This window comes from Brachionichthys hirsutus, chromosome 4 (genome assembly GCF_040956055.1).
Source record: "Brachionichthys hirsutus isolate HB-005 chromosome 4, CSIRO-AGI_Bhir_v1, whole genome shotgun sequence".
NCBI classification, from domain to species: Eukaryota; Metazoa; Chordata; class Actinopteri; order Lophiiformes; family Brachionichthyidae; genus Brachionichthys; species Brachionichthys hirsutus.
In genome coordinates, this window is record NC_090900.1 from 284,260 (window position 1) to 495,000 (window position 210,741).

Sequence of the window (210,741 nt, forward strand, 5' to 3'; positions counted from 1 at the left end):
AGATATCCAACTTGCCGAATGTTGGGTCATTAGCATCATTGTTATTCTTGAGTAAGTCTAAGGGCGCTACATAACTGTAACTGATCTGTTAATTATATAAATGTCTTAATCTTAACCCACATTCTCCTCATTGACTACGCACCCACAACGGAGAACAAGAACCGGAAGAGGGGTTCAGAACCGGTGTTTTTCTGCCCGGTTATCCAGTGGGTGACCGTCCGCTCTGAGAGGCCTTGCTGTACCTGATTTGCACAAACAAGGTAAGCAGAAGCCATTGATTAATTCTGCCAGATCGTAGCTTGGTCTTGCATGAGAGTACGAGTAAAAAGTTGTATTTGAAGTAGCGCCCATCAAATAAAATAACGTTAAAGATTGCAGTCTGTGAAAAATCACAGATGACGCAGATCAGTGAAGTTGGAGAGGAAAAGGGGGGAATAAATATATAGATTATAGAATAGCAATAGGACCCTGCCGGAAGAAGCTTCCGGAAATTGTAGGTTGGGACCACTATGTGTGACAATTATATTACAATTTGGTCTCACGTTTCAAATTCAGTCGACTTGATATGATGGAATATTTTAAAAAGCACCATAAACAGGTTTTGAGTCCTTAAGATATTAATAAATAAGAAAAAGACTTAAGATAACACAGAATCTGGGGAATTAAGTGAGATTAGGTTCTGGCGGGGTCCAAAGGACGTCTAATAACTAGTTTAGGTAGGGAAAATCGATGGTCTGTTAAAATGGAGGCAGGTAGTGAGTCCTAAAGATACTGAGTCCTAAAATGGCGGCTGCTGGCTCACCGGCAGGGTCATGGGCTGATATGATATGCAAACTTGCTGTGATCAGGAACAAACAGTCGCATGGTGATGTTGGATAAATGATCAAAGAAAGTCATTGTTGAGGGATTGCTGGGACCATTTTCAGATTTGGTTCCAACTCATTCACAGTTGCTGGACATCAGGTTGTCCGGCCAGGCCATAATCTGGACTTCAACAAGTAACCAGAATGATCTGATCTGGACATCGATTGGCCACCAGAGATGAAACAGTGACCTCTAACCCCAGAGGGTTGTGAATCACACACGATCCTTTGGGGCAGTCATTCTGAAGTCTTTTTTTTTGTGGCGATGTGTTCGGATTAATCGATAGGCAGTTCGACATTACTTTCGATATGGTAAAGAACAGATCGGGGCTCGTGTAGATGCAAGTGTCTTTTATTGTTTTCGGACACAATAGAGCACATGACCCAGAACACGGGGGGACAAGAGGATGCATGGAAGTGGATCTGGGACGGACAAATGACTGATCCAGCAGGAATGTTAGCCATCAGGCGTTTCGGACTTGCAATAATAAATCCAAGAGACATGTCTCATTCTGGATGTTAATGTCGTTGGCGTGGAGCATCTCACCTTGGGCGGCGGCTCTGACATCAGACAGCAACAGTTTCAGTCCATGATGCTCTGTGGAGACCCCCCCCCCCCCCCCACAGCCGTCAGTGAAACAGTCTCCAACAGAAATGAATCAATGCGAGCTACATTTGGATCAAACACATTTCTGCAGTTAAACAGCTACAGAAATCACTTTGTAAATGGAGACGAATTACAGATGAATAGGAGCCACAACAGCGAAACATTAGCCTGTTACAACGGTCCTCGTGGTTCTCCTGCGTGTAACACAGGCTCCGAATGTCTTTCCATGACATGCACGAAAGAAGAATGCTACATTACCTTTGAGTAAGATACGTCTCTACACAAAGCTGAAACACGGCACAATGTCAAACGGTTATGGTTCGGACCATTTACCTTTCCCACACGTTCAACAAGACTCCAGAGCAGGGGTCGGGAACCTTTCTGACTAAGAGAGCCATGAAAGCAAAAGATGTGGACATTTATTTCAGCGAGAGCCATATAATATATTTCAAACGTGAATTCAACTAAATGTCAGTGTAAGCGGTAAGCAGGTAATAAACTAGTATAATAAGCCTCTGAACGTTACGGACTAACGTGAGCGGACCCCAGAAAGCAGAGAACAGAGACGGTGCGATGGTTGAATTGATCATTCACACCTGGAGCTGCACACAGGACGAGGGGGGGCTGGAGCCCAACGATAATACACAGCCGAGAGAAAACCAAAAAGCAAGTGATGCCCTCTTGAAGCAAACGCAGGGCCCCGTCTTTTTCACACGTTTATTCCAAAAGAAGGTCCCAGGTAAGAATACATTAAAATAGTAGTAATCTGGAATTAAGGTGGAGCCAAACAAAGTCCACTCTGCCACCGTGCACACAGCTGGCCACGCCCACCCCTAATGGCGGGATGACGGCCTACTTTTAAAGTGGCAGCCCAGGCTCAGGGCGTAACCGTGGCAGCGCTTCCGCTCTGTGATTTTTCATAAGACCTTTTCAGTGAGTTTGTACTGGTGCGTTTTGTTAATAAAGTAAAAAAAAAATGTTTTCTTTATTTTTTTTATCGGTGCGCGAGCCATATGCGATCATCACAAGAGCCATAGGTTCCCGACCCCTGCTCTAAAGCGTAATGGATTGAGTTACTCCTCCCTGAGATGAAGACCAGACTGAAAGGAACGCATCGTAGCGACTGAACCACCTGCTAGCCTGTAGCGCTGCGCTCATACAGCGCAGCAAAGGAAAGGCCTTCGTTCGTCTTCTCGTCTCCATCTGAGCCACGAGAAAACGGAGGTGTTCCGTTTTACCTCAACGGCAGTCTCATTGTTCAGACATGATAACTCGATAATCTGAATACTGCTGAGATCTGATAAGGTGTCAGGTGATCAGTCAGCCTCCAAAGAAGCCTTATTATCCAGAGACATTCTCACCGATGAAACAGCCATCTGTCACGGGGGCTGGGCCGGACTGGACGCTGGACTGCGTGTTTGAGCTGTTCTAATAGCCCACTAAGGAGCGATGAACTCAGGAGGAAGGACTCCAGCTGGAGTCCCAAGACGAGCTGGGAGGGCGTCGGCAGGGAGGCGACGAACACGTGGAGTCAGGAACTCAGGGAGACGCTGTCGATCCGGCGAGGCGTGGGGGAAGGGCCAGAGTCTTTACTGGAGCAGGTGAGGAGACGAGGCTCCATTGGAAGCAGCTGCGCAGGACTGCCACTCCTGCTCCAGCTCAGCCCCGCCCCCTGGCACTCCTGCTCCAGCTCAGCCCCGCCCCCTGCTGCTCCTGCTCCAGCTCAGCCCCGCCCCCTGCCACTCCTGCTCCAGCTCAGCCCCGCCCCCTGCCACTCCTGCTCCAGCTCAGCCCCGCCCCCTGCCACTCCTGCTCCAGCTCAGCCCCGCCCCCTGCCACTCCTGCTCCAGATCAGCCCCGCCCCCTGCTGCTCCTGCTCCAGCTCAGCCCCGCCCCCTGCCGCTCCTGCTCCAGCTCAGCCCCGCCCCCTGCTCCTCCCGCTCCTGCTCCAGCTCATCCCCGCCCCCTGGCACTCCTGCTCCAGCTCAGCCCCGCCCCCATCCTCCTGCTCCAGCTCAGCCCCGCCCCCTGGCACTCCTGCTCCAGCTCAGCCCCGCCCCCTTCTCCTGCTCCAGCTGAGCCCCGCCCCCTGGCACTCATGCTCCAGCTGAGCCCCGCCCCCTGGCACTCCTGCTCCAGCTCAGCCCCGCCCCCTGCCACTCCTGCTCCAGCTGAGCCCCGCCCCCTGCCACTCCTGCTCCAGCTCCGCCCCCTGCTCCAGCTCAGCCCCGCCCCCTGGCACTCCTGCTCCAGCTGAGCCCCGCCCCCCCTCCTCCTGCTCCAGCCCGGACATAGAGCGAGAGACAGATCAGAGGGAACAGAATCCTGACACTTTGCTCTGATGTGTTCTGTCCTGAGCTCCTGAGCCACAGCCAGCCTGACCTTCACAATAAAAGCATAACCTGCCACTCACGAGGATTGGGGACTGTCGTCCCTCTTTAAGCCTTCTGACGCCACGGGTGAGATTCAGGTATAATGAGCATTTGGCCTTTTTGTCTATTGGTGTAACTTGTATCTCCTGCCCCTCCAGACATCTTTTTATCGGCGTTCCCGGACCCCAGCAATATTGTGTTGAGTGCTCTGCCAGTACCACTGATAAGAATGTTGGCTAAAATCTCAACAAATAAGACTAAAGTTGTGGTTTCTATTTTTCTTTAAAGGCTTTCTAAGTTCGTAGTGACGATGATGCATCACATTAATGCCGTTGGTCTCCTTATTTACAGTTCAGTGCAGCCCGAACAAGACAAACCCAACCATCCCAGCCACTGTCATTATTGCCATCAACCCCTGATTGCAATTGAAGCATTGCACTGTGTGTAGCATGAATCCAAAGCCTAACCGAGGAATCATTCATTCAGCTCCTACCATGTTTAATAATGTATACATTTTTATTTAAATAATTATGCTGTGTTTTTCATGTAAAAGCAAACAACTGTCATATTCTCAATTAAAAGTATCATCATTGTATTATGCAAAATGAAATATATTGTAGTGCATGCATTATTTAGAAAGGCTGCCATGTATCAGATCCACTTTGATGATCTATATCTATATAAAAACAGACTGCAGCAGAAGGTCAAAGGTCAGGCCAGCAATGCAAACAAAGTGTCCATTAAAGTAACTGCATACTGCGAGGTGAGCGCGTTGATGCAGTGGTATTTGAAAAAAGTATTTTCCTCCTTGTCTGTGAGGCAAAAACAGACGGAGCGAAAGAGGAGATGGAGGAATAGAAACGGAACGGTGTGCAGGCGAGCAGCAGGGCAGAGGCAGAAGAAGCATCAATCCAGTCGTTGGTTTTATCTCCGGCCCACAGTCACTGGACACAGATGGGATTCTTCAGACTGCTGGAGAAAGACAGACAGAGAGGGTCATTGTCTTTGCTTCATGTCTCCTGTTGGATTATGTCCAGCCAGCAGGAAGCTGTTTTTATTTAAACAGTCACCTTTACCAGCTTTGCATATGAGAAAACCGCTTCAGGATCATTACTGCGTGGGTATTTTTCATGCATTCATTCTACTTTTACGGTCCACATCCATCCATCCATCCAACCATCCGTCCACCGCTTATCTGGGGTCGGGTCGTGGAGGCAAGTCTGAGCAGGGATTACCAGAGTTCCCTTTTCCCCAGACACCTCCTCCAGCTCTTCCGGGGCAGATCCCGAGGTGTTCCCAGGCCAGACGAGAGACACAGCCTCCTCCCGATAGGACAAGCCTGGAACACCTCAACCAGGGAGGCGTCCAGGAGGCATCTGAAAGACATGTCCAGCCACCTCAGCTGACTCCTCTCGATGTGGAGGACTTTATCCCTGTCGACCCCACGCTCCGTCCATCCCTCACTCGTGAACAGGACCCCGAGATACTTGAACTCCTCCACTTGAGGCAAAGACTCCCCCCCGACCGGTGAGGGCAGACCACCTTTTCCCAGTCGAGAGCCATGGTCTCGGGTTTGGAGCTGCTGATCCTCACCCCACTCTGCTGCAAACCGCCCCAGTACACACTGGAGGTCCAGGCTCGAACAAGCCAACATCGTCCGCAAAAAACAGAGATGAAATCCTGTGGTCCCCAAACCGGTCCCCCTCTGGCCCCTGGCTGCACCTTGAAATTCTGTCCAGAATGATTATGAAGAGCACCTGTGATGGACCTGTGGAGTCCAACATGCACCTGGAAATTGAGAACTTTGCCTCTCGACTCAGCTCCTTCTTCACCATGACAGACTGATACAACGACAGCCGCTGCGCCGATCAACGTCACCCTCACGCTCCATCCTCCACGACCCCAAGATACTTGATCAGCGTCTTCAAAAACCAGAGGTGGCATCTTTTAGTGCCCAAACTGGACCACCTCCGGCACCTGGCTGCACATTGAAATGTTGTCCATCGAGATTATGAACAGAACCGGGGATGAAGAGCGGCTCTGTCCGAGTCTATCATGCACTGGAACTGGACGGTTTGCCATAATTTCTTTGAGACAAACCGCTGGTCCTCTTCCATAACCGCCCAGGCCACGGTACGCCTGGCCTGCCGGTACCCATCGGCTGCCTCAGGAATCCCATATATTTGTTCCTGACCTCATTCTGGATCAGAACCAGAAGACATGTTTTATGATGGTTCATATCAGGCCCCTTTATGACTGAGTGGGGGGGGGGGTATGATAACCATTTAGGAGGTGCGCAACCTTGGATTATGAAATTTAGCAAAAGTAATCTTCCTCTTCCAGCCTGTCCCGTCAGGCGTCGCCAGAGCAATTCAACCTCTTAGTCGATGCCATTCCTGCAGCAACCCTCTGCCTTTATCCGGGTCTGGGACCGGCTCAAGGGAGACACGACCTCTGAGGCTGCATTCGCAAAAGTAATATATATAAACTCATTGTTTAATGGTTAAACATCGTCATATAAGATATTACTTTTGTAGGGGGGGTGACTGTGAGACAATAGAGGGTGCGAGGCATGGAAAGGTTGGGAACCCCTGGTCTAAGGTTTTAGCGTTTAGCGAATAGCTGTGGACCGACAAACAGCTGAGGTCAAACTTTGGCTGCCCTATTTCACGTTTCCACAAAGCGATCTGTCAAATATCTGAGAGACAAACACATCGCAGACAACAGAATGTACAGCGGATGCCGAAATACAATGCCCGCGCCACCTCACTGGCTGCTCTCAGCGGCTCGACACCGAGGGGAGGAACGGAGATCGACCGGCAGGTGAGGGTAGGAACGGAGATCGACCGGCAGGTGAGGGTAGGAACGGAGATCGACCGGCAGGTGAGGGTAGGAACGGAGATCGACCGGCAGGTGAGGGTAGGAACGGAGATCGACCCCCAGGTGAGGGTAGGAACGGAGATCGACCGACAGGTGAGAGTAGGAACGGAGATCGACCGACAGGTGAGGGTAGGAACGGAGATCGACCTGCAGGTGAGGGTAGGAACGGAGATCGACCGGCAGGTGAGGGTAGGAACGGAGATCGACCGACAGGTGAGGGTAGGAACGGAGATCGACCGGTAAATGGAGAGCTTCTCCTTTCGGCTCAGCTTCCTCATCACCCTGACGGTGAAGAGAGCGCAGACACAGGGACTGGAACACATGGCTGGGTTTACTCACGCATGCACGCACATCTTGTGCACGTTCGCCAGGCTTGACGTCAAGCCGAGAGCGATTTCTTCCAGACGTGTTTCAGGAGGTGATTCCAGACCGACCAAAACTACGAAGGATTGACTGGATGGTTTATTTAGAGTTTTGGGTTGATGAGGACCCAAAATCACCAGAATAGTGTAGAAACATGGGGAAGTGGGTTCTTATAATAATACCCCTTTAAGGCAAGAAGGCAACTGAGAGTGTCTTCACCGTGCAGTCAGCGTTACTCGCCTGAACGACCTCCGAAGGCTCAGGAGAACCACATCAGCTGCTCTGCAGCGTCTGCATTCCTGGTGCGTGACACATTTCTGTAGTGAAGCATTTTCATGCATAATTCATGGGACATTCCCCATGGACATTTTCTAGTCCCTTTGAAGTTAATTGCCTCTTTGTGATAAACAGCCTTGCTGGCTTCAGCTGTGTCACAGCTTATGGTTGTCTGTGTGTTCTGTGTTACAGGAAGTCATCTGTCTGAAAAAATTCTGTTGGACAGTACTGGAGAGCTGCAGAGATTTACATCTATTGATCCACCGTGCCACAAACGCTTTGTGTACGTTTGTAAAGGTAAAATATGTTGTGTTTTAACAAGTTATTGCCTCAGGAGAAGAAGTCATCATATGTAGAATACAGTCGTCCCTCATTTTCTGCGGGGGTTACGTTCCAAAAACAAGCCGCAATAAGTGAAATCCACAATGTAGTAATCTTTATTTATTTTAATTATTATACATGTACATAAATGTTTTAAGGCTGTAAAACCCCTCACCACACACTTTATACACGTTTAACAGGCAGGCATTAATCTAAATAGATTGTTTCAGTATTATAGAATGAAACCAAAGATCAAAACCTTTTCAGAACTAAACATTTGTTTGAGAAATATAAATATATAGTACGTACAGTAAACGTTTTCCTGTTAATAATGTTAAGGCGTGCAGGTCGAGGAAAGAGCCGCTTGGAGTGCAGAAGAACAAATATTCTACTCGTGCTGTCTTTAGCCTCTCATGCTGCTTTATTGGATAGCTTAGCACAGCGGAACGGCAGCGGCTACATGTATCAACAGGAAGAAACGAAACCCAAAAGGGACGTGACGTTTATGCTCCTACAAAATAAAAGCCTCTTTTTACACAGAGAATAAGAGCGCTATTAAACAAACGCTTAACAAATGAACATGATAGCTTTTAGAAATAATGAATTAAATTTTAATGATCAACCTACGAGGTTGAACACATGAGAAGTTCTTAATAGCGACTCGCGCGTATTTCACAGTTCCTCCGACCGCGCCCCTTCGTCTTGCGCCGTTTCAAGGCGCGTTCAAGTGCAAAAAGAAATATGAAATTGCACCAAAAAACTCTGCGAAGCAGCGAAGTCGTAGAAAATGAACTGCATTATATCGAGGGACTACTGTACCAGAATAAATGTCGTGTTTTCCTGGTGTCATGTCGGCATGTAATCACGTTGTGGAATTCCATCTGGTATGGAAATTCCCTCCTTAACTCAGAGTAAGTAAACCCATTCCAAAAACCGATGGCCTGACAGCTAACATGTCAGGAGATCAAGGTGACGCTAAAACTCCACCACATACTTACTATCTTAGGGAGTTAAGCTAACTCAGTTAGCACAAGAAAACCTTACACGAATATAGTGACTTTTAGATTGTTGAACTCTGTGCTGCGATGCTCTGAAGCAGGACGATGTTTATAACCAGCCCAAATAAAAGGATAAACGTGAAACGGCCGGCTGACCCTGCTTGGAGTTCATTTTTAACGATTGGGCCTTTCTTCTCTTCACATAACCGGGCATCACGCAAACAACCCAAATAGACCTGAAGCACCGTCCCGGGCTGTGTGGACGAGTGTGCGTGTGTGTGCGTATGTGTGTGAGCGTGTGTGTGCGTGTGAACGTGTGCGTGCGTGTGCGTGCGTGTGTGAGCGTGAGAGGGATAGATATTTGAATAGAAACCCAGCGGCTCAGACCCCCCCTGTTAAACGCCGTGTCACGCCTCTTGATGCCAGCGTTCCTCTGGACGTGTGCAGCCACAAGCTGGCCGGCAGCAGGAATTACTTCCAGGACATGCACCATGAAAGCCACATCGATTCACACCTAGTGCCCAGGGCCCAAACTAAGACTACCCCGTCTGGTCTCACTGAATACTATGGGCCAAGTACTGCAAAGGATGCTTCAATATAATCACGGTGGAATACGTAAGAAGGAATCGGACCGTTAACGGGCTTCAAGTCTGAAGGACAAAGTCCCCCTGAAATCACCGAGCAGCAGCAGGTTCTGATTTCCTTTCTAGCACAACAAAATCATTTTGGTGAACATGCTCCCGTACAATTACTCAGCATTGATGCCTGTTAGGACTCACTCTCTGCATCGGTCCCTTTCCAGGTGCCATTTTTACAAGGATTGTTTAATACAGGATGTTTCCAGCAGCTCAGACCCTGGCGGTGCTCGGCCCGCTGCTTTCATGCTGGAACGCAGTTTAATTCACGTTATGCACCGAGATGAAGTGTGTTATTTGCTGCGGGCGTGTGAACGGCGGCGCGATTCACTCACTTGCTTTGGTGCTTTGAGCCCTGCAGATGTGCATGGTACTGTGCCACGGAGTTCAGTGTGACGGCGCAGACTTCACAGGCGTAGCTCCGCTTCAGACCTGCAACCAGAGCCATGCGTTCAATCGTCAAACACCAGCGGCCGCTTTTCAGTGTGACAAATAAAAAGCCCTTCTGCCGTTGCTCCCGGTTCCCTCCCGTGATGAAGGGAGGAAAGCGACACAGAGACCGATCGACGTGTACAAATAATGATCGTTTATTAATTAAGGTACGCAAACTGAGAACTCTGGTCAAAACCACGAACCAGGATAGTTAACAAACGACTGAACTGAGGGCGCCGCCGCACCGGGGGGCGAGTCACGCAATCTCTCTATCCACGATGACCAGGCACAAGCCTCGCCGTTCCACCGCTGTGGCACACCGGACTCCCTCTGCTCCCCCCGCCACACCTCTCTCCCCTCCCTTTAACCGGGATCAGCTGATTAGCTGAGTGGGAACACCTGCCAATCACCTGGAGGAGGAGGGTGGGGAGAAAGACACACAAACAAGGAAACTACAGCGGCCCCCGGGCCGTCACGCTACCTCATTGTAAGGTCGTGGCTTTGACTCTCTTGCATGCAGTCGTGCACGAACCCGGAGCCTATCCCAGCTTCCTATGGGCGAGAGGCGGGGCACACCCTGGACAAGACGCCAGATCATGAGACGCCATTCATTTAAAATCTTCCAGGAATGCATTTGTATTCCGAATCTGAAAACGAGTGACCCGGATAGTTGATTAGGTGATGTTTACATTCACAGACTTCATAATGTGGCTGTTGTGCTGACGTTAAGCTCCGCCCTTTAGCCTCTGGTTGGACATCAGTCTTCACCCTAACCTCATCAAGACTCGGGTCAAATTGAACTTGACCCCTCTTGAGATTAGCATGTTAGCATGCTAATTACAATTATTATAGGGGCGGCTGTGGCTCAGTTGGTAGAGTGGGTCGTCCAGTGGTCAGAGGGTCGGTGGTTCGAATCCCAGCTCTGACTGTCCGCATGTCGAAGTGTCCTTGGGCAAGACACTGAACCCCAAATGTCTCCCAGTGGGTCTGGCCGCACCTTGCATGGCAGCAGTCGCCCACTGGAGGGTGAATGTGTGTGTGAATGTGAGGGTGAATGTAAAGCGGTGGAAAAGCGCTTTATAAGTGCAGAACATTTCCCCCACAGGACTCCCCGAGGGACACGGTCGAATACCTTCTCCAAATCCACAAAACACATGTACCCCTGAATAGACCTTACCGGGGAGGCTGAGGAGTGTGATCCCTCTGTAGTTGGAACACACCCTCCGGTCCCCCCTCTTATAAAGAGGGACCACCACCCCGGTCTGCCAATCCAGAGGCACTGCCCCCGATGTCCATGCGATGTTGCAGAGTCATGTTAACCATGACAGCCCTACAACATCCAGAGCCTTAAGGGACTCCTGGCGGATCTCATCCACCCCTGGGGCCTTGCCACCGAGGAGCTTTTTAACTACCTCAGCAACCTCGGCCCCAGAGATGGAGGAGCTCACCCCCGAGTCTCCAGGCCCTGCTTCCTCACTGGAAGGCATGTCGGTGGGATTGAGGAGGTCTTTGAAGTAGTCCCTCCACCGATCTACGACGTCTCGAGTCGAGGTCAGCAGCGCACCATCCCCACCATACACAGTGTTGACCGTGCACTGCTTCCCCCTCCTGAGACGCCGGATGGTGGTCCAGAACCTCTTCAAAGCCGTCCGGAAGTCGTTTTCCATGGCTTCACCGAACTCCTCCCATGCCCGGGTTTTTGCCTCAGCAACCACGGTAGCTGCACTCCGCTTGGTCTGTCGGTACCTGTCAGCTGCCTCCGGAGTCCCACAGGCCAAAAAGGCCTGATAGGACTCTATTTTAATCTATTTACATTTCTCCTCACACTGTTGTGTTATTTTAATCTATTTACATTTCTCCTCACACTGTTGTGCTATTTTAATCTATTTACATTTCTCCTCACACTGTTGTTCTATTTTAATCTATTTACATTTCTCCTCACACTGTTGTTCTATTTTAATCTATTTACATTTCTCCTCACACTGTTGTTCTATTTTAATCTATTTACATTTCTCCTCACACTGTTGTGCTATTTTAATCTATTTACATTTCTCCTCACACTGTTGTGTTATTTTAATCTATTTACATTTCTCCTCACACTGTTGTTCTATTTTAATCTATTTACATTTCTCCTCACACTGTTGTTCTATTTTAATCTATTTACATTTCTCCTCACACTGTTGTTCTATTTTAATCTATTTACATTTCTCCTCACACTGTTGTTCTATTTTAATCTATTTACATTTCTCCTCACACTGTTGTTCTATTTTAATCTATTTACATTTCTCCTCACACTGTTCTATTTTAATCTATTTACATTTCTCATCACACTGTTGTTCTATTTTAATCTATTTACATTTCTCATCACACTGTTGTTCTATTTTAATCTATTTACATTTCTCCTCACACTGTTGTTCTATTTTAATCTATTTACATTTCTCCTCACACTGTTCTATTTTAATCTATTTACATTTCTCCTCACACTGTTCTATTTTAATCTATTTACATTTCTCCTCACACTGTTGTTCTATTTTAATCTATTTACATTTCTCCTCACACTGTTGTTCTATTTTAATCTATTTACATTTCTCCTCACACTGTTGTTCTATTTTAATCTATTTACATTTCTCCTCACACTGTTGTTCTATTTTAATCTATTTACATTTCTCCTCACACTGTTGTTCTATTTTAATCTATTTACATTTCTCCTCACACTGTTGTTCTATTTTAATCTATTTACATTTCTCCTCACACTGTTGTTCTATTTTAATCTATTTACATTTCTCCTCACACTGTTGTTCTATTTTAATCTATTTACATTTCTCCTCACACTGTTGTTCTATTTTAATCTATTTACATTTCTCCTCACACCGTTGTTCTATTTTAATCTATTTACATTTCTCCTCACACCGTTGTTCTATTTTAATCTATTTACATTTCTCCTCACACCGTTGTGTTATTTTAATCTATTTACATTTCTCCTCACACTGTTGTTCTATTTTAATCTATTTACATTTCTCCTCACACTGTTCTATTTTAATCTATTTACATTTCTCCTCACACTGTTGTTCTATTTTAATCTATTTACATTTCTCCTCACACTGTTGTTCTATTTTAATCTATTTACATTTCTCCTCACACTGTTGTTCTATTTTAATCTATTTACATTTCTCCTCACACTGTTCTATTTTAATCTATTTACATTTCTCCTCACACTGTTGTTCTATTTTAATCTATTTACATTTCTCCTCACACTGTTGTTCTATTTTAATCTATTTACATTTCTCCTCACACTGTTGTTCTATTTTAATCTATTTACATTTCTCCTCACACTGTTGTTCTATTTTAATCTATTTACATTTCTCCTCACACTGTTGTTCTATTTTAATCTATTTACATTTCTCCTCACACTGTTGTGCTATTTTAATCTATTTACATTTCTCCTCACACCGTTGTCTCAAAATATGTGTAAATGCTGCATCTTGCATATTCATTGTGACAAACGTACTACCTGGATTAGGGCTATTTTGCACATTTGAAAGACGCAGTCCTTCGTACACACTGTTAGTAAATCTGGTTGTACATTTATCTGTGTGTGTACTGTGCTATGAGGTTTGCACACTACACGCAGCGTTTTAGTATATCTGAGCCAAACACTCATCCAAATGCTCCTGGCCCGGCCCCTCGGTCAACATTTCAAACCCAATGTGGCCCGCACGTCAAAAGGTGTGCCCACCCCTGGTCTAAATACTGTATTAAAAAAGGGTTAATAGTTTGAAAAGTTATGTTGATGTTTTTAGATGTTTAGGCGTGGTGTTGCGCCCATAATGTTTTGGCGCTCATTTTGCATTCAGTCTGTCGTTGGCATCTGAAGAGTAAAGAGCTAATCCACCTTTGTCTCTGAGTCGTTCCTCATCCTGCCACAACTACTCCTTAACATGCTGCTAAAAACTGTATTTACTACTACATACTTAATTAAATTATAAATATTACATATGCAATTTATGGCATGCCGTTCAGGAAGTTATTATATATATATATCAAAAGTGCTGGAATATATATATGAAAAGTCTGAGAATATGGACCAAACTATGAAAAGTCTGAGAATATGGACCGAACTCTGGAATATATATTTTGATATATATATTCGGATATTTTCAAATATATATTCAGACATTTTCATATATATATTCTGACATTTTCATATATATATATTCAGACTTTTTCATATATATATTCAGACATTTTCATATATATATTCTGACATTTTCATATATATATTCAGACTTTTTCATATATATATTCTGACATTTTCATATATATATTCAGACTTTTTCATATATATATTCAGACATTTTCATATATATAATCAGGCTTTTTTCGGTGCACGGGAATATATATATGAAAGCCGCGGTGTAGTGGTTAGGGTTCCGCACCCACACCCCCGCTGCGCCTGTTCGATTCCCGGTCGGGGAGCCAGATCGATCTTGTGTCATAAATGGAGTCAGCTCGGAATCTAGTGCCGGCAATCCTCAATGCGGAGATAATGAACGCCCTGAAACGAATCCGCAAGGTCTTTTTTGAAACGCTCCTCTTAGACAGGATGTTTGACTGTATTTGTAATGTAATGCATGCTGTGGGTGTCCGTCTGACGCGCGACAAGTCACGTGATGGCTGGCGTGCCGACAGCTGTTCGTCACGCCCCCTCGCTGGCCAAACTGTTCTGGCTTGATACGGCACTTGACAGGTCACGTGACGGGGTCGAAGCTGCCTGCCCCGGAACATGCATAGCGCCGTATAAAGCCAGAACGGCGCTATGCATGTTCCGGGGCAGGCTTTCATATATATATTCCCGTGCACCGAAAAAAGTCTGAATATATATATGAAAATGTCTGAATATATATATGAAAATGTCTGAATATATATATGAAAAAGTCTGAATATATATGAAAATGTCTGAATATATATATGAAAATGTCTGAAATATATATATGAAAAAGTCTGAATATATATATGAAAATGTCAGAATATATATATGAAAATGTCTGAATATATATATGAAAAAGTCTCTATCTCACCACTGAATATCATCTGGGTCGGATCCAGAATGGAGTCAGCAACAAATATTTAATTTTAACATTAAAACCATTTACAGATTAAAATCAGTTACAAATACACGTCAACTCTGATTCACTTTTACTTTTCAGCATTTTACAAAAACAAATGTCTGCACAAAGCTCTTGCGGGCCACAAAAAATGACGTGGCGGGCCACATTGGCCCCCGGGCCTTGAGTTTGAAACATATGTCCTAGAGGCACAAGCTAAAGGAAGAGGATGTAGATCATGATGTATGTCCCACATCAGTTGCCGTAGTCCCTACTGCGCATGCTCGGGTTCCTGGTTCTGATGGATGGTCTTGTTGTAAAGCCACACACAGGAGTAGGAGTCAATAAAGACGTACTACCGTAAATCAGTTTCAGTTCTCCTCGCACGAACGTTTACAGATATGTCAGAATCAGAATCAGAAAAAACTTTATTATGCCCGTGAGGGGCAATTCGTTGCACCGCCAGCAGAGGCACACCGCAGTCGAGTGAGTCGGGTCAGCCAGGACACACAGCCATTCAGTCATCACACAAGCAAAACATAAAAAGTGCACGTGGAAGAGAAGCTGGTCATAAAAGGCTGTTGATAAAATCTGTTTGTCCTGCACTTTGGTACCGATGACCGGAAGCCTGCATTCAGAGGCCAGCGGGGGAGTCGGGTGAGTCGGGTGAGTCGGGTCAGCTAGGACAGCTTGTGCCTTCTTTTTTATCCTGGCTCTGTAAAGGGCAGAGAGCTCCTTAAAGCTGACCCATCTTGCTGCACCTCTTAACGACGCTGTTCACCCTGTTTTTGTCCTTCCCAGTAAAGGAAGTACAAGAGAAGGTTAAAACAGACTCAATAAAACTACAACAATGTGACGTGTTTCCTCCAAGGAGAACATTTAAACTTAAAACATGTTGAATTATGATGTGACATCATTTCTAACATTTTTGAAACCAACGCTATCCCACTGCCATTCCAGTGAATTTTACACTAGCCAAGCCTAATTTTGTACTATTTATTTTATTTGACTTTATTTATTTACACTGTTGTTTTATATATATTGTGCCAACTTTATTTTTCTTTTGATGTGGCCTTATACATATTTTACTTAAAATTTGTTGCACGGCTGGGGATTTCTTGATTGGAGTCCCAAGAGACCCTAGCAACGCCACTGTATATATTAACACAATATATTTGTACAATATAACACATGGAATGACAGCAATAAACAAATCAAAATTCTGCTTGGTTTGTTTTTGTGATAAATTCAATTTGAGTAGACATGTGACATGGACGTTGCGCTGTATGCCGTGACGTTACTGAACTCAAGTCAGGTTTTTTTTTTTTTGCCCCCCCCCGGCACAAATGTCAAACTCCGCCCATGCTTCCTCCTTTTCTCCTTCATTGTCGTTATTTTCTCCACCTTTAGCCGCGCTTCCCGCCGCCACACTGGACTGCGTTCCCTCTGCTTTCTCTGGCTTTCCTGCGGACGGCTTCCCCTCTCGTGTGGAAACAAGCTTCGCTTAAGTTCCTGGCGATACGTGCGAGCAGTTCATGAGTGATTTAAAACGCAACACTAAGTAAACGAATCGTCACGGCAACATAATTGAATTCGAAGCTCGATTTCATTGATGAACCGTTGCAGCCCTAGAAGGGATGTTTGAGCAGACATAAAGCCATTTCACAGAACACAGGTGAGCACTGACATCAATCTGATAGGATGCTGCTACATTCTCATACCTTGCTAGATATACGCATAGCGCTGCGTGATTTTTGTATACACAGATATATAAAACTTGAAAGACCTTCTTCTTGTTTTTTTCCAACATGCAGGAGTTTGGAGCAAAGAGCGTGACCCTTGAAAGGTCCTCTTTAAATCCCCCACCGGCGCAGCGGAGTGCTAATGGACCGACGTGCATTCAGTCGCTTTCACTTTTCTTTTTCCTGAACCCTTCCATAGCTCCGCAGTGCTGGAAAACAAACAACAATGTCCTGGCGTCCTTTCCTTTATGGGAGCTGTTCAATAATTCATCTCATAGAAATCTTCAGAGTCAGCCCGTTGAGGAGCGCTTGATAACATGCTAGACTAAGCGCCAAAGAGAGACAAACAGAAAACAGTGCCGTCGTATCTTCGGCCCCCCTTCCCTTCTCGGTCCAGACTGCCTCGCCCCCCTCCCATCTTCTCCTCCACACGCTCACAGTACTGGTTTTGGCTGATGGGATGATTTGCCACTTCATTACTAATTGACAATCACCAGGGAGAAATAGTCGTTAGCCCAAGTGCGGCTAGCATGCTGACGCATTCAGACTCCCCGTAATGACTGTGGTGACGTGGGCAAGCCAGTGTCCTCCACAGCAAAACCAATGGGGCAGGGAGGGATTAAGCCGTGAAGTACTGTAGTTAAACCGCATGGTCTGAAGTCCACGGTATCGGTGCATTTAAGGTGTGCATAATCCCTCTGACTCTTTCAGTGGTGCACAAGAGGATGGAAACTAACGCACACGGTGGAAAGGAGTCACATGCCTTGTGTCTTTAGGCCATAGCTTGGTACGCAGCTTTTTTTAGGTATGAGTCGATCTCGCTGAGTGACAGGCCGCTGGTCCAACACCTCTGGGCCCCCCTGCTCCTCTGGCAGCCGGCCATCAGCCGACTGGAATAATGTTGTGTAATTATTATTGGCATGGGACAGAACGGTGGATTGCAGGACAGCTCAGCAGTTCAGGAGGCAGCTGGTCAGAATTCCCTCCAAATAAAGGGGCCGTCTTTCGTCAATCATTATCACATTATTGGCCCATAGAGTTCTTTATATAACAATGACTGCAAGTACTACTATATCTGCTTTTTATTGAAATCATGCAACAATAAACAATGATTGTCCAACATGAACCCTGCCTACAGCCCGGCTCGGTGTCTTTCATTGTTTTTCTTTTATAACTCACAACTTCAGTGTTTCAGTTCATGTACCTGTATATCAGGTGCTGTTAATCCCATCGGCACGACCAGAAAAAATATCCACACTATAAAAGAAGAACTAACAGCAGAGGTGATCTGGGGGTCTGTTTGTGATGTCATTGTCTAGTACTCTTTGTAATGTAGCTATACTATAATATTTTTAACCATTTAAGCTAACAGGTGGTGTGACTCCTACTTTCATCAAGTGATACTAGTTTATATCTATCTGGGGAGTTCAAAAAAATATTTATATTTGGATTAATTGTGATTGTTAAATGATCATGATCGCCACTGATTTGGCCCCGCCCTGAAATTACACTCCACTTCCCATTGTTGGACACTGCTCTCAATCCAGACCCTTAAATTTAAATCTTTATACTTTTAAATTTAAATACTTCGTTGAGCTAATACAACTTTGGTATATAAATTATCTTAAACGTAAAGCCCACTCATGATATGACGGAAGCTAGCAGGTTAGCTCGTGAGGCATGGGAAGGGTGTCAGGTGCAAGACGACTCCGAGAAGCTTCCATGTTAGACACACTGTTAACACTTCATTTCAATTTGCTTTACAATGCTAAATGAAAAAGGATTTTCAAGAAAGTCTGCCTGAGACTTCCTTAAAGCCATTTTTGATTCAGAACCATACGAGCAGTCCAAACAGGCGCTTGCTCATGCTCCAGTTGTGCCGCGTACCTGTCATCTCCCCCATGTTCTGAGTCTTGCCCAGCTGCTCCAACAGGTCTGCTCTGGCAGCGTTCTTCTTGTGCTTCTTTCCGTCATAGTGTTGCTGAGCCATACTGGGGTTGTTGAACCAGGCGTTGCATAGCTGGCAGTAGCGGTCAGAGTTGCGGCGCTGCCGTGGAAAGGTCAGCGGGGACGTTTCTGGGGAGCTCTTTAGGGGGCTGGATGAAGCCTCTAAAGAAGGAACGCAAAAAGAAGCAGACAATGAGGCTCTACAAGTGGTGCAGGTAACCAAGAAAAGCCACAGCTTCTACCACCAGCATGTCAGGGTTTGCTGCTAGCTAACAATACTCAGTACTCGTAATATCGGTCTATAGACAGTAATGGAAGCCTCAGGTGAGTGTATTTCGCTTTTAATTCTAAATCTTTGGATGGAACGCCATTATGTTGTATTATTTTAGTCTTTGAGTTGTGATCCGTAGCCAGCAGGCTGTCACCGATGTAAGGGTTCTAAAGAGGCCTGATCAGTCTGGTCCGCTAGCGAGAGCAAAGCCTCTATAACCAGCTGTTATCACCAAACCTCAATCCTACTTGGCCAACGGATTAAAGTGCAGGCTGTCCTTGTTAATAAATTGTTAATAAATTACAATAAATTACAAAGATGTAATCTTTGTAATTTATGTATGTGCAACGTAGGTGGACAGAAAAGGGAGGTGGGGGGGTTTTGATCTGGAGAGAGTCGTGATGACTATCTCCGTTTCTGTCCCCCTGAAAGGTGTATTTTTAGGGCCGTTTTGAAGGAGGCCAAAGAGGTGCATGTTTTGAGGGCAGGAGTCAAACAGTTCCACCCTTAGGGGGCAGTATTGTAAAAAGATGATTTACCCATGTTAGTCCTATAGGAGGGGGTAATCAGGTTGTTGTTTGAGCTCCCTCTAGTGTTGTGGCTGTGGGTGTCACTAAATCTGTGGAGGTGTTTATTCAGGTATGCAGGGATTGAGGGGACTGAGGACGACCTGTCCTGGTCTGCTAACACCACGGCGGTGGTGAAGAAGGCCCAGCAGCGACTCCACTTCCTGAGGGTGCTCAGGAGGAACCACCTGGAGGAGAAGCTGCTGGTGACCTTCTACAGAGCCCCCTGGAGAGCATCCTGGGTACTGCATCACGGTGTGGTACTGCATCATGTGTAGTACTGCATCACGGTGTAGTACTGCATCACGGTGTAGTACTGCATCACGGTGTGGTACTACATCAGGGTGTAGTACTGCATCACGGTGTGGTACTGCATCATGTGTAGTACTGCATCACGGTGTAGTACTGCATCACGGTGTGGTACTGCATCATGTGTAGTACTGCATCACGGTGTAGTACTGCATCATGGTGTGGTACTGCATCAGGTGTAGTACTGCATCACGGTGTAGTACACAGCAGCGGAGAGGAAAACCCTGCAGAGAGTGATCAACACAGCCCAGAAGATCACCGGCTGCGCTCTGCCCCCCCCCCCCCCCTGGACTGTATCACCGGCTGCTCTCTGCCCCCCCCTGGACTGTATCACCGACTGCTCTCTGCCCCCCCCTGGACTGTATCTCCGGCTGCTCTCTGCCCCCCCTGGACTGTATCACCGGCTGCTCTCTGCCCCCCCCTGGACTGTATCTCCGGCTCTCGCTACCTCAGCAGAGCTACAAACATCGTCAGAGACTCCTCCCACCCTGGACACACCTTGTTCAACCTGTTGCCCTCCGGATGGCGCTACAGGTTGAACAAGAGCAGGACCAACAGACTCAGGGACAGTTCTATACCGAGACCAGGACTAAACAGGACAAACACTCACTATGTGTACTAAACTACATAACTACTCACCATGTGTACTAAACTATATAACTACTCACTATGTGCAATAACAAACGTGCAATAACAAACGTATACTATTAACATGCTAAATACTGGTCAATCTCTCTGCATGCACTGTTCACTTTAAACCTTAAATTATCCTGCAAGTACTTGAATGTTCCGTTATCGTTTGTATTTTATGTTTTTATTAGACACCAGACGGAGCAGCACTCCTAATCTCATTGTGTAGCTACTATGACGATAAAGGCTTTCTATTCTATTCTATTCTATACAAGTACAGACACATCACAAAACAGCAGCATCAGGAGTGGATACACAGATGTGTACTAGCAGCAGTAAACTAGCGTCATCACGCAGTGCAAATGGTACAGTGCAAGTTATCGGTTATGAAATGTTCAGGAGTCTTACAGCCGAGGGGAAGAAGCTGTTCTTGTGGCAGGAGGTTCTGGTCCGGATGGACCGTAGCCTCCTGCCTGAGGGGAGAGGGTCAAAGAGTCCGTGTCCAGGGTGAGAAGGGTCGGCTGTGATCCGACCTGCACGCCTCCGAGTCCTGGAGACATACAGGTCCTGGAGCGATGGCAGCTTGCAGCCGATCACCTTCTCCGCAGCACGTACAATGCGCTGCAGTCTGTGTCTGTCCCTGGTGGTGGCGCCAGCGTACCACACGGTGATGGAGGAGGTGAGGACGGACTCCACGATGGAGGTGTAGAACTGCACCAACATCTGGGTTGGCAGCTTGAGTTTCCTCAGCTGCCGCAGGAAGTACATCCTCTGCTGAGCCTTCTTGATGAGGGAGCTGATGGTCGGCTCCCACTTGAGGTCCCGGGTGATGGTGGTGCCCAGGAAGCGGAAAGAGTCCACGATGGAGATGGGGGTAGGGGAGTCTGTGAGGACGAGGGGGGACGGTGGGACTGTGACTTTCCTGAAGTCAACAATCATCTCCACTGTTTTCTGGCTGTTCAGCTCCAGGTTGTTGCTGCTACACCAGGACACCAGCCGGAGGTATTTAGACGCTGAGCAAGCAGCAGGTCGTTCAGAGCTCGGGGGCTTTGGGCTTGTAGTTGGTAATGCCCCCCCCCCCCCCCCCCCCTCCAAACTGCTGCAGGGTCGTTAGCAGAGAACTGCTGCTGGAGTCTGCGTGAATATACTGATTTAGCATTCTTCAGCTCCCTGCTAAACCTGTACTTCACCTCCTTGTAGCTGTCTCTGTCTCCGCTCCTCTTTCTCAGGTCTGATCTGGCTGAGCTTCGGCGTGAACCAGGCCTTGTCGTTGGCGTAACTCACCCTGGTGCGCGTTGGTACAATGCGCTCCTCATTGTAGCTGATCCATGAGGTCACCGTGTCCGTGTCCTCGTCCAGGTTATCCGTAGCAGCCCTAAATATGTCCCAGTCTGTCGTCTCCAAACACGAGCGGAGCTCCTCAACAGCCTCACCAGTCCAGATCTTGGATGTGCTTGCTACTGGTTTAGCAAGCTTCAGTCTCCACGTAGTTTGTATTACAGTACTCTATATTCGCTCTTTTTTGCCCCATTATCAGGGCTGTAAGAATCAGGAAATTGAAGGTTGTTGCTATACAGGAGTGACAGGTCAATATATTCCTTTTTTTTTCGACTACCCCTTATGGAATTTGACACAGCCATGTAGGGCGGGGGTCTCTATTGCGCCACCGAATTTCATCTGGATCGGATCCGGATTGCAGATATTATGACGATTTGTCTAAAAATGGAGGTACGCTCGTATTACGTCCGGCTGAACATTTAATATTAGAGACAGATTTCTAACAAGTGTCGTCTTCTAGCTGAGTCAATCGGGTTAGGGTTAGGGTTAGGGTTAGGAGCAGGTCAACCAAGGAGCTTCTGTTTTTGCTGATGTCTGTCTGACTTTTAGCAGGATTACAGACAAACTGCTCACCACGAGTACCTTAGTTTTAATCCGTCTCTCTATCAGTGCATGAAAATGTTACGCCACCAGAACAGGACGTAGTCTCAAGCTTTGCACTCCTCCCCTCTTGTAAAGCGTATCTACTGTACAGGCTATCAGATCTGTCTAGAGTAGAGAACGTCAGGAAGATAAATCCAGTGGGGCTATTGATTACTACATGAGGGCCATAAACGGACTGGCTGAGCTCCCGCCTCTGGGGCCGGATCGTTGCTCCAGTCTGCTGTCAGCCAGCATCTCGCTGCAAACACTCCAGCACCCCAGAAAGTGATCATCTGTTATCATGAGCCGCTGTTTCTCCCTTTGAACGGCCCTTTGTTCATTGTTCTTTTGGGTCCAACAAACCTTGATCAAAAAGCACAACAAACATTTTGAGAATGCGCCGCCATCAATCTAAAGTCCTGGTGCTGAGAAGCTGCGTAAGCTCTTCTGTATTTCAGAGGAACAAGTGAGAATTGCCACTGATTGTTGAAATGAATGTTTAATGATGTTCCCAGAGGCTGCGTCTATTTGCCCTTATAAGCTAACAAATAACTCTAATTCAGTCGTTTATATCAGGCGCAGTTGTATGGCTGCTTCCTCTGACCCATTTAGTACGTGCACGTCTGCCTGCTGTTGTAATGTGCTGCAATGCCTACTGGCCCAGGAGAAGAGACATGGACGTAGTGAGGGAGGACATGAGAGTGGCTGGTGTTGGGGAGGACGATGCAAAGGACAGGACTAGAGGACGACCCAGGAGAAGAGACATGGACGTAGTGAGGGAGGACATGAGAGTGGCTCGTGTTGGGGAGGACGATGCAAAGGACAGGACTAGAGGACGACCCAGGAGAAGACACATGGACGTAGTGAGGGAGGCCATGAGAGTGGCTGGAGTTGGGGAGGACGATGCAAAGGACAGGACTAGAGGACGACCCAGGAGAAGATACATGGACGTAGTGAGGGAGGACATGAGAGTGGCTCGTGTTGGGGAGGACGATACGAAGGACAGGACTAGAGGACGGCCCAGGAGAAGAGAAATGGACGTAGTGAGGGAGGACATGAGAGTGGCTGGTGTTGGGGAGGACGATACGAAGGACAGGACTAGAGGACGACCCAGGAGAAGAGACATGGACGTAGTGAGGGAGGACATGAGAGTGGCTCGTGTTGGGGAGGACGATACGAAGGACAGGACTAGAGGACGACCCAGGAGAAGAGACATGGACGTAGTGAGGGAGGACATGAGAGTGGCTCGTGTTGGGGAGGACGATGCAAAGGACAGGACTAGAGGACGACCCAGGAGAAGAGACATGGACGTAGTGAGGGAGGACATGAGAGTGGCTCGTGTTGGGGAGGACGATACGAAGGACAGGACTAGAGGACGACCCAGGAGAAGAGAGATGGACGTAGTGAGGGAGGACATGAGAGTGGCTCGTATTGGGGAGGACGATACGAAGGACAGGACTAGAGGACGGCCCAGGAGAAGAGACATGGACGTAGTGAGGGAGGACATGAGAGTGGCTGGTGTTGGGGAGGACGATACGAAGGACAGGACTAGAGGACGACCCAGGAGAAGATACATGGATGTAGTGAGGGAGGACATGAGAGTGGCTGGTGTTGGGAGGACGATACGAAGGACAGGACTAGAGGACGACCCAGGAGAAGAGACATGGACGTAGTGAGGGAGGACATGAGCGTGGCTGGTGTTGGGGAGGACGGTGCAAAGGACAGGACTAGAGGACGACCCAGGAGAAGAGACATGGACGTAGGGAGGGAGGACATGAGAGTGGCTGGTGTTGGGGAGGACGGTGCAAAGGACAGGACTAGAGGACGACCCAGGATAAGAGACATGGACGTAGTGAGGGAGGACATGAGAGTGGCTGGTGTTGGGGAGGACGATACGAAGGACAGGACTAGAGGACGGCCCAGGAGAAGAGACATGGACGTAGTGAGGGAGGACATGAGAGTGGCTGGTGTTGGGGAGGACGATACGAAGGACAGGACTAGAGGACGACCCAGGAGAAGATACATGGACGTAGTGAGGGAGGACATGAGAGTGGCTGGTGTTGGGAGGACGATACGAAGGACAGGACTAGAGGACGACCCAGGAGAAGAGACATGGACGTAGTGAGGGAGGACATGAGAGTGGCTGGAGTTGGGGAGGACGATGCAAAGGACAGGGTGAAGAGGAGAAGGCTGGGTTGCTGTGGTGACCCCTCAGGGGACAAGTCCAGTAGTCGTGATTTGATTTGATTTATTTATTAAAGTGTAATGCACATCCGTGCCCAGCCCACATGGATTTACAAGACACTCATAATCCAGTGGATTGAGAGTTCAGACCATCAATTATATCTTCATAAAGCGTACAGAGTAGTCTGTCTCCGCTTTACAGAAATAGCATGCCAAGGAGAAACCTGAATTATTTAGAGTCAAACACATTTCTTTTTAATCTGCATAACAAGGACAATACAGAACAAAACTAGAAAGACAATCAGAGACTGCAGACCCCGCCTCCAAAAGACTATTGGATCTTGTGAGACAGTAAACAAGGCTTCCGGATCAGAGGGGCCAAACCTGCTCTAGCTTGCTGCTCCAGAACGGGAAAAGATACAACTACAACTGTAACATATATGAAACTAGAATGAACTATGAGTGTTCACACCAGATCTGAAGTCTCTAGCTCCAAAATTGAGGTCAGGATGGACTCCTGAAAAATGCCGATTTTAGAACGAAAATTAGCTCTCAGATCCGGATTGTGATCCGGATCAACGCCATTCTCGGGGAGGACCGAGCCACGGACGGAACCTTGCTTGTGTAAAATTTTCAAGTCGATTGGCTTCGGCAAGGGTAACTAGAAAACGACAATCAGAGATTGCAGACCCCGCCTCCAATAGACTATTGGATCTCCGGAACGTGCTCCGGAACGTACTACAAGACTCCTTCTGGACTCCTTTTCCCATCATGCAATTTATTTCCCTCCCTCTTAAAGTGACAGTTTACAGCACAGGCACAATTCCAGATGTAAAAATAATTCTAGAATCTGGATCCAGATCCGGATCAACGCCATTCTCGGGGAGGACCGAGCCACGGACAGAACCTTGCTTGTGTAAAAATTTCAAGTCGATTGGGTTACTAGTTTTTGAGTTATGCGCTCGGACAGACAAGCAAACAGAAAAACATACAAACAAACGGACCCAATTGCATTTCCCTCGCCTCCCCTTCGGCGAGGGAAATGAAACTGGTCGTCCTCCATGAGTCCTTTGAAGCTGCCCGTCTCCACTGCCAGAGGGGAGGTGTAGTCGTTTCTAATGCTTCTGTTTGCCAGGAGAAAAGGAGGTTTGGCTTGTAAAAACAAGACACTGCAGCAATAATCAAATACTGAGACCGACTATGAAGGAATTTTTAGCTTTCTATTGGTCACTGATGAATTAATCTTCACACAAGCATTCATAAAGCATGAATCAGGGAAAATAGCATTGGATTAGGAGTGATCTACAATGATGGCACCACATCTTCCATTTGTTCTGAGTTCCTGATCAATAACAGCCAAATGCTGCAACACTGCTTATTAAATAAATACATTTGCAATAATCTAAAAACGCTATTTATTATTATTATTATTTTACCTAATGTAAGCATTGGCATGAACACATCAACGCATTCCAGCAGAAACACAAATCTTTGTGATAACAGACACGATGCTCTGATAACAACTCTGATTCTAATGTGGAGAGTAGAAGATGATGATGAATATATTTATTAGATAGAATGTTAGAGTACAAGTACAGTCACACAGTAGCATGTATTACAGTACAAATAAAGTCAAACATCCTGTCTAAGAGGAGCATTTCAAAAAGCCCTTGCGGTCTTGTTTCCGTTGAAAGTCACGTATCTAATGTCCCCCGCTCTGTAACCATGACGGCAGCCGGTGAGGGTGAGAGGCGTCCGTAGTCCTTCACTCATCTTCTTCCAGTTGTGCAGGTACCACCTGACTATTCATGGTGTACAATGAATGCATGTTTACATTCTGGCTGGCACTGTTAAACACGGATGGTGTCTGAGGTGAGTGCATGAGCACTCACGGTGGGAGATGGTGTCGCGGGTGGTTGAGAGGGTAGTCCTATGATCGAGAGGTTGGCGGTTCGATCATAGGACTACTAATCATAGGCTCGGGCACATTTGTGCACTGTCGTTGTGTCCTTAGGCAAGACACTTCACCCATGTTGCCTGTGCGCACGCGGAGACCAGCAGCAGACTACAGTAAGAAAGTGTAACTGCTGTAAACCAAATTGCCCTCCGAGGGACAAATCAATAAAAAGTATTTAGTACTTATTTAGCTTGAATGCAGCTTATACAGCAGATCCTGCTTTGGGTTAGATGAGGGGTTGGGAACCTATGGCTCGCGAGCCAGGTGTGGCTCTGTTGATGATTGCATCTTGCGCGCAGATAAAACAAAACATTCTCACTTGTTTTAGTCCATCCATCGATCTTTTGCTGCTCGTGTCCTGTCAGGGCTGCAGGAGCATCCATCCATCCATCTTCTTCCGCTTATCCGGGGGGGCAGCAGCCTAAGCAGGGAAGCCCAGACTTCCCTCTCCCCGGCCACTTCCTCTAGCTCTTCCGGGGGGATCCCGAGGCGTTCCCAGGCCAGCCGAGAGACATAGTCTCTCCAGCGTGTCCTGGGTCTTCCCCGTGGTCTCCTCCCGGTGGGACGTGCCCTGAACACCTCACCAGGGAGGCGTTCAGGAGGCATCCTACATAGATGCCCAAGCCTCCTCATCTGGCTCCTCTCAACGCGGAGGAGCAGCGGCTCTACTCCGAGCTCCTCCCGGATGACTGAGCTTCTCACCCTATCTCTAAGGGAGAGCCCAGCCCCGCCACGGAGGAAGCTCATTTCAGCCGCTTGTAGCCGCAATCTTGTTCTTTTGGTCACTACCCAAAGCTCGTGACCACAGGTGAGGGTAGGAACGAAGATCGACCGGTAAATCGAGAGCTTCGCCTTTCGGCTCAGCTCTCTCTTCACCATGACGGATCTGTGCAGAGTCCGCATCCCTGCAGACGCTGCACCGATCCGTCTGTCGATCTCCAGCTCCATCCTTCCCTCACTCGTGAACAAGACCCCGAGGTACTTGAACGCCTCCACTTGGGGCAGGATCTCCTCCCCGACCTGGAGGGTGCACTCCACCCTTTTCCAGCTGAGAACTATGGCCTCGGATTTAGAGGTGCTGATTCTCATCCCGGCCGCTTCACATGCGGCTGCGAACCGATTCAGTGAGAGCTGGAGGGCGGCCTGATGAAGCCAACAGGATCACGTCGTCTGCAAAAAGCAGCGACCCAATCCTGAGGTCACCAAACCGAACCCCCTCAACGCCCTGGCCCCACTCTACCACCAGTTGGTAGAGTGGGTAGTTCAGTGATCAGAAGGTCAGTGGTTCGAATCCCAGCTCTGACTGTCCACGTGTCGAAGTGTCCTTGGGCAAGACACTGAACCCCAAATTGCTCCCAGTGGGCTGGCAGCACCTTGCATGTCATCAGTTGCCCACTGGAGTGTGAATGGGTGAATGTGAGGCCTCATGTAAAGCGCTTTGAGCACCGCTAAGCGGTGGAAAAAGCTATATAAGTGCAGTCCATTTACAAAGGGCAGCCCTGGCGGAGTCCAACCCGCACTGGAAAGAGGTCCGACTTATTGCCAGCAACGTGGACTAAGCTCTGGCACCGGTCATATAGGGAGCGGACACCCCGTATCAGGGGGTCCGACACCCCATACTCCTGGAGCACCCCCCACAGGACTCCTCGAGGGAGACAGTCGAATGCCTTCTCCAAATCCACAAAACACATGTGGACTGGTTGGGCAAACTCCCATGCACCCTCAAGGACCCTGCCGAGGGTGTAGAGCTGGTCCATAGTTCCACGGCCAGGACGAAAACCACATTGCTCCTCCTGAATCCGAGGTTTGGCTATCCGATGGACCCTCCTCTCCAGTACCCCTGAATAGACCTTACCGGGGAGGCTGAGGAGTGTGATCTCTCTGTAGTTGGAACACACCCTCTGGTCCTTCTTATAAAGAGGGACCACCACCCCGGTGTGCCAATCCAAAGGCACTGCCCCCAATGTCCATGCGATGTTGCAGAGTCTTGTCAACCATGACAGCCCTACAACATCCAGAGCCTTAAGGGACTCTGGGCGGATCTCATCCACCCCTGAGGCCTTGCCACCGAGAAGCTTTTTAACTACCTCAGCAACCTCAGTCCCAGAGATGGAGGAGCTCACCCACGAGTCCCCAGGCCCTGCTTCCTCACTGGAAGGCATGTCGGTGGGATTGAGGAGGTCTTCGAAGTAGTCCCTCCACCGATCTACGACGTCTCAAGTCAAGGTCAGCAGCGCCGGATCCTGAGACGCCGGATGGTGGTCCAGAACCTCTTTGAAGCCGTCCGGAAGTCGTTTTCCATGGCTTCACCGAACTCCTCCCATGCCCGGGTTTTCGCCTCAGCAACCGCGGTAGCTGCGCCCCGCTTGGTCTGTCGGTACCTGTAAGCTGCCTCCGTTGTCCCACAGGCCAAAAAGGCCTGATAGGACTCCTTCTTCAGCTTGACGGCATCCCTCACCACCGGTGTCCACCAAGAGGTTCTGGGATTGCCGCCACGACAGGCACCGACCACCTTACGGCCACAGCACCGATTGGCCACTTCAACAATGGAGGCACGAAACATGGTCCACTCAGACTCAATGTCCACTGCCGCCCGCGGTACATGGTCGAAGCTCTGCTGACAGGAGATTCTGCCAGACGTTCCCAACAGACCCTCACAATATGTTTGGGCCTGCCAGGTCTGTCCGGCATCCTCCCCCACCATTGGAGTTGACTCAACACCAGGTGAGGATCGGTCGACAGCTCTGCCCCTCTCTTCACCCGAGTGTCCAAGACATGCGGCCGCAAGTGCGGCGAGACGACTACAAAGTCAATGATCAAACCGCGGCCTAGGGTGTCCTGGTCCCAAGTGCACATATGGACACCCTTATGCTTGAACATGGTGTTTGTTATGGACAATCTGTGACGAGCACAGAAGTCCAATAACAAAACACCACTCGGATTCCGATCAGGGGGGCCATTCCTCCCAATCACACCCCCCAGGTCTCACTGTCATTGCCAATATGGGCGTTGAAGTCCCCCAACAGAACGAGGGAATCCCCAGAAGGAGCACTCTCCAGTACCCCCTCCAAGGACTCCAAGAAGGGTGGATACTCTGAACTGCTGTTTGGACCATAGGCACAAACAACAGTTAGGATCCGTCCCCCCACTCGAAGGCGGAGGGAGGCTACCCTCTCGTTTATTGGGGTAAACTCCAACATACAGGCACTGAGCCGGGGGGCAATAAGGATTGCCACCGGGAACTTCTCAACCTTGCACACCAGCTCAGGCTCCTTCCCCGCCAGAGAGGTGACGTTCCACGTCCCTAGAGCTAGTTTCTGGAGCCGAGGGTCAGACCGCCAAGGTCCCCGCCTTCGGCTGCTGCCCAGCTCACATTGCATCCGACCCCTCTGGTCCCTCCTATGGGTGGTGAGCCCACGGGAAGAAGGTCCCACGTTGCTTCTTCGGGCTATGCTTGACCGGGCTCCATGCATGAAGACCCGGCCATCAGGCGCTCGCCATCGTGCCCCACCCCCCAGGCCTGGCTCCAGGAGGGGGCCCCGGTGACCCGCGTCCAGGCGAGGGAGGCCTAGGACCAATTATTGAACTTGTCATTGGGGTTTTTCAAGCCGCCCTTTGTCTGGTCCCTCCCTTAGGACCTGTTTGCCATGGGTGACCCTACCAGGGGCATATAGCCCCCGACAACTGAGCTCCTAGGATCATTGTGACACGCATCCCCTCTACCACGATAAGGTGGCAGCCCTCGCCATCGCCAAGAAAACAATCCTCGTTAACTGGAAAAATAAACAGTCTTTAAACATCAACCATTGGTTGAACCTCCTCATAGAACACATATCAATGGAGAAAATCTCTGCTTCCAAAAAAGAAATAAAAAATATTTGAAATATTTTACAGAAAGTTGGTCTCCTTTTATTAAATCATTAAATATAAATATTGCAACCTTATTCTGCCTGCTAGCGAAAGCCACCACAACTGGTGGCTTTCGCTGGTCCATAGTTCCACGGCCAGGACGAAAACCACATTGCTCCTCCTGAATCCGAGGTTTGGCTATCCGATGGACCCTCCTCTCCAGTACCCCTGAATAGACCTTACCGGGGAGGCTGAGGAGTGTGATCTCTCTGTAGTTGGAACACACCCTCTGGTCCTTCTTATAAAGAGGGACCACCACCCCGGTGTGCCAATCCAAAGGCACTGCCCCCAATGTCCATGCGATGTTGCAGAGTCTTGTCAACCATGACAGCCCTACAACATCCAGAGCCTTAAGGGACTCTGGGCGGATCTCATCCACCCCTGAGGCCTTGCCACCGAGAAGCTTTTTAACTACCTCAGCAACCTCAGTCCCAGAGATGGAGGAGCTCACCCACGAGTCCCCAGGCCCTGCTTCCTCACTGGAAGGCATGTCGGTGGGATTGAGGAGGTCTTCGAAGTAGTCCCTCCACCGATCTACGACGTCTCAAGTCAAGGTCAGCAGCGCCGGATCCTGAGACGCCGGATGGTGGTCCAGAACCTCTTTGAAGCCGTCCGGAAGTCGTTTTCCATGGCTTCACCGAACTCCTCCCATGCCCGGGTTTTCGCCTCAGCAACCGCGGTAGCTGCGCCCCGCTTGGTCTGTCGGTACCTGTAAGCTGCCTCCGTTGTCCCACAGGCCAAAAAGGCCTGATAGGACTCCTTCTTCAGCTTGACGGCATCCCTCACCACCGGTGTCCACCAAGAGGTTCTGGGATTGCCGCCACGACAGGCACCGACCACCTTACGGCCACAGCACCGATCGGCCACTTCAACAATGGAGGCACGAAACATGGTCCACTCAGACTCAATGTCCCCTGCCTCCCCCGGTACATGGTCGAAGCTCTCCTGACAGGAGATTCTGCCAGACGTTTCCAACAGACCCTCACAATATGTTTGGGCCTGCCAGGCCTGTCCGGCATCCTCCCCCACCATCGGAGTTGACTCAACACCAGGTAATGATCAGTTGACAGCTCCGCCCCTCTCTTCACCCGAGTGTCCAAGACATGCGGCCGCAAGTGCGGCGAGACGACTACAAAGTCAATGATCGAACCGCGGCCTAGGGTGTCCTGGTCCCAAGTGCACATATGGACACCCTTATGCTTGAACATGGTGTTTGTTATGGACAATCTGTGACGAGCACAGAAGTCCAATAACAAAACACCACTCGGATTCCGATCAGGGGGGCCATTCCTCCCAATCACACCCCCCAGGTCTCACTGTCATTGCCAATATGGGCGTTGAAGTCCCCCAACAGAACGAGGGAATCCCCAGAAGGAGCACTCTCCAGTACCCCCTCCAAGGACTCCAAGAAGGGTGGATACTCTGAACTGCTGTTTGGACCATAGGCACAAACAACAGTTAGGATCCGTCCCCCCACTCGAAGGCGGAGGGAGGCTACCCTCTCGTTTATTGGGGTAAACTCCAACATACAGGCACTGAGCCGGGGGGCAATAAGGATTGCCACCCGGAACTTCTCAACCTTGCACACCAGCTCAGGCTCCTTCCCCGCCAGAGAGGTGACGTTCCACGTCCCTAGAGCTAGTTTCTGGAGCCGAGGGTCAGACCGCCAAGGTCCCCGCCTTCGGCTGCTGCCCAGCTCACATTGCATCCGACCCCTCTGGTCCCTCCTATGGGTGGTGAGCCCACAGGAAGAAGGTCCCACGTTGCTTCTTCGGGCTATGCCCGACCGGGCTCCATGCGTGAAGACCCGGCCATCAGGCGCTCGCCATCGTGCCCCACCCCCCAGGCCTGGCTCCAGGAGGGGGCCCCGGTGACCCGCGTCCGGGCGAGGGAGGCCTAGGACCAATTATTGAACTCGTCATTGGGGTTTTTCGAGCCGCCCTTTGTCTGGTCCCCTCCCTTAGGACCTGTTTGCCATGGGTGACCCTACCAGGGGCATATAGCCCCCGACAACTGAGCTCCTAGGATCATTGTGACACGCAAACCCCTCTACCACGATAAGGTGGCAGCCCTCGCCATCGCCAAGAAAACAATCCTCGTTAACTAGAAAAATAAACAGTCTTTAAACATCAACCATTGGTTGAACCTCCTCATAGAACACATATCAATGGAGAAAATCTCTGCTTCCAAAAAAGAAATAAAAAACATTTGAAATATTTTACAGAAAGTTGGTCTCCTTTTATTAAATCATTAAATATAAATATTGCAACCTTATTCTGCCTGCTAGCGAAAGCCACCACAACGATGTAAATGGTGATGCTGCTTACATTTTTTTGCATGACTCATCTTGTTTTTGTTTTCATTTAGGAACCCGGTTTCTGTCACCAGGACCGAGTGGACCTCAAAATTCACCTCCCAGCCATTCTAACTATCTAGGGAGGTGGGCAGGTGCCTGTGGGGGGCGTGGTGTTGGGTACTGGTGGGACACTGGGCCGGCCCGCTGTGCCCCGTGCCGCTGCGCTGGCCTAGGTTTCGTCGGCTGTGTTGGTGACGGTTGCTCCCGGTTCCTGGGCTGGTTCTTCTGCGTGTGGCTCTGGGGGGGCCACGGGGGTCGTTCCCAGGCCCTGAGCTGGTTCTTCTGCGTGTGGCTCTGGGGGGCCCCGGGGGTCGTTCTCCGGTTGCTGTGGCTGCTTGGGGTGATCTGGGGGCTCATGTTGCCATTGTTGGGTCCGGGATGGCTGCCCCGTTCTTAGGTGGAGGTTTCATGCATGCCAGATCCACCACTCCAGCACCAATCAAAACTCGATCTGAGAGTTAACTCCGCCCACAGATCTCTGAGTCAGTGGAGGTTGCCGGTTCAGTGTTTGTGGCTCTCACTATGCTCTCCCTCTTCTTCCCCAGATCTCCTGAGAACTTGGTGATCCAGACTTTCCTCTAGAGGCTGATGTGAACCTGGTGTATTGGGACAACTCTTGGTGATGATTGGATGGAAGGGGTAGAATTAAGGAGCACAAATAAATCCATTGCACTCTCTCCTCAGAACACTGTGTATTTGTCACTTTGTGTTTGTCCATGTTGTGTGTTCACTGCGGTGTGCACAGCCCTCTACGGCGGTAAGCAGGTAATAAAACCAATAAAATATGAATAGGCTAGTCTGCCAAGAGGGCAGGTAACGGTCACAATCACTATAAGAATAAAAAGCACAGAATCTAGCAGAGACTGACGCTGTCACTGTTGACAAAGTTATAGGAAAGAAAAAGAGCGCTGTAGGGAATTTCCATATTAGATGGGACTCCACAACGTAATTACATGCCGACACCACTAGGAACGCACCACATTTAGTTTAATAATGTAATGACTGATTTCAATTGAACGCATCACAGCAGTGATGTCACACAACACAGATAAACTTGGGCTTAGATTGGCTGGGGCGGGACCCCCACCTTGAGGAGGACGGACTCATGGACATAGAAAGACACGGACGCAGAGGGCGGCCCTTTGTTCGGACCTGAAACAGACACACGAAACAGGATCGAACCTCAGCGCTGATATCCGAACTAACTTGTACTGATCTGTTGATTATATAAATGTCTTAATCTAAACCCACATTCTCCTCATTGACTACGCACCCACTACGGAGAACAAGAACCGGAAGAGGGTTTGGTAAAACCCTACAGCGCTCTGGTGGTTCTGTTTGTTTTTAGAGACGACAGCGGGAGAGATGTGAGGAGCCAATAGGTATATTCGTTATCTTTTTGTCCCCCCGCAATAATAAATTTGCTTTGGTGACATTTCACGCCTCTAACATTTCTACACACGGGACAGTACCTTTGGTTGAGATGGCAGGCTGCTCCCCCAGGAGCAGTTTTAGCCTCTTGGCATGGATTTTACCCTGGTAGTGCGACTGTGCCACCACCGCCGACGTGAAGGACATGTTACACAGCGTGCAGCACTTATTCTTGTCCACATCTCCCTCGTCGTTGCCCTGGAAACAAAGTCACACCCAAGCAACGATGCATCAAAGAATCCAGCATGGCTGATCCTTGAGAGCAGGGCGCATCACGCACGCATCACGCACGCACCACGCACGCATCACACACGCATCACGCACGCATCACGCACACATCACGCACGCACCACGCACGCATCACGCACGCATCATGCACCAGCAGGCAACACGCATCACGCACGCATCACGTACCACGCAGGCATCACACATCACACACGCATCACGCACGCATCACGCACGCATCATGTACCACGCAGGCATCACGCATCACACACGCATCACGCACACATCACGCACGCATCACGCATCACACACTGACACGCATCACACACGCATCACGCACGCATCACGCACACATCACGCACACATCACGTACCACGCAGGCATCACGCATCACACACTGACACGCACGCATCACGCACGCATCACGTACCACGCAGGCATCACGCATCACACACTGACACGCATCACACACGCATCACGCACGCATCACGTACCATGCAGGCATCACGCATCACACACTGACACGCATCACGCACGCATCACGCACGCATCACGCACGCATCACGCACGCACGCATCACGCACACATCACGCACACATCACGTACCACGCAGGCATCACGCATCACACACTGACACGCATCACGCACGCATCACGCACCACGCACGCATCACGCACCACGCACGCATCACACGCGCATCACGCACGCATCACGCACCATGCACGCATCACACGCGCATCACGCACCACGCACACATCACGCACGCATCCCACGCGCATCACGTACGCATCACGCACCATGCACGCATCACACGCGCATCACGCACCACGCACACATCACGCACGCATCCCACGCGCATCACCCAGGCATCACGCATCACACACGCATCACAAACGCACCATGCACGCATCACGCACACATCACGCACGCACCATGCACGCATCACGCACGCATCACGCACGCATCACGCACGCATCACACACGCATCACACACGTATCACGCACACATCACGCACGCATCACGCACGACGCACGCACCACGCACGCACCACGCACGCATCACGCACGCATCACGCACACATCACACACGCATCACGCATCACGCACACATCACACACGCATCACGCACGCATCACGCACACATCACGCACGCATCACGCACCACGCACGCATCACGCACACATCACGCACGCATCACGCACCACGCACGCATCACGCACGCATCACGCACGCATCACGCACGCATCACGCACACATCACGCACGTATCACGCACCACGCAGGCATCACGCACGCATCACGCACGCATCACGCATGCATCACACACGCACCACGCAGGCATCACGCATCACGCACACATCACGCACGTATCACGCATCACGCATGCATCACACACGCACCACGCAGGCATCACGCATCACGCACACATCACGCACGTATCACGCACCACGCAGGCATCACACACGCATCACGCACACATCACGCATCACGCACGCATCACGCACGCACGCATCACGCATGCATCACACACGCACCACGCAGGCATCACGCATCACACACGCACCACGCACGCATCACACACGCATCACGCACGCACCACGCACGCATCACGCATGCATCACACACGCACCACCCAGGCATCACGCATCACACACGCATCACACACGCACCACGCACGCATCACGCACACATCACGCACGCATCACGCACCACGCACGCATCATGCACCACGCACGCATCACGCACGCATCACGCACGCATTACGCACACATCACGCACGTATCACGCACCACGCAGGCATCACACACGCATCACGCACACATCACACACGTATCACACACGCATCACACACGCGTCACGCACGCATCATGCACGTATCACGCACGCACCACGCACGCACCACGCACGCATCACGCATGCATCACACACGCACCACCCAGGCATCACGCATCACACACGCATCACACACGCACCACGCACGCATCACGCACACATCACGCACGCATCACGCACCACGCACGCATCACGCACGCATCACGCACGCATCACGCACACATCACGCACGTATCACGCACCACGCAGGCATCACACACGCATCACACACACATCACGCATCACGCACGCATCACGCACGCACGCATCACGCATGCATCACACACGCACCACGCAGGCATCACGCATCACACACGCATCACACACGCACCACGCACGCATCACACACGCATCACGCACGCATCACGCACGCATCACGCACGCACCACGCACGCATCACGCACGCACCACGCACGCATCACGCATGCATCACACACGCACCACCCAGGCATCACGCATCACACACGCACCACGCACGCATCACGCACCACGCACGCACCACGCACGCATCACGCACGCATCACGCACGCATCACGCACGTATCACGCACCACGCACCACGCAGGCATCACACACGCATCACGCACGCATCACGCACGCATCACGCACGCATCACACACGTATCACACACGCATCACACACGCGTCACGCACGCATCACGCACGCATCATGCACGTATCACACACGTATCACGCACGCATCACGCATCACGCACGCATCACACACGCACCACGCACGCATCACGCACACATCACGCACGCATCATGCACCACGCACGCATCACGCACGCATCACGCACGCATTACGCACACATCACGCACGTATCACGCACCACGCAGGCATCACACACGCATCACGCACGCATCACACACGTATCACACACGCATCACACACGCGTCACGCACGCATCATGCACGTATCACACACGTATCACGCACGCATCACGCACGCATCACACACGCATCATGCACGTATCACACACGCATCACACACGTATCACGCACACATCACGCACGCATCACGCACGCACCACGCACGCATCACGCACGCATCATGCACGTATCATACACGTATCACGCACGCATCACGCACGCATCACACACGCATCATGCACGTATCACACACGCATCACACACGTATCACGCACGCACCACACACCACGCACGCACCACGCACGCATCATGCACACATCACACACGCATCATGCACGTATCACACACGCATCACACACGTATCACGCACGCACCACACACCACGCACGCACCACGCACGCATCATGCACACATCACACACGCATCACGCATGCGTCACGCACCACGCACGCATCACACACGCATCACGCACACATCACGCACCACGCACGCATCACACACGCACCACGCACGCATCACACACGCATCACGCACGCATCACACACGCACCACACACGCATCACGCATGCATCACGCACCACGCACGCATCATGCACACATCACACACGCATGCGTCACGCACCACGCACGCATCACGCACACATCACGCACCACGCACGCATCACGCACGCACCACGCACGCATCACACACGCATCACGCACGCATCACACACGCACCACACACGCATCACGCATGCATCACGCACCACGCACGCATCACGCACCACGCAGGCATCACACACGCATCACGCACCACGCACGCATCACGCACACATCACGCACGCATCACGCACGCATCACGCACACATCACGCATCACGCACGCATCACGCATCACGCACCCACGCATCACACACGCACCACGCAGGCATCACGCATCACACACGCATCACACACGCATCACGCACGCACCACGCACACATCACGCACGCATCACGCACGCATCACGCACACATCACGCACCACGCATGCATCACACGCACGCATCACGCACGCACCACGCACGCATCCGCATGCATCACACACGCACCACGCAGGCATCACGCATCACACATGCATCACACACGCACCATGCACGCATCACGCACACATCACGCACGCATCACGCACGCATCACACGCGCATCACGTACGCATCACGCACGCATCACGCACCGCGCACGCATCACACACGCATCACGCACACATCACGCACCACGCACGCATCACACACGCATCACGCACGCATCACGCACGCACCACGCACGCACCACGCACGCATCACGCATGCATCACACACGCACCACCCAGGCATCACGCATCACACACGCATCACACACGCACCACGCACGCATCACGCACACATCACGCACGCATCACGCACCACGCACGCATCACGCACGCATCACGCACGCATCACGCACGCATCACGCACACATCACGCACGTATCACGCACCACGCAGGCATCACACACGCATCACACACACATCACGCATCACGCACGCATCACGCATGCATCACACACGCACCACGCAGGCATCACGCATCACACACGCATCACACACGCACCACGCATGCATCACACACGCATCACGCACGCATCACGCACGCATCACGCACGCACCACGCACGCATCACGCACGCACCACGCACGCATCACGCATGCATCACACACGCACCACCCAGGCATCACGCATCACACACGCACCACGCACGCATCACGCACACATCACGCACGCATCACGCACCACGCACGCACCACGCACGCACCACGCACGCATCACGCACGCATCACGCACGCATCATGCACGTATCACGCACCACGCACCACGCAGGCATCACACACGCATCACGCACGCATCACGCACGCATCACACACGTATCACACACGCATCACACACGCGTCACGCACGCATCACGCACGCATCATGCACGTATCACACACGTATCACGCACGCATCACGCATCACGCACGCATCACACACGCATCATGCACGTATCACACACGCATCACACACGTATCACGCACACATCACGCACGCATCACGCACCACGCACGCACCACGCACGCACACATCACACACGCACCACGCACGCATCACACACGCATCACGCACACATCACGCACCACGCACGCATCACACACGCACCACGCACGCATCACACACGCATCACGCACGCATCACACACGCACCACACACGCATCACGCATGCATCACGCACCACGCACGCATCACGCACCACGCAGGCATCACACACGCATCACGCACCACGCACGCATCACGCACGCACCACGCACACATCACGCACGCATCACGCACGCATCACGCACACATCACGCATCACGCACGCACGCATCACACACGCACCACGCAGGCATCACGCATCACACACGCACCACGCACGCATCACGCACACATAACGCACGCATCACTCACACATCACGCACGCATCACGCACGCATCACGCACACATCACGCACGCATCATGCACCAGCAGGCAACACGCATCACGCACGCATGCATCACGCACCACGCACGCATCACGCACACATCACGCACCACGCACGCATCACGCATCACGCACCACATCACGCATCACGCACCACGCACGCATCACGCACCACGCAGGCATCGCACACGCATCACGCACACATCACACACGCATCACGCACACATCACGCACGCATCACGCACCACGCAGGCATCACACACGCATCACGCACGCATCACACACGCATGCATCACGCACGCATCACACACGCATCACGCACGCATCATGCACGTATCACACACGTATCACGCACGCATCACACACACATCACGCACGCATCACGCATCACGCATGCATCATGCACTTATCACACACGTATCACGCAGGCATCACGCACGCATCACGCACTACGCAGGCATCACACACGCGTCACGCACGCATCACGCACGCATCACACACGTATCACACACGCATCACACACGTATCACACACACATCACGCACGCATCACGCACGCATCACACACGCATCACGCACACATCACGCACGCATCACGCACCACGCACGCACCACGCACGCACCACGCACGCATCACGCACGCATCACGCACGCATCATGCACGTATCACGCACCACGCACCACGCAGGCATCACACACGCATCACGCACGCATCACGCACGCATCACACACGTATCACACACGCATCACACACGCGTCACGCACGCATCACGCACGCATCATGCACGTATCACACACGTATCACGCACGCATCACGCATCACGCACGCATCACACACGCATCATGCACGTATCACACACGCATCACACACGTATCACGCACACATCACGCACGCATCACGCACCACGCACGCACCACGCACGCACACATCACACACGCACCACGCACGCATCACACACGCATCACGCACACATCACGCACCACGCACGCATCACACACGCACCACGCACGCATCACACACGCATCACGCACGCATCACACACGCACCACACACGCATCACGCATGCATCACGCACCACGCACGCATCACGCACCACGCAGGCATCACACACGCATCACGCACCACGCACGCATCACGCACGCACCACGCACACATCACGCACGCATCACGCACGCATCACGCACACATCACGCATCACGCACGCACGCATCACACACGCACCACGCAGGCATCACGCATCACACACGCACCACGCACGCATCACGCACACATAACGCACGCATCACTCACACATCACGCACGCATCACGCACGCATCACGCACACATCACGCACGCATCATGCACCAGCAGGCAACACGCATCACGCACGCATGCATCACGCACCACGCACGCATCACGCACACATCACGCACCACGCACGCATCACGCATCACGCACCACATCACGCATCACGCACCACGCACGCATCACGCACCACGCAGGCATCGCACACGCATCACGCACACATCACACACGCATCACGCACACATCACGCACGCATCACGCACCACGCAGGCATCACACACGCATCACGCACGCATCACACACGCATGCATCACGCACGCATCACACACGCATCACGCACGCATCATGCACGTATCACACACGTATCACGCACGCATCACACACACATCACGCACGCATCACGCATCACGCATGCATCATGCACTTATCACACACGTATCACGCAGGCATCACGCACGCATCACGCACTACGCAGGCATCACACACGCGTCACGCACGCATCACGCACGCATCACACACGTATCACACACGCATCACACACGTATCACACACACATCACGCACGCATCACGCACGCATCACACACGCATCACGCACGCATCACGCACGTATCACACACGCTTCACACACGCATGACAGTCGTGCGTGACAGTCCGTTTGAATCAGAGCACACCACTCTGCCTTTCCTGAGGCCACTCTGATGAAGCTTTCATTCAAAAGGGAAGTCAGGATACAATGGTACACGTTAAACCAGGGGTGGGCAAACTTTTTGACGTGCGGGCCACATTGGGTTTGAAATTTTGACCGAGGGGCCGGGCCAGGAGCATTTGGATGAGTGTTTGGCCCAGATATACTAAAGCGCTGCGTGTAGTGTGCAAACCTCATAGCACAGTACACACACAGATAAATGTACAACCCGCTTTACTAACAGTGTGTACGAAGGACTGCGTCTTTCAAATGTGCAAAATAGCCCTAATCCAGGTAGTACGTTTGTCTCAATGAATATGCAAGATGCAGCATTTACACATATTTTGGCACAACGGTGTGAGGAGAAATGTAAATAGATTAAAATAGAACAACAGTGTGAGGAGCATGGATTAATGGATGGATGCATGGATCAATGGATGGATGCATGGATCGATGGATGGATGCATGGATTGATGGATGCATGGATTGAGGAGTGTGAGGAGAAATGTAAATAGATTAAAATAGCAATGACATTGTGATCTGTCAAACCTGGTGATTGCATCTGTTTTTAATAAATTTTACTTGAACACGTAAATAAATCAACATTTATTGAAAAAAGATGATCACTTTCAACATTCAAAACATATCAAAACACGAAATACTAAATCTCAATCATTTCTGCTGCACTCTTTGTTGTTCCACTGCTGTGCGTAAATGCGCACTTCATTAAAAGAACGGGATTTATTGATCATGACGCTGATCGTCTGCTCACACACGTAGGTCGAGCCAAACAGCAGCAGCATCTTCTGTGCCGTCCTCCGGACGTTTGGAAACGTGGCTTCGTTAAGTGAGGCATAAATGTCATTCAGGTTAAGAGACTTGAACTTATCCTTTGAGGCGGAGTCGGACTGAAGATCGATCAGTTCCAACTGCAGCTCCTGCGGTGCGGTTTCAGGGTCTTGTGACGGGACGGGACACCAGCTGAAGTGATGCGTCAATTTTCTTTAAATCAGAGAAGCGACGGCAGAACTCCCGTTCTTGCATCGATTGCTTGCTAGCGTAGTTTGCATGCTTTGTGGCAAAGTGACGGCTGATATTATATTCTTTAAAACCCGCAACGGCTTCTTGGCATATCAGACATGCAGCCATAGATCGGATTTCGGTGAAAAGAAATCTTGTTGTGCGCTCTTTATTAAACACTCGGCCCTCACCGTCTACTTTGCTTTTCTTTGATCCGCTCATTTCTACAGACGGGGTCAGAGAGTAATGGGGAAAAAGAAACTAATGCAAAGAGTAATTCGCTACACGCCACCGCGGTCGTCAGTGCGCCATCTGCTGGTGAAACACGGGTATTGCAGGGACAAAATGAAAGTTATGATTTTGAATTTTTTGGTAATTGGACAAGTTCGGCGGGCCGTATTGAAAAGCATAACGGGCCGTATACGGCCCGCGGGCCGTGGTTTGCCCATGTCTGCGTTAAACCAACCAATCGCAGCTAGCCATTTGTATCCACGATGTGAATCTTGAATCTTGAATACGTACAGCAGGTGAATGAGGAAAAGCTGACCCGTACAAATGACATAGTTCCACCTGACAGCCCCAGAAACAACGTGTTTCAACACATTCCCGTTCCGTGTGAGGAAGAGTTTGTTTTCTGGTGAATTATATCTGACATTCGTTTTCAGATCCCATTCCACACTCCAGTATTTCTTTTGCAATCTGAAAAAAAAAAGATTATCACTGATTACGCGTAGGGTGGCATGGAGGTGTAGTGGATAGTGCTGTCGCCTCACAGCAAGAAGGTCCCGGGTTCGAATCCTATCTGCGCGGAGTTTGTATGTTTTCTCCGGGTTCTACGGTTTCCTCCAAAAACAGCTTCTTCGGTTTTGCAGATTGTGTGCGTGAGAGTCTGTCTATGTGTGGCCCACGATGTGCTGGCGACGTGTCTGGGGTGTACCCCGCCTCCCTGTGAGCAGCTGGAGATGAGACGATTGAAGTTGTTCCATTTACAAGAAGATGGATGCCAGGATAGATGTATGGATGGATGCATGGGTGGATGCATGGGTGGATGCATGGATTGATGCATGGGTGGATGCATGTATAGATTGATGGATGGATGCAAGGATCGATGCATGGATGATGGATGGATGCATGGATCGATGGATGGATGCATGGATCGATGGATGGATGCATGGATTGATGGATGGATGCATGGATCAATGGATGGATGCATGGATCGATGGATGGATGCATGGATTGATGGATGGATGCATGGATTAATGGATGGATGCATGGATCAATGGATGGATGCATGGATCAATGGATGGATGCATGGATCGATGGATGGATGCATGGATTGATGGATGGATGCATGGATTGATGGATGGATGCATGGATCAATGGATGGATGCATGGATTGATGGATGGATGCATGGATCAATGGATGGATGCATGGATTGATGGATGGATGGATGCATGGATCGATGGATGGATGCATGGATTGATGGATGGATGGATGCATGGATCGATGGATGGATGCATGGATCGATGGATGGATGCATGGATTGATGGATGGATGCATGGATCCATGGATGGATGCATGGATTGATGGATGGATGGATGCATGGATCGATGGATGGATGCATGGATTGATGGATGGATGGATGGATGGGTGGATGGATGGATGCATGGATCGATGGATGGATGCATGGATCCATGGATGGATGCATGGATTGATGGATGGATGGATGCATGGATTGATGGATGGATGCATGGATCAATGGATGGATGCATGGATTGATGGATGGATGGATGCATGGATCGATGGATGGATGGATGCATGGATTGATGGATGGATGCATGGATTGATGGATGGATGCATGGATCAATGGATGGATGCATGGATCAATGGATGGATGCATGGATCGATGGATGGATGCATGGATCCATGGATGGATGCATGGATCAATGGATGGATGCATGGATCAATGGATGGATGCATGGATTGATGGATGGATGGATGCATGGATCAATGGATGGATGCATGGATTGATGGATGGATGCATGGATCAATGGATGGATGCATGGATTGATGGATGGATGGATGCATGGATCGATGGATGGATGCATGGATTGATGGATGGATGGATGCATGGATCAATGGATGGATGCATGGATCAATGGATGGATGCATGGATCGATGGATGGATGCATGGATCCATGGATGGATGCATGGATCAATGGATGGATGCATGGATCAATGGATGGATGCATGGATCGATGGATGGATGCATGGATCCATGGATGGATGCATGGATCAATGGATGGATGCTGTAAATGGGTGAAATGGCAGCTCGTTAGCATCTCGATCACCTCCTTACTGCAAGAAAGGTCAATCCTGCCCACTTCATATTTGGGTTTTGCCAAATTCTTTTTTGTCTCATTTTAAGTTATCAATTTAAAAGGAATTGTGCACTTCTAATATTTTTGGTTTTGTTGGGTTGGGAAGCGAAGAGTCGACCAGTTCAAACCCCAGCCCAGACGAAATGAGGAACGTGTGCTGGTGGCTGGAGAGGGGCCAGTTTTACCCTCAGCAAAGCACTGCCCGCCCCCCCATTGCTCCACCGATCATGACGACACCTTCACCCTATGCCCTCTCCGCATGCTCTGGAGCCCAGGGGCGTCACTAGGTTTTAAGGACAGGGGGGGCTTAGCCCCCAGGAGATGCACAGGATGTGAGCAAATGTAGCATACGAGCACAAAACCTCACAAAGGCTAACAAGGACTGATAAATTATACATAATTATTATTTCTGTCTGTTTTTTAATAGAGTACAACAACAAACAGGTTTAACCAGTAACAGGATGTTTACAGCATTAACAAGAAACAAAATGTTACTTGATGGATGGAAGCATCAAAGAACGACGTCTGTTTCTAAGAGTCGATCTCTCTGTTGTGATTCTGAAGCTCGTCTTCTTCAATGACTGCAAGACTGCGAAGTATTTTATGACTCGTTTGATGCAGGCTGGAATGCAACCGACGCAGTGCAACCGACGCAGTGCAACCGACGCAGTGCATCCGACGCAGTGCAACCGACGCAGTGCAACCAACGCAGTGCAACCGACGCAGTGCAACCAACGCAGTGCATCCGACGCAGTGCAACCGACGCAGTGCAACCGACGCAGTGCATCCGACGCAGTGCAACCAACGCAGTGCAACCAACGCAGTGCAACCGACGCAGGTCACTAAAGGACCTTTCACATGAGCAGCTGCTTACGGGCACTGTTAGGGCGACTTGGGTAGAACCTTCAGAGAGGGAAACATGTCTGAATCAAGGAGGTTGTGAACAGACAATATATCTTTGGGAGAACATCCAGCCTCTGTTTTCAGGTCACCAGAACCTCCTCTGTTTCAGGTCACCAGAATCTCCTCTGTTTCAGGTCACCAGAACCTCCTCTGTTTCAGGTCACCAGAACCTCCTCTGTTTCAGGCCACCAGAACCTCCTCTGTTTCAGGTCACCAGAACCTCCTCTGTTTCAGGCCACCAGAACCTCCTCTGTTTCAGGCCACCAGAACCTCCTTTGTTTCAGGTCACCAGAACCTCCTCTGTTTCTGTCCACCAGAACCTCCTCTGTTTCAGGCTGTAGTGTTGAAGTTCATAGTGTGTGTGATCCACTCAAAAGGTTCTCACGTTTAGGCCTGCATGCTGGATGCCTTTTAGTAGCTCTGCATCTACACTGCAAAATCGTAATAATAATAGTGTATTGATTTGATATAGCACTTTTCCAGATACTCTGAGCCATCAGCCCTCCTGACCTCCGTCGACATTCACTCGCTCGCTACATTCACACAGGCAATGTGGGTGAAGTGTCTTGCATAAGGACACAACGAGAGAGTACACACGTGCCCAAGCCGGGAATCGAACCACCAACCTCTCGATCGCAGGACAACCCTCTCAACCACCTGCGCCACCGTTGCTCCAAGTCTCAGCCCCAGCTCGCCAGCCATCCTATCCGCACAACGGAAAAGTAACTCTCTTTTCCCTGTGTCTGAGTTCTATTCAGTGCGTGAACCTGCAGGTTCCTCCAGGTTCTGCAGGTTCTTCCAGGTTCTGCAGGTTCTTCCAGGTTCTGCAGGTTCCTCCAGGTTCTGCAGGTGCCTCCAGGTTCTGCAGGTCTCTGCCCCTGATTCAGGGAGACTGTGGGCGTGGCTCAGGGCTGTGGTTCTCCCATACAGCTCCATGGCTAATGCATCTGTGCGTTTCCCTTAAGTGTGTCACACAATAACTAAATGTTACTACCAGCAGTGATAAACTTACTTTCTTTATAAACTTTCTTATATCCATTCTCCATCCATCCGTTCACGTTCTTCTCCTAAAGCTCTTCTATTCTGCTCTGTGTGCTTCAAACACGCTGCAGGGACCAACAATTAGCGGTCAAAGGGAAAACGTGGACTGGAGTTTCAGTGACGTGGGCATTCTCTATAGGAACAGGAGGAACGGGTTCTCTACCTTACGTCATGAAGCGAGGGGAAACAGATTCATGATCAGATTTAAGTAAATAATGACAGTTACATGTTATTCTGGCAGCATTAATTGAATATGTCGGCGTTTTTGCACACTGAACTGAACAACATTTCTCTCTTCTTTTTAATGTCTTTGGGATCTGGGCAGTCAGTTGATGCAGCTTCTGACTTCTCTTCAGGATGAGCGCTGTCCGGCTAACAGAAAAACCAACTCGTCGTCACAGCAGTACCCCACAAAACACGACTAGCTCTGGCACCAAGGGAGCTTCGTGAAACCATTAGCTTCATTGTGTGGGAAATGAACTCCAGTGCCATAAGTCTGAAAATGATTCCTGATGAGAGGAGAATGTCTTAATCTGATGGCAAAGAGTTGAAAGTAGATAGCCATGGAAGCTATAACAAGCACAGCTTTTCAGCTATGTTAGCAGCTTGTGCTCATTGCAGAGCATGCTAACGGACGGGATGTTGGGTTGGTGCCGGTGCTGACGGGTTGGGAGGGTAATGTTGATGGAGATTGAGGAGAAGGGTATTGTTTCCCTTCTGGTCACTGTTGGTCATTTATTGTTTTTTTTTTTTTTACCTTACCTGGTTTTAGACTTTAGATTTTATCTATATTTTTGGCCTCTTCATAATTTCTTGGAATTTTGGAATGCTCATCTGTTTTTGGCCTTTGAATGCATTTTCCTTTGATGGATAATTGTATTTTGTCTTTACTAACACTAAACTCTCAGACAGGGAGCAGGTCTTATCTTCCACAGGTTCGATTCATCCGGCTCACACAAATCATTTCAAAGAAAGTTGTGATAATCTGGTGATTTTCTGATTCTATGAGAAACATTTGAGCACAGATCAAGAAGAAAATAGAGATTTAGAATTAGAATTATCAGTGGTGATACTTAAAATGATATTTAACAGCTGCCTTTTTTTAAATGCCACAAAATACAGATTGGACTTAAAGAAGCGATTCCAGACAAAGGCGGTTAAAAATGTTAGAGTTGCCATCCTCCAGCAGCGTGGAGGCGTTGGCTGACACTTGGTTCTGCTAGAACAGGTTACCCCGGCAACTAGCATGACCAGCAGCGTGTGCAGCTGTCAGACAGCATCAGCTCAACCGGGTCCAGACGTGGGCCATGCCGGGCCCGACGTAGTCCCACAGGGAGGCCGTGCAGCCAGACTATTTTTAGCTGGTGCCACCTTATCAGCGCCGCCTGGTCGCATCACATCTATGGAGACCAAGCGGCGCCATGCTCCATCAAGGCAATGCGCCCTTTCACCAGGAGCCTAAGGTCGGAACTAGGCAGAGATGAGACAACATGCGAGGCTGATTCCGGTCTGATCACAGATCAGACTGCTGCTTTTGTTGATCCTTTTCTTTCATCAGATGCAGAATAAAGGTCATTGTTGGTTAATGTGCTGCAGCAGAGCAGCTTTAACTATCGCATCCGCGGACTTTCAACGGAAACAAGACCGCAAGGGCTTTTTTGAAATGCTCCTCTGAGACAGGATGTTAGACTGTACTTGTACTGTAATACATGCTACTGTTTGACTGTACTTGTACTGTAATACATGCTACTGTTTGACTGTACTTGTACTGTAATACATGCTACTGTGTGACTGTACTTGTACTGTAATACATGCTACTGTTTGACTGTACTTGTACTGTAATACATGCTACTGTTAGACTGTACTTGTACTGTAATACATTCTACTGTGTGACTGTACTTGTACTGTAATACATACTACTGTGTGACTGTACTTGTACTGTAATACATGCTACTGTTTGACTGTACTTGTACTGTAATACATGCTACTGTTAGACTGTACTTGTACTGTAATACATTCTACTGTGTGACTGTACTTGTACTGTAATACATGCTACTGTGTGACTGTACTTGTACTGTAATACATGCTACTGTTAGACTGTACTTGTACTGTAATACATGCTACTGTGTGACTGTACTTGTACTGTAATACATGCTACTGTGTGACTGTACTTGTACTCTAACATTCTATCTAATAAATATATTCATCATCATCATCGAACCTTCACCTGCTGGAGGTGTGTTTGATGACATCATCAGGGTGAGCTGATGACGAGAGGATTGTTGTGAAGCCAACATGCAACAATATCCAGTCACCCCGCGCAGACACCGTAGAATCATTCGATGTCTGACTAATATGAATTTATGAATTTTTGAAACTCTGTGGACGCCTGGAAGCGTTTTAGCTTTAGAAGCTGCTGCTGTGACATCATGACATGAATGTGTTTAACAACGCATTTACGTGGAGACCTTGTTTTTTTAAAACAACGTCGTGTGGATGCAACTTTATTTCAACGCGGAGGGGTTAGGATATTGGGTTTTAAAAAACCCCGGCTACGTGTGGACATGGCGTGAGTCATTGAAAGAGTTCAATATACCCAAACCTTAAATGTGCTTCAGTCACCACGTTGTGGATTTAGAAGGGAGCTGCACCTCTGAACCGGTAAAATCCACTCATGATGCTGTGCCGAGGAATTCATTTCATTAACCACTCATCTCTTTGACCCTAAACGAGCTAAATGCTAATGCATAGCATGTGATGTGATGGTTTAAATATGAACTCATCTATGCGATCTAAACACACAATATGTGGCACGCAGCCTAATCCGCAGGGACAGACCGTTAGCTTAGCTCAGCGCAGCGCAGGAAGCGGAACAGCTGCTGGGAGAGTGGAGGGCAGCGAGCCGCTCCAAGCTTGAGTTGATCAGAACCTCAGCGAGGCTCAGAGGGGTTCTTCCACCACCCAAGTGCCCTGTAGCACATCCTCCTCATCGCTGCTCTGGGAGCCGGTCCTGATTGGCTGACTGTGGTCCTGCATGTTCACTGTGGTGTCAAAAGGAGCATATGGCAGCTGGGTTCGGTTCGATGGCCACGAGTGAATGAGATTTAGTGTCTCAATGCAGCCTGAGCCATAATCCTGAGAGTTTGAGAAGGGCCTGGAGACAAATCCTGAAAGTGAAGTTCGTGCTGTTTTTATAGCTGTGGCTCCCCGGATGCATAAACCAGTCCTCCCATTCACTGCGTGATTAAAATGTGTTCTCTGTCAATGGAACCCTATTAGCGACATGCGCAAATATCTCCCCAGGGCGAATGCAGTACGTGCTGATATACTGGATCCTCTCACCGACTTCATGAGCTGACTTGAGCTGTAATATTTCATTTACGTGTAAAGTACATATTAAAAGCAATAACCAACTAGGATAGGCGCTCGGGCCTAATTATTCAGTTTATGTTAAAGTCTACAGTGAAAAACCAAGACATGAACACCTGAACACCCCCAACCTGACACCTCCAGCCCTAACCCTAACCCTAACACCCCTAACCTGACACCTCCAGCCCTAACCCTAAGCCATCCCAGCATGGAGCTGCACTCGGGCACCAGAGACGAGTCACACCCCAAAAGGACTTTCATTTGATCATTCTTATGCTGTTTTTGGAATAAGTCCTCCCAGTTAAAATGGCATTCAGTCAAAATCCGACCGATGGCACATCTGTTTAGGTTTTCTGGCCCATTACTCATCCCTCCACAAAGTTTCCTGCAGTTTAGTTCACAATGTTTTGTCTGTTAAACTGTTAAAGAAGGTGGAAAGGAATAATTAATCACAAACTGCAGCAGCATTTACTGGTTTCTTTCCAGGACCAGGACCCCTTCCTCGATCCGCTCCACAGGCCCAACATCTCAGCTCCACCGCTGGGAAGATAGAATAGAAACACTTTAAACACATCCTCTGCTGCTCGGTGCCACGCTCCTTCAGAACGGTGAGGAAACAGGTTTATTGTTCGTTCCGTAAAGTACAGTATTTATACAAATCAAAACTAAAACGCTTTCCTTTCCTAGAACCTTTTGTGGAAGCCTGGCTCACATGGTGCACCTGAACAGAGCTCTGAACCGCACCACGGTGAGGTCACACTGGGCTGCCGAGTGAAGGCGGAGCATGTTTCTGTCCCGTCATCGTGAAGACGTGGATGACAAATGTTTCTCTGAGTGGCAAAGAACGGTTTAATTACAGACATCAGCGTTCAGGCACACGTCAGGGAGGCCAGAATGCATCATTAAAGCTGCAAACACGGCATGTCCTTCCATTGTGTAGCAGGGGGGGCCGGATGCTTCACAATGTGGTCGGCAACCCCTCCCACCTCACTGCTGCTTGGGAAGCAGGAAGAGCCCACGAACAGAAACAGGCCAGCTGGTCACACGGTACTCACGTTGTCTGTTCTGAGCTTCTTGGCGGGGCAGCCTCCGTCCACAGGGTGGAGCATGTAATACAGCCGCACCTTGTTGGCGTGTTTCCGACTCTGACAAGAGAGGAGAACGTAAAGATGTAAGTGAAGGAGTCCAAACAAACACTCTGTCTCAGTACCCAACGCATTCAGACAGTAACGTGCTTCCCTTTCCGAAGACGAGGCCACCATCGCGTGCGATGCTAATGCTAATGCTAACACGGAAGAGGATCAGGGACGTCGTTTAAAGTAATCAGCCAATCCAACCACAGAGAGTTTGATCTGGTATCAGTGACCCAGGCATCCGGAGCACGATGCCGGTGGACGAACACATTAACACCCTCGGTGATTGATCTGCCTCCCGAGCCAAAGGTCAAGCGATGTGGAAGCTCCTTTGTTCACTCAGACGTCAGCAAGCATGGCGGTCGTACATGGGCGTGATCTCGCATGGCGAGTGAACACGCCCGCTGTCTGACACCAACTGGTTGCCGGGGGTGAAGTGGGGGCCTCACCAGCTGCTACGGGATAAGAGGCGCAGAGGGCCGTAGCGCCGTCACGCACCTTTGATATGGTCATGACATCATCGAGGAAGGGGCGTGGCACGAGGGCTTTAAAGGATCGCGTCTTGTCAGGTGTGAGGCTGGTGTGCTACTCCATCAGGTAGGACAGAGGGACGCATCCTGCCTGGGCGGGGGCTGCAGGCCGGCCGTCCTCCAAGCACGCTTTCATTAACACTGACTCAGAATGGATCCGCGCTTTCAAACATTCCAAACAGCGATTCTGATACTTTTAGCTCATGAACAGGAACAAAGTTTAACTAATAAAAATAGCCCATGTTGTTGTGAACTTTGGGAATGTAAAGTGATTGTAATCATATTGTAGTACAAATCACTGTATTTTTAAAGCTGATGATGATGAATATATTTATTAGATAGAATGTATTCGACACTAATAATTAGAGTAATAATAATAATACATTTTATTTAAAGGCGCCTTTCTCGGCACTCAAGCACACCGTACAAATACATACCAAAATAACATATATAGAATAAGAATTTAATTGAATAGAAATTAGTAAAACCAAAATAAATTTAACGGAAATAAATTAAGAAATTGATACGTTAATAAAAAATAAAATAAAAATAAAAATTGACAGTTGGCATCAGATGGAGTATGCAGTTTTAAACAGATGTGTTTTGAGTTGTGCTCTGAAATGGTGGAAAGAATCAGTGTTTCTGAGTTGGGTGGTAATGAGTTCCAGAGACGGGGAGCAGAGCGGCTGAATGCTCTGCTCCCCGTCGTAATCAGACGGGCGGAGGGGACAGACAGGTGTATGGAGGAAGAGGATCTCAGGGTGCGGGAAGGAGGTCGGACAGATATGGAGGGCGAGGTTGTGGATGGTCTTGAAGGTTAGCAGAAGGATTTTGAAATGAATACGGAACTGAACAGGAAGCCGGTGAAGTTGTTGGAGGACAGGATGATGTGATGCCTGAAAGGGGTTCCTGTGATGATACGAGCAGCTGAATTCTGGACCAGTTGAAGTTTATGGAGGGATTTGTGAGGGAGGCCAGAGAGAAGGGAATTACAATAGTCCAGACGGGAGGTGACAAGACTGTGGACAAGGACAGCAGTAGTGTGGGGGGTGAGGGCGGGGCGCAGACGATTGATGTTCCGAAGATGGAAATAGGCAGTCCGGGTGATGCTATTGATGTGTGATTGGAAAGATAATGTGCTGTCAAGGATGACACCCAGACTCTTAACCTGAGGGAGGGGTGAGACGGAGGAGTTATCTGATTTGGATAGAGTGGATTCGGTGCCAATTAGGATAACCTCGGTTTTATTACTGTTTAATTTAAGGAAATTTATAGTTAACCAGTTTTTAATTTGAGATGCAATCGGTAAGGCAGGTGGGTGGGAGAGTGGATGAGGGATTGGTGGTAAGGTAGAGTTGGGTGTCATCAGCGTAACAGGAAATGAATATTGAATTTGCAAAATATATTGCCCAGGGGAAGGAGATAGGTGATAAAGAGAAGGGGTCCCAGGACAGAGCCCTGGGGCACACCAGTAGTGACGGAGGAAGGAGTTGATTTAAATGACTTTAGAGTACAAGAACAGTCACACACCCCGTCTCACACAGAGAAGACGGATTTCACTTCTTTTTCTCTAAACATCCGGTTTATGTGAAAGGACTTCTTTCTACAAAGACTAAATATAAATATAATGTGTGGATTCTGCCGAGGACAACGGCATAAAATGCATGCTAATGATCTCAGAGGCTGAAGTCCAGTTTGAAGCTCAAAATACTATCAATAATTAAAGATGGATTCCGGATCTGGAAACTGAGCGACTCGGCATGGAGACATTGTCTGCTTGATTTGGACAGATTTTAAGTTTTAAACATTTTTTTGATGTCTTCTTCCTACAACATCTCCCTCTTCGGTTTGCTCTTTGCAGCCAAAAGACACCGACAAATGACAATTAGTGCATTTAACCAAACATAAAGGTACCGCTGTGTTACTGTTGCCCACGCCGGCCGGAGCGGTCGAATTCTGCCAGAAGAGGTTCGGTCTGATTGGCTACACGTATTATTCAAGCAGAGAATTTGCTGAAGGGGGGGTGCGTTCGGATAGCTGATGTCATTCATGTGGGAGTTGAGCTCAGCGCTGGTTTCTGCCAGCAGGTCCTCTGTTCCATCCCCCCACTGTGTTACCAAACTCTCTAAAAAGTGCAGAACTTAATGCAAAAGAAAAAGGCAGCATGCGAGTGTGGTTCAAATCGGGTTCAAAGAGATGACAAGGAGCGTTCTGTGTTCTGACCCTCCAAGCATCAGATGGAGCAGATAGAATAGAATAGAATAGAACTGTTGTGTCCCGTAGGGCCAAGGAGCAGAGCAAGAGGGTGACGGAATAACAAAAAATGAAATGTTCTCCCGGTGATTACCGGAGAGTAGGAGATTTATCGGAGCGGTGCGGTGCGTGATAAGGGTGAGTTGTAGACCATCGAGCGCGTAGACCAGGGGTGGGCACACCTTTTGACGTGCGGGCCACATTGGGTTTGAAATGTTGACCGAGGGGCCGGGCCAGGAGCATTTGGATGAGTGTTTGGCCCAGATATACTAAAGCGCTGCGTGTCGTGTGCAAACCTCATAGCACAGTACACACACAGATAAATGTACAACCAGATTTACTAACAGTGTGTACGAAGAACTGCGTCTTTCAAATGTGCAAAATAGCCTTTATCCAGGTAGTACGTTTGTCACAATGAATATGCAAGATGCAGCATTTACACATATTTTGGCACAACGGTGTGAGGAGAAATGTAAATAGATTAAAATAGAACAACAGTGTGAGGAGAAATGTAAATAGATTAAAATAGAACAACAGTGTGAGGAGAAATGTAAATAGATTAAAATAGAACAACAGTGTGAGGAGAAATGTAAATAGATTAAAATAGCAATGACACTGTGATCTGTCAAACCTGGTGATTGCATCTGTTTTTAATAAATTTCACTTGAAGGCATAAAGTTAAATAAATCAACATTTATTGAAAAAAGATGATCACTTTCAGCAAACATATCAAAACACGAAATACTAAATCTCAATCATTTCTGCTGCACTCATTGTTGTTCCACTGCTGTGCATAAATGCGCACTTCATTAAAAGAACGGGATTTATTGATCATGACGCTGATCGTCTGCTCACACACGTAGGTCGAGCCAAACAGCAGCAGCATCTTCTGTGCCGTCCTCCGGAGGTTTGGAAACGTGGCTTCGTTAAGTGAGGCATAAATGTAATTCAGGTTAAGAGACTTGAACTTATCCTTTGAGGCGGAGTCGGACTGAAGATCGATCAGTTCCAGCTGCAGCTCCTGCGGGTCGGTTTCAGGGTCCTGGGACGGGGGACGGGACACCAGCTGAAGTGATGCGACGGCAGAATTCTCTGTGCAGGTCGTGCAGTGATTTGCAGTATTTCTTTGTGTTCCGGATCGCCTCTTTCTGCACGACTAGTGTGGGGAAATGTCTGAAAGATTTTTTTGACATTTGTTTGGAGAATAAAATCAGCTTGGATTTGAAGGCGCTCACATTTGTGCACAAACTGATCGTTCCCCTGTAGCTGCACGTTTAGCTCATTCAGGTGTGAAAATATGTCCACACAAAAGCAAAGTCACAAAGCCAGTTCACGTCACTCAACTCGGGATACTCTTCGGATTTCCCCATTAACTCCAAAAACGAGCTAATCTCCTCTTTGAGCTCCCACACTCGTTTTAACACTTTCCCCAAACTTAACCAGCGGACACGACAGTGGTAAAGTAGGTCCTGGTGATCCGCATCGGTTTCCTCCAGGAGTGTAACGAACTGACGATGATTAAGTCCCCTTGCTCGTATGAAATTAACAAGTTTTACAACCGGATCCACGACGTGATTAAGCTGCAATACGGACTTACACAGAGACTCCTGGTGAATGATGCAGTGAAGGAAAATAACGTCCTGCTCAGGGTTCTGCTCTTTCACTTTATCCTGGATTCTTTTCAGCAGTCCGACATTTTTCCCAGTTAAATTTGGCGATCCATCCGTGGTGACGTTGGCAAGTTTACTCCAAGGTAGGTTCATCCTCTCGACGACAGCGGAGACATGTCCATACAAGTCCTCTCCTCGCGTTTTCCCCTTCAGCGACTCCATGCTCCAAAGCTCCTCAGTTATCTCAAAACTGTCGTTTATCCCTCGGATAAAAAGTAGCAGCTGAGCAGTGTCTTTTACGTCGTTACTTTCATCCAGTGCCAGTGAATATAACTTAAAGGTCCCCGCCTTTTGACTCAACGTGCTCACTATATCTTCATCAATCAGTTCCACACGGCGAGTCACTGTCCTGCGTGATAAACTGATTTTTTCGAACTTGCCTTTGGTCTCCGGAGACACGAGACTTGCTGTCTCTATCATGCATTCTTTCAAAAACTCGCCTTCGGAGAAAGGCTTGCTAGCCTTCGCCAATTTGAACGCCAGTAAAAAGGTGCTGGTACTTGACTCCTGAATTGAAGTTTGACGGTGAAAAAAATTCTGCTGAGTCTGTAAATTAGCCGCCAACCTCTGTGCAGTAGCCTCCCATTCTTGCGGTGATTGCTTGCTAGCGTAGTTAGCATGCTTCGTTGCAAAGTGACGGCTGATATTATATTCTTTAAAAACCGCAACGGCTTCTTGGCATATCAGGCATACAGCCGTAGATCGGGTCAGTTTCAGTGAAAGAATATCTTGTGGTCCACTCTTTATTCTTTACTCGGCCCTCGCCGTCCACCTTTCTTTTCTTTGGTCCGCTCATTTCTACAGATGGGGTCGATAGCAATGGGGGAAACAAAACGAAAGCAGTGTAGGTATTACTCTGCTTTAGTTTCGTTTTCCCCATTTCTACAGACGGGGTCGATATCTATGGGAAATAAGAAACTAAAGCAGAGCAATACACTACACGCCACTGATGGTCAGTGCGCCACCTGCTGGTGAAACATGGGTATTGCATGGAAAAAATGAAAGTTATGATTTTGAATTTTTTGGTAATTAGACAAGTTCGGCGGGCCGTATTGATGGGCAAACCGCGGGCCGTATACGGCCCGCGGTTTGCCCATGTCTGGCGTAGACCTTCAATGGTTGTGGTAGTTCTTTCAGCGGAATGTTGCTCTGAGCGCATAGTTCGGTGTCTATGAAATTTGCATCCGCCCCGCAGTCCACTAAGGCGTGGATCGGCAGCGAGCTCTTGTGGCCCTGAATCGTACCTTGTACGTGGATCCTGCCAGAGGGCTCCGCCACCGATGCAGCGTGGCACCCTTGGGTGGCTGCTGGGCTCGGGTCCCCAGGCTTTGTGGGCAGGTGGCGAGGAAGTGGCCGGGTTCCCCACAATACAGGCACAGGTTATGGCGACGGCGGTGTTCCCGTTCCATGTAGGAGAGCCGGGACCTCCCCAACTGCATGGGTTCCTCAGTCGCTGGCGAGACACTCGCTGGGCTTGCTGGACGGGCAGGGGCTGGCACGTTGCGCATCGTGGTCCTGTCGGCTGCTGGGGGGGCTGAGGCACGTTGTTCTCCTGTCCGCTCCCTCCTTCTCTGCTGCAACCGGTTATCCAGGCGGATGGACAGGGAGATCAGCTCCTCTCATGTCTCGGACTCGTCACGCGCCGCCAACTCGTCCTTGACGGCTAAGCCGTGACAGAACGCGCTCTGTAGCGCGTCCTCGTTCCAGTGGCTCTCCGCCGCCAACACCCGGAAGTCTACGGCGTAGTCCGCGACAGAGGCGGTGCCCTGCTTGAGGGCGATGAGCCGGCTGCTGCTGGTTTCCCCCCTGACTGGATGGTCAAAAACCCTCCACAACTCAGACACACATGAATGGTAAGAGCGCGTAACGGGTGAGTCGGCGCCGGAGACGGCCAACGCCCACGCTGAGGCTCGGCCCGACAGCAGGCTCTTCACGTACGCCACCTTGGCTCCTTCCGTGGCGTACGTAAGCGGCTGCTGATCAAAAACGATGGAGCACTGATATAGGAATTGTCCGCAAGTGCCCATCTCCCCCGAGTACCTGACGGGGGCCGGAATGTTCAGTTCACGGTACTGAGGATTCACTGGGGCTGGCGCAGGGAGAGACGGGGGCTGGGGCTCCCCCCGAGGCGGTGTCAGGTCCTCGGGTAACCCCCTGGGTGAGCTGAGCGACACCGGCCGATAAGCCCTGGAGCGCCGCCAGGATCTTGTAAATAGCCTGCTCATGCCGTCCTACCGAGGCACCTTGGGTAGACAGGGCGTGGTGGATTCTGTCCGACTCCGCGGGGTACATGATGACCAGATCACTCTGTTGTGTCCCGTAGGGCCAAGGAGCAGAGCAAGACCCCAAAAATGCGGAGACAGAGTTGGGAAACCAAAATAGAGTCTTTAATTGCTCCCAAACACAAAACACTCAGTCTAAACTGTACTGAGGGGTGGACGGGCTGGAACGTCCAGTAAGAAACAAACACAAAATCGCAGCCAAACAAAAGTGCAGAAACAACAGCTGGGCGGGAAATCAACTCCAACAAGCAAAATCCAAAATACTCAGCTGGGTTCGGTAACTGGCAGAGAACGGAACGGCTTCTCCAAAAACGTAGGGACTGGAACGGGAAACAGGTACGGGAGATATTCGGGTGATCTGGTGACTGACGGTGGAGACGGAGGGATTTTAAGCAGTGGGGTAATGGGGATGATGGGTTCCAGGTGCGTCTGTTACTGCCGCTCCGTTCTCTGCCACGCCCACTGTCAAGAGAGAGAGGGAGAGGGAAGAACGAAAGAAACCAAAACAACCCTGAACCCCAACAAGAACGCCTTTACTGTCCTCGTATAGTGGCCACATAATGAGATTAGGAGCACTGCTCCGTCCGGTGTTTAGTAACAACATAAATTTAAAGTGATTAGCAGTGCATGCAGAGAGATTGTCCAGTACTTTGCATATAGTAGTATTATACATTAGTTATTGCACATGGTGAGTAGTTATATAGTTTAGTACACATGGTGAGTTGTTGTCCTGTTTAGTACTGGTCTCATTCCTGACGCATTGACTCTCAGACCACGGTAAATTATCGCGCATAATGTCTGTCATGTCCTGCATTCGTTTTGTTACGGTTTTTGTTTTTAGTTTTAGAGCTATTGCCGTGGTTCTGAGCGCTAATGCTATGCTAGTGCCATGCAGCCACTTTCCTGCTGGGATCAAAGTGGGGCTTCACCGTGTTTCCTGTCTGTATTTTATCAGGAAAGGTGTGTTGCAGGAGAGCGGAAGCACACACTGACGCTATTTTGTTTAACAGCAATAAACAACTGAAGCTGAGCACGGTCTTCTGGTGGTCCTTGGAACACAACACAGAGGGAACAAACAGACAGGTTACACAGTACTCAATGATCATTTTTATACAGTATATTTTACTACAGTATAGTCATAGTCACATTTTCATATTTGTATTTATTGATATAGAGTTACTCTATTAATCAAAGTATTGGCTAATTTGGAATACCGACTGGATTTACTTCAAGAAGTATCAAGTCTCAAGCTGCGGTTAAAATACAGACTGAACCTAATGTGCTGCTGGGGGGGGGTTGCGTTTCAAGAAAGGTGATTTTAAATAAACGGATGTAATGGGTGTAGCCTCAAGGTGGTGCTGCACTATTTGAACAGCCTTGTTGAGCAGGAACAGGTGCGTCGGCAGCCAGAGTAAGGTGAACGATACCGAGGGCGTTGGCTGGCCGTATACGCTGTTTTCCTGGACTGCTTAAGGGTTGGATGCCGTCAGGAGTTAGTGATTCCTGGAGAACATAGTGAATAAACCTGGTGGAAGGCGTTCGGGACGCGCAGGTACTTTGTTGTTTTAGGGTTTTAATATTAAATGTTTTAGTCCTTTTAGGGTCCCCTAAAATACTGTTCAGTCAGGTTAGGGGATCTGTTTTTTTGCCATGTGTTTTCTTTCTTTTAAAGAGTTTGCAGTGTTTTCTTTCTTTTAAAGAGTTTGCAGTGTTTCCTTTGTATACTTTTAAGCTTGCAGTGTTTCCTTTGTATACTTTTAAGCTTGCAGTGTTTCCTTTGTATACCTTTAAGCTTGCAGTGTTTTCTTTGTATACCTTTAAGCTTGCAGTGTTTCCTTTGTATACCTTTAAGCTTGCAGTGTTTCCTTTGTATACCTTTAAGCGTGCAGTGTTTCCTTTGTATACCTTTAAGCTTGCAGTGTTTCCTTTGTATACCTTTAAGTTTGCAGTGTTTCCTTTGTCTCCCTTTAAGCTTGCAGTGTTTCCTTTGTATACCTTTAAGTTTGCAGTGTTTCCTTTGTATACCTTTAAGCGTGCAGTGTTTCCTTTGTATACCTTTAAGTTTGCAGTGTTTCCTTTGTATACTTTTAAGCTTGCAGTGTTTCCTTTGTATACCTTTAAGCGTGCAGTGTTTCCTTTGTATACCTTTAAGCTTGCATTGTTTCCTTTGTATACCTTTAAGCGTGCAGTGTTTCCTTTGTATACCTTTAAGTTTGCAGTGTTTTCTTTGTATACCTTTAAGCGTGCAGTGTTTCCTTTGTATACCTTTAAGCTTGCAGTGTTTGGGCTTTGCATGTTGGCCCGCTAAATGGTGCTTAGATCTCCAGAACATCAGCTGAAACAGTGGCAGTGAGGGAACCGGACCAGCTTTGTTTGTGTTAATAAATATTATCAAATTTGTGATCCTCTTTTTATTCTGCATCTCTGCACCGTAACACAAAAAATTACAAAGAACCTAGAAAAACAATGAACTGAGGAGAACAACGAGAACCACTGTGAGAAGACACCGACTAAGAGACATCCTCTGTGTTGAGCTTCACAGCCGTCCAGCCGCGTTTCAGCCGATCAATTAGTCTGATGCCCCTGATTAGAAAAAGCACCACTGTCTGAGAATGTGGCGGCCAACAATAGAAAAGTGCTGCGGAACGTGTTTCCTGGGAGACGGAAGCTAAGCGCACATTTGACATAATCAGGACTGAAGAGAAATCCATAGTGCATTAGCACGGCATCAGTGGGCTCAGACGTCCACCCCGCCCCCCGCAACAGGATGTTTACGAGACAATAAGTGGGACAAACATGGAGACCGGAACGCCACGACCCAGGACACGTTAGATCACTGGAGCGCACGGTCACGCTAAATGTAAGCCGGGACACGGTCATCATGGATGGAGCAGCACAGAGTGTTTGGAAGAGCTCTACGAAGCGGACCTGCTGGATGGAAAAGATCAGCTCTGATGCAGAAATCAATCCCTGATGATCAGGATCAGCTGTCTACAGATACGGAGGCTAAATTAATGAGTGGAGCAACATGAAATCCAGGGAACGGCCTCTTAGAACCGCTGATGGGTTCAACCGCGATGCACTGGCGACACGTCTGAGGTGTGTCCTGCCACTCACCCATAGCAAGCTGGATGGATGGTGGGTGGATGGTGGATGGATGATGGATGGATGGTGGGTGGATGGTGGATGGATGATGGATGGATGGTGGATGGATGATGGGTGGATGGTGGATGGATGATGGATGGTGGGTGGATGGTGGATGGATGATGGATGGATGGTTGATGGATGATGGATGGATGGATGATGCGATGGATGGTGGGTGGATGGTGGATGGATGATGGATGGTGGATGATTGGTGGATGTATGGATGGTGGATGATTGGGGGATGGATGATGGATGGATGGTGGATGATTGGGGGATGGTGGATGGATGGATGGTGGTTGGATGGTGGATGATTGGGGATGGTGGGTGGATGGATGGTGGATGATTGGTGGATGTATGGATGGTGGATGATTGGGGGATGGTGGATGGATGGTGGTTGGATGGTGGCTGGATGGTGGATGATTGGGGATGGTGGGTGGATGGTGGATGGATGGTGGGTGGATGGATGGTGGATGATTGGTGGATGATTGGGGATGGTGGGTGGATGGATTGTGGATGGATGGTGGATGATTGGGGGATGGTGGATGGATGATGGATGGATGGTGGTTGGATGGATGGTGGATGGTGGGTGGATGGATTGTGGATGGATGGTGGATGATTGGGGGATGGTGGATGGATGATGGATGGATGGTGGATGATTGGTGGATGTATGTATGACCCCCCTGTCAGAAAGCATCCTTCCTGAGTCTCAAAGTGGATTTCGCCCAAGCAGAGGAACCACAGACATGATTTTCATCGCTCAACAACTGTAAGAAAAATGCCGGGAACAAAATCAACCACTATACATGGCCTTCATAGACCTCAGCAAAGCCTTTGACTCGGTAAACCGTCAGGCCCTTTGGCTGGTTCTGGCAAAGATTGGCTGCCCTGACAAATACATCCGGGTACTGAGACTGCTGCATGACAATATGTCAGCCACGGTACTCTGTGGCGGTGGAGACGAATCGGAACCCTTCCGGGTTGACACTGGAGTCAAACAGGGCTGTGTCATCGCTCCATCATTATTCTCCATCTTTGCTGCTGCTATACTCCATCTCATAAGCAAGCATCTGCCACGGGGAGTCGAAATTATGTATAGAACCGACGGTCAACATCAACCAATTCAGTGCTAAAGGTCGAACCACCACCACGTTCATCATGGAGCTGCAGTATGCGGACGACAACGCCCTCGTAGCCCTCTCAGAAGAGGACCTACAGTGCATGCTCTCTGCCTTTGCAAAGGCATACAAACAGCTTGGTCTAGCCATCAACATAAAAAAGACACAAATTCTCCACCAACCACAACCAGACAGCAGTATGCCTGTCCTACCCCCAAACATCTCCATTGACAACATCAGACTGGAACATGTGGACCACTTCCCATACCTTGGCAGCCTTTTATCTTCAAAGGCTGGCATTGATGACGAGGTACACCATCGCCTCAGTTGTGCCAGTGGAGCTTTCTCAAAGCTAAGAAAGAGAGTCTTTGAGAACCGCGACCTCCAAGCAAAGACCAGATCTTGGTCTATGAAGCCGTGGTACTTCCCACCCTCCTGTATGGATCAGAAGCCTGGACTACATACAGCAGGCACTTAAAGGCACTTGAGACGTACCATCAGAGATGCCTCTGAAAAATCCTCAGGCTGAGCTGGGAGGATCGACGCCCCAACACCAGCGTCCTGGAGGAGGCTGATATTCCCACCATCACTGCCATCGTTGCCCAACACCAGCTCAGATGGACTGGCCATGTTATCCGCATGCCTGACTCTCGCCTCCCAAAACAAGTCCTCTATTCCCAGCTCGTTGAAGGGAAACTGGCCCCGGGAGGCCAATAGAAGAGGTTTAAGGATAACTTTGAGGCGCAGCCATGTTCGGGCGCCTCAAAGGCTTCGTAAGTAGGGTCAAAGAAAGAAACCCAGATGTTATTGCTACGCACTGTTTTTAGCACCGTGAGGCCCTCGTTGCAAAAACCTTACCAGCTGATCTAGCTCCTGTGCTGGACGATGTCGTACGCATTGTGAACTTTGTGAAGACGCGACCTTTGAAATGTCGCTTATTTGCATCTTTGTGTGAGGAAATGGGAGCGGAGCATAAAGTCCTATTGCTCCACACGGAGGTCCGGTGGCTGTCGCGCGGCAAAGTGCTGGCCCGTGTGTACGAGTTCCGAGAAGAACTGAACGTTTTTCTGACAGACGAGAGGTCCGATTACTCAAAGCTGCTTGGCAGTGATGAGTGGTGTGCAAAGCTGGCGTACCTGTCTGATGTCTTTCATCATCTGAATGAACTGAACACTCGGATGCAAGGCCGAAATGAAAGCCTGCTTACAAGCACTGATAAAATGAATGGATTCCGTTTAGAGGTGCAGCTCTGGCAACAACATGTGCAGCGTGGCAATCTTGAGATGTTCCCACTCACTGAGAAACTGCATGATGGCAATGCTGCTGCAATGTGCGAGGTGATTGGCCCACATTTGAAAACTCTTGAGGAGAAGTTGTCATTTTATTTTTATTCAGCCTCCACAGAATGCCTTGCCTGGGTCCGGGACCCACACAGCTCAGCATCCGGTGCTGGAAAGGACCTGACTTTAAAGGAGCAAGAGGAACTCATTGAACTGAAACAAGATTGTGGCTTAAAGCTAAACTTTGCTGATCTTCCTTTGGACAGTTTCTGGTTATCTGTTGCCAAGGAGTTCCCCAGTCTGGCCAACAAAGCTATTCTGACATTGCTCCCGTTTTCAACCACATATTGGTGTGAGCTGAGCTTCTCAAGCTGGACGGCAATAAAAACTAAAAACAGAGAGACTGAGAGCTGCTGAGGAAGAGCTTCGTGTGTGTCTTTCTACCATTACTGCAGGATATCCATTTTGTGTTCATCCTAACAGCCCCAGGTTTCACACTGAGGATAAATACATTAAAAAACGCTATTATTAACTATGTGTGTTATAATAAAGGTCATCTAATGATTCTAATCTAATGTGTACTGTGTTAGTGTCATTTGGTGTCATTTTGGTTGGTGGTGTGCCGCAGGATTTTGTAAATGTAAAAAGTGTGCCGCGGCTCAAAAACAATTGGGAAACACTGCATCAGAGACATCAGGTACATCAGACGCGACAGAGACATCAGGTACATCAGAGACATCAGGTACATCAGAGGCAACAGAGACATTAGAGACATCAGGTACATCAGAGACGACAGAGACATCAGGTACATCAGAGACAACAGAGACATTAGAGACATCAGGTACATCAGAGACATCAGGTTCATCAGAGACATCAGGTACATCAGAGACATCAGGTACATCAGAGGCAACAGAGACATTAGAGACATCAGGTACATCAGAGATGACAGAGACATTAGAGACATCAGGTACATCAGAGACATCAGGTACATCAGAGGCAACAGAGACATTAGAGACATCAGGTACACCAGAGACATCAGGTACATCAGAGACATCAGGTACATCAGAGACATCAGGTACATCAGAGACATCAGGTACATCAGAGGCGACAGAGACATCAGGTACATCAGAGACATCAGGTACATCAGAGACATCAGGTTCATCAGAGACATCAGGTACATCAGAGACATCAGGTACATCAGAGACATCAGGTACATCAGAGACATCAGGTACATCAGAGACATCAGGTACATCAGAGACGACAGAGACATCAGGTACATCAGAGACATCAGGTACATCAGAGACGACAGAGACATCAGGTACATCAGAGACATCAGGTACATCAGAGACATCAGGTACATCAGGTACATCAGAGACATCAGGTTCATCAGAGACATCAGGTACATCAGAGACGACAGAGACATCAGGTACATCAGAGACATCAGGTACATCAGGTACATCAGAGACATCAGGTTCATCAGAGACATCAGGTACATCAGAGACATCAGGTACATCAGAGACGACAGAGACATCAGGTACATCAGAGACATCAGGTACATCAGAGACGACAGAGACATCAGGTACATCAGGTACATCAGAGACATCAGGTACATCAGGTTCATCAGAGACATCAGGTACATCAGATACATCAGGTACATCAGAGACATCAGGTACATCAGGTACATCAGGTACATCAGAGACATCAGGTACATCAGGTTCATCAGAGACATCAGGTACATCAGATACATCAGGTACATCAGGTACATCAGAGACATCAGGTACATCAGAGACGAGAGAGACATCAAGATACATCAGAGACATCAGGTACATCAGAGACATCAGGTACATCAGAGACGACAGAGACATCAGAGACATCAGAGACATCAGGTACATCAGACATTTACTGTCTCAGTTGTTGCCGAGCTTTTATTTATATCTGGAGGCAAATAGAATAGAACATGAAGATGTGGTTTGTTGGTTAATGATGATAAATATATTTATGTTGGAGTACAAGTACAGTCAAACAGTAGCATGTATTACAGTACAAGTACAGAGCATTTCTAAAAAGCCCTTGCGGTCTTGTTTCCGTTGAAAGTCCTTCGTACATAAATCATCGACATTTAACAATAAAACTAATATTAAATTACTCAATTGATGCAAAATAACAATAAATTACAAAGACACATAATATGTACAACGTAGGTGGACAAAAAGGGGGGGGTGGGGGGTTGATCCGGAGAGAGTCGTGATGACTATCTCCGTTTCTGCCCCCCTGAAAGGTGTATTTTTAGGGCCGTTTTGAAGGAGGCCAAAGAGGTGCATGTTTTGAGGGCAGGAGTCAAACAGTTCCACCCTTAGGGGGCAGTATTGTAAAAAGATGATTTACCCATGTTAGTCCTGTAGGAGGGGGTAATCAGGTTGTTGTTTGAGCTCCCTCTAGTGTTGTGGCTGTGGGTGTCACTAAATCTGTGGAGGTGTTTATTCAGGTATGCAGGGATTGAGGGGACTGAGGGCAGAGCTGCATTGACTATTTTAAATGCCAATCCCATTTTGAGTTGTTTAACCCTGTCTTCTACCCTGAGCCATTTTAGGCTAGCAAAATGTCCAGGAAGAAGGTGGGTCATGGGCCCCAGATTGAGGAGTAGCCGAATCAGTTTGTTTTGGGAGGTTTGGAGCCTGGTTTTCAGGGACACTTTGATGTTTGAATACCAGGAGGTGCTAGCATAGTCAAAGAGGGGCTGAACGAGGCTCCAGCAAGCGTCCGGAGACAAAAGCAGACATTCTGCCCAGAAATGAGAGGAGGTCATCGGTCCGACTCTCGATAACACAGATCGAACACAACCTCAAATTCTGAACGTTCCTTTGTAGAAAGCACAAACGCAGAGGAGAGCGGAACGCTGAGACACGTCTCCACAGGAATGCTGCTCTGTCTGTCCAACGCTCCATGAAAGGAAACGATGGGAAGCGTGGAAACGCTTTACAGGAGAGGATTTTAAGATGGTTTATCACAAACAATGAACGGATGAGGGAAATGTTTTGGTGTGTGCTAAAAAAGTCACCTCACCGGTTACCATGGTAACGTGCAGCTGCGCTCGGGCTGCGATGAACTTAGTTTGGGTTTCATTCAGACATGAGGGACGCTGTCCTGCAGCATCTGCTTGAGACAGGAATGAGGGACGCTGTCCTGCAGCATCTGCTTGAAACAGAAATGAGGGACGCTGTCCTGCAGCATCTGTTTGAGACAGAAATGAGGGACGCTGTCCTGCAGCATCTGTTTGAGACAGAAATGAGGGACGCTGTCCTGCAGCATCTGTTTGAGACAGAAATGAGGGACGCTGTCCTGCAGCATCTGTTTGAGACAGAAATGAGGGACGCTGTCCTGCAGCATCTGTTTGAGACAGAAATGAGGGACGCTGTCCTGCAGCATCTGCTTGAGACAGAAATGAGGGACGCTGTCCTGCAGCATCTGTTTGAGACAGGAATAAGGGACGCTGTCCTGCAGCATCTGCTTGAGACAGAAATGAGGGACGCTGTCCTGCAGCATCTGCTTGAGACAGAAATGAGGGACGCTGTCCTGCAGCATCTGTTAGAGACAGAAATGAGGGACGCTGTCCTGCAGCATCTGTTTAAGACAGAAATGAGGGACGCTGTCCTGCAGCATCTGTTTGAGACAGAAATGAGGGACGCTGTCCTGCAGCATCTGCTTGAGACAGAAATGAGGGACGCTGTCCTGCAGCATCTGTTTGAGACAGAAATGAGGGACGCTGTCCTGCAGCATCTGCTTGAGACAGAAATGAGGGACGCTGTCCTGCAGCATCTGCTTGAGACAGAAATGAGGGACGCTGTCCTGCAGCATCTGCTTGAGACAGAAATGAGGGACGCTGTCCTGCAGCATCTGCTTGAGACAGAAATGAGGGACGCTGTCCTGCAGCATCTGTTTGAGACAGAAATGAGGGACGCTGTCCTGCAGCATCTGTTTGAGACAGAAATGAGGGACGCTGTCCTGCAGCATCTGTTTGAGACAGAAATGAGGGACGCTGTCCTGCAGCATCTGCTTGAGACAGAAATGAGAGACGCTGTCCTGCAGCATCTGCTTGAGACAGAAATGAGGGACGCTGTCCTGCAGCATCTGTTTGAGACAGAAATGAGGGACGCTGTCCTGCAGCATCTGTTTGAGACAGAAATGAGGGACGCTGTCCTGCAGCATCTGTTTGAGACAGAAATGAGGGACGCTGTCCTGCAGCATCTGCTTGAGACAGAAATGAGAGACGCTGTCCTGCAACATCTGCTTGAGACAGAAATGAGGGACGCTGTCCTGCAGCATCTGCTTGAGACTGAAATGAGGGACGCTGTCCTGCAGCATCTGTTAGAGACAGAAATGAGGGACGCTGTCCTTCAGCATCTGCTTGAGACTGAAATGAGGGACGCTGTCCTGCAGCATCTGCTTGAGACTGAAATGAGGGACGCTGTCCTGCAGCATCTGCTTGAGACTGAAATGAGGGACGCTGTCCTGCAGCATCCGTTTGCTTTTTTGACGAAATACTGGCTCAGATATTTCATATCAGTGACTGAAAACTGCGTTAACTTATGGAAAAATGTCAGAATATGTGACCTTCAAAGGAAATATGGTAGTCTTAGTTGTTTTTAATACTTTTCAGTCATAGATTATTACATTATTATTTTTTACATTTGTCCATTACATTGAACAAATTGCATTTCATGCATATCTTATTGTACTTGTGTACATTCTGTTCTGCAGCCCCCCTGCAATTGACCCAAGCTCCAAGTACTTATTCTATAACAGGCTGGTGAAGTAACCTCAGAATGAAATGAGGAGGGGGGGGGGGGGGCAGACCTATGAGGATCATCAGCAGCTCTGTGTGTAATACAGTATGCTCATGACATCACTGAAGGTTTATGCTGCTGGAGCACGCCAGCGTGATGCACAAACCAAAGCGAGTCTGAGGCGTCACCGAAGGGAGTCCGGAGGACAAAAACGCAGCTTGTTGTTTTCAATTTGTGCTCCTGAGGCAGGCCGGGGTGGGGGTTACGCTAAAATGAACATCCTGGAAGCGGGACAGAATTCAACCCAACAGCGAGTACGTGTGAATCTGCACGTCAGACGCTTTTGATTTGACCAGCCAAAAGGATTGCCCCCCCCCCCCGGAGTAAGCAGGCCGGCAGACCTCTCAGGGCCCTCCCCGTTAATGGCCCCTCCTTCCTTGGTTCCATTGTTTCCCAGCGAGACAGGCTCATAATTAAACTGTGTAAAAGCAGCTGCACTAAAAGGTGAGCTAAATAAAAAGCGCGTCTCGGCGGAACATTTTGAAGCTTTGGGCCACTCCAACATGTTTGGAAGCATTTTAATCACCTTCTCCTCAGATGAGCTGCTAGTGCACGGCGCACACACTCAGAGGATTTCACACTTGCCTTTTCTCATTTTAGTATAATGAGAAGAGCTTTTGTAAAACGTCAAAGCAGCTGCACTGTTGATGATGAGCTCATTAGGACAGCCTCTTCAGCGATCAGCTCTCAGGCAGCGCCACGATTCAGCCTCGTTCCACAACCAGAGACTCTTTTCTGTCAGCGCTGGGAAGGGCGAATATTTCCATCCCATTAACTCCAGAGCTTATGAAAACGACAAGCGATGATGGGTGTGTGCAGCGGGGACAGACCTCCCAGTGCTAATGGTGCATGATGGTGCATGAGAAGGAAGTAAGAGGTGATCATGGAAATGACTTCCTATACTGTATGTGACAAACATGAGGGTGCAGCAGGGATCTGCCCTGACGGCACGGCCCTTTGCCCGACAAAGTGGGCACGTATGCTGTTAAAAAGACATTTATTTACGCTGATGTTTATATTTGCTGAAATGATCAAAGCTGTTCTTGGTGTATGACTGAGTGATACCTTTAACCTGAGGGCAAATACTAGAACTCACACGGTGATCTTCCGCTTCACTCATCCTCTCCTTCAAAAATCAACATGTGAAAAAAGTCCAACAGAGCAAGCATGAAAAATGCAGATGAGCTTGTCAATGGCTGCACCACTCGTCAAACTGTGTGTGTGTGTGGGGGGGGTGGGGGGGGGGGTGGCGGCTGAACGTTAACTCCAACGGCACGTAGGCCAGCAGAAGAAATACAAACCTGAACTGTTCAGATTCAACAATGTACTCTATATGAAGTTGAAATAAAAGTGACAGGATAGCAGGACTCAGTCTGGATGTCGGTCTTTTTCTTTTGTGTTAAACGATCTCACATTAATCTAGTGACGTAATGAGTGTGTTTCCTGGTGGCTCGTGGAGGTGGTGGAGGTTCTCTGGTCCAACATGAGGTTTCTAGTGAGCATCAATGGGCTTCTAGTCATCTAAGTGTCTCTCCTCCTGACTCAGAGAGACACTACCTGGACTCAGAGAGACACTACCTGGACTCAGAGAGACACTACCTGGACTCAGAGAGACACTACCTGGACTCAGAGAGACACTACCTGGACTCAGAGAGACACTACCTGGACTCAGAGAGACACTACCTGGACTCAGAGCGACACTACCTGGACTCAGAGAGACACTACCTGGACTCAGAGAGACACTACCTGGACTCAGAGAGACACTACCTGGACTCAGAGAGACACTACCTGGACTCAGAGAGACACTACCTGGACTCAGGTCACAATAGGCGTTCTGTGTGTGAGCTGTGAACCGCCACCTCTACAATAAAACACAATATGAGCCACGATAAGTGTCCACACTAAACAAAGTGGAACCTCAGAACTGAAATACTCTACGTACAGGTCAAAGTAAAACGTAAAAATAACCGCTTTTCATCTTGAATCTCTCCAGTTTAGAAGTCAGAGATTTTAAACCGTTGTAACGAGGAAGCTGCTAAACAAAAGATGACCTTTCATCTGGATCCAAGCTTACAAATGAATAAATAATCACTGCCATCTCTATTTTCTACCTGGAGCACAGCTCATTTGCCTTTTAAATTCCCCCTTTAGGCAACACGCACTCCAATGAAACTCGAATGGAATGGAAATATTCAGCACGAGGCCGACATTTAACCCACCCAATGACATTAACTGTCTTTCTTCATCACCATTGTTCATGCAGGTGCAGAAAGCCATCTGTGTTTGTGTGCAGGTCCCCAGAGTGGATAAAGTGGGGTCGTAGCTTTGCCATCAACCCCACCTTACGTTGAATCCTGAGCCCTGCATCACCGTATCTATTGTAGACTATTATCTGAAGATGATAGGATCAGACATGCTCATGGTCAACAGCAGCAACATTATTTACAGACATTTAGGATTCAAGATATCCGTGCTGGAAGAAGAAAAGGCCCAAACAAGACAAGTCAGAGAGGGTGTATTCATGTACTCCAAATGGAAAAATTCAACACTTATTTGCATGTAAGATAATTCATTGTCCCAACCGCTTAATCCGCCATCGGGTCGCGGGCCAAGCTGGAGCCAATCCCAGCAGCCAATCCCTGAGTCTTTCTGCCGTTTTGCTGAAATAAATTTTCACTAACAATACTTGGTTTTTTGTGTTTATGTTCCATCAACCCAAAAAAAAGATCCAAAAGACCCAACTACCAGAAAACAGAAAGGTTCCAGAGGTCATTTGTTGAAATGAAAAATTATAACTAAGCCTCAGCATCAATCAGTAGAAGACAATGTCCAGCCTTTTCCAGTTTGTCTGTTTGTCATATTTCAGTCCCTCTGCCAGGGTGAGTGTCAACAGGGCTACGATAAACAGTGGCAAGATGGGACAGAACACACTGGAATCTTTACAACCTTCCTTAAACCTTTTATTTTCTTCACATAACATTAAGAAAGAGTCATGTATGGGTTCAGCAAGCAGTCGCTGAGTAATGACTGCAATAACTCAAACTGAGAGTGTTTTAATAGAAATATTAATATCTATTACTAGTATGTAGGTTTGGTATGTATATATCTCGGCAACGCAGATATTCCGAGTAACATTCTGGACTCCATTAATAAAAAACTGGACGTCCTCGGTGTGCTGTATGCCGACGTTAAAGATCTGAAGGCTAGCTTGGAGGTCGCTTATCGTATGATGGCTGAGCTCCAACGTGAAAGCATCGAGCTACGCTCCTCCGTTGCCACTGTGTCAGTCGAAATGGAGAAAATTTAAAATGAGAATAAGGCGCTCAAAGATACTATTATCAGGCATCTCCAAGAGCACCTTAAAAACTTCATGACAACGTCACTGAAAATCCCCCCCGGAGACGGTAAGTACAATCTCCTTTCACCGCGTCCACCGCCTCATGACTTTTGGACACAAATCTGTGAAAATGCATTTATAATGACAAAACAAGTGTTAGATATTTGAGTTATGCAGCACGCTCACAATACACAGGTTGCACAAACACTCTTAGTTTCTTTATCTCTACATACTTTGTAATAATCACACACATAGATTAATCACATGTACAGCATCACATTGTAAACTGATACACGATGGGAATGAGTTAGGGCCCAACGGCCCATCCCAGGAGGAGGGTGTAAGCACCCCCCAGGAGGAGGGTGTTTTCATGCCCACTATAAAGATCACTGCCGTAGAACATTCGGGACTCTTCTACAGAGCCCCCCCCCCCCCCCCCGCGTCTGTAGGAGAGTCCAGCGCTGTATTTCCTTACCAGCTTTGTACTTACTGAAAACCTTCAGTAAACTTGATTCGTTTTATAATCCTGACTCATTATTGAATAAACACCTCCAACATGAGATATAATAAAAGAACCGGGGGAAAAAGGAGAAACCTAACAGCTGGTGCCGTGACCCGGATCTCAACGGAGGTGGCAGCTCCTGTGCTGGGCCAGGCAACATCTGTAATGCGCATCTAAAAGGTAAGGAGAAAACCTTTTGACTAAAGATTTCTGCCGGATGTTTGCCTGGTTCAGCATGTGGGTCTGTATAAAGAGTGAAACTGTTTAAGAATGGTACCAGAGCTATAGGCATGTAAGACATGTATTGTTGTTGCAAAAGCTGGAAAGGAACGGGGAATTAGATAACGCTGACCGGAGTGTTTGAGACAGCATCGGTCCACACCGGTGATCTGTGTGCTATGAGCAACGATCCGTTACCGGTGATCTGTGTGCTATGAGCAACGATCTGTTACCGGTGATCTGTGTGCTATGAGCAACGATCCGTTACCTGTGATCTGTGTGCTATGAGCAACGATCCGTTACCTGTGATCTGTGTGCTATGAGCAACGATCCGTTACCTGTGATCTGTGTGCTATGAGCAACGATCCGTTACCGGTGATCTGTGTGCTATGAGCAACGATCCGTTACCTGTGATCTGTGTGCTATGAGTATCGATCCGTTACCTGTGATCTGTGTGCTATGAGCAACGATCCGTTACCTGTGATCTGTGTGCTATGAGTATCGATCCGTTACCTGTGATCTGTGTGCTATGAGCAACGATCCGTTACCTGTGATCTGTGTGCTATGAGCAACGATCCGTTACCTGTGATCTGTGTGCTATGAGCAGCGATCCGTTACCTGTGATCTGTGTGCTATGAGCAACGATCCGTTACCTGTGATCTGTGTGCTATGAGCAACGATCCGTTACCTGTGATCTGTGTGCTATGAGCAACGATCCGTTACCGGTGATCTGTGTGCTATGAGCAGCGATCCGTTACCTGTGATCTGTGTGCTATGAGCAACGATCCGTTACCTGTGATCTGTGTGCTATGAGCAACGATCCGTTACCTGTGATCTGTGTGCTATGAGTATCGATCCGTTACCTGTGATCTGTGTGCTATGAGCAACAATCCGTTACCTGTGATCTGTGTGCTATGAGTATCGATCCGTTACCTGTGATCTGTGTGCTATGAGCAACGATCCGTTACCTGTGATCTGTGTGCTATGAGCAACGATCCGTTACCTGTGATCTGTGTGCTATGAGTATCGATCCGTTACCTGTGATCTGTGTGCTATGAGCAACGATCCATTACCTGTGATCTGTGTGCTATGAGCAACGATCCGTTACCAGTGATCTGTGTGCTATGAGCAACGATCCGTTACCTGTGATCTGTGTGCTATGAGCAACGATCCGTTACCTGTGATCTGTGTGCTATGAGCAACGATCCGTTACCAGTGATCTGTGTGCTATGAGCAACGATCCGTTACCTGTGATCTGTGTGCTATGAGCAACGATCCGTTACCTGTGATCTGTGTGCTATGAGCAACGATCCGTTACCTGTGATCTGTGTGCTATGAGCAACGATCCGTTACCGGTGATCTGTGTGCTATGATTATCAATCCGTTACCTGTGCGCTATGAGCAACGATCCGTTACCGGTGATCTGTGTGCTATGAGCAACGATCCGTTACCTGTGATCTGTGTGCTATGAGCAACGATCCGTTACCTGTGATCTGTGTGCTATGAGCAACGATCCGTTACCGGTGATCTGTGTGCTATGAGCAACGATCCGTTACCGGTGATCTGTGTGCTATGAGCAACGATCCGTTACCTGTGATCTGTGTGCTATGAGTATCGATCCGTTACCTGTGATCTGTGTGCTATGAGCAACAATCCGTTACCTGTGATCTGTGTGCTATGAGTATCGATCCGTTACCTGTGATCTGTGTGCTATGAGCAACGATCCGTTACCTGTGATCTGTGTGCTATGAGCAACGATCCGTTACCTGTGATCTGTGTGCTATGAGTATCGATCCGTTACCTGTGATCTGTGTGCTATGAGCAACGATCCGTTACCTGTGATCTGTGTGCTATGAGTATCGATCCGTTACCTGTGATCTGTGTGCTATGAGCAACAATCCGTTACCTGTGATCTGTGTGCTATGAGTATCGATCCGTTACCTGTGATCTGTGTGCTATGAGCAACGATCCGTTACCTGTGATCTGTGTGCTATGAGCAACGATCCGTTACCTGTGATCTGTGTGCTATGAGTATCGATCCGTTACCTGTGATCTGTGCGCTATGAGCAACGATCCGTTACCGGTGATCTGTGTGCTATGAGCAACGATCCGTTACCTGTGATCTGTGTGCTGAGTATCGATCCGTTACCTGTGATCTGCGTGCTATGAGCAACGATCCGTTACCTGTGATCTGTGTGCTATGAGCAACAATCCGTTACCTGTGATCTGTGTGCTATGAGCAACGATCCGTTACCTGTGATCTGCGTGCTATGAGCAACGATCCGTTACCTGTGATCTGCGTGCTATGAGCAACGATCCGTTACCTGTGATCTGCGTGCTATGAGTATCGATCCGTTACCTGTGATCTGCGTGCCTGGTGCATTGATCCATTGAGGGGCGGACGACTTGTAGGCATTGATCCGTTAAGGTGTGTGATCTTGGTGCTGGAGCGTCGGGCACCCGGCAGGGTTTTAGAATCAGTGGTCAGAACTGCCGTGTACTGAATACTGATAAGGAAAGCGCTATATAAATAAAAGCTGAAACGGTGATAAGGCGACCCCACTCCGCACAAAAAGAGAGCGTTTGAAGACGCGGTCTGTTCGCGGCCCGTGCAGGCAGCGTTGGCCAGTGGCGACGTCGTGCTGGTTGACGGCACGGTTCGGTTCAGCCGAAAACTGCACTGGATTGGGTGGCAGACCCCGTGCGAGACATAAACGGTCTGGTAAATGCCGGGAAAGGAAAGGGTCTCCTGGGAATCCCTCCAGACCAAGTTTCGGCCAGCTCACGTAACAAATTTAATCGGCTTTTGATCACACTGGACCATATGAGCGTCAGAAAAGGGTTTGGAGTCCCAGGTTCAGTGATTTAATTTGGACTGCTACACCGGAGAGCACAAAAAAGAGGACATAAAAGGGTTTTCTGTCTCCCTGGGCTTAGGTGAGCAAATAATTTGGCCTCACGAGCAAAAAGACCATATCCAGATGGGTCGACAGCAACAGGTTAAAATCCCTGGCTCTGGGGTGATTTTGGCAACCTTTGGTCTGAAAGCGTCACTAGGGGTTTTGAGTCCCGGGACCAAAAGGTGAGTGAGCTTAGATAAAGGAAAAAGTGGGGTCCGAAAGGAAAGACGTCTATAAAACTAGTGTAGACAGGGCAAACAACCGGTTAAAATATAAAATCCAGAAAAATCGTAATGAATAAATAACAGACTAAATAAGAAAACCTGATGCTGTTATTGAAATAATTTGTGCGTCTAAAGAGGTTAATACTCATAGAATGGCGGCCGCCGATTAGCTACATTGGGGAGTTAAAATGTTTTAGATAAGTGGTTCAAAATCTCTTGAGCCGTAACCTGTGTAAGAAAGAGCAAGCACACACACACACACTACACCTAAATTTACACCTTCGGCTTGCGGTGGAGTGGGACAGAGAAGGGCCCTCTCGGTCCCACTGGAACCTGACAGCTGGAATTGACCTTAAGCCAAAATGCTCACAAGAATCAAGATGTAAATGCAGAACACCTACACACAAACCCCAAAATTAGTTCTTCAACGATCATTGCTGCACATGAAATAAGGAGCGATTGAGGGGAGATCAAGGCCTGGTAGAGGGGCCAGAGTGAGATAGAGGCAGGATGAAGCCCTCCGATAACGCGGAGCTACGTCAGTAGATCACTGATAAGGTGACAGAGAAGCTTTATGATCCACAAAAAGCATTCACGATACATGATGCACCCTGCTAGAGACAAGGCAGGGGAGAGAACACAGACACGCACACCCCAGAACCAGACAATCACAGAGCAGTGCTGCACGTCACAGAATGCAGGACAGGAGTCAAGATATCTGGGAGCACATATTACTGATCATAGGAACGAGAAGTTCTGTAAATGTGTCTATTATCATGAAAAAGAAATTTAAAGATTTTGTCTGAGTGTCCTGCAGGTTCTAATGGAGGCCTGATGAGTGTGTGACAGGAGAACCACGTCTGGGGGGCCACCAGAAACACAGAGGTTGTGAGACAGTGGAGGAAACGGTTGAGCCATCCCAGAGTCCCGCCATGGATTTCCTGAATGGCGAAAAGAAACACTTAAGTTGGGAGAGTACAAATGCACTCTGTGACAGGACGTCACAGTGTTGTTGGGGTAGAGGACCATTACCGGTACAAATTCATATGCTCTATTTTTGGAGATATCGAACGTCCCCATGCAGGATGATCTGGAGAAGGGACAGAACGGACAACAACCAGGGCGGGACAGGCTCCTCCCTCAGCTCCATCCATCAACACTGACCCCACTTTCAGTGAGAACGCAAACACGTTCAATAAAGTTAACACTGAGAATGACAAGACATTCTCCGTCTGTACAGACATCGCATGCAGCTATTTGATAATGTAGGGAATTTCCATAGTAGATGGGATTCCACAACGTGTTTACATGCCGTCAGAACAACAGGGACGCACCACGTTTAGTTTGTTATTGTAATGACTGATTTCAATTGAACGCATCACAACAGTGACATCACACAACACAGATGAACATGGGCTTAGATTGGCTGGGGCAAAGTCCCGCCTTCAGGGGACAGAATGACGTGAGGACGAAGAAGGAAGCGTCTTCATTCCAATGAAGCGCGGGCACGAGAGCTGTGTTGGAATCTCAGCGCTGATATCTGAACTAACTTGTACTGATCTGTTAATTATATAAATGTCTTAATCTTAACCCACATTCTCCTCATTGAATACGCACCCACAACGGAGAACAAGAACCGGAAGAGGGTTTGGTAGAACCCTACAGAAACTGGTGTTTCCGCCCGGTCACTCCAGTGGGTGCAGTCCGCTCTGAGACCACGCTGTATCTGATCTGCGCAAACAAAGGTGAGCAGAACCTGTTTGATTAATTCTGCCAGATAGTAGCTTGGTCTTGCAAGAGCGTACGAGTTAAAGTCGTATTTGAAGTAAAGCCCGTTTAATAAAGTAACGTTAAAGTTTGCATTCTGTGAAAAGCACACGGACGAAGCAGATCAGCGCAGTTGGAGAGGATAAGAATAAATGTGATAAAACGAGATAAGTGTGCACTATAAAACAAGAGGACCCCGTTATCAATATAAAGAGTTAATAAAGGGTTAGGGCGTTTGAAAACGTGGTTTGGTCTCTGCAGAGACGCAATCCGAAAACTGCATTGGTTATGAATGATTATACCACAATTTGTCGTCTCACGTATTAAAATATAGTCTGTGTGGTAATTAATGCCCTGGAAAGCAGCGCGGCGGGTTTCAAGACCCCAGGACGAAAAGATTAAATATTAGATAGGCGATCGGGCCTACTTGGCCTGGTTGTGAGTGCGTTAGCGACAGGTAACGGGTCCAGCACTGTAGATTAATTACATCACGTGGCTAAAGGCAGCGCGAAAACGGCTTCAAGACCCAGCCACGTGTAATGTTGATTTGGTCCTACGTTAAATAAAAGCAGCGGAAATTGTTTACAGACGGTTTTGACGTATAATTCTAATTAGGGTTCCGGAGTAAAAAAGCAGCGCTTAGAGGTTTCAAGACCTGTACTCTTGGGATAAAGTGAGAATAGAGCGGGGTCCGAAAGACGTCTAATAGCTAATTTAGATAGGAAAAATTGATTGTCTGTTAAAGTGAAATGTTGAGTCAAAATGGCTGCTGATGGCTCATCAGCAGGGCCATGGGGGGAGATGTTATGCAAACTTGCTGTGAATGGAACACACACACACACACACACAGCTAGCGCGGGGGAGCATGGAGATCTAAGGTTGCTATAAGTAAAAGACGGATGGATGGGGGGGGGAACTGCAGCCCCGTCTTATCCATTCGAGGGAGACAAAACCCCCACCTGAGAATAAACACCTAAATATAGAAACATATGTAGAATTGCAAAGCAGTAATAAGATAGTGGTTGAAGAAACAACTGATGATGTATGACTTCTAAGAAGAAGAAGGAAGAAGTCATGTGTTTCGGTAAGTGAAGGAAAAAGTCGTTTAAGAAAGAAGGGAGAACTGGAAGACAATGGAAAACGGGTAAGTATGAGAGAAGGACACATGTAATTAGGGAAAATGCTGCTTAAAGAGTTTAAGAATATCTTCCAGGCTGTGACAACCTGCTGCTTTTCCATCCGCTGGACGGGGACGCTCATAGATCGGTTGCGGGGTCCTCATATAGCTTGCACCATGCATTGGTTTATGGTGTGACCCGGTTGGGTCACACCATCAGGGGAAGTTGTAGGGAATTTACGTATTAGATGGGATTCTACAACGTAATTACATGCCGACAGAACAACAGGGACGCACCACGTTTAGTTTGTTATTGTAATGACTGATTTCAATTGAACGCATCACAACAGTGACATCACACAACACAGATGAACATGGGCTTAGATTGGCTGGGGCAAAGTCCCGCCTTCAGGGGACAGAATGACGTGAGGACAAAGGAGGAAGCGTCTTCATTCCAATGAAGCGCGGGCACGAGAGCTGTGTTGGAATCTCAGCGCTGATATCTGAACTAACTTGTACTGATCTGTTAATTATATAAATGTCTTAATCTAAACCCACATTCTCCTCATTGAATACGCACCCACTACGGAGAACAAGAACCGGGAGAGGGTTTGGTAAAACCCTACAATAATTTGACACATACGAGGATAATGTTGCCTCTCACACGGTGCCGTGCTCACAACACTAGCAGCTGTTGAGGGGTTAATGCAAGGCTCAAGAGGACAGGCTGGGGAAATTTAAAACTCAGGAGCACCTGAAGCTAGACTTCATATACCGTATTTTTTGGATTATACGTCGCTCCGGATTGTAGGTCGCACCAGCCAAAAAATGCATAATTAAGAAGAAAAAACCATATATAGGTCGCACTGGAGGATAAGTCGCATTTTTGGGGAAAATTTATTTGATAAAATCCAACACCAAACAACATATAGCACAAAGAACATGCTAACACGTTTACCAAAATATCAGGTTTTACTCCGAATCACGAAATCCAAGGAAATCTTCATCCTCGGTGTCACTTTTGAACAACTCCCCCAACTCGGCAGGTAGACAAGACGCCGCTTCCTCTTCTACGTCGCTTACATCAGACTCGTCGTCAGTTGCAGTTCCAATTATTCCAGCCTTTCTGAATCCCGACAGGATGGTTGCGGTTGTCACTGAAGCCCATGCTTTGTCGATCCATTCAATGACTTCCAGGAAAGTTGCATGGCGCATTCTCCCGGTTGCCGTGAAGCTGTGCTCTCCATCCGTCATCCACTGCTCCCACAGGTTACGCAAAACTGACTTAAAGCTCCTATTCACGGAGATATCAAGTGGCTGGAGTATTTTGGTTAAGCCTCCAGGGATGATGGCAGGTATGGAGTTGAAAACTTTTAATTTATTTTTTAACTGTGGTGTGATGTGCGCTCTCATGCTATCCATCACAAGCAGAGCTTTGCGTGCTCTAAAGAAGCCATCCGGTCGCTTATTGTAGCACTTTGTAAGCCACAAGTTCATCATTTCTTGATCAATCCACCCTTTCTCGTTCACGGCGACTTCAACTGAGGAGGATTGGATTTTTGGCATGGTTTTTCGTTTGAAAATGACCATCGGTGGCAGTTTAGATCCGTCTCCACAACATGCCAGCACCACTGTGAAGTGTGATCTCTCATGACCAGTTGTAACGATATTCACACTTTTTTGCCCTTTCTCTGCAACACTTCGGCCCATGGGGATGTCAAAAGTGAGGGGGACCTCGTCCATGTTAATAATATGATCCGGTGTCACGTTGGGATCACTTACATGCTTTTCAATGAACGCGCGGAAACTGTCAACCTTGGCTTGGAAGTCCGCTGGCAGTTTTTGGGACAGTGTCGTCCTTGCTCTGATAGAGAGGCGTTTGCGCTGCATGAAGCGGTAACACCAAGAAGGTCCTCCCGCAAAGCCGTTTATATTCACTTCCCTGGCAACCACTTGGGCGCGGAGACGCAACTGCACCGTTGACAAACCTCTCCCAGAAGCACGTTGTTCAAGCACCCATGCGTGAACTCGTTCCTCCAACTGCGGCCACCTAGCTTGTCGCCCGCGATTAGCTTTCTTTGTTTTCTTCATTTCAGTAAGCGTAACCTCCGCTTTTCGCCAGTCCCTTACAAGTTTTTCGCTCACTCCAAACTTTCTTTCTGCTGCTCGATTGCCGTTTTCGGCTCCATATTTCACTATCTGAAGCTTGTAAGCCGCGGAATATGACTTTCTTTTCGGCGACATTTTCATTCAGCCCTTCTAATTTGTGTTTTTAGATAACAGGTGTGACAGATAACTCTGAACCTCCAGAAACCGCGACAGATTCTGACGGGTCACAGAGTTCCCTGTAACACCTGTTATAGAAATGTGTAGGCTACTGTCTCTGCGCTCACAGATTTTGTAAAAAAAAGCATATATAAGTCGCTCCGATTTATAAGTCGCACCCCCGACCAAACTATGAAAAAAACCGCGACTTATAATCCGGAAAATACGGTAATTAATAATCGGGTAGTTAATTTAGTTCATAGACAGTTTTGAACAGAAGCTCGAGGAAGCTCATTTGGACGAATGGAGACATTGTGAGGGGAGTGCACAGATGAGGAACGGGGGAGCTCCGGTGTTCTCACAAACATTCCGGGACAGAGACGAACAGAGAACTAACAAGGCCACCATATCTGGAGGTAAGATAAAATTGCAGCTACTCCCACACATAGTTGAGCAGACAGGGAAAGCTCAGACATCGAAGTTAAGGAAATAGAAACTCAGGATGTAGACTAACAACAGAAAGCAGGAGTGGAGTATTAATAACGTTAGAGTATTAGGGGAGTTATTGGTGAGACGATTGAACTGTACATGCTGTTATTATTTCCCTCTGTGCTCAGTGTCCTCTGATAACTGACTCTGTCCCATCGCACAAGCACACGATGGGCCGTTAACAGGACGGGCAACGTTGACTTATATTGCAGGTATGATTAACGAGAGACTTCTTGACTTATGTGAAATGTATGAAATACATTTTCCATTTTTAAACAAAACGAACTAGTATAAATGAGGACACTGTTAAGAGAGGGTTCTGATGACAGCCAACGGTGACCAGTTACTGCATTTGGATACAACCATACAGTAATGCTAAGCATTATTGCAAAATAAATTAGAATGAGATCATTGAAAGCCTAGAGGCACTGAACATAGATCTTAGATATGAACACAACGCTGTGCATGTAGACGATGTTGGTGCGTGATAGAACTTCCATAAAAAGCAGGACTAGGATTATATGATACTTGATTATTTCTGCAAATTGAATCACCGATTTACACAGTTTTGGGAAAGACGGGCACTTATTAAGTGTCCACGTTATATGTGGCAATTTTAACCTGAAAATGAAGAAGAAAAGGAGGAACTTTAGGACATTATAGGAGGATAGGAAGGTCGATTCTAAATTAGCATCTAATGTTGGCTGTTATCTCTGTGTGTCTCTGTTCCATTGACAACAAACCATAATGGGATTAATTCATGATCTCTGTTTTTGTTCTTCTGACAGACCAGATTTCAGTTAAAGGGAGGATGTTTCATGCGTGGGGTTTTTGTGTTTGACCAGGTCACGATAGGGAAGTCAGGGTCCAGCTATAGGGGGGTCAGACTGGTTTACAGGACCAAGAACTACCATGCAGGTAGATAATCATTTTGTAATTCGGGGATAGATGTAGGAACTGGGTGCGGTATAGTAAACAATAATCCACACACAGTAGCACATTTCTCAACAGCTAAGAGGTCACACTTCTAGAGAGGGGACATTAAATAATATGGACAGGGAGGACAGACGGAGGGGGTACTATGTCACATGTTTCCAGGAACCCAAACCAGACAGAACATTTTTCACAGATGTACTAAATCATGCTACATCTGCAGGGGGTGTAGGTGTCCCCTGTACAGTAGCAGAACACACACCATGGACACAACAAGGGTGGACGGTCCTGGAAGAGCGGGTTCTTCCATCGCCGTCCTCTGCACAGATGGCTGAGCTGATGGGAGTGAACCGCGCCTGTGAGATGTCTCGAGGTGAGGCAGGTAACAGGAACACAGATTCCAGATTCTAGCAGTTTTATGTCCACCACAGGAGAACCCCTGAGACAGAGATGATTGGGTGAAGGCGCAGTGAAAGACAGCATGGTGGGATCTGGAGTTTGCAGTAGGTTAAGATAGACTCAGACATTTGCCATGTGTCAAGACCCTCATTACAGGAGACATGGATCAGAGGACGCTGCCTGATCTGTTTAGTCATCATTGGTGGCGCCCTCAGACGATGGAGATGTTTAATTATTGGTGTATGCTTGATGTGTGTGTGACATGAGGTGTGAAATATTATATGGAACAGAGTTTGATAATAGGAAAGAGAGGTATTGCTAGATTTATTAGGGCAGATAGTGGAATGCTTTCATAGAGGCGTTAGGTACAATAGGTTATGGGGAATGGGTCTGGAGATAGAGCACAAACCTAGAGATGTGATTAGAATCCCGATAGGAGTCTCGGACGACTTCATTAAAACTAAGCAGAACTTAATGAGCTGACCGCATTATAGGAGGTTCAAATAGAATTTTATTTGGATAACCCCGCTTCCTGAGGTCGTATTGGCATTATCAGGTGGTGCAGCCCACACTGTACAGTCTCAAAGTGGGACTGGGAGACTGCCAGATCTGCAATTAGTGTCAAGGCCAAGCCGCTCACTGGTTGAGATCTCAGGGAGTTCAGACAGTACCTGAGTAAATTAGAGATGGAGAATTTGTGTAGGAGGGTGATTAAATTTTGGATTGGAATGTGGTGTTTTGTGGCCATGATTGGAGGGAGTGAGTCCCAGACGGAGATAGTGTGGGATCTTCACAAGGTTCCAGGGAATGCCGCTCGGGGGAGTTGGCAGCGGACGTTCCATGTTTGGTGTTAGCTGTAGCGCGCTCATTCCTAATGGCGGTCTGAGAGCGACCCTTTAAGGCCTTGGAGCACTGTTAGTTAACTTTTTAGAACATTTGGGTTATCCAGCCCTTTCATTGTTATGGATAATTGGTAGGCTGAGCAGAGGGCCCTTATGGCCCCCGGCCCTAGTGACCCTCACACCCGGCTGAGACGGCTGGGCTTCATCATGCCTGGAGATCCGGAAGAAGAGGACCGACTGTGATCGGGGTCTGGGTCTACATTTCCCGCTTTGGTGTTAATGCTACTACATGGTAACGCTGTTTGCTTGTAGATTAACGGGGGGATTTTGATAACTGTGTGCTCATTGCTGATGTGAGGGGCTGTGGGGGTATTAGGGTTGTAATCTGTATTAGTTACCACAGCTCCTTGCTGTGCAAGCTTTGCGGGGTCCCCTTTGGGGCCCGTAGGGGGGGTTAGCTCCCACATTTGTGAACAAATTACTGTTAGTGGTTTCCATTTTGTCTGCACACGCTCTCTGCTGGCCAGGTTCGGGGTCCAAGTTAACGCCCTTGGGGGGGAGGGCGCCACGGATCTTGTCAGGGAGTGAACATATAGGTCACATATAGGTTAGTGAGGTGACCCGTTCGGGCCACCTCAGCAGGGGGACTGTTAGATATTTGAGTTCTGCAGCACGCTCACAATACACAGGTTGCACAAACGCTCTTAGTTTCTTTATCTCTACATACTTTGTGGTAATAATCACACCAAACTTTGAACCAAGCTCAGAACCGGCGAAAAATTAATTATTTTATGCGTTTCAAAATTGGGCATGAAAAAGTGGCGCGCCAGCGCCACCTACAAAAATCACAATGCATTGTGCCTATGGGGGGTCCGACGCCAACTTTGTCGGACAGCCACGAAATTCGGTACAGACATGCGTCAAGTCAGGGCAAAAAAAAAAGTATTGTGGCCACGCCCCCAGACACACAGGGAGGCGGCCATATTGGATTGAATTTTAAAAACTGCTGAGTCAGTGTTTGCACACACACACTCCAATCCAAACCAGATTTTAAACACTTATTGACCCTTCCTACCTGGACACTAGGGAAACTTTGACAATCAGCCTTACAGCGCCTCCTAGAGAACGATAACAAAAATTTAATGGGAATTTAAAAAATAGTTTGCCAGAAATGATTGAAATTTTCCAGAAAATTCCCTCATGTGGTCCCAATCAAAAAACACAATCGTAACCATGTTGTTGTTGTTACGGTGTTGCCGTGGCGATGGCAACCCCGCCTATGGGGAGCGGTCCGACGCCAACTTTGTCAGACAGCCACGAAATTCGGTACAAACATGCGTCATGTCGGGGCAAAAAAAAAAAGTACTGTGGCCACGCCCCCAGACACACAGGGAGGCGGCCATATTGGATTGAAACTTAAAAACTCCTGATGGCAGATGACCATATAATCCAAATAACGATTTGACTAAACTGTGAGCTACTAATGCAGCTAAAATCTAAACACTCAGGACAAAAGCGGCGTGCGTCGGCGGGTCAGCTCAACGGCCTGTCGGCCGGCGAGGGCCTACAACGCCGCTTGCGGCTTTAATTTACATTTGTTATTGCACGTTTGTTATTGCACATAGTGAGTGTTTGTCCTGTTTAGTCCTGGTCTCGGTATAAAACTGTCCCTGAGTCTGTTGGTCCTGCTCTTGTTCAACCTGTAGCGCCATCCGGAGGGCAACAGGTTGAACAAGGTGTGTCCAGGGTGGGAGGAGTCTCTGACAATGTTTGTAGCTCTGCTGAGGTAGCGAGAGCCGGAGATACAGTCCAGGGGGGGGCAGAGAGCAGCCGGTGATACAGTCCAGGGGGGGGGGGGGCAGAGAGCAGCCGGTGATCTTCTGGGCTGATCACTCTCTGCAGGGTTTTCCTCTCTGCTGCTGTGTACTACACCGTGATGCAGTACTACACATGATGCAGTACCACACCGTGATGCAGTACCCAGGATGCTCTCCAGGGGGCTCTGTAGAAGGCCACCAGCAGCTTCTCCTCCGCCTGAGCACCCTCAGGAAGTGGAGTCGCTGCTGGGCCTTCTTCACCACCGCCGTGGTGTTAGCAGACCAGGACAGGTCGTCGGTGATGTGGACCCCAGGAACCTGAATGAGGGGACCCCCTCCACGCAGCCCCCCATGACGGTCAGTGGACCCTCTCCACGCAGCCCCCCATGATGGTCAGTGGACCCTCTCCACGCAGCCCCCCATGATGGTCAGTGGACCCTCTCCACGCAGCCCCCCATGATGGTCAGTGGAGCCGGGTCTGGGCTGCGCTTCCAGAAGTCCATGATGAGTTCTTTAGTTTTTGTGGTGTTCAATGAAAGGTTATTCACCGAGCACCACGCCACCAGTTTACCAACCTCATCTCTGTACGCCGACTCGTCTCCGCCCGAGATGAGCCCGACCACGGTGGTGTCATCAGCGAACTTGATGATGGCGTTGGAGGGATGGGTTGGCGTGCAGTCGTAGGTGTACAGAGAGTACAGGAGCGGACTCAGTACACAGTACTAGAGCAGACTCAGTACACAGTACAGGAGCGGACTCAGTACACAGTACAGGAGCAGACTCAGTACACAGTACAGGAGCAGACTCAGTACACAGTGCTGGAGCGGACTCAGTACACAGTACAGGAGCGGACTCAGTACACATCCTTGAGGGGAGCCGGTGTTGAGTGTGACGGTGTGAGAGAGGTGGGAGCCGAGTCTGACCCTCTGTGTGCGGTCAGACAGGAAGTCCTTAATCCAGGTGCAGATGGAGGTGGAGAGTCCAAGGTGGAGAGTTTAACCGTTAAAATGTCCGGGATTATCGTGTTGAACGCTGAACTGTAATTCACAAAAAGCATCCTCACGTAGTGCCCCCGGTGGTCCAGGCGACTCATTGCAGTGTGAAGCGCTGTGGCGATGGCATCATCAGTGGAGCGATTTGCTCTGTAGGCGAATTGGTGGGGGTCCAGAGTGGGGGGGGGTGTGTGTGTCTTTGATGTGGTTTACCATCAGCCTCTCGAAGCACTTCATGATCACAGGCGTGAGAGCAACAGGCCTGTGATCATTCAGGCTGTCGATGGCCGACTTCTTGGGGACCGGGATGACCGTGGCAGATTTCAGGCAGGGGGGGGCGATGGACTGTGACAGGGAGCGGTTGAAGATGGTGGTGAAGACTCCGGTCAGCTGATCAGCACAGGCTTTGAGTACCTTCCCAGGTACTCCGTCCGGCCCTGCAGCCTTCCTGGGGTTTACCGTCCTCAGCACACGTCTCACTTCCTGTTCCTGAAGTATCAGTGTGCTGCTGCAGGGGGGGGGGGGGGGGGGGCTGTGAGCGTGCCCGGTCTGTCGGCCTCAAAGCGGGCAAAGAAATGATTTACTTCCTCTGCCAGCAAGGCGTCCCCGTTCAGTCACCTGGTTGCTGTTCTTGTTGTGGGTTGAATTCCCTGCCACATCCTCCTTGGATTGTTCCCGGCGAAGTGCTCCTCAATCCTCCGTTTGTCGGCCCCCTTGGCCTCCTTGATGCCTCTCCTCAGGTCTGCTCCGGCCTCGCTGTAGAGGGTCTTGTTGCCAGACCTGAAGGCGGTGTTGCGGAGTCTGAGGAGTGCCTGCACTTCACTGGTCATCCAAGGTTTCTGGTTGGGGAAAACCCGGATCCGTTTACTGACTGTGACAGTGTCCACACAGTTCTTGATGTAGGAAAGTACAGTGTCTGTATATTCCTGCAGGTTGTTGCCGTCAAAAATGTCCCAGTGAGAATTGGAGAAACAGTCCTGTAGCTGAGGGAGAGCGTCCTCAGGCCACGTTGTTATTGTCTTTATTTGTATTTGTGGCTTTGTTCTTCTCCGGGGGTGAGGCGCAGGCAGAGATGGTCTGATCCAGCCAGGTGGGGGAGGGGGGCGGCCTTGTAAGCGTGTTTAATGTTACGATAAACACGATCCAGGATTTTGTCCCCTTTGGTGGGACACTTCTCATACTGGACGCAGTTTGGCAGAACAGTCTTTAAACACGCTTGATTGAAGTCACCGGCAACGATCAGGACTCCGTCGGGGTGAGCGAGCTGGTGCTTGTTTACACTCGCACGCAGCAGGCCGAGGGCTATGCTAACGTTAGCATCGGGCGGGATGTAAACAGCTATCACGATGACCACCGTTAGCTCCCTTGGTAGATAAAAACGAGACTGCCAGATCCTCGATATCAGGGCAGCAATGGGTTTCAACGGTCCTGCTGTTACAACACCACCTGTTGTGCACGTAAACACACAGCCCCCCTCCTCTGCTCTTACCCGAGTCTCCCGTTCTGTCGGGCCGGTGTAGCATCCGGTCCGCTAGCTGGACTGCAGCGTCGGGGATCAGCGGTTGTAGCCACGTCTCCGTGATAAACATAACGTTGCAGTCTCGGACGAAGATGTTTGTCGCGAGTTGTAAATCCAGTTCGTCCATTTTGTGAGTGATCGATCTGGCGTTGGTCAGGAAGAGGCTCGGGAGCGCTGGTCTGAGTGGTTGTTTTTGCAGCCTAACCTCTAGGCCCGACCGGGATCCTCGCTTCTGCTTAGTGTGCCTCCGCCGTCTCCGTCGCTTGCTAGGCGGGCTCAACATCCACGGAGATCCCGGTGGCCTCGCTACGTCCTGCGGGATTCCGTGTGAGCGTTGGTATTCCGAGTTAACGGGAATGTTGAGCCTCAGGCCGATGTCCAGTAAATCCTGGCGACTGTATGTTAGAGTCGCCTCGCAGAAATCGGTAAAAAGTACTAAAAAATAAAGAAAAACTAAGCACCAGACCGGAGAGCATGGAGCCGCTGCACGCACGGGCGCCGCCATCTTAGTTCCAGACCCTATGGTTGTGCTCACCCGTCCAGGACTTCTGGGTCGCAGTATCACATAAACTGTCGTCCATCTTGGATTGTACGTTCCCTTTATCTCCGATCACGTGTCTACTCGGTGACTTAGCAGAAATCGTTATTTCACAGAAACATACGCACCCCACACTCGCAGCCCTCGCCATCGCCAAGGAAACGATCCTCGTTAACTCCTTTTATTAAATCATTAAATATAAATATTGCAACCTGATTCTGCCTGCTAGCGAAAGCCACCACAACAATGTTAATGGTGATGCTGCTTACATTTTTTTGCATGACTCATCTTGTTTCTGTTTTCATTTAGGAACCCGGTTTCTGTCTCCAGGACCGAGTGGACCTCAGAAATACATCACCTCCCAGCCATTCTAACTTTCTATGTTTCAGCTCCAGTCTCCACCTCAATGTTCTTCACACAAGGATGGTTGATCTCCGGGGCTGTTGCATGCTGGGCTAACTCTTCAGGGGCTGTCCCCGTGGAGGAGGGGCCTTGGTGGGGGGTGGGGAGAGGGGGCGGGTGTGCTGGATGGGTTTAGGGTGCTGGGAGGGGGGCAGGCAGTTGTGGGGGTGGTGGTGTTGGGTGCTTGTGGGCCGCCGGGCCGGCCCGCTGTGCCCCGTGCCGCTGCGCTGGCCTTGGTTTTGTCGGCTGTGTCGGTGACGGTCGCTCCCGGGCCCTGGGCTGGTTCTTCTGCGTGTGGCTCTGGGGGGGGCCCCGGGGGTCGTTCCCAGGCCCTGAGCTGGTTCTTCTGCGTGTGGCTCTGGGGGGGCCCCGGGGGTCGTTCTCCGGTTGCTGTGGCTGCTTGGGGTGATCTGGGGGCTCATGTTGCCATTGTTGGGTCCGGGATGGCTGCCCCGTTCTTAGGTGGAGGTTTCACGCATGCCAGATCCACCACTCCAGCACCTATTAAAACTCGTTTAGAGAGTCAACCCCGCACACAGATCTCTGAGTTAGTGGAGGTTGCTGGGTTAGTGCTTGTGGCTCTCACTATGCTCTCTCTCTTCTTCCTCAGATCTGAGTACTTGGTGATCCAGACTTTCCTCTAGAGGCTGATGTGAACCTGGTGTATTGGGACAACTCTTGGTGATGATTGGATGGAAGGGGTAGAATTAAGGAGCACAAATAAATCCATTGCACTCTCTCCTCAGAACACTGTGTATTTGTCACTTTGTGTTTGTCCATGTTGTGTGTTCACTGCGGTGTGCACAGCCCTCTACGGCGGTAAGCAGGTAATAAAACCAATAAAATATGAATAGGCTAGTCTGCCAAGAGGGCAGGTGACGGTCACAATCACTATAAGAATAAAAAGCACAGAATCTAGCAGAGACTGACGTTGTGTACGTCACTGTGGAGCACGAATGCAGACAAGGTGTAGAAGAGAAAAAAGAAAAAGAAGAAGGACTGGTGATGGAAGACTCCCTCAAAGGTTGGTCAGCATCTCTTTTGTCTCGGACTTTGAAAAGTATTCGTTACCACACCATTTAATGATATTATCCATGGCGGCACCATGTGCAGTCTTGAACTCCTGCAAGAGACCGACGGAGTCACCAACAAATATGATTACTGACCTTTAAAAGTGTTCTGAGAGTAATTGGTGTAAAGCAGAGTTTACAACGGTGACAAAACCCAACCCTGGATAGATCCTGCAGAAATTCTAAAGGCCTCCAACAAAGGGCCGTTGACATGTTCTCTGTGACCTCATTGTTCGCTAACAAGTCGCCGTCAAAGGAGTTTAGCGTCGTGGGCTGAAACATAGGGTTAAAGGTTTAATGAAAAAACTATCTAAACAAGCCGAGCATTCCAGCCCTCTCACTATTCAGCAACGTTGCGCTGGCTTTCTTATATAAAATAATCTTACTCAAATGGAATTTTTCATATCAAGATCACATCATGTTCTTAACCATCTGAAATTTAGCAGTTCCTTAAATTAATTCTAAAAGTTGTAAAAGATGAAGAGAGCTATTAGGCCTTCCTTCAAAATAAAATGAGGAAACGTTCAGTAAATTTCAATTCAGCAAGTTATCTTAAAAGGAAAGATCAAAGTGAGAGAATTTAATAAAATGCCTTAAAGACATCCCATTAACGATGTTGGGCGATGAAATGAGATAAAACTTCAACAGGAAGGATCAGGTTTTTAAAGAGTGAGCCTACGGTTGTGATGTGATCTAGATTATAATGGTTAAAAATGGGCTAGAGGGCAAAAGAAACAAGAGACCACGCGTAAATTAAAGTGTGCTACTCTGTGTTTCAAAATAAAATGGAAGAACAGTGGCAGAGCCAATTCCATTGAGGAGGGATGATCTGTATAGCCCCCAGTCAATGAAGGACTTTATCTGAACAGCTTTGTTGCTGCGTGACATCACCGTATCCATCACTCTCGTCTCATAGATATAAACCAGGCCATGAAACTCCACCAAACTGATGCTACGCTTGAGTCTTATTTCCAAAGCAACCCGAGCCTGAATCTGTAAACCGAGCTGAAACTGCATAGCAAGAGAGTCAATGAGGTTCTAAGTACCCTAACCCTAACCCCCCCGACCTGAAGACGAAACTCCTAAAACAAGCTCCCATGGTGAACGTTGAAAAGCAACCAGACGGACCAGGCAGACCAGAGGTCGCCTCATGAGGAACATCCGAGCTGAAAACAACCATTCAGAGGTGGAGCTTGGACGTTTCTAAATCAAAGTATACAAACACACATTCCCTGTTCACCATCTTTATCTCCAGTTTTGGAAGAAGGTCAATATTATTGAATACATTCAGCTAATCATTTCTTGTTTTAAATTGTGGTTAAATCACAGACAAGAATTTCAGTGAAAGGTGTGTGCAGTTCTATTACTAAATTAGAGTAGCTCTACTACTAAATTAGAGTAGCTCTACTACTAAATTAGAGTAGCTCTACTCCTAAATTAGAGTAGCTCTAATACTAAATTAGAGTAGCTCTACTACTAAATTAGAGTAGCTCTACTACTAAATTAGAGTAGCTCTACTCCTAAATTAGAGTAGCTCTAATACTAAATTAGAGTAGCTCTACTACTAAATTAGAGTAGCTCTACTCCTAAATTAGAGTAGCTCTACTCCTAAATTAGAGTAGCTCTAATACTAAATTGGAGTAGCTCTACTACTAAATTAGAGTAGCTCTACTACTAAATTGGAGTTCCTCTACTACTAAATTAGAGTAGCTCTACTCCTAAATTAGAGTAGCTCTATTACTAAATTAGAGTAGCTCTACTGCTAAGTTAGAGTAGCTCTACTACTAAATTGGAGTAGCTCTAATACTAAATTGGAGTAGCTCTACTGCTAAATTAGAGTAGCTCTAATACTAAATTGAAGTAGCTCTACTACTGATTAGAGTAGCTCTAATACTAAATTGGAGTAGCTCTACTACTAAATTGGAGTAGCTCTACTACTAAATTAGAGTAGCTCTACTCCTAAATTAGAGTAGCTCTATTACTAAATTAGAGTAGCTCTACTGCTAAGTTAGAGTAGCTCTACTACTAAATTGGAGTAGCTCTAATACTAAATTGGAGTAGCTCTACTGCTAAATTAGAGTAGCTCTAATACTAAATTGAAGTAGCTCGACTACTAAATTAGAGTAGCTCTAATACTAAATTGAAGTAGCTCTACTACTAAATTAGAGTAGCTCTACTACTAAATTGGACTAGCTCTACTACTAAATTAGAGTAGCTCTACTACTAAATTGGAGTAGCTCTAATACTAAATTGGAGTTCCTCTACTACTAAATTAGAGTAGCTCTACTACTAAATTGGAGTTCCTCTACTACTAAATTAGAGTAGCTCTCCTGCTAAATTAGAGTAGCTCTACTACTAAATTGGAGTAGCTCTACTACTAAATTGGGGTAGCTCTACTACTAAATTAGAGTAGCTCTACTACTAAATTAGAGTAGCTCTACTACTAAATTGGAGTAGCTCTACTACTAAATTGGGGTAGCTCTACTACTAAATTAGAGTAGCTCTACTACTAAATTAGAGTAGCTCTACTACTAAATTAGAGTAGCTCTACTACTAAATTAGAGTAGCTCTACTACTAAATTAGAGTAGCTCTACTACGAAATTAGAGTAGCTCTAATACTAAATTGAAGTAGCTCTACTGCTAAATTAGAGTAGCTCTACTACTAAATTGGAGTAGCTCTACTACTAAATTGGAGTAGCTCTACTACTAAATTAGAGTAGCTCTACTACTAAATTAGAGTAGCTCTACTACTAAATTAGAGTAGCTCTAATACTAAATTGAAGTAGCTCTACTACTAAATTGGAGTAGCTCTAATACTAAATTGGAGTTCCTCTACTACTAAATTAGAGTAGCTCTACTACTAAATTAGAGTAGCTCTACTACTAAATTGGAGTAGCTCTACTACTAAATTGGATTAGCTTTAATGCTAAATTGAAGTAGCTCTACTACTGATTAGAGTAGCTCTAATACTAAATTGAAGGAGCTCTACTACTAAATTAGAGTAGCTCTAATACTAAATTGGAGTAGCTCTACTGCTAAATTAGAGTAGCTCTACTACTAAATTGGAGTAGCTCTACTACTAAATTGGAGTAGCTCTACTACTAAATTAGAGTAGCTCTACTACTAAATTAGAGTAGCTCTACTACTAAATTAGAGTAGCTCTAATACTAAATTGAAGTAGCTCTACTACTAAATTGGAGTAGCTCTAATACTAAATTGGAGTTCCTCTACTACTAAATTAGAGTAGCTCTACTACTAAATTAGAGTAGCTCTACTACTAAATTGGAGTAGCTCTACTACTAAATTGGATTAGCTTTAATGCTAAATTGAAGTAGCTCTACTACTGATTAGAGTAGCTCTAATACTAAATTGAAGGAGCTCTACTACTAAATTAGAGTAGCTCTAATACTAAATTGGAGTAGCTCTACTACTAAATTAGAGTAGCTCCACTACTAAATTGGAGTAGCTCTACTACTAAATTGGAGTAGCTCTAATACTAAATTGGAGTAGCTCCACTACTAAATTAGAGTAGCTCTACTACTAAATTGGAGTAGCTCTACTACTAAATTGAAGGAGCTCTAATACTAAATTAGAGTAGCTCTAATACTAAATTGGAGTAGCTCCACTACTAAATTGGAGTAGCTCCACTACTAAATTAGAGTAGCTCTACTACTAAATTAGAGTAGCTCTAATACTAAATTGAAGGAGCTCTACTACTAAATTGGAGTAGCTCTACTACTAAATTGGAGTAGCTCTAATACTAAATTGAAGTAGCTCTACTGCTGATTAGAGTAGCTCTACTACTAAATTAGAGTAGCTCTAATACTAAATTGGAGTAGCTCTAATACTAAATTGAAGGAGCTCTACTACTAAATTAGAGTAGCTCTCATACTAAATTGAAGTAGCTCTACTACTGATTAGAGTAGCTCTACTACTAAATTAGAGTAGCTCTAATACTAAATTGGAGTAGCTCTAATATTAAATTGAAGGAGCTCTACTACTAAATTAGAGTAGCTCTACTACTAAATTAGAGTAGCTCTACTACTAAATTAGAGTAGCTCTAATACTAAATTGAAGGAGCTCTACTACTAAATTAGAGTAGCTCTACTACTAAATTGGAGTAGCTCTAATACTAAATTAGAGTAGCTCCACTACTAAATTGGAGTAGCTCTACTACTAAATTGGAGTAGCTCTAATACTAAATTGGAGTAGCTCTAATACTAAATTAGAGTAGCTCCACTACTAAATTGGAGTAGCTCTACTACTAAATTGGAGTAGCTCTAATACTAAATTGGAGTAGCTCCACTACTAAATTAGAGTAGCTCTACTACTAAATTGGAGTAGCTCTACTACTAAATTGAAGGAGCTCTAATACTAAATTAGAGTAGCTCTAATACTAAATTGAAGGAGCTCTACTACTAAATTGAAGGAGCTCTACTACTAAATTGGAGTAGCTCTACTACTAAATTGGAGTAGCTCTACTACTAAATTGGAGTAGCTCTACTACTAAATTGGGGTAGCTCTACTACTAAATTAGAGTAGCTCTACTACTAAATTAGAGTAGCTCTACTACTAAATTGGAGTAGCTCTACTACTAAATTAGAGTAGCTCTACTACTAAATTAGAGTAGCTCTACTACTAAATTAGAGTAGCTCTAATACTAAATTGAAGTAGCTCTACTACTAAATTGGAGTAGCTCTAATACTAAATTGGAGTTCCTCTACTACTAAATTAGAGTAGCTCTACTACTAAATTAGAGTAGCTCTACTACTAAATTGGAGTAGCTCTACTACTAAATTGGAGTAGCTCTACTACTAAATTGAAGGAGCTCTAATACTAAATTAGAGTAGCTCTAATACTAAATTGGAGTAGCTCCACTACTAAATTGGAGTAGCTCCACTACTAAATTAGAGTAGCTCTACTACTAAATTAGAGTAGCTCTAATACTAAATTGAAGGAGCTCTACTACTAAATTGGAGTAGCTCTACTACTAAATTGGAGTAGCTCTAATACTAAATTGAAGTAGCTCTACTGCTGATTAGAGTAGCTCTACTACTAAATTAGAGTAGCTCTAATACTAAATTGGAGTAGCTCTAATACTAAATTGAAGGAGCTCTACTACTAAATTAGAGTAGCTCTCATACTAAATTGAAGTAGCTCTACTACTGATTAGAGTAGCTCTACTACTAAATTAGAGTAGCTCTAATACTAAATTGGAGTAGCTCTAATATTAAATTGAAGGAGCTCTACTACTAAATTAGAGTAGCTCTACTACTAAATTAGAGTAGCTCTACTACTAAATTAGAGTAGCTCTAATACTAAATTGAAGGAGCTCTACTACTAAATTAGAGTAGCTCTACTACTAAATTGGAGTAGCTCTAATACTAAATTAGAGTAGCTCCACTACTAAATTGGAGTAGCTCTACTACTAAATTGGAGTAGCTCTAATACTAAATTGGAGTAGCTCTAATACTAAATTAGAGTAGCTCCACTACTAAATTGGAGTAGCTCTACTACTAAATTGGAGTAGCTCTAATACTAAATTGGAGTAGCTCCACTACTAAATTAGAGTAGCTCTACTACTAAATTGGAGTAGCTCTACTACTAAATTGAAGGAGCTCTAATACTAAATTAGAGTAGCTCTAATACTAAATTGAAGGAGCTCTACTACTAAATTGAAGGAGCTCTACTACTAAATTGGAGTAGCTCTACTACTAAATTGGAGTAGCTCTACTACTAAATTGGAGTAGCTCTACTACTAAATTGGGGTAGCTCTACTACTAAATTAGAGTAGCTCTACTACTAAATTAGAGTAGCTCTACTACTAAATTGGAGTAGCTCTACTACTAAATTAGAGTAGCTCTACTACTAAATTAGAGTAGCTCTACTACTAAATTAGAGTAGCTCTAATACTAAATTGAAGTAGCTCTACTACTAAATTGGAGTAGCTCTAATACTAAATTGGAGTTCCTCTACTACTAAATTAGAGTAGCTCTACTACTAAATTAGAGTAGCTCTACTACTAAATTGGAGTAGCTCTACTACTAAATTGGATTAGCTTTAATGCTAAATTGAAGTAGCTCTACTACTGATTAGAGTAGCTCTAATACTAAATTGAAGGAGCTCTACTACTAAATTAGAGTAGCTCTAATACTAAATTGGAGTAGCTCTACTACTAAATTAGAGTAGCTCCACTACTAAATTGGAGTAGCTCTACTACTAAATTGGAGTAGCTCTAATACTAAATTGGAGTAGCTCCACTACTAAATTAGAGTAGCTCTACTACTAAATTGGAGTAGCTCTACTACTAAATTGAAGGAGCTCTAATACTAAATTAGAGTAGCTCTAATACTAAATTGGAGTAGCTCCACTACTAAATTGGAGTAGCTCCACTACTAAATTAGAGTAGCTCTACTACTAAATTAGAGTAGCTCTACTACGAAATTAGAGTAGCTCTAATACTAAATTGAAGTAGCTCTACTGCTAAATTAGAGTAGCTCTACTACTAAATTGGAGTAGCTCTACTACTAAATTGGAGTAGCTCTACTACTAAATTAGAGTAGCTCTACTACTAAATTAGAGTAGCTCTAATACTAAATTGAAGTAGCTCTACTACTAAATTGGAGTAGCTCTAATACTAAATTGGAGTTCCTCTACTACTAAATTAGAGTAGCTCTACTACTAAATTAGAGTAGCTCTACTAAATTGGAGTAGCTCTACTACTAAATTGGAGTAGCTCTACTACTAAATTAGAGTAGCTCTACTCCTAAATTAGAGTAGCTCTATTACTAAATTAGAGTAGCTCTACTGCTAAGTTAGAGTAGCTCTACTACTAAATTGGAGTAGCTCTAATACTAAATTGGAGTAGCTCTACTGCTAAATTAGAGTAGCTCTAATACTAAATTGAAGTAGCTCGACTACTAAATTAGAGTAGCTCTCCTGCTAAATTAGAGTAGCTCTACTACTAAATTGGAGTAGCTCTACTACTAAATTGGGGTAGCTCTACTACTAAATTAGAGTAGCTCTACTACTAAATTAGAGTAGCTCTACTACTAAATTAGAGTAGCTCTACTACTAAATTAGAGTAGCTCTACTACGAAATTAGAGTAGCTCTAATACTAAATTGAAGTAGCTCTACTGCTAAATTAGAGTAGCTCTACTACTAAATTGGAGTAGCTCTACTACTAAATTGGAGTAGCTCTACTACTAAATTAGAGTAGCTCTACTACTAAATTAGAGTAGCTCTACTACTAAATTAGAGTAGCTCTAATACTAAATTGAAGTAGCTCTACTACTAAATTGGAGTAGCTCTAATACTAAATTGGAGTTCCTCTACTACTAAATTAGAGTAGCTCTACTACTAAATTAGAGTAGCTCTACTACTAAATTGGAGTAGCTCTACTACTAAATTGGATTAGCTTTAATGCTAAATTGAAGTAGCTCTACTACTGATTAGAGTAGCTCTAATACTAAATTGAAGGAGCTCTACTACTAAATTAGAGTAGCTCTAATACTAAATTGGAGTAGCTCTACTACTAAATTAGAGTAGCTCCACTACTAAATTGGAGTAGCTCTACTACTAAATTGGAGTAGCTCTAATACTAAATTGGAGTAGCTCCACTACTAAATTAGAGTAGCTCTACTACTAAATTGGAGTAGCTCTACTACTAAATTGAAGGAGCTCTAATACTAAATTAGAGTAGCTCTAATACTAAATTGGAGTAGCTCCACTACTAAATTGGAGTAGCTCCACTACTAAATTAGAGTAGCTCTACTACTAAATTAGAGTAGCTCTAATACTAAATTGAAGGAGCTCTACTACTAAATTGAAGGAGCTCTACTACTAAATTGGAGTAGCTCTACTACTAAATTGGAGTAGCTCTAATACTAAATTGAAGTAGCTCTACTGCTGATTAGAGTAGCTCTACTACTAAATTAGAGTAGCTCTAATACTAAATTGGAGTAGCTCTAATACTAAATTGAAGGAGCTCTACTACTAAATTAGAGTAGCTCTCATACTAAATTGAAGTAGCTCTACTACTGATTAGAGTAGCTCTACTACTAAATTAGAGTAGCTCTAATACTAAATTGGAGTAGCTCTAATATTAAATTGAAGGAGCTCTACTACTAAATTAGAGTAGCTCTACTACTAAATTAGAGTAGCTCTACTACTAAATTAGAGTAGCTCTAATACTAAATTGAAGGAGCTCTACTACTAAATTAGAGTAGCTCTACTACTAAATTGGAGTAGCTCTAATACTAAATTGGAGTAGCTCTACTGCTAAATTAGAGTAGCTCTAATACTAAATTGAAGTAGCTCGACTACTAAATTAGAGTAGCTCTAATACTAAATTGAAGTAGCTCTACTACTAAATTAGAGTAGCTCTACTACTAAATTGGACTAGCTCTACTACTAAATTAGAGTAGCTCTACTACTAAATTGGAGTAGCTCTAATACTAAATTGGAGTTCCTCTACTACTAAATTAGAGTAGCTCTACTACTAAATTGGAGTTCCTCTACTACTAAATTAGAGTAGCTCTCCTGCTAAATTAGAGTAGCTCTACTACTAAATTGGAGTAGCTCTACTACTAAATTGGGGTAGCTCTACTACTAAATTAGAGTAGCTCTACTACTAAATTAGAGTAGCTCTACTACTAAATTGGAGTAGCTCTACTACTAAATTGGGGTAGCTCTACTACTAAATTAGAGTAGCTCTACTACTAAATTAGAGTAGCTCTACTACTAAATTAGAGTAGCTCTACTACTAAATTAGAGTAGCTCTACTACTAAATTAGAGTAGCTCTACTACGAAATTAGAGTAGCTCTAATACTAAATTGAAGTAGCTCTACTGCTAAATTAGAGTAGCTCTACTACTAAATTGGAGTAGCTCTACTACTAAATTGGAGTAGCTCTACTACTAAATTAGAGTAGCTCTACTACTAAATTAGAGTAGCTCTACTACTAAATTAGAGTAGCTCTAATACTAAATTGAAGTAGCTCTACTACTAAATTGGAGTAGCTCTAATACTAAATTGGAGTTCCTCTACTACTAAATTAGAGTAGCTCTACTACTAAATTAGAGTAGCTCTACTACTAAATTGGAGTAGCTCTACTACTAAATTGGATTAGCTTTAATGCTAAATTGAAGTAGCTCTACTACTGATTAGAGTAGCTCTAATACTAAATTGAAGGAGCTCTACTACTAAATTAGAGTAGCTCTAATACTAAATTGGAGTAGCTCTACTGCTAAATTAGAGTAGCTCTACTACTAAATTGGAGTAGCTCTACTACTAAATTGGAGTAGCTCTACTACTAAATTAGAGTAGCTCTACTACTAAATTAGAGTAGCTCTACTACTAAATTAGAGTAGCTCTAATACTAAATTGAAGTAGCTCTACTACTAAATTGGAGTAGCTCTAATACTAAATTGGAGTTCCTCTACTACTAAATTAGAGTAGCTCTACTACTAAATTAGAGTAGCTCTACTACTAAATTGGAGTAGCTCTACTACTAAATTGGATTAGCTTTAATGCTAAATTGAAGTAGCTCTACTACTGATTAGAGTAGCTCTAATACTAAATTGAAGGAGCTCTACTACTAAATTAGAGTAGCTCTAATACTAAATTGGAGTAGCTCTACTACTAAATTAGAGTAGCTCCACTACTAAATTGGAGTAGCTCTACTACTAAATTGGAGTAGCTCTAATACTAAATTGGAGTAGCTCCACTACTAAATTAGAGTAGCTCTACTACTAAATTGGAGTAGCTCTACTACTAAATTGAAGGAGCTCTAATACTAAATTAGAGTAGCTCTAATACTAAATTGGAGTAGCTCCACTACTAAATTGGAGTAGCTCCACTACTAAATTAGAGTAGCTCTACTACTAAATTAGAGTAGCTCTAATACTAAATTGAAGGAGCTCTACTACTAAATTGGAGTAGCTCTACTACTAAATTGGAGTAGCTCTAATACTAAATTGAAGTAGCTCTACTGCTGATTAGAGTAGCTCTACTACTAAATTAGAGTAGCTCTAATACTAAATTGGAGTAGCTCTAATACTAAATTGAAGGAGCTCTACTACTAAATTAGAGTAGCTCTCATACTAAATTGAAGTAGCTCTACTACTGATTAGAGTAGCTCTACTACTAAATTAGAGTAGCTCTAATACTAAATTGGAGTAGCTCTAATATTAAATTGAAGGAGCTCTACTACTAAATTAGAGTAGCTCTACTACTAAATTAGAGTAGCTCTACTACTAAATTAGAGTAGCTCTAATACTAAATTGAAGGAGCTCTACTACTAAATTAGAGTAGCTCTACTACTAAATTGGAGTAGCTCTAATACTAAATTAGAGTAGCTCCACTACTAAATTGGAGTAGCTCTACTACTAAATTGGAGTAGCTCTAATACTAAATTGGAGTAGCTCTAATACTAAATTAGAGTAGCTCCACTACTAAATTGGAGTAGCTCTACTACTAAATTGGAGTAGCTCTAATACTAAATTGGAGTAGCTCCACTACTAAATTAGAGTAGCTCTACTACTAAATTGGAGTAGCTCTACTACTAAATTGAAGGAGCTCTAATACTAAATTAGAGTAGCTCTAATACTAAATTGAAGGAGCTCTACTACTAAATTGAAGGAGCTCTACTACTAAATTGGAGTAGCTCTACTACTAAATTGGAGTAGCTCTACTACTAAATTGGAGTAGCTCTACTACTAAATTGGGGTAGCTCTACTACTAAATTAGAGTAGCTCTACTACTAAATTAGAGTAGCTCTACTACTAAATTGGAGTAGCTCTACTACTAAATTAGAGTAGCTCTACTACTAAATTAGAGTAGCTCTACTACTAAATTAGAGTAGCTCTAATACTAAATTGAAGTAGCTCTACTACTAAATTGGAGTAGCTCTAATACTAAATTGGAGTTCCTCTACTACTAAATTAGAGTAGCTCTACTACTAAATTAGAGTAGCTCTACTACTAAATTGGAGTAGCTCTACTACTAAATTGGAGTAGCTCTACTACTAAATTGAAGGAGCTCTAATACTAAATTAGAGTAGCTCTAATACTAAATTGGAGTAGCTCCACTACTAAATTGGAGTAGCTCCACTACTAAATTAGAGTAGCTCTACTACTAAATTAGAGTAGCTCTAATACTAAATTGAAGGAGCTCTACTACTAAATTGGAGTAGCTCTACTACTAAATTGGAGTAGCTCTAATACTAAATTGAAGTAGCTCTACTGCTGATTAGAGTAGCTCTACTACTAAATTAGAGTAGCTCTAATACTAAATTGGAGTAGCTCTAATACTAAATTGAAGGAGCTCTACTACTAAATTAGAGTAGCTCTCATACTAAATTGAAGTAGCTCTACTACTGATTAGAGTAGCTCTACTACTAAATTAGAGTAGCTCTAATACTAAATTGGAGTAGCTCTAATATTAAATTGAAGGAGCTCTACTACTAAATTAGAGTAGCTCTACTACTAAATTAGAGTAGCTCTACTACTAAATTAGAGTAGCTCTAATACTAAATTGAAGGAGCTCTACTACTAAATTAGAGTAGCTCTACTACTAAATTGGAGTAGCTCTAATACTAAATTAGAGTAGCTCCACTACTAAATTGGAGTAGCTCTACTACTAAATTGGAGTAGCTCTAATACTAAATTGGAGTAGCTCTAATACTAAATTAGAGTAGCTCCACTACTAAATTGGAGTAGCTCTACTACTAAATTGGAGTAGCTCTAATACTAAATTGGAGTAGCTCCACTACTAAATTAGAGTAGCTCTACTACTAAATTGGAGTAGCTCTACTACTAAATTGAAGGAGCTCTAATACTAAATTAGAGTAGCTCTAATACTAAATTGAAGGAGCTCTACTACTAAATTGAAGGAGCTCTACTACTAAATTGGAGTAGCTCTACTACTAAATTGGAGTAGCTCTACTACTAAATTGGAGTAGCTCTACTACTAAATTGGGGTAGCTCTACTACTAAATTAGAGTAGCTCTACTACTAAATTAGAGTAGCTCTACTACTAAATTGGAGTAGCTCTACTACTAAATTAGAGTAGCTCTACTACTAAATTAGAGTAGCTCTACTACTAAATTAGAGTAGCTCTAATACTAAATTGAAGTAGCTCTACTACTAAATTGGAGTAGCTCTAATACTAAATTGGAGTTCCTCTACTACTAAATTAGAGTAGCTCTACTACTAAATTAGAGTAGCTCTACTACTAAATTGGAGTAGCTCTACTACTAAATTGGATTAGCTTTAATGCTAAATTGAAGTAGCTCTACTACTGATTAGAGTAGCTCTAATACTAAATTGAAGGAGCTCTACTACTAAATTAGAGTAGCTCTAATACTAAATTGGAGTAGCTCTACTACTAAATTAGAGTAGCTCCACTACTAAATTGGAGTAGCTCTACTACTAAATTGGAGTAGCTCTAATACTAAATTGGAGTAGCTCCACTACTAAATTAGAGTAGCTCTACTACTAAATTGGAGTAGCTCTACTACTAAATTGAAGGAGCTCTAATACTAAATTAGAGTAGCTCTAATACTAAATTGGAGTAGCTCCACTACTAAATTGGAGTAGCTCCACTACTAAATTAGAGTAGCTCTACTACTAAATTAGAGTAGCTCTACTACGAAATTAGAGTAGCTCTAATACTAAATTGAAGTAGCTCTACTGCTAAATTAGAGTAGCTCTACTACTAAATTGGAGTAGCTCTACTACTAAATTGGAGTAGCTCTACTACTAAATTAGAGTAGCTCTACTACTAAATTAGAGTAGCTCTAATACTAAATTGAAGTAGCTCTACTACTAAATTGGAGTAGCTCTAATACTAAATTGGAGTTCCTCTACTACTAAATTAGAGTAGCTCTACTACTAAATTAGAGTAGCTCTACTAAATTGGAGTAGCTCTACTACTAAATTGGAGTAGCTCTACTACTAAATTAGAGTAGCTCTACTCCTAAATTAGAGTAGCTCTATTACTAAATTAGAGTAGCTCTACTGCTAAGTTAGAGTAGCTCTACTACTAAATTGGAGTAGCTCTAATACTAAATTGGAGTAGCTCTACTGCTAAATTAGAGTAGCTCTAATACTAAATTGAAGTAGCTCGACTACTAAATTAGAGTAGCTCTCCTGCTAAATTAGAGTAGCTCTACTACTAAATTGGAGTAGCTCTACTACTAAATTGGGGTAGCTCTACTACTAAATTAGAGTAGCTCTACTACTAAATTAGAGTAGCTCTACTACTAAATTAGAGTAGCTCTACTACTAAATTAGAGTAGCTCTACTACGAAATTAGAGTAGCTCTAATACTAAATTGAAGTAGCTCTACTGCTAAATTAGAGTAGCTCTACTACTAAATTGGAGTAGCTCTACTACTAAATTGGAGTAGCTCTACTACTAAATTAGAGTAGCTCTACTACTAAATTAGAGTAGCTCTACTACTAAATTAGAGTAGCTCTAATACTAAATTGAAGTAGCTCTACTACTAAATTGGAGTAGCTCTAATACTAAATTGGAGTTCCTCTACTACTAAATTAGAGTAGCTCTACTACTAAATTAGAGTAGCTCTACTACTAAATTGGAGTAGCTCTACTACTAAATTGGATTAGCTTTAATGCTAAATTGAAGTAGCTCTACTACTGATTAGAGTAGCTCTAATACTAAATTGAAGGAGCTCTACTACTAAATTAGAGTAGCTCTAATACTAAATTGGAGTAGCTCTACTACTAAATTAGAGTAGCTCCACTACTAAATTGGAGTAGCTCTACTACTAAATTGGAGTAGCTCTAATACTAAATTGGAGTAGCTCCACTACTAAATTAGAGTAGCTCTACTACTAAATTGGAGTAGCTCTACTACTAAATTGAAGGAGCTCTAATACTAAATTAGAGTAGCTCTAATACTAAATTGGAGTAGCTCCACTACTAAATTGGAGTAGCTCCACTACTAAATTAGAGTAGCTCTACTACTAAATTAGAGTAGCTCTAATACTAAATTGAAGGAGCTCTACTACTAAATTGAAGGAGCTCTACTACTAAATTGGAGTAGCTCTACTACTAAATTGGAGTAGCTCTAATACTAAATTGAAGTAGCTCTACTGCTGATTAGAGTAGCTCTACTACTAAATTAGAGTAGCTCTAATACTAAATTGGAGTAGCTCTAATACTAAATTGAAGGAGCTCTACTACTAAATTAGAGTAGCTCTCATACTAAATTGAAGTAGCTCTACTACTGATTAGAGTAGCTCTACTACTAAATTAGAGTAGCTCTAATACTAAATTGGAGTAGCTCTAATATTAAATTGAAGGAGCTCTACTACTAAATTAGAGTAGCTCTACTACTAAATTAGAGTAGCTCTACTACTAAATTAGAGTAGCTCTAATACTAAATTGAAGGAGCTCTACTACTAAATTAGAGTAGCTCTACTACTAAATTGGAGTAGCTCAAATACTAAATTAGAGTAGCTCTACTACTAAATTGGAGTAGCTCTAATACTAAATTAGAGTAGCTCCACTACTAAATTGGAGTAGCTCTACTACTAAATTGGAGTAGCTCTAATACTAAATTGGAGTAGCTCTAATACTAAATTGGAGTAGCTCCACTACTAAATTGGAGTAGCTCTACTACTAAATTGGAGTAGCTCTAATACTAAATTGGAGTAGCTCCACTACTAAATTAGAGTAGCTCTACTACTAAATTGGAGTAGCTCTACTACTAAATTGAAGGAGCTCTAATACTAAATTAGAGTAGCTCTACTACTAAATTGGAGTAGCTCCACTACTAAATTGGAGTAGCTCTACTACTAAATTAGAGTAGCTCTAATACTAAATTGAAGGAGCTCTACTACTAAATTGGAGTTCCTCTACTACTAAATTAGAGTAGCTCTCCTGCTAAATTAGAGTAGCTCTACTACTAAATTGGAGTAGCTCTACTACTAAATTGGGGTAGCTCTACTACTAAATTAGAGTAGCTCTACTACTAAATTAGAGTAGCTCTACTACTAAATTGGAGTAGCTCTACTACTAAATTGGGGTAGCTCTACTACTAAATTAGAGTAGCTCTACTACTAAATTAGAGTAGCTCTACTACTAAATTAGAGTAGCTCTACTGCTAAATTAGAGTAGCTCTACTACTAAATTAGAGTAGCTCTACTACGAAATTAGAGTAGCTCTAATACTAAATTGAAGTAGCTCTACTGCTAAATTAGAGTAGCTCTACTACTAAATTGGAGTAGCTCTACTACTAAATTGGAGTAGCTCTACTACTAAATTAGAGTAGCTCTACTACTAAATTAGAGTAGCTCTACTACTAAATTAGAGTAGCTCTAATACTAAATTGAAGTAGCTCTACTACTGATTAGAGTAGCTCTAATACTAAATTGAAGGAGCTCTACTACTAAATTGGATTAGCTTTAATGCTAAATTGAAGTAGCTCTACTACTGATTAGAGTAGCTCTAATACTAAATTGAAGGAGCTCTACTGCTGATTAGAGTAGCTCTACTACTAAATTAGAGTAGCTCTAATACTAAATTGGAGTAGCTCTAATACTAAATTGAAGGAGCTCCACTACTAAATTAGAGTAGCTCTACTACTAAATTGGAGTAGCTCTACTACTAAATTGAAGGAGCTCTAATACTAAATTAGAGTAGCTCTAATACTAAATTGGAGTAGCTCCACTACTAAATTGGAGTAGCTCCACTACTAAATTAGAGTAGCTCTACTACTAAATTAGAGTAGCTCTAATACTAAATTGAAGGAGCTCTACTACTAAATTGAAGGAGCTCTACTACTAAATTGGAGTAGCTCTACTACTAAATTGGAGTAGCTCTAATACTAAATTGAAGTAGCTCTACTGCTGATTAGAGTAGCTCTACTACTAAATTAGAGTAGCTCTAATACTAAATTGGAGTAGCTCTAATACTAAATTGAAGGAGCTCTACTACTAAATTAGAGTAGCTCTCATACTAAATTGAAGTAGCTCTACTACTGATTAGAGTAGCTCTACTACTAAATTAGAGTAGCTCTAATACTAAATTGGAGTAGCTCTAATATTAAATTGAAGGAGCTCTACTACTAAATTAGAGTAGCTCTACTACTAAATTAGAGTAGCTCTACTACTAAATTAGAGTAGCTCTACTACTAAATTAGAGTAGCTCTAATACTAAATTGAAGGAGCTCTACTACTAAATTAGAGTAGCTCTACTACTAAATTGGAGTAGCTCTACTACTAAATTAGAGTAGCTCTAATACTAAATTGGAGTAGCTCTAATATTAAATTGAAGGAGCTCTACTACTAAATTAGAGTAGCTCTACTACTAAATTAGAGTAGCTCTACTACTAAATTAGAGTAGCTCTAATACTAAATTGAAGGAGCTCTACTACTAAATTAGAGTAGCTCTACTACTAAATTGGAGTAGCTCTAATACTAAATTAGAGTAGCTCCACTACTAAATTGGAGTAGCTCTACTACTAAATTAGAGTAGCTCCACTACTAAATTGGAGTAGCTCTACTACTAAATTGGAGTAGCTCTAATACTAAATTAGAGTAGCTCTACTACTAAATTGGAGTAGCTCCACTACTAAATTGGAGTAGCTCTAATACTAAATTAGAGTAGCTCCACTACTAAATTGGAGTAGCTCTAATACTAAATTGGAGTAGCTCTACTACTAAATTAGAGTTCCTCTACTACTAAATTAGAGTAGCTCTACTACTAAATTAGAGTAGCTCTACTACTAAATTGGAGTAGCTCTACTACTAAATTGGAGTAGCTCTACTACTAAATTAGAGTAGCTCTACTCCTAAATTAGAGTAGCTCTATTACTAAATTAGAGTAGCTCTACTGCTAAGTTAGAGTAGCTCTACTACTAAATTGGAGTAGCTCTAATACTAAATTGGAGTAGCTCTACTGCTAAATTAGAGTAGCTCTAATACTAAATTGAAGTAGCTCGACTACTAAATTAGAGTAGCTCTAATACTAAATTGAAGTAGCTCTACTACTAAATTAGAGTAGCTCTACTACTAAATTGGACTAGCTCTACTACTAAATTAGAGTAGCTCTACTACTAAATTGGAGTAGCTCTACTACTAAATTGGAGTTCCTCTACTACTAAATTAGAGTAGCTCTACTACTAAATTAGAGTAGCTCTACTACTAAATTGGAGTTCCTCTACTACTAAATTAGAGTAGCTATCCTGCTAAATTAGAGTAGCTCTACTACTAAATTGGAGTAGCTCTACTACTAAATTGGGGTAGCTCTACTACTAAATTAGAGTAGCTCTACTACTAAATTAGAGTAGCTCTACTACTAAATTGGAGTAGCTCTACTACTAAATTGGGGTAGCTCTACTACTAAATTAGAGTAGCTCTACTACTAAATTAGAGTAGCTCTACTACTAAATTAGAGTAGCTCTACTACTAAATTGGAGTAGCTCTACTACTAAATTGGGGTAGCTCTACTACTAAATTAGAGTAGCTCTACTACTAAATTAGAGTAGCTCTACTACTAAATTAGAGTAGCTCTACTGCTAAATTAGAGTAGCTCTACTACTAAATTAGAGTAGCTCTACTACGAAATTAGAGTAGCTCTAATACTAAATTGAAGTAGCTCTACTGCTAAATTAGAGTAGCTCTACTACTAAATTGGAGTAGCTCTACTACTAAATTGGAGTAGCTCTACTACTAAATTAGAGTAGCTCTACTACTAAATTAGAGTAGCTCTAATACTAAATTGAAGTAGCTCTACTACTAAATTGGAGTAGCTCTACTACTAAATTAGAGTAGCTCTACTCCTAAATTAGAGTAGCTCTATTACTAAATTAGAGTAGCTCTACTGCTAAGTTAGAGTAGCTCTACTACTAAATTGGAGTAGCTCTAATACTAAATTGGAGTAGCTCTACTGCTAAATTAGAGTAGCTCTAATACTAAATTGAAGTAGCTCGACTACTAAATTAGAGTAGCTCTAATACTAAATTGAAGTAGCTCTACTACTAAATTAGAGTAGCTCTACTACTAAATTGGACTAGCTCTACTACTAAATTAGAGTAGCTCTACTACTAAATTGGAGTAGCTCTACTACTAAATTGGAGTTCCTCTACTACTAAATTAGAGTAGCTCTACTACTAAATTAGAGTAGCTCTACTACTAAATTGGAGTTCCTCTACTACTAAATTAGAGTAGCTATCCTGCTAAATTAGAGTAGCTCTACTACTAAATTGGAGTAGCTCTACTACTAAATTGGGGTAGCTCTACTACTAAATTAGAGTAGCTCTACTACTAAATTAGAGTAGCTCTACTACTAAATTGGAGTAGCTCTACTACTAAATTGGGGTAGCTCTACTACTAAATTAGAGTAGCTCTACTACTAAATTAGAGTAGCTCTACTACTAAATTAGAGTAGCTCTACTACGAAATTAGAGTAGCTCTAATACTAAATTGAAGTAGCTCTACTGCTAAATTAGAGTAGCTCTACTACTAAATTGGAGTAGCTCTACTACTAAATTGGAGTAGCTCTACTACTAAATTAGAGTAGCTCTACTACTAAATTAGAGTAGCTCTACTACTAAATTAGAGTAGCTCTAATACTAAATTGAAGTAGCTCTACTACTAAATTGGAGTAGCTCTAATACTAAATTGGAGTTCCTCTACTACTAAATTAGAGTAGCTCTACTACTAAATTGGGGTAGCTCTACTACTAAATTAGAGTAGCTCTACTACTAAATTAGAGTAGCTCTCATACTAAATTGAAGTAGCTCTACTACTGATTAGAGTAGCTCTACTACTAAATTAGAGTAGCTCTAATACTAAATTGGAGTAGCTCTAATATTAAATTGAAGGAGCTCTACTACTAAATTAGAGTAGCTCTACTACTAAATTAGAGTAGCTCTACTACTAAATTAGAGTAGCTCTACTACTAAATTAGAGTAGCTCTAATACTAAATTGAAGGAGCTCTACTACTAAATTAGAGTAGCTCTACTACTAAATTGGAGTAGCTCTACTACTAAATTAGAGTAGCTCTAATACTAAATTGGAGTAGCTCTAATATTAAATTGAAGGAGCTCTACTACTAAATTAGAGTAGCTCTACTACTAAATTAGAGTAGCTCTACTACTAAATTAGAGTAGCTCTAATACTAAATTGAAGGAGCTCTACTACTAAATTAGAGTAGCTCTACTACTAAATTGGAGTAGCTCTAATACTAAATTAGAGTAGCTCCACTACTAAATTGGAGTAGCTCTACTACTAAATTAGAGTAGCTCCACTACTAAATTGGAGTAGCTCTACTACTAAATTGGAGTAGCTCTAATACTAAATTAGAGTAGCTCTACTACTAAATTGGAGTAGCTCCACTACTAAATTGGAGTAGCTCTAATACTAAATTAGAGTAGCTCCACTACTAAATTGGAGTAGCTCTAATACTAAATTGGAGTAGCTCTACTACTAAATTAGAGTTCCTCTACTACTAAATTAGAGTAGCTCTACTACTAAATTAGAGTAGCTCTACTACTAAATTGGAGTAGCTCTACTACTAAATTGGAGTAGCTCTACTACTAAATTAGAGTAGCTCTACTCCTAAATTAGAGTAGCTCTATTACTAAATTAGAGTAGCTCTACTGCTAAGTTAGAGTAGCTCTACTACTAAATTGGAGTAGCTCTAATACTAAATTGGAGTAGCTCTACTGCTAAATTAGAGTAGCTCTAATACTAAATTGAAGTAGCTCGACTACTAAATTAGAGTAGCTCTAATACTAAATTGAAGTAGCTCTACTACTAAATTAGAGTAGCTCTACTACTAAATTGGACTAGCTCTACTACTAAATTAGAGTAGCTCTACTACTAAATTGGAGTAGCTCCACTACTAAATTGGAGTAGCTCTACTACTAAATTAGAGTAGCTCCACTACTAAATTGGAGTAGCTCTACTACTAAATTGGAGTAGCTCTAATACTAAATTAGAGTAGCTCTACTACTAAATTGGAGTAGCTCCACTACTAAATTGGAGTAGCTCTAATACTAAATTAGAGTAGCTCCACTACTAAATTGGAGTAGCTCTAATACTAAATTGGAGTAGCTCTACTACTAAATTAGAGTTCCTCTACTACTAAATTAGAGTAGCTCTACTACTAAATTAGAGTAGCTCTACTACTAAATTGGAGTAGCTCTACTACTAAATTGGAGTAGCTCTACTACTAAATTAGAGTAGCTCTACTCCTAAATTAGAGTAGCTCTATTACTAAATTAGAGTAGCTCTACTGCTAAGTTAGAGTAGCTCTACTACTAAATTGGAGTAGCTCTAATACTAAATTGGAGTAGCTCTACTGCTAAATTAGAGTAGCTCTAATACTAAATTGAAGTAGCTCGACTACTAAATTAGAGTAGCTCTAATACTAAATTGAAGTAGCTCTACTACTAAATTAGAGTAGCTCTACTACTAAATTGGACTAGCTCTACTACTAAATTAGAGTAGCTCTACTACTAAATTGGAGTAGCTCTACTACTAAATTGGAGTTCCTCTACTACTAAATTAGAGTAGCTCTACTACTAAATTAGAGTAGCTCTACTACTAAATTGGAGTTCCTCTACTACTAAATTAGAGTAGCTATCCTGCTAAATTAGAGTAGCTCTACTACTAAATTGGAGTAGCTCTACTACTAAATTGGGGTAGCTCTACTACTAAATTAGAGTAGCTCTACTACTAAATTAGAGTAGCTCTACTACTAAATTGGAGTAGCTCTACTACTAAATTGGGGTAGCTCTACTACTAAATTAGAGTAGCTCTACTACTAAATTAGAGTAGCTCTACTACTAAATTAGAGTAGCTCTACTACTAAATTGGAGTAGCTCTACTACTAAATTGGGGTAGCTCTACTACTAAATTAGAGTAGCTCTACTACTAAATTAGAGTAGCTCTACTACTAAATTAGAGTAGCTCTACTGCTAAATTAGAGTAGCTCTACTACTAAATTAGAGTAGCTCTACTACGAAATTAGAGTAGCTCTAATACTAAATTGAAGTAGCTCTACTGCTAAATTAGAGTAGCTCTACTACTAAATTGGAGTAGCTCTACTACTAAATTGGAGTAGCTCTACTACTAAATTAGAGTAGCTCTACTACTAAATTAGAGTAGCTCTAATACTAAATTGAAGTAGCTCTACTACTAAATTGGAGTAGCTCTACTACTAAATTAGAGTAGCTCTACTCCTAAATTAGAGTAGCTCTATTACTAAATTAGAGTAGCTCTACTGCTAAGTTAGAGTAGCTCTACTACTAAATTGGAGTAGCTCTAATACTAAATTGGAGTAGCTCTACTGCTAAATTAGAGTAGCTCTAATACTAAATTGAAGTAGCTCGACTACTAAATTAGAGTAGCTCTAATACTAAATTGAAGTAGCTCTACTACTAAATTAGAGTAGCTCTACTACTAAATTGGACTAGCTCTACTACTAAATTAGAGTAGCTCTACTACTAAATTGGAGTAGCTCTACTACTAAATTGGAGTTCCTCTACTACTAAATTAGAGTAGCTCTACTACTAAATTAGAGTAGCTCTACTACTAAATTGGAGTTCCTCTACTACTAAATTAGAGTAGCTATCCTGCTAAATTAGAGTAGCTCTACTACTAAATTGGAGTAGCTCTACTACTAAATTGGGGTAGCTCTACTACTAAATTAGAGTAGCTCTACTACTAAATTAGAGTAGCTCTACTACTAAATTGGAGTAGCTCTACTACTAAATTGGGGTAGCTCTACTACTAAATTAGAGTAGCTCTACTACTAAATTAGAGTAGCTCTACTACTAAATTAGAGTAGCTCTACTACGAAATTAGAGTAGCTCTAATACTAAATTGAAGTAGCTCTACTGCTAAATTAGAGTAGCTCTACTACTAAATTGGAGTAGCTCTACTACTAAATTGGAGTAGCTCTACTACTAAATTAGAGTAGCTCTACTACTAAATTAGAGTAGCTCTACTACTAAATTAGAGTAGCTCTAATACTAAATTGAAGTAGCTCTACTACTAAATTGGAGTAGCTCTAATACTAAATTGGAGTTCCTCTACTACTAAATTAGAGTAGCTCTACTACTAAATTGGGGTAGCTCTACTACTAAATTAGAGTAGCTCTACTACTAAATTAGAGTAGCTCTCATACTAAATTGAAGTAGCTCTACTACTGATTAGAGTAGCTCTACTACTAAATTAGAGTAGCTCTAATACTAAATTGGAGTAGCTCTAATATTAAATTGAAGGAGCTCTACTACTAAATTAGAGTAGCTCTACTACTAAATTAGAGTAGCTCTACTACTAAATTAGAGTAGCTCTACTACTAAATTAGAGTAGCTCTAATACTAAATTGAAGGAGCTCTACTACTAAATTAGAGTAGCTCTACTACTAAATTGGAGTAGCTCTACTACTAAATTAGAGTAGCTCTAATACTAAATTGGAGTAGCTCTAATATTAAATTGAAGGAGCTCTACTACTAAATTAGAGTAGCTCTACTACTAAATTAGAGTAGCTCTACTACTAAATTAGAGTAGCTCTAATACTAAATTGAAGGAGCTCTACTACTAAATTAGAGTAGCTCTACTACTAAATTGGAGTAGCTCTAATACTAAATTAGAGTAGCTCCACTACTAAATTGGAGTAGCTCTACTACTAAATTAGAGTAGCTCCACTACTAAATTGGAGTAGCTCTACTACTAAATTGGAGTAGCTCTAATACTAAATTAGAGTAGCTCTACTACTAAATTGGAGTAGCTCCACTACTAAATTGGAGTAGCTCTAATACTAAATTAGAGTAGCTCCACTACTAAATTGGAGTAGCTCTAATACTAAATTGGAGTAGCTCTACTACTAAATTAGAGTTCCTCTACTACTAAATTAGAGTAGCTCTACTACTAAATTAGAGTAGCTCTACTACTAAATTGGAGTAGCTCTACTACTAAATTGGAGTAGCTCTACTACTAAATTAGAGTAGCTCTACTCCTAAATTAGAGTAGCTCTATTACTAAATTAGAGTAGCTCTACTGCTAAGTTAGAGTAGCTCTACTACTAAATTGGAGTAGCTCTAATACTAAATTGGAGTAGCTCTACTGCTAAATTAGAGTAGCTCTAATACTAAATTGAAGTAGCTCGACTACTAAATTAGAGTAGCTCTAATACTAAATTGAAGTAGCTCTACTACTAAATTAGAGTAGCTCTACTACTAAATTGGACTAGCTCTACTACTAAATTAGAGTAGCTCTACTACTAAATTGGAGTAGCTCTACTACTAAATTGGAGTTCCTCTACTACTAAATTAGAGTAGCTCTACTACTAAATTAGAGTAGCTCTACTACTAAATTGGAGTTCCTCTACTACTAAATTAGAGTAGCTATCCTGCTAAATTAGAGTAGCTCTACTACTAAATTGGAGTAGCTCTACTACTAAATTGGGGTAGCTCTACTACTAAATTAGAGTAGCTCTACTACTAAATTAGAGTAGCTCTACTACTAAATTGGAGTAGCTCTACTACTAAATTGGGGTAGCTCTACTACTAAATTAGAGTAGCTCTACTACTAAATTAGAGTAGCTCTACTACTAAATTAGAGTAGCTCTACTACTAAATTGGAGTAGCTCTACTACTAAATTGGGGTAGCTCTACTACTAAATTAGAGTAGCTCTACTACTAAATTAGAGTAGCTCTACTACTAAATTAGAGTAGCTCTACTGCTAAATTAGAGTAGCTCTACTACTAAATTAGAGTAGCTCTACTACGAAATTAGAGTAGCTCTAATACTAAATTGAAGTAGCTCTACTGCTAAATTAGAGTAGCTCTACTACTAAATTGGAGTAGCTCTACTACTAAATTGGAGTAGCTCTACTACTAAATTAGAGTAGCTCTACTACTAAATTAGAGTAGCTCTAATACTAAATTGAAGTAGCTCTACTACTAAATTGGAGTAGCTCTACTACTAAATTAGAGTAGCTCTACTCCTAAATTAGAGTAGCTCTATTACTAAATTAGAGTAGCTCTACTGCTAAGTTAGAGTAGCTCTACTACTAAATTGGAGTAGCTCTAATACTAAATTGGAGTAGCTCTACTGCTAAATTAGAGTAGCTCTAATACTAAATTGAAGTAGCTCGACTACTAAATTAGAGTAGCTCTAATACTAAATTGAAGTAGCTCTACTACTAAATTAGAGTAGCTCTACTACTAAATTGGACTAGCTCTACTACTAAATTAGAGTAGCTCTACTACTAAATTGGAGTAGCTCTACTACTAAATTGGAGTTCCTCTACTACTAAATTAGAGTAGCTCTACTACTAAATTAGAGTAGCTCTACTACTAAATTGGAGTTCCTCTACTACTAAATTAGAGTAGCTATCCTGCTAAATTAGAGTAGCTCTACTACTAAATTGGAGTAGCTCTACTACTAAATTGGGGTAGCTCTACTACTAAATTAGAGTAGCTCTACTACTAAATTAGAGTAGCTCTACTACTAAATTGGAGTAGCTCTACTACTAAATTGGGGTAGCTCTACTACTAAATTAGAGTAGCTCTACTACTAAATTAGAGTAGCTCTACTACTAAATTAGAGTAGCTCTACTACGAAATTAGAGTAGCTCTAATACTAAATTGAAGTAGCTCTACTGCTAAATTAGAGTAGCTCTACTACTAAATTGGAGTAGCTCTACTACTAAATTGGAGTAGCTCTACTACTAAATTAGAGTAGCTCTACTACTAAATTAGAGTAGCTCTACTACTAAATTAGAGTAGCTCTAATACTAAATTGAAGTAGCTCTACTACTAAATTGGAGTAGCTCTAATACTAAATTGGAGTTCCTCTACTACTAAATTAGAGTAGCTCTACTACTAAATTAGAGTAGCTCTACTACTAAATTGGAGTAGCTCTAATACTAAATTGGAGTTCCTCTACTACTAAATTAGAGTAGCTCTACTACTAAATTAGAGTAGCTCTACTACTAAATTGGAGTAGCTCTACTACTAAATTGGATTAGCTTTAATGCTAAATTGAAGTAGCTCTACTACTGATTAGAGTAGCTCTAATACTAAATTGAAGGAGCTCTACTACTAAATTAGAGTAGCTCTAATACTAAATTGGAGTAGCTCTACTACTAAATTAGAGTAGCTCCACTACTAAATTGGAGTAGCTCTACTACTAAATTGGAGTAGCTCTAATACTAAATTGGAGTAGCTCCACTACTAAATTAGAGTAGCTCTACTACTAAATTGGAGTAGCTCTACTACTAAATTGAAGGAGCTCTAATACTAAATTAGAGTAGCTCTAATACTAAATTGGAGTAGCTCCACTACTAAATTGGAGTAGCTCCACTACTAAATTAGAGTAGCTCTACTACTAAATTAGAGTAGCTCTACTACGAAATTAGAGTAGCTCTAATACTAAATTGAAGTAGCTCTACTGCTAAATTAGAGTAGCTCTACTACTAAATTGGAGTAGCTCTACTACTAAATTGGAGTAGCTCTACTACTAAATTAGAGTAGCTCTACTACTAAATTAGAGTAGCTCTAATACTAAATTGAAGTAGCTCTACTACTAAATTGGAGTAGCTCTAATACTAAATTGGAGTTCCTCTACTACTAAATTAGAGTAGCTCTACTACTAAATTAGAGTAGCTCTACTAAATTGGAGTAGCTCTACTACTAAATTGGAGTAGCTCTACTACTAAATTAGAGTAGCTCTACTCCTAAATTAGAGTAGCTCTATTACTAAATTAGAGTAGCTCTACTGCTAAGTTAGAGTAGCTCTACTACTAAATTGGAGTAGCTCTAATACTAAATTGGAGTAGCTCTACTGCTAAATTAGAGTAGCTCTAATACTAAATTGAAGTAGCTCGACTACTAAATTAGAGTAGCTCTCCTGCTAAATTAGAGTAGCTCTACTACTAAATTGGAGTAGCTCTACTACTAAATTGGGGTAGCTCTACTACTAAATTAGAGTAGCTCTACTACTAAATTAGAGTAGCTCTACTACTAAATTAGAGTAGCTCTACTACTAAATTAGAGTAGCTCTACTACGAAATTAGAGTAGCTCTAATACTAAATTGAAGTAGCTCTACTGCTAAATTAGAGTAGCTCTACTACTAAATTGGAGTTCCTCTACTACTAAATTAGAGTAGCTCTACTACTAAATTAGAGTAGCTCTACTAAATTGGAGTAGCTCTACTACTAAATTGGAGTAGCTCTACTACTAAATTAGAGTAGCTCTACTCCTAAATTAGAGTAGCTCTATTACTAAATTAGAGTAGCTCTACTGCTAAGTTAGAGTAGCTCTACTACTAAATTGGAGTAGCTCTAATACTAAATTGGAGTAGCTCTACTGCTAAATTAGAGTAGCTCTAATACTAAATTGAAGTAGCTCGACTACTAAATTAGAGTAGCTCTCCTGCTAAATTAGAGTAGCTCTACTACTAAATTGGAGTAGCTCTACTACTAAATTGGGGTAGCTCTACTACTAAATTAGAGTAGCTCTACTACTAAATTAGAGTAGCTCTACTACTAAATTAGAGTAGCTCTACTACTAAATTAGAGTAGCTCTACTACGAAATTAGAGTAGCTCTAATACTAAATTGAAGTAGCTCTACTGCTAAATTAGAGTAGCTCTACTACTAAATTGGAGTAGCTCTACTACTAAATTGGAGTAGCTCTACTACTAAATTGGATTAGCTTTAATGCTAAATTGAAGTAGCTCTACTACTGATTAGAGTAGCTCTAATACTAAATTGAAGGAGCTCTACTACTAAATTAGAGTAGCTCTAATACTAAATTGGAGTAGCTCTACTACTAAATTAGAGTAGCTCCACTACTAAATTGGAGTAGCTCTACTACTAAATTGGAGTAGCTCTAATACTAAATTGGAGTAGCTCCACTACTAAATTAGAGTAGCTCTACTACTAAATTGGAGTAGCTCTACTACTAAATTGAAGGAGCTCTAATACTAAATTAGAGTAGCTCTAATACTAAATTGGAGTAGCTCCACTACTAAATTGGAGTAGCTCCACTACTAAATTAGAGTAGCTCTACTACTAAATTAGAGTAGCTCTAATACTAAATTGAAGGAGCTCTACTACTAAATTGAAGGAGCTCTACTACTAAATTGGAGTAGCTCTACTACTAAATTGGAGTAGCTCTAATACTAAATTGAAGTAGCTCTACTGCTGATTAGAGTAGCTCTACTACTAAATTAGAGTAGCTCTAATACTAAATTGGAGTAGCTCTAATACTAAATTGAAGGAGCTCTACTACTAAATTAGAGTAGCTCTCATACTAAATTGAAGTAGCTCTACTACTGATTAGAGTAGCTCTACTACTAAATTAGAGTAGCTCTAATACTAAATTGGAGTAGCTCTAATATTAAATTGAAGGAGCTCTACTACTAAATTAGAGTAGCTCTACTACTAAATTAGAGTAGCTTTACTACTAAATTAGAGTAGCTCTAATACTAAATTGAAGGAGCTCTACTACTAAATTAGAGTAGCTCTACTACTAAATTGGAGTAGCTCAAATACTAAATTAGAGTAGCTCTACTACTAAATTGGAGTAGCTCTAATACTAAATTAGAGTAGCTCCACTACTAAATTGGAGTAGCTCTACTACTAAATTGGAGTAGCTCTAATACTAAATTGGAGTAGCTCTAATACTAAATTGGAGTAGCTCCACTACTAAATTGGAGTAGCTCTACTACTAAATTGGAGTAGCTCTAATACTAAATTGGAGTAGCTCCACTACTAAATTAGAGTAGCTCTACTACTAAATTGGAGTAGCTCTACTACTAAATTGAAGGAGCTCTAATACTAAATTAGAGTAGCTCTACTACTAAATTGGAGTAGCTCCACTACTAAATTGGAGTAGCTCTACTACTAAATTAGAGTAGCTCTAATACTAAATTGAAGGAGCTCTACTACTAAATTGGAGTTCCTCTACTACTAAATTAGAGTAGCTCTCCTGCTAAATTAGAGTAGCTCTACTACTAAATTGGAGTAGCTCTACTACTAAATTGGGGTAGCTCTACTACTAAATTAGAGTAGCTCTACTACTAAATTAGAGTAGCTCTACTACTAAATTGGAGTAGCTCTACTACTAAATTGGGGTAGCTCTACTACTAAATTAGAGTAGCTCTACTACTAAATTAGAGTAGCTCTACTACTAAATTAGAGTAGCTCTACTGCTAAATTAGAGTAGCTCTACTACTAAATTAGAGTAGCTCTACTACGAAATTAGAGTAGCTCTAATACTAAATTGAAGTAGCTCTACTGCTAAATTAGAGTAGCTCTACTACTAAATTGGAGTAGCTCTACTACTAAATTGGAGTAGCTCTACTACTAAATTAGAGTAGCTCTACTACTAAATTAGAGTAGCTCTACTACTAAATTAGAGTAGCTCTAATACTAAATTGAAGTAGCTCTACTACTGATTAGAGTAGCTCTAATACTAAATTGAAGGAGCTCTACTACTAAATTGGATTAGCTTTAATGCTAAATTGAAGTAGCTCTACTACTGATTAGAGTAGCTCTAATACTAAATTGAAGGAGCTCTACTGCTGATTAGAGTAGCTCTACTACTAAATTAGAGTAGCTCTAATACTAAATTGGAGTAGCTCTAATACTAAATTGAAGGAGCTCCACTACTAAATTAGAGTAGCTCTACTACTAAATTGGAGTAGCTCTACTACTAAATTGAAGGAGCTCTAATACTAAATTAGAGTAGCTCTAATACTAAATTGGAGTAGCTCCACTACTAAATTGGAGTAGCTCCACTACTAAATTAGAGTAGCTCTACTACTAAATTAGAGTAGCTCTAATACTAAATTGAAGGAGCTCTACTACTAAATTGAAGGAGCTCTACTACTAAATTGGAGTAGCTCTACTACTAAATTGGAGTAGCTCTAATACTAAATTGAAGTAGCTCTACTGCTGATTAGAGTAGCTCTACTACTAAATTAGAGTAGCTCTAATACTAAATTGGAGTAGCTCTAATACTAAATTGAAGGAGCTCTACTACTAAATTAGAGTAGCTCTCATACTAAATTGAAGTAGCTCTACTACTGATTAGAGTAGCTCTACTACTAAATTAGAGTAGCTCTAATACTAAATTGGAGTAGCTCTAATATTAAATTGAAGGAGCTCTACTACTAAATTAGAGTAGCTCTACTACTAAATTAGAGTAGCTCTACTACTAAATTAGAGTAGCTCTACTACTAAATTAGAGTAGCTCTAATACTAAATTGAAGGAGCTCTACTACTAAATTAGAGTAGCTCTACTACTAAATTGGAGTAGCTCTACTACTAAATTAGAGTAGCTCTAATACTAAATTGGAGTAGCTCTAATATTAAATTGAAGGAGCTCTACTACTAAATTAGAGTAGCTCTACTACTAAATTAGAGTAGCTCTACTACTAAATTAGAGTAGCTCTAATACTAAATTGAAGGAGCTCTACTACTAAATTAGAGTAGCTCTACTACTAAATTGGAGTAGCTCTAATACTAAATTAGAGTAGCTCCACTACTAAATTGGAGTAGCTCTACTACTAAATTGGAGTAGCTCTAATACTAAATTAGAGTAGCTCCACTACTAAATTAGAGTAGCTCTAATACTAAATTAGAGTAGCTCTAATACTAAATTAGAGTAGCTCCACTACTAAATTGGAGTAGCTCTAATACTAAATTAGAGTAGCTCTACTACTAAATTGGAGTAGCTCTAATACTAAATTAGAGTAGCTCTAATACTAAATTAGAGTAGCTCCACTACTAAATTGGAGTAGCTCTACTACTAAATTGGAGTAGCTCTAATACTAAATTAGAGTAGCTCTACTACTAAATTGGAGTAGCTCCACTACTAAATTGGAGTAGCTCTAATACTAAATTAGAGTAGCTCCACTACTAAATTGGAGTAGCTCTAATACTAAATTGGAGTAGCTCTACTACTAAATTAGAGTTCCTCTACTACTAAATTAGAGTAGCTCTACTACTAAATTAGAGTAGCTCTACTACTAAATTGGAGTAGCTCTACTACTAAATTGGAGTAGCTCTACTACTAAATTAGAGTAGCTCTACTCCTAAATTAGAGTAGCTCTATTACTAAATTAGAGTAGCTCTACTGCTAAGTTAGAGTAGCTCTACTACTAAATTGGAGTAGCTCTAATACTAAATTGGAGTAGCTCTACTGCTAAATTAGAGTAGCTCTAATACTAAATTGAAGTAGCTCGACTACTAAATTAGAGTAGCTCTAATACTAAATTGAAGTAGCTCTACTACTAAATTAGAGTAGCTCTACTACTAAATTGGACTAGCTCTACTACTAAATTAGAGTAGCTCTACTACTAAATTGGAGTAGCTCTACTACTAAATTGGAGTTCCTCTACTACTAAATTAGAGTAGCTCTACTACTAAATTAGAGTAGCTCTACTACTAAATTGGAGTTCCTCTACTACTAAATTAGAGTAGCTATCCTGCTAAATTAGAGTAGCTCTACTACTAAATTGGAGTAGCTCTACTACTAAATTGGGGTAGCTCTACTACTAAATTAGAGTAGCTCTACTACTAAATTAGAGTAGCTCTACTACTAAATTGGAGTAGCTCTACTACTAAATTGGGGTAGCTCTACTACTAAATTAGAGTAGCTCTACTACTAAATTAGAGTAGCTCTACTACTAAATTAGAGTAGCTCTACTACTAAATTGGAGTAGCTCTACTACTAAATTGGGGTAGCTCTACTACTAAATTAGAGTAGCTCTACTACTAAATTAGAGTAGCTCTACTACTAAATTAGAGTAGCTCTACTGCTAAATTAGAGTAGCTCTACTACTAAATTAGAGTAGCTCTACTACGAAATTAGAGTAGCTCTAATACTAAATTGAAGTAGCTCTACTGCTAAATTAGAGTAGCTCTACTACTAAATTGGAGTAGCTCTACTACTAAATTGGAGTAGCTCTACTACTAAATTAGAGTAGCTCTACTACTAAATTAGAGTAGCTCTAATACTAAATTGAAGTAGCTCTACTACTAAATTGGAGTAGCTCTACTACTAAATTAGAGTAGCTCTACTCCTAAATTAGAGTAGCTCTATTACTAAATTAGAGTAGCTCTACTGCTAAGTTAGAGTAGCTCTACTACTAAATTGGAGTAGCTCTAATACTAAATTGGAGTAGCTCTACTGCTAAATTAGAGTAGCTCTAATACTAAATTGAAGTAGCTCGACTACTAAATTAGAGTAGCTCTAATACTAAATTGAAGTAGCTCTACTACTAAATTAGAGTAGCTCTACTACTAAATTGGACTAGCTCTACTACTAAATTAGAGTAGCTCTACTACTAAATTGGAGTAGCTCTACTACTAAATTGGAGTTCCTCTACTACTAAATTAGAGTAGCTCTACTACTAAATTAGAGTAGCTCTACTACTAAATTGGAGTTCCTCTACTACTAAATTAGAGTAGCTATCCTGCTAAATTAGAGTAGCTCTACTACTAAATTGGAGTAGCTCTACTACTAAATTGGGGTAGCTCTACTACTAAATTAGAGTAGCTCTACTACTAAATTAGAGTAGCTCTACTACTAAATTGGAGTAGCTCTACTACTAAATTGGGGTAGCTCTACTACTAAATTAGAGTAGCTCTACTACTAAATTAGAGTAGCTCTACTACTAAATTAGAGTAGCTCTACTACGAAATTAGAGTAGCTCTAATACTAAATTGAAGTAGCTCTACTGCTAAATTAGAGTAGCTCTACTACTAAATTGGAGTAGCTCTACTACTAAATTGGAGTAGCTCTACTACTAAATTAGAGTAGCTCTACTACTAAATTAGAGTAGCTCTACTACTAAATTAGAGTAGCTCTAATACTAAATTGAAGTAGCTCTACTACTAAATTGGAGTAGCTCTAATACTAAATTGGAGTTCCTCTACTACTAAATTAGAGTAGCTCTACTACTAAATTAGAGTAGCTCTACTACTAAATTGGAGTAGCTCTACTACTAAATTGGATTAGCTTTAATGCTAAATTGAAGTAGCTCTACTACTGATTAGAGTAGCTCTAATACTAAATTGAAGGAGCTCTACTACTAAATTAGAGTAGCTCTAATACTAAATTGGAGTAGCTCTACTACTAAATTAGAGTAGCTCCACTACTAAATTGGAGTAGCTCTACTACTAAATTGGAGTAGCTCTAATACTAAATTGGAGTAGCTCCACTACTAAATTAGAGTAGCTCTACTACTAAATTGGAGTAGCTCTACTACTAAATTGAAGGAGCTCTAATACTAAATTAGAGTAGCTCTAATACTAAATTGGAGTAGCTCCACTACTAAATTGGAGTAGCTCCACTACTAAATTAGAGTAGCTCTACTACTAAATTAGAGTAGCTCTAATACTAAATTGAAGGAGCTCTACTACTAAATTGAAGGAGCTCTACTACTAAATTGGAGTAGCTCTACTACTAAATTGGAGTAGCTCTAATACTAAATTGAAGTAGCTCTACTGCTGATTAGAGTAGCTCTACTACTAAATTAGAGTAGCTCTAATACTAAATTGGAGTAGCTCTAATACTAAATTGAAGGAGCTCTACTACTAAATTAGAGTAGCTCTCATACTAAATTGAAGTAGCTCTACTACTGATTAGAGTAGCTCTACTACTAAATTAGAGTAGCTCTAATACTAAATTGGAGTAGCTCTAATATTAAATTGAAGGAGCTCTACTACTAAATTAGAGTAGCTCTACTACTAAATTAGAGTAGCTCTACTACTAAATTAGAGTAGCTCTAATACTAAATTGAAGGAGCTCTACTACTAAATTAGAGTAGCTCTACTACTAAATTGGAGTAGCTCAAATACTAAATTAGAGTAGCTCTACTACTAAATTGGAGTAGCTCTACTACTAAATTGAAGGAGCTCTAATACTAAATTAGAGTAGCTCTACTACTAAATTGGAGTAGCTCCACTACTAAATTGGAGTAGCTCTACTACTAAATTAGAGTAGCTCTACTACTAAATTAGAGTAGCTCTAATACTAAATTGAAGGAGCTCTACTACTAAATTGAAGGAGCTCTACTACTAAATTGGAGTAGCTCTACTACTAAATTGGAGTAGCTCCACTACTAAATTGGAGTAGCTCTACTACTAAATTAGAGTAGCTCCACTACTAAATTGGAGTAGCTCTACTACTAAATTGGAGTAGCTCTAATACTAAATTAGAGTAGCTCTACTACTAAATTGGAGTAGCTCTAATACTAAATTAGAGTAGCTCCACTACTAAATTAGAGTAGCTCTAATACTAAATTAGAGTAGCTCTAATACTAAATTAGAGTAGCTCCACTACTAAATTGGAGTAGCTCTACTACTAAATTAGAGTAGCTCTACTACTAAATTGGAGTTCCTCTACTACTAAATTAGAGTAGCTCTCCTGCTAAATTAGAGTAGCTCTACTACTAAATTGGAGTAGCTCTACTACTAAATTGGGGTAGCTCTACTACTAAATTAGAGTAGCTCTACTACTAAATTAGAGTAGCTCTACTACTAAATTGGAGTAGCTCTACTACTAAATTGGGGTAGCTCTACTACTAAATTAGAGTAGCTCTACTACTAAATTAGAGTAGCTCTACTACTAAATTAGAGTAGCTCTACTGCTAAATTAGAGTAGCTCTACTACTAAATTAGAGTAGCTCTACTACGAAATTAGAGTAGCTCTAATACTAAATTGAAGTAGCTCTACTGCTAAATTAGAGTAGCTCTACTACTAAATTGGAGTAGCTCTACTACTAAATTGGAGTAGCTCTACTACTAAATTAGAGTAGCTCTACTACTAAATTAGAGTAGCTCTACTACTAAATTAGAGTAGCTCTAATACTAAATTGAAGTAGCTCTACTACTGATTAGAGTAGCTCTAATACTAAATTGAAGGAGCTCTACTACTAAATTGGATTAGCTTTAATGCTAAATTGAAGTAGCTCTACTACTGATTAGAGTAGCTCTAATACTAAATTGAAGGAGCTCTACTGCTGATTAGAGTAGCTCTACTACTAAATTAGAGTAGCTCTAATACTAAATTGGAGTAGCTCTAATACTAAATTGAAGGAGCTCCACTACTAAATTAGAGTAGCTCTACTACTAAATTGGAGTAGCTCTACTACTAAATTGAAGGAGCTCTAATACTAAATTAGAGTAGCTCTAATACTAAATTGGAGTAGCTCCACTACTAAATTGGAGTAGCTCCACTACTAAATTAGAGTAGCTCTACTACTAAATTAGAGTAGCTCTAATACTAAATTGAAGGAGCTCTACTACTAAATTGAAGGAGCTCTACTACTAAATTGGAGTAGCTCTACTACTAAATTGGAGTAGCTCTAATACTAAATTGAAGTAGCTCTACTGCTGATTAGAGTAGCTCTACTACTAAATTAGAGTAGCTCTAATACTAAATTGGAGTAGCTCTAATACTAAATTGAAGGAGCTCTACTACTAAATTAGAGTAGCTCTCATACTAAATTGAAGTAGCTCTACTACTGATTAGAGTAGCTCTACTACTAAATTAGAGTAGCTCTAATACTAAATTGGAGTAGCTCTAATATTAAATTGAAGGAGCTCTACTACTAAATTAGAGTAGCTCTACTACTAAATTAGAGTAGCTCTACTACTAAATTAGAGTAGCTCTAATACTAAATTGAAGGAGCTCTACTACTAAATTAGAGTAGCTCTACTACTAAATTGGAGTAGCTCTAATACTAAATTAGAGTAGCTCCACTACTAAATTGGAGTAGCTCTACTACTAAATTGGAGTAGCTCTAATACTAAATTAGAGTAGCTCCACTACTAAATTAGAGTAGCTCTAATACTAAATTAGAGTAGCTCTAATACTAAATTAGAGTAGCTCCACTACTAAATTGGAGTAGCTCTAATACTAAATTAGAGTAGCTCTACTACTAAATTGGAGTAGCTCTAATACTAAATTAGAGTAGCTCTAATACTAAATTAGAGTAGCTCCACTACTAAATTGGAGTAGCTCTACTACTAAATTGGAGTAGCTCTAATACTAAATTAGAGTAGCTCTACTACTAAATTGGAGTAGCTCCACTACTAAATTGGAGTAGCTCTAATACTAAATTAGAGTAGCTCCACTACTAAATTGGAGTAGCTCTAATACTAAATTGGAGTAGCTCTACTACTAAATTGGAGTAGCTCTACTCCTAAATTAGAGTAGCTCTAATACTAAATTAGAGTAGCTCCACTACTAAATTGGAGTAGCTCTAATACTAAATTGGAGTAGCTCTACTACTAAATTGAAGGAGCTCTAATACTAAATTAGAGTAGCTCTAATACTAAATTAGAGTAGCTCCACTACTAAATTGGAGTAGCTCTACTACTAAATTGGAGTAGCTCTAATACTAAATTAGAGTAGCTCTACTACTAAATTGGAGTAGCTCTACTACTAAATTGAAGGAGCTCTAATACTAAATTAGAGTAGCTCTACTACTAAATTGGAGTAGCTCCACTACTAAATTGGAGTAGCTCTACTACTAAATTAGAGTAGCTCTACTACTAAATTAGAGTAGCTCTAATACTAAATTGAAGGAGCTCTACTACTAAATTGAAGGAGCTCTACTACTAAATTGGAGTAGCTCTACTACTAAATTGGAGTAGCTCCACTACTAAATTGGAGTAGCTCTACTACTAAATTAGAGTAGCTCCACTACTAAATTGGAGTAGCTCTACTACTAAATTGGAGTAGCTCTAATACTAAATTAGAGTAGCTCTACTACTAAATTGGAGTAGCTCTAATACTAAATTAGAGTAGCTCCACTACTAAATTAGAGTAGCTCTAATACTAAATTAGAGTAGCTCTAATACTAAATTAGAGTAGCTCCACTACTAAATTGGAGTAGCTCTACTACTAAATTAGAGTAGCTCTACTACTAAATTGGAGTTCCTCTACTACTAAATTAGAGTAGCTCTCCTGCTAAATTAGAGTAGCTCTACTACTAAATTGGAGTAGCTCTACTACTAAATTGGGGTAGCTCTACTACTAAATTAGAGTAGCTCTACTACTAAATTAGAGTAGCTCTACTACTAAATTGGAGTAGCTCTACTACTAAATTGGGGTAGCTCTACTACTAAATTAGAGTAGCTCTACTACTAAATTAGAGTAGCTCTACTACTAAATTAGAGTAGCTCTACTGCTAAATTAGAGTAGCTCTACTACTAAATTAGAGTAGCTCTACTACGAAATTAGAGTAGCTCTAATACTAAATTGAAGTAGCTCTACTGCTAAATTAGAGTAGCTCTACTACTAAATTGGAGTAGCTCTACTACTAAATTGGAGTAGCTCTACTACTAAATTAGAGTAGCTCTACTACTAAATTAGAGTAGCTCTACTACTAAATTAGAGTAGCTCTAATACTAAATTGAAGTAGCTCTACTACTGATTAGAGTAGCTCTAATACTAAATTGAAGGAGCTCTACTACTAAATTGGATTAGCTTTAATGCTAAATTGAAGTAGCTCTACTACTGATTAGAGTAGCTCTAATACTAAATTGAAGGAGCTCTACTGCTGATTAGAGTAGCTCTACTACTAAATTAGAGTAGCTCTAATACTAAATTGGAGTAGCTCTAATACTAAATTGAAGGAGCTCCACTACTAAATTAGAGTAGCTCTACTACTAAATTGGAGTAGCTCTACTACTAAATTGAAGGAGCTCTAATACTAAATTAGAGTAGCTCTAATACTAAATTGGAGTAGCTCCACTACTAAATTGGAGTAGCTCCACTACTAAATTAGAGTAGCTCTACTACTAAATTAGAGTAGCTCTAATACTAAATTGAAGGAGCTCTACTACTAAATTGAAGGAGCTCTACTACTAAATTGGAGTAGCTCTACTACTAAATTGGAATAGCTCTAATACTAAATTGAAGTAGCTCTACTGCTGATTAGAGTAGCTCTACTACTAAATTAGAGTAGCTCTAATACTAAATTGGAGTAGCTCTAATACTAAATTGAAGGAGCTCTACTACTAAATTAGAGTAGCTCTCATACTAAATTGAAGTAGCTCTACTACTGATTAGAGTAGCTCTACTACTAAATTAGAGTAGCTCTAATACTAAATTGGAGTAGCTCTAATATTAAATTGAAGGAGCTCTACTACTAAATTAGAGTAGCTCTACTACTAAATTAGAGTAGCTCTACTACTAAATTAGAGTAGCTCTAATACTAAATTGAAGGAGCTCTACTACTAAATTAGAGTAGCTCTACTACTAAATTGGAGTAGCTCTAATACTAAATTAGAGTAGCTCCACTACTAAATTGGAGTAGCTCTACTACTAAATTGGAGTAGCTCTAATACTAAATTAGAGTAGCTCCACTACTAAATTAGAGTAGCTCTAATACTAAATTAGAGTAGCTCTAATACTAAATTAGAGTAGCTCCACTACTAAATTGGAGTAGCTCTAATACTAAATTAGAGTAGCTCTACTACTAAATTGGAGTAGCTCTAATACTAAATTAGAGTAGCTCTAATACTAAATTAGAGTAGCTCCACTACTAAATTGGAGTAGCTCTACTACTAAATTGGAGTAGCTCTAATACTAAATTAGAGTAGCTCTACTACTAAATTGGAGTAGCTCCACTACTAAATTGGAGTAGCTCTAATACTAAATTAGAGTAGCTCCACTACTAAATTGGAGTAGCTCTAATACTAAATTGGAGTAGCTCTACTACTAAATTGGAGTAGCTCTACTCCTAAATTAGAGTAGCTCTAATACTAAATTAGAGTAGCTCCACTACTAAATTGGAGTAGCTCTAATACTAAATTGGAGTAGCTCTACTACTAAATTGAAGGAGCTCTAATACTAAATTAGAGTAGCTCTACTACTAAATTGGAGTAGCTCCACTACTAAATTGGAGTAGCTCTACTACTAAATTAGAGTAGCTCTACTACTAAATTAGAGTAGCTCTAATACTAAATTGAAGGAGCTCTACTACTAAATTGAAGGAGCTCTACTACTAAATTGGAGTAGCTCTACTACTAAATTGGAGTAGCTCCACTACTAAATTGGAGTAGCTCTACTACTAAATTAGAGTAGCTCCACTACTAAATTGGAGTAGCTCTACTACTAAATTGGAGTAGCTCTAATACTAAATTAGAGTAGCTCTACTACTAAATTGGAGTAGCTCTAATACTAAATTAGAGTAGCTCCACTACTAAATTAGAGTAGCTCTAATACTAAATTAGAGTAGCTCTAATACTAAATTAGAGTAGCTCCACTACTAAATTGGAGTAGCTCTACTACTAAATTAGAGTAGCTCTACTACTAAATTGGAGTTCCTCTACTACTAAATTAGAGTAGCTCTCCTGCTAAATTAGAGTAGCTCTACTACTAAATTGGAGTAGCTCTACTACTAAATTGGGGTAGCTCTACTACTAAATTAGAGTAGCTCTACTACTAAATTAGAGTAGCTCTACTACTAAATTGGAGTAGCTCTACTACTAAATTGGGGTAGCTCTACTACTAAATTAGAGTAGCTCTACTACTAAATTAGAGTAGCTCTACTACTAAATTAGAGTAGCTCTACTGCTAAATTAGAGTAGCTCTACTACTAAATTAGAGTAGCTCTACTACGAAATTAGAGTAGCTCTAATACTAAATTGAAGTAGCTCTACTGCTAAATTAGAGTAGCTCTACTACTAAATTGGAGTAGCTCTACTACTAAATTGGAGTAGCTCTACTACTAAATTAGAGTAGCTCTACTACTAAATTAGAGTAGCTCTACTACTAAATTAGAGTAGCTCTAATACTAAATTGAAGTAGCTCTACTACTGATTAGAGTAGCTCTAATACTAAATTGAAGGAGCTCTACTACTAAATTGGATTAGCTTTAATGCTAAATTGAAGTAGCTCTACTACTGATTAGAGTAGCTCTAATACTAAATTGAAGGAGCTCTACTGCTGATTAGAGTAGCTCTACTACTAAATTAGAGTAGCTCTAATACTAAATTGGAGTAGCTCTAATACTAAATTGAAGGAGCTCCACTACTAAATTAGAGTAGCTCTACTACTAAATTGGAGTAGCTCTACTACTAAATTGAAGGAGCTCTAATACTAAATTAGAGTAGCTCTAATACTAAATTGGAGTAGCTCCACTACTAAATTGGAGTAGCTCCACTACTAAATTAGAGTAGCTCTACTACTAAATTAGAGTAGCTCTAATACTAAATTGAAGGAGCTCTACTACTAAATTGAAGGAGCTCTACTACTAAATTGGAGTAGCTCTACTACTAAATTGGAGTAGCTCTAATACTAAATTGAAGTAGCTCTACTGCTGATTAGAGTAGCTCTACTACTAAATTAGAGTAGCTCTAATACTAAATTGGAGTAGCTCTAATACTAAATTGAAGGAGCTCTACTACTAAATTAGAGTAGCTCTCATACTAAATTGAAGTAGCTCTACTACTGATTAGAGTAGCTCTACTACTAAATTAGAGTAGCTCTAATACTAAATTGGAGTAGCTCTAATATTAAATTGAAGGAGCTCTACTACTAAATTAGAGTAGCTCTACTACTAAATTAGAGTAGCTCTACTACTAAATTAGAGTAGCTCTAATACTAAATTGAAGGAGCTCTACTACTAAATTAGAGTAGCTCTACTACTAAATTGGAGTAGCTCTAATACTAAATTAGAGTAGCTCCACTACTAAATTGGAGTAGCTCTACTACTAAATTGGAGTAGCTCTAATACTAAATTAGAGTAGCTCCACTACTAAATTAGAGTAGCTCTAATACTAAATTAGAGTAGCTCTAATACTAAATTAGAGTAGCTCCACTACTAAATTGGAGTAGCTCTAATACTAAATTAGAGTAGCTCTACTACTAAATTGGAGTAGCTCTAATACTAAATTAGAGTAGCTCTAATACTAAATTAGAGTAGCTCCACTACTAAATTGGAGTAGCTCTACTACTAAATTGGAGTAGCTCTAATACTAAATTAGAGTAGCTCTACTACTAAATTGGAGTAGCTCCACTACTAAATTGGAGTAGCTCTAATACTAAATTAGAGTAGCTCCACTACTAAATTGGAGTAGCTCTAATACTAAATTGGAGTAGCTCTACTACTAAATTGGAGTAGCTCTACTCCTAAATTAGAGTAGCTCTAATACTAAATTAGAGTAGCTCCACTACTAAATTGGAGTAGCTCTAATACTAAATTGGAGTAGCTCTACTACTAAATTGGAGTAGCTCTACTACTAAATTGGAGTAGCTCTACTACTAAATTAGAGTAGCTCTAATACTAAATTAGAGTAGCTCCACTACTAAATTGGAGTAGCTCTAATACTAAATTGGAGTAGCTCTAATACTAAATTAGAGTAGCTCTAATACTAAATTGGAGTAGCTCTAATACTAAATTAGAGTAGCTCTACTACTAAATTGGAGTAGCTCTAATACTAAATTGGAGTAGCTCTAATACTAAATTGGAGTTCCTCTACTACTAAATTAGAGTAGCTCTACTACTAAATTGGAGTTCCTCTACTACTAAATTAGAGTAGCTCTACTACTAAATTGGAGTAGCTCTAATACTAAATTGGAGTAGCTCTACTACTAAATTGGAGTAGCTCTACTACTAAATTGGAGTAGCTCTAATACTAAATTAGAGTAGCTCTACTACTAAATTGGAGTAGCTCTAATACTAAATTGGAGTAGCTCTAATACTAAATTGGAGTTCCTCTACTACTAAATTAGAGTAGCTCTAATACTAAATTGGAGTTCCTCTACTACTAAATTAGAGTAGCTCTACTACTAAATTAGAGTTCCTCTACTACTAAATTGGAGTAGCTCTACTACTAAATTAGAGTAGCTCTAATACTAAATTAGAGTAGCTCTACTACTAAATTGGAGTTCCTCTACTACTAATTGAACTCTCACGTCTGGTCTGTGCAGCACCAAGGCACATTTAATACGATCTCTGAAGAACCATCCTGTGATCACTTCTGCAGTTTTGTGATGAATGAAACAAATTCCCCAAGCAACTTCAGGAAGGTCAACACCAGCCTGCACGTTTTCCTCCCACATTCTCCAGACCTGCTTCTATTTTTGAGGGAAGTAGTTCTGGTGCCGAATCGCTGGGCTCCAAATGAAGTCACAACTTTCAGGACAATCAAAACTTTTATTGCGACCACTCAGCTGCTGAATGCGTCTGACGAGTGGAGCGGCAAAGAGCATGAATAAAACCAAGTTATTCTGTGCAAATTAAAGTGGAACATCTCAACTGCCTGAGTGCAGAGCAACCCCCCCCCCCCCCACCGACCCTCTATTCACATCTGTTTTGTTGCTCCTGATGTGTCACCATGCATTAGACCCTAAATGTGCTCAGAGAATGTCCCCCAGCTCCAGGAGGCTTTCAGCATTCGCCACACAATAACAGAATGAATATTTTACACAGGATTGGTACAGCCACTTCCTGTCTCCTGCAACGCCGTGAAGAACAACGATTTTACACAGCACTCCCAAGCAAAGCAGCGAGCCCAACGCCAAAAACGTTGGTTCAAAGACAAAGCAACTTTGAACAAAGTGGCAATGTCAAAGGGAATGAATACAACGTTCCTCCTCAGACGACATTCCACATCAGCCACACCTTGTTCTTTATCAGGAACAACAGCAGAAATCAATAACGATGCTTAACAGCCGCAAGGTCGCCGACAGTAAGAATAAAATGAGTCAATGGCAGCAGGGCTGCTCTCAGATCAGTCTTCAGCCAGAATGAGAGTGAGAAGGTCTGCTGTCAATGGTCAGCAGACAGGAGGGAGCAAAACGACGCCTTTAAGATCAGGGTCACCCCTCACAAAGTGGTGCATAAGGGTGATCAATACACACGTCTTACTAAAGAACGGACTGTCAGATGTGAAGGGACAAGATTCGAATGACTATAACGTTTGTTTGTTTAAAAAACACTCCTAAAAACACGAAAGACGATCCATGTCCGTCTGCAGGACAGACACTCCAGGTTCCTGACAAGACGGCATCCCACAGGAGAAGTACTGCAGCCATTTACGGTTCATTGTCAAACACACCTGAACACGTGGAGAGGAGGAGCTGGGGAACCGGCACTAACTCAGAGCGGCATCAGCAAATCAGTATCTCTGACGCTGATCCATTACAGTAGCTCAGAAAACATTCCCATCTTTGAAATATCGTTGTGCCCAACTATGGACACGACAGCGCCAGGACAGCCGGACGTTATGGAGCGGGGCTCGATAAGTCCTGCTGACCGTGCTGCATGAGCCGCCATCGTTTCACACGGTTTTACACACTTCAGCGATTTGCAATACAAACTAGGAGATAAAAGGGTGTGTCGTTTCTGCTCCTTGACTGTAAATATGCAAATGAGTTACACGGAGTAGGTCAACATTTAATATCTGTGCTTTAGACGATGCTCTCGCAGCAGAGTCAGGGTGCAGCTTCTGCTGCTGCGATTCCCTCTTAGCCATTAAAAACTAGCAGCGATGGCTCATCAGCTGCAGGGTCAAGGGTCAAGGGTCAGCCCAGCGTCCCAGGGGGGAGCCCAAAGAGCACGAGCCCTGAGCCTGTCATTAACCCCCAAACGCTCTGTCGTGTGAGGTGATGTGAGGGGTGTCCTCAGACTCCTCACCTCATAGTGGGCCACCCTCTGGGACTCGGAGATGAGCTGAGCGCTGCACACTTTGCAGTAGCTGTCTGTGAAAAGCCTTTGGTCCAGCTCTGTTGACTTCATCTGGAGAAAGACACAAGCACAGCCATGGTCACTGGCCGGGACGCCCTCGGAGATACCGACTGAAAGATCGACCGGCAGGAATTGGTGCCGTTCGTGCCGGGCGATGTGTTGAAACGCGAGTAATTCCATTTGTTTTCTATTGATTTGAGATTTCTGCTGTCACTCTGAAGCCTGCTTGGGCATGTCTGCAGAGAGCCGAGACAAACAAGACGTACTGGAACAAGTGAACAATAATCTGCCTTTAGAATTCCATCCCAGTCACAATCAACATTCTGGGTGCAGACATGTCAAATATATATATCAATATCAAACTAAACCTTTAGCCAAGTAGAATACTAATAAATCTGATGATGACGAATAACTAAGACCAGAGCTCTGCAGCTCTGCTGGAGGAAGAGGAGCAGAAGAGAAGAGCCTTTTTTCTTCCTTTCCTCGGACACTCTGAGCCAGCTCGGCTCTTCTCTCGGACCAGTTCAGGCCGGCTTCCATTAGGGGCTCACTTTTCCTATTTGGAAGCTGTCAGGCTCACCTCATCCTCATTTACATTGGAACGTCTTCATTAGGACATTAGCATCATGTCGGTCTCTGCAGATAGAAGAACTCTAAAGTCCAAGACTAGCAAATTGCCACAAACACGCAGCTAGTTTGAGAAATGATGCGGATGGAGGACAACCTGTACTATTCTGTATGAATTCTCTCTAGAAACTCGAGGTCTGCAGGCGTCACATCCTCTCTGAGTGTCAACGTGATGCTCTGAAGCTCTAAAGCACACAGTTGAAGGGAATTTCCGTATTGAATGGGATTCCACAACGTGATTACACGCCGACATCACAACAGGGAGCACCACATTTATGTTTGTATCATTATTACTGATTCACTTGAACGCCTCACCTGGTGACGACACATAATGACGCAGGTAAACATGGGCTTAGATTGGCTGGGGCAAATCCCCGCCTACAGGAGACGTAATGACGTGTTGAAGCAGGAAACGCCGGCATTCCGCCATGATGCATTCACGAGACGCACGGTGGAATCCAGCGCTGATATCCGATATAACTGTACTGATCTGCATATTATATAAATGTCTTAACCTTGACCCACATTCACCTCATTGAATACGCACCCACGAAGGAGAACAAGAACCGGAAGAGGGTTTGGTAGAACCCTACACGCTGCATCATCAATGTCATCAGGTGACGGATGATGATGAGGGGAACAAATGATTAGGGAGTACAGTATTCTTCTCCTGCACCTGTGTCTTCTTTATACTATCAGGAAATAGGAAGCATAAAGGAAATAAAGTATCTTTGACGATCAATTTGTCATTTGTGAAGCAATCAATCATTGCCTGGACCAGGACTGAAGACCTAAGGTATGATTGCCTCCGCCGAGGCGAGGTGGCGGTTATGTAACATCCCCGACGCAGCGGTGGAGCTAGCGGGCCGCTCGCTGCTCCGCGCCGACCGGACTGCAGCTTCAGGCAAGGCCAAAGGCGGAGGTTTGGCGCTGTACGTTCACAACTCGTGGTGTTCTGCTACGAACGTGATCGGAACATTCTGCTCCCCCGACCTGGAATATCTTGCAGTGAAATGCAGACCGTTTAAACCGGCTAGAGAACTCAGCTCCGCTGTGATCGTAGCGGCCTACATACCACCGCGTGCTAATGCTAAGCTAGCGCTGGAGGAGCTGTAATGCCTGGTAAGCAGCCAGATGGACGCTAATCCAGAGGCCGCTGTGATTGTAGCTGGAGACTTTAACCACGTGGAACTAAAAGCTGTGCTCCCCAAATTCCACAAATTCATCACCTTCCCCACCAGAGAACACAACATTCTGGATCAGGTCTACTGCAACATCCCGGGGGCCTACAAGGCTGTAGCAGCCCCCCACCTGGGTATGTCTGACCTCATCTCAGTGAACCTGATCCCTGCATATAAACCGCTGATCTGCAGGACTAAACCCACCACCAGGACCGTGCAGGTCTGCACCGAGGAGGCTTCCTCAGCCCTGCAGGACTGTTTTGAGCACACGGACTGGGAGGTATTCAAAGAGGATGCAGATTTTGAGGATTACACGTCATCTGTGCTTTCCTATGTTCACTTCTGCACTGATGCTGTCCTTCCCCCAAAGACGATCACGGTTTTTCCTAACCAGAAACCGTGGGTGGACAGCACAGCACTGGGCGATGGTGGCGCAGGTGGTTGAGAGGGTCGTCCTATGATCGGTTTGATTCCCGGCTCAGGCACACTGTCGTTGTGTCCTTAGGCAAGACACTTCACCCACATTGCCTGGGCGCATGCACAGGCGGCGACCAGCAGCAGACTACAGTTGTAGAAAGTGTAACTGCTGTAAACCAAATTGCCCACCAGGTCTCAGCCTGAGGTGCAGCATCAGCCGCTCGTCCTGCAGCTGCACCAGGTCTCCTCAGCCTGAGGAGGATCAACATCAACAAGGCTGCGGGACCAGATGGCGTGTCAGGCCGGACACTGAAGACGTGTGCTGACCAACTGGCAGGGGTTTTCCTGGACATCTTCAACCTGTCCCTGCAGCTGTCCACCGTCCCTGCCTGCCTTAAGTCCTCCATCATTGTGCCGGTACCCAATAAATCATCCATCTCCTGCCTCAACGATTACCGCCCTGTTGCTCTGACTCCGGTGGTGATGAAGTGCTTCGAGAGGATCCTCCTTAAACACATCAAGGACGCCGTCCCTGCTGGCTTGGACAGCCTGCAGTTCACCTACAGGGGGAACCGCTCCACGGAGGACGCCGTCTCGCTGACACTGCACTCGGCCCTGACTCACCTGGAGCAGCCTAACACCTACGTCAGGATGCTGTTTGTGGACTTCAGTTCAGCTTTTAACACCGTCCCACCGGACATGCTGGCTCTGAAGCTCCACAGCCTGGGACTGTCTCCACCGCTCTGCTCCTGGGTCAGGGACTTCCTCAGCAACCGGCCCCAGGTGGTGAGGATAGGAGACACCACATCCTCCCCTCTGATCCTGAACACTGGGATGCCCCAGGGCTGTGTTCTCAGCCCTGCTCTCTTCACCCTCTTCACCCACGACTGCTCTGCATCCACTCCACAAACCTGGTTGTGAAGTTTGCTGACGACACCACTGTGGTGGGTCACATCTCCAACAACGACAAGACCCACTACAGAGAGGAGGTCCAGAACCTGATGCTGTGGTGCTCGAGGAACAGCCTTGTTCTGAACACCAGCAAGACCAAGGAGGTCATAGTGGACTACAGGAGGTCCAGGAGGACTGAACACGCCCCCCTGTGCATACGAGGGGAAGCAGTGGAGCGTGTGGAGAACATTAAATTCCTGGGCATCCACATCTCCTCTGACCTCTCCTGGACACTCAACACCAGACACCTGGTGAAGAAGACCCAGCAACGGCTCTTCTTCCTCAGGAAGCTGAAGCGGGCTGGACTCTCCTCTGTGCTGCTTGAAGACTTCTACCGGGCCACGATAGAGAGCATCCTGTGTCTCAGTGCGACCGTGTGGTACGGCAGCTGCACGGCGCAGGACAGGAAGGACCTATCACGGGTGGTGAGGACAGCTCAGGGGATTGTGGGTCACCGTCTGCCTGATTTGGACTCTGTTTACACCTCCAGAGTCCAGAGGAGGGCCAGACGCATCGCCACAGACCCCACCCACCCGGGCCACAGACTGTTTGTCCCGCCCACAGACCCCACCCACCCGGGCCACAGACTGTTTGTCCCGCCCCCATCAGGGAGGCGGTTCAGGACAATAAGAAGCAGCACAGCGAGGCTCAGGAACAGCTTCTTCCCCCGAGCTGTGATTACGTAACATAAAACTGAACATATATGTATGACTACAGATATGTATAATGTTATCTCACTAAGAAAATAAAAGTGGAGCTGCATTTCAAAATAAGAGAAAATAAATAAAATGTGAAAATTGTGCATGTTCAAATAAAGTGCTTACCGGTAATTTCAGAAAAAAATAATAAAATGAGCAAATCTTTAATTTCCCCCCATCAGGCGTCCCACATGATGCTGACTGGAAGACATCCTGCCTCTATCATTCTGCAGCGCAGCTTTCAGGGTGGTAAGTCAAATTGTAATGGCATACTTTGACATCCCAACAACGAGCTGCTACTTTGTGTTTGTTGTGGCCGAAGCGCTGTGACCGATCTGCTGAGTGAAAGCATTAGCTAAAGCGCCGGGCAGGCTGCCTGCACCTCAGTAACAGAATCAGCTTGGTGTCTGGCCAAACAGGCATTCAGGGCCAACGTCGCGTCTGCTCGGCCTCATCAGACTAAATCAGGGGTGCTCAGACTTTTTCAGCATGCGAGCTGCTTATAAAATGACCAAGTCACAAAGATCTACCCACTAAAAAAATGCAAAACATAGAATTATTTTCAAATATATATCGAGGATTCTTTATTAACAGTGTATGCTGATGTACCCTGCGTAACGGCATGAGCCAATATTGCACAACACAATTTAATTAACTATGAACATTTTTTGTATTTACATCAGTTTACTTTGATGACTTGCAGTGACTTGAATCAGGGATGCGTAGTCTGGCCAGTCGCTGCTGACTCAGCCTCAAGCACACATCCAAATGTTCATCGGTCTGGTGGAACAGGACTTGGACTTGATGATCTTCATGTGGGGACAGGCTGACTCGCATAAATAAGTGGAGCTGAGTAATGCAGAGAAGGAGGCAGCACATGTCCTCATGTTGGGGGACGTTTCCTCCAGAATTGTCCACGAGGTCTTGACTTCAGTTCGAAGTCGGCTTGAAGAGTCAAAATCTCATTTTCCACCCCAGAAGAGTTCAGGAAAACAGCATCATGAGAAAAAATTCCACCTCCCATTCCGTATAGAAGTGATATGTTTTTGCCTTCTTACTTGGTCCAGCAACCACACTCATTTTCGATGGTGATAAACGTTCATTTGTTTTGAAGAAAAAAGCGGAGATAACTCGTGACTAGCTTGCTAGTTTGGCTGCACTTAGCACCTTTTTGCGCATGTGCGGTGACCTAAAGGTCAGAAAAAATAAGTTGTCATCTGACTGGCTGCCGTGCATGTCAATCAAGAAATATGTCTTGCGATCGACCGACTTTACCTTCGACCGGTCGATTGCGATCGACGTAATGGGCACCCCTGGACTAAATCCTTGCAGTTTGGGCACAGGAGCAAACTCCCATCATCCAAGAAAATGCTGTTACACCTTGAAGTATCGTAGCACACACCTGTCGCAGGAGGCTGCAGCGCTTACTCGTTGTTCAATCCCTGCATACCTGAATAAACACCTCCACAGATTTAGTGACACCCACAGCCACAACACTAGAGGGAGCTCAAACAACAACCTGATTACCCCCTCCTACAAGATTAACATGGGTAAATCATCTTTTTACAATACTGCCCCCCAAGGGTGGAACTGTTTGACTCCTGCCCTCAAAACATGCACCTCTTTGGCCTCCTTCAAAACGGCCCTAAAAATGTGTGTGACGTGTATAACGTGTGTAACATGTGTGTAACATGTGTAAAGTGTGTAACGTGTGACGCGTGTAATATGTCCATACGTGTGTAACATGTGTGTAACGTGTGACGTGTGTAACGTGTGTGAGGTGTGTGACATGCATGACGTGTGTAATGTGTGTGACATGTGTAACATGTGTGTAAAGTGTGTGACGTGTGTAACGTGTGTAATGTGTGTGACATGTGTAACATGTGTGTAAAGTGTGTGACGTGTGTAAAGTGTGTGACGTGTGTGACGTGTGTGACTTGTGTAACGTGTGTAACATGTGTGATGTGTGTAACGTGTGTGTGATGTGTGTAACGTGTGTGACGTGTGTAACATGTGTGTAATGTGTGTAAAGTGTGTGACTTGTGTAACATGTGTAAAGTGTGTGACTTGTGTAACGTGTGTAGCGTGTGTGATGTGTGTAACATGTGTAGAGTGTGTGACGTATGTGACTTGTGTAACGTGTGTAACATGTGTGTAAAGTGTGTGACGTGTGTAATGTGTGTGACGTGTGTAACATGTGTGACTTGTGTGTAACGTGTGTAACATGTATGTAATGTGTGTAACGTGTGTGACATGTCTAACATGTGTGTAATGTGTGTAACATGTGACTTGTGTGTATGTGTAACGTGTGTAACATGTGTGTAACGTGTGTGATGTGTGTAACGTGTGTGACTTGTGTAAAGTGTGTAACATGTGTAAAGTGTGTAATGTGTGATGTGTGTGACGTGTGTAACGTGTGTGTAATGTGTGATGTGTGTAAAGTGTGTGATGTCTGTGACTTGTGTAACGTGTGTAACATGTGTGTAAAGTGTGTGACGTGTGTGACTTGTGTAACGTGTGTAACATGTGTGTAAAGTGTGTGACGTGTGTAATGTGTGTGACGTGTGTAACATGTGTGACTTGTGTGTAACGTGTGTGTAATGTGTGTAACGTGTGTGACATGTCTAACATGTCTGTAATGTGTGTAACGTGTGTAACGTGTGACTTGTGTGTAACGTGTGTAACGTGTGTGACTTGTGTGACGTGTGTGACGTGTGTGTAATGTGTGATGTGTGTAAAGTGTGTAATGTGTGATGTGTGTGACGTGTGTAACATGTGTGTAATGTGTGATGTGTGTGACATGTGTGATGTGTGTGTGATGTGTGTGACGTGTCTAACATGTGTGTTGTGGCAAATAAATCAAAATTAATCTGAATGCCACGGTGGGCTAAGTCGAGGGGGTTAAAACATTGAAGACGCGCACGCGGTACGTTGCACAGGCCTTGACAGATTTATTTGCTCCGGATTGCAGAAAGAACAGCTGGAGGGCTTACTTGTTTGCTGTTGTATCGATTGTCCTTAAATACCTCCTTTCCCCCGTGCAATCCTTCAATGGTTCATCTGGCTGGTACCCTGCTTCTCCTGCGGTCCTGCGTTTACGGTTATGCGGTCAACAAAAAGTTTCTTCCCACGCTCACCCCACCACCATTACAAGGCCACACACACTGACACCGCACAGGTGAGCGCACACAAATAAAACCTCCACACCGGCTGTGCCACGCCCCAATCACCGTGGCTTGGACGCACACTCGCCCGGTGCGCACACACCCAGCGCGCACACATTTGCTCTTACAATGTGTGTAATGTGTGACGTGTGTAACATGTGTGTAACGTGTGTGTAACATGTGTGTAATGTGTGACGTGTGTGATGTGTGTAATGTGTGTAACGTGTGTAACATGTGTAACGTGTGTAACGTGTGTTCCATGTGTGACGTGTGTGATGTGTGTAACGTGTGTAACGTCTGTTCCATGTGTGATGTGTGTAAAGTGTGTGACGTGTGTAATGTGTGTGACGTGTGTAACATGTGTGACTTGTGTGTAACATGTGTGTAATGTGTGTAAAGTGTGTAATGTGTGTAACGTGTGTAATGTGTGACTTGTGTGTAACGTGTGTAACATGTGTGTAACGTGTGTGAAGTGTGTAACATGTGTGTACAGTGTGTAACGTGTGTGACTTGTGTAACGTGTGTAACATGTGTAAAGTGTGTAACATGTGTAAAGTGTGTAATGTGTGACGTGTGTAACGTGTGTGTAATGTGTGATGTGTGTAAAGTGTGTGATGTCTGTGACTTGTGTAACGTGTGTAACATGTGTGTAAAGTGTGTGACGTGTGTGACTTGTGTAACGTGTGTAACATGTGTGTAAAGTGTGTGACGTGTGTAATGTGTGTGACGCGTGTAGCATGTGTGACTTGTGTGTAACGTGTGTAACATGTGTGTAATGTGTGTGTAATGTGTGTAACGTGTGTGACATGTCTAACATGTGTGTAACGTGTGTAACATGTGTGTAACGTGTGTGACGTGTGTAACATGTGCGTAAAGTGTGTAACGTGTGTGACTTGTGTAACGTGTGTAACATGTGTAAAGTGTGTAACATGTGTAAAGTGTGTAATGTGTGATGTGTGTGACGTGTGTAACGTGTGTGTAATGTGTGATGTGTGTGATGTGTGTAAAGTGTGTAATGTGTGATGTGTGTGACGTGTGTTCCATGTGTGACGTGTGTGATGTGTGTAACGTGTGTTCCATGTGTGATGTGTGTAACATGTGTGTAACGTGTGTACCGTGTGTGATGTGTGTAACATGTGTGTAACGTGTGTAACATGTGTGTGACGTGTGTACCGTGTGTGACGTGTGTAATATGTGCATACGTGTGTAACATGTGTGTAACGTGTGACGTGTGTAACGTGTGTGAGGTGTGTGACATGCATGACATGTGTAATGTGTGTGACATGTGTAACATGTGTGTAAAGTGTGTGACGTGTGTAACGTGTGTAATGTGTGTAACATGTGTGTAAAGTGTGTGACGTGTGTAACGTGTGTAACATGTGTGATGTGTGTAACGTGTGTGACGTGTGTAACATGTGTGTAATGTGTGTAAAGTGTGTGACTTGTGTAACATGTGTAAAGTGTGTGACTTGTGTAACGTGTGTAGCGTGTGTGATGTGTGTAACATGTGTAAAGTGTGTGACGTATGTGACTTGTGTAACGTGTGTAACATGTGTGTAAAGTGTGTGACGTGTGTAATGTGTGTGACGTGTGTAACATGTGTGACTTGTGTGTAACGTGTGTAACATGTGTGTAATGTGTGTAACGTGTGTGACATGTCTAACATGTGTGTAATGTGTGTAACATGTGTGTAACGTGTGACTTGTGTGTATGTGTAACGTGTGTAACATGTGTGTAACGTGTGTGACTTGTGTAACGTGTGTAACATGTGTAAAGTGTGTAACATGTGTAAAGTGTGTAATGTGTGTGTGACGTGTGTACCGTGTGTGACGTGTGTACCGTGTGTGACGTGTGTGATGTGTGTAACGTGTGTAACATGTGTAACATGTGTGTGACGGGTGTAACGTGTGTGACGTGTGTACCGTGTGTGACGTGTGTGATGTGTGTACCGTGTGTAACGTGTCTAACATGTGTAACATGTGTGTGACGTGTGTAACATGTGTGTGACGTGTGTAACGTGTGTAACATGTGTAACATGTGTGTGACGTGTGTAACATGTGTAACATGTGTGTGACGTGTGTAATGTGTGTAACATGTGTAACATGTGTAACATATGTGTGATGTGTGTAACGTGTGTAACATGTGTAACATGTGTGTAACATGTGTGTGATGTGTGTAACATGTGTGTGACGTGTGTAACGTGTGTAACATGTGTAACATGTGTGTGACGTGTGTAACGTGTGTAACATGTGTGTACCGTGTGTAATGTGTCTAACATGTGTAACATGTGTGTGACGTGTGTAACGTGTGTAACATGTGTAACATGTGTGTGACGTGTGTAACGTGTGTAACATGTGTAACATGTGTGTGATGTGTGTAACGTGTGTAACATGTGTAACATGTGTAACATGTGTGTGACGTGTGTAACATGTGTAACATGTGTGTGACGTGTATAACATGTGTAACATGTGTAACGTGTGTAACATGTGTATAACATGTGTAACATGTGTAACGTGTGTAACATGTGTAACATGTGTGTAACATGTGTGTAACATGTGTAACGTGTGTGATGTGTGTAACGTGTGTTCCATGTGTGATGTGTGTAACATGTGTGTAACGTGTGTACCGTGTGTGATGTGTGTAACATGTGTGTAACGTGTGTAACATGTGTGTGACGTGTGTACCGTGTGTGACGTGTGTAACATGTGTGTGATGTGTGTAACATGTGTAACATGTGTAACATGTGTGTGATGTGTGTAACATGTGTGTAACGTGTGTAACATTTGTAACATGTGTGTGATGTGTGTAACATGTGTGTGATGTGTGTAACATGTGTAACATGTGTAACATGTGTGTGATGTGTGTAACATGTGTAACATGTGTAACATGTGTGTGATGTGTGTAACATGTGTGTGATGTGTGTAACATGTGTAACATGTGTAACATGTGTGTGATGTGTGTAACATGTGTAACATGTGTAACATGTGTGTGATGTGTGTAACATGTGTGTAACATGTGTAACATGTGTAACATGTGTGTGATGTGTGTAACATGTGTAACATGTGTAACATGTGTGTGATGTGTGTAACATGTGTAACATGTGTAACATGTGTGTGATGTGTGTAACATGTGTGTAACATGTGTAACATGTGTAACATGTGTGTGATGTGTGTAACATGCTGCTGTTCAGCACAGCTTTCAGGCGCTGCATTAAACACCAGCAGAAGCTGCTTGTGTGAAGAAAGCCGCCAAACTGGAGCCATCTTGTGGCTTCCAGGAGGAGCTGCTGATTCTATCCTGCTGCTTCCCAGGGGAGAGAGAAACTTGAACGGAGCCACGTGGAGATGGAGCTCAGAGCGCCTGCTCGGTGAAATGCTGCATTATTCTTGTTCTCATCGCGCTGGAGGCTGAAGGTTCATATCTGGTCTTTAGTGCTGCAGGAGAAAAGGAAGGCTCCTCTTTCAAACGGAAAGATGACCAGATTGAACAAAGGAGCTGCACTTTTAAAAAGAAACAACCGCCTCTTTACGAACGATGCGTTTCTATACTGTCTGTTCACAATGGCCTGAGCTTTAGTTAATGATGATCTATTCAGGAAAGACATCTGGTCTGGTATCCTTTAGAAAACTTCACATGCAGCCGAAACTATTTCAAGATTCAAGATGCTTTATTGTCATTATGCGAGCATAATAAAATCGTGAGAAGGCCCACGGCTTAAGGCACACATCATAACATAAACTAAATTCTCTCTCTTAAGAAACAATATATATACACAGAAACAATATATATACACAGAGAAAGTGAGAATCACAGGCAGTAGTGCAGAATAGCAGCAGCAGCAACAGGGCCGGCATAAAGCGTCCCAGATCACTACAAGGGAACGACTGCTTTCACAGCTCGGGGGAAGAAGCTGTTCCTGAGCCTCGCTGTGCTGCTTCTTATTGTCCTGAACCGCCTCCCTGATGGGGGCGGGACAAACAGTCTGTGGCCCGGGTGGGTGGGGTCTGTGGAGATGCGTCTGGCCCTCCTCTGGACTCTGGAGATGTAAACAGAGTCCAGATCAGGCAGACGGTGACCCACAATCCCCTGAGCTGTCCTCACCACCCGGGATAGGTCCTTCGAAGAAATCATCTCTGTGCAGAGGTCATCGTGTCGAAAGATAAAGTCACTACCGTGACTTGGACATCAACAGCACCACATTTGATCATCTTTTTTCAACCGCAGACTGAACGTCATCTTAAAACTGCTCAGGTGACAGAAAACAAATGATTTGGACATTTTAAGCTATTTCACGGACATTCTTTGGTTGTTTGAGACAAATGTATATTTTTGGTCCTGAATATTAAATAAAGAAATTAAGATGAAAAAATGGTGGGAAGTGATTTTTGTTGTTGAATATTTTAAGTTTAAAGCTGACGTTATTATCTGATTTCCTGATGGTTTAAGTTGTAGGGAATTTCCATAGTAGATGGGATTCCACAACGTGTTTACATGCCGACAGAACAACAGGGACGCACCACGTTTAGTTTGTTATTGTAATGACTGATTTCAATTGAACGCATCACAACAGTGACATCACACAACACAGATAAACATGGGCTTAGATTGGCTGGGGCAAAGTCCCGCCTTCAGGGGACAGAATGACGTGAGGACGAAGCAGGAAGCGTCTTCATTCCAATGAAGCGCGGGCACGAGAGCTGTGTTGGAATCTCAGCGCTGATATCTGAACTAACTTGTACTGATCTGTTAATTATATAAATGTCTTAATCTAAACCCACATTCTCCTCATTGAATACGCACCCACAACGGAGAACAAGAACCGGAAGAGGGTTTGGTAAAACCCTACAGAAACCAACAGCAAAATTACGCAGCTGCCTTTTTTAATACATCAAAATCAAACCCTCTTCCTCTTGTGGTATTTTACTCTTTCAATTGTTTGATTTTTTTTTATGGGGGGTCATATTCAGTATTTTATCCACAAAGTTGCATAATAATAACATAAAGAATCGAGTCGTTGCATGCAGCTCTAGCACGTGTTCAGCATCTTTATTCTCATGAGCTGCACAATAAGCACCCCCACATAAAAAAGACCTGACCTCTGACCTCCAGTCTCCTGCTGTTGATGATGTCTGTGCCAGCAGAGTCCTGTTAGCCTTCCACATGGGTGAGGAGGGTGCGTTTAGCTCCTTCCTCTCCATCTCTGCGTCTAAATCCTGCACCTTAAATGTCACCTTGAGAGAATGGTGCAGCCGTTCTCCTGCATGCCGAGCAGCCCGCGACGGGCCGAACCCGAACCCTAACCCGAACCCTAACCTCTATCAGGCTGACTGACCTCATTACTGGATATCACAATCACAAAGGTGGCGATTTAGAAGTCACATATTGCACAATTAACCTTGTTTTGAAACTGGAGCAGACGGCCTGTCTTCAGCTGGAGCATCTGGTCATACAGGAGGCGTGTGTGTGTGGGGGGGGGGGTCCCAGAAACTGTTTATGAAACGTAAGGGCAATCTGCACCACACTGGCCCGCTTTACTTTGAAACCCTGTGTGCACCGCCCCGCCCCGCCCCGCATGGCACCGCCCCGCATGGCACCGCCCCGCATGGCACCGCCCCGCCCCGCACGGCACCACCCCGCACGGCACCGCCCCGCACGGCACCGCCCCGCACGGCACCGCCCCGCACGGCACCGCCCCGCACGGCACCGCCCCGCACCGCCCAATCAGCCGCCGCTCCGCTCCGTCTCCCGGCGGGCGGCATGCAGCAACAATTTCGGTGAAGACAAAAATCAGCATGCAACACGACGCCATGGCTTCCCCCGCAGTAAAGCATCTCCACAAAGTCCCACGCACGCGTACTGTCACGGACGGAGTGCAGGAGGAGACGGGGCAAGCAGGTGACTGTACCTGTAACTCCACGCTGTAGCTCTGGCAGCCGTGCGTCTGGAACGCCGTCAGATGGTGGTGCACTAGGGAAACGGTGTAATCCATTCACCGGAGGATGCTGAGCAGCGGCAGCCTGAGCGGGAGACGCGTCTGCTGCTGGCGGCGGTCCGACGCTCCGCCGGAGTCCAACGCGGCGCGCGCCGCCTGCTGCGCTCCCATTGGCCGCGCGGAGCTCATCGGACGCGTCAGTTCGCTTGAGGCAGGGCAGGAAGTTCCTGCTCTGCACCCAAAACCATTCACGCACGCAGCCTGGCGGAAAGACTCGTGTGGTGGTAAAGTACTTATACTCCATTGTCTGGAGTATTGTTTGTGAGTTTGATTAAACGACTTCAAAGAAAGAAAGAGAAAGTACATCTGCAGAAAGGTCAGATGCACGGACGGCACTTCAAAAAGGAGTTCAGCATCTTATTAACTGCGTTCAGGGACATGATACGGTACGCAAACAAGAGAGGGAAACCAGAGCCCAGTGTGTGTGTGTGTGTTGGGGGGGGGGGGGAGAGGGGGGGAGAGGGGGGGGGGTCATCATACGGCAAACCTTTAAGAAGTTAAAGTCGTAACACAAATGATGTTTGGCGTATGTGCTATGAATTGTCATACCAAGTGGCAGCCGGCCTGCAGTCTCATATACCAGTACTACCAGTCTCATATACCAGTACTACCAGTCTCATATACCAGTACTACCCGTCTCATATACCACTACTACCAGTCCCCCTAAAATACACCTTTTAGGGGGACAGAAACGGAGATAGTCATCACGACTCTCTCCGGATCAACCCCCCCCTCCTTTTTTTTGTCCACCTATGTTGCACGTTTTAATTGCTTTAGTAATTTATTGTAATTTATGTAAGTTATTTATTGTCATTTTGCATCAGTGGTGTAATTTATTTTAGATTAATTGTTAGTTTGCACTGGCGGTGTAAAAACATTTTATTTTTGTTTTTCTAATGTTACGTTGCATCAATTGCGTAATTTAATATTGGTTTTATTTTTATTTGTATTGTTAAATGTCGATGATTTATGTACGAAGGACTTTCAACGGAAACAAGACCGCAAGGGCTTTTTAGAAATGCTCCTCTTAGACAGGATGTTTGACGTTATTTGTACTGTAATACATGCTACTGTTTGACTGTACTTGTACTCTAACATTCTATCTAATAAATATATTCATCATCATATACCAGTACTACCAGTCTCATATACCAGTACTACCCGTCTCATATACCAGTACTACCCGTCTCATATACCAGTACTACCAGTCTCATGTACCAGTACTACCAGTCTCATATACCAGTACTACCCGTCTCATATACCAGTACTACCCGTCTCATATACCAGTACTACCAGTCTCATATACCAGTACTACCAGTCTCATATACCAGTACTACCCGTCTCATATACCAGTACTACCCGTCTCATATACCAGTACTACCCGTCTCATATACCAGTACTACCCGTCTCATATACCAGTACTACCAGTCTCATATACCAGTACTACCAGTCTCATATACCAGTACTACCCGTCTCATATACCAGTACTACCCGTCTCATATACCACTACTACCAGTCTCATATACCAGTACTACCCGTCTCATATACCAGTACTACCCGTCTCATATACCAGTACTACCCGTCTCATATACCACTACTACCAGTCTCATATACCAGTACTACCAGTCTCATATACCAGTACTACCAGTCTCATGTACCAGTACTACCAATCTCATATACCAGTACTACCCGTCTCATATACCAGTACTACCAGTCTCATATACCAGTACTACCAGTCTCATGTACCAGTACTACCAGTCTCATATACCAGTACTACCAGTCTCATATACCAGTACTACCAGTCTCATGTACCAGTACTACCCGTCTCATATACAAGTACTACCAGTCTCATATACCAGTACTACCAGTCTCATGTACCAGTACTACCAGTCTCATGTACCAGTACTACCAGTCTCATATACCAGTACTACCCGTCTCATATACCAGTACTACCCGTCTCATATACCAGTACTACCAGTCTCATATACCAGTACTACCAGTCTCATATACCAGTACTACCAGTCTCATATACCACTACTACCAGTCTCATATACCAGTACTACCAGTCTCATATACCAGTACTACCAGTCTCATATACCAGTACTACCCGTCTCATATACCAGTACTACCAGTCTCATATACCAGTACTACCAGTCTCATATACCAGTACTACCAGTCTCATATACCAGTACTACCCGTCTCATATACCAGTACTACCAGTCTCATATACCAGTACTACCAGTCTCATATACCAGTACTACCCGTCTCATATACCAGTACTACCCGTCTCATATACCAGTACTACCAGTCTCATATACCAGTACTACCCGTCTCATATACCAGTACTACCCGTCTCATATACCACTACTACCAGTCTCATATACCAGTACTACCAGTCTCATATACCAGTACTACCAGTCTCATATACCAGTACTACCAGTCTCATATACCAGTACTACCCGTCTCATATACCACTACTACCAGTCTCATATACCAGTACTACCAGTCTCATATACCAGTACTACCAGTCTCATATACCAGTACTACCCGTCTCATATACCAGTACTACCAGTCTCATATACCAGTACTACCAGTCTCATATACCAGTACTACCCGTCTCATATACCAGTACTACCAGTCTCATATACCAGTACTACCAGTCTCATATACCAGTACTACCCGTCTCATATACCAGTACTACCAGTCTCATATACCAGTACTACCCGTCTCATATACCAGTACTACCAGTACTCGTAGTTGTAGTGGTGACTGCAGCAATGGCTGTGAATGACTATTTTTCTGTATCTTTTATTGAACCGTTCATATGTTTTCTTCCATTTTATGTCCCGTGTCGTGGATCATTCACAGAGGCAAGGACGAAGGCGTTCAAAACGTTGAGACTGTTCTCATTTCATGAATTTGTACGAATATTTATCAAACCAACAGACAAGTCAAAAAACGAATTCAAATACTACATAACAAAGATTTGGGCCCGGCCCAACCCAACCGAGGTCAACTTAACAAGAACTCGGAACAGAGGCTTCTTAAATAGGGGTGGAGTAACTCAAGTAACTCAATCAACCAGCCAAAGTAAACCGACTTAAAGAAATCAGAAGTTCAATTAATCAACGCAAAAATAACTATAACTTGGCACAAATTAATAAGTGAATATTAAAGTGATTAAACAAATGAACTCAAGAGTAAACTTAGGAATTACAGAACACATTGTGATGTTTGATAAATGACTTGTAACTTGTTACAGAGAGCGGAGGCTCCTTCCACATTGAGGCTGAAAACCAAATCTACAAGATCAAAGCCTCTGACACACACAACACATACGGTACACACATTGTGTATCGCTAAATGATGTCATTTATGAATGATAAAAGTTGTGTTTTGATTATATTGTATGTATGATTCCATATATCCTCTTAGGGTTTATAATGACCTCTGAACTATACAGTATCCGTCACATATCCGTCTGATCCTTTCTCTTGTGTAATATCTTAGTATTTTGTTCTTCCTGTTTCAGTATGTAACCCCTCAATGATGTTTGCTCTCTCCTCAGGTCCTCTCATTCATCTTCAAGCCGAGACTCACTGATCAACCACCCTGTTGTTCCCAGTTCTGGGGATAACCCACCCACCCAGTGTATCCTAAACGTTGACTTAAGGCAGTGGTTCTCAAATGGTGGGGCGCGGTGCGATGTCAGGGGGGGCGCCTGTGACCGCGGAGAAAATGTTTTTTTGCCTTACGAGAGTAAAGTGTAATTGCACATCCACTCCAGTAGTTGGCAGTGGCGCCCTGATTGTCAGAGTGCGCGCAGGGAGTATTAGCAGAAGAAGAGCGGCCGTAAACAATCTACGGTGGGAGAAGAAGAAAGACCTAACTTCCTCATTTTCTGTTGCAGACAAAAAAAAATGGTAATAAAGTTATTCTTTGTTGTAAGTTGATCTATATTTCTTTCTTTTTCATATTTCTTTGTATGTTAATAAGGATACAAGAGTGTGTTTTTTTTCGGGGGGGGGGGGGGGGGGGGGCACGCAAAATGTTTTTTTCTTCCTAGGGGGGGCGCGACAGAAAATAATTGAGAAGTACTGACTTAAGGTATGCAAGTTTTCTAAAAACAAAGCAAAAATAATTGCACATAAAATGAATGAAACCTCAAGCCGAAGGGTCGAAGTGGCGACCCTCAGCCCCTCCCTCTGTGAATGTTCTTAAAGAAAGGTGGCCAGCATTATTCAGTGAGGCTCAGGTGAGAATGTTAATGTTTCCTTCCCACCAGGACACATTCATGTGTTCACTCTCGTCTGTCTTTTAAAGAGTCCTTTTTTTGTGCCTTGCTCACTAGATCAAGGAAGAGTTCTGTCGTATAACGACGGTTTCCTCAGAGGAGACGTTCATGATGAAGCTTGATGGGTTCACGCCGGGTCTGATGCGTGCCAAAGGAGGAGCTGCTGGTTCCTGCTGGACACTTAAACTAGAAAGACAATCAGAGATTGCAGACCCCGCCTCCAATAGACTATTTGTCACGGCTGTGCCGCTCACCACGCCCACTTCCCCCCCACCACAGCTCCGCGCTGCAATCAGCTGATCCCTGTCACCTGCTCCCGCCACCAGCTGCAGCGGATCACCATTCAGCCCCGCCCACGACATAAACCCAGCCCAGACAACGCACCGACGCCAGATTGTAGTGTCATGTTTGTCCTCCTTCCAGCAACCTTCCAGCGCCTGCCTCCCCGTGAACCGACCTTGCCTGTCCCCGGAACCCCGTCTGCTCGCCTCCCGCCTCTGACCCGTCTGCCCGATCGACCCGTCTCTGTGCCTGCCCCTTACCTGCTCTGTCTGCCCCTCTGGACTGACCTCCTGGTAACGAACAATAAAGCCGTTTCTGGACTCCCGCTCAAACCGCCTCGCATTTGGGTTCTTACCTGCCTTAGGCCTGACAGAACAATCTGGCCACAAGATGAACCCAGCAGGCGGCGCGACTTCTGTTTCGGACAACCCGGTCCAGTGCCACGAGGAAGAGCTTGCGTTCCTGGCCGAGGCGCTCCAGTCCCTGGGAGCCCGACAGGACCGCAACGTGGCGGCTCTCCAGGGGCAACTTCAAAGGGTGGCAGAGAGCTGGCGCGGTCACCCGGCCGTCGATCCACCCAGCCCCGGACAAGCCCACACGGAGATGCGGCTGCCTCCTCCCGAACGCTGCTCCGGAGCTCCGGGTACCTGTCGTCCCTTCCTGGTCCAATGTTCCCTGGTGCTCGAGCTGCAGCCCTCCGCTTTCCCGTCGGAGCGATCCCGCATCGCCTACATCATCTCCCTCACGGGGAGAGCGCGGCACTGGGCGACGGCGGAGTGGGAGAGGCAATCACCCATCTGTTCCTCCGTGTCCCGTTTCACCGAGGAGGTACGGAAGATTTTTGATCAGGTCACCCCCGGGAGAGAGGCTGCACGGGCCCTGATGACGGTGGCGCAAGCAGGACGCTCCGTCGCTGACTACGCCATTGACTTCCGCACTCTGGCGGCCGAGAGCTCCTGGAATCCGGACGCGCTGTGCGCCGCTTTTTACCACGGGCTGTCGGAGGACATTAAGGACGAGTTGGCGACTTGTAATCCTCCGGTGGATTTGGACGCCCTGGTCGCGTTGGCGGTCCGCATTGACGCGCGCCTGCGGGAACGCCGGAGAGAAAGAAGCCGCTTCGCCCCTGCGTCCCCGGCGGGCCCCTTCCCCCTTGCCCCATGAGGTGGCGCCACCGCGGCTGAGGAAGGAACACCGCACCATACTGCAGAGCCCATGCAGTTGGGACGGGCACGTTTATCTCAGGAGGAGAGGGAACGGTGCCTTCGTCAGGGCTCCTGCCTGTCAGCCAGGCCATTTCCTCACTGACCGCCAGTCAGGCAGAGGGTGCTGGTGGGCCATACCGTCACACAGAACAAGCCCTCGCGACCCATCCTCCAGGCCTGGCTTTAGTGCACCGGCAGAGACCACCAGGCGGATGCCCTCGTGGATTCCGGCGCGGATGCGGAATTCTCGGACATTTCCGTGGCCAACCAGCTGGGCATTGAGCGCGAGGCGCTGCCTGCCCCCATCCACGTCACGGCGCTTCTCCTCGGGTACCCTTGGCTCCGACACCACAACCCCCAGATCGACTGGGCTACCGGATCAATCCGTGAGTGGAGCCCTCAATGTCTCTCCTCCTGTTTAAAGTCGGTTATTACCCCCACCACAATTCCTCAAACGGTCCCCGAGGGTGCCGACCTCACTGGTGTCCCGGAGATATACCTAGACATTAAGGAAGTGTTCAGCAAGGCCAGGGCCACCTCCCTTCCTCCTCATCGTCCCTATGAATGCGCCATCGATCTCCTGCCTGGAACCTCCCCTCCCAGGGGCAAACTGTATTCTCTGTCCGGCCCTGAACGGAAGACGGTGGAGGCCTATATAAGGGAGCCTGTGGCAGCGGGGATCATCAGGCCTTCATCCTCTCCTGCTGGCGCCGGCTTCTTCTTTGTAGAGAAGAAGGACAAAACGTTGAGACCCTGCATCGATTGCCGAGGGTTGTACGACATCACTGTGAAGAACCAATACCCCCTCCCGCTCATCTCATCGGCCTTTGAGACCCTCCAGGGGGCAACCATCTTTACCAAGCTCGACCTCAGGAATGCCTACCATCTCGTTCGTGTTAGGGAGGGGGACGAATGGAAGACCGCTTTTAATACCCCCAGTGGCCATTATGAGTACCTGGTCATGCCCTTCGGCCTCACTAATGCCCCTGCTGTATTTCAAGCACTGGTCAACGACGTACTCCGCGACATGCTCAATACATTTGTGTACGTGTATCTCGACGACATACTGATCTTTTCAAGAACCGTGCAAGACCACGTGACCCACGTCCGCAAGGTCCTCCAGAGACTGCTGGAGAACCAGCTCTTCATCAAGGCAGAGAAGTGCGCATTTCACGTCGGCGAGGTGGACTTCCTGGGTTTTGTCGTCAACCCAGAGGGGATCAGGATGGATCCCGAAAAGGTCTATGCCGTTACGGAGTGGCCGGCCCCGTCGTCACGCAAGGAGCTCCAACGGTTCCTGGGGTTTGCCAACTTCTACAGACGATTCATCCGTAACTTCAGCTTGTTGGCGGCCCCACTCACAACCCTGACCTCTCTGACACTATTGGATCTTGTGAGACAGTAAACAGGGCTTCCGGATCAGAGTGGCCAAACCTGCTCTAGCGTGCTGCTCCGGAACGCACTACAAGACTCCTTCTGGACTCTTTTTCCCATCATGCCATTTGTAGGGTTTTACCAAACCCTCTTCCGGTTCTTTGTTCTCCTTCGTGGGCGCGTAGTAAATGAGGAGGACGTAGGTAAAGATTAAAATATTTATATAACAAACAGATCAGTACAAATTGGTTTAGATTATCAGCGCTGAGGTTCGATCATGTTCCTTGTGTGCGTCTCAAGTCCGAACAAAGGGCCGCCCTCTGTTTCCGTGTGTACATATCCATGGGCCCATCCCCTGAGCGGGTGGGGCCCGCCCCAGCCAATCTTACCCCCTGTTATTCAGCGTCATTATGTGTCGTCACCAATGAGACGTTCAAGTGTTATCAGTGATAATAATACTGTTGTGATGTCGGCGTGGAATCACGCCGTGGAATCCCATCTAATACGGGAATTCCCTACACATTCTTGTCCCTCCCTCTTAAAGTGGCAGTTTACAGCAGAGGCACAATTCCAGATGTAAAAATAATTCTAGAATCTGGATCCAGATCCGGATCAACGCCATTCTCGGGGAGGACCGAGCCACGGACAGAACCTTGCTTGTGTAAAAATTTCAAGTCGATTGGGTTTCTAGTTTTTGAGTTATGCACTCGGACAGACAAACAAACGCACCCAATTGCAATACCCTCGCCTCCTCTTCGTCGATGGTAATAAAACCTTTGGTTGGATGGAAACGGATCCGGATGACAATGAGAAGAATAAATACAGAGGAGAGCAATAAATACAGAGGAGAAACGGGAGCAGATCACATCGACCTCGTGACCAACAATCAGCTGAGCTGAAGCTTGAAGCTGGTGATGGGATAATGGGTCGCAGGTGCGTCTGCTCTGTACAGCCGGTCCGTCCTCTGCCACGCCCACTGCCGAGAGAGAGAGAGAGAGAGAGAGAGAGAGAGACTGATCGAATTTTTTTTGCCAGAAACCAAACCAAATGTTTCCTATATAAAATATTTAATCATTTCTAGCCGTCTAAAAATCAAAGCTAATAATAATGGAAAAAACATGTTTTTAATTGATATAACACGCACACAAAATAATATAATAAATGATATATTACTGCAATCTAAAATAAGATATGGTTTTATTATGAGTTCTTACCTTCCAGACAGAAGATAGTAGCTAACGGCGGTGAGCAGTGTGAGAAGGAGGGAGGGGTACTTTATGCAGTAATTGTACCTTACAGGTACTCTTACATGAACTTAGACATAGTAGTTCTGCCTCTGGATGGCTTTGTGTTCTTTATGTTCCTGCTGGTTGAGGATTGTAAACATCGTCGATAGACTCCGCTCGTACTGGCGTGTCCCATTACTTACGGACACCACGGTCACGTTGATGGATCATTTCCTGCTTCATCTCCATCGTCATCATCGTCTTTTCTCCTCACTGCCCTCCTCGCACTCGCTTCCTTTGGACCCATCCCTGATCAGGGATCCTCACAGACACAGCCAGAACCAGGTCAATGTGGGAACACAAGAGGGAGACGTGCAGGAGACGAGGACGGGAGGTGGACAACACTGGACTGAACCAGTGAAGCTACTGGCAGCGCCCGGACATCTAGCGCCACCATATGGATGCGTGTTCGCATCTCAAATGTATACTCGTATCTTAATGCAAAATATTGGCAGGCTGGCTCGTGACTTTATTTTTTTTTCTATCAATCATTCCATTCCCTCGTTTCCCTTCTGACTATCATGTACAAAATGAATATCAATCACTTCCTGTCTGATTTCACGGACCTGATGGCCTCCCTCAAACAGGGTCAGTTTCAGGTCAAACCTCCCGAACGGCCCAAGGCGAGATGTTATCATGTGTACGTGAAAACACGTTTTCAAATATTGCTGTTTCTGCTGGAGGAGATAGTGGGTGACGTTTATCCTTTCCTCGAGGAGAGGAGGATTAAAATATGTAAATCAGCGTGAAAGGAGAGGCAAGAGACAATGCTAGGCAGAGAGCGCTCCCTGAACCTTGGCTAGCCTCATTATAACCTCAAAAGAAGGCAAATCCCACTCAGCCACGCCTGAGATCATCACTCCTTATCAACCCTCACGAATAAGGTTTTCAACAGAGGATAAGCAAAATGAGCCACAACAGCCTGCCTGAATGAAATCTCGTGGGTTCATGCGATGATGTGACGTCGGCCTCTGGTTCGATTAGCGTTGATTGCAGCATTTATCAGAGGTTCACTTCTAATGGAAATCATCATACATCATCAACATCCCATTAACTCTGTTATTTGTTTATTTTTTGTTATAAAATTACAGCAATCTTATTGATATTGTCCCATTTCAGCGCTTTCAAACAGACACACAAGACCTATTGGGCATGACAACCTCCCCGTGTGAGGATCTACGTTTCTGTAGCCACAGCTGAAGAGCTATTTAAAAGCGCATCGGTGCACAGAGCAGGGATGAGCAGCGGACTCAAGAGGGCCTCGCCTGATGCTGGGGGGACACCCCGGGTTAGACACACAGGAGCAACGCCGTCCCTGTCCCCGTCCTCGGTGAGGTCATGACTGACATTCTAGGTGTATAAAGACCAGACCACTTCTACTCTGCTATCTGTGAGTAGATGGGAGCTGAACATCAAGCCGTGCTGAAGCAAGGCATCACCAGAAAGTCCTGTCCCAATTTTGTTATAGTTTAAATTAGGATTTAATTTCAGGCAAATTGATGCCCTTTCAATCTTTTCTGTTACAGACTAAGAAAATCATGTTAAAGTTATTCTCTGTTGTAAGTTGATCTATTTTTTTCCCTTTTGTGTTTTCTTTAATGCTAGTAAGGATATAATGTTATGCAGAGTGTTAAACCTTTCCGGTTCTGGTCTCCGAACCTTGGTTGGGGGACACCGGGGAGACGTCTTCTCCAGGGCCGGAGGCAGCTCGTCCTCCGGGGTTAACCTGGATTGCAGCGACGCAGGACGCCAGACGTGCTGAATTACTGAAGCGGCTTTATTTCCTTTGCACTCAGAACAAGACTCCTTTTTCCTCTCCTATCGATATATCTCTATATTCCTCCTCGTTCTGTCTGTCGCTCCTTCACACTCTCTCTCTCGCTCGCCCACTCACTCTCCTTCTCTTGCTCCTGGGGGGGGGGGGAAGGGCGCATGCCCCAGCTGGGCACACACACACACTCTTCCACATCTCACAACAAGAGGTATACTTATAACAATTTTATAGACAAATGACACAGACACAGAGACAGCCATTCACGCACACACTGCGGGATATTTGGAGTACTTTATTTGCCTAACGTGCAAAATGTGTAAAGATTTTTAACGGTCCGTTAACTGCTGCCAATCAAATGGTGAAAAGGCTCATAGATTTGTGACTGTGATGAAGTCAGAGTCTCACCAGCCATGAAGTCTCTGCTTCGGACAGACATTGAGCCCTGTGGGTGGGCAAGCAGGGGACAAATAATGTCCAAGCAGGCATGCGAAGCTTCAGAGGACTACTCCTCCCAGAACCACTTGTTGAGTTTGAAGGTCTTCTTCTCCTTGTGCAAACGCAGGTAATCACAGGACAGGCAGGAGCGCTTTAAAGAGGTGTGCTTCTCCACTACCACTCGAAAGTGCCGGCGCCACTCAAAGTACTTCAGGTAGGCGTTCTCATCTTTGTCCAGCAGCAGCAGGTATTCCGCCAGCTCCTTAGGTGAGTCAAAGTCATTCACGTGGATGAAGGCATCTCCCTGGATGAATCGCTCATAATTCCGTCTGGGCGGGCCCAGAACGACGGGCACTGTTCCCAGAGAGAGCGGCTTGAAGAACTTCTCAGTGATGTAGTCTGTGTGGATGGAGTTCTCAAAAGACAGGTAGAACTTGCAACTGGTCAAAATGCTGGTGTAGTCTTCTCTTGAAATCCTTCTCCCAGAGGCTTCCCCATGCACGTGAACTTTCATGTGTTTGTGCAGTTCCTTGTAGTATTTCACCCGCTCATATTCTTTTCTCCAGTTGCTCACAATCCAGCAAACCAGCTTGTTTTTGCTGGGCAGGACAAAATCATCCCTGCTAGCCGCTGCTACGAGCGAGCCGAAGGGCACCTCGATGTCGGCATCCTGACGGTAATTGAGAGTCAGATTAAACAGGCTGTCGATCCCCGGAAGCTGCTTTAAGAGGGTGGGTGGTTCAAAGTTCATCCATATCCATTTCTGGGAAGATGGCCGCTGGAGCTGTGGCAGGTTGGACAGGTCGGTGTCGATGTCCCGATGGTGGATAATGACCCCGTCTGACTCGTTGTAGAGGCTTCTGTCTGCTGTGAGGAAGCAGCCCTCGATGTCGTAGAAAGACTTGCACATCCGGAGGTTGAATCGTCTCCCGAAAGGCCAGAGCCAGATCAGCACCGTCATGTTGCCGTTGTTGTTTTTGTTGGTCATGTTCTTGACTTTGGGTTGAAACTGGATCAAAACCAGCAGCATTAGGCCTCCCAGTACGACAATGGCTGTTAGCAGTTGTCGCATGATCCTGCAAGGTGGTGCAACAGACGTTCTCCGTCCTTCAAAGGGCAAGTGAAAGAAAAGAAACAGGTTGGTGATCTAATAGTGTGAAGCTGCTGCACGTTACCACCATTAACCTCTCATTGGTGCTTCTTATGTTTGACTATCTGCATGTGAACAGTGTTCCCCTTTTGTATAATTTATGATTATTCACAGAACAAGGTGATGCATTTGAAATAATTAGATTCAGTAACAATAAAGGAATCGTAATCAATACCAACCTCCACCGACACGATTATCAATTAATGCATCTTCAGGTAATCAATTCTTACCTTTGGTATGCACACATTCACCCGTCTTGCTGACCCAGTCGAGAATTTGAACCAGCGGGCTGTGTTGTACTAACTAGCAATGGCCAGTAGGGGGCAGCAGACCCTGACAGAACGGAGCTGTGTATCTTTAATTTAAGATACTGTCAATTTAACGTTAATTACGGAACTAACTAATGGATGGTTTGTTTCGCCGACTAAAAGGCAGTGTAAGGATTATTAACAATAACTAACAAAATCCATCGGAGCCTATATTTTATTTTTAAATGCTTTTTATTTATTTGTGAATGTTTCAGCTGTTTATAAAGAAGCACAACTCTGTCACCGGGAGGCATCGCTGGCGAAACAAATGCCAATCTTCTCTTCAAGACACAATAGAGCCCAAAAGAAAAAGAGCTTTCTGCCGTGTCGGACCATTTTTATTTTATATCGGCAAATAAGGCATTTGCTTTTATTTCCTTGTTGTTTTATCTGTTTCTTCCAGTTTCCACTTGATCGATTAGAATTGTAATCCATTTCAAAGTGACTCAGTTTAAAGGATTCATTTTATTTCCTGCATTTGTTCGACAGAAGTAAGAACTGTCCTGAAGGCGTTGCAGAGCCAGGCATGATCATGAGGCCGACGCGCTGCAACTTCCTCATGGTCGCTCGATAAATAATACATTCACATTATTTTGTTATTACTACATTTTAGACCATCAAGCTTGACGGTCATGATTAATTTAAAATGAATAATGATTTATTTTTTGTGAGGAACAACATTTACCAGCTCATCCTGCTACTCAGTGTTAAGAACTTTAATATCTACCTTAAAGAATGTAATTACTAAAGATGGTTGATCATTAATCACAAATTTTCCTACAGAAGAATTCTGGAATGTGGACTTTCCACTGCAGCTCGCCTTGATGCGGCCATGAAAAACAGGATGAGCCAGTTGAGCCATTGGATTTACGCGGAGTGAAAACAATTACCTCTCTAGATAACCTTAAAGCAGAAAAGAACAGCCAATAGTATTAGTCGAACTGTCCTTTTGTGTTTTTTGTTGCCAACCTGGTACCCAAAAGGTGATAGCAGGTTTAATGAATGCAATGAAAACAAACAACAATGAAGAGCACACATGGTCATTTAACAACGTCCTATTAACAAGCAATTGACTACTGATATTTAAGTATTGGATTAAATACAGTACAAACCGGAGAACTTTTCGCTGCTGTGAAACTATTCAGAACTTACGATTAGAACTCAGCTGGGCCTCAAACGCCACGCTCCACAACTTATTCTTAACAAACGTGTCAAGCCGGGCGAGAGCTTCCTGCTCCACGTAGCTCCACCTTCCTGCTAAACGCACGCTGCTCTGCCTGCCACGCCCGTCACCAGCTCCTCCACATCACCTGTGCTGCTCTGGACACCTGCTGCCCATCTCCTCATCAGCCTCCCTGCATTTAAGTTCTGCTCAGTCCTACGTCCAGTACTCGCACTCGGGTTTTGCTTCCTGCGTACCTGCCCTGCTCGTTTCCTGGGTTTCACCCTGTCTTCCTGATTCGTGAACGCTGCCTGTCTCCAGAACTCGTCTCCTGGAACATGAAAGTGACGTTACTAGACTCCCTCCTCCTGCTTTTTTTTTTGGGTGTCCCTGCATGTGCCCCGACAGAATGCAGGTATTTCTTTCTGTCTGCTTTTATAGGCTACTTGCAGTGCATGAAGATGTTTCCTCGTCATCACATCGCCTGACCTTTGAAAACAGTACTTTCAGTTGTTCATATTTCAAATACGTCTTTGTTCCCGTTCGCTTTCCAGTAAGTAATTACATTTGCTGTTTGGGAGGACCAGATTATATTTGGACAATTAAATATTCACAAACAGGGAGTAACTGTTCATATCTGGAACAGTATGTTCAGGCTAATGGTGGCAAATTCTGTTCTGGGTTTTGATGATTTAAACCAAAAATGTGTGTCTCTGGGCAGAAGGTCAGCCCCGGGACACTCCCAGAGACGTTTCACTGCACATTACGATGTCGACTCCTCGGCTGCCGAGGCTGGAAAACTCCCTGAATGGATGGGTGTGCATGGCCTGCACTAAAGCCAGGGTTTAGGTACGTGCCCAAGTAACATAGCTACGGATAGCAAGATCCAAGGGGTCCCAGCGGAACATTGCCTTCTTTCCATCATGCATCCTGGTGCCACGTGCACTCCAGGAAAGTGATGCACACGAATCAATGTGCTTCATCAGAGCAGGCCACCTGCTTCCATTGCTTCGTGGTCCGGCTGTGCCCCTGCTTGTTGCTTTGGACGGTGGGGAGGGGAGCCATAGGAAAATCCATTAGGAGGCAAACATGTGTCGACGCCATCAAAAGCAGAAGTCAGGATGTCCCTCTGGTGTTTCTCCTCAACCAGCATGGTGATGGCATCACGGGGAGTTTCCCTGATGGTGTGTGTGTGTGTGTGTGTACCAGGGTTCTAATAGTTTTGGATTTTTAATTATAGTTTAGTTTTAGTTAGTTTTGAATTTGTTTTCTCTAATTCAGTTAGTTTTTAGCGTGGATTTGTTAGTTTTTATTAGTTTTAGGTTTTCATACTAACACAGTTATTTGTCAGATGCAGGATTAAAAAATAATTAAATAATAAAACTCGACAGAAGATAACATAACAATATATATATTTTATTCAGTCATATTAACAGTCCACAGAATAGCTGCCTAAAGTGCAAAATGTGTGCAAATACTGCCTCTGGGGACAGCAGGCCAGCCAGGAGGGTCTCAGGGAACTAAATCTGAGAAAAACATTAACAAACTCAGAAACCCAATACGCTCTACAAGTTTGAGTAATTCTTTGACTCAATTTAGCAAAACAAAAATAAATTAAGAACTAGACTTTACAGCACGAAGGACAGTTTTTTAACATATCAGTGCAGTAGATAAACAATACAGTACCTCGCATGTTGTGTTAAACATCATAAAGTGAATGCGGCAAATGTTTTGAACACTTAAAGTGCATATAAGCTGGAAGCTGTTAATATACTTCTACACCTCAGCTTGATGCTTGATCTACTTAGCTTTTTTAACCTTACAATACCTTCTGTCAACATTCTTTCTCTAGCAGCAACATGACTGGTTCAGAATGGAGTAGATGTGTGAGTGATGGGTGTCAGTCAAGCAACAATTTCCTGTTTATCTTGAGGAAAACTCGCTGCTCCAGAGATGATGTCATTCTGTTTCTCAGGCCAGAACAGTCCACACGCAGAAGATGCGCTCCACAAAGGCCTGAGAGGCGGGGGCACTAACGAGATCTAGTGCCACAGGGGCAAGTTTCGGATAGACAGCCTCTCTTGATTTCCAGAACTGCAAGGGGGTCTCACTAAACACAGTGTGTTTGATGTCATCACTATATCTCCTAATTTCGCCCAAAAGACTGTTGGCTCCATCAGGCTCATTTGTAGATGAATTGAACTCCATACGGGAGGCCAGGAAGCGGTATTTGTGAAGGACAGAAGGAGGGGAGTGTGCTGCAGTTTGAGTGGCAATGACGTTATCCTGAGGAGCTACTGGGTTAAACTGAGCTGCCGGGTTCTGCACTAAAGTCTGTGCTGCCCTCCTCAGTGGCATCAGGTCTTGTGTTTGAAGGATCATGGAAACACTCGGATCAAGCAGGCAGGCTGCTGCTGCTGTAGCATCAAACTGTGGGGAGTCGGGGCTAAGAGTTGCAGCAAAACGCTCTCGCAAAGACTTCAGCAGCACTTGTGCTAACTGCTTCCCAGCAGTGGTGGTCTGCAGGTGTGCTTCAAGGTTGAGCAGGCATGGCACTACTTGTGAGAGTGACTGGGTGTCACTCTCACTGGTCGCTGGTCCGTGTGAATGGCAAAGGGCTCCGGCAGTTTGACTAGATTCTCCATCTGTCAAACAATCTGTCAATCTGACTGGCACTCCCCCCGGTTACTAGAAACAGATATAAGTTCTCCTTTGTCCCACTCTCCATCAGGGCCCTGAATGCCACAGAAAGGAGCTGAGCCTGCTAGCGTACCTGTATGAACCAGTCTGCTCTGTTTGCACTGTTTTTATCACCGTTACACCGATGCTGCTCTACTTTGTCAATCGTGCCTCATATGTCCCTTAATTGTGTCTTACGTGTCCGTTATATGTTGTGGAAAATGTGTGTATATGCTGTAAAACAAATTGCCCTCCGAGGGACAAATCAATAAAAGTGAAGTGAAGTAATTGTGATACCAGCTCAGCAAACTCTTGAATTATAAATTATTATAATTATAGTGGGATCACATGGATTCACCATAAAACCAAGATATTCAAAAGATGTGTAGCTGTTGTGTGAAACTGGTATGCATTTAAAAACATTTCTAAAGATGGCAGCTACCCCCCCACCCTTACCTGACAGCCGTGGTTGATTAAGGTGGGTGTAGTCTGGCGGGGTAGCTTCAATAAGGGCGCTGTAGTCTCCCTCAGGTAGCCAAGTTTCCGTAATAATAAAAAAGTCCAGATCGTTTAACGTGATAAAATCATGACATTAAAATGATTTGTTATTAAGAGAGTGGACATTTAAAAGACAAAAGGTCACAGGAGTGGAGCGAGGAGCAGTAGGCGGGGGAGATTGCCGGGGGCAGCAGAGGGGCGAGATGAAGCACGTGCTGAAGTTCTCTGGTTGGAGATAATGGTGGTTATTACAGCGTTTGGGCAGCAGGGGGAGCTGGCGATGAGGACCGGTGATGGAGAGGTCCCTGAGGAGGAAGAGGGGTCATCAGAGGCCGGCGTGGTGTGGTGGAGTGAGGAGGTGCGGTCAGTCAATGATGGGGAGCTGTGGAGACTGCGTGGGACATGTGTCCCCCGGAAGCTGGGACGGAGACCGTCTCTGCTGAAGAAGGAAGCTCAATTCCAGAAAAGGTTGAAGTTATCAATAAAAACCAGGTTGTGTTCCGGACAGGCCGACTGCAGCCGGCTGAAGCGACCAATGCCCCGGTGCAGCGTGGGGGCGGGGCCAGAGATAGAAAGGGACTTTCTGCTGTCTTTCAGTTTGTTAAAAAGACGCTTAAAGTCCCGTTTTAAAACCTCGGACTGCTGCTTGCTGGTGTCGTTGCTTCCTACATGGATAGTGACGTTCCTGATGTGCGGGTGATCCGTGAGGACCTGCGGGATGTGTTGCCTCACATCAGAGACGTGAGCCCCCGGCAGAGAGTGGGTCACGGCGTGCTTGATGACGGAGTCCCCAACGATCAGTGAGGTGGGACGCTGCTCCGAGGACCTGCGGGGAGGGGACGCCGTCGGGGTCACGGAGGAGACAGTTCCACCAGCTGAGATTGTTTTGCCGGCTGGTCTCGGCCGGCGGGCGGCGCGTCTCGGCATATCGCCTGGCCGAGAGACGGGGGACGGCTGAGACCGTCGGGGGCGCCGGTGGGAGGCAGCTGGCAGCGGGGGGGAAGTCCTCCTCATCCAGGACGGTGAACCGGTTTGAGAGCTCCATGTCGCAGGGCGGCGCGGGCGGCGCTTCTTCCTCCCGTGATTGACAGTGGAGCTGTGGATCAATGGGTGGGGCCTGAATGTGGCCTTTACAGGCCGCCTTGGTTTTGCTTCCTGTCGGAGCCAGAGATCGTCGGCGCCCGGGGAAACGACCGGGATGGCAGAATCCAGTTCGGCCCCTTTCGGCAGCGGCGCCAACGGGAACGCTTCACTCCGTCGGATCTGGTAAAGAGCGGAAATACGACCCTCCAGCTCAGCAACGGTCCGACTCAGGTGGCGCAGCGGCCGCGGTCGGACGGAGATCGTAACGGACGAGCCGACCTTGGTTCAGCGCCAGGTTGCTTGCTTCAGAAATAGCCTAACACAGATGGGTGTCCAAAAGAACGCCTGCACCCTACTGCACACACACAAACACGAGAAAACACACGTGCACACACTTGTGCTCTGAAATAAATGCACGCGCATAATTACAGTTACTGTATCCACCACATTCAAAATAGCCCCTCCCACTAATAGGCCCAAAGATGTGGAACAGCATGACATTCCTAGGAAAGCCACGCCTGACCTCAGACCGAATCGTGTCATTTGCATCCTGGAAGCATCCAGTGCTTCATTCCACAGTTCTACTTGCACACCTGCACACGACCTTTACTGTCGTTACGGCAACAGACCCCAATAACAACTTCTATGGGACCTCGAGTCCGAGTTTACAGTCCGACTTTAGGTTGTAAAGTCAGATAAAACGTTATGGTATTATTTTAAACAACAGAAAACTATCGTGCAAGACCAGTAACGAAAGGTTCACTGTTCCATGTCCACCAATATACCGGTCAGGCCTGGAGACACGCCACGCTGAGGCTACGCACATGCGGCTGCAGCACGCCGAGATCTGTGTTCTTAAAGAAATATTCAGATTTCTTCAGCAATGCTTTTCAACAATGTCACGGCTTGTGTGCATCTACGTTTTTAATTTTTCATATATAAAGACGCCCCCTGCTGTTCTGAGTCCAGGGACGGCTCGAGTGCTTTGGCGTTCTCTCCAGCATCATCCGTCCCCTGTGAAAGGGGGCGAGCCAGAAAAAGAGCAGACAGTGGGGGGGGGGGTTATATTTCAAACTGTAAACTTGTGAAGACAAATAACGTATCTGCTCCTCGAGCATAACGTCCCCAAAAGAAAAGACATTAACATATAAAAGGTGGTCGTAAAACACTTCACAAAAACGGCATCTTTCTGAGTTCATTGTTCTTACAAAGAAGGAATGATGAGTGAAGATTTTAATTCAAGCTGAATACTTTGAATAAACCCTCGACCATTAAACCATCCCGAGCATTTAGATTTATTCACTGTGTGTCACAGTATTGGTGAGGGTGTCTGTATTTGAGTTTATTTAGTAAATACTGTAGTTGTACTTGTGATTGTGTAACGGCGATGTAGAGGTAATCATCATTTAGAATGATGGAACGCGTTCTTTTCTGTGCTCTCATTGCTGACATCATCGCAGAGCCGACATAGGCATAGGCGACCCAGGCGGTCGCCTAGGGCGCCACCTGCTGGAGGGAGCGCCACTCCAAGCCTCGAAAAAAAAATATATATATATAAAAAAAGGAAAATAATAAACTAATAATAGTTATAATTTATAGCCCCGACGGGCGCCCTGTCCTCATGCTCTGCCTTGAAAATAAAAAATGAACAACTGTTATTAAATCTGAATAAAACTGAGGTTCTGGTTCTTGGGCCAAAGCATCTCAGAAATGTCTGTTCTAGTGTTGTAGTTGAACTAGATGGCATCTCAGTGTCCACCAGCACCACGTCCAAGAATCTGGGGGTAATCTTTGATCAGGACCTGTCCTTTCAGTCCCAGATAAAGCACGTTTCAAGGACTGCGTTCTTTCACCTTCGGAATATTTCAAAGGTCAGGCACCTACTAACCCGAAAAGATGCAGAACAAATAGTCCATGCTTTGGTGACTTCCAGACTGGACTACTGCAACTCCTTACTGTCCGGCTGCCCAAAAGGTCTATTAAACATCTCCAGCTAATCCAGAATGCAGCAGCTCGGGTTCTAACGGGAACCAGACTGAGAGAACACATTTCCCCTGTTCTGGCGTCTCTGCATTGGCTTCCTGTTAGGGAACGGATTGAATATAAAATCCTTCTACTCACTTTTAAAGCCCTCACTGGCCAGGCCCCTCCTTACCTTACAGAGATGATTATCCCGTATTGCCCCACTAGAACCCTGCGGTCCCAAAACGCTGGCCTGCTCGTGGTTCCAGACATTTCCAAGAGCAGACAGGGGGGCGGAGCTTTCAGTTATCAAGCTCCTTTATTGTGGAATCAGCTCCCTGATTGGTTCGTGAGACAGACACCATCTCTATGTTCAAGAGTAGATTAAAGACTTTCCTTTTTAACAAAGCTTATAACTAATCAATGCAGTAATCAGTATAATCAATATGCTGTCATTAGGCAGCATTGGTGGCTTAACATCATGACACACTGAGCTCCTCCCCCTTTATCTGATTATTCATGTTATAAATATATGTCAGTAATCTCTCTCTCTTCCTGTAGTCTGTTCTCTCTCTCCCTCTGTTTGTCCCTCTCTCTCTTTCATGTCCTTCTGTCCGTGGTGCTGCAGAACCTGGACCTGTGTCCCTCACCACTGATGTCCACGTCGCTAGCATTAGCATTTATAGCTTTATATCGCTAGCATTAGCATTTATAGCTTTATATCGCTAGCATTAGCATTTATAGCTTTATATCGTAGCATTAGCATTTTGTTTTTGTCTGCTCCTGCTCTGTCTCGCTATCACTTCCTATCCATCTCCTTGTTTTTGACTCGTCTCCGACCTGCCATTCTTTCTCTCTCTCTCTCATCCCAGCCGGTCAGACAGATGGCCGTCCACCATGAGCCTAGGTTCTGTCCAAGGTTTCTGCCTGTTAAAGGGAAGTTGTTCCTTGCCTCCGTCTCCAGAGTTCTTGCTCTTGTGGGTCACGTTGGGTTCTGTGTTTCCCTGCTAATCCTGTAAAGTGCCTTGAGATGACTTCCTGTTCTGATCTGGTGCTATATAAATAAAACTGAATTGAATTGAATTGTAACTATAAAATTGTAGTGTAACCTCATTAATTTTAGTAATGCATGATCACAACAAGATTATTTATTGTGTTTTTTTTTTATTTTGTATTACAATATTTGAATTTATTTATTTAACAGGGACAGAAACATTAATCAAAGAAAATATACTTCTGCCAAAGAAATGTGTGAGGAGATGAATGTTGAAGCTGTTCTTAAGCAGAAGCGACTCAGAGACAGTTCTCCTATGAGGCTCCTGAGGAGGAACTGACTGGAGATTTACTTTTTCAATATGGTGGTAGATGTCTGCATTGTGTCACTAAGGGAAAGATCACAGACAATGGGTGAAGTCGAAAAAGGTTCAGTGTGCTTGTCGACTTCCCTCAGCTGCCCAAGGAAGAGCTGGAAAAGCCGTGTGAGAGACTGAGCAGTGCCCTGAGCTGGAACGGGCAGTCCGACCGGGATGAACAGGAACTGGCACTGGAGCTGCAATCATTCCCAGATTTGCCAAAACCCAAAATGACCACCTTGGAACTTCTCAGTTTCATACAGGAGAAGAAACTGAAGGAGCTTTATCCTAACATGGGTGGCCGTGAGAATTGCTCTCACTACTCCAGTGACAGTTGCTGCTGCAGAGAGGAGCTTCTCCAAACTAAAGCTTATAAAAACTGACCTGAGATCCACGATGTCACAAGAGCGTCTCAATGGACTTGCTTTAATAAGCATAAATCATGAGCTTTCAGACAGGTATCATTTGATGATACATCGATGCCTTTGCTGCAAGGAAGTCCAGACGTGTAACATTTTAAATGTAAGCTATCATGCTAAAGTATTTGCTATGTATCTGTTTTGCATTGTTTGTGTGGAAGCTGTCAGGACTTTTAATTTCCTCTTAATCTGAACAGTAACCCTGTTTTATTTCTGTTTATTTATTTTATTTTATTATTTGTATTGTATAGCGTGTGCTAGTTGTTTTGAAGAATAATTAAACTTTTAAGGTCCGTCATACGGCTGTTGTTATTAATGTTTTATATATATTATGTTTGCCGTGTATGGGGGGGGGGGGGCGCAAAATCATAATCTCGCCGAGGGCCCCAAAATGGCTCTGCATCATCAGATTGAGTCGAGTCAGTTGAGTTCTTTGAGTCGTGCTCGTGAGAGCTTGCTATGGCTTCAGTTGTCCACCAGATGTCACTGTCGCTCGAACCTGCTCCTCTGCTTCAAAGACAATAAAGTAAATTATTGCCCGAAGTTATTAGGATAATTAAAGTCGCCAAAAATGACACCAGGACTGTTGGCATATTTCCTGATTTGGTCACTTCACTTCACTTTTATTGACTTGTCCTCAGAGGGCAATTTGTTTTACAGCAGTCATACGTACATGTTATAACACATGTTATAACACATTCAAGGGACATGTAAGACATACGAGTTGAGCAGCATCATTGTACAGGTATATAATCTATCTGATAAAAACAGTGCAAACAGGTTACGTCCACACATAAACACAGGCAGGGTCGCCTCCTCTCTGTGGCATTCAGGGCCCTGATGGAGAGCGGGACAAAAGAGAACTTACATCTATTTCTAGTAACCGGGGGGAGTGCCAGTCGAGCCCCCGATGGGAGCAGCTTATATTCCTGATCTAGGGGATGATTTGTGTTCCTGCGAATCGACTTGGCTTTCTTCAGCAGGTGAAGCTGAAGAACTTCATCCAGACTGCTGAAGTTCACCCCGGCTACCTTCGATGCTACACGGACGATGTTCCTCAGGCAGGTTTTGTCCTTGATGGCGAGGTTACCATGCCAACAGATAGCAGAGAACGTGAGGACGGATTCGATGAAGGCACAATAAAACATGGTATGTAGTACTGGTACATGGTACAAGGCCACCTTGAGCAGCAGTTTGAGGATTTTTGACCTCTGGAAAGAACTTGTTTCCAGACTTTGTGCTAAGCTAGCAATCTGCTACTAGATCAGACCAGATCAGATCAGAACCAATGATCAGAAGTAGTTTATTTCCATTGTCAGTGAGGGTTCAGACTAGGAATGTTTCTCGGTGAAGTCGTGCTACGTGTAATAGTAATGACAGAATACAAAGACCATACAAGTACAGACACATCAGCAGATCACACAAACATAGAAGTGAAATCAATCCTCTGATCTAACTCTTTTAAAAAGAACCGAGCAAGACTGTTTCCCAACATGTCTAACTATTCACTAAACTACTGCTGGATAGATTCAGAAATGTATCTGTCAAAGTTGAAAAATATTCAAACAAATGTTCTTTGATATTTAATAATGTGCCCAAGAAATGTAAAGAAGTATAAAAAGTAAATGTCATGAACCTTAAAGGTCCTTCCTTAATGTGCAGCACTTTATAAATGTTCTTACACCTCTGATAAATAAATGCCTGCTCTTTACAGATGTCTGCTTTAGTATTGTTATTGAAATTATATTAAATGTACTATGTCTATGTATATTATTTAATCCATACCACTCGCAACCTAAAAATGATGTGACATCTGAAAATAAAAGTGTTCGAGTCGTCAGTGATTATCAAAAGGCGAGAGTCAGTTGTCTTCTCGAACAACATAATTAACGTGTTTTTCCAGATAAAAGGAAAACCTTAAATCCCTTCGCCTGACTGATGCCTTCCCATAATTAAGATTTATGTCAGCCTTTAAGGTAGGAACATTTTCCGTGGGATTTTCCTCTCTCCATCATCTCACATCAGAGGCCGATGGATGTTTGTTCAGCTGAAAAGGAAAGTGCGAGGACGTGTTTCCCTCCAAGCGGACCTGTATATCCAAATCTCACTCCTAAAGTCATCTTGGTTCATTCAGCTGCTGCTTTTGCTCTCTCACCTTTGAGTCGGTGGCAGATTTTGGCCTAATTTATTCACATATTCCATTTTTTTCTCTTTTGCAAGCAGCTTTATTAGGTTGTCCTGCTTCATCCACCCCTTTCTTACTCTTTTAGATCTATAAATGTTAGCAGTTGGAAAAGAGTAAGAACTCTGCATCTGCAGAGTAAAAGTACCTTTATCAGTTTGGGTGTCCCCTCAGAACTCTGCATCTGCAGAGTAAGAGTACCTTTATCAGTTTGGGTGTCCCCTCAGAACTCTGCATCTGCAGAGTAAGAGTACCTTTATCAGTTTGGGTGTCCCCTCAGAACTCTGCATCTGCAGAGTAAAAGTACCTTTATCAGTTTGGGTGTCCCCTCAGAACTCTGCATCTGCAGAGTAAGAGTACCTTTATCAGTTTGGGTGTCCCCTCAGAACTCTGCATCTGCAGAGTAAGAGTACCTTTATCAGTTTGGGTGTCCCCTCAGAACTCTGCATCTGCAGAGTAAAAGTACCTTTATCAGTTTGGGTGTCCCCTCAGAACTCTGCATCTGCAGAGTAAAAGTACCTTTATCAGTTTGGGTGTCCCCTCAGAACCCTGCATCTGCAGAGTAAAAGTACCTTTATCAGTTTGGGTGTCCCCTCAGAACCCTGCATCTGCAGAGTAAAAGTACCTTTATCAGTTTGGGTGTCCCCTCAGAACTCTGCATCTGCAGAGTAAAAGTACCTTTATCAGTTTGGGTGTCCCCTCAGAACCCTGCATCTGCAGAGTAAAAGTACCTTTATCAGTTTGGGTGTCCCCTCAGAACCCTGCATCTGCAGAGTAAAAGTACCTTTATCAGTTTGGGTGTCCCCTCAGAACTCTGCATCTGCAGAGTAAAAGTACCTTTATCAGTTTGGGTGTCCCCTCAGAACCCTGCATCTGCAGAGTAAAAGTACCTTTATCAGTTTGGGTGTCCCCTCAGAACTCTGCATCTGCAGAGTAAAAGTACCTTTATCAGTTTGGGTGTCCCCTCAGAACCCTGCATCTGCAGAGTAAAAGTACCTTTATCAGTTTGGGTGTCCCCTCAGAACTCTGCATCTGCAGAGTAAAAGTACCTTTATCAGTTTGGGTGTCCCCTCAGAACCCTGCATCTGCAGAGTAAAAGTACCTTTATCAGTTTGGGTGTCCCCTCAGAACCCTGCATCTGCAGAGTAAAAGTACCTTTATCAGTTTGGGTGTCCCCTCAGAACCCTGCATCTGCAGAGTAAAAGTACCTTTATCAGTTTGGGTGTCCCCTCAGAACCCTGCATCTGCAGAGTAAAAGTACCTTTATCAGTTTGGGTGTCCCCTCAGCCGAGGGCCAGACAGTGATGCCGAGCTGCCCCTGCTGATCTGTGATCTGATACTGTTGCCCTGCAGGTTTGGACTGGCAGCAGCCCGGCCTCCTTTTGGTGACACTATTCTTCCTATTATCCTGCTGCCCAGTTCACACAGGCGCTCCTCTCTCCTGCAACCCAGTCAATTCTGCTTTCCAAACGACCCCTGCAGGTTCTCCAGCATGGACGGAAGACATGACGTCGGTTTAAAGTGTGATGGGAATTTTATCCTGACCATTGCTGAAATGATGACAGCCTGCAGGCCTCATTGGTGAATAAAGAGAGCCCTGCTAGGAGAAGATAAGACGACACAAACATGGTGATTGTTTCCATGCTCACGGAACACAGACCGCCGGGGAGAGTTTCCCCAGATAGAGCTGGAAAAATCCTCCCACTGGAACTTCATTCTGACGTTGAATTTATGAGTTTTCTTTGCAGCTTGTGATTTAAAGTTTATTTAATCAGGATGAACACAAAGGCCCAAATCATCAGACACAAACCGCTATCAAAGGCTGTGCCCAGACTTGAAAGGCCCTTCACAAGGTTCCAAAGCAGCCCCGGGTTCTTTTTCCTGAGCGGTTACTTTGCAGTAACTTGTACTATTGACTCTGGTTGTGAACACACACTGCAAACATGCTATGAATTAAAACGGGGACACAATCCCAGCGTAAAGAAGGGCCTTCTGGCTCCGCTTTGGTTCCTGTAGCCGGCGAGAAGACTTCATTTGAATGAATGGAATTCAGGAAAACATCACAATGTTTATTTTAATTGTCCAATTTTTATAAACATAATTACTACAATCCATAACGGCTGCATGACAACAACGTGGGCCTGATGAAGGCTCTTCATTGTGGTGCATACAGGCTAATCTCTGTTAGCATGCAGGCTAATCTCTGGGAAGATGTGACAATCCATCCATTTGGATTAATTCATTGATTCGTCCTCAACGGTCCAATATAATGAGTGCAAAGCAAAATAGATTGAGACACCATTATTGTTTAAATGTCCATGCCACACCATGGACATGTCTCATTCAAGCAGGTGAAGGCAGGCACCCGAGCAGCGTGTGACGAGGGCACTTATCCCCTCTGGAGAATAAACCTATGATACCATATAATAAACGATGAGAACATTCTTCAGAAAGGACGGGTCAAAAGAGAGAGTGATGATGATTCACCCCGCTCCCCGCTCCCTCGCCGTGTGCTCGGCCCCTTTGATGCACCTGTTAGTGTGTGGTTGTTTCAAGGGGCCCGTTGTTCTAGGGTGAAAGTTCAATTTCATTGTGTGTGTCCGCAGATGATGATTAACAAATAGTATTTCATATTTCGTAAGAGAACAGTTTGACCTATTAGCTCTGAATTTTAAGTCGTTAGCTTAAAATTAACAAAAGATTTGATCTTAGAAGAGCAGTTTAAAGATTTTACCGATGGGCCCCTGACTTGGAACAGGAATAATGCTGCTTCGTTTATTACACTATGAAAACTGGGTTTTGATAATCTGGTACTCCAACATCAACATGCCAACATTGGCCTTTAAAATAGTCAATGCAGCTCTGCCCTCAGTCCCCTCAATCCCTGCATACCTGAATACACACCTCCACAGCCACAACACTAGAGGGAGCTCAAACAACAACCTGATTACCCCCTCCTACAGGACTAACATGGGTAAATCATCTTTCTACAATACTGCCCCCTAATGGTGGAACTGTTTGACTCCTGCCCTCAAAACATGCACCTCTTTGGCCTCCTTCAAAAGGGCCCTAAAAATACACCTTTCAGGGGGACAGAAACGGAGATAGTCATCACGACTCTCTCCGGATCAACCCCCCCCCCCCCCCCCCCTTTTTTTTGTCCACCTACGTTGTACATATTAAGTGTCTTTGTAATTTATTATTATTGTAATTTATTGTAATTTATTGTCATTCATTGTCATTTTGCATCAGTGGTGTAATTTATTTTAGATTTATTGTTAGTTTGCATCGGTGGTGTAAAATCATTTTATTTTTCTAATGTTATTCTGCATCAATTGAGTAATTTAATATGGTTTTATTGGTATTGTTAAATTTGTATTGTTAAATATCGATGATTTATGTACGAAGGACTTTCAACGGAAACAAGACCGCAAGGGCTTTTTGGAAATGCTCCTCTTAGACAGGATGTTTGACTGTACTTGTACTGTAATACATGCTACTGTGTGACTGTACTTGTACTGTAATACATGCTACTGTTTGACTGTACTTGTACTGTAATACATGCTACTGTTTGACTGTACTTGTACTGTAATACATTCTATTGTTTGACTGTACTTGTACTGTAATACATGCTGCTGTGTGACTGTACTTGTACTGTAATACGTTCTATTGTTTGACTGTACTTGTACTGTAATACATGCTATTGTGTGACTGTACTTGTACTGTAATACATGCTACTGTGTGACTGTACTTGTACTGTAATACGTTCTATTGTTTGACTGTACTTGTACTGTAATACATGCTACTGTGTGACTGTACTTGTACTGTAATACATGCTACTGTTTGACTGTACTTGTACTGTAATACATTCTATTGTTTGACTGTACTTGTACTGTAATACATGCTATTGTGTGACTGTACTTGTACTGTAATACATGCTACTGTGTGACTGTACTTGTACTGTAATACATGCTGCTGTGTGACTGTACTTGTACTGTAATACGTTCTATTGTTTGACTGTACTTGTACTGGAATACATGCTACTGTGTGACTGTACTTGTACTGTAATACATGCTACTGTGTGACTGTACTTGTACTGTAATACGTTCTATTGTTTGACTGTACTTGTACTGTAATACATGCTACTGTGTGACTGTACTTGTACTGTAATACATGCTACTGTTTGACTGTACTTGTACTGTAATACATGCTACTGTGTGACTGTACTTGTACTGTAATGCATATACTACTGTGTGACTGTACTTGTACTGTAATACATGCTACAGTTTGACTGTACTTGTACTGTAATACATGCTACTGTGTGACTGTACTTGTACTGTAATGCATATACTACTGTGTGACTGTACTTGTACTGTAATACATGCTACTGTGTGACTGTACTTGTACTGTAATACATGCTACTGTTTGACTGTACTTGTACTGTAATACATTCTATTGTTTGACTGTACTTGTACTGTAATACATGCTATTGTGTGACTGTATTTGTACTGTAATACATGCTACTGTTTGACTTTATTTGTACTGTAATACATGCTACTGTGTGACTGTACTTGTACTGTAATACATGCTGCTGTGTGACTGTACTTGTACTGTAATACGTTCTATTGTTTGACTGTACTTGTACTGTAATACATGCTACTGTGTGACTGTACTTGTACTGTAATACATGCTACTGTGTGACTGTACTTGTACTGTAATACGTTCTATTGTTTGACTGTACTTGTACTGTAATACATGCTACTGTGTGACTGTACTTGTACTGTAATACATGCTACTGTTTGACTGTACTTGTACTGTAATACATGCTATTGTGTGACTGTACTTGTACTGTAATGCATATACTACTGTGTGACTGTACTTGTACTGTAATACATGCTAGTTTGACTGTACTTGTACTGTAATACATGCTACTGTGTGACTGTACTTGTACTGTAATACATGCTACAGTTTGACTGTACTTGTACTGTAATACATGCTACTGTGTGACTGTACTTGTACTGTAATGCATATACTACTGTGTGACTGTACTTGTACTGTAATACATGCTACAGTTTGACTGTACTTGTACTGTAATACATGCTACTGTGTGACTGTACTTGTACTGTAATACATGCTACTGTTAGACTGTACTTGTACTGTAATACATGCTACAGTTTGACTGTACTTGTACTGTAATACATGCTACTGTGTGACTGTACTTGTACTGTAATACATGCTACTGTGTGACTGTACTTGTACTGTAATACGTTCTATTGTTTGACTGTACTTGTACTGTAATACATGCTACTGTTTGACTGTACTTGTACTGTAAAACATGCTACTGTGTGACTGTACTTGTACTGTACATGCTACTGTGTGACTGTACTTGTACTGTAATGCATATACTACTGTGTGACTGTACTTGTACTGTAATACATGCTACAGTTTGACTGTACTTGTACTGTAATACATGCTACTGTGTGACTGTACTTGTACTGTAATACATGCTACTGTGTGACTGTACTTGTACTGTAATACATGCTGCTGTGTGACTGTACTTGTATTGTAATACGTTCTATTGTTTGACTGTACTTGTACTGTAATACATGCTACTGTGTGACTGTACTTGTACTGTAATACATGCTACTGTGTGACTGTACTTGTACTGTAATACGTTCTATTGTTTGACTGTACTTGTACTGTAATACATGCTACTGTGTGACTGTACTTGTACTGTAATACATGCTACTGTGTGACTGTACTTGTACTGTACATGCTACTGTGTGACTGTACTTGTACTGTAATGCATATACTACTGTGTGACTGTACTTGTACTGTAATACATGCTACAGTTTGACTGTACTTGTACTGTAATACATGCTACTGTGTGACTGTACTTGTACTGTAATGCATATACTACTGTGTGACTGTACTTGTACTGTAATACATGCTACAGTTTGACTGTACTTGTACTGTAATACATGCTACTGTGTGACTGTACTTGTACTGTAATGCATATACTACTGTGTGACTGTACTTGTACTGTAATACATGCTACAGTTTGACTGTACTTGTACTGTAATACATGCTACTGTGTGACTGTACTTGTACTGTAATACATGCTACTGTGTGACTATACTTGTACTGTAATGCATATACTACTGTGTGACTGTACTTGTACTGTAATACATGCTACAGTTTGACTGTACTTGTACTGTAATACATGCTACTGTGTGACTGTACTTGTACTGTAATACATGCTACTGTTAGACTGTACTTGTACTGTAATACATGCTACAGTTTGACTGTACTTGTACTGTAATACATGCTACTGTGTGACTGTACTTGTACTGTAATACGTTCTATTGTTTGACTGTACTTGTACTGTAATACATGCTACTGTTTGACTGTACTTGTACTGTAAAACATGCTACTGTGTGACTGTACTTGTACTGTACATGCTACTGTGTGACTGTACTTGTACTGTAATGCATATACTACTGTGTGACTGTACTTGTACTGTAATACATGCTACAGTTTGACTGTACTTGTACTGCAATACATGCTACTGTGTGACTGTACTTGTACTGTAATACATGCTACTGTGTGACTGTACTTGTACTGTAATACATGCTGCTGTGTGACTGTACTTGTATTGTAATACGTTCTATTGTTTGACTGTACTTGTACTGTAATACATGCTACTGTGTGACTGTACTTGTACTGTAATACATGCTACTGTGTGACTGTACTTGTACTGTAATACGTTCTATTGTTTGACTGTACTTGTACTGTAATACATGCTACTGTGTGACTGTACTTGTACTGTAATACATGCTACTGTGTGACTGTACTTGTACTGTACATGCTACTGTGTGACTGTACTTGTACTGTAATGCATATACTACTGTGTGACTGTACTTGTACTGTAATACATGCTACAGTTTGACTGTACTTGTACTGTAATACATGCTACTGTGTGACTGTACTTGTACTGTAATGCATACTGTACTTGTACTGTAATACATGCTACTGTGTGACTGTACTTGTACTGTAATACATGCTGCTGTGTGACTGTACTTGTATTGTAATACGTTCTATTGTTTGACTGTACTTGTACTGTAATACATGCTACTGTGTGACTGTACTTGTACTGTAATACATGCTACTGTGTGACTGTACTTGTACTGTAATACGTTCTATTGTTTGACTGTACTTGTACTGTAATACATGCTACTGTGTGACTGTACTTGTACTGTAATACATGCTACTGTGTGACTGTACTTGTACTGTACATGCTACTGTGTGACTGTACTTGTACTGTAATGCATATACTACTGTGTGACTGTACTTGTACTGTAATACATGCTACAGTTTGACTGTACTTGTACTGTAATACATGCTACTGTGTGACTGTACTTGTACTGTAATGCATACTGTACTTGTACTGTAATACATGCTACAGTTTGACTGTACTTGTACTGTAATGCATATACTACTGTGTGACTGTACTTGTACTGTAATACATGCTACAGTTTGACTGTACTTGTACTGTAATACATGCTACTGTGTGACTGTACTTGTACTGTAATGCATATACTACTGTGTGACTGTACTTGTACTGTAATACATGCTACAGTTTGACTGTACTTGTACTGTAATACATGCTACTGTGTGACTGTACTTGTACTGTAATACATGCTACCGATTGACTGTACTTGTACTGTAATACATGCTACTGTGTGACTGTACTTGTACTGTAATACGTTCTATTGTTTGACTGTACTTGTACTGTAATACATGCTACTGTGTGACTGTACTTGTACTGTAATGCATATACTACTGTGTGACTGTACTTGTACTGTAATACATGCTACAGTTTGACTGTACTTGTACTGTAATACATGCTACTGTGTGACTGTACTTGTACTGTAATGCATATAATACTGTGTGACTGTACTTGTACTGTAATGCATATACTACTGTGTGACTGTACTTGTACTGTAATACATGCTATTGTGTGACTGTACTTGTACTGTAATACATGCTACCGATTGACTGTACTTGTACTCTAACATTCTATCTAATAAATATATTCATCATCGTCAGAATATGGCACTAAAGGCTTAAATTGGCTCCTCCTATGTCCCACAGCCGTGCTGTGATTCGCTGAGCTTCTAGATGGGGCGGTCCTGATGGGTGGCCTGCGACTAGGATCACGGATAGCTGCTCGCTCCCTCAGTTGCCTGCGCTCCTCGCTGACTCTGTCTGGACCTGACTATGACTTGGTTTGCGTTGTTGCCCCGGGCGCCGATAGGCCCTCTGGAGGCCTTGGTGCTGTGACGGCACCGCCCCAGCCAGGAATGAACACCGGAGGCGGCGAGATTAAGAGCATGTTGGCAGAGACTGAACAAGAAGACGTTGTCCTGAATCAGCATTTTTAGGCCCCGTATCATTAGTTGATGTTGTGTTGTTGCATTCATGTATTAACAATAATTCCATCTGCTAGTAATTGTTAATGAAAAAAATCAACTCCCAAGCAGCGGCAGTTGCTGCTTGGTGCTGACTTGCTGTAGAATCTACATTTTGGGCCTTTCAGCCCACAGAAACTCCGATCGCCTGCAGCCCTCATGTCAGACTAATCGATAATCGGGGCGTTGCCTTCTGGTGCACCGTTAGATACTTGGTAGGTTGGAGACGTGCAGGATGCAGCCACACTGCAGAAATAAACAGCAAATAAAATTTAACAGTGAAATACTTCAACCTTTCACCCAAGGAAAGAGTTTTTTAATATACATAATTACAGTTCTTAAATGTGTATTCTATTCTTTCACCTTCAGCGTTTTCCACAGGGAGCCCAGCCAGGAAAACCAAATATGTAATGTGCATTCAGCTGTGGTGGGAAAACGCTATAAAGCCGTCTCTTTTCTCTTGAATGCAGCACGATAACATAATGAGTCGGTGGCCACAGTTCAGAGACACCTCTGCAGAGAGTTAGCGTTAGCACAGACGGCCCGATAGCGACTCAGGCTCGGGACTGTCTAACGAGAGTAAAACCGAACGTGGTTCACTGGAACATGAACTTCATGCTACTTACTGGTGGGACGGCTAGCAGCGGGTGAACGCTGGGCCACGGGCAGCCGAGTGACTGCGTGAATACGTCTCTCTGAGTAAAGCTGTGAACGCTAAAAACGTGTGGGGAAGGCAGCCGAAAAGGGGCAGCGCAATAAAAGAAATGCCCAGCAGCCAAACAAAGTGGAGTGGACGAGGTTGGACAAGTGGCAAAGGGAATTCTGGGAGATGTGGAGCCTCCAGCGATGGCAGCAGTGCCTGCCAGCCTGGGCTGCACCGAGACGCAAAAAAGATTTAGCCAAAAGTGAGCAGAAACAGAGGGATGGATTTCCAACAGTCGATTGTAACAAAAAAAGTAGTAGGTGGTGCCGGTCCTTTCGGGTCCTTTCGGGTCCTTTCGGGTCCTTTCGGGTCAAGACCAGGAATGATGGAAACTGATTCCAGAGCAGGACATTCTCATCATCCCAGAGAGGCCACACGGGGGCCGGTTCATTTTCTATTCTTGTCATGCTATCACGCTTTGTCTTTGGGACAATGGAGAACAAAGCATCGTGCTAACAAAGAGAAAGGGCCCCTTTTGAATCCACATTGTTAGGACAAATAAAACTTCAATATGTAATCATACATGTTTTATTATGAGCTGTGCCTTCGGCTTCCCAATGAATTTCTGTCTCTGATGCTTCACAGGCATTAATATCAGCCCGTATTTAACTATGCTCCTTTCATGGAACCACAAACACTCTTAATAGATCCCAAAACTCCAGTTTTATCGGTGCAATTTAAAAGAGGAGACAATTATCTATAAATAGTCTGCCAAAAATGTAGAAATGATGTTTGGGCTTCTAGTCATTGGGAGAGAAGAGCGCTCGGGTCGCGGTGCTGCAGGACTCCAGCCTTTATATTTATAGAACCTATAGAACCTATAGGACAGAACCCTCACCTGCTACCCACTGCACCACCGTGCTGGACGCCCGGCGCCCTGGTGACCCACGCTGCCGAGCCACAGAAGCAGGACTGACTTCCTGTCTCCTGCGCGCTCGTTTTCCATTACTGAATATGTCCTCATTTCCGTCAGTGTCTGTGAACAATAATGGTTTGTTGGATCTTTTTAATTTAACAATCTGTTAACTCTAAATATATTAGATGCTGCGCCGGTCGACCTGGAATTTATTCTCATATAAATTGATCCCAGGTTTGGCAGTTATTTTTCAGATGGTACCTGCGGCTCCTTCCTGTGGGACAATGATAATTGTTGAGGGCCTCCGGACTGAGCTTGTTTTTCTTCTCGTCTTGGCTTTAATGCAGAACACAAACGCTATTAAATCCTCAGTGTAAATGATCTGCAGGGGCCCGTCTTCACCTTTGACTCACCCTTTGTGGAGCGGGCTGGAGGTTCTCCGTAAGGTCATCCTTTCTGAGTCCGAATTCCACCGGACTGTTTTCAGAGCTCAGGATCCAGACATATTTATGTCGATTGATTCTAGGTCACATGTCACCTGTGGCAAGGTGTATTTCAGTAAGACAACAGGGCATGTAGATTAAAATGTGTTGATGTCCACACTCTTGATAAAGAAAATGTCTAATTCAAATTAGTTTCAATTCTAATAATACCAGATCATGAGAGAGAGAGAGCTGAACAAGATACTGGCCAAAGTACTGCTATATAAAATTATAATGCTAATGCTAGCGACGTGGACATCAGTGGTGAGGGACACAGGTCCAGGTTCTGCAGCACCACGGACAGAAGGACCTGAAAGAGAGAGAGGGACAAACAAAGGGAGAGAGAGCACAAGACTACAGGAAGAGAGAGAGATTGAAGTGTATTGATTCAAGTTCAAATAAATAGTCCTCTTCAAATACAAATATTCCAGAAACATTTAATTCTGAGGATGTTAGAACTAGAGTTGATTTGTATTTTTAACTGATTCTTGAATCCATAAATGGGTTTAATGTTAAAATGTAATATTTGTTCCTGACCTCATTCTGGATCAGAACCAGAAGACGTGTTTCATGATGGTTCATATCGGACCCCTTTATGACTGGGATGTTTTGGTGAATGAATTTAATGCAGATTTTACAAAATCTTATTTTTTTTAAGCCTCCATTATAAGTAAATGGGAAAATCCAGATGTTTTTATATCCAGACGGGGATCCGGATGGCTCTCAGAATTTAATGGAATCTAAAGTTAGATCAAGATCTAAGAAACGGAGGTGATTAAAAAGAAAGATGGCAGCTACTGGCCGGACAGGCTGAGATGATGCTCATCCCTAAAAATGATGACCTCAGCCTCATAAAGCTGCCCCCCCCCCCCCGCTTGCAGCCCCCCTGTCCTGTTTAGAGCCTGCACATGAAGTCCTCCCAAGAAAAACAGTTTATTTATCCAGCAGTTATCTGTAATGGCTTTAGCAGGAAATGAGCCACGATGCTGCCGTCGATCCGAAAGACTTCCTGTTCTGCAGCGTTTGGACAGAACCAGATTCTGTCTTTAATATCGAGACTTCATGGCGTTCATGTAAACAACATGTCAAAAACGTAAACAACGTAAACAACACGTCAACGTAAACAACATGTCAACAACGTAAACCACGCGTCAACGTAAACAATGTAAACAACACGTCAAAAAAATGTAAACAACGTAAACAACACGTGAACAAAGTAAACAACACGTCAACAACGTAAACAATGTAAACAACACGTAAACGACACGTCAACGTAAACAACACGTCAAAAAAATGTAAACAACGTAAACAACACGTGAACAACACGTCAACGTAAACAATGTAAACAACATGTCAAAAAATGTAAACAATGTAAACAACACGTAAACAATAGAAACAACATGTGAACAAAGTAAACAACACGTCAACAACGTAAACAATGTAAACAACACGTAAACAACGTAAACAACATGTCAAAAAATGTAAACAATATAAACAACACGTAAACAATAGAAACAACACGTGAACAAAGTAAACAACACGTCAACAACGTAAACAATGTAAACAACACGTAAACAACGTAAACAACATGTCAAAAATGTAAACAATGTAAACAACACGTAAACAATAGAAACAACACGTGAACAAAGTAAACAACATGTCAACAACGTAAACAACACGTAAACCACGTAAACAACATGTCAACAACATAAACAACGCGTCAACGTAAACAACGTAAACAATGTAAACAACATGTCAAAAAATGTAAACAATGTAAACAACACGTAAACAATAGAAACAACACGTGAACAAAGTAAACAACATGTCAACAACCTAAACAACACATCAACAACATAAACAATGTAAACAACACGTAAACAATAGAAACAACACGTGAACAAAGTAAACAACATGTCAACAACGTAAACAACACGTCAACAACATAAACAATGTAAACAACATGTCAACAACGTAAACAACACGTCAACAACATAAACAATGTAAACAACACGTAAACAACATGTCAAAAACGTAAACAATGTAAACAACACGTCAACGTAAACAACACGTAAACCACGTAAACAACATGTCAACAACGTAAACAACGCGTCAACGTAAACAACACGTCAAAAAAATGTAAACAATGTAAACAACACGTGAACAAAGTAAACAACATGTCAACAACGTAAACAACACGTCAACAACGTAAACAATGTAAACAACACGTGAACAAAGTAAACAACATGTCAACAACGTAAACAACACGTCAACAACGTAAACAATGTAAACAACACGTGAACAAAGTAAACAACACGTCAACAACGTAAACAATGTAAACAACACGTGAACAAAGTAAACAACATGTCAACAACGTAAACAACACGTCAACAACGTAAACAATGTAAACAACACGTGAACAAAGTAAACAACACGTAAACAACATGTCAACAACATGTAAACAATGTAAACAACATGTAAACAACGTAAACAACACGTAAACAACATGTCAACAACATGTAAACAATGTAAACAACATGTAAACAACGTAAACAACACGTAAACAATGTAAACAATGTAAATAACGTAAATAACACGTCAACAACGTAAACAACACATCAACAACATGTCAACAACGTAAACAACATGTAAACAATGTAAACAACACGTAAACAACACGTAAACAAAGTAAACAACGTAAACAACATGTCAACAACATGTAAACAACGTAAACAACATGTAAACAACGTCAACAACATGTCAACAACGTAAACAACACGTAAACAACATAAACAACACGTAAACAAAGTAAACAATGTCAACAACATGTCAAAAAACGTAAACAATGTAAACAACATGTAAACATGTCAACAACATGTCAGATGAACCAGTAAACTCCAGTGAGCAGTTAAATAGTGGTGAAAACGAGAACAAGTGCAGCGTTCCCCTCACACACACTTTCTCTCTCTCTCTCACACACACACACACTCACTCTCTCTCACACACACACACACTCTCTCTCACACACACACACACACACACACACACTCTCTCTCTCTCTCACACACACACACACACACACACACACTCTCTCTCACACACACACACACTCTCTCTCACACACACACACACACTCTCTCTCTCACACACACACACACTCTCTCACACACACACTCTCTCACTCTCTCTCACACACACGCACTCTCTCTCTCACACACACACACACACACACACTCTCTCACACACACACACACTCTCTCTCACACACACACTCTCTCTCACACACACACACACACTCTCTCTCACACACACACACACACTCTCTCTCACACACACACACACACACTCACTCACTCACATCCTGGTCATAACTCTGCTCAGTAACAGCTGCTTGTGGTTTACTGGGAGAACGATTTATGAAATTCTCTTACATTTGTTGGCTTTGGGGGCAGGAGAGGATTTATTGAGCAACATTTAACAGGCTGCTGTGACGGACTTGGCTGGGTCGGCGCCGTGGCGCTCTCTCCTCAAAGCACCGAAGGAATTTGTCGGTGTGCTGCCAGCGGAGAGAACCGCCCAGCGCTGTTCGCCACCACTTTTATTTGCAGAATAGTTTACCTTTAAAAAAAACAAATCCTCGTAATAAGAGGCACCAAAGTGATTGATGTTATGCAAAGTTGTGGTACTGCATGGAAACTCTGTGCACGTGGATTTTGATGAGAACCAGTGAGCAGCTTATAAACATGTTCCTTTAACGTCAGCGTCGGACTCCTGTTAGTAGCGTGAATCGTGCTTATTGATCAGCGATCCAGAGCGATCCAGCTTGCCTCAGACTCTTCGGTTAGCTTCAATCACACATTTCTCAGCCACTGGTGGCTTAGCAGAAGTGAAGAGTTCCCCAGATCAACACGGCCATGTTGACTCTGGCATGGACAGAAGCTCCGACTCCATTTATCTTTGCCTGGGTCTGAGGCCAAGAGCAGAAGTCTCAGCGAGAACTCGTGGAAGAGGCTTTACTGCTTGCTGAAAGCAATGAATTCAAATCGGAGTAAATCTAAAATGTACGCCTGCTGGAGGGATGCATCGTTTTATTGCCTCCTCAAGCTGCAAAAATCCACTCATCAGTTAATCTGTGCTTTCTTGATATTTCCTCACCTTCCTCTGGAAAATCGTGCATTGCAAGAGTCATTCCAGGGATCCGATCCAGGACTGCAGGAATATAGTTACTGGAAAAGCAAACCTACTATGACATCATCCTCTTAAAACTACTGGCTATTATTCAAAAGCTGATGCTGGCGGCCACATGTGTTGTCCATCGCTCTACCTCCTCCTGCCCCTTCGTGGACTCGTGTAAAATTGAAAACAATCGTTTCCATTTTATTTTCAAGTTATTCCACCAACTTCAGCGCCCCCCAAGAGTTCATTTGCTGTTTAATATAGGGGCTAGGGAGAGAAACTGCCCGGGGGATGTGGGGGGGGGGGGGGGGGGGGGGGGGTGTCACAGCCTGAAGATGGATGGCTGATCTACCAATTGGACTGCATTTCCAGAATTCCACCCTCCGGAGACGTTACCGGCCTGCCGTGTTGCTCACCGGCCACCAACGAGCCTTCGACTTAAACGGGCCACTCACGCTGGAGCAGCTCAGTCACGTCGACGTTTTCACTGATGATGGCTCAGAACCGCAGAAAACGCTCCTCTGAGCTGCCGATGGCGCGCCATGCGAATGAGAATCAACTACCCCTACCCCTCCAGGAGGCTGCCGTCTCTCTCAGAGGATCCACATCCCTGGCCCGGTGCGGCGACTGGGCTGCTTGTGTTCTAGGTTATTTAAGGTGATTGAGTTTGGTCCAGGTTTGGCATCAACGCTTAGCTCGTCTCCCATTGGCTCGTCTCCCACGCCCTGAGCCGGGCTCATGACGGCAGTGGCTCAGTGGGTTGGGCCCTGGGCTGGGAAGCGGAGTCCACTGCTTCCCCTGTTCAAGTCCTAGCTCCGGTGGGATGTGGTGTGTGGGGTGGTGACTGGAGAGGGGCCAGTCTGCCTCCAGAGCACTGCCGAGGTGCCCTTGAGCAAGGCACCATCCCCGCAAACGGCTCCAGGTGCGCCGACCACGGCGGCGCCTTCACCCTGCTCCCTCTCTGTGTGTATCAAAGGGTGAAAATTCGATTTCATTGTGTGTGTCAGCAGGTGATGATTAATAAAAGCATTTCATTTCATGACCGTCCACCAAAAAGAATTGCTAGTCATGTTGTGATGTCCAGCTGTGGGCAGATGTTCGTCAAACTGGGAGAAGGATATCTGAATAGGTCCCCAGCCTCTGGGATGTAGACGGTGACAACAGCCCACAATCAGCTGCAGGTGAAGACCGTTTTGGTGAGGTGGCCACCCAAACTCCAGCAGGAGGACTTTCTACTTCGTCCTAATAAGACAAAGATGAGGTTTTTGTTCCGGGCTCATTTGAAGCCAGCTGAAGTAACGGGAGATGCATTTCCCAATCCTAAATCCGTGACTGGAAGCAGATGGCTGAGACATCATTGGCCTGTTTCATACTTCCTTCTTTTCAAATAATTTTTAATTGACAGAACAGCTGTTTGAACATTGTTTATGCATATTTTGCTGACATGGATTTTCAATCATTCATCCCCAGCCATGTGTTTACTTTGAACGGAACAAGCTGCTCCTGTCAGTGTTCTGGACTCTGCACATGTTACTGTTCAGGAATCGAATGAGATGGCGTGACATGTCTGGTCCACGTTTAGGCCACATCCATCAGCAACGGCGAACACAAACACGTCTTCCAAGTTTGTAGTTGATTAAACATCGCTTCCTTTTGGTGAAGAAAGCATTAAAGTGCACTGTCAGCATAACTCACATGGCGAGGCACCAGCAGCCTGCGAAACCACTGTGACCCCGAATCAGACGACACACCGGGGGGTGCAGGGGAAGGAGAGTGGGAGAGGTCGTTCTGTGGAACGTGAACACGCTGGCTGGACAGCTCTGCCTCCAGAAAAGTGACACCATGGTGCCCAGAACAGCTGCCACTTCGCACAGCCTGTTTGCTCCTGTCGTTCTATTGCATGTAAAAGAAAGGGGTCCGATGTGAACTATCACGAAAAATGTCATCTGGTTCTGATCCAGAATGAGGTCAGGAAAAATATTTAGAATATGTAATATTATATGTTACAACATACAACACCCTGCAAGCCTCAGAATCACTGACATGTTCAATTCAATTCATTTTATTTCCTCCGCCAGCGACGTTGTGTTTTTCTGTCTTTCTTAGCAAGGGAACTCAAAAAGTTACATTTTCAGGAAAGGTTGGGAATATCACACGCACCCCACGATGATGACCCTGAGCGGGTCGTCCTATAATCAAGAGGTCAGCGGTTCCATTCCCGGCTCCGGCACATATGCAGACAGCTGCAGGGTTGCCAGGTCGGGGCCCCTAGTGGCCAGCGGGCTATAAGCAGCTGCTTAAGTTGCTTACAGGCTGAGACCTGTCCTTGGGCAACACAGGCTGTGTGAATGTACTGAGCGAGTGAATGCCGGTGGTGGTCAGGAGGGCCAGTGGAGCAAATTGGCAGTCCTCACTTCTGTCAATCTGCCCCGGGGCAGTGTCTAGAGAACCAATCCATTATTGCTGTTATTACCCTGGATTCTGGGTCACTTTGAAGTTTTCATTAACATTCCAGTAAATGGAGCCCGAAAGGTTTATCTTCAATATCTCGGTTGATTATTGACCGATGTTTATGGAAATTGACAAAGTCATTTATGGCGGGGGGGGGGTCTCTATCTCACCACTGAATTTCATCTGGATCGGATCCGGATTGCAGATATTATGAAGATTTCGTCCTGCTGAACATTTAATATTAGAGACAGATTTCTAACAAGCGTCGTCTTCTAGCTGAGTCGATTCCATCGGAGCAGGCCGACGGATTTGTTCTGTCTTTAATACCTGAGGAAACAGGTCCGGCTGAAATCAGGGTAAACATTCACAATGAAATGATTTAGTTTCTGGACCCTTCCAATAATGTCTCTCTGATTCGCTCCACAAAGGAGGTTCTGCTTCTGCTGCCTTTAGCGAGACACTGGAGTCAGTGGTGGACAAACGGCTTTGTTGTATCTTCACAAGCTCTGGATCGAGATCCAGAAGAACCCCCCATTCCTGAAAGTGTTGCTTTAATAATGAGATCAATGTGAATCCAGTTACTAAAGATTAAATCATCTAAAACCATTATTTTTGGTGTAAATCACGATACAGGGAGACTGAGCTCCTTAAATCCTAACAGTTATCTCAGGAGGTGGACATGGAGCACAGGCCAGAGTCCAACCCGTGGCCACCGGCCGAGGACCGACTGCACCTTCAGTGCCTTTCAACACTGTCATGCAGTTGTTGCTACCGTGACAACCATTTGTCTCTTGACCCTGATTAGTTGTGTCCGCAAAGCGAAGGTGCTCAGTTTTTCCTTCCATACCGATTATTGATTATTTGTCCGACAAAAATCATGATATCAATATCTGAATCATGATATCTCTACTCAAGACATTAGGTTGAGGTTGCAGACACCTCTGAGTCCGCCAAGCTTTTATCGTGTTGCCGTCTTGCGTTTGGATCCAACCGTTTCATTTAAACCTCAGCATTACGTCAGCGGGACAGTCGGGCTGCACCATCTTGGAGCCACTAACATTTGAAACAGATTTCATGGCCATTCATGGTGTCGATCTGTGTAACTGCATGATCACAAAATCAATAAGAGACCGTTCAGTTTTCTGTATTTATGTAAAACGCAGCGATGCACACCTGACATTCAAATCTAAAACAGAATAGTGCTGAAACCGACCAACCAGAACAATCAGAACACCAGTCGGTAATGTTTGCACTTAACCGTTACACTTTTAAACATATGACTATAGACTATCCATTACTTGTATGCACTGAATACTGCAATTAGTTTGAATGTAGGCAGACAGGAACTGGTGCAAATAGTTTGCAAGATGCTGGGCGATGGCGCACCAGGAGGACGACATGTAATCTCGTGATGCAGCTTGGTGCGTGCCACTCTTTAGGGATTTGTGTTCTTTTAAGGAAGAGAAAGAATTGGAACAATGAAACGAAGAAATCAAAGGAAATAATCAACATTTTTGTTGTTGCAGGCTTTAGTTTAAAAAAACAACGGCAGCACTCGTTCTGGCGTGTTTTCAGCAGGAACCCTTTGTGGGACTTCTCCGTGCAGTTTGACTTTGAAGGCTCAAAATGCATGTCATGCCAAAGCTCGAGTCCAATTACTGACCCGATGAGTTATTTGATGATCAGAGAGATTTAGAAGAATAGAAAGGAAGAAATAGAAACAAAGATCGCCAGCAACCTGGTGTCAATCTTGTCACCTTATTCAGTAAAAATGCAAACATGTACGTCTCAGAACGCGCCAGCTTTTCCTGCTAGCAAACCCAACAATGCACCTCCAACATCCATCCTTACTTACACATCATGGAAACACCTTCTGTGAGGAAGGGCTTTTGTTACTAGGACCTTCTCTCGAACAGAGAAGAGGAAAGCCAAACCTATTCTTGTGGTTTCATCGCTCACATTTAGCTAAAGCCAACAATGGACATCTCAAACAGTATCTGTCAATATACAAAGGTATATAGATATAAAACATGACAATAGAAAGCAAAGGTTGGGCTTTTGATGCGTGTGCAAGTTCGTATGTAGAATGAGATGCGACCAACGGGCAAAGTAGCGGCGACGGTCATATTATTTGAAGACGTTCTCGAAGGCAGGACATGTGTAGGTCTTGAGTTTCTTGATGGCTTTCTTGAACTCTTTGCTGGACTTGTCCCACTTGTGGATGCCCGTGAGGAGGTACTGCTTATCTGCCTTGCGGCCCATGATTAGATACTGGTTTCCCAGATTGTCCAGCTGTTGGCAAGGGCAGTCTGCACCGTTCTTCAAGAACAACACCAGTGACTTCATGTCCTTCTTCTTTAGGTTGCCTGCCTTCAACATCTTCTTCCTCTTCTGCAGGATCACCTTGCGATCTGTGTTTTCTCGCTTTACCTCCTTGATTTTAGTCTTAAAAGCTGTTGGCAGAGAAATGAAAAGGAGAGAGAGAAGCAATTACCTCTTGTGTTCAGCTGGATGCTTGTTTGGTACAAAACATTGAGCTATTAACGGCTCTGACTTTACGATCAGCAGAATTAATGCCCAGTTTGCGGAACCAGCTTCCCTAAAGAAGGAGACGAGATCGTTTCAGCTGACTTGGCAGTAACTTCCCCGAGAAATGCAAAAGAGATCATCCGTGATGGGTGCATGCCGTCCATGAGCACAGAGCAACACAACGAATATTTACTTGGTTCAAATGTAAAGCAGGTTGCTATGGAGATATAAACTTGTGACAGTGACTTGTTACAGATGTCTGAATCTAGTTTTACGTTGCCAGAGATTCTCCCCAAAAGGAGTACATAAAAGCCGTCGGAGACATTGGACGGACGGTGGTGATAACGAAACAGCAGAAAGACGAGACCACGAGGAACAGAGACCCTGACTGAGGAGACCACGAGGAACAGAGACCCTGACTGTGGAGACCACGAGGAACAGAGACCCTGACTGTGCAGACCACGAGGAACAGAGACCCTGACTGAGGAGACCACGGGGAACAGAGACCCTGACTGAGGAGACCACGGGGAACAGAGACCCTGACTGTGGAGACCACGGGGAACAGAGACCCTGACTGAGGAGACCACGGGGAACAGAGACCCTGACTGTGGAGACCACGGGGAACAGAGACCCTGACTGTGGAGACCACGAGGAACAGAGACCCTGACTGTGGAGACCACGGGGAACAGAGACCCTGACTGTGGAGACCACGAGGAACAGAGACCCTGACTGTGGAGACCACGAGGAACAGAGACCCTGACTGTGGAGACCACGGGGATAGAATAGAATAGAATAGAATAGAAAGCCTTTATTGTCTTTGCACAGTGGCTATTAGGAGCGCTGCTCCGTCCGGTGCGTAGTACAACATACAGTTCAATAGTATCAGAAAATGCAGGTAAATGTAACAGAAAATTCACGTACGGTAGGTTCAAGCAGAATAAAAAAGACACATATTTAAAGTGATCAGTGCATGCAGAGAGATTGACCAGTATTTAGCATGTTAATAGTATACGTTTGTTATTGCACGTTTGTTATTGCACATAGTGAGTAGTTATATAGTTTAGTACACATAGTGAGTGTTTGTGTGTTTAGTCCTGGTCTCGGTATAAAACTGTCCCTGAGAGCAGCCGGTGATCTTCTGGGCTGATCACTCTCTGCAGGGTTTTCTTCTCTGCTGCTGTGTACTACACCGTGATGCAGTACTACACCGTGATGCAGTACTACACATGATGCAGTACCACACCGTGATGCAGTACTACACATGATGCAGTACCACACCGTGATGCAGTACTACACCGTGATGCAGTACTACACATGATGCAGTACCACACCGTGATGTAGTACCCAGGATGCTCTCCAGGGGGCTCTGTAGAAGGCCACCAGCAGCTTCTCCTCCAGGTGGTTCCTCCTGAGCACCCTCAGGAAGTGGAGTCGCTGCTGGGCCTTCTTCACCACCGCCGTGGTGTTAGCAGACCAGGACAGGTCGTCCTGATGTGGACCCCAGGAACCTGAATGAGGGGACCCCCTCCACGCAGCCCCCCATGATGGTCAGTGGACCCCCTCCACGCAGCCCCCCCATGATGGTCAGTGGACCCCCTCCACGCAGCCCCCCATGACGGTCAGTGGACCCTCTCCACGCAGCCCCCCATGATGGTCAGTGGACCCCCTCCACGCAGCCCCCCATGATGGTCAGTGGACCCCCTCCACGCAGCCCCCCATGATGGTCAGTGGACCCTCTCCACGCAGCCCCCCATGATGGTCAGTGGACCCTCTCCACGCAGCCCCCCATGATGGTCAGTGGACCCTCTCCACGCAGCCCCCCATGATGGTCAGTGGACCCTCTCCACGCAGCCCCCCATGATGGTCAGTGGAGCCTCTCCATGCAGCCCCCCATGATGGTCAGTGGACCCTCTCCATGCAGCCCCCCATGATGGTCAGTGGACCCCCTCCACGCAGCCCCCCATGATGATCAGTGGACCCTCTCCACGCAGCCCCCCATGATGGTCAGTGGACCCTCTCCATGCAGCCCCCCATGGTGGTCAGTGGAGCCGGGTCTGGGCTGCGCTTCCAGAAGTCCATGATGAGTTCCTTAGTTTTCGTGGCGTTCAATGAAAGGTTCTTCACCGAGCACCACGCCACCAGTTTACCAACCTCATCTCTGTACGCCGACTCGTCTCCCCCGAGATGAGCCCGACCACGGTGGTGTCATCAGAGAACCTGATGATGGCGTTGGAGGGATGGGTTGGCGTGCAGTCGTAGGAGTACAGAGAGTCAGATATAAACTTGTGACAGTGACTTGTTACAGATGTCTGAATCTAGTTTTATGTTGCCAGAGATTCTGACTGAGGAGACCACGGGGAACAGAGACCCTGACTGTGGAGACCACGGGGAACAGAGACCCTGACTGTGGAGACCACGAGGAACAGAGACCCTGACTGTGGAGACCACGGGGAACAGAGACCCTGACTGTGGAGACCACGAGGAACAGAGACCCTGACTGTGGAGACCACGAGGAACAGAGACCCTGACTGTGGAGACCACGGGGAACAGAGACCCTGACTGTGGAGACCACGAGGAACAGAGACCCTGACTGTGGAGACCACGGGGAACAGAGACCCTGACTGTGGAGACCACGAGGAACAGAGACCCTGACTGTGGAGACCACGAGGAACAGAGACCCTGACTGTGGAGACCACGGGGAACAGAGACCCTGACTGTGGAGACCACGGGGATAGAATAGAATAGAATAGAATAGAAAGCCTTTATTGTCTTTGCACAGTGGCTATTAGGAGCGCTGCTCCGTCCGGTGCGTAGTACAACATACAGTTCAATAGTATCAGAAAATGCAGGTAAATGTAACAGAAAATTCACGTACGGTAGGTTCAAGCAGAATAAAAAAGACACATATTTAAAGTGATCAGTGCATGCAGAGAGATTGACCAGTATTTAGCATGTTAATAGTATACGTTTGTTATTGCACGTTTGTTATTGCACATAGTGAGTAGTTATATAGTTTAGTACACATAGTGAGTGTTTGTGTGTTTAGTCCTGGTCTCGGTATAAAACTGTCCCTGAGAGCAGCCGGTGATCTTCTGGGCTGATCACTCTCTGCAGGGTTTTCTTCTCTGCTGCTGTGTACTACACCGTGATGCAGTACTACACCGTGATGCAGTACTACACATGATGCAGTACCACACCGTGATGCAGTACTACACATGATGCAGTACCACACCGTGATGCAGTACTACACCGTGATGCAGTACTACACATGATGCAGTACCACACCGTGATGTAGTACCCAGGATGCTCTCCAGGGGGCTCTGTAGAAGGCCACCAGCAGCTTCTCCTCCAGGTGGTTCCTCCTGAGCACCCTCAGGAAGTGGAGTCGCTGCTGGGCCTTCTTCACCACCGCCGTGGTGTTAGCAGACCAGGACAGGTCGTCCTGATGTGGACCCCAGGAACCTGAATGAGGGGACCCCCTCCACGCAGCCCCCCATGATGGTCAGTGGACCCTCTCCACGCAGCCCCCCATGACGGTCAGTGGACCCTCTCCACGCAGCCCCCCATGACGGTCAGTGGACCCTCTCCACGCAGCCCCCCATGATGGTCAGTGGACCCCCTCCACGCAGCCCCCCATGATGGTCAGTGGACCCCCTCCACGCAGCCCCCCATGATGGTCAGTGGACCCTCTCCACGCAGCCCCCCATGATGGTCAGTGGACCCTCTCCACGCAGCCCCCCATGATGGTCAGTGGAGCCTCTCCATGCAGCCCCCCATGATGGTCAGTGGACCCTCTCCATGCAGCCCCCCATGATGGTCAGTGGACCCCCTCCACGCAGCCCCCCATGATGATCAGTGGACCCTCTCCACGCAGCCCCCCATGATGGTCAGTGGACCCTCTCCACGCAGCCCCCCATGATGGTCAGTGGACCCTCTCCACGCAGCCCCCCATGGTGGTCAGTGGAGCCGGGTCTGGGCTGCGCTTCCAGAAGTCCATGATGAGTTCCTTAGTTTTCGTGGCGTTCAATGAAAGGTTCTTCACCGAGCACCACGCCACCAGTTTACCAACCTCATCTCTGTACGCCGACTCGTCTCCCCCGAGATGAGCCCGACCACGGTGGTGTCATCAGAGAACCTGATGATGGCGTTGGAGGGATGGGTTGGCGTGCAGTCGTAGGAGTACAGAGAGTACAGGAGCGGACTCAGTACACAGTACAGGAGCGGACTCAGTACACAGTACAGGAGCGGACTCAGTACACAGTGCTGGAGCGGACTCAGTACACAGTGCTGGAGCGGACTCAGTACACAGTACAGGAGCGGACTCAGTACACAGTGCTGGAGCGGACTCAGTACACAGTGCTGGAGCGGACTCAGTACACGGTACTGGAGCAGACTCAGTACACAGTACAGGAGCGGACTCAGTACACGGTACTGGAGCAGACTCAGTACACAGTACTGGAGCGGACTCAGTACACAGTGCTGGAGCAGACTCAGTACACGGTACTGGAGCAGACTCAGTACACAGTACAGGAGCAGACTCAGTACACAGTACTGGAGCAGACTCAGTACACGGTACTGGAGCGGACTCAGTACACGGTACAGGAGCGGACTCAGTACACAGTGCTGGAGCGGACTCAGTACACGGTGCTGGAGCAGACTCAGTACACGGTACTGGAGCAGACTCAGTACACAGTACTGGAGCAGACTCAGTACACAGTGCTGGAGCGGACTCAGTACACAGTACAGGAGCGGACTCAGTACACAGTACAGTAGCGGACTCAGTACACAGTACTGGAGCAGACTCAGTACACGGTACTGGAGCGGACTCAGTACACGGTGCTGGAGCGGACTCAGTACACGGTGCTGGAGCGGACTCAGTACACGGTGCTGGAGCGGACTCAGTACACGGTGCTGGAGCAGACTGAGTACACGGTACTGGAGCAGACTCAGTACACGGTACTGGAGCAGACTCAGTACACAGTACTGGAGCGGACTCAGTACACAGTGCTGGAGCAGACTCAGTACACAGTACAGGAGCGGACTCAGTACACAGTACTGGAGCGGACTCAGTACACAGTACAGGAGCGGACTCAGTACACGGTACTGGAGCAGACTCAGTACACAGTACTGGAGCAGACTCAGTACACAGTACAGGAGCGGACTCAGTACACAGTACTGGAGCAGACTCAGTACACAGTACAGGAGCGGACTCAGTACACAGTACTGGAGCAGACTCAGTACACAGTACAGGAGCGGACTCAGTACACGGTACTGGAGCAGACTCAGTACACAGTACTGGAGCAGACTCAGTACACAGTACAGGAGCGGACTCAGTACACAGTACTGGAGCAGACTCAGTACACAGTACTGGAGCAGACTCAGTACACAGTACTGGAGCAGACTCAGTACACAGTACAGGAGCGGACTCAGTACACAGTACTGGAGCAGACTCAGTACACAGTACAGGAGCGGACTCAGTACACGGTACTGGAGCAGACTCAGTACACGGTACTGGAGCGGACTCAGTACACAGTACAGGAGCGGACTCAGTACACAGTACAGGAGCGGACTCAGTACACAGTACAGGAGCGGACTCAGTACACGGTACTGGAGCGGACTCAGTACACGGTACTGGAGCAGACTCAGTACACATGCACCAAACCGGAGAGCATGGAGCCGCCATCTTAGTTTTCAGAGACCCGGGCCGTGGAGCTGTTTCTAAACACGGTTTCTTAAAGGCAGCTGGTCGATCGTGGCAGAGAAGAAGACATTCTCAAGTTTGATGAGTCTTCTAGTCTTCCTTTAGTCTGCTCCTCACCGGTTCCTCATCATGCTCTCTATTGATTCCACTCTGACTCCTGTTCCTGTATCAGTGTGGACCCACCTCGAACGGACTTCTTCATCCGGATCACCCTGAGCAGTGAACACAGGCTTTCACCTCCATCTGCACCTGAGGCTGTTTCCATCCACCCTTTTCCTCCTGATCTTTCTCTGACCGCTCTTTAACCTTCCAATCCTCTGGATTCGCATCTGATTCCGAGCACGAGTTATCCTTTGGTGGTCCAAATCTCCACATGCCTCCATGCATTCTGTCCTCTTGTGCTCCCCTGCGCCAGAGCGCTGCTTGTGCCGCGTCGATGACCCACTAACCCGAAGCTGCTCGGTCTCATCGCCGAGCCGGGTCAGAGGTGAGGTCTTGTGATCAGGGAACAGCCTGATCATGTCCCACTCCAGCAAACATCTGGACTCACAACGTTACATCTTTTCTTCTCCGGTTTTAGACGCCAGTCTCCCGAGTCTCACTTTTCACAGCGTCTGTCTGTCCTTTTGCTAATTTAAGTGTTGAAAGAGAGCTGGCCTGTTTATTCCCAGTCTTCTTGAGAGAGCACATGGTAGGGATTAAGGCTTTTGTCCTCTGTCTCTCGACTCTCAAACGTCTTCAGTGAGATCAAAATGAGCAGCATTCATAATTAGTGAGCCATAAAAGAGAAGGCCCGGCCCGCCCCTGAAAGGACTTCACCTTGATAAAGCCATCCTCGGTAATCCTTCAACTCTCTGAACTGTCTCTGCACCGAGAGTCTTTTCATCTCTTCAGCAGCAGCGCACAGTAAGTTCATGCCATTAGCAGCGCACACCTAGCGCTGGCTAGTGAAGCTGCTCATCCACATGCAGCCAAAACGTGCAACGAGGGTTTTCATTTTAGCATGAACGCTTGTATTCATTGTGGGGCGTGTTTGTCCAGCTCATTCCCTTTAGGTTGTCTGTCTCGGGGACTGAAAGGAAAGCAACGGAATGTCAAAGTCAGATCTCTGCTGTAACGGGGCATTAAAGCTGGATTAGCCGTCGTTATTTCTGCACCAGTGTGAAATAAACAGAGCTAGCGTGCCGTAGCCATAAGGGGGTTTCATTAAACCAGCCAAGAGCTCAAACGTTCCAGTTGGAGCAAAACGTTCCAGTTAGAGCGAAACGTTCCAGTTAGAGCAAAACGCTCCAGTTAGAGCGAAACGTTCCAGTTAGAGCAAAACGTTCCAGTTAGAGCGAAACGTTCCAGTTAGAGCGAAACGTTCCAGTTAGAGCGAAACGTTCCAGTTAGAGCGAAACGTTCCAGTTAGAGCGAAACGTTCCAGTTAGAGCGAAACGTTCCAGTTAGAGCGAAACGTTCCAGTTGGAGCAAAACGTTCCAGTTAGAACGAAACGTTCCAGTTGGAGCAAAACGTTCCAGTTGGAGCGAAACGTTCCAGTTGGAGCAAAACGTTCCAGTTGGAGCAAAACGTTCCAGTTGGAGCGAAACGTTCCAGTTGGAGCAAAACGTTCCAGTTGGAGCAAAACGTTCCAGTTGGAGCAAAACGTTCCAGTTAGAGCTCAAATGTTCCAGTTAGAGCGAAACATTCCAGTTAGAGAGGCGCGGCATGAACGAAGCGCGTGAAACCAGCTCATCATGATTCATAAAGACACTTTATTATCAATAAATATCGACATCAGCGTACGATCCCGCTGCTGCAGTACTCTGTGCTTCGTCTGCTATCAAACAGATGAAGCACTTGAAACATGGAATAAGTCAAACTAGCTGCACGTTGATCAGACGTATCAAAAGGCTCCCCTGCAGAACAGATAATGGACATCTGACAGTCATCTATCCGCCGAGTACAACGAACACTGGACAGGAAAAGCCCGGTTGAAGAGCGTCGATGGGCCTGATATTGATCCGGATGCGTAGGTAAAAGTGCAGAAGATGGTTCTGAACTCGTTTCCTCAGCTGGTGATTGTTTGCAGCAGGATTATAAACGCCTGAGCTGATCCAGCAGATCGAGATCATCATCTGCACAGCATGAGAACATGAGGTTTCGCCTCGTCAGGACTCGTGCATGATTTTCTGATACATGTTTTGCAGAAATTGTTTTAGTGTGTTTACAGTAATTAAGGAAGAGAGGCTTGTGAAATACACCAAAAAGGTGTGTAAATACCCCCCCCCCCACACACACACACACACATATAGCCCGTTAACACAAGCGTTTCACAAATAAAACATTCAACTGAGTGATCATCAGCAGGACGGGAAGGCTTTATAAGGCACCAAAAAACATCGGGACTAAAATGAGCTGTGTTCCGCCATCACGCTTTATAAATAATATATATGCAGTATCTGCTTTATGACGCTGTTCCCTTTCTGCAGCGCAGCGTTAATGCACATTAACTTGACTGTTTTTGTCGACCCCTGCCCCAGCTGGAGGGGAACAGGCAGACTTTCAGGTCCCTGGGAGTCATAAACCCAGCAGGGGGGCGTGATGAAGCACGACTGATCCGATAAGAGGAGGTGATCCGTCTTCTGGTGCAGGGATACCCTGTTTGGTGCATCAGCACTTTGGCAGCAAGAACAAAGCGAGCGCTCCGAAGCAGAAGAGAGATTTAATTGAAGGGTGCTGGAGTCTTTTGGGACAATGAGGTACCGTAAAACCTTAAGCACCGGGATAATCCGCCGTGGGAACAAAGTGTCGAGCTGTTACCAGCTGAGTGCCACGGACAGGACGTTGATCAGGGAGCGTCGGTCCGCACGACAACGCGTTACCTGTTACAGCTGCTCTGATGCAGTCGTTTGAATACGCACGTCTGACTTACAACCTTAAATCAAGAGCGGTACGCTCTGCTTTTATCAGGATCAAGTGTCATGAAAAAAAATCTAATGAGCTTGTGGAACTGATGGGAAGTAATTATACAGGGCGTCAAATAAATACTGTTATTACAAAATAAGAAACGTCACTCGCAACTTCTCCCTTAATTGAGACCAGGCTTTAACTTCCAGTAAGTTTCCAGTGGACAAAAATGCTCTTTCACTGCCAGACTGAGGACATTTTCCTCCTAATCTCTCTGCGCTGGTTACCCCCTCCCCCCTGTGGTTTCACACCAAAACAAATCTAGCAAACATATCTTCATTTTTTCAAGTGATTTGTATTATTTTAGGACCGCTGAAGAGGTGAAGGCGTGAGGCAAAGGGCCTCGCGTGGGAGTAGGGCCCGGCTCGGTCATATCGACTGCGTTGTCCGAGGAACGGATCACCCAAAAAGTTACAATCTATCGTCAATCGATTCTTAACTCTCAAAACCCTTAGCTGTTTACCTTAGCCTAGCAGAGCTAATGCCTTTCAGCTGCTAACGAGGAGGAGGCTCAGTGTGTCTGCTACCGAGCTGCCGTCTGCATGGTGATGGACGGAGTGTCACCCAAAGCCACAGCCGAGTCCCGGATCCGGACATTTGGACCCTACAGGCCACGCCGTCGTCTCCATCACCTTTAGTAGTGGAGCAGAGTACTGCAGTAGTATTTGTGGAGGAACAAAGTTCCCCTGACCTTCCATCAACGCGGGGGTGGGTAGACGGTTACGGCCTGGACCGGTCCTTTTGGGCTTGAGGCCACCCACCATCTCTGTCCATCTTCAGTCAAGTCAAAACTCGCTGAACGCGAATCAAAGATGGAAGTCTTTCATCGCGTGTCAATTCTTCCAGGACGTCCGCGTGATGTCGTTTCAGTTGATCCTTCGAGGCGGGGGTCCTCATGCTGCGATCTAATGCCCCCTCTAGAATCCTTACGGATCTTTGTCGTTATATAGTAAAACCTGTACTGACTAACTTCTGCTAGCCGATACATTAAACATGTGCAGAAGTAAATGTTCATTGTTCATTGTCTAACCGCTTAATCCGTGATCGGGTCGCGGGCCAAGCTGGAGCCAATCCCAGCAGCCAATGGGTGAGAGGCGGGGCTACACCCCGGACAAGCCGCCAGTTCATCGCAGGGCAACACAGAGACACACAATCAGCCACACACACACTCACACCTACGGGCAATTTAGTGTCACCAATCAGCCTAGGAGAACCTGGAGAGAACCCACGCAGACACGGGGAGAACCCGGAGAGAACCCACGCAGACACGGGGAGAACCCGGAGAGAACCCACGCAGACACGGGGAGAACCTGGAGAGAACCCACGCAGACACGGGGAGAACCCGGAGAGAACCCACGCAGACACGGAGAGAACCCGGAGAGAACCCACGCAGACACGGAGAGAACCCGGAGAAAACCCACGCAGACACGGGGAGAACCCGGAGAGAACCCACGCAGACACGGGGAGAACCCGGAGAGAACCCACGCAGACACGGGGAGAACCCGGAGAGAACCCACGCAGACACGGAGAGAACCCGGAGAGAACCCACGCAGACACGGGGAGAACCCGGAGAGAACCCACGCAGACACGGAGAGAACCCAGAGAGAACCCACGCAGACACGGGGAGAACCCGGAGAGAACCCACGCAGACACGGGGAGAACCCGGAGAGAACCCACGCAGACACGGAGAGAACCCGGAGAGAACCCACGCAGACACGGGGAGAACCCGGAGAGAACCCACGCAGACACGGGGAGAACCCGGAGAGAACCCACGCAGACACGGGGAGAACCCAGAGAGAACCCACGCAGGCACGGGGAGAACCCGGAGAGAACCCACGCAGACACGGGGAGAACCCGGAGAGAACCCACGCAGACACGGGGAGAACCCGGAGAGAACCCACGCAGACACGGGGAGAACCCGGAGAGAACCCACGCAGACACGGGGAGAACCCGGAGAGAACCCACGCAGACACGGGGAGAACCCGGAGAGAACCCACGCAGACACGGGGAGAACCCAGAGAGAACCCACGCAGGCACGGGGAGAACCCGGAGAGAACCCACGCAGGCACGGGGAAAACCCGGAGAGAACCCACGCAGACACGGAGAGAACCCGGAGAGAACCCACGCAGACACGGGGAGAACCCGGAGAGAACCCACGCAGACACGGGGAGAACCCGGAGAGAACCCACGCAGACACAGGGAGAACCCGGAGAGAACCCACGCAGACACGGGGAGAACCCGGAGAGAACCCACGCAGACACGGGGAGAACCCGGAGAGAACCCACGCAGACACGGGGAGAACCCGGAGAGAACCCACGCAGACACGGGGAGAACCCGGAGAGAACCCACGCAGACACGGGGAGAACATGCAAACTCCTCACAGAACGACCACAAGCCGGAGACGAACCTGCGACCATCTCGCTGCGAGGCCAGAAGTAAATGTGTAATATTTATATTTATATCATCTCCTGAATATGTTTGTCTGTCTGTCCGTCTGTTAGCAAGATAACTCAAAACGTTCTGGACGGATCTGGATGACATGTTCAGCAAACTTTGGGAATGTTTCCAGGAACAGGTGATTACATTTTGGTGAAGATCCAGAAGAGATCCTGGATTCTGGATCACTTTAAAATCTTCGGTAACATTGCAGTCAATGGATCTTCAGAATGTGTTCCTCAATATCTCGGTTGATTATTGACCGATGTTTATGGAATTTGACACACTCATGTAAGGGGGCGGGGCCCTATCTCGCCACCGAATTTCATCAGGATCTGATCCAGAATGGAGTCAGTACAAAATATTATATTTTAACATTAAAACCATTTATGGATTCAAGAATCAGTTAAAAACACAAACTCTGGTTCACTTTGACTTTTCATGTTGGAGTATAAAGACACCAAGAACAATCTAGAACCTTCTGGTGCTGATCCAGATCACCATGTGGACGGTGTAGATCCAGTTAGGAGGGGAGCGAGCTGCTTGGGGGAGGTCTGCGCTCTCTGAGTGCTTCTCTAGTTTTATTTTATTTGACCTTTTGTCTGATGAGACTTGGTCGAGCGACAAGGCTGGGAATAAATTAGATCTGGATAAAGTGGTGAGTTTAGAATGTTTCCAGAACATCTACAATGAATAATTATGGTGATGATGAAGGTTTGCAGTGTGGTGCAAACCCCAACGATCTGGATCCGCTCAATCAAAAGCCGTTATTCTGGGAGGGGATCTTCATTCAGCCGCCGCCCCAGAAGATCTGGACAGACGTCTGCACTCGACTCGCTGCCAAGACTGAAATATGTTCTATTCCACTTTAGAGTTGATATTGATGAAGAAAAACAGATGAGTTTTATCAACATGGACCTTTAAAAACACTTGATTGTGAACATAGTGGTTGCAGAACATCATCCAGAACCAAGCCGAACAGGCCCGGTAACAGTTCTACAGGGATTTGATCAGATGTGGTTCAGAATGTTAAAGCCTCAAAACAGAAGTGATGCAGGCCGGTCTGATTCCACGGAACGCTGCGAGACATGTCAGAGTGGTGTGTGTGTGTGTGGGGGGGGGGGGCCTTACCGAATTCGCTGGCACACATGTGCTCCAGTATGGCGTCTGTTTTCATTTCATTGTCACACGGAGGGCAGACGGGAGGATAACCTGTGGGTCACAGAAGATACGTGTTTGGAAATCCGTTGAAAAGAAGTAAAAGGCCGAAACACCAGGAAAGCCAGTGGCGCGGTCTTCCACATCCAGAGCGCTACAGACGTCCCCCGGGTGAAGACCAGGGCATCTGGGGTCCGTCTCCCGGTCTCCCGGTCTCCTGGGCACCTGCGTGTTTGATGACCTGACCTCGGCGAGTAATGTCTTCAGCTTTTATGGCCGGCTGTAACTAAGAGCAGCAGCGCACGCTTCCGCGCTCTGCTACATGCTACGGGCTACATGCTACATGCTACATGCTCAATTAATGCAAGAACACGCAGAAACATGGAGGAAATGAGCAGTAATCAGTCCAGGCTCAGAGGAATTCTGGGACATCCCAGCTCCAACACAAAAACCCGCCGACAACAGAAAGCCAACGTGTGTAGCGCTATACGTGCTTTTGTGTGTAATGCTATACGTGCTTTTGTGTGTAGCGCTATACGTGCTTTTGTGTGTAGCGCTATACGTGCTTTTGTGTGTAACGCTATACGTGCTTTTGTGTGTAACGCTATACGTGCTTTTGTGTGTAACGCTATACGTGCTTTTGTGTGAAGCGCTATACGTGCTTTTGTGTGTAACGCTATACGTGCTTTTGTGTGTAGCGCTATACGTGCTTTTGTGTGTAGCGCTATACGTGCTTTTGTGTGTAACGCTATACGTGCTTTTGTGTGTAGCGCTATACGTGCTTTTGTGTGTAGCGCTATACGTGCTTTTGTGTGTAGCGCTATACGTGCTTTTGTGTGTAGCGCTATACGTGCTTTTGTGTGTAGCGCTATACGTGCTTTTGTGTGTAACGCTATACGTGCTTTTGTGTGTAGCGCTATACGTGCTTTTGTGTGTAACGCTATACGTGCTTTTGTGTGTAGCGCTATACGTGCTTTTGTGTGTAGCGCTATACGTGCTTTTGTGTGTAGCGCTATACGTGTTTTTGTGTGTAGCGCTATACGTGCTTTTGTGTGTAGCGCTATACGTGCTTTTGTGTGTAACGCTATACGTGCTTTTGTGTGTAGCGCTATACGTGTTTTTGTGTGTAGCGCTATACGTGTTTTTGTGTGTAGCGCTATACGTGTTTTTGTGTGTAACGCTATACGTGCTTTTGTGTGTAGCGCTACACGTGCTTTTGTGTGTAGCGCTATACGTGTTTTTGTGTGTAGCGCTATACGTGTTTTTGTGTGTAGCGCTATACGTGTTTTTGTGTGTAACGCTATACGTGCTTTTGTGTGTAGCGCTACACGTGCTTTTGTGTGTAGCGCTATACGTGCTTTTGTGTGTAGCGCTATACGTGCTTTTGTGTGTAGCGCTATACGTGTTTTTGTGTGTAGCGCTATACGTGTTTTTGTGTGTAGCGCTATACGTGCTTTTGTGTGTAACGCTATACGTGCTTTTGTGTGTAACGCTATACGTGCTTTTGTGTGTAGCGCTATACGTGCTTTTGTGTGTAGCGCTATACGTGCTTTTGTGTGTAGCGCTATACGTGCTTTTGTGTGTAGCGCTATACGTGCTTTTGTGTGTAGCGCTATACGTGCTTTTGTGTGTAGCGCTATACGTGTTTTTGTGTGTAGCGCTATACGTGTTTTTGTGTGTAGCGCTATACGTGCTTTTGTGTGTAGCGCTATACGTGCTTTTGTGTGTAGCGCTATACCACAAATGATCACATCATGCGTGCCCCAGCAGCAGAGGAAACGATCGCTCTCTCGCCCCCGCCGGTTGTCCATTACATGCGTGTGATTGTGAAAGTGGCGGCGGCGGCGGCGGCTGTGAAGCGCTTGTGAAACCAGAATCCCTCTCCGTTGAGTCAATTACCACCAGCCGGTATTTCGAGGCAGAGCGGTTAGCGCTGTTAGCCTTTGTTTGTCTCCGCCCCCCTCAGGGCCAGGTACGAGCCCTTTCTGTGAGAGTTCGGCTTTGTGCGGTCGCGTGTCCCTGAGAAAGGGGCCGGAGGGGCCTGAAGCATCCCAGCATGCCCGTGGGTCACAGCGCTCGCCATCACGTTGCATTTTGATGCACACGTTTTTGACAGCAACTTTGAAATGTTGTGTGTTAACGTTTCATCGCTCTGATTGATTGGATTGATTGATTGGATTGATAGATGGCGCCTGCCGGACCGGCCCGAGCATCGTCCAAACGGTGGCCGTTTGCCCTTCAGGCGGGCGCCGGCAGAGGTCATGGACCGAACAGGAACCCAGAGGGCTTTGTTTCAGGAGCACTGGAGGGGGCGGAGCTCATTTCCCCCGCAAAAGGTTTGGCCAGCCTGTGCTTCTGTAAACACCCGGACCCCTGAAACAACGCCGCGAAGCCCCGGTAGCTGCCCGGGAGGCCACTTTGACACGGGGGCAAACGTGGCTGTTTGTTTTCTCGCTTCCTCCGACTCGAACGACGAAGCCAAATGGCTCCGGAGTCGGATGCATCCACAGCATTTTGCTTTCATCATTCCAATCATTTGTCTTGGAAAATTCATATTTCTCCGCTTCTAAGAGAATCATTTCCAGGTTTCTGTTTTGTTTCATTGCTAATGGGAATAGTTTTTGTCTTTTAATCTGTCAAAACAAACAATGATAGAGGAACCTGAAGTTACACATGCAGGCTGCTTCTTTTACAGCGTTCCATTGTATTTTACTTTTTACAGTGATCTAACGCAGTGAATTGAAACATGAATCGATCAGTCCTGGCAGCGTCCAGAAGGGTTCCGTGTTGTATTGATCAGGAAGTAACAGAATCGCATTTGGCGGATGTTAAGGAGCTAAATCACGTGATCGGTTGATTTAAAGAACAAAGCCGAGCTGCTCCTCTTTACCTGGTGGCTTGCTGGCCTCGGTCGCGTTGGGCTGCGTCATGGCGATGCACACGTCGTCCTGTGGAAACTTGTCACAGGTGAGCATCTCCGGCCAGGGGAAGCCGAACGCCTCCATGATGGGGATGCAGCCGTCGCGCACGGCCTCGCACAGCCAGCGGCACGGGTAGATGGGCCGCTCCAGGCACACGGGCGCAAAGAGCGAGCAGAGGAAGACCTGCGTGCCCGGGTGGCAGCTCTTGTGCACCAGCGGCACCCAGCTGCTGGCCTGCTGCTTCACCTCGGCCATGGTCTCATGCTCCAGCAGATTGGGCAGCAGCATCTGGCTGTAGCCCACGTTGTGGCACAGCCGCAGGTCGTCCGGGATGTCCACGCACTGGGGGGGCTTGCCGTAGTTGCGCCCGCCGGTGTAGATGTCCGACTTCCAGCTCAGGTACTCGTACTCTGACGCGCTGCACGCCGACAGGACGAGAGCCAGCCGGAGCATCCTCCAGAAGGACGCGGACACAGACTGCATGAGAAACAGCGGCGCGTAAAACGTGGTGCGTTTCTGCGTTGGGTGAAGTCCGCGCACTCTCTTCCCGTGCGTCTGCCTTCTGTGAGAGTTCGGGGCGTTAAAGTGCTCTGCCTGCGCGCAGCTTGGACACATAACGTGTGCCTCGGCCAATCGGAGCGCGTCTTAGCCTTTTGCCACTCTGGTGTCAGTCAAAAATCTTAATTACCCAGTGCGTAAAAACTCCCCAGGAGCCCCCCAGCCCTCCTTTTAGCCCCGCTCTTGTATTCCCTTCCAAAGAAAATACGGAACAAGAAAGAGAAGCCATGGAATACGGTTATTTCCCGTTCCCCTGAAAAGCAGAATCAGTGTTTTGCTTTTATTCCTGTTTGGAGCAGGGACAAACATTTCCACCAATGTCTCCAGTGAAGTTAGGAGACTATTCATATTCAAAAGACAAACAGACTATAGGAATGGCCGTTTGAAGCTCGTTGAACAAAGATAACTGAGGCTGCGACTCTGATCCAATCAGGAAGACTTTTCGGTTGTATTTTCTTTCATTAGAACAAAATGTAAAGGAAGTATTTTTTTAAGGAGCAGAAAATCACAAATCAAAACATTCAAAATCAACGCCCCAGAGGCAGCATCAATATATTTAGAGTGTCGCGCACATAAATCTGTCCGTTAGTCCTGGATTGGGGGCTGCAGAGGTCACCGAAGGCAGCGGCGCTGTCCCCACGGCCAGCAGCTGCAGTCACAGTAAAGGTTTACAACCGATTACACTGTAAAAAGGCTTTTTTAAAGTTTGCCCTTTCAGTTTGTCATCTTGTTGATGGTCCCTGAGGCTTGTGGAAATGAATCCCTCCAGAAGTCCTCCTGAATGTGGACAGAATGCCATCATGCTACCTGGGGGGGGGGGGGGTTCTAACAAAGCTCCCGTTTGCTCACGCTGGACATGCAAATGTTGGGGCACAAAGCAAACGTTGCCTCTTTACCCAAGCTAATTACACGCCGCAGGCTAAAGTTCATTGGCTGAGCCTGGAGAGTCCATCTCCTCCTGGTGAGAACGGGGGGGTGAACGGCCTCTCTTTAAAGGGGGGTCAATTTGCATCCATTGTGTTTGTAACAGCAGAAAAACAAAGCTCTTAATTTGGGGCCACAGCAAACGCAGGCCTTTATCAGCTGCATGGGCAGCGTTCTTCGTCTCCTCCTCCTCCTCCTCCTCCACAGACGGCCCCTTATGGATAAACTCTCGGATCTGCTGGATTCAATGAAAAATGTTACTGTTGGGCGTTAGCTGTAAAACATTTTGGAGCAATAATCAAATGTTAGGTGGTATAGGTCATTTCTGTGCAGGCTTTACGTCGGCCCGCCGGCCTGCGTGCTGATTGTAACGCGACACCGTTGTTGCTCTGTGACGGCGTAATCAGGCTGGTTTATGGGCTGATGGCATCCAATAACCGTTTGTGAATAGATGGTTGACTCGACGCGGCTTTTCTCTCACGCCAGAGACCTGCTAAAAGCCACCGGGGGGCGCAACTACCCCAAAGCGGACTGAGACAAAGCAGCGCAGCGAGCAGAGGCCCCCGTTTACGCTTCATAGATAAATGGAGCGGGACTGCCACATTTATTCTCCTCTACCACCAGAGAGAGTAAATATTTGGACCTTTGGGCCCCTGAGGACAGACCATCGATCTCTATTCAACACTGTTTAAAGTCACTAGCGCATGTGCGTGTGCACGTATTGCCATGAAAGGACATGGTTGCCCAGGCAGAAGGAACACGTGTGTCATTAAGCAGCTGCTAAACACTGGATCCGCTCCAGAGGCAGACGGGTGAGGATGAGACAGCTCCGTTACAGAGTAACAGAGAGTCACCGGCCGGCGTCCTCTCAGTGTGAGGCACCGGGGACGCTGTTGAGACACGCTTCAGACGATAATGAGGGTGACTCGCCGGACGTGACTCGGCAGATGTGACTCGCCGGACGTGACTCGCCGGACGTGACTCGCCGGACGTGACTCGCCGGACGTGACTCGCCGGACGTGACTCGCCGGACGTGACTCGCCGGACGTGACTCGCCGGACGTGACTCGCCGGACGTTACTCGCCAGACATGTGGAGAAACGTTCCTTTCACTTCTCTTGCCTGATGAAGACAAAGGGTTGTTAATTGTGGATGATTTATGTACGAAGGACTTTCAACGGAAACAAGACCGCAAGGGCTTTTTAGAAATGCTCCTCTTAGACAGGATGTTTGACTTTATTTGTACTGTAATACATGCTACTGTTTGACTGTACTTGTACTGTAATACATGCTACTGTGTGACTGTACTTGTACTGTAATACATGCTACTGTGTGACTGTACTTGTACTGTAATACATGCTACTGTTTGACTGTACTTGTACTCTAACATTCTATCTAATAAATATATTCATCTTCTTCTTCATCAGGGCCCACTCAGAACGGAGTTCTACCGGGGCCCGTTCAGCCTCACTGACTCCTCCTCCACTTGATTTTTCTGGAGGTGCAACTCAACAACTGGCTTCAGATGAGAAACCACATAAGTAACATGTATTACAGTACAAGTACAGTCAAACAGTAGCATGTATTACAGTACAAGTACAGAGCATTTCTAAAAAGCCCTTGCGGTCTTGTTTCCGTTGAAAGTCCTTCGTACAAAAATCATCGACATTTAACAATAAAAATAAAACTAATATTAAATTACTAACTTGATGCAGAATAATAATAAATTACAAAGACACTTAATATGTACAACGTAGGTGGACCAAAAAGGGGGGGGGCGGGGGGTTGATCCGGAGAGAGTCGTGATGACTATCTCCGTTTCTGTCCCCCTAAAAGGTGTATTTTTAGGGCCGTTTTGAAGGAGGCCAAAGAGGTGCATGTTTTGAGGGCAGGAGTCAAACAGTTCCACCCTTGGGGGGCAGTATTGTAAAAAGATGATTTACCCATGTTAGTCCTATAGGAGGGGGTAATCAGGTTGTTGTTTGAGCTCCCTCTGGTGTTGTGGCTGTGGGTGTCACTAAATCTGTGGAGGTGTTTATTCAGGTATGCAGGGATTGAGGGGACTGAGGGCAGAGCTGCATTGACTATTTTAAATGCCAATCCCATTTTGAGTTGTTTAACCCTGTCTTCTACCCTGAGCCATTTTAGGCTAGCAAAATGTCCAGGAAGAAGGTGGGTCATGGGCCCCAGATTGAGGAGTAGCCGAATCAGTTTGTTTTGGGAGGTTTGGAGCCTGGTTTTCAGGGACATTTTGATGTTTGAATACCAGGAGGTGCTAGCATAGTCAAAGAGGGGCTGAACGAGGGCTGCAGCAAGTGCCGTAACGACGAATTATTGTCGCTAAACTCGTACGTTTACATTTTGGAAAGCCCGTTACTCCATTAAGCGAGTAAGTGAGGACCGTCTGTTCATATCTGTGTACAGCAGATGTGTTCACCTCAGCTTGCACTCATAAAGAATCTGAGCCGAACTTCCTCTCGGCCCCGTCCACAGTAACGACGGCTCCCCACCAATGAGACGGCTCCCCACCAATGAGCCGGCTCCCCACCATTGAGACGGCTCCCCACCAATGAGCCGGCTCCCCGCCAATGAGACGGCTCCCCGCCAATGAGCCGGCTCCCCGCCAATGAGACGGCTCCCCGCCAATGAGCCGGCTCCCCGCCAATGAGACGGCTCCCCGCCAATGAGACGGCTCCCCGCCAATGAGACGGCTCCCCGCCAATGAGCCGGCTCCCCGCCAATGAGACGGCTCCCCGCCAATGAGACGGCTCCCCGCCAATGAGACGGCTCCCCACCAATGAGACGCTTCCTCCTACGAGTTCTGCTATCTGAGCCCAAAGCCGATGAGAAAAGCATCAGGAATGATTGTGCTGAAAGAAGTGAGGGTGAGAGAGCATCTTCCATCTGTGCGTCATTACGTGGATTTGATTTCAGCTCCATCATCATCATCATCATCATCATTTGCTTTTGGGTAATACTCCAAAGTGCTCTTTGTCAGTTTTGAATGCTGGTCGATCCGAATACGAGGAAACTGACGGAAAAGCGATTTCCAGCATCCTGAAACGTGGCAGGATGACAGCAACCGTCGAGCATCGCTGCCCCCCCACCCCCCCGCCCCATCGGCCAGGTCCAACTTTCTGTGTTTATGCTGTGTTTCAGCGGACAGGGCCTCGTCCACTCAGCGGGGCTCAATTAGGGAACATCAGGGGGGGGGGCTGCCATGTTAAACACTGATCCTGCTGCTGCTCATTGAGGCTACCCAAACAGAACCAGGATCCGTTTATTGTCAACATGTATATAATCTGCAAACGACAGTGAATAAAGTGTGAAGAGTAGAAAATGAAGCTTTTCTGCTCTGCTGGGCGGATCGGCAGATGCAAACCGGTATTTGAGAAGTACATTTAGATTTTCGCTCAGTGTGACGTTGAATTCTGTTCTATAAGGTGGCGGTGACCTTGTCCTCTCGTGTGAGGGTCAGGAGCCCCCGGACGGTCCATGTTGCCCCCATTAGGACAGGTAACGAGCTGAAACAAGCTCAAAGCGTTGGCTTGTTGTCTGTTTCAGTATGGGTTCAACAGGAAGCCGCTGCAGCCAATCAGAAAGCGTGTTGACCTCAGCGCCATCAGCCTCCACAGGTAGCTCCACCCACTCCATTTATGGGTTCAACAGGAAGCCGCTGCAGCCAATCAGAAAGCATGTTGACCTTTAATCGCTATTGGTTTCATGGAAATAAGGAAATACCCCTGCCTCAAAATGTCAGTGTGAACGTGACAGCAGCATGTGTGTGTGATATCCAGAGGGTAGCTAGCAGCAGCTAGCAGCAGCTAACAGCAGCTAGCAGCAGCTAGCAGCAGCTAGCAGCAGCTAACAGCAGCTAGCAGCAGCTAGCAGCAGCTAACAGCAGCTAGCAGCAGCTAGCAGCAGCTAGCAGCAGCTAACAGCAGCTAACAGCAGCTAGCAGCAGCACTGTGTCGGGAGGAGGAAATGATTATTGGTCTCGATGGTGTCGCATGAAGAAACAAACAGCTCTGAATGGCGGTTCACGCCGCTCCGGACACGCCGCTCTAGACACGCCGCTCTGGACACGCCGCTCTGGACACGCCGCTTTGGACACGCCGCTCCGGACACGCCGCTCGCCGTGTCGATGTTTACAGGGATAACGTTGCTGCATTGTTGAGCCGAGCTCCACGGGCTGAGGCATGTGTGCGACTGAGTTCCCAGCCCCTGCTGCACCCTGGGAAAGCCAGCCGAGCGCGGGTCAGGTCAACCTTGTCTCCTCGTCTGACTGTCAAAATAAGAGCGCTGTCCGTCAGAGCCGCTCTGCTGAGAGCCGGGCGGGGGCACAGAGGGGTGGAAAAGCAATTAAATCAAACACGGGTGAGTGGCGACCGGACAAACGCCTCGTCAGCGGTTTCCAGCAGTGAATAGTCCCCCCCCCCCCCCCCCTCGAGGAGGGGCATTGAAAGAAAGAGAATAGAAACTGAGAAAGAAAACGAAAACGACAAAAAGAGAGCTTTGGCGTTCTGTTTCAGCAAGGGACAGTGCAGCAGTTACCTAAAGGGTTAATGGAGACATTCCCCAGCGCGGCCTAAAACCTGGGGTCAGACATGGACTGCGACCTCTGACCCCCTGTTCTCGTCTCCTCCTAATTACCTTTGCGCGTCAGCCCTTTGGCCACCCCCTCCCAAAGACAATTCAACAATTTGTCTTTTCAATTGGCTGTCAGTCCCCCCCCCCCCCCCCCCCCCAGAGGGCGTATGCGGCTTCTGATTCCATTTGTATTTATTTATTTATCTAGCTTGGAGAGGGGGGGGCCGTCTGGCCCCAGAAACAGGGAGTCTTTGTTTGGGCTGGTTTCACATGGAACCCCCCCCCCCCCCCCCCCCCATAGTTAGACCCAGTGGATTTGTTTGGGGGCTTGAGGGTGGCTGATCCCAGGGTCATTATACAGACCATTTCCATAAGCATCGACCAATCAGTGAGCCCCGTTTAGCTCCTCCCTGTAAGGTGAGCACTGTCTGCGGCTTCGTCTCCAGTTTCACCTGCAACCCCCCCCCCCCCCCCCCCCCCCCCCTCAGAATCACAAATGAAGAGCGTTCTGGCTTTGCAGCAGCCTCAGCAGGATCTGATCAGCTGGGGGGGGGGGGGGGTGCTGTGGAACCCCGGTGTGCTTACCGAAAGACAATGCTGCGTTGTGGGCGTGTCCACGAGAGAAAGCCTCCTGATTGGTTGTTTGGTTCAAAGCGAATCAGCGCTCCAGTAGAGAAATGGATGTCAGGAAAGCTGCAGCGTGTCCTCGTTTCAGAAGCACGGCCCCCGACCAAGCGGCAGCTGAAACCACGTAGCTGGGGGGGGGGGGGCAGTGACAAACGGCAAACTTTACAGGTCGAGCTCCCCCCTGCTGGCTGCTGGCGAGGACTTCCAGATTTCAGACTTATCCCGGTTGTCATGGAGATGTGGAGTTC

At 45.4% G+C, this 210,741-nt stretch overlaps 3 protein-coding genes across 3 annotated transcripts; all 3 read right to left on the bottom strand.

The window, feature by feature from the left end:
• Nucleotides 1-4,783: 4,783 nt before the first annotated feature.
• Nucleotides 4,784-145,516, bottom strand: LOC137893138 (zinc finger matrin-type protein 4-like). Its single transcript, XM_068738582.1, has 7 exons — nucleotides 145,433-145,516; nucleotides 132,439-132,540; nucleotides 51,251-51,340; nucleotides 34,116-34,272; nucleotides 18,482-18,703; nucleotides 9,651-9,747; nucleotides 4,784-4,811 (listed from the first exon to the last, which is right to left on the bottom strand). The coding sequence occupies exons 1-7, from the start codon at nucleotides 145,514-145,516 to the stop codon at nucleotides 4,784-4,786; spliced, it is 780 nt and encodes a 259-aa protein (XP_068594683.1).
• Nucleotides 145,517-156,086: 10,570 nt separating this feature from the next.
• On the bottom strand, nucleotides 156,087-158,816 carry LOC137918249 (4-galactosyl-N-acetylglucosaminide 3-alpha-L-fucosyltransferase 9-like). The gene is made up of 2 exons (XM_068761013.1): nucleotides 158,780-158,816; nucleotides 156,087-157,276 (listed from the first exon to the last, which is right to left on the bottom strand). Exon 2 carries the CDS (start codon nucleotides 157,239-157,241, stop codon nucleotides 156,237-156,239), a length of 1,005 nt encoding a protein of 334 aa, XP_068617114.1. The 5' UTR covers nucleotides 157,242-157,276; nucleotides 158,780-158,816; the 3' UTR covers nucleotides 156,087-156,236.
• Nucleotides 158,817-187,243: 28,427 nt separating this feature from the next.
• On the bottom strand, nucleotides 187,244-204,330 carry sfrp1a (secreted frizzled-related protein 1a). Its single transcript, XM_068738401.1, has 3 exons — nucleotides 203,765-204,330; nucleotides 200,848-200,928; nucleotides 187,244-188,553 (listed from the first exon to the last, which is right to left on the bottom strand). Exons 1-3 carry the CDS (start codon nucleotides 204,276-204,278, stop codon nucleotides 188,228-188,230), a joined length of 921 nt encoding a protein of 306 aa, XP_068594502.1. The 5' UTR covers nucleotides 204,279-204,330; the 3' UTR covers nucleotides 187,244-188,227.
• Nucleotides 204,331-210,741: the final 6,411 nt, after the last annotated feature.

Excerpts from the sequence above, each read along its gene's own strand:
- LOC137893138 (XM_068738582.1), bottom strand. The coding sequence starts at position 145,516 with ATGGATTACACCGTTTCCCTAGTGCACCACCATCTGACGGCGTTCCAG. Across the intron at positions 132,541-145,432 it reads GCTACAGCGTGGAGTTACAG|ATGAAGTCAACAGAGCTGGA; the intron begins GTACAGTCACCT and ends GTCTTTCTCCAG. Across the intron at positions 4,812-9,650 it reads GGCTCAAAGCACCAAAGCAA|TCTGAAGAATCCCATCTGTG; the intron begins GTGAGTGAATCG and ends TTTCTCCAGCAG.
- LOC137918249 (XM_068761013.1), bottom strand. The coding sequence starts at position 157,241 with ATGCGACAACTGCTAACAGCCATTGTCGTACTGGGAGGCCTAATGCTG.
- sfrp1a (XM_068738401.1), bottom strand. The coding sequence starts at position 204,278 with ATGCAGTCTGTGTCCGCGTCCTTCTGGAGGATGCTCCGGCTGGCTCTC. Across the intron at positions 200,929-203,764 it reads CGAGGCCAGCAAGCCACCAG|GTTATCCTCCCGTCTGCCCT; the intron begins GTAAAGAGGAGC and ends TGTGACCCACAG. Across the intron at positions 188,554-200,847 it reads CATGTGTGCCAGCGAATTCG|CTTTTAAGACTAAAATCAAG; the intron begins GTAAGGCCCCCC and ends CTCTGCCAACAG.